Source organism: Marasmius oreades, chromosome 9 (genome assembly GCF_018924745.1).
Source record: "Marasmius oreades isolate 03SP1 chromosome 9, whole genome shotgun sequence".
Classification (NCBI taxonomy): Eukaryota; Fungi; Basidiomycota; class Agaricomycetes; order Agaricales; family Marasmiaceae; genus Marasmius; species Marasmius oreades.
The window spans coordinates 937,066-1,203,333 of NC_057331.1; the positions used below are offsets into that span (position 1 = coordinate 937,066).

Here is a 266,268-nt window from a genome sequence, read left to right on the forward strand (position 1 = left end):
GACCGGAACAATGCTAGCATCTCGGTAACCGCTGTCTGCATCAGCCGAAGGGGTTATTTTGTAGAGGCCATGAGCCATTTCAGGTCTGCGAGGGAACGTAGTAAACCATTCAACGTAAGCAAGGTGGTCTGCTACATATTCCTGCTCGTCCGCCTGGAAGAGCATGTCCTTCTGGCTCTCTGAAAGTGAAAACAGTACGCGAACGCGGCCCACCCGATACCCTGTATAATGAGTCAGTCCACGAAACTTGGATGAAGGTAGAACCAAGTGAACAAACCTTTAACTCCGAGCGCCTGCCCATCTTTGACATTAACCAAAACAGTATCGAAACGACCAGGAACGATGTGTCCACGCTTATTCTTACGGGAAGGGTTGACGTGGGCGCTGTCTACCACAACAGAACCGTGTGTCTTTGTATTGTATATGTCAGGGGTTGTCCACTTGATGCGGTGCCAAACAGGAACACGTGCAAAAGGGATGTATAGATTTTGAGACTCCCGAATGAGGACTCGTGTCGAGAGGGTGGGAGCACGAATGCTAGTAACATAACGTGCCAATGCCTCCTTGAAGTGGATGGCACCATAGGCAGTTGCAAGCACCTCGAAGCTAACAGCCTTTCTGGTAGGATGTCGCGTCATCTTCAGAGTGCGTTCGAAAGTCACTCCAGGTGTTATATCGTATAAAATAGGGGGGTTTGTGGTGCCCAACAACTTGTGTTGGATGTACTTGATATGGCGGTGCAGTTTTTCGCGTCGGTCCAACCAAAGCACCATCTGAGGGAGTTCGTCACGATGGTTAGTTGCACGGTAGGCATTTTTGGCGAGGTCGATGTGTAGTCGCTCCGTATATTCGGTGTTGTAATTGTCTGCAGTACCGAAATTCTGGATATGGACGTCATAGTGCTGGCATCCATGCAGCTTGGGGATCTTGAAGCTGGTGGATACTCCGAGCTCAACGAAGATGTCCTTATTGATGTGGAAACGGGAAAGGGCCTGTTTGAGAAGTTTGAGCGAGTCGGTAGTATGAAGAGGGTACTGGGCAAGGTAGACGAAATCTAACATGCCCCGAACAGCCCCACATAGGCGAGACGAAGAAGAGGCACCAGGAAGTCGAACATCGATAATAAGGCCTAAAAGTAGTCGGCCGATCATCTGGTGCTCTGTTCCAGTGACGCGAGAAAGACCGGAGATCCCTCGCATGAAAAGCCGTATGTTGTGATTGGGGGGAAACCGTCGACATCGAGCATCTATCTCTGCAGTGCCGACAATCTTTATCAACCAAGCGACCAGATGCTTGATGAGTCCTTGATAGAGTTGGTGGAGGATATCTGGAGTGATTGACTGGAAGATGTTGGTATAGGGTAACTCTTTCCAGAACGGTTCCGCAATAGGCTTCATGCCATGTGCTTTACATTGTTTATGGAACTCGGTCGGGCCGTCAGCAATGGTTTCGAGGACATTGAGAGCATCTTGAAGTCCTAGGAAAGGCCCATCCATGCCGTCTTCACCCAGCTGTTCGGGTTCCGTTGGGCAGAGTGCAGGACAGCGGTTGCTTTTGGCTATCGTGGCCAGAGTTTGCTCTGGATAATCGGCGACGTAGACTGCTAGAATAGGGTGACCCCGCCGACATACACCCATCCCATCCGTTACTTCTATACCGTCGAGGCCAGCATCTTTTAAAGGGGATAGGATATGACCCATACAGGTATGGAAAAGATTAGCCAGAGCGCGACGACGAGCCGACTTGTTGCTGATATGGCTGAGCTTGGAGGTAGGGAGATAGGCAAGAAGAACATATGCCCCGCGAGAAGGTTTACGTCGGATTTCCTTTGGTATGTTTCCGATGCTCATGTAAACGGGATAGGCTGTCTTATTCCCAAAGACGGTGAGTTGGGTTTTGTCGGAGGATATGATGAGGGGAATAATCGTAGCGCCTGGATGGGTTTTCTCAACCTCCTTCTACACAGAACAAATGTAAGTCTTTATACTTGAGATACAGGTAGATATATTCAAGAACTCACCTGCGTAGCCCACCACCACCGACCTGTATGCATACTATGGTATAATCTTGTCTGGCATGTACTGTCTGTATAGTGACGTTCGGGGCATACAATAAGATACTGGCTCAGATCAGGGTCCCTCCACAGTGCTTGGATGCATTCTAAGATGTCGCGGTAATAAAATTCGTACGCCTCGCCAGCAACGACAACCTCTTCGCGTTTGAAGGGAGGGCGGCCAGGTAGGTGAGAATCAATGATTTTATTCAGTTCTTGGGTTGTCTTAAACGATAGTCCAAGAGCATCTACAACCTACACAGAAGTATCAATAAAACAGCATTATTAGTAGTAGATAAATGATCGTACCCCAGGGATTTTCAATAATTCGTTGAAAGCATTGGAACTAGGCCCACGTAGCTTCGCCCACCTCCCGACCTCCCAGTCAATTTGTGAGACGAACGGTTGCCAGAATGAGGATCCTGGACCCAGTTCGCGCCTATAACGAATGTCTGCGTTCTCACTGTTTCTATCGGCCAAAGGGCGTCCAGCAGGGCCCGGAAATTGAACTACGAATGGTGGATGGCGTAGTCGATCTTCAATCTTGAATCGTTGCGTTGTTTCAGGGATCGGTGTTCCTTCAAAGTGTGTGCCAGGAAGCCGTTCCTCGACATTCACAACCTCAACCTCTTCGTCGCTCTCTCCCTCTCGGTTTGGTTCCCAATCGTGCTCATACATTGCGTTAACTTCATCCTCATCAAAGTCTTCCAGACCATCTTCTCCTTCTCCATCTTCGATGTCACTGCTATTATCGTTGTCATAATTGTGTGCATGCCAATAAGTATTGTCTTCGTCGTGAGCGTCCTCGCCGGTCAAAGGTTCAGTTACTTGTCCTAAGTCATGCATAGTGTATTCGTTTCCGAAGAAGTCGCCATCAAATGTTGCTGGGTCACTGTCGAAGTCCAAATAACGAAAGTCTTCGAAGTCGTGTATTTCTATATCTGCGGGGGGTTCGATGTCGTCGGAAAAAGGTGGGGGGGGCGGGAAATCCACTCAGAGAATTTGCATAGCGGATGCACTCGGAGTTCGTCGTTTGATTGAAGTGGTGGTGTAGCCCAGCAGAGGTGAATTCCCCTCCACAACCATCGCAAAAGTCGGGCATTTGGACAGGTCTTTATGTGAAGGCCAGTGTTTGGATATGAAGCCAGCTGACGTCTAGGCGCCTCCCTCCACAGACAGAGGAAGATACCCTAACAACCGACCTCCTAACAGCAGATGTAGGGAGGAAGGTGTTCAACATCGTGGTGGGAGTGAGTTAAGTCAAATAGTAGTAAGTCACGTTGTAACTCACTGTCACGTTGTAACTCACTGTCACTTAGTAACTCACAGTCACAATGTGTCGCAATCGTCACACCTGTTCTCCTCCCACCACCATCATCGATAACAAACCTCCAACCCTCCCTTCCTAGCTGTAGGATGGGGGGTCATGGGAGCGTTCTAACTGCATTCCTAGCTGTAGGATGGAGTTTCATGGGAGCGTTCTATCTGCATACCTAGCTGTAGGATGGAGATAGACGACGATCGCAGTTGACTCTACGCCTTGCTGTCCCTGGATGGCCAGTTTCCAATCGCTTACTCCTCTGCGATTATTATTCTCCTTACGCTACTCGACTTTCAGGTTCGGCAAATCAGTGATTGTGAAGATCTTGAGTACCCGGGACAGTACCAGCCGCTACAACTACCTTTCAGATCCCAACACACTATCCAATCACCCCAATATGCCCGTACCTGATAGTCCTCCTCTGTCCGACGAGGTCGACCAGCAGATAGCTTATTGGGATTCAAACGACGTAGTAAGTTCGATTGTGCGCAGTCCTAAGAACAAGTACTAATCATTACCATCGTGCCATAGCCCACATCGCCTGCAATCTTCATCTCCAGTGATGGGGTTCTATTCTCAGTACCTGTTCCGATCGTACACCGAGGCTTTCCACATAGCTACATGTGTAGCTCCAATCCGGAAGCAAGTCTTGTGCTCGCCGAAATGACAGCTCCGAACGATGATGAAAATCAGCGAGTAGGATACAACCTCTTTTTCTTCCGTCAAGAACCGAACAATCCCTTCCCGCCAAATCCTTACATCGAACGATTTCTGCGAGAATTTGCAGAGAGGGAAGCACCGTATCAGGTGTTAACGATACCGGCTTATGCATACGAGCGTCGTCCTTGGCGTGGACCCATTTTTGCGCGATGGGAGGATGCCAATGATGAAAATTGGGTGTGGGGGGTTAGAGTGAGTGAATTGATAAGGTGTGTCTCCTTATTGACATCGTCAATATAACGTTATATTCATGGCTACGTATTAGTGACATTCACCAACACTATGAACTGCTGATCAACGTATAATCGCTCAGGAACGGGTTAGGGGACGTATTATTTCATGAAGTTTTGTCTAGGGTATATCACAACGAGAAAGGGACTCGCCAAGTAGCTGCCTATATATGAACTGTCGAATTGATCTACGGAACATACCAGTCTGTCTACACAATACACCTCCCTCCACTAGAACATCCCACCAGTACGATACATCGACATCGGGTCGCATTCGTAATCTTGTGGGTCATTCACACCTCCAAACTGCCGAGTGTCGTATGTTTTACGTTTTGTAGGCGTCCGTGGCTGTTGAGATCCAAACGAATGTCGCTTGTTCGGAGTTGAAGGTTCTGGAAACGTGTCAGTCAGGGTTACGCCAAGTTTGCATCATTCACGTACCGTTATGTGCCCCGTGCTGGCCTGAAGGAGTGTGCAGGAAATTCCAAGGGGTTGGAAATTCGTACGACTCATCTGGGACATCGAGGGCCGCAATTTGGCTTTCCGTAACTTGGGTGAGCGGGATGCCATCCTCAAGAGGCGAACACATAGGGGTTGGGAATTCGTACGACTCGTCTGGGACATCGAGGGCCGCAATTTGGCTTTCCGTAACTTGGGTGAGCGGGATGCCATCCTCAAGAGGCGAATACATAGGGGTTTCTTCCATGACATGTTCACCGACCGCGTCCATGTGTACCATCCAGTTGCCCTCATTGTCAGAGTCAACGATGGGATCACTGTCAGGCTCGATAACGCCCTCGAAACCAATGATGGGATCACTGTCAGGCTCAGTGATGCTCTCGAAGTCGGCAGGAGTGTTCTCTGTTAGGGGTGGGGTCTGCATCGACGGTAGCAACAGTCTGACGATCTAGATAGAAAGTAGTATCATGTACATCGTACGTCGCAATCGGTTATCACTTACGAAGGGCTGGTCGAAACGGGCTGCGTCTATCCCCATCGTTATGAGTGGCTGAGGGTCTCCGTCGCGAGTGGTGCAATTAGGGGGGCAGACTTTTATGTCGATATGTGTATCCGTCGCTCTGCGGAGTACGGTATACAGAGTTCCCTGGGTTGGAGGCATACTGTATAGAAAAGTGGCGAGGCCGGCACTGCCTTATATGGGCGACGCGTCAAAGGTCACATGTCTTATCGTTGGTCTGTCCTCTACCACCACTCCGTCTCTCAAAGTTCTAGTCTGCCATCTACCACCACCACTCTACGTCTCTCAAAATTCCAATTTTTTCCATTCTTCTTTTCAACCGTATTCTTCACCTAGCTGTGGGTGTGAGGATTAGCGTTACCTGATCAACTTGCGAACATCTGTCACTGCAGGCTATCTTGCGCACTCAAGATGATGAGATATACCAACTTCGTACGTATAAAATCACGCTAGCATCGTTTTGCATCGATATTTATGAATCTGACGCGTAATTTGCTTAGAATTCTACCCAATCCAATGTTTCTCTGCATGAGCCAACAGCACGCGTCTACGGCAAGCACACACACTTTGTCGCGAATGGAAGAATGTTCACTGTCATAAGCCGCTTTGCGAAAACCAACCCTTCTCACGTACCAACGTACAACGCCCTTCATTTCTCCGATACGGCGCATCGCTCCTTGGTACACCTCAAGGAGTTCAACTGGATACATCATGCCCATCCGTTCTTACCTCTTGTACCTCAGTGGAATGTGTTCAAAGGCTCGCTTTTTAGCTGCCTTGACCACAAAAACGAATGTTTCCCTTATGTTCGTCAGGCCGCTGGCGGACGTAAGTATTTTCTAGCTAGAGATGTTACGATTGCATGGGACCAGCTGGAGAAACACCTTCGAAAACTGGTCCTCGCTATGCTGGAGGAGGGAAAGCCCGATACGTCCTTGATGGACCCGACAATCTCTCTGTGGTCATACCCAGCATCGTATGGGTACCAGCATGGTTATGAATCGATTGCTGCACTCCAGCAGGCTGCCCAGTGTTCTAGGGATGCCTTCCTACCATTGATTGCAGCAGGAACACTCAGTCTGCTGTGGTTGAGGCGTAAAGAAAGGTTGCATCTCGACTACACTTGGCGAGAACGCTTACAAACCAAAAACGGTATACATCCTGAATGGTTTGGGGCATTTGAGAGATCGTACGCCAATGACAAGGACGTTCTGCGTACAGGTGGTATAATCGATGCTACTCACCGCACCACACCATTGTTGCTGTCGTTTTACCGCCAGCTGAACGTGCCGGTGTGTGTTCACTGGGGAGAGTTGAAGGACTTAGGCACTGTTACCAAGGGGCAGTACAATGAGACTGGAACGACTATTTTGAAAGATGGTGCATGGACGGTTTACCGCCACATATTTGAGAGTTTGGCAGATGTGTTCCCTACCAATGAAGAGTTCTGGAAACTGTTCGCGCGCGTCTACGATAACCCGCATCCCAACCCTGAAGATTCCCTCTCTGTAGTGCCTGTGGCCTCCTCATCTCATCCTCGACAACAGTATGCTCCTTATCAGAGTTACTTCAATGTTCCCAATTCCGATTCGCCCATTGTTGAGAAGAACTCTGGTCAGCGTCCTGGCCAGACTTGGCAGGAATTCTTTGCTCGCCGGGACGGGAGAAATCAGGAGCGACTGGCGTTAGAAACACCTGTACAGAGGCGGTCTCGTGAGAATCGAGAACGAGAGGCTAGCAAATACCACGCACCGGGTCGGAAAGGGGCAGTGTGTTGGTATTGGGATAATCGGAGCGGTTTCCGAGTCAGGACGTGTCTCACTCGAGGGCAAGTAGAGAGTGAGTGGGAACGTCTTTCGGATGCGCAAAAGAGGTACGACGGTTTCTCCAACACCTGGGATCTCTGTAGTGAATTCGGTGAATTTGATCCCGACTCGGACGACGACTGGGAGGAAGATGCACCCCAGGATACGGACGTTGGAGTTGATCCAGAACAGGTGGAGGGAGGTAATGAGCAAGAAGAGGATGAGGATGGGGAGATCGCAGATGGCCCACCCATCATCACAGACACAGAGACCACTTCAGGGGAAGCTCTCAAAGCAATTGGGGGCTATCCAGAAGCAGAAGATGAAGTCACGGCCGACTTCGTACCCATCAGGATGGAAGAGGTCGCTTTTGAGCGTTACGGATTCAGTGACTGTGAATGGGAGAGGGAAGGCGTCGACCTCATCGACCTTGACACCACCCGAAATCTGTTGGGGAATGGGCGCTGGCGGAACAACCCTAATAATGCCATGTTCTCTGAACCTGACCCACCTTCAGAAACCATGGACAAACTGCGTCAATTCTTCCACATCCTATCGCTAACCCACACATCCCCCCCTCTCTCTTCCGAGCCACGATCTCTCCGACCCTTCATCGTACATATCAGATGCATTGAACTGGGAGATACTCGTCATCAAAGTTACTGTCGACAACGAGGTCTGGCACCTGGTCCGCAAGAAATCCGATCTTCTCGCCCCAAAAATGGTGCTACTTATAAAGTGCCCCGTATCGGTTCTGCACATTGTACGCTGTGCTTGGGGCCCTGATCTCCACATTGTTGCCTCTCAGCTAATAAGACACGGTATCCGGTTCCACATTCTCGTCCGTGGCGACCCACCCCCTCAAGCGGCGGCTCTGTGGCGAGAAGCCGCTCATGCGTCAACTCTTTGTTTCCTTGGCTTCCGGTGTGGTTACACACCGGATATTCATGACTGGAGGGCGTATGAAACAGAACGTGATCAGTTCTTACGATCAGCCAGGGGGCGCGCTGCGGTGCTAGCGGGTGGTTTGCTGTCGAGGATGGCGACGACGACAGTGTCAGAAGAGAACGTAATTTTTGGCGGTGACCCCGAACGGCTTCAAAGGCAAGGACGATGCTTCTGGGAGCATGAGGGAGCGGGATACTGGGACGATTTCCTCACGCCTGTGGAAGTAGACCTGCTCTGCGGAGTTTATATGGTGGAGAGAGGTAAGTGTGTAGCAGTTAAAAATTTACTGTTAGATTTTGACAGCCCTACTAGATCAGGTAAATACGAACGCAGCTGAGGCATCGCACATGTCTTGGTGGCCTCGCCCTGCTCCTTTCATGGCCGGCGGCCTCAACCTCGATTTTTGGTCGAAAGATTGCGAAAAGTGGTATCTGAATCGACTCCGCGAATGTTCAAGTGGCCGGGGTACCTTATGAACGCGACTAGGTGGAGAAAAGCTGTATCTTTCACTTACTCTATTCCGAAGATCCAGGAAAAGAACCGGCAGCTGGCTAGCCATTTCTTACAGACATTTGCGGGTATTTGAGAATTTTGTAGTCAACAACTCAAATGTTGTATTTCTTGTTTAGTTTCTTGTATTTTTTGGACACTATGTAGCTAGTAGGAACCCCCCCCATGTATTTTGGTAGTATCAGCTTGTTTGATATCATTTTTTAATACAACGAGTGACCCCCGCTATATGTGACGAGTGTGATAGTGTGACAATTTTTAACTCTCTTCTGTACCACGACATGTCCCACTTCCATATGCCAGCTGTCGGTGTATGGTTTGGGCAGCAACCATCTAGCGGTCATTACTTAGGAATCCTATTGTTTTTAACCCCTACTGAGACTGCCAACATTTGAAAGTGTCCTTTATTGTACCTTCATTCCTAGCTGTAGGGTGAAGTTACCTCAGAAATCGCTTACTTCCCTGCGATCTGGGTAACCGTCGACGATATCTACAGTACTTTCTGCCGATACTTGTATATCTACATTCCTAGCTGTAGGATGCAGATATATACCCGTGTATGTCCTGACCCTGGATTGCCTGTGTGCAAATCGCCTACTTCCACCGATAGTCTTTTATCCTTGCATTACTTCACACTCAGGCTCGCCAAAACGACGTTTATCGACGAGGAATCAAACAAGTCAGCAATGTGGTCCTCCGTTGTAGGTACCCCCGGACCACACATCGTTGCTTTCTCTTGCTTTTGCCCCAGCAACATGCCCAAGGGTAAGTTATGTCCTCCCTCACCGTGTCCCGCATTCTTACACCTCCTGATTTTGAAGGAAACTCCAAAAAAAGTAACAAGAAGAATGACAAGACTAAGAAAAAAAAAGCACCCGTTCCAGGTAGCTTTTTACCTCACTGATCATTTTACTGCTAACAGTTCTGGTTGCAGATGACGCCAGTCGTGAAGATATGGATGTCGACGTAGAACAAACCGAACAAAATGACGACAGCCGCGACGTAGAAGTTGCCCCCCCCCCGTGCTCGTAGAGGTCGCAAGAACATGGTTATTCCCAACACCGAAAGTGACGCTGAAACCTCTGCACCTACGCGAGCTCTGCCTGTTCGTCAGAGCAAAAGCAAGGCTCAAGAGGATGGTGGTACGTCGTTTGGTTTTCACCCATGTACTGAATGCTCATTAGTTCTACAGTGTGGATGACAGCAGTTCGTAATAAGGGTCCGGGTGCGACTGCTGCGTTTGAAAGTCGCAAACGTGAACGCGCCCTATCCAGTGCCATTCAAGAAGCGGAGGCGAAGCGACTCAAAGCAACAAAAGGTGTCGTTAACATTTTTCTTGTCTGTAAAGTAGCTCACATGTATATAGACGGCAATGTCCCACGACCGCCTGGTTTCGATGACTCAGATGAAGACATAACGATGGAGGTGTTGGAACAACTAGGCCAGACTGTTTCTGCGTAGCACCGGTGACTGTGTATCTGATGTTCTACTATTCTCCAGCTGTGAAGAATAGTAAAGCTAAACCCTCTAAGCCACCCAAGTCTGGTTCGAGTGTCACGCAGGCGAATGTTAAGACGGGCCGTCCCAACAACGCATCAAATATGGTACAGGAGAAGGTCCCCGACGCCATACGTTCCAGTGAGAAACCGTCCAACAGCAGAAAAGTGGGACGGGTAACTCAGTCGCATATACATGGTACGCATGTGGCTTATATTAGTTCAATGTACTCACCTTTGCACAGGGCGACCCCCGAAACTTGATAAAGAATCTTCATCTGAGGAGCTCGAACATGATATAGGCGTGGCAAAGGGTGACAGTTCGCTGTCGGAGGAAGAGGATGAGCTCAGCGATGATGAGGATGACACACCTCTTACAGCTAAACAGTACAGATATGAGGTGAGTCTTGTCTCGTGCATAACGTGCTGCCTGATACTCGTTTTAGCAGGCCAAGATTATCAAGCTGTCCACAACAGTTCTCCCGACCATCGATGATTTGTCTGGCAACCTTTTCGACTCGGACGTCGAACTCGGGGTCGAGCGTGCAGCTGTCGTACACTCGTCCCCTCCACCGGCATCTGACATATCTTCAGCGGACAGCGAGAGTCAACCAGCACCTGAAAAAACCCACAAGAAGGCTATTTCTACTAGAACCCTTGTTCGTAAGGTCTCGGCATCCACCCCTCCCACAACGATTGACGCCAAAGTATGTTCCTACATGATATCCAACTCTCTTATCTTACTAACGGCCCTATGTCCGTGCAGTCGAAGCGCGTTCAAGAACACGTTAAAGAGGTAAGTTAACCCAAACTCTCAATGCGTTATAGCGGTCTAACCCCTCCAAGCGCCCGGAGATCAAGGGTATATCTCGGGGCGTCACTGAAAGCAAGCCAGTAGTATGGAGCGAAGCAGCGACAGCTGTCATCTCTGCCGGTGGCGTGTGCCTTTTGAAGAATCAGCCGCAAACACTCAGAAGGATTCTAAAACTAACCATTACCACTGTAATGGAGTATGCTGCATTCACCAATATGTTTCCGAAATATGCAACTCCCACCGAGTTCATGAAGAACATGATGCTTACCAGCGCGCGCAATTTCGGACGACGAAAATCCCTTGATGCACGGACTACCGAAGAAGCCCGTGAAATATTCAAACGATTCGACACTGATCCCGTTTTCCTTCGTCTTCTTTCCAAGCTGGTGAATTTTCCCTTCTTTACGCCTGTTTCAATAGTGTTAACTGGTTGGTCACTTTCCCGCAGCCAATGACGCGATTCTTTCAGTTCCGATCCAGCAGCAAGACAGTCGCGTCCGGCATTGTCGAAACAGACTACAAACTGCGTGGTTCGAATCGCCTTGATATTGCCTACGCGGAGACCAGAAATGACCTCTACATATATCCTTCCAAGACGGAAAACGCGGGTACATCTGGGAAAAAGGTGGGTCTTTTTCTGTGGTTGCACTGGTTGGAATCTGACTATTGTATATAATGCTCAAGTCTTACAGCCGTCGCCCACTCAAGAGCAAGCCGTTCCTTCATGATGCAGTGTTGAACCATTGCCGCCTATGGCTTTCTCGTGGAGGTTCCGGTTCTATCCTCCGGTTGTTCGAGAAGCAGTTCCAGGTGCTCGGTGGCGAAGTATCTATCCCTCTTCTAGCGACTTCGGCCGCAGCGGTACGTCGGGTCGTAACTCGACATTTTCTTTTGCTGAGTTTTCGTAGATCCATTGTGCACTCAAGGATACATTAACGTCGGGCAAAGTCAAGGCACCCTTTAGCGAGGAACTCGCCAGGGAGGAATACCAGAAGAAAGTAGTCATGTTGACAGATATGAAAGATGGGAAGGATGGCGAGTTTTTCCACAAGATCATGCGGGAACTATATGGTTTTGCTTGGTGACATCTCCTGCCGTCGTTCTCTACTTGTTACTGACTATGTCTGCTCAGTGGTATTCCTGACATCGGCGTTGTCGAAAAGACATACGATTTCAACGATCGTGACTCGGATGAAGAGGCTAATGAAGACAAAGACAATGTAGTACACAGCCAATGGATGCCGAACGCTACAGGAAACACGGAGCTGGATGAGCTGGATGAGCTGGATGAGGAGCTGGATGAGGAGCTGGATGAGGACCCGGGGGCTGATCAATTGGCTGATGTTTGAAGGATGCTCTGGCCTGTAAAAAACGGGGCTATATAGATTTTTCTTTTTTGTCATTAACGTACCCGCCTGCTAATCAAGCACCATATTGCTTTACATGAATCGAAAGAAACCTAAGCCTGAGCTAATCCATAGTAATTGGTATTAATTTATCTTATATTCATACTAATTGGTATTAATTTGTATTATATTCATACTAATTTCTACTAATTATCTTGCTAATGTGTACTATTATTCGTACTAATCCCTGGTAATTACTTACTGATTACTGTTAATTACTGTTAATTACTATTAATTAAATTTATAACCTAGCGAATTAACGTTAATTACCATTAATTCGATTAATTTTCAATTAACATTAAATACCCTTAATTCATGTTAATTAACGTTAATTAACGTTAATTAACAAATCTGCATTTTCCTGATGGATGTTCACTATGGTGCATCTGAAGGTGTTACCCATGAAGGGACTCCTACCGGTACTTTCTATCGTTCTTCTTGAGCGGCGTAATGTAAAAACCCCTCTCCATCTTGAAGGAAAATGGGAAAAAATCGGAGGTATCGACTGTTATGTCGCAGTACCCGAGGACAACAAAAACCCCGACAAGGTTTTGTTGTTTTTGCCTGACGTGTTCGGCGTCCAATTTGTCAATAATCAAGTAGGCATTTCTTTCTCCCGTTCGCTCCAAGTTATGTCTAACTCAAACGGCGAAACTTTAGCTCCTCGTTTCGGACTTTGCAGCAAATGGAATCAAGGTACACTAAATAACGACAATGATTGCGGTTGATATATCTCTTCTCAGACAGTCGCAATTGACTACTTTTTCGGTGACCCAGTGCCGGCCGATATCCAAAGCCCCAATGTGCGTAGCGGAAGTGCACTTTTGACCTAATTCTGATCCTCTCAACAGTACAGTGGACCTCCTTTCAACAGAGAGGCCTGGTTTGGGGATCATATGCCGCGAACTCGACCTGCTATTGACAAAGTAATCGAAGGATTGAAAGCGGAGGGTGTAACTGTGTTTGCGGCGACTGGATATTGCTGGGGAGGTGCGTTTCTCATCATCTACTCCTCATGTGCTTCAATCCGAATTCGTCCGCACGTAAAGCTCGCTACACCTTCGACCTCGCATTCGACCATATCATCAAAGTGGCCGTCGTAGCGCACCCTTCGTTGCTCAAGATTCCTGAAGACCTCGAGGTACCAAACTTTTCACCGCTCTCCCGTTGTGAAGCGTAATCTTACATACTCGTTCGCTGCCAGAAATACCTTGAAACTTCCGAAGCACCTCTCCTCATCAACTCCTGCACTGTCGACTCACAATTTCCTCTCGAAGCTCAAGCGAAATCCGACGAAATTCTTGGTGAGGGCAAGTTCAAGCCTGGGTACAAGAGAGAATATTTCGAGGGATGTGAACACGGATTTGCAGTTCGAGGAGATATGGATGACCCCAAAGTCAAAGCGGGAAAGGAAGGATCGTTCAAGGCTACGGTGGAGTGGTTGAAGAAGTACTTGTAGTATTGTCTTCGAGGTATGGCATATACTGTATTCAAGAATGTTCGTCATGATTGTTGTACTACGAAAGAAAGGAGTCAAGGGAATGGAGGTTATCCCACCTGCTTTAAGTCAAATCGTTAAGCCACACATGGGAGGCAATTTAGATGGCCGCACTCATACACGGCGTTAATTTGATGCTGGAAATCGTAAATGCACCGCCATTTATTTCCATTTCAGATTACGTCGTCAGCGTGCCATGGTTCAGGCGGTAACCCCCGAGATGTAACCATCTAGTGATCCCTGCGCTTGCGCAAGGTGTCGACTTTTACTTTGCCAGTTTTAGAGTAATTGAGAAGAAAAGAACAGTCAAAGAGTCCGGGGAGTGCTGCGTCTTCTCCCTGATAAAGCTGGCGAAAAAGAGAGGGGTGGAAACAACGTTAACGAGGGGAGTCCGGAGTCCAATGGTCTGATTTTAAGAGAGTGCATAAGTAGTGCCGGTGAGGATGAGCGGATGGATTTCTGACTTGGTCTACATCGACATCTATTTCGCCGCCAATCATTAGCTAAAATGGTTTGGAAGAGTACCCAGATCCCATAGAGTCCGTTAACGAATCCTGGAACTTGAATCATGAATCTGCGTTCTCGTCGATCGACGAGCCAGAAAAAGGTACCGTCGCGGTTAGCTGGGAACCCTGTTGTGTTCCAAAGTAAATCTGTTATTCACAGCCCTACTAGAAGTGTTTACGACGGATATCGATGATGTGGAGAAATATAGGCGTGGCCACGGGCAGTGCGAAGAGGCATCTCGTGACGTTGAAAGCAGAACCAAGGCACGTGCTCAGCACCACTCGGAGGATCATCATGAATCCAAGTCAAAGAGCTCGTTGTATGTATAGTCTGGCGAGGTGAGACTAGACTTGGACTCACACCAGTGACACCACAAAAGTAATGTATTGCTCGTACGTTTGTCGTATGTCCACGTTCACCGACTTGAATTTTTCATTTCAGGCTATTAGGTTAAGTCAATGCAGAGGTGGAGCTCGCAAGCTTTGACAGGCGAAGTAACGATCCCTAACGCCACTGATACGCCTCATGATTTTTCAGCGCGACAGCTTTCGTGAAGACCAGTGCATTGAAGTTGATCGCTCTCAGTCGCTCGCGCTCGTCCCATGCAACTATCCGGAGTTGAATGTTGAACGCGTCGGCTGGCTTCAGTTCACCTACTGATTGTATACAACTGGCTGTTACTAGGCGAAGTCTGAATTAGAACTAGGTGAGCTGCTATTTGTCCGAATAGGTGTGTGTCTAATTCTGTTCTACGAGTTCTAATATGTGCGGCAGACTTCTTCTACCTTCAAGCGTGTACCGTAGTGTACCGCACGGCGGCGTCGACTAGAATGGATCACTTGGAGAACATCCATAAGTACTACACGTAAGTACATACTTATTTGTGAACGCCCAATGTCTCAATGCACGAGCGCATCCTTCTTCGCCGAGTAGGCGTTATGCATCAACTCAAAAGCACCGCCGTGATATCCACGAATGGACTTGAAGATTCTCGTATAGCGACATTGTTTTCACAGGAATGCTATGTTTGGCGTAATTAGGCTGCTATCCACGCTACTCTCCGACCTACTCATCGATTCAGTCGGCTGAGACATCGCAACTCATTACAATAGAGAGGTGGAGCGTCAGAGCGGTACATGTTCGCCGCAAGTAGTGGTACAATTATAGTCACCAAACCACGAAACTTTCAAGGACAGGCGCGTCTATTCTGCGTATAAAACCCCTCCCTTTTTGCCACTCTTAACCATTAACTTCTCTTCTACCTCCAAAGCACACTCTAAGAAATCATGTTCTCTACCAAAGCCATCAGCCTCTTCATCGTCTCTATGATGATGGCTAGTACCGTAGTCGTCGCTGGCCCAGCCCCGGTTGCTGAAGTCAGTACACCCACGTCCACCTTGCCCCACTCATACTAATATCCCTTGCTTCACAGAACCTCGTAACCGAAGACTCATGCAACAACCACATTGGCCGCTGCGACCAGAACGGCTGCGCAGGTGTCTTCCCCAACCCAAATGATATTCACGGGACTTGCACCCAAGGCCGATTCAACGGCTGCCCATGCAACAAGTGTGGCGACATAAACGGGTCTTGCAATGACAATGGATGCTTTGGTGCCAAGAATCATGTTTGCACTACTGGGCAGTTCCAAGGCTGCCCTTGCGACTGAACGCCATACCATTACATCGAGGACTCGGAGAACCCTGCTGGAATGATTTGAATGAGGTTGTGAGTATGAGCCTCCATTCCCTGCGACAAGTAGCCTTAAATTGATTTTTGATCACTTTCTCGGCAGCATCCTATCAAAGTAGTCACACTTCCAATAGTTCTCCCTTAACTCCTGTCACTAAATTGAGCCAAATACTAATTTATACAGTTTATTGTCTCTGCGATGATTCATTTTGTTCTCCCCCAACCAACATGATTCGCTTGTCATAAGTCTTCCGCGACCCAGTGGATCCGGCTTGTTTCATGAGACCGCACTGAATGGAATACCTTCCGTCACGACGTTCACCCTACTATGCATCTGGTCTTCCAAAAGTTTTGACACGATTCTCAAGCGGTTCGACTTTGATGATACTGGTGTTAAAGGTCTAGTATCGCGGTTGTCTCGTGTATAAATGTGTAAATCAATCAGTGTTCACTGATCTATATTATGCGAGCTGCCTGTCCTGCATCTCATCAGTTCAGCGTCTCATACTCAAGCGAAGCCAATATGAACGCTGCTGATCCCAACACGCTATTGTAGGAAATCGGTTGATTGACATAGTACTACGGAACAAGGTCAGTACGAGTAGCTGGAGGTGCTTGGGCAGCGGTCACCCTCATACTGGAGCACTGACCTCAAACGAAGCAGTCGAATTCAGGCTGCATACCGATACCGTCCCGTTGTAACCCAGCGTTCCATCCGTCTCGTTTCGTACGACGAAGGTGGCAAGGATATAGCGGTACGCCTTCTGCGCCGCTGCGATGTATACCCGCCCCTCCGGACCGTCGGAATCTGCGAGGAAGCCGAGCCTGACTCCTTTCAAAAGCGAATAAACAAACATGGCGCTTGCGCTACTCTCGATATAATTCCCTTCTCTATAAGGCTCCTCAACCACCTGAAACCAGCCGCCCGTTGTGTTGTCAGCCACAGCAAGGATGGCCGCAGATAGTGATTGGAATCTGTGGAGGAGAAATCCATGGAGTTTCTCTAGAGAGGCGGTTGGGAATTCAGGGGAGGAAAGAGACGAGTTGAACGACAACGAGGATGATATGAACTCGAGGGAATCCACAATGGTCATCATCATCCACCCGAGACTTCTTCCCCAAACATGCGGACTCGCTCCTGTCTTCTTCGGGTCGTTCTGATTGACCCAAACCGCTGTAAGCGACTCGTCATACCCATGGACAAGAAGGCCAGTCTCCTCATTGTAGCAGTGGTCCCACAACAGGCTGAATTGGTGGAGAACATCTTCCACCATGTTTTCTGCGTCACTTTCGGATTGATTGAGGGCATAGGCGAGGTGGAATGGTGCGAACGAGTACATTCCGTCAAGGTATGACCATTCCGGATAAACGTAGTAATACCACAACCCATCCTCACGGTTTCGCCTCTGTAAATCTACCGATTTGCGCAAGGCTTGTACGGCTTCCAGATAGCTGGAGTTCCCGGTTTCGTTGTAGAGAGCGATGAGGTTATTCCCATTCGACAATCTATCCAATGGGTATGTCAAGGCGTCTTCTGTAGCGTTCGATACCCTGGGCACGATGGAATCTACACTCTTCGTGATGTATTCCGCTATAAGCTGAGAACGCGAGTCGTTGATGTTACCTCCGGATTCCAGGAGACGACGGAAGGTCTTCTGAACGAACCCTGCTTGGAGAAGTTCAGATGACCCGCCTAGGCCTGTACTAGCAATACCTTGAGAACGAATGATAATGCTCGTGGTCATCCATGTCGAGAATTTGCCGCTAGTAGTGGCAGAAACGAAGGAGAAGACGGACTTTAGCAGAAGAAGGAGGATGAATCGTCGGTATTGGTGCATGGTAATATCAGGATATTTGCCCTGATGTTCAACTTGAGGAAAAGGCGTTTCCGAGTCCTCGACAACCCAACAATTGAATGACGGCTGTTAAGTATCTGATATGTTCAAGTAAAAGGTCCAACTTTCAAGATTGCTGAGTAAAAAAAAATATGGGAGCTTCAAGAAGGTGTAAGCCTCGCAAGGATGTGAGTACTTATATAGGGAGGTCAGTGCCAAAGGAGACGAGTTCAAACCAAGGCAGTGGCGTAGTATGAGTAAGTAGACGGGGATTGTAGGCCGGGTTCCCACGGTCGTCCTCTTTTGAGCTCAATCCATTTCTTCCTTTTCATACTAAGTTGCCTCGCCCGCCCAACGGCCCAAAGGATGGCGGAAGCGCTGGATCGATGTATTTTCGCCAGATCCCAACAAAAAATTCCAAACTGGAGGCGAGATTCACGCTTTTTGAACGCGCTGCGCGCACACGCATCTTGAAGATTGAAACTTATCCTTGAAATCGCCAAGAAGGAGCTGCAAATGGCAGACTCGGAGTGAGGTGTGTAAAACTTAGCACCTCGTTATAAGTTGGCTTCGGAACGGAATAGTATAAATAGGAAGGGTGAGTGTTTCGGTTCGATTTTGGGCTTCAAAACCTTCCTCAGCCGCACGCCTACTCACAGCTTGAAATTCATTCCATCTGCCGCTCTTCTCGCAATAGTTCTCTCCAGAACTGTCACCGTCGTTCCCAGCCTCAATCTCAAGGAGTTGCTATTCGTGTGACGGGCCTCAAGCACCTTCCCTGTCAGACGAAGAACTCAAGAAGTCCATAATTAGCCATATACAGGATGCCCTCCTCATTATTGAGGGACAGCAGCGATCACCTTTTCCGAAAACCTTTTTTGTGCGCTTCCAGAATACAGGAGAGAGGAAAGCAAAGAAGTTGATTTAGAGATTGTGGGATCATGAATGCAATGTGGAAGTGATCCTGGGTAAGGGAACGTAACTCTCTCTGGTTAAGGGCTTGCTCCTATAGGAAGAAGTACGTCGTAGGTGCAGTACGGTTCCATTTTTTCAACCCAACTAACTCGAACTTTCCAGTCCTGTCAGCCAGTGGAATTTTTATTTCGTTAGGAAATAACATCGTACTAAGCGTTCGATAGCACCGAAGATTCCGGCTTACCAGTTGGAATACGGTCAACGTGGTGGCGTGGATGGCTCAACGATTTTCTTCTTTACGACAAGTGCTCATCGTGACTTTCCACATTTGATTGGAAGTCTCTTGGGAATGATGCTGGGTGATCGACATTTCGATGCTGCCACTTTGGAACTGTATCATCACCTTGCAATATATTGTTCAAGACCTCGATCTACTGCTTATCGCTGATGCGTCTTCTCTCGAGGAGATGATCTGTTTTTCAGCGGCCTGGGACAGCCGTAGTGAGGACCAAATTTCCGAGTTCTCAGAGAGAGCAGCCCTGGAAGTGTTTTCCAGTTCGCCCCATTCTTGCAGAGATCACGGCGAAGGATGGTGATCCTTGTACTGTTATCGCCTATCATTATGTAGAATGTGATTGGACGGCCTTGAATTCAATAAGGTAACCACGACGGCCATCCCATGGCATGGAGAGAGTCGGCGAGACATTGCCGGTCCGGATATCGGTCATCACGGGTATAATGGGCGTCATTGTTCACTACACTCGTCACGTCTCCTCCTATAAACCAGTTATTGAAAGTTCAGATCGTACCTAGTCAACACCCCCCTTTGTGATAAATGCACTTGAAGAAATCCCTCGGACTCAAACTCAAGTCCAAAAACAACACTCCAACTCATTCCCGTCCTGGGTCTTCCTCTGGTGAACGCAAGGCGTTGGCATTGCTCAGAGTTCAAGTTATCAGCTGTAGTAATCTGCTCGCGAAGGATTCGAATGGATACAGCGATCCGTATGTGTTCCCAAGCCAGTTCTCTTATTCGAACTTTGTCTTGCTCAAACCAATCATAATCATAAATACAGCTACGTCGCCCTCATTTTCGGTCAAAGTAAACAGCAAACACCCACCATCTCCAAAACTCTGAATCCCATCTACGACACTAAAGAATCTACATTCGATTTCCCTATCGGGAGTACTGGTGTCGATGGCGCGTTGGAAATGGTCGTGTGGGATAAGGATATACTCGGGAAGGATTATTTGGGAGAGGTTGCTTTGAGTGTAGAACACTGGTTTGGTTCTCCAGACCCGCAGAAACGAAGGCCCCTCGATTGGTCTATGGCTGAAAAACTCGAGGGTTTCATCGTTCCTTTGGTGTCTACGAGGAGTGGTACGGTTTCTCAAGGAGAAATCAAGTTGAAATTGGGGTTTCTCCCCGTAGAAGATCAAGATACGGATCTTGACAAGGTTTACGAGCAGTTGATTAGGAATACGAAAAGAAAAGAGGCTGAGGATGTGACTGCTGGTGTTCCGGTAAGTGAAAGTGCTACCCTCGCTCTCATTCGTCATCCGTTCGTTGATATCGAAATCGTCAGACCCGAGGAGTGGGGACCACGACTAGCTCTAACGAAGATGCCGATCATGGTGGAATTTCGTCCGAATCTGAAACTGAAGAAGAGCTTGACGAGGAGAAGAAGCAGAGAGAATCAGCAACTTACAACGACCTTCATTCGAGTGGAGGACGTGGTCATGATGTACTCGGTATTATCAGCTTGCACGTTCAACATGCAGATGATCTGCCCAAGCTTAAGAACAGTACGCGTCTTTCTCTGAACAACTTCTACCAGTTGCCTAACGTCAATTCCCAAAACAAGTGACTCGAACTGGCTGGGACATGGACCCTTTCGTCGTCGTCTCTTTTGGTAAAAAGATCTTTCGGACCCGTGTTATCCGGCACAGCTTAAAGCCCGTATGGGACGAGCAGCTATCTTTTCACGTTAGGCGTTACGAACGTGGATTCTCAGTCAACGTTGCTGTCCTTGACTGGGACAAGGTATCTGGCAATGATCATATTGGAGATACGAGTTTTAGTGTGAAGGAGGTTATGGAAGCTGCGGTTCAAGATGACAACGAATGGAAGGAGATGACGCTTCCTTTAACTCCGCCTGATGAACCGAACGGGAAAGGCGGATGGGGAGACAAGTTTAAGCCGAGCATCACGTTCCGGTGAGTGACGGTGTTTGTTCACCAGATCTCCGTTCTTTCGTGTTTTTTTGTTCCTTGTATACTTACTTTTTCTCTTGTATAGGGCAAAATATCAGTCATATTCTGCAGTCCGCAATCAATTCTGGCGAAAATATCTCCAGCAATTCGATAGCAATGACGACCAGCGAATTTCCCGCCTCGAGTTGACATCTATGCTCGATTCTCTTGAATCTACGATCTCTGACGAAACCCTCGATTCGTTCTACACCCGATTCAACCAAGACCCAGATGCGGGTGAACTGACATTTGACCAAGTCGCGCAGTGTTTAGAGGAACTACTGGCTACCCCAGAATCTAAAAGAAAACAAGTTCGATTGGAAGAAGGAGAACCGGTTATGAAAGGTGTCGATCATCGAGGGAAGGAGGTAGATCTCTCTGGGCTCAGTTTGGAAGCCAAGTCTGGTGGTGGTGGTGCTGGTGGTGGTGCTGGTGCTGCTAATGCTGGTAGTGGCGCTCCCTCTGGAAATGACACGTACGAACGAGTGGTCACGATTCGGAAATGTCCTATTTGTCATCGAGCTCTCCAACCATCTTCTACTGTTTCTGAAGCGAGCGAGCTTCAGACCCAGACCCAGACCCACCCTGATCTGGCGAAGCGGCCGGCGAGGGTGAGGTCAGAGATGGATGTGATGAACCATATAGCTGTGTGCGCATCTCATGGAGCTTGGAAAGACGTGGATAAGATCGTGGTTGGGTTCAATAACGAGGATCTGGCGGATGACGAAGAAGCCGGGAAGTATGTTACGGCTCATCAGGCTCAGAGGAAGTGGGTTTCGAAGATGTTGGCTAAAGTTGGAGGTGGAGAGTATAAGTTGGGTGCGGTGAGTTGACTTTCTTCCTTGATCTCTTTATTACTGTGAAGCTGAATTTTTTGCTATGACAAGAATTCGGGTAATATCATCGTTCAAAATCGTATAACGGGACAATTGGAAGAGGAGAAAATGCAGGTTTATGTTAGGTTTGGGATCAGGCTGTTGTATAAAGTCAGTGTTGCCTCCCTTGGTTTCTGTGATCACCAAAGTAATCGAATTTTTCCAGGGGATGAATAGTCGGATGGAAGGCGCTCGAGGTATTGTATAGGTTTCATCGTCCTGTTGAAATCTTCTTATCTAATGGGGAAACAACCCTCCGCAGCTCGCCGGCTTCTCAAATCCTTGTCTGTCAAACAGGGAATTAAATACGATTCACCTGAATCAGCGAAGGAGATACCAGAGTTTATAGAGTTTCATCGGTTGGATAGGACAGAGATATTGGATCCTTTGGATTCCTTTAGTGAGTTTTTTTCCCCAATGCCTTCCCTCTCGAAGGCTAAATCCGACTTCTGCTACTACAGAAACATTTAACCAATTCTTTTATCGGTGAGTAATCGTCTCGTACTGAATACTTTTAACTGACAACAACAACTCTAGAAAACTCAAACCTTCCGCACGCCCCCTCGAGGACCCCACAGACCCCTACCGCCTCGTCTCAGCCGCTGACAGTCGAATGATGGCATTCGAAACGATTACAGAAGCAACAACGATATGGATCAAAGGACGAGAATTCAGCATCTCCCGTCTCCTCGGACCTTCCTTCCCACCATCCGAAACGGAGAAGTACAGTAACGGAGGGGCGTTGGCTATATTCCGATTAGCACCACAGGATTATCATCGATATCATTCTCCTGTGGATGGGAAGATTGGAAAAGTTGTTGATATTGAGGGAGAGTATTATACTGTTAACGTTGAGTTGTTTCTTTTTGTTGGGGGTTGGGAGGTACTGATGAGTTTTCTTTTTTTTCGTTTGTAGCCTCAAGCGATCCGAACGGCCTTGGACGTCTATGGCGACAATGTACGGAAAATCGTACCGATTGATTCACCACAGTTTGGTCGAGTGATAGCTGTTTGTATTGGAGCGATGATGGTTGGATCGATAAAGTTGACGGTTGAAGAAGGGCAAGATGTGAAGAGAGGAGAGGAGTTTGGGTATTTTGCGTTTGGTGAGGGTTGTCGGTATTTCGTTGTTCTATACGTACTAACCCTCTTTTTTTCACTCGCTTGGCAGGTGGATCAACGATCGTCGTTCTCTTCGAGGCTGGAACGGTCGAGTGGGATGAAGATCTGTTGTTTAATTCTAGAGATTCGTTGGAAACGCTTGTACGTGTTGGGACGGGTGTGGGCAAGGGGAAACGTAGGGCGTAGAGACTAAGAATTCGTCGGCGTCTGTTTGTGTGGACGTCTTGTATTTTTTTTGAAGAAAAGGGGATGTAATTGAGTATGAAATGTACGGTATAGGAATTATGTAACGTGAAAGGAAGTAACCTGTTTCTCTTGTACATGTACATGTACATTTCGTTGATGCATCTCCTTTCCTTCGCAGGGGAACGGTATGTAATGGTATGTAATGTAATACCAAATCCCCTATACCTTACATACAATGTCAAACGGTTACGGAGAGTCGGGGACATGTTATCGACATTCATGACAACCGCCGACACCCAAGTCAAATTTAGATCAATGCCAAAACTCTCAAGTTCAATCACTCAAATCAAATCATCAAGAACCATCCGCTATTGTCACCAGCCAACGTGAAACACAAAACACAAAAATAAGGGGGGAGCAGTATCTCACAAGGAGCGCAAACCATTCGAGGTTAAGGAGGAAGGAGGAAGAGGAAAACGTTATACATCAAATCGTAAAAATCCCAGTTTTTTGAACCATCCCAGCCGTTCCCTCCCCTCTCAAGAAAAGTGTGAATAGAAATGAAGTGCAGTACGGAAGAACCGCTACAAATCAAAGCATGGAAAGAAAAGAGTGAAAAAATCGAGGAAGATGATGGGGGTATAGGTAGGAAATAGTAAGAGGTAATATCGTCGTCAACCCGAGCACCGCTCACAAGGCCAGAGATAGGGCTTAATGATGCCTCTTTGCACGAGCCATATGCAAACTCCTAGCAACCTTGGGAACAGAGGAACGTTTGGTACGACGACGGCAGGTCTTTCCACTGCTGGGAGGGGTACTGGAAGAGTTGCCACTGTCCTGGTTCTGGCCTTGGTTAGCATTGGTAGCGTCAGTGCTGCTGTCCGAGTTGCCACCATCCTGGTTCTGTTGACCGTTGTTGGAGTCACCGGTGTTGTAACCGCCTTGGTTGGAGTTGTCGCCACCCTGGTTGGAGTTGTCGCCACCCTGGTTAGAGCTGTCGCCACCCTGGTTAGAGTTGTCGCCGCCCTGGTTGGTGTTGCCGGTGTTGGTGTTGTCACCGCTGCTCTGGCCCTGGTTACCCTGACCGTTGTTGGAATTGTCATTACCTTGGTTCTGCTGGGTATTGCCCTGGTTGCTGGTGCTAGAACCAGAGGCACCATCCCACTGGGCAGGGCCAACCTCGGGGAACGAAGCGGGGCTGTTGAAGACATTGTAGTTGGCAAGATCGCCGTTGGTTGGGTAGAGCCTGAGAAACGCGAGTTAGCGAAGCACACGGTTAAGGGAGAGGAAATGATGGGAGATAAAATGGGACGATGTAGGACAAAGTGTAGAGACTTACGATCCAGCCTTGGTACCATACGGTAACTCGACGTTTCCACCATTCTTGATTTCGATCTGAAGGCATGCGACGTAGTTCTGAGGACCAGTAGTGGGGTTGTCGTTCTTGGGGTTGTGGACGGCAGAGAGCTGGTTACAAGTCAGATAAAATGGTAACCATGGAAACGGAGGTGGTGGGGGGACGCACCTCTGAGCGCAGCATGTATTGTCCAGACTTCAGACCCTGAGGAATATGAGACTGGTACTGAGAGTTGCTCTCGACTGCACAAAAGGTAATTAGTAAAACTCGACAGGAAGACAAGGGGTGCACCATACTCAGCTCAGCCAAAGCCCAAGATCCCTGACTCTGGTAAGGTTCAGGCTTGTTCTGCATCGCATTCTTAAGCTGGTCGGTGATGCCCCCGGGTGCCAAACCCTTGAAATCAATCTTCTGCCATCCAATCTGGCTGGCATCAACCGACTTGCAGTCCCCGTTGCAGCTTCCAATATACGTCATAATGGGGCCCATAGCATGTACCCAACTATACTGGCCGTCGCCGGGGAAACCTGCGTTGGTCAATTCGGGGGTAGCCCCTTCCCAGGACCACACGACTGTATCACCAGGGTTGGCAGAAGCAACAGCAGGAGCGGCGCCTGCTTCTTGACAAGCCATTTTATTGTCGTTTGAAAAGTCTCCTGGTAGGAGGTACGACGGGGAATCGGCTTTGTAACCTTTTCGGACGGGGGTGTTCCCGTTACGAGGCGACCCATCGAAGTAGAGGTCGGGGGCATCGTAAGAGGTGCCTCCGATTGTGACCTTGCGGAGTTGACCGTGGGCCGAGACGAAAGAGGGTACGAGGGCGACGGCGACGAGGGAGAGGAGAGAGGAGACCATTGGTGAATGAAAGAGGTAGAAAGAGTGTTCCCCTATAAAGAGTGAATATAAGAGGATGAAAGAGAAGGCGAGGCGACGACGACGACGTTGAGGGAAGAAAAGGAAAAGTTGATTAACAAACAAGTCCAACCGAACTGGGTTTAAAGCATAGGTGTACAAACAGATGCAAATACCTCACCGTAAATGATGCCGGTGACCGGAAGGGTGGGTTCCTGGTTGGCACAGCGACCGCTTTAACGACTCCAAAGTTGCTTGCGGCAGTGGAAACAAAGGCTGGACCGCTCACGCCCTGTCAACAATGTACACTCTATTATATCGGTATTCGGTTAGGTAAAACAGAAAAAGGTATTTGACCACCGCAGGGGTCGAACCTGCAATCTCCTGATCTGGCGATATCATAAAGACACAATCGTAGTCAGACGCGATGCCATTTCGCCAGGCGGCCACCCTTCACTTGAGCGCTATCCAATCGACTCTCAAGAAAGATTCTCGAATAGTCCCTCGAACCCTCTGAACTTTCAAGAATTTAACCCTGCAAAACTCTGAGATAGAAGCTATGAACCTACGAGGAGACTCGGGCCTCGGTGCTCAAGTTTGAGTATCAAGTTCTCAGTACCGGCTGGCAGGAGTCGCTGGGTCTCAAAAGGGGCCCACCTCCTAACAGTACTGCGCAAGGGGTTATTAATATTTACCCATCACCATCAAATCTCCAGCTTTTAAAAAGGACACGAGAAGGCCAGACCAACAGGAGAGCCCTTGGGCCCCTGAAGATTTCGGATTTAGATATCCGGCTCTGAACACGTTTTATATGCACATTCAAAATTTCCCGAGAGTAAATACGTCCACAAAAAGATGATATACTGCACACTGTACCTAGCTGTCAGCCTTCGTTGAATGACGTGGTGACATTCAAATAAACAAGGAAAGCTGTGAAGTCAAGGCACCGAAATTTTCAGCGAACCTCGAGCGAAGCTTAACATGGACACGTGGCTTCTGTTCAGAAGACAACGGCCACGCACCGACGCAAGGACACACTCGGAGGGAGAAGCAACCAACGACGACTTCCATCGACGATTCCCTCCAAGAAGCTTAAAAAATGACTGATGGCTAGGAAGACAATGTGAACAGGGGGAAAGTGTACACGGGGCAGCCGGGACGCCCAAATAAAGCTTAGCCGCTTGATTTCTCGACTTCGTCCTCGCCCGGATGGTTTCCCGGTTTTATCCCGACTGGTAGACTGTTTGCTGGGATGTGAGTATCGGAACCCTGTCCGGATCCATACCATACCATACCATACGAATCAAGAAAATGTCCCCCCTCCCTTGAAATAAAAATTTGATGGATACGGCTGACGCGGCGACCAGTGGATGGATGATTTGCAGATCAATCAATGACGGATGGCATCGTTGGACGTTGACATTGAACGTAGACTTATACAGCTATAATTGTCACAAGTTTTGTAAGCCTGGCCATCGCCAACGATACCGGGAAGGCAGTCATTCCCTTGTATGCAGACTGTAAGCCACGCTCTAACACAGGTGGAAGATATTGCCTTTCTCCCCTACGCTTCATTATCATTGTCATTCTCGGGATGAGTGTCAAAATGCCAAAATGCAGAGCTCACCATCCGTTCGATCACAAACTGACGACGATCGAATATCTCTCTGTCGCAGGCCCGCAGTCTTGGGATGACATTCGGAACGCCCTTGTGCTAATATCCGGGATATGTCGCACTAAAATTAACTTGATCAAAAAGACCATGAGAGAACGTCGATTACAGTACCGATTATCCAGGGTACCTTGAGCGACGGTAGACAAGCGGCCAACACACTGAAAAATAAATCAATCCGTCGCTCCTTACATCGAATAAACCACTAATCTGGTGTTCCGCACAGGAAAATGAAAATTGGAGTTTGAGATTGGAATGCTCGCCACATAGGCAGCCATGGTATTGGCATTTTCCACACTATCTTGGTGGCTATAAGTGAGGTTAGTGATGGGGCACGACATGGAGATCTAAAGTACCGGCAAACAGAAGACGATACGTATGCACTCCGGACAGTCTGACCAGAGAGTGAGCGTTACAGGTGAGTTCAAAGAGCTGAAATGGTGGAATTACCGTACCCATCTATACCACGTCAACGCGTTGTCGGGAGAATGAATTAAATCGCAGCTCATTGACGGGCGTCGACGCCTTCAGCTTGGTTTCCTACCAGTGCACGTAACGTTTGTGCACGCTCCTTCTCCGACACGACCAATTTCACGAAAACTCCATCATCCGCGCCCCCTGCCCACACTCGCTGGCCATGAATCTAGATGACAGGGACTCAGGGAGATTGAACGATCGGAATGAATTTTTTTTCGCAGAAACCCCTCAGCTGTATAGAGGATTCCACGAGGAGGCTAGCTCAGAGTTGATGCTGCTAAAGCGGGCGAAAGTTTTAGGCTGGAGAGAGCCGAGATAGTTGCCCACGCGGGGCCCATGCTCAGATTGGCATCGACTAAACCACTAACCAGCCACCAGGAAAATGAAAATTTGTAGCCCGAGATTGGAATGTTCGCTGCATAGGCAGCCATGGTATTTGTCCACGCTACATTTGGTGGTGATGAGGCACGACGTGTCGGAGGTCTACTAACAGACAGGCTGAGTACCAGCAAATACATTCGCTCCGGACAGTCTGACCTGAGAGTGAGCGTTACAGGTGAATTGAAAGAGCTGAAATGATGGGATTGACGTACCCATCTATACCAAGCGAGTGCGTGTCAGAAGAGTGCAAGAGGTTGAATTAAGTCGCAGTTTCTTTGGCTCAAAGGTCCCTGACGCCTGTGAGTCGCACCTTCAGCTTAATTTCCTATCAGAATATATGGTAACGTTGCACCTCGACGGCTTGAACGAAGCATGTTGGGCTTTCTAGAATCTGTTCGCGTACAGGTAGTACATCCGCCACACAGTCGATGTCGAACCAGTTGAGTAATACTAGACTCAGGAAGATTGATCGGAATGCTGTATAGAGGGTTTTATGCGGTGGCTTCAAAACGTTGCGAGAGAACGGTTGAAAATTGGTGCCCACGCGCGCCTGCTCGGATGGCAGAGCACGTGAAATGTTACACGCCTCCCGCAGGGGCCGCGCACATGGTCATAGACTCCCACTACCGTTCTGCAGACATAGTAAACGGTATTCTATAACAACACTCCCGAATCTGAAGGACTTTTACCCGCTTCATCTGCGAGCTGACAAATAAATCAAACAAACGCGGCTCTCATTCGACAATGGGAGGATTGTGGGACACATTGGGGACACACCGCGTATGGCGGGTCGGTCTTTTTGAGAGTTGTACTAATACATTATTCTCTCCAGTGTGCGGTAAACCTAGGCCACAAGTACATGAAGAAGACAATCAGCCCCTCCGAAGTCATCACGAAGGTTGTTTAGCTTGTGAACGTCAGCTCGGCCACTGTAGCCGCTCACGTTTCCTGCAGCCAAGACTGTTGCGATAGAGAGTCATATACGCAAGATACCGCCGTCGAAAGTCTTTGGATAGGTGCCTTCAATTCAAATCTTATCGCATGGAAATGTTGAATTCCGATTCGTCGTTTTTATCGAAGTTTGAAACTGGCGGGTCCGAACTACTCGTTCGTAATGTTGATATGTAGGCGCAAATTTGGGTACGTGAGTGCGCATGGTCACTTGTGTTGTTCTTCTCACTGACTCTTGATTCTGACCTGTAGGCAAGCATCCTGGAAACATGTTTTGATATACAGCCTTCTCGTGCAGTTGCCCATTCAAAGCCGGACTTTTTCTTGTCAGAAATGGTATGTCTGTTGGTTCTTATCCTTCCTTACCTACAGTAGATTGAAGATTCGCCGTAAGTAGAATAAAACCCCCGAAGCAGGCGTGAGGCGACCCCACGGTACTGACTCGTTCATTTATTCATCGCTGTGCATCACTGTACGCCGTTCTAACAGATAAAGACGAGAAAAGATAGAATCATCCCCTTCTGTCAGGCAGGGACAATTGAATAGCGAGAAATTATTCCATTTTCAAGATTTCGGAATTGTGGGTCCCAAGAGTGAGAATGCACTCAGGGGCGTCATTCTCCACCGCGTCGTACTCAAGTGCTCGACGCAAGCCCTCCTTCATTGCTCGCCCACTAGCTGAGGCTCACTCGAATTCACGAGATCGTGACCAAAATTCGCTCAGATTCCTACTTCCTATGGTGAGCATCGTGGATGACCTTACAGTGATACTACACTTGAGTCACAGTAGTCCCATTTTCCACCATCCACCTCGGATCAATTTCCAACATGAGGATAGATTTTCCCTCCAAAAGTTCGTGGCGATAGACTCATCGACCAGAATAGGTCATTATCGCCTGTCCTGTGTAGTGGTATGAGTCGATTTTTTGATGCTACTCTCTTTGGATATCAATTACTTACGGAAAAATATACTAGACCTTCCATTTATGCTCGCCTGTGGTCTTCCAACCTCGTTCAAGAAACATATAAAGCTCTCCAACTCAGTGTGTTGCATACACGCCTCCAACTCGAGCACTCGCATCGTTCTTTTCTTTGCTATGTCATCCGACTCCAGCTCAAATCGTTCATACTACGTTTACCAGAATACTTATGGTTTCCCAGATCCTACGCACGATTCCTCGGGGTCTGACCGCCACCCTCGTGAGCTCGGTTTTCTAACTGACACTGAATCGGATGGGACTGGCGGGGGGCCATTATTCCAGCGACATCCAACGAGATCCAGCCTTGTGGACCTGGGCATCCCCAACGCACAGAGGGCCTATATTCCGTCAAGTCGTTCAGAACAACTTCGGTTGGGATTTTATGGTAACAATCACTTTGGGAGCACCGGCGCCTATCCTACATCCCAGAATGGTCCCAACCACAACTCCCCTGCGCACCGTCTTCCGTCAGGTTATTCGCAACAGTTTCAGGCAGGGTTTCAGGCTCACAATCACGCTGGGAGCACCGTTCCCTATTCGGCTGGTGGAACTCACTCTCGAACGAGCTCAGGTTCCTCTCATGGTAGTGGATATGCGTCCTCTCGTAGTAGTGGAAGTGGATACACGTCCTCCCGTAGCAGTGGTAGTGGATACATGTCCTCTCGCGGCAGTGGGTATGCGTCCTCTCACGGTAGTGGACATGCGTCCTCTCGTAGTAGTGGTAGTGGATACACGTCCTCTCGCGGTAGTGGATATACGTCTTCTCGTGGATATGAAGCGAGCGGAAGTGAATCTGATCATTCTGGCGAGGAAACCGGCACTAATCACCCTGTTACGGGTCATGTTCCTCCTGGTCATTCCGCCAACGCTAATCAACCCGCTGCAGGTCGGGCTATAGGACATCGCCGCGACCCATTGGGTTCTGTTTTTGGTGGTGGACAGTACGCCGAGCTCAATCAAGCTTCCACGACGGCCACTGTCACGACTGCTGGTGGCTCTACCTCGAACTCCATGTCGGAATTGTCGCAGACACTGTTCTGGGTCTGTGAATACTGCGGTGAACAAATACCGGGCACAGTTACGAATACGCACTATTCTCAATGCAACGGCTTCAGATAATCAAATCGGAGGCGAATGCGCTCTTATTATAACCAAGAATGAACTTTTGAACACTGAGTCGAATGATAGTTAGTTACCTTGTAATTAACTCGTGGAATAAGGTCTCCATTTCTCAGGTATCTCTTCTTTCATTCGCTGCCACTCTTCATGAACGAAATTTCCTAAACCGAAACACTTTACTTCCATGCCTTGTTTACTACTCTGTTTATGTGTGCGTACTGGTATCATGTAGTATGGTACTACCTATATATGATGTTAGAAATATTATGATGGCAATACCAAAAAGCTCCCACGGTTTGCCCTTGACTGTCATCGCCATGTCGAAATTCGTTGCAGACGTTCCTGTGTTCTATTCTAGAAAACGGCGTATGTCCGCACCACCGCTCAACTTTCATGATCTCAGAGAAATGGACGGAAAACATTTTTGGACGAGGCAAAAAGAAACCGAAAAGCTATTCCTGGATCCCAAAGACATGGCCGAATATTCATCCTTTGTTCGTCTCTGGCCCACTATTTTATTCAGCGACGATAAAGCCTTAAAAATGTACTCGTATCTGGTGGATGTGACGCAAATTGTGGCCACCATGGACCTTGCGAGGACGAAAGTCCCTGTTCCTCGCGTTTACAAGTACGGCTATTCCGGAAACTGTGGTTATATCCTGATGGAGCGAATTCGGGGATATGCACTTGACAACTTTCTTCGTCACTACAAATGCCCTATTCCTCATAAAATCACAGTCGAGATAAAAAGGATTGTCGAAGATCTGGCGAGTCTAGGTCTCTGCCATAACGACGTCAAACCACGGAACATTGTTGTCAGCTCGAGCTGGGATGTACTGACTATTGTAGATTGGGATCACTGTATGCCACTTATACATGCAGGAGAGTATACCAGAAGGGTCATGTGGGGAGAAAAGCACGATCCCTTTTGCATCACGGATACCTGGGACGCTTTTTTTCTCTCGGTGGCCGCCGACAGGGTTGGAGAGGAGTTGCTCATGGGGCAACACTATCGTTTCTACATGTTCACGGTGCCTCTCCGAACGACCGGGACGGTCTACCAACCATTTGGTCCGCAATCAGCGCTATCTTTGGAGTTCATAGAACGTCGTAGACGATCCAAGGCTTCCGAGCTCGCAGGCGAGTCGGAAACGCTAAAAAAGGCGCAATCAGTCGAAGTAGGTCTTTAGGCTTGATCGGCTTCACAGGTTTATGGATGCTCACCGGTTCATTCAACAGACTTCATCTTAGCATGTACACAGGTCTATCCATGGATAATTGTGGCGTCACCAAGTTTTTCGGAATACAACGACGCGCTTGCCGTCCATTCATCGATTCCGCGACATATTTAATAGATCTGGACAGCAAGTCCTTGTTGTCGTTTCACCACCCTTTGTTACCTCATTGAACTCTCCATGAACCATTCTTCGCATTGAATTTTTATCATTATGGCGAGGCATTGTCAGGAAAGACAGGGCGGGTTTCAGCCTCACAGGTCGCGTAGTATGGAATCTGCGCCACCCTCAACTTCCATGATCTCAGAGACCGGGAACAAGTTTCTTAACGAGACTGGGAAACCGAGGATTATCTGGAGTAATATTCATATCTTGTGGATGTGACCTTTTATTCGGTTCAGCTTCTTAGTACCTACTGTCGTTCGACTGTGTTTCTTAGTGCGTAGAATAAGATTTATCGAGAATCTCCCAGATCAGTAATTGTCGCGCTGCGATATAGATACCTAACCATAACTCGACCAACAACTGAATTCACCAGATTGTTACATGAACATTGAGGAGCCAAGAATCGAAACAGCGAGAAACAAGGAAAAGAAAAAAAAAACAGAATTGATGAATGGTCCAAGAAAGTCGATGAGATCCCCGGCGAAGTCTACGCAACGATGTGGTCAATATGAACTCAACGTCCTGGAGGTCAGAGGTCGATACTCGTCCAGCTTCAATACCATCCTTACCACGAAGCTCCTTCCGTAACCCTGGATGATCTTCCTTTGTATCAGTAATTAACGAAAAAATAGAAAAGCGACGTACGATATGACTACTCAAAACTCGAGGACCGTATCCTCCCTATACGATTCATCTCCACTTGATCTCCACGGATACACATTCCTCCCCATGGTCAAGATCCGCGTCGATTTTACATAGATGGACGGTGACGCTGTTTAGTTTGGAGCTTCAAGATTCGATAAGGGACACTCACTCCGCTCGAAGCATCGTAGGGAGGTTGTTGCCACACATGGCTGGTGGTAGTATTCCAATCGCACCCACATGACAGATCAGTTGTCGAGCGTTGAGCGTGCAGAGGAGGGAGTTGGAACTTGGTATAGACTAGGAGTTCGAGACCAGAAGTAAATAGAGTAGAGTTAGTGCGACGAGCTAATACATGAAACAAGGCCACGTACGGCGTGCTATAGCAAAGAAGGACGCGATACAAATGAGGGCATTTAAGAATCGTGTTGATTCCCCCACTGCCACCAAACCCATACAATACCGCATTGAGGAATTTAAGGTAAAATATAGTTGTAAACAGAGCCTCCAGTTCAGCGAATACAGAGTTATTAGCTCTGCGCTCCGATTTAAAGTAACTGCGTGATTCCCTGTGTAAGTGTTACAACAGAAGTGAAGCGAGTTCTTCCAGCTCACCTGCAGGCTACATTTGCTCAACGCGTCAAGACTCCAGAGAGGTGTTCACCAATGCCTTCTTATATTCCATATTGTAAATGTCCTCGTTTTTGTTGATATGAGCGTCCCGCTTGGTAGCGTATTGCGCTTCTAGCTTGTTCTGTTTTTTCATGAAGTAGATGCAACATTATGTTTGAAACCATCAACTTCGGAAGCCTTCGAGGCGCGGTCGCTAGTACTGGCGGATACTTCGAGAAGAATCAAGACCAAAAGGAGAACATTCTTCATTTGCTCTTCGTCCTTGCGCTGTGGCTTTTGAAGTGGGAATGGAGGAAAGAAAGGAGAAGGACTGGTGTTCCTCCAGGACATGGCTTCCAAGTTTTCCGGTTAAACGCTGCCTATTCTAGACTCGTGGCCCGCCGTTAGTTCAAACTCAGCTGTGGCGCGGCAGATCCTCTCCCAGCGGCCCGTTCCACACAGGCGACAAACCAAACGCATGCCTTGCGACAGTCATTGACGACGCCCGGTCGTATATTTGACATTGATATACCAAGTTCAAGAATATTGATCATGCCACTTCACCGGTCAGCCAAGCTCCCGAGCCTCGATTAAGTAGTGCTCGACCACTGATAATAATCATAAGGTCGTAGTATTTATGAAAGATTCGAGAACCTTGTCGTTCGCGTAGTACTACATAATTTAGATATCGATACTATGTGGCCTATGGGCGAGACAGAATGGGAGATGGTAAATAATTTTTGTAAACGGATAGAAACATGGTCACGACGAACTTTGTCCTGTTTCAAACATATCTTCTGTGAATACCAAAATTATATAGTCCCTTTAGTGCGGAAATAACACTTGCACGTAGAACCTCGAACGGTAGAGGTCCAACGCCAGACAACAAGGAAGGCGAGCGAGCCGATGAACACACGCTGAGTTGGGCTTTTGATCAAGTTTCGAGCGCCTGCGTATTTGTATCATCCTTCGGAAAGGCACTTCCCTCCAGGAGCTTTGACGATGTAAGGACCGGGAGCGGGAGTTCCACTTGCTGTTGAACGTGTACTGGTACGGAGCGCTGTGAGTCAGACACCGAGTTACCCAATTCCACCTCAAATCCAGCGGACGCTACGGCAAAGGCAGAGTGTAGCGCATGGGTATCGTCTCTACTGCTCCCAGGCCGAACTCTGGAAATGAGAACGGCGAGGTAGCTAATAGCCTCCACTTTTCCTATCAGAATGACGATTATATACAGATAATGGGGGGTCGGCGAAACCAGGAAAGTAACCAGAGCGGATAATGCCATGAACGCTGCAAGAAGGCCGCATTCATTATCACAGGTGAGATGGCAATTGAGAACAGGGGAGCTTACTAGTCAATGCTCCCGTCGTCACGGTCAACCACAGGATCTTGGTTATGAGCGCCCTAGTGCCCTGTTGCACCCTCGATTTCGATCGTTTAAGCTGAAAACAAAGGCTTATTTTTTCGATAAAACACGTAGAAGTATGTACTTACGATCAATCCCATGAAAATCGTGATTGTGGTGTCACAGAGAGCCGAACTTGCAGCCCATAACTGCCGCACAAAGAAAGGATAGAGATTTGGGAACTAATGGAGGATTCAAAAACGACGAACTTACAATTGTGTTAATGTCCCAGACCAGGACCGAAGTTACGAATCCACTTGATTCTATTATATGTGCGCCTCCGGTGATTGTCGCTGCCGTACTTAGCAGAGATAGCTAAAGGAGAGACAAATAAGTAACGAATGTTCCAAGAGGTGTCTTGAGAACCACCGACTATGACCACTGAAACTGTCATGACCTTTGACCTGGATAGGACCCATATTCTCCAAGCTGAAAAGCATTGACATAGTAGCCCAACTACCGAACTTTATCAACATTCAACAAGGAGATAAAATGAAAGTTTCAGCTCACCAAGTCCAGTTGTGACAACAAAAGCCTCATCCCCCCAGTCCACTTTACTACCAGTGTTGGCTTCGAGAAGTAGTAAGTTCCCAAAGCCACTTCCACAGATCAAGTACAGTTTCCTAGCCACCCAAGCTGTTTGTAAAGCTTCCATGATATAGATTAAATGGGAGATAGCTCTGATCGAGAGATTGTCTCGTGAAAACGACTTGTGATATAGGACTGCAAGGAACGTTTGGTGAGAAATGTTAAACAGTTGTTGATGAGACATGTGTCTCACAAATTTGGACGGTGAGGATGCCAAAGAGCGCCCAGTGGAAGAGCGAGGTAAAAATCTTGCAGTTATATCGAGTTGTGACTTCGTCGATAGCATTGAGAGACAGCTTACCAATGTCCCGAGACTAGGAATAATAGATATACAGAAGTGGGTCAGCCGAGTATCGTAGGCAAAGACGATTCGCGTACATCTCGAAAACTACGTCAGGAAACGTATTGGACTCCATGGCGTTTTTAGGATGCGAGTGGGAAGGGAATGATGGGTAAACGCGTCTTGCTGCGGATGTCTCGACTCCCACTTAAAGCACATCATGATCATTTTCCTATCAGTGCGGTGGTTTCATCAACCGAGAACAGAGTACATAATCCCCATCCATCTCTGATGAGATGGAGGCATGATGCATGAACGTTTGAACGTGAACTATAGCACGAGAAGCCTCTTTGATGGCATCTGAATCGAGTCTGGTGGACAACAGTAGTACAGCAATTCGCGCATATGAGAATGGACCGAGTCAGTATTTCCGATTGAACAAGATACGTAGCACGCACCATCGTACTTCAGCTTCAGTCCCGGATACTTTTCTATCTGGGTTCTGTTCGTCGCCTATTAGGACGGCCCGCGACACGTGGCGTTGACGTTGAAAGTAGCGTTCTAACCTCGTGACCAGATATCAGATATGCTCGGCCGGCTCCGTTCCGAACAGTGCTTTCTCGGACAACGGGAACCGAAACCACAGAACGCTGCCTTCGGTCTTCGATGTCATTGATTCGTTCCTTTGTTGATGGCACGCGACACCTTGAAGCTTGATATATGATACCTCGGACTACTGGTCTATTACTTGTAGGTCGACACTCCCAAATCTGAAGGACTCCGCCTCGCTCCCTCACATTACCAGTCAAGACAAATGAACAAGACGACTCTCAACCTGATGTGTCAGTATCGACAAAGGAAGATTTTGGGACACGCTGCGTATTTCCGGCCAGCTCCTTTTCCTACCGCCTTGCAAGACGGTCAGAAACCGTGATGCCTAGAGGCTAGAAAGTCGTCGATTCGCCTCATTTTACAGTGTCCGTGGCTTTCCAGATGCAAGATTCACCGTCGAAAGTCTTGGGTAGGTACCTTCAATTCAGATTTTATCGCACGGAAACGTTGATATCTGATTCATCGCTTCGAAGTTCGAAATTGGCGGGTCCGAACAAACCGCCCGTAAGGTTGATTTGTAGGTGCAAATTTGGGTACGTGAGTGCGCATGGTCACCTGTGTACTTCTCGCTGACTCTTTATTTCTATCCTATAGGTAAACATGCTGGAAACATGTGTTGATGTACAGCATTCTCATACAGTTGTACCGGACTTTCTTGTCAGAGATGGTATGTCCGTTGGCTCTTATCCTTCCTTAGCTAGATTGATTAAGGTTCTTCACATGTACCACAAGCAGAATAAAACCCCCGAAGCAAGCGTTAAGGCGACCCCACAGTACTGACTCGTTCATTTATTCATCGCTGTGCATCACTGTACGCCGTTCTAACAGATAAAGACGAGAGAAGATAGAATCATCCCCTTCTATCAGGCAGGGACAATTGAATAGCGAGAAATTATTCCATTTTCGAGATTTCGGAATTGTGGGTCCCAGAGTGAGAATACGCTCAGGGGTGGCGTCATTCTCCACCGCATCGTACTCAAGTTTTTGACGCAAGTCTTCCTCCAGTGCTCGCCCACAAGCCGAGGCTTCACTCGAATAGATCGAGACCAAAATTCGCTCAGAATCCTACTTCCTATGGTGAGCATCGTGGATGACCTTACAGTGATACCACACTTGAATCGCAGTAGTCCCATTTTTCCACATCCACCTCGGATCAATTTCCAACATGAGGATAGATCTTCCCTCCAAAAGTTCGCGGCGATAGACTCATCAACCGGAATAGGTCACTATTGCCTGTCCTGTGTAGTGGTATGAGTCTGTTTTTTGATGCTACTCTCTTTGGATATCAATTACTTACGGAAAAATATACCAGACCTTCCATTTTTACTCGCCTGTGGTCTTCCGACCTCGCTCAAGAAACATATAAAGCTCTCCCAACTCAGTGCGTTACTGCCATCACGCCCCCAGCTCGAGCACTTGTATCGTTCTTTCTCTTCGTGATGTCATCCGGTTCCAACTCTGATCGTTCGTACTATATCTACCAAAATACCTTTGGTTTTCCAGATCCTACGCAGGACTCGGGGTCTGACCGCCACCCTTCTGAACTCGGCCTTCTAACTGATCCTGAATCGGATGGGACTGGCAGGGGGCCATTATATCGCCGACATCCAACCAGACGCGGCCTTGTGGACCTGGGCTTCCCCGACGCACAGAGGGCCTACATTCCGTCAAGTCGTTCAGAACAACTTCGGTTGGGATTTTATGGTAACAATCACTTCGGGAGCACTGGTGCCTATCCTACATCCCAGAACGGACCCAACCACAACGCTGCACCGACCGGGTTCACGAATGCGCACCCGGGGTCCCATCGTCCGTCAAGTTATTCGCAACAATTTCCGCCTCACAATCACGCTGGGAACAACGTTTCCTATTCGGCTGGTGGAACTCACGCTCGAACCGGCTCAGGCTCCTCTCATGGTAGTGGATATGAAGCCGGCGGTGAATCTGATCATTCCGGCGAGGAAACCGCGAACACATCTCCTCCTGGTCGTTCCGTCAATGCTCCTAATCAACCGGCTGTGGGTCGGGCTAGAGGACACCGCCGTAACCCAATGGGTTCTGTTTTTGGTGTTGAACAGTATGACCAGATCAATCAAGCTTCCAGTAACTCTACCTTGAACCCCATGTCGGAAGTGTCGCAGGCTTCGTTCTGGATCTGTGAATACTGCCGTGAACGAATCTACGGCACGGTCACAACCTCGCACTATGATGAATGCCAGTGGTTCAACCGAGTCGAATGATAGATAACTGATTCAACTGAGCATCTCTTGCTTTATTCGCCGCTACTCTTCGTGATCGTGGACTAAATTTCCTAAATGAACCCGTTACTTCTATGCGTCGCGTATTTTACTTTTTTGATGTGTGCTTCTACCGTTTTTACTGTACTTATCTCGTATGCCAATGTACATAAACTAGGCACCTTCTGTATTGTACGTTGGCGTTGGAATCTCCATTTCCTTCCGAAGAATTTACCATATATGGCTGAACGTTGAGGCAAAAACTCCCACGATTCACCGTTGACTATCGTCACCATGTCGAATTGCGCTCCAGGCGTTCCGTGGTTCTTTCCCAGAAAACGACGCATGTCCGCACCACCGCTCAACTTTTATGATCTCAGAGACATGAACGGAAAACATTTCTGGACCAGGCAAAAAGAAACGGAAGATTTATTCCTGGATCCCAAAGATATGGCCGAATATTCATCTTTCGATCGCCTCTACCCCACCGTTTTATTCAGCGATGATAAGGCCCTGAAATTATATTCATATCTGGTGGATGTGTCGCAAATTGTGGCCACTATGGAGCTTGCTAGGACGAAAGTCCCTGTTCCTCGCGTTTACAAGCACGGCTATTCCGGAAACTGTGGTTATATTCTGATGGAGCGGATTCGGGGATATGCACTTGACAACTTTCTTCGTCACTACAAATGCCCAATACCCCATAAAGTCACATCTGCGATAAAAAAGATCGTCGAAGATCTAGCGAGTTTAGGTCTCTGCCATAACGACGTCAAACCACGGAACATTGTTATCAGCTCGACCTGGGATGTACTGACTCTTGTAGATTGGGATCACTGTATGCCACTTATACATGCAGGAGAGTATACCAGAAGAGTGAGATGGCCGGATAAACACGACCCCTTGTGCATCGCGGATATCTGGGATGCTTTCTTTCTTTCAGTGGCCGCCGACAGGGTTGGAGAGGAGTTGCTCATGGGGCAGCACTATCGTTTTTATATGTTCACGGTGCCTCTCCGAACGACCGGGACAGTCTCCCAACCATTTGGTCCGCAATCAGCGCTATCTTTGGAGTACATGGAACGTCGTAGACGATCCAAGGCTTCCGACCTCGCAGGCGAGTCGGAAACAGCAGAAAAGGCGCAATCAGTCGAAGTAGGTCTTCAGGCTTGAATAGTTGCACTGGTTTGGGAACGCTCACTGCTTTGGACCGTCATCCAACAGACTTACTCTCAGCACGTAAACACAGATTTATCCATCGGTAATTGTGGCGTCACCAAGTTTGTCGGAATATATACCCCAGAGGGTTCCTAACGATACAAATAATGACTCTCGACACGCTTGCTGTTGTTCATCGACACCTGTGATAATTCTGGGAAGCAAGCCGTTTCACGACCCTTTGCTGCCTCACCAGGGTAACTCCCCACGAACCGTTCCTCACATTGAAAGTTTATTATCATTACGAGCAGCGATAGATGCGTTGGCCAACGGCTATTTTGTAAATGTTGTTGTGAGCTAGAAATGATACACTTGAACGACTGGTGTCGACTATTAGAGGCGAATCTTAGCCAGATTCCGCCAGGATCTCAGCGGGACTATGCAGTCAGAAAATTCAACACGAAGTACTGTCTATGCTATTGCTGTACCGACGCTGAACGCATCGATAAATTTCTTTGTCGATCTAGGTTATTGCCGTCACGGAACAATCGCGTGTCTTTCCGAAATTAAGGGAAATGCAGAAAGGTGTAGCGGCTTGACTGGTACTCTAGTTGTGTTCTGTTCAGTGCAGTCTTGGAGTAGATGACAGCGGCTCTTGAGCGAGAACGGAATGTATTATTGCAAGATCACTAAACTGTGTAGGATATTATGGCTAAGGAGAAAGTACGGACTCAATCATACAGCGACAGGCTGAGTAGAGGAAGAGCCGTTGGAATTGTAACTACGATAGCTTCCCCGACTCTCCGACTCTCCGACGTAACTTGAATACATTCATTTGCAATGGCACCCTTGGAACGGCCCACGAGTGCAAATATTGTCGACACCAAAGCATCCATTGTGAGTCATTGCAGGACCCGCTGGTTTCGCCACACTTGTTGCATGGACAACCGTTGTACTCGGCGACCTTGAGTGCAAGTACCGTGGATGGCATTTGGGTCCGGGAAAACACCTGCACAGCTGTTCTGGTCGCAGCAGCCAATGTTGTTGCGGCATTGGTCTTTGGTTACGAGGTTCTGTAAGGTGAGGGGTTGTTAGTATGACTGGGACTAAGGGATAGCAGAGAGCATGGTGGGTTTACTGACTTCAGTAACCGGGGCAGGGTCAGCGACGACTGTAGTACTAGTCATCATCATTGAGACGATGAAGAGACTGGCGGCTTTGGTAGAGAACATGATGATTTCTTTGAGTCTTTGGATTTAGACAACTTGTGTTTTGATAATGATCAGGAGCGTTTTTATACGCAGAGTTTCCGCTCCTCGATCCAGTTGACTTCCGGCGAAACAGTTCCACGGGCAAACACCGTGGAACACGGCGGAGCTCCAGAGCGGGTTCCCCAGAGGTGGAGCCTCCACCTCTCTATTGACCTTGGAGATAGCCAATATGTAACGCCGAACATTTGAAGTTATTATAGCGTTAGAGTAGGGAAATGGACCAATGATTTTGAGAAGGATGCACTCGTAAACTGGACCATGGAACCTTATATAAATAAACATGTACTTACGCATAATAGTATGTATTTATGTCCTGCGTTTGTGTCTTTCGTCCAGGTGGTTCATTTATTATTCCACGGCGCCGTGTACATCATGATAATAAATTTATATGTGCTTGGAGCCCATGTAACGAGGGATAAATTAGAACGAACAAAATTAAACACACGCCCATTCAGGCAAAAAATCAACTCACCCGGCGGTTCCAATCCTAACTTCGCGAAGGAGATAACCAAGTGTATACAGTCTGCAGATGAACTGAAGCTAGTCAATGCATTTAATCCTGTATCCCTGCCACTGGATGAATGCGAGCGACTTGGAAGCAGTCAGTTCGATAAAGTTATCACAGCACTACTGACAATCGCAAAGCCATTATGGAGCGTACCGTAGGGTCCACCCGTGCTCTCAAAGTTGGTAGACATACGAGCTGTGGTGCTCCGAGTAACACAGAAGTCTTGGTCCAACTGGCCCCCTGAATACATGGCAGAGTGGATGTCGAGCCTTTCCGGTGAATCATGGGCATGTAGTTGAAAGTGACGAAAGGAAGGCATGTTAATGCGACTTAGTTGACTATGCTACACGGTTCTTTTTGCACTTTAAACAGTGCTACGGGGCGATATTTATCGTATTAAGAACTAGAGTGAGCCCGAATTGCTAGTTAAAGCTAGTGCCACTAGTAGAATGTGCCATAGGCACAGCTAGACCAGTTAGAGAGAGCCGTAGATCGTGTCAGAAAACTGTATGACTGTTCGAAACCTGAGGACTTAAGCGGTAATTCACCAAGTTCTACTCTCTACATTCTACTATGCACTGGCATATCAAGGGATTGTACTATTAGAAGACTTGTAGTCTTCACAGAACCGTTCGTAGCAGAACTTAACGGAGTCAAAAGACCTTCATACTAGGAGTACCTACTTCTACGGGGGATTTAGTTGACAAGAAATCGGACATAGGACCGTACAGACTAGGAGAAATTTGATATGACCATAGATCGAGTCCCGATCTGAGGAAAAGACAAAAAGACATGATACAGATCCCAGATCACAGATAGAGTACCTAGGAACCAGGCAGGAATGAACAACGGATCTCGGAGTCCGCGCTGTTCATGTGCTATGGCGATTCGGAACTCTGGATCCATATGCTGGAACTACTTGGACACACAAAGTCCATATGATTTGATAACATCGCAATGCAGGATAAGGTCCGTAGGCAGGAAATACCATATGGTACGCCTATGTAGGTCCATTCTACGTGCTGAAACAAGAATGAAGAACGGTCCAGATTGGTCCAAAACATGATTCGGATACGGAAAAGCTCTGTAGACAAGATTCTGCACATGTAGCGGCCCCTAGCGATAAGATTCCACATGGATTCGTAGCTACGGTGCATTATTTTTGGAGATGAAACAAGTAGAGATAGGATTACAAAGCTAGCATAGAAGTAGTATAAAAGCAGCTCATGTATCTGTAGATAAAAAAGTACTACCCGTGCGTAGGAAAGTCCTAAGTGGGTTGCCTGTGAGTAACTGCTCTTGACACCAATAGAGAGATTTGCCCTGTCTTTGTGCAGTGAAATGATAAGATTTGATTTGAACATACGAGACCGTCGAGGTCAAAACTAGAGAACTATCCGTCCGTAGGCCACCGAGGTCTTGATTACTGTTTCGTGATCCATCGAGGGTCTTAGCGTTTGTATCCACCAAGGACTTAGTTTTCGTGTCCGTCGAGGGCAATAGTCTCCAATCGTTCGAATTAGTCTTACCGTAGACGAAATTCATAGTCCTACTTAGTCCACTGGACAATAAACAGAGCCCCTACAAACCCTAGAATCCCCGTAGCTGTGGTGTTTTACACTTGCAGTTACACATTGACTTCATAAGACCTTCATACAATATTGAGACTGTGATCTTGTGCGTAACCTTTGCCAAGCAGTCCACCCTTGCAATCTTTCCTGGTGTGTGGAGTTATTGATAGACTTTACACGGAGGTTTACTAGTTTTTGGGTTGATTTGGTGTTGGTGCTACTCCCATAGCTTCTGATATTAGGTTGACTCTTGAGTGGTATTCTTCGCCCATTAATGTGCCCTGCACTGCCTGAGCTAATAAGCTTCCCTTCTGAGTTTACGCAGGAGGAACTATCTGTCTCTGATGTCGGCATTGCTTCATCTTCTCTCGCCACTCCTGTGCATGCTGCCCAAGAGCCCAAGACAATGGTGCTCTAGTGGAAGTTTGCTGAAGTGAATCCATTCATTTTCTGTTCAATAATCATCATAATTCATCACGTCTTTTTTTACCATAGCTCCCAACATGTTGTGACTTAGACATCATCGTAAAACCATACAACGCCGCGTCTGGAAACGCTACAGGCGTTCCCCTGTACATCAAGACACTGGGGACATTTTGATGTCATCAGGAACCTGTCCAGTACCTGTCAACTGGAATAGACCCTCGTCACTTTGATGTGACGGGAACAAAGGCTTCATCCTGTATTGTAAGAGTTTTTAGTGCTAAAGTATGTAAATTCTTGTAATAAAGTATTTGGCTTAATGTGGAAATGGGGAATGCTTTGAGCCACCCGACCTGAGATCTGAACGCGAGATAAACGAGGCCATTTCTTTGAACAAAGGTTGCAGCGAAGGTTGCTGCCTTGCTCCATCATGAAGCCGAGCTGCCGTATTTGAAGCGCTATCAGCGTAGATTAATTAATTACAGTATAACTCAATTACTTAGTACTGCGCGGGCGCAGTGGCGTTCTGATTGAAATTTATAACTCCGACTTCAACCCGAAGAAGCCGAGCCCGACATTTCCGTGATTCTATCTTTCATTTCCCTTGCTCTCTAATGTACACCTCTAATGCAGGTCTCTGCCTTCATTTGTTGTCTACTTGATATTAGAATCCATTATTTTGTGTGACCAGCTGGCAAACCATAACTGCAGCAGTAACAACTTCCTTCAGACCAGTACTGATTTTGTGCCTTTGCTCAGATTGAATCTTCAACTAAAAGGGCAAAACAAAAATCGAATCATAAAAAATTTGAGAGTATAGTTTAGATATATAGATTAGCCCACTCAACAAATTTTATTTCTTACAAGTGACAGCTACTCCTCCTAAGGGACATTGAGGAAGAGGGACAGTTGATGCATGATGATCACCACATATCAGCGGAGTTTCAATCTCATGAGCATGCTCCGGTGTTCACCAAATTTTGCAAAAACCCTGTAATCAAGTTAGAAATACCACTACATCCACGAAAAAGATAATCAGTACTACTCAAGAGGTGTTCACCGGCAAATTCCGAGACATAGGGTAGCGGGAGGGGGGGGGCCTCAAGGACCTTATGTTTGAAAGGTCCATGCACCCCCAAAATGACGTGATACTGCCTCAAATCAGTGTGTGTGGATCCAAATTATTGTTTTTAAAAGGAAATGCACTTTTCCCGGTTGTGGCAGTAAAAATTTCCCTATTTAGCTATCAAAATTTGCTCAAATTTCTGCATCAAGTCTTATTGATCAGACTGAAACAATCCATCTTTTTTTTTCTTCATGCATGCATATAGCAAAGGCTAAAAGAAAAGGTACTATCTCCATCATACGTGGATTATTAATACTTTTGAAGGCTATCTACCTTATCTGCTCTTTATAGTATCACCTATGCTGCTGTGGTCTAGCTGGCAAGCCCATAGAAAAGTATTTTTGTGATGATAGATGTCACAAAGAGGCAGCAAAGCAGAGGAGAAAGTGAGAATGACATGTCAAATATCGGAATATAACGTGGGAAATTGGTCTTGCCAGGCATTTGGTAATCAAAAATTTCCATATTAGGAAGGTGCAGGGGGGGAGGGGGTCCAGGGGTCCTTATGTCTATGTAGGAACCTCATATGTAAAATTTTCGGATTGAACACCTCTTGGTACTACTAGGACTACATACATCAAGAAACAACAAGAAAAAAAGACAATGGTGGACTAGGTTATGCATGGTATCATACCTAGACAAGAACTACCCAATCAGGCCACCCCAACAATGACTATAACTTGTATGGCCTTCTCCAGTCTACTCTTCGTTCTTTCCCAAACTAAAGGCAGCCTCGTAGGCGGGAGAACTTTCATCTGCATCAGTCACTCTCCAGTTCCCGAAATTTCTTTCCACCACCAACCCAGGTACCGTAGAAGATTCGAGGATCCTACCTTTTTGCAAGCTCGAGGTTTGCGTGCCTTCCTGAGAGAGTAAGAGAACAACCGTGAGATAGAAATTTCACCGGAGCAAACCAAAAGAAAAGCGAACACCCACAGCAGGAACTCTCATTAAAGCAACACATCCATCCCACTTTTGAACCCTCCCATGGAACCAACAGTGTTGCCATGCCTCACGGAGCCGGGTCTGCCAGAATGCGATAATGGGCAAAGTATACCACTCAAGAGTCAACCTAATATCAGAGCTATGGGAGTAGCACCAACACCAAATCAACCCAAAAACTAGTAAACCTCCGTGTAAAGTCTATCAATAACTCTACACACCAGGAAAGATTGCAAGGGTGGACTGCTTGGCAAAGGTTACGCACAAGATCACAGTCTCAATATCGTATGAAGGTCTTATAAAATCAATGTGTAACTGCAAGTGTAAAACACCACAGCTATGGGAATTCTAAGGTTTGTAGGGGCTCTGTTTATTGTCCAGTGGACTAAGTGGGACTGTGAATTTCGTCTACGGTAAGACTAATTCGAACGATTGGAGACTATTGCCCTCGACGGACACGAAAACTAAGTCCTTGGTGGATACAAACGCTAAGACCCTCGATGGATCACGAAACAGTAATCAAGACCTCGGTGGCCTACGGACGGATAGTTCTCTAGTTTTGACCTCGACGGTCTCGTATGTTCAAATCAAATCTTATCATTTCACTGCACAAAGACAGGGCAAATCTCTCTATTGGTGTCAAGAGCAGTTACTCACAGGCAACCCACTTAGGACTTTCCTACGCACGGGTAGTACTTTTTTATCTACAGATACATGAGCTGCTTTTATACTACTTCTATGCTAGCTTTGTAATCCTATCTCTACTTGTTTCATCTCCAAAAATAATGCACCGTAGCTATGAATCCATGTGGAATCTTATCGCTAGGGACCGCTACATGTGCAGAACCTTGTCTACGGAGCTTTTCCGTATTCAAATCATATGTTTTGGACCAATCTGGACCGTTCTTCATTCTTGTTTCAGCATGTAGAATGGACCTACATAGGCGTACCATATGGTATTTCCTGCCTATGGACCTTATCCTGCATTTCGACATTATCAAATCATATGGACTTTGTGTGTCCAAGTAGTTCCAGCATATGGATCCAGAGTTCCGAATTGCCCTAGCACATGAACAGCGCGGACTCCGAGATCCATTGTTCATTCCTGCCTGGTTCCTAGGTACTCTATCTGTGATCTGGGATCTGTATCATGTCTTTTTGTCTTTTCCTCAGATCGGGACTCGATCTATGGTCATATCAAATTTCTCCTAGTCTGTACGGTCCTATGTCCGATTTCTTGTCAACTAAATCCCCCGTAGAAGTAGGTACTCCTAGTATGAAGGTCTTTTGACTCCGTTAAGTTCTGCTACAAACGGTTCTGTGAAGACTACAAGTCTTCTAATAGTACAATCCCTTGATATGCCAGTGCATAATAGAATGTAGAGAGTAGAACTCAGTGAATTACCGCTTAAGTCCTCAGGTTTCGAACGGTCATACAGTTTTCTGACACGATCTACGGCTCTCTCTAACTGGTCTAGCTGCGCCTATGGCACATTCTACTAGCGACACTAGCTTTAACTAGCAATTCGGGCTCATTCTAGTTCTTAATACGATAAATATCGCTCCGTAGCACTGTTTAAAGCACAAAAAGAACCTTGTAGCATAGTCAACTAAGTCGCATTAGCGATGCGCCAACGTCGGCCGCTTTTGTGGGCCGTTGTGCTGGGTCCACATTCTTAGTCTCGCATTGGGATCTCGGGCTGGGCAGGTCACATCATTCTCTATTTATTTGAATGGTGGCTGGTCTTCATTATGCCACAAAAATCCGACATCCTTCAATACAAAAAACATTTTTGATACAAAATTAAACCTTTGTTTCCATCACATTAAACGTGACGAAGTCCGTGTAGGGTCCATTCCAGTTGACAGGTACTGGACATGTTCCTAATGACATCAAAATGTCCCCAGTGAGATCACACAGCAAGAAATATAATGTAATTCACACGAGTTACGCTTTACTTTACATTAACATTATGAAAAAAATTTGTTCCACAATGTTTGTGCACTACGTTGACGCGATATTCCCATTATGTTGTCAAATTTCCCAGGATCTTGCAAGAATAAAGAAAAAGGGTTATGTTAGATTTATGCTCTATTTACGGTGGGAATTATTCTTTAAGTTATACTACACTTATACACAGCTTAGCATAATGTAAGAATAATTCCCACCATAAATAAAGCATAAATCTAACATAACCCTTTTTCTTTATTCTTGCAAGATCCTGGGAAATTTGTCAACATAATGGGAATATCGCGTCAACGTAGCGCACAAACATTATGGAACAAATTTTTTTCATAATGTTAACGTAAAGTAAAGCGTAACCCATGTGAATTACGTTATGTTTCTTGCTGTGTCAACGCTGGTGGGAAACAGTTTGGACAACCTCAGGAAGTGGACGGTAGATAGATTCCTGTTGGTGCGTTAATAACTCTGTGTAACACCACTAAATATGGCTAGCAAACACACCTCAAGCACGAAGTGCGCAAACCAAAACCACACCAAGAAGAGTATACACAAGTGTAAGGGGTGGAGGTCGGTATTCTTAAGGCTTTAGTTTGCACTAAGAGGCACTAAGAAAGAGAGAATATAGGGATATTCAGTTTTTAAGATTCAATCAAGTTTCTATTCCTTCTTATCAAATGACAAGACAAAACACTAATTCAATATTTCAACAACAAGGATTCAACAAAGCTTTTCTCAAGACTTCGCAAAGTTCAAGTTCAAGTTCAAATTTCCGATCAAGTCCAAATGCAATTCCAATTCAATATAAGTCCAAATTGACTTCAAAATCCAAGTTCAATTCCAATAACAATCCAATCAAATCCAAATTGCAATAGGTCCAAATCAATCCAAACACAAAACACCAAACTTCGACGAAGTGAGGGGCAAAGGTAAAATCCTTGAGCTAGTCCTAGTAGGTGAACTGCGTCTCCACTCGTAGGCTGCTGGGGGAAAATTCCTGCTACCCTCCCTCCTTATATACACTTTTCGAAATAAAAATAATAAAAGTCCAAGATATGTAGTAAACTTGAGAATAATAATAAAATCCTTTTCAGTCGAACAGAAACTCGCCTAATCAGGCATAATACAAGAGGTTGTGCCAGAAACCATGAATAAAATAATAAGCCAAGAATCCCCTGTCTGTATCCACGTTACGATAACAGAGCCTAGACTTCCCGAGGTCTCCGAGTTGCCCACATATCCTTGGAAACATATCTCCTATATCACCCTTGTCCTGTTGTCCTCTAAATAAGGAAAAGAACCAGTCGCCGCTCATGACATATTTCCTGTGTTCCTGTCTTCGGTAACAACTGTCATGTCAACCTCGCGAGGTCTAGATGTCCTTTGTTTTCGGAACATTGTAATCCTTTCCTTTTTCCTATGACTTCATGGGAGCCGGATATTTCTATCCTAAATCCGCATGTAGGTCCTTTGTCCGATATATCCTTTGTTAATTCCTTTAAGTCCGAGTTGTCCAACAATACTTCGTGAAGTCAAAGTAAAGTGTTCAATAAATTCCCTATGTTCGCCCCAAGCATTCCGCAAGTAAGACGAGGCCTTCTATTCAAAATACGAAGGTTTTTAAGAGGCTGCTTCTTGAGGTTCCTACCGTTTTCGAAACCTCGCGAAGTCTCTCATCTTTCTAATTCCGTACTTTTCGTACTGCTAAAGTCTCACGTAGAGGCTTGTGCTTTGACTAGTAATTCGGGCTCACCCTAGTCCTACATTCCCTTAATTTATAACTCAAATGTTATTAAAATGATTAAAAATATGCATTTTAGGGTCAAATCCGATTTTCAGCGCGATAGCGTCACATTTGTTGTCTGTCAAAAAGACGGAAGTGATCGAATCAGCCATCCCTTAGGTACCAAATTAGCTCTTAGTCTCGTCGATTCCGAAGGCACTTCAGGAGGAATTCTGCCCAAGATGTACACTGTCTCCCATACGTAGCCGTCGCTCTCTTAGTCCTAGTCTAATCCAACTTCCCGCAGACTGCAGTCGGTCAGGACTCAGATGACTAACTGTGTCGTGGATGACCAAAAAGGATTTCACTGTCAAAGCGAATTGTACTATCAATATGTGCGAACCCTGGCGCCTCACCACACCGGCAGCACTAAGCTGTACTAAGCTTTACAATGTCACTTTCCTCCAACTCAATTCTCCCAACGGAGTCACAAAGGCCATCAGCAAATTTCCGGCCACGCTGCCACTCCGTTATATACGTCAGGATCCCTTGTATGAACCACGATCCGAGGTACCGGGTGGCAGTCCCTTTTAATATAACTCCAGGGTTTGTAAGACTATCGTGACAGTGTCGCCTATGGAACGATTTGTTGTCACACTCGAGGCAGTTTTCAACGAATTGTGGCCGGTTGCAGCGCATTGTAGGGCGTAATGAAGTGTGGTAGGGGTTTCAGTGGCTTGACCGAGTTGCTACCCATTCCGGGTGTTTGCGGAGGGTTGTGAGGCGTTGTGAGGCATAGTGAGCGTCGCAGCACATCCAGAGCTTCGCAGCCAATTGTGGGACTGAGTGAAGCATGCTGGGAATTACAACGAGTAGGTAACTTGACAGCGAAAGGTGAGGGTCGCAGCGAGTTCGTTGGTTTGTAGAAGAACATACGTGATTTATGGAACTGGTGGGCTGGCAATGAATTGTGAGCGTAGCAACGCGTTAAGGGAATGAGAATGAAAGGCAAGGCTTACAGCGAGTAACGTTGTATGATAGCTAGTATCGTGCAACCTGATGCATTACAGACTATGTAACGAATGTGAACCGCAATTTCTCATATTTCCTCAATCACACCACTCAAAAACCACACAAAATAAACAATAGAAACACAGGTAGTATTAGCAGCACTAGCAGCACATCCTACAGAGCAAGCAAGCAAAGCACAAGAAGAGGAAAAAAGGGGGGAGTTCTATGTGGACGTGGAAGCATCGTCGTCGTATCCGCCGTCGCTAACTCCATCGACATTGCTACTGGCACGCCAACCCGCGATCATATTCCTGATCTCGCTTTCAGGGTCGACTTCAAGACTCTCGTCCTCATCATAATTGACAGCAAAGATTTGCCTGTTTACTAGGGTGAGAAGCAGTCCAGCTTAAAGAAATGAGACTTACGAGTTCAGATACTCGAACAATGCCGCCTTCTTGCCTGGAGGCATGGCATCAAGCATGGCACATATGAGGTAGTAGAAGCGTTTGAGGTCGAAGCCAGTCACCACGGGATGCCACTCCTCACCACAAGAAAGGGCGAACCAGATCTGAAGGGTTCTCGTCAGCGAGATGGAGGAACTTGAGAGGGAGAGTACCTGGGCAACGGTGTAAGCAAGCGTACGCTCAGTGACCGAGGTTAGGTTGTGCAGCTTAGCGTTGCCAGCACGAGTGGCTTTGCCGGGACACTCAGTGGCAGCGGTTGGCGCCAACCATAGAACTCTGAAGGCCTACAATAGATTTTAGCTTATAACTAACAGTCAACCGGCCACAGCTTACCCTTACAATAAGAAACCCTCGGAAAATGGAGTCGTCTTGATTGGGGGCAACAACGACGCCATCTTCGGCGGCTGGAGAGGGTAGCCTGTACTTCGAGTAATCGAAAAGAAACGCGGGCAATTGAGTACAATGAAGTTGTATTGCCTGTCTTTGGAGCTTCGATATCAATCTGAAAGACAAACATTAAGTCAAGTGAGCACAAAACAAAGAAACACATACTGTTTACGAGTATTGTCCATCTCTGGACGGTCGATCAATTCCGCCATGTGTTGAGAGGGGCAAAGCAAGGCCGCGGTCATGGGGTGGTTGTGGCCACGGATTGATTTGAGGGCAGGTTTGAGAGCGGGTTTGACGACGCTATCGTCGATAACCGTTTTGCTGCGGGTTGTTGGCAATCAGGTGAACGATGTTCTGTTTCAGTTGATGCGTGTCGTTGCGCCTTGCAGCATAGAAAGAATTGGTGATCTAAAGAAGTATAGTTAGGACAAAGCAAAAGATGTAAAATTGCCGTACCGTTTTTGTGAGCTTCTTGAACACGTCAATGGCGCCGTACTCGAGGCAGGACTTGAGTTGGCCGTGTAGCTTGGGGTAATGTCCCTTCCATTGCTTGTAAGTTGAGGTGAGCTTCCTTTTTTTAGCCGCGGTCCTGTGGATGTATGTTAGCAATAAGTAAAAAAAGAACGCATATATATGCGCACATATTGTTTCCAACAGAGAACAAGTCGTCAACATCCTCGTCAACACCCTCAACATCCATCTCCTCCTCATCATCATCGTTATCTTCGTCTTCTCCATCGTCGTTGGGATCATCGACCGGCTCTTGACGCAGTAGGACGCCTTCGGCGACGAGCTCTTCCTTGATGCCATAGTGCAGAGTGCTGTCAATGGATTGAGTAAATACGTCGATTCCACGTGGCCACCATGTCCCGCAATCCTTGTATGGACTCAATGCGTTCGCAACACTAGGCTATGTATCAGTTCAAGCGACCATGCAAGCATTGAGACGTACCCTTTCTTAACTTTCCTCGCCCATACGTTGAACACCTTTCGTTTTTGTTTCGCCCGCCTTCTCAGAATTTCTTCTTCCATAGGTCGCCGATCACTGTGATTGAGCCGTCGATCACGTTGAGTGTTGCTGCCGTTGCCGTTGTTACTGCCATTTCCATTGTTGTTGGTACGTATTGGAGGCATCTAGAAGTGAAATAAATCAGTAGAAGACTCATAAATCAGAGGAGAACAATACGGAGACAGGGATGAGAGGATGATAGAGGTAGAAGACAAGGTAGATGTAGAAAGGGCGACGCAAATTTAAAAAGGCACCTATTTGTGTATGTTTGGTACACGCGTCCGTCAGACTCGAGCAGTCTCTGTATACAAAGCACTAGATTAACGATAAAAAATACAATAGATCTACGGCTACAAGATAAGATTGATGTGTTACATGGGCCGTCCAAGATGCGTACAATACAAGAAAATCAGGTGATAGGACGTATTTTCATTTTACGGTTGTTCTTGTGAAGGATATCGTCTCGGACAGGCTTCAACAGCTTGTTGGCCTTTGCCCTGTCTTTTTCAGACTCCTTGACCCTCACTAAATGGCATCTAGGATCCAACTCGAGCCGTTCTTCGGTTAAAACCTCATTGCCAGTGCCTATATCCTTGACGATAACCCCAGCGATGATCCAGTGTTTATCCTCGTGCTTCGCACCAAGATAGAAGTTGGAGAGGCGCCGCACGAGCTTCCCGATGTGTTCAGATGCGCTGGCAACCACCACCATCAAGCTCTTCTCGGTGCTGGGCTTGATCAAGTCTGAAGACCGCTCAATCCTGGAGAGATCCTGGAGATCTTGACTACCCGCGTTGACTTTGACACACGGTACAACTTCGCCGTTGGGGTTTCGAATAACGCTTACATAGGTGTTTGTTCCGTCTACCACCGCTTCAACGTCGAGACCGACCAACTTTGGATGGATAATCCAGTGTCAAGGAGGAGCTGCTGCTGCTGCATGGTCTGCGTCAACGGGATCTACAGCAGAGGCGGCGACAGCTGACGACACCGAGACTTCCCGATTTGGATTCCATAGTGGAAAATCTCCTACTTGATCCCTTACAGGAGAGCGCGCTTTCGGATTCCACGCATCTTCTCCTGTCTCTAGCATCTCCGTCAATTCATTGGGTGATGGAAGGGGGGTACCAGGAGGAGTACCAGGAGGAGTACCCGCCAGCAGACCTCTCCATCTCTCGTCTCCCTCCCGGTACATTCTGATCAGCTCCTCGAGTGACGGCATTTCAGGATTTGTTGGGATATCCCGGACGTCAATGGCTGCGATAGCTGCGATGGCATCAAACGGGTTTTTTAGGCCTTCGCGAGGAAGCCAGAACTGGTGGCTATGACCAAGTGGGCGCCAGACGTTGAGGTGTTTCTTTGAACTGAACTCGATGACGTGGAGGTAGTCGATGACTTCAATGGCCTGACTTCGATGCACCTGGATAAGGTCCAGTTCAACTTTCAGGTGCAGTCCAGACTTGGGATCAGGAGACCTGTCCAACAGAACCGCGCGAACTGTACCGGTCGAGCCCTTGAAGTGAGAATCTATGACCCGCACTCTCGTCCCTAACCAAGGCTCTCTCGCCACTGACATCTTGGGTCCCACACCGTAAATCCGTTCTTGAACCTCATTCAGAGGTCGCCAGTCCAACAGCTTCATTTGCGAACTCAACTCAACTACATCGTTGTGGTTGAGGAGCGCACGGCATTGCAGCTCAAGGATATGGACGCTCAGCATCAAGCGTCTTCCCTCCCTTCGCTCCTGCCGCACAACATCCTTCACGATACACCGTCTGTAGGTATGAGGGCCGCGCTGTACGCTGACAGTCACTCCTACCCAAGGTGTATCGGTGTTCGTGGAGGCAATGACCTCGGTAGAGTTGGAATGGACCTTGAACTGTGGAGATGTTAATATTCAAATTTTAGCATAGAAAACAAGAGAAAACATACCCTAGTCCGGTGAACATCTTCTTGCGCGACTTCTAAGATACCTTCCGAAGACCCAAACACAAGGCCTTCTTTCTCTGCGTGGAAACCCTTCAAGACGCGAATGAAGTCTCCGGGCTCGATAGCCTTGCGAACCTGTCGAACAGGGAGGCTGAATTCGCCATCGTCAAAGGAAACAGTACAAGTTTGGGGAAGGGTATGGTCGATTCTTGTATCCAGGCGTACGAAGGAGCCGCAAGATTTGATCAAAGACGGTTTGGAGTGGGATATCTGTTCGTCAACCGCAAAGTGCCAGTCTTCTGAATATGGCATAGTAGACTGCTTGATGAGAGGGTGGTGTGAACGGCTGAATCCAGCATCGAGACGAGGAGAGATGGTGGCAGTAGACTCGAGTTTAGTCTTTGTGACTGTGGTGGAGAGTAGTCCGTGAACGAATGTATCTCCACCGAATTCGTAATGCGAGGCTGCAATATCGACTGGTGTGGATTTCCGGAACAGGCGTGGTTGAAAAAGCGCAGGAAGGGGTCTCGTTCGACTTCTTTTGCGCTTGCGAGATTTGCAGTCTTCGTTTGGATCATCCAGGCGAGGAACGAGCAAGATAGAGTACTTGTTCCCTCGCTTTGCAGTAACTAAGGCTACGTCGCCCTTGTACTTGCCAGACCGCAAGCGTACCCATTCACCGACAACGAACTCATAGGACTCGAATCGGAGCTCCTTCATCTTCTCTTTCATCCACACTGTCCTGCTCACTCTCCCCACTTTTTGACCTTCGGGATCGTTCGGTCGCCTCTGCATTCGCGTTTCCCTAACTCCAGTCACTGATTCCGATACTGTCTTGTCGATATATTGGGCCTGAAGATACTGTATAAATGGTTGCTCTTCTTCATCATCTCTATGCGTGTTGCGAGGAGGGTCTTCGCTCCCTTCTTCCTCCGAATGATCATCGAGGAGGGCTAAGAAATCAAATGATTATCAACGAAAGTCCAAGATTGAACAGTTGTCCTTCGTACCATCAAACGGTTCGTCATCCTCAAACTCTTCAGGATCGGAATCGCTACTATCTTGCTGGGCTTCTATGTCGAGGAAACGACAAGCGTCTGAGGCCTGGAAATTTTAAGTATATTGGATATTTTTTATTTTGCTGCGAAGGAGACATACCATGGCGTTTGAACGGCTACAAGTGACTACACAGAGAAAATCGCAATGACTGAGCCTGTAAAAATGACTGTCAGCACCATTCATGAGGTTTTTTTTTTTTTTTTGACTCAAAAAAACGTTTATTACGGGGCTATTTGCTCCCGTTCTTCTCTCTCTCTCATTCAGGAGAGATAATTTAATTCATTGTACTATCTACTCTATGTACTATACGAAAATGAACGAAAACGAACGAGAACTTACCATAAATTCACCAACACGTATGTTGATGATGGAGGTTGGGGAAGAGATGTTGCATGACTTGTTTCCCACGCGAGTCATGGTAGTTATTGTGCCGTGGCAGGCAGATTTCGTCGCCCGGACTCAAACCGGTCCGGTGGATAAGATAAAAGATAAAAGATAAGAATTATCTTAATTAAAGATAAGTTGTTATCTGTTATCACCGAATATCTGTTATCACCGAATATCTACGTTCAGTGATAACGGATAACAACTTATCTTTAATTAAGATAATTCTTATCTTTTATCTTTTATCTTATCCACCGGACCGGTTTGAGTCCGGGCGACGAAATCTGCCTGCCACGGCACAATAACTACCATGACTCGCGTGGGAAACAAGTCATGCAACATCTCTTCCCCAACCTCCATCATCAACATACGTGTTGGTGAATTTATGGTAAGTTCTCGTTCGTTTTCGTTCATTTTCGTATAGTACATAGAGTAGATAGTACAATGAATTAAATTATCTCTCCTGAATGAGAGAGAGAGAAGAACGGGAGCAAATAGCCCCGTAATAAACGTTTTTTTGAGTCAAAAAAAAAGAAAAAAAAAACCTCACAAACGGTGCTGACGGTCGTTTTTACAGGGCAAACTATCGCATTTTGCAATCGTAGATTGACAGACGTCGACGGCCGCTATCCTTTGTTTGTATCACTATTGTATTGTGAGCATTCCTTCCGTGTTCTTTGATTCGAAACTAATGATTTCTAATGTAGAACTAATGCCTAATTGTGCGGATTGCGGAAAGCGCTACAATACGGATCATGCGCTGAGGATACATCAATCGCTTTGCAAAGAAAAGGATCAATTGCACTATGTACAGAAGAACAAGCGCGTCAAATTGAACCATCCAGCAGAAGAACAGCCGGAAGCGGGTCCATCTGGGGAGAATTGTATAGAAATGGGACAGTTAGAGGTGGGGAATGCGGAACAGTTGGATGGGGGATTTACTGAAGAAGAGCCGCCGAGTAGGAGGAGGAGAGAGACTAAGGTTCCGGGAAAATTTGAGGACTTCGAAATCTCCTCCATGTCTGCCGTTCTCAGGGGAAGGCGAGGGAGGTCAACTGTGGTCCTTTCAGCACTTGCTACGCCCCTCGCACCACCTACGCCTCCTGCGCTACCATCGCCTCCAGAACTTCCTACACCTCCGGTACTTCGAACACCTTCTCCTCCATCTCTGCCAGTTATCGAACGGATTTATTACAAAACTGAACCCAACGACATCGGTATATACCGAATTTACGACTCGAATGACCCTACCCGGTGTCCAGATTCCGATGGAGACATATCACGATTCATTGACGCCCCCACCCTTCAACAAGCCAAAGGACCAATGCCAGCTGAACATATATGCCGGAGCATGGGTCTCCCTAACCAAAACCCGGCCCCGCCTCTTCAGGAGGAGGATGCAACGTTCGAGGTAGACCCCAAGAAACTTGGTCCATTTGCCAATGTATCCACTTTTCGGCTCACTCATTGGGCGTCGAAGGAGACAACTATCAGCATAGCTTCCTTGAACAGGCTCTCAAGTGAAGTGATCCAGCAGCCAGACTTCAATCCCCGTCATTTTGATGACTTCGACGTGCAACGCGAGTTGAAAAGACTCGATAGGTTTCTAGGAACGCTTGGTGACGATGATCCTACCAAACTGAGGCCGAAAATTTTTCACGTACTACCTTTCGAAGCGAGTGACGTCTGGCGGCGTGGTACGATTTCTATCCCGATGCCGTGTAAAGGTCGTACATTCGAGTCTGAGGACATGGCCCCTCAACTCGTTATCACAGATGTCTGGTACCGGCGACCACTGGACATCATCAAGTCCGTGGTGAAGGATGAAGAGTTCATGAAGTTCCATGTTCGTCCCTTCAAAGAGTTTTGGGATTGGAATGGACGCGTTCAGAGACTCTACGGGGAGGCTTACACGTCAAATCGCGCAATGAAAATTGATCGCGATAAGGTGGAGAGGCTAAAGGAGAAGGGTTTGCTCGACGACAACTTGGAGGTGGTTGTTCTTTGGATGATGCTAGCTTCCGACTCTACCCACCTCACAAACTTCGGCACCGCCTCCCTCTGGCCCATCTACCTCTACTTCGGTAACCGCAGCAAGTATGAACGTGGACATCCTAAATTCCATGCAGCTCATCATGTTGCGTACATACCCCAGATCGCCGACTTGGCTCGCGATGTTTATCGTGAAGCGTACCGCCAACCTCCTTCAGATGCCGTTATGCGACAACTCAAACGAGAGGTTATGCAGGCAGTCTGGAGACTCGTCATGGACGATGATTTCGTGGATGCCTATGAAAATTCCATCATACTGGAATGCTTTGACAACATCTCTCGACGATTTCTCCCCGATTTCTTCTCTTATTCAGCCGATTACCCCGAAAAAGTCGCCGTTGTTTGCACAAAATACTTAGGTACCTGCCTTTGCGTTTGTTGCTTGATTGAAAAGCATCAGGTACGACTGCTTAGTACGAAGCTTGATATGGACCGTCGCCAAAGGTTGCGGCACATTGACAGTACAGCTCGCCAGAACTTGGTGAAAACCGCGCGTTGGCATATATTCATTGATGGTCGAGGCGTCGAGAGTACGGTAGTGAAGGATTTACTCAACGGTAAATCCCTCACACCCGTTGTTAATGCCTTTTCAGAGAAACTTTCGGAGTTCGGCTTCGATGTCTACCAACTCTTAACGGTAGACCTGCTCCACGAGTTCGAGCTTGGGGTGTGGAAAGCAGTCCTCACACATCTAATCCGCATGCTTTACACTCTCAAAGACGGTTCCATCGATGTATTGGACGAACACTATCGTCGTGTTTCAACTTTCGGGCGGTATACTATACGGAGGTTTCACAACAACGTCTCGCAAATGAAGAAGCTGGCTGCTCGTGATTACGAGGACATCCTACAATGTGCCATTCCGTGCTTCGAAGGCTTGTTCAAGTCTGAGAAGATCAGGTCAAAGAAGACAGAAAATCTCATACTGGCTCTCCTCTTCGACCTTGTCACATGGCATGCAAATGCCAAGCTCTGTCTGCACACCGATTCAACAGTAGCTTCGCTTGAGGAGGTCACCAAAGAGTTGGGCAAGACTCTGAGATCCTTCCAAACAGCTGCCAAAAAGTTCAATACGCACGAGACTCCCAAGGAGGTGGCAACGCGCCAGCGTCGTGAGGCAGCATTGCTTCAAAGGTCTGGAGCCAAGGCAGTTGATAGATCAGAGCCAGGGTCAATGAAGGGGAAGAAGAAAAAGGTCGATACAGCACAAAAAAGACAGTTCAACCTGTCAACCGCAAAAACACACTTCCTTGGAGATTATCCGCAGGCTATAAAGGAATATGGATCTACTGATTCATATACTACCCGAAACATTCGCGTTCTGCCCACCCTCTCATCCACCGTCTGCCACTGACTAATCCCCCCCTACAGAGCGAATGCCAGCACCAGCAAGTGAAGCAATTCTATCGGCGAACCAACAAGCAGAACCACACTGCGCAAGTCGTTCGCCTCGAGCAGCGGGGTCGAGCACTCGAAGTCCTCACTCACAACATCCCTACTGTACAGAAACAGAAGAAAAGGAATACAAAACCCAAGAGGGTGAGATACCTTGCTCGGGGCCGCCAACGGTTGCCCAAGACAGACCCCTCTGTGCATTACCACATCGCTAATGGGCAGGAGTTTCGAGTAGATTTGTCAGAGTTGGATTGGGTGGACGAAGACGGAGATGAAGATATCGCACTTTTGGTAAGTGTCGGCGCATTACCCTCAAGCCCAATGCCAACTGATTCGTCGTACTTAGGACTTTGTTCCCAAGCTGAAGGACCACCTCATTCATCGCCTATTAGGGCCCAATTCAAAGGTGGAATTCACAGATGAAGAGCGAATGCTTTTTTCGTTTACCAACAATTGCATCTATGCCCATCGGACTCTCCACGTCAACTATAATACCTACGACAGGCTCAGATCCCAAGATTCCATCAATATCCGTACCCATCCGGATGTCATTACTCTGAACTCCAATGCAGCCGAAAACGAAGAACTTCATCCATATGAGTACGCGCAAGTACTTGGAATCTTCCACGTGAACGTTCGCCTTTCACCATCACTGCAAACAAACAAGTTATCGATCACTAGACGCATGGAGTTCATTTGGGTTCGATGGTACGAACTCGATACGTCTCACAAGGCTGGTTTCAAAGCCAAGAGACTGTATCGTGTGTTTTTCCCTCAGCCAGATGACCACAAAGCTTTTGGGTTCTTGAATCCAGCCGACGTTATACGAGGATCCCATCTCATTCCCTCTTTTCATAACGGAGCGGCAGATGAGGCTACATCTCTCGTACCTTACTCATTGGCACGTCAACTAGAATCCTTGAATACTCGTGGATTGCGGGAACGTGAAGAGGAAGACTGGAAATTCTACTATGTCAACATGTGAGATTGTCCCTACTGTGTATTAATGGTTCAAAACTGACTCGTTTGATGGCAGGTTCATGGATAGAGACATGGTCATGCGGTATCGGGGAGGTGGCGTCGGCCATGTCCAATTTCACGAGCATCTGAGATACTTTGAGAAGGACGCTGGCCTGCCCGAACAAACATTGCCAACCTACGACTCAGACGGTGAGGAGATACCAGCGGAAACCGATCACGGCGACGAGGACGAGAGCGAACGGTCTGATCCACAAGGTTTAGCCTCTTCAGAGTCAGAATCAGATAGCGACTGGGTCTTGAGCGACCCAGAGGGTAGTGCGGGCGAGGATAGTGGAGATGATGAGGACGAGGAAGCCGACTGGGGTAACGATTACCAGCATGCCACTTTATGACGCAGAGTAGATACTACACCTGGTATTTGCGCGTTTTATAGAAATCTGAAGACCCGTTTTTGTGGGTTTTACACTCAAATCGCTATGCTACTAGTTCTGACCATCATATTTTCGACCATTCCAGACTACCTATCCAATGCGCTAATTCCTCGAGGATGCATTGTACCGAGTTATACCAATCGTAATTCTGTACTTGCTCCATCAGGAAAAACCTGATTTGCGAATTAGTATAAATCCGACTAATCCCCCCAATTTGCATGCTTAGTTATAATTTATTTAATTCTGCATGCCTTAGTCATAATTCGATTGAATTAACTTACAGTGGGAACTAAATCGCACTAATTCTCCCGAACTTCTGATACTTTTGGGGAAATTAGGTAAAATTTGGAGCTCTAACCAAAATAATTTGTGCAAATTTGTTGGCTTATGTGAAATTGTGCAAACAATAAAATGCACAAGAATATTTGAGGCAAGTTTGTTGGTATACAGCTTTATATTTAAAATATCACAAACACAATCTCAAAAATAAACCAGCAGGAGGGAGCATTCTAGCCTGACATTGTACTGATAACTCGGGTGTACTGCAGGTGATGAGGTGAACTTAAATTTTTTTTTACGAAGTTACTCCGAGATGCCCATGTATTCAGGGCGGGATCTGAACACATGGATTGTCCGAGTTGTCCGGGTAATCCGGGACCGGGGCATAAATTCGTCCACATAAAATTTCTTTCCGACTTTCGCTTTCTTCCTTCCCTCCCTCCATCCATCTTCCTTTTTTTTTACCTTCTCCCGCCCTAACACACATATTCGTTCCAAACATCAATCACTCTTTCATACCAATTGGCAGGGACTACTCGACTTTTTGACTGTGAGTGATAAATATTTTTTGTTGCCGAAATTTATTAACATTTCAGATACCTCAGACAATACGGCGTCATAGCATTGAATGAACTCGTGATGTAAGTTGATTCGTCCTCTAGTTCCCGGGGTGCAGGCTCATTTTTTTACTGGATTTTTAGAATGACATGAAATCCATACGTACAAGGACCATCCTCAATACTTTTGACTTGTCTTCAGGTGACTGTCATAAGCTTTTTTTCTGCTCTACTCTATACTCATAGGCATGTAGGTCTTTTTGCTCTCCAACTGGCATTCTTCTATATATTAAGTATATATTAATTATTACTGCATGTATTTTATTGTAACTACCATTAATATAATTGATGTGGTTTAAACTTCAACTTGTGAAATAAGTCACTATTTGTAAGAAAAATATGAAAATATGCGCCAACCAAAGGCAACGAAAGCATGCAAAATTGTGGTAATAAGGACAAATTAGTGCTAATGAAAAAAGGGGGATGTTTGATTTTCGAAATTCCGCCAAGCGAACTAACCATCTCAAATTCGGCTCCTTAGGGAGAATTGGTACGAATTATCCCTAATTCGCACCAATTCGTGTTTTGGGATTTTCCTGATGTCACAATGTCTATAATGCAACACAACGGCCACAACTTAATACAACGGCCACAACTTAATACAACGGCCACAACTCTTTGCCTCGGTATACTACGCCTTTCACTGCCTTACAACGGCTTGGGAACGTTGTATCGGCTTTCAGTGAGAGCTGATACTCTTGCCATAATATTGCGACACTCTCAAAAGTTTGTACATCCCGTGGTAGACATTGGGGAGGGTTGTCTTGAATTCCATTCTTAGTTGCAAGACTATCGCGACATGATCGCAAGACTATCACTATGTAGACTACCCGTAGTACGGCGTTGTAAGTGCCACTATCCATGATATCGGCGTCGCAGCGTGGCCAGGATTTTGCTGATGGCCAATGTTACGATGGGCGCCAGTGACGACGCGTACACCTATATATTGAGGGGTATCCCAAACCGACCCTCCGGACGATCCGGACGATACCTATTTGTATCATACGGTTTAGAAATAAGTCAAGAAGCGGTGTAGTGGCAATTTGAATAATGCAAGCACGCTGAACCGCAGACTCGAACCACTCGAGGAGTTAACGTAAAACAAGTGTTGAAGGCCAATCTAACCAGAGCCACAGGCTTTACAAGAATCAAAAGAATCAAAGAATTCAACCTTGCATTGAAGAAACAGAAACAAAAAGAATTCACCCAGTATATTATCGCTACCATTGAACCCGCCGGTATCAAAACAATTGAGATTACAACATTCAAAACACTACGACAAAGCTGGATAGTGAGATAGCACTCTACAGGAGCGATGCACGATCTATTCAAAGAGATTCTGAGATAGATCCGAGCCGCACAAAGAACCTGAAGCGGATGCTTCACGACTGTACGCGGCATCACTAATCTCGACCTGCTCGTCCCCACCCATATATGGTCCAACCAGTTGCTCAAGCTCTTGCAATCGACAAACCACCTCCTGCAGCCGCGTTCTATTCTCTGCGATTTCCGGATTTTCAGCCATCAAGATCTCTGCTTCGTCTAGCGAAATACCATCGCTAAGACGCTCAAGAAGATTCTCGTCTAACGCCTGGTTCAGTTGGTGCTCGATGAGGCGAGGAACGTCATCAATGAAGCGCTGCGTGAGATAAAAGTCCATGCTTGAACGAGAATCCTCATCATATAGAATAGAAGACATACTTTGAAAGCGACCTTCCAATATGCATGAACGCTAGCCATTAACTCCAACTCACTCTCATAATCCCGACTCTGGCCCGAGGCATGCCGGTTGCAAGCCGTAGTGAATCACTCCTTCCACAATGTTTTCTGAGAGCTGTAATAGTGGTGGTTCTGCGTGTACAGCGGATCGCACTTCTCCTCCTTCAAGGTTTGCTGAAGTGATTGCAGAGCCTTCTCGCGGCACACTTCGTACTCGCTTCGAGTCAATGTTCTAGAGAGCCGTAAGTCAGGACAATAATTACGAAACAGGAGATTTTGAAAAGAGGACACCAACCTGACGCGTCTCTGAAGCTCAACATAGTTCTGGAAACACTCTCGTACCAATGAGTCAAAGACCTTCCATGAGTTGTCAAAGATAAACGAAAAACACTTGTTCGTCGGGTCGTTCCACTCGGATGTGGACATTCGGATGAGTTTCACCGTAGCTTGAAAGGGCACGTGGCCGGGAAGCTCCCAACCTATAGACCTGTTACAGTATAGTGTGAGCATGCCAGGAAAGAAGTGTGGAGGAAGACCGGTACGTACTGATTGATAACAACTTTCACCTCTTGCAAATTCATTTTCTTATGGAATTCGGGGAACGATCCTCCCCTCTTTTCCCACTGCGGCACGGAGTTTCCATCGAAGGCCTCATCATGGGTATGTAGGGAAATCCAATCAGGCGAACCCTTCGAAGGTTCATACATGTAAGGTTTAAATCCTATTCCGGTGCTCCAGATATCTTCTTTGAACGTTGAGTATATTGCACGATTCTTTTGCGCATATTCCTGTCGGTGGCTTTCTCCCGTTATCACCGCGTGGATCGCTCGCGAGAACTGGTCGAGTAAACGCCTCATCCGAGTACCAGGATGACCTTGCGGCGGAGGCGGTAGGTTTGCAAGATCGGCTTGATATTTCCCTAGAAGCCTTTTGACTTGTTTTTGTAGTTTCGGAAGGCTGAGGACAGTCCGTCAAATGAAAAGCCTGATGCAGAAATGAGTGAGACCACGCACTTTGACTCAATAAGGTCAGCTAGTAGCTTGCTCAGGTAGGTGACGAGGTTTTGAACCCCAAACCTGTCTCGGGCAGAAACCTCGCTCCAAGGTTTCACAGAATCGAAGTAAGCTTTCACCTCGCTTTCGAAGGTGTCGATACCAAGCTCGCGTTGCCTGTCGTCCGGAAGTCGTACACAATAGTATCCATTCACAAGTCTATCTTCTTTTCCTTCAAGGATCCGTTTCCATCGATCTTGTAGTGCAGTATTACCGGGCCCGACAAGATCAGGTTTCGTCAAAACGCCTTATGAAGAGACAATCAGTATGATGTAGATTGCTCAGGACTGACTGGTCCGTACCGACAGTCCTCAAACGGTCTGGATCAGACTCTTGGGCGAGAGTGTTCACGACTTGCGTTTCCATATCGCCTGAAAGAGGTATCAGGAAACGCGTATAAGAGTGGAAAATCATACAGACCAGTCATTGCGATTACAAGGAGTATCACGGTATTGCTCGTCTTTCCTCCATCGATAGAGGACTTGACAAGGTTACGGACTAAACCAATGTTTGCGGCGTTCTTCGAGTCATGGTGTATAATACCTGCATGCTCCGTTAACACACGATGAATGATGGACAGACAGCTGCTTCACCAGGCAAATCGACGAAAGTCAAAGGAATGGCGTCTGGGCCCTTCACCTCGACTCCCACTATGTTTCTAGAGAATGATAACGTCTTCGGATCGTTGTTCAATGAAGTCCTGATTGTGTCGGTGTTCATAACATAAAAGTCTTCATGTTCTCGGTGAGGGGATAGAATGGCCGCTTGAGCGCGTCTAATCCATAACTCGAGCTCTTTCGGGTCCGTTATAGTGGTACCAAAAGCGACTTTCTCTATTCTGTTGAGGGGTAAGGGCTTTCCGTTTAAATCGTATTCCTTTCGAAGATAGAGGTCACACGACCAGGACGGTTCGGTCATCATGGTACATTCCATTGGACATCTGAAAGGTTATTTCAACCCTCCAGGACGGCGGAAAAATCACGACAGACCTTGTACAGGTACCTCCATCCCGTGGCACGGTAATCTAGCATCTATGTCAATATCGAGCGAAAGTGACTGCGACAGCGACATGCCTTTGAAATCGCTTCCACCAACGAGCTTTTACCAGCTAACTGAGGGGTAGTCAGATATCAATACAACGAGTAATCCATCGACCTTACAGGATTGATCACCGATTACTGTGATTTTAGGCAAATTGAGTTCAAAGCTAGAGTGACTGTCGACGGCGGTGTTCAAAAAAGTGAGACCAAAAGAGAGGAACGCGACGTGCCTCAAAGACTCGATCTCTTTGTTGAGAGCAATGAGGTCCTTAGCTCGTTGCGTGTATCGGCTTTCGACCAGACTTGTAGGTAGCATCTCATCACCAGCTTGTGACATTATTGAGAGAGAGGAAGTGAAAGACCGAATCGTTGGAGGGGCTCATTTATGAGGTTTCACGGCGTCTATTCGATGCAAGAACCAACACTGTTGTGAACTCGTGGTGCCTGCGCGCAAAGATGGACTGGAGGTTGTACGGACACTGCGGTCTAAGAGAGGATATGAGGTTGAAGATATGCCGGAGACTGTATTCCTACCCGGTTATAGTCCCCCCCAAAACCGCCAATGGCGAACACCTTGCGCTGCTGCGCCTAACACGAGTCCTTCTATTCCGCAGTTTCTAGAGTCTTATGAAGTCTTTCGCTGCGTAACTTTAAGACCATTCTGAAAACAATAGGGAGCTACTATCTTTTCCGCGAACAAGTGGTCTTTAACGGCGCCAAAGTGTAGCGAATCCTGGTTCTTCAGTCGAGTTTGGGGGCTGGCGCGGAGATTTTGACCCGATACAAGGGAGATAACTGTTTCGTGCATGCTGATATCAGATTGTTTTTACATCAATTGGGCGTGCCATCGAAACTCTGAAGTCTTCTAGGGGCGCCTTGCTGGGGTTCCTCAGAACGGATGCAAACCTTGAATCGTAATAGACGTACAAGTCTGATATTTTGGAGGTTGTTTATGAAGTCGATTGCATTTGAGTGAATCTGGGCTGTAGGTGCTCATGGGTGGAAGCTATAATGGCTGAAGCTTGAAGCCTGAAGCGCTGAGTCCTAGCCTGGCTAGCCGATCTGTACTGAGCAAAGAAGATAGTCGTGTTTTGCTATCAGTGTACAGCCTGGTAGTAGGGGCGGGGGGTAGCTTCGTGATCCCCCAAATTCAAACTCCGCGCACGCTTCACGAGCTTACTTGTCAAGATGTTAGCAAGACACCTTGGCCCTCGTCATTTTACCGGTCTTTTTCCCCAATGTCGTTCCCCAGCACCTCCAGCGAAAATCCAAACTCTAACACTCTAACTAACGTCGTCGTCACTGCACGAATCCTCAACGTCAACCCAATGCGTGTTTGCTGCGATATCGTCCAGACGCTCGTTACGCGCTCGTCGGACTTTGAATTTTGGAGATCACGAAGCTACCCCCCGCCCCTACTCCCAGACTAGCTGAGTCCTAGTCTGGTACCGAGGGAGGGGGGTCATAGGGGAACCCCCAAAATCAAAAAATTTCAGAGTCCGACCATTTGCCGGAGACGACTCTCACTTTCAATGTTTCCAGTGTCTACTCTAATAATATTGTTCCGCTTTTAGGAAATGACATTCAACAAGCTTGGTGTACCTGCCCTCGCAATCAACGAAGACTCGCCGAATGAATAAAGGTCAAGCAACTTATCAAGCAGCCTCACTAAAGAAAAAATTGCACCTGGCATCGAAAAGTTGGTTTATTTCACATTCCTTCCGCTGTACAGATTTCCTCTATGCTTCTCTACATACCTGCTATGCACGTATATAATATTTTATTGAAGAATTAGAAGGCAGTCCTAGGCGGTCTCTAATGTAGTTTCTACGCGCGACGTGAGGTCATATACCAGCCTGACACATATCTTCTGACACATGTGCCGCCCACGGCAACCTGTCGGACTTCGAAAATTTCTTGATTTTGGGGGTTCCCTATTGACACCCCTCCCTCGGGCCCAGGCTCTATACAGGGAAGAACGACTGTCTTCTTCCGTAACGGGCCGGGCTTGCCAGGCTAGCTGAGTCCTGACTGCATTTTATGGTCACGTGCCAAATGATGCTGAGCCGTCCACGAGTTTGCTGATTCTTAGCTTTTGGGCTTGAGCCAGTTCGAGAAAATCAGGAGGCTCAAGAAGACACGGGTAGACACGAGTATGATGTCCAAATAATGGTCCAGACTACCCTGCTGAGCATGTAGGTCGAAAGTAAAGACACAACAATTGTGATCCAATCCTGCGTAAAAACACCCTACTCGGTCTCTGTAACTTTGATAATACTCTTCCCAGTGTTCAATCCTTTCTGCTGAGCCAGAATAGTTTCTCCCACTTTCTCCAGCCCTATCGTAACATCCTCAGCATACTTGATCTCTCCTTTCGCTATCAGGTCTGGCATGACCTGATAAAACTCTTCTCGGTATTTGTGGTCGTATTCGTAGACATAGAGGCCGTATAGAGTGATGCTTTTGTATATCAATTGCACTAGATTCTAATCGAAGATCGCAAGCAAGTTATCAATCAGAATTGATTGGCTCGAGATGTAACAACTCACACGGATGGGCTGCGCATTGCCCGAGTTATATCCGGAAATCGCCCCACAGATAATGATCCTGGCCCCGTTGCTCGACGCATCAAGGGAGCTTTCGAGCATTTCACCTCCGACGTTATCCCAGTAACTGAGTATTGAGGTGTCAGGTCTGCATTGCATAAGTGAAATGGCTTAAAAGCCCGACGAACATATCAATGGGTCCTTCCTTCTGGAGTACATCACTCGTCTTTGTAGTTTTGTAGTTGAAAGCAACATCCACGCCGATATCTTTGAGAAGTTTGACTTTTTCTTCGGAGCCAGCGCTGGCAATCACTTTGAGACCGTCTCGTTTCGCAAGCTGGATGACGATACTTTTATGGCGAAAATTGGATCTCAGAAATGATATCGCTCATCAAGAGAGGAAATGTTGACTAACGACCCGACTGCTCCTAAAGTCGATAGAGAACTTTGCAGTCAGAGCGGTTCCGAGGAGACCCAAGGGTGAAACGCACCTGCTCCGGTACTCACGTAGACAACTTCCCCTGCTTTTGCATGAGAAAACTCTTTCCATCCATAATACGCAGTTTTGCCTGTATAGCATGATAGAAAAAGACTGAATTTGGTGATATTCGTTCAAAGAGCAGAACTGACCTGAAATTCCTATCGCGCCAACAAAGACCGACCATGGTAATTTGTGACGGTTTTCGACACGAGTCAGGCATTGGGCTGCTGTATCTCCTTTCATTCCGTATCTAATCGTGTATTCTTCAAAGTCTATGAAGGTGAATATGGAATTAGTCAGAGGGGGGGGGGACACCAAATCAAGTCATAAGCAAGCGTACTGAAAACTCCTTCAATTCGATCTCCGAACTTTACTTCAGGATGCTCTGAACGTAACACAACTCCAATTCCCCAGTTGAATATCCTGCACAATGTCCAGAACAATGATGCCAATCGATTTAGCGTCCGTAGAGAAACCTCACACCAAACTCACGTTTCGCCTTCCTGAAATACCTGTCCACATTCATACCACCAATTTCAGTCTCTGTGAGTTCGTGTAAGTTAGTATCAAAGCCTCACCAGGCCCAATCTGCTCCGAAGAGAGGGATCGATAGAGAAGTATAAAGATTTAATCAAGAAACCCCCCATGAGAGGGCAACTGTCGAGATCAATTGTGGGAGTGGGATCGTAGACGACATGTTTCCCTGGTTCTGGGTATTCTGCGAAATTTGAGACGAAACGAAAATATTACTTTCTGAACGTATCCTGAATAATGGGATCTCACCGTTGCTACCAGGCCTTTCCTTCATTATAATGCGAGCATTTCTGACTATTGCCATGCTACCGACTGCTGGCGGAGAAGTTGGTGAATCGTGAGTCTTTCTTCTTGGGTCTGACGATTTTTGAAGCTTGACTCATCCGAGGCACATCCTTTCCGTTGAACAGTGTCAGATGATGTATCGGCACCCTGGATGATAAAAATTGAGGGTACAGACAATTATTCCTCAGTTGATGTGACATTGACGTGACATTGACGTAGGTGCCTTGATCGGAGCCACAGGTTAAGTCAAGGATAACCCTGATCACGAGGGTAGGTAGTAGCCAATAATGGACATAGCATTGCTAAGTACTTACGAGCAAGATCACGAGGGTAATAACTAACTGTTCTGTCTCTAAAATTGAATCTGGTAAACACGCTGCATATCTGGAGAAAGGAAAGAAGATATTGAAGAAGTTTACCCTGATTTGTCGTCAATTTGTCGTACATGGTGGTTGTTCAAGTTACAATAGTGGCTGTGCGAACTGTACTGGTATAATTCATGCCGTAATACCTGCGTGGGAAAGGTTAAAAAATTGATCATAAGGCTACCATGATAAGTCTCTGTGCAGGTAGTGGTAGGGTTAGACCCAGACATATTATTGAGTAAATTCTTACATCCTAATGCCGCGTGAAGTACCCAAAACACAAGGAATAGACTTGAGAGTGGCTGTATGATTCATGCTGATTTCCACATGTGACTCGAGGGTGGCTGTGCGAACCGTACTGGTACGATTCATGCCGTAATGTATTGATTACCTGCAACTTCCCTCTTTGTGAAGCATCAATACAGTTCAATAGATGATCCAGAAAACATTGACTTGTATACAACAAGATGAGTTTCGCTGCTGCCTTTTCTCTATTAATGGTGGCAGAGAAAAACCCTTGTTGACGATTAATTATTAATTATTTAAAAGTAATTAAGCGATATTAATCATTAATGGTAAATTAAATGTGCTTCAAAAGGGTTTATCGATTTATTTTCAGCCTCTGTAAATAAATATGAAATAAATCACCACATTTGGGTCATTTTTGACTTGTTTCGAAGATGTCATACTGTCAACGTCACGTCAACTGAGGAATAATCGTCAGTGGACTCGATAAAAATTCGAATGGCTGGCCAAATGGTTGACGTAGTTCATGAATCGACTCGGAAGTACAGCTCTGACCGAGCGGAAAGACAAGTTCGTCACCCGTGACCATCAGTCACCGGTCGCCAAACAAGGGCGGCCGCTCTTCGGCTTGGCCTCGATATGTCTTCGAGACGGAAACAAATGCGATATCACGGGCACGTGTCGAGATGATGGGAAGGAGGAAGGATATTATAGCGTGTAGTGAGGCCTGGAACATGCGTAAAAATGTTCCGGGATTTGTATACGGTCAAATAACGTTGAAAGGGGCGCGTAGCGCCCCACGAAATTTAGGGAAAAACTCGAAAACAAATAAAGTGAGAGAGAGAAAAGCTCACTTTCTATCACACATGACTAGGCCGGGCCCTTGGGATACAGCGGGGGGAGTGTATGTCTCGAGAACAGGCATGAAGATGAGAGTTGAGATGGAAGTTTGGCGAGAAACCTGGGTTGACGTTCAATACAAGTTGTGTACGTACTCGCGCCCATTTCATGCACAAGCGGCTACAGCGGCATTGCTGTCTTTCGCTCACAGTATATCTGCTGGTACTTTGTCTTTTTGGCTCTTCGTGTCCCTGGATGAAGTGCTTCAGACTCGTCTGAAAGACAAATCAAGCCGTAAGAAAGACAAGGCCCGACAAGATTCCGAGCACTGGACCGCCCGCCGCCCTTCCCACTCATTCTTCTCACATGTCCGCATTTGGTAACCTGTACAAATTCACTGACGAAAAGAGTGTAGCAAAGAATTGTATTAGCCTCTTGCTATGAGACCATGTACTCTTACTGTACTGACAAGATATTACTTTTATTGTATGTAAAGGCAAGAAGACAAGAAAAAAAACGTCAACAAGGGACTGTGCTTCCTTTCCCTCTGTTGAAACTCCACTCCAATCGTTGAATCTGCTCGTTTACAGGTCCTCCGTTGCTGTTTGAGGAGAGTGAGGGCGTGTTGGGTAACGTTTGCGGAATTCCTTAGCCTGATGATAACAATGTGGTTGTTTGAGCTAAACTACATGAGTAACACGAAGTAAAAACGTACCCAGGCAACGAGTTCACCTTTGCGAATAATGCGACTCCCTGTTGAGGCACTGTGCTGCTCTGGACTATCCAGATGACCCAGCCACTCTTCGCAACGTAGCTGCACATCTTCCGGAACTAAGTTCTTCGTAGCACTAGGGATTTGTGAGGATCTGTTATTCAGTGTTGGTTACGGAACGACTCCGAAAGGTAAAAGGGAGGACAACGTACATTTGGGACCTCTTGATTGTATCCCCACCGGCTCCCGAAAACTCGCATTCCTTCCCTTGTTCTTGAGCAACGGCACCCCCAGACGATCCCGTCATTCGCGTGACCCATGCCAATAGGTGAGAGATTTTATGGTGAAATAGTAGGAATCCGGCCAAAGCGATCGCAAAACTTGCAAAAAGACAGCACCAGCTGCCATAGAGATGAGTGGTACATGGGAGAGTAGCGCTGGCAGCCACGTCGTTGTCGGTATTACTGGCGGAGGTGAATGTTTCATAATTTGAGGGTTCGGGTATTCTTGAGATATTCGGAGGTTGATTAGATGAGCGGATTGTGCAGGGCAGTAGCGACGAAATTGAAAGGAAGCATAATATAATGCCTGGTTCGTCGTCGCTGGAGGCGACGACGACGATTAACGAAAAAAACGTGTTTCCTCGGTGTTTGAGCCAAACATGGCCAAACAAGGGCAACGGCAGACAGCCAGAAAGACAGCGGCTATCACGCGTCACAATTAAGCGGGGATGCCGGTTACGGAACCGTGACATCCCTGTCTTCTCTCAGAGAGAAGTACATGTAAACCTGACCAGTTAAACTCGGTTTTCCCACCGGTAATTCGGTAAGCACATTAGCCGCACCGGCCTTTTTCTTGCGTCGCACTGAAATTGACGAAGCAAGAAATACTAAAGTTCAATCTAAGATAACGAGCACATCCCCCATCCGAACGGCTACTCCTTCCTTAATGCCCTCCCCATCGACTTCACCGAAGCCCACAACCTTCTTTCCGACGTTCCGACTTCCAGCTTTGACAGGAATCTCGGTCTTCATGGCTTCTAGGATGATCAAAACATCACCAGCAGACTTGACTTCATCCCCCAATCTTGCTTTAATTTTCCATACAGAAGCATGGACAGGTGAAGTAACCGCAGTAGTTGCCTCTACAACATACCAAAATCCGAACAGTGAGCATCCCAAGATCGTAGGGTATGACGAGAGGATGCGGACCTGTAGAAAACGCCTCCGACTTCCCGGTGTCAATTGATCTGCTTGCTTTCTCCTTCGAGAGCTCCCATTCCCGCAACAGAACCTGTTCGATCGAATTGATCTCAACCCCAGCGCGTCGTTGTCCGCTTCTGAAGACTTCGATCTCCTGCTGTAACGGATCGACAAAGTCGAGGTATTCCTGTATTGCGAAGTTCACTTGCTCTATCTGTTGCTATTTCATTCAAACTGTTATCAAAATGGATAAAATCAAATACCCTGAACTTGTATTTTCCTGCATCAAACTCTCTCTCAACCTAAGAAATCCGCGAGTGGAACATTACGAATGATAAGTGAAAAGATTTGTTTCGCCTAACCGTGAAACACTCACCGCGAGATATTCTTCCTCACTGATGGGTTCGAACCTCACTTGGTCGAATGATTCAAAAAACCACGGTTTATCCGAGTGAAAGTCTTCTCCTTGACCCCATGTACTCCAACCTGGTAATGTCCTACCATAAAGCTGATACCCGCCGGGAGATTCGATGGGGTATATTGCGGCAACGACGCCCGCGATACCGATGGCTCCCTAGGAAATAGAAGGAAATAAAACTCAGATAGGACGGAGGGAGAGAAGGGAGCGATTACTCTGGGCGTGTAAGTCCGCGAAGGGTTCATTTTTTGCCCTACGAGTCTGCACCGCGGATCGATCTAGAGGGTACGCATTAAGGGAATGATGATTGTGATATGCATAGGACCACGAACCGGAATAATGAATGGTAATCCCAGGTAAAACCCTACACCAATAACAAGCTAGGAAGGTTGTGAGTTAAGACGAAGTAGGGGGAGTGACTCCAAGCGACATACAAAGTCTGTCGAAATCAACTTTCTCAGTGCTTCCTCACCGTCCTTCAATCCGTTATTCTTCGCGAGATACTCCACACAACCGGGCAGGTAAACGGCTTTGTCCCGAATTGTTCTCATATACTTATCGACAGCTTCTTTATTCCATCTATCATCCAACACGATCGGAAGAGTTACTCGCCGGCCTGGGAATGTCATCTTTGAATAGTCGTCTGGTGTCGCCTCGTAAGCTTCTACTAGAGTACCGACGAGGGTGTGCAGCGACGATATGACCGAAGCATCGAAGTGTACCTGATGCTAGATCGGAATATTGAATAATCCAGTGTTCAACTAAACGCACCATTGTCGACCTCACGCAGGGACAGAACCTTAGAACTCCCTCAATATTCCTTCGTTTGACCTCGCGTTCGAACTCGTGGATTCGAGCACGAACCACAAAGTCCATAGCCATTTCACCGAACTCGACCAGGATGCAGGAATCTCCGGCCTGTAAAAAGCCAGACATGTTATAATCGTGAATGGGTAGTGACAAAACAACATACCATACGAAAGACCACTTGTGGTTTTGTTGCTGAGGGGGGGATGACATGTATCTTCGGGTCGTAAGGCATGTCCACAAACTCAGCATGGGATATATTCAAGGCAGCTGTTGGCAGCTTATTTGACTTGATGCTGTCCTCGATGACGCGAATGAAGGATTCATTCTTCCGCTGAAGTGAACGTGCTTGGTCCCAGGTCACTCTCGTAAATTGAACCGTGTCTCCGGGATTGAATTGGCCAGTCTTCCACCTGATTGTTACCGTCAACCTGTCTCGGCGACTTTGACAGCTCTCCGGACGTACCAATCTGCTTCACATATTGTGAAGGCACATACATACCCTCCCATATCCGGACCCTCCACGGTAAGTATAACTGGAGTGTCGCCATTGATGTTGACAGTGCCCGGCGCATAGCCAACGTCTAAAATGTTAGAAGGATGTGAGCCACCCTCACCTCCATCTTCCCTTGCCCATAAGATGGTGCTCTCCCCTTCTAAACGAATCCCCATCCTATTGCTAGATGCGTCAACTTTCCAATGCGTAGAATACAAGCGTTGTATTCCATCAGAAGTAATGAACACCTCATCTTCATGAGGTCCAGGTAGAACATGTATAACCCAATGAGAGGGATATACAGGAATTGTATGAGAGGGCAGAGCGTAGCCTGTTGAGATGTCTGACGAAGGGCAGCCGCTGTCCGGATTCAAGGCTATTTCGTCGCCGGGTAGCAGTTTTCGTCCCTTGGATGACAGGGTCAGTTCATATAACGATATCGAACGATGTAACATCACACCTGATATCCACCGAGCCCCATCGACGTCGACTTGGACTCGAGATACTTCGGTACGTCGGGGAATCCCCCCCTGAAGGCGACATAGCATCGCAGGCCCCCTCCTCGGTCAGCAGCATGTTGAAGCAGCAGATTGCTATCAGCTGGAACTACGATCTTTGCCCACATCGCTTGCTGAACACCATTTACTGACACGTCGGCCGACTTCCCTGTAACAGCTACAACTGTCTCTACATGGAAACGCAGCTCAAAGTCAACATTTGGTACGACGATGACTTCCATTCCCTCAACCGTATGCGGATTCCCAACAAGTACGTTAGCTATCCTGAAAGCCATCGAGTCGATGGCCCCACTCCGAGGTACTCCGAAGCCAACCGTACGACCCGGATAATCTTGAATAGAACAATCCAATCCGGGAGATAACACTGTGAATGAGCTACGGTAAACTTCCACGGTCAACGAATGTTCGAGGATGTGCTACAAAAATGACAACTCACCTGGGTGTAAAATCAACCGTGTTCAAGAACTGCGTAGTCCCTCGACCGCTACGAAACACTTCAGATTTCACCACATATTTGAGATATTCCAGGTTATTCGGTGGCCCATGCACTTTAACTTCATTCAAAATGTAATCGAGTCGAGAGAGTGCTTCTTCTCTCGTTGACCCATAGACAATTAACTTGCAAATCAGGGGATCAAAGAAGGGTGAGATTGAGGTTCCGGTTGATACCTACAAACGGCCCTTACGATGAGCTACCGCAACTTGGAATATGCCAGCATACGCACCCAGCTTTCGACTCGTAGCCAATCGTAGCCTGCTTGTTCTCTCAAGTCAACGAACTGTAAAAGCCCCGGGCAGGGTTTGAATTCCTCGAAAGGATTTTCCGAGTAGACACGAGCTTCAATTGCGTGCCCATTAGCGGCCGGCACAAGGTTATGCAGATTTCGAGTCCGTCCGTTTTGCCGTTCGAAGATTCCCAACTCTATCATCCATTGCACGAGGTCCAACCCTGGACGAACCACCTCCGTGGCAGGATGCTCCACCTAATTTGGAAGCGTAAGTCAGAGGGGGAGTTTATCATGACAACCGAAACCATCATACTTGAATGCGGGTGTTCATTTCGAGGAAAAAGAAGTCTCCAGTTACATCGTCAACGATGAATTCCACGGTACCTGTAAGGATGAGCTCAGACGAGTCGAGGAGAAGAGCTAATCACATACCAGCTGAACTGTAATTGATTGATTTACCGAGGCGGACCGCAGCATCACACATGGTTTCTCTGAGACCTTTAGAGGATGGAACCTTGATCAGAAGAAAAGAATGGCAATGTTGTCCGGCGGACGCTACCTTCGTGTAGGGAAAAGAATGGACTTGGTGACTCCTCGATGACTTTCTGATGTCGTCTCTGGATGCTACATTCTCGCTCTCCTAGATGCACGACTTCGCCATTCCCATATCCGAAAATCTTGCAAAAGACATTTGACCTTCGAGGCCCCGTCATAGAAAAACGCCCACACCTGTATTTCAATATGACGCGCAGCTGGGAGATATCTCTCTATGAAAACTCTTCCGTCTCCAAAGAGAGCCTGATTTCAGGTGTTAGCATAGGGTCATTCGCACGATAAACAAGGTCAATATTCGCGTACCTTGGCTCGGTCAATCGTTCCCTGAAACTTCTCTCGAAGCTCATCTTCAGATGCACAAATCACCATACCCATCCCTCCTCCTCCAGAGGTCGCTTTTAGAATCACCGGATACCCAATCTTTGTTGCCACCACCGACACGGCATCCTCTTCATTCTCCACAACTCCGTCAGATCCAGGAACAACAGGAACCCCAGCATTGATCGCAACAGCTCTCGCCTCATGCTTCACACCCATGGTCCTGATCACATCGGGTTTCGGGCCAAGCCATGTGATACCATTCTCGACGAAAAGGTTTGCAGCCTCTGGGTCTTCCGAAAGGAAGCCATAACCAGGATGGATGAGAGAGACAGCATGCGTCTCGCAGATAGAAAGAATATCTCGAGCTGAGCGATAAGCACTTCCTTCCGGCTCGTTGCCAACGGGAAGAGCGACGGATTCGTCGGCCAGAGAGACATGGGGTGAGAGGGCATCAGATGGGGTGTAAATAGAAACCGTCCTTAAGCCCAACTTCTTTGCAGTGCGGAGGATTCGTACAGCGATTTCACCTCGATTTGCAATGAGAAGGGAAAGGCGTTGAGTAGACATGATGTTGCAGAGCTTGTAGTCGGAGGTCGACAGAAGTAAAGAAACTGTGTCATCAGAAAGATATTCTTGGACGTCAGCTGGACTCGATTGGGAATCAGATGGAGTCCTAGATCATTTGAGGCTCACGCGCTCAAGAGAAATGTGGATATCGTCATTAGGGGAAATTGAAAAGAGCGGGAACAAGCATTTTTCAGAATCACGTTTTATCTGAAACCGGCTGCAAGATTATGTTCATCTACCACGATCTTCACGAGCTTCGCGACCTCTACCGCACCCTATTCGACAAAATGAGAGTTTGAGTGGTTATCATGCAATACGAAACTCACTGGGGTGTCGGAATGGCAGCAGATAGAGACCTCGTCAACATCATCGCCGAACGGAAGATGGGATCCATCGACAGTCGTGATTTTTCGATGCTTGAGAAGCGTATTGACCTGTAGGTGGGATCAGACTTGAAAAAATGACGAAATTGCGAAATAATCAACTCACACGGCTCCTTACTGTCTCATGAGTCACCTGGGTGTGCACTCTGTGACCAAAACAAATTAGTTCCAGTAGATAACAGACAAGGGATTGAATTGGTGCTGACTGTGTGATGATAAGTTTCCCCTCTTGACTATAGTCCAGATCCGCGAACCATTCTGGAAAAAGTTCCATTATTATCCACCCAGGGTTAAGAACCAAGCATAAAAACACACCAGGAATAAACTTTACCTCGAGTTCTTTGGCAGCTTCCTGGTGTGCGGTTCCGGGCAGTCCAATAAAAGCGATGTTTTCCTCTGGAGTAGAGAATATCTTGCAGACCCCCACCGCAGCTCGTGCCAGAGGGAGGGACCTTGCAGTTTGTCCATAAACCGCCCCATGTGGCTTAATCTTTCGCTAGTCGTGAGAGAATTGTTCCATGATGGTACGGATAACCCCACGTGGTTGAGCTTCACACCATGTTTCGAAAGGAACCCTCGCAACGCTCCAACTTGATACACTAGGCATGATTCAAGCTCATCCTAAAGCGGGTCGTCAAAAAATCAAGGGCAATGTGATAGGAAATAAGCTCACCGGTTTCATCACCATCTCTCTTCTCCCAAAACCTTGTCGATCGGGGAGCGACGGATGCGCACCGACGCAGACACCATTCTCTTTCGCGAGTAGCACCGTGCGATCCATGATCGAAAAATCCCTATGAATGAGTAATGTTAGTATGGAGCATGATTAAGAGAACGTAAGCCGTGTCCATACGATGCATGGAAGCCACAAGCTATGTTCGCTAGATGTATAGTTTTCATCAAAGCCGCGTCGTCAGCCTGAAAAAGCTGAGGCCTGAGTTGACTAGCGCTAATCAAAAGATTGAGTAAACCGATACCATGGAATAGAGAGAAAATCCCTTCGTGAAACGTCAGCAGTCGAGCCAGCTTTGAAACAAAAAATACGCACCTCCCCCATGTCACAATTGACGGACGCCTTCAGTGATTGAACCATTATGAGAGTAGGAGACAAGACGGATTGGGAAAAACGTAAAAGCTGCAGATGGCATGGAGAGCTTACTGAGTCTGCTGACACGGTTTAATGTAAAGATTTCATTCCAGCTTTTCTCGCTCTACAGCAGGGTAGACGAACTCAAACAGTACCGGAGGAGGTTATGATAACTGGATTTTTAGGCCTCCCGCCCGGGCTGCCTTGTTCCTCAATCGCTGCTAAAACATCCATCCCATGTACTACTTCACCGAAGACAACGTGTCGGCCGTCGAGCTGAAAATAGAAGACGTGAGTCACTCGGAAGTAGAACCTTTGTAGAATAGAACACTTGCCCATGATGTCACGACCGTGGTAATGAAGAACTGAAAAGAAAAAGAATCAGCGAGTTGAATCTGGCAAAGCTGAGATTTATGTACGTACCTGAGAACCGTTCGTATTAGGACCACCGTTTGCCATAGATAACAGACCTGGCTTCGAGTGCTTGATTTTGAAGCTTTCGTCTATCATGAAACACGCTCAGTCCACGACTATGAAAGAAAACATTCGGCGGTTGGGTACCAGCAAATTTTGGGCCATAGATCGATTTTCCACCGGTGCCATCGTTCTTGGTAAGATCTCCACCTTGCGCCATGAACTAAAAGAGTCAGCTAGAGGAATACAATAAATACGTGAAGGAAACGCACACCCGGAATTATCCTATGAAATCTACACCCTTTGTAGCCGAAGCCATGCTGTCCAGTCGCGAGTTCTCTGAAGTTTCTGCATGTTTTTGGCACAATATCATCGTACAACCTGAAGACCATACGCCCAACATAATTCGAATTGATAGTGATGTCAAACTGGCCGAATAAGTTTCAGAAGAGGAGTAAAGCTTGCAGAGAGGGAAGGAAACCAACAAAGACGTCGGTGCTATTTAAAGATGAATCAGTTACTGTAGAGCCTAACGTGTTAAATATACCGACTGTGGAATAGAATGACTAGAGTAGGAAGCGAAGGGACGATCAATTGTAAGGACCACGGTGAACATTTGAACCGTGAGAACATGATCATATTGATAAGATACGATTACGATTACTCACCTGATTAGGGACTTCAACTCCATTCGATTCATTATGATCTCAAACACAGGTCGCCTGGAGATGCAAATGATGGACTACCCTAGGTTTACCTGACCTTATATACGTCTTCCACCGGACCTTGCGTAAGGGATCAAAATTCCTCACATCCACTCAAATATTTCTTAAAGATTCCTCTCAAAAGTACCGGCGCTCTCCAAGTTTCGTTCGCCTCAATCCACGGCTCAAGTTCATGGTCTTGATGAAGAAGATTTATTCAATCCGAATCAAACGACGCTCGCAAGCACCAATACCCTATATCCTGACTGTATGGACTCCATAACTTGACCGAAAGTGATGCTAAATCATCCGTTGTAACACGGGATTCGCGCAAGAATGGGCCATGCAATCTAGCATCCAGACATCGCTACACGATTGACTGGTTGAAATCAACGCCCGATATCGCAGAATTCGGCGTATAATCTCGAAAACAGCTGTAATTCTCCGCTTTTCCCCCATATGCGTCAATCTTCTTACGCCTTGCTGAGCTATTTTGTTAAAGATCCTGTAAATTTTCTCCCTCAGATCTTTCCCAACAAGTCTTCGAATCGTCAAAAAATTGGTCCTACCTTCCGATCGCGGAAATCTGGACCACATTTCTACGATTTACCCGCCTTTGACATCAAAAGTACTCAAGGTTTTCGCATTATTTGATATGTCGAACAGAAATCCATGATATCGAGTCTTCGCTTCAAAATCCATGCCAATCCCGATATGCAAATTACTCTGTTTTTTTCAAGACAACACCGGAAATCAGATATTTGTCGTTCATGTAGAACTTCTGTATGCTTCTTACTTCTCTTTGAGAGTTCTGATCTCCACATCGAGCAACAAAGGCTTTACGGCCTTGTAGCCATGCTATCATTTCTCTCACGTCGCAGATGTAGGTGCGCAACACGACGGACTTCCTTCCCCTCTCCACGTTCTCAGGATAATTGTGTCAGGCCGGTTGGAGTCTCATGTCGAACGCAGCCACACAACGTACGTAAACGTGTGCCACCTCTGTTGTTATTCTGTTCAACTCAAGGTAATTTTCCGGGGGCCTTTCCATTCGGACTTATCCGAGACATCTTTCCAGCTGCTTACGGGTAGTATTCGGTGATGTCAGACCAGAGAAGTGCGTCAATACTTCGCAACTCGGAAACTTGCATCAATCACGGAATCTTCGACTTGTCGCACGATAATTCAGCAAGTCAAGGCACAAGTGGAACTTTAAACTAACTCCTACGTACCCCACACGGAAGATACCGCGAGAGAAGACGAACCTCTGCTGAAAATGATCCCAACCTTCAAGGTCGAACCTTTCAAGCAGAATCGAACTGTGGCCTGATGCAATCGGGAAGGTCACAATGCGTTGAACATTATTCGGTCTTCCGCGTCGTAAACGGAGGGAGGTCACTGAGGGAAGGATTTCAACAATCAAAACTCTGCAGCATGGTCCTGATAAGGACGGGTGACAAGTTTAGCTCAACTTCATCATTGCCACTTTTCATCATGAAAAGGATGCGGCGATGTCGATGATGAGCGACGGACATTCATTTACTTCCGACGGCCCTCCGAAAAACTTTACGGGACTACTAAACACACCTGTATATGACTCGGATGTCAACCAAACCCCCGGTTTACATCGAAACGGACGCCCTCGCAGCGATACTTGACGAACGTAGACCTCGAGAAACGACGTGTTTTCGCCTTCGTACGTACTTGACCGAAAGACTTCCGACAGTGGTAACTCAATCTAACACGGATGTAGTTGGGATGACAATCGTGGAAGAGACCGAGATGGCTATTTTTCGACGCCACCTATTTCCTATGAAGCACCCAATTACATCATAAGTAGGTGCTCTTCGACTTCTATCGCTCGTCTCAGGTCGCACGTAATTCTGTACCCGCGTATGGCAAAGCCAGGGAGTGAGTCAGGAAGCTCAAAGGGAGCTGGTGAATGTATGGGAGTGAGAACACAGATTCGGCAGGACTGACACCTCATTAATGAAGTGGCGTCTTCGAGAGTATCAATGGGACGGAAGGTAATATTCAGCGAAGTACAATTCCCACCAATGCACTCTGTTTGAATTCACCTTTCACCGGTACGGTCTAAAGACATGCTGTTCAGCGACCATCTGGAAAATGGAACATACTGTGCTGTCATCCAAAGCTAGGAAAACACGGGAATCAGCCTTTCATAAAGTTCAGAACCACCTCGTGGGTCCGTTTTATTATTTACCGTACGTGAATCACAATCTGCTCTGAGAAAAATATCCAGAATCCGAACAAAAACTGAATAACACGTATCGTTAGGCATCAACGGTTCCCTCCTTCCTTCTTGAGAAGGTCCGCCGCCCTCTCAGCCACGATAAACACTGGAGTGTGTGTATGGGTTCCGGGTAGGAATGGCTGATTGTAAATTGTCAAATGAGACGTGGCTTTGACTGGCAGAAAACAGAGATAAAAAAAGAAGACACATACGAATACAGAGGCATCAACTATTCTGACGCCTGCCGCACCCTTCAACCTCAAGCTCGGGTCCACCACACCCTCCTTATTCCCTTTCCTACTCATTGCAGCGGTTCCAGAGGGGTGTCTCAACGAGAATACACTTGACCTTGCCAGCTCATCGATCCCTTTGTGATCATCCCTATCAGGCAGCCTCACGTTCCCGACAGGTTCCATCAGGTAGTCTTTGAAGATGGTGGCGTTCAAAAATCTACTGGCAGCCCATATCCGGCTCTGAGCACGTACAAGTCGGATCCTTCTTCCAAAGATTTGGGGTTGATGAGTGGGGAGTCATAGGGATCTGATCTGGCCAACTGTAATCAAAGCGCGTGAGAGGGGTGTCCGTGTCGTCGAGGTACCATTTCCATATACTCACGCGACCTAGGCTCATATCAGAAATAATAATACCAAACGACGCTCTAGTTGGGTACGATATTGTGCTGCGCGGTGAGAAATCAATCGGTAAGTCATGATTGTACCCTGAAAACCACTCGGGAGAGCACAAACCAAGAAAATGGCTGGCGTTCTTCCCAGATGCTGGGTCCGATAAATTAAACATCTGCTTGAACCCCTCTAATTCCTTATCCGTCATTCTAAAATGACCCCTCATATTTGTATTCGTAATTGTCAATGGACCCGTCCGAGTCCCGACTCTCGTTCCATTGTTTCAACCATTGCAAACGATCAGAATCCGTGGGGAACAACTCATTCGTATAAAACGCGATTCGAAGGGCAGTATGATCAGCAAATCTATCCCCGACGGAAGGGTTGTCAATCAATGTTTCGAATCCAAATGCGTTTTGGGGCCAATGCCGGAAAGTATCAGAAGTTGTGGAGTACGGATCGCACCGGCAGAAATGACGATCTCCTTGTTGGCCGTGAACATGATACGAGGTCCAGGGGGGAATGTAACTATAGTTAGAATGTCATTGGAGGCGAATGAAACCCGCGAAGCGAAGCTGAATCCTGGATCTCACCAGTACTATTCGATTGCGATCCAGAAACTTCGACTGTACGAACCCTCAACCCTTGTGAACCGGGATAGGGAGCATCAGGAACAATACGAGTCGCCAATGTGGGATGATATCTATATCGTGGTCCTTCACAAATGATGGGTGGAGATACGCCGTCGCTTTCGGAATGTGTATAACTGATAGCCTGCATGGATAATGGTGCGTGAACGGGAGACTGAGTAGTTAATGTCAAAGCATGGATTACTCGGATTACTTACCGACACCAAGCTCCTGTCCATCATTCATATCTCGGATATACGTAAACTCCTCCCCAAGTTCTTTGGAAGCTGCTTTGACTTTGGAATCAAGAGGTAAGGGATAGTTGCAGACGCTATCATCGACAAGACCGGAATGGCCATGTGCAGGGCTATCGACCTGTCCTGTAGTATCGTGGCCATCTTGAAGAAACATGCTTCAGCTGGGGAAGCGAAGTTACTATCGGCGGAGTGAGACGCTCATTCTGTTGGATCGAATGGTTGTTGTTGAGGGAGTTCACTTCTAGAGAACGGAAATTTAACTGACTCGTATAAGGCATCAAACTCTTCCAAGACCATGCGTCGTCGTCCGTGACCTTTGCAATGTTGTCATGCATCTCCGAAGGTCCCCGAGTATATGCCCCGTCACCTGTGTATGGAGAGTGGTATTAGAGGAGGCACCGCAGACCGGAAACAGAAACGTACTGATGCTACTGCTTCCGCCTAGGACACATCCTGATTACACTTCGATTATTTGGATGTAATTAAGGAATAGACCTATATAATGCGCTCAGTAGGATGACGTGACAGTTGTTGGGGCGCAGAGCTCACACCTAATTCCAATCTAACTCCCTTCCCAAAGCAGTATCATAATAAGCCGGTACTTGGAGGTTGATATTGTTATTGAGGTTGAGATCTGAAATGACCAAAACCTATGGTAAGCAATACAACCACCAGATCTTGAGGCAATCAAAAACGCCTCACGTTCCACCAGCCTCGACAACCGACACCGAATTCTTTTGTCTTCTGCAAGGCGGTGAGCAACGGCAAGACCTGCTGTTCCGCCTGCATCAACAACAATCATGTCAGTGACAGTGGGAGAAACAAATTGAAACCGGTTCCTCCAACGACGATGAAATCGTAAACCTTCTTTGGAGCGGGCAGCTGGGAAAGGCTTATGTAGATTTTACCTGCTAGACAAGGAGGCTGTAGAGAGGGCTGCAAGAAACGAGGAGACTATGATGGTCATCATCGTTTGAATACAAGGAGATGCATCCACTGAATCGTATGGATACTGGTAGTTGCACAGGCCCTAAGCTAACCAAGCTCTGAGTTGAAAACCACTTACGATCCGATTATCGTGCGCAGCCCCCTGCAAGTCAATCTTCCTCTTGAGCGATCCTGAAAAGACGCGTTGCTGTGGATGGATTACATTTCATGAAAGGCGTAACGTGGAGAGGTCAGGTAAGTTTGGCCCGTGTGGCCACCGAGGCCATTCGTTGTCTATATCAAATAAACCACCCTCTCTCTTGTCAAAGTTAAGGCACTACCACTTGGACATCTTTGCCCTTGACATTTTCCTTGATCAGTTGCTGCTTCAAAGCGAGAGTCGGTTCCGACATCGTCCGGCCGAAAAAATTGTGAAGTCCAGTCCCCCTAATGAGCAATCCCTGAGGGGATGGTAGGCGGAAACAAGCACCTGCCTCTTTCGGATGACAGCTGCGTGCCTGTCTCTGCTTCCGATTATGCCGACGCTTGCACGGTGCAACGGCCGAAATACTCAACACTGTATCCTTCAGTCTGAGTGTATGTACGGTATTCTAGATATAATAAATTATTATGATTTTCTGCCTTCTCCACCTGGCCCGGCCTCGACCATGTCAAGTTTCTCATATAATGCATGCACGAAAAAAACATGGCAAAAGAAATCTTGCCCAAGTCCAACTCTGTTTCACTTATGTTGATTTTCTTTAGCTGCGCTCTTTTAAGTTTGGTATGAACTCAAACTTTCACTAATGGACAAAGAAAACGTCGGCCCACCCGCTGCAGGAGACACAATAAATCTCCTTACTACCAGACAACTTCAGTCTTCTGGGACCTACCATGTACGTGCTGAGATGGTCGGGATATTCAGATGGCATGTCACCTCTCCTACAAAAATGCTGGACAACACTCCTCCTCTTTTCACTAAAAAACATAGAGAACATATATGTACTTGGTATGTATGGTGCATTGAATAATATGTTAGTGCATACTACACTCTTGCTTGTACAGTATTGAGGGACTTAGAAATTTCGCTCGTCCCATAGTTTGGTGACGTCATTATTGAGGCACAGCTGTCAAAAAGCTGTCATCTGAAAGAGGCAGGTGCGTTTCCGCTTACCATCCTCCCTGAGGCTTCATGATATCATGGAACACCTCAGTCCAGCATCTGACAGGTAACGTAACCACCACACAGGCCCCCCAAAAAGCCGTGAGAAACCGGCCTTAGTGGCGTTCTACACCAACCACATTTCCCTGGCACTGTGTACTACGGCTCTCTACTCGCCCTCAATATCTTGTTCCCTCTGTCCCTCAAATCCTCCACTGCTGATATAGGACAGAGGACACGACATTGGTCCTTAACGTCATCTCGGTACTATGGGAACCACCCACCAATCCCGGGTTTGGATATACTGCTCTACCCTCGCTACATGTCTTCCCCGCTACCCACTCAGTTTATACTCTCTCTATCCATTACATTCACCGGCACTTTTGCGACCCATAAGGCACAAATTAAGCCTCTCGCAGCATTGTGTTACCGTGGGAACTTCCATATCCTGAATTTTGAGGTGCTACGACCTAGCAGGTGTGTAGAAATGCCTCATTCCTTTCGTCGGCCCACCGTTAATGGGCGAAGTATACCACTCAAGAGTCAACCTAATATCAGAGCTACGGGAGTAGCACCAACACCAAATCAACCCAAAAACTAGTAAACCTCCATGTAAAGTCTATCAATAACTCTACACACCAGGAAAGATTGCAAGGGTGGACTGCTTGGCAAAGGTTACGCACAAGATCACAGTCTCAATATCGTATGAAGGTTTTATGAAATCAATGTGTAACTGCAAGTGTAAAACACCACAGCTACGGTGACTCTAGGGTTGTAGGGGCTCTGTTTATTGTCCAGTGGACTAAGTGGGACTATGAATTTTGTCTACGGTAAGACTAATTCGAACGAGTGGAGACTATTGCCCTCGACGGACACGAAAACCAAGTCCTCGGCGGACACAAACGCTAAGACCCTCGACGGATCACGAAACAGTAATCAAGACCTCGGCGGCCTATGGACGGATAGTTCTCTAGTTTTGACCTCGACGGTCTCGTATAGTTCAAATCAAATCTTATCGTTTCACTGCACAAAGACAGGGCAAATCTCTCTATTGGGCGTCAAGAGCAGTTACTCACGGGCAACCCACTCAGGACTTTCCTACGCACGGGTAGTACTTTTTTATCTATGGATACATGAGCTGCTTTTATACTACTTCTACGCTAGCTTTGTAATCCTATCTCTACTTGTTCTATCTCTAAAAATAATGCATCGTAGCTACGAATCCATGCAGAGTCTTATCGCTAGGGACTGCTACATGTGCAGAATCTTGTCTACGGAGCTTTTCCGTATTCGAATCATATGTTTTGGACCAATCTGGACCGTTCTTCATTCTTGTTTCAGCATGTAGAATGGACCTACATAGGCGTACCATATGGTATTTCCTGCCTACGGACCTTATCCTGTATTTCGACGTTATCAAATCATATGGACTTTGTGTGTCCAAGTAGTTCCAGCATATGGATCCAGAGTTCCGAATCGCCGTAGCACATGAACAGCGTGGACTCCGAGATCCGTTGTTCATTCCTGCCTGGTTCCTAGGTACTCTATCTGTGATCTGGGATCTGTATCATGTCTTTTTGTCTTTTCCTTAGATCGGGACTCGATCTACGGTCATATCAAATTTCTCCTAGTCTGCGTGGTCCTATGTCCGATTTCTTGTCAACTAAATCCCCCGTAGAAGTAGGTACTCCTAGTATGAAGGTCTTTTGACTTTGTTAAGTTCTGCTACGAACGGTTCTGTGAAGACTACCAGTCTTCTAATAGTACAATCCCTTGATATGCCAGTGCATAGTAGAATGTAGAGAGTAGAACTCGGTGGATTACCACTTAAGTCCTCTGCTCATAGTGTTCTACAGGTTTCGAACGATCATACAGTTTTCTGACACGATCTACGGCTCTCTCTAACTGGTCTAGCTGCGCCTACGGCACATTCTACTAGCGGCACTAGCTTTAACTAGCAATTTGGGCTCACTCTAGTTCTTAATACGATAAATATCGCTCCGTGGCACTGTTTTAAAGTGCAAAAAGAACCGTGTAGCATAGTCAACTAAGTCGCATTATCTCCCCCAAACAAAAGAGGACTGTCCCCAGTCCATCTACGGACTGAACACAACATCATCTTCTATCGTTTGAATTGATCTACGGCTCTTTCATTTGGTAGTTCTACTAAAAGCCTTCAAAATGGCCCGTAGATCTACTTAATCCTTTCTACGGTGTACACTCTAGCGTACAACCGTCAAGTCTCTGACTTAGAGAAATTTTGAGCTCAAGCTCTACGCTGACCAGCGCTAATGTTCCCAAAAAGGAAATGTTCCGACATCAAAATGATTTTCCCACGCCAGAACTCCTACGATGCAATGTTCCGTCGTTAATTACTTCCATCATTTCTTAATTATGGCCTCATCATTCCGTAGATGATTTCAACAGCCTCGAGGCTTTAATTTCCGTAGATCTGGAATATTCTACAACATTCTGCGATGTTCTACGGTCATGTGCTGGTTCATATGTTGGATTTGGCTATAAAAACCGCAGCAGTTGGACTTAGCAGAAAATTTCTTTCCTCCCTTCTCCCACCTGCTCTACGGTCGCTCTTCGCCGCCGCTCTTCAAATCGTCTTCACCACCGCTCTCAACGTTCTCGAGGTGAGTGGGGACAATCTACGGAGGCTTCGGAGTCTGCTCCGAGGCCCGTAGATTGTTTTCGCTTTTCTTATTGTTTTTACGGTGTCGCATACTAATGCGACGCCGTAGATCATAGACAAATGCCTTCCGCACAAGAGAAGGGCAAAGGCAAAGCCGTAGAGGCTGAGCCTTATGTTCCATCACCGATTATAATTGATGTGCTGGAGTCGCAACTTCAGCGGGTACACCTCTGGTTCGGTAGCCTCAACAACAGGTTAATAGCCAAGTTTACTGAAGAACCAGACATGCTTGAGGAGTTCCGTAAGAACAGTAGTCTCCTGGTAAGTCCTGGATCTTATTTCTGCTCAATTCTCAATCTAATTTCGCTGTAGGGGGATCTACGCCGACAAACAATCCGCCTGGCACCTGCTGACTGGATATCGCCTGCCTTCTCAATGCTGGCTACGGCTTCTGAGCTGGCCGACCGATGGCAGGTTCCCTACGATGACTGGATGTTCGATGAGGAAGACCGAGCTGCCTTGATCGAGGCTTTTGGCGTAAGTCTTCCTTTTCTTCTCATTTTATATTCTCAATTCATTTTTGTTCCAGAGATTTGACTTTGACCAGGATATTCCAACCTATTATCTGCCTAATGCACCAAGGTCAGAACCTCTCCCTACGGTAAGATCGTCTCATCTTCTATTTCAGCAACTTAGGCTAAATCCTTTCGGCCGTAGCCTCTTCCTCGCCTAGTTCCTGCAGTCCCAGGGGTAGCTTCAAGCTCCCGGGCCGTTATGGGTTCATCTCTAGCGACCACTGCTCTTGGTTCATCCAGGGCAGCTGGCACTTCTTCCATTTCGGTTGCTGGACCGTCCAAACCAGCTCGTAAACGCAAGGTAATGCACTCTCTTTTCGTTTGTTATCATTCTAACTCCAATTCTAGGCTCCTGATTCGCCTACGGCGGACCCTTCTCAGTCCAAGCGGCCCAAGCCTACAAAGGCTTTTGTCAAGAGCGTTGCGTTTGTGGAATCTTCGTCCGAGGAGGGTTCTCCTCCTCCAAGGGTGAGTTTTTCTCTCCTCCATTCATATGTTATTTTACTGACTTTGTTTCTAGCCATATCACACTCGGTCTTGGACCAAGAAAGTCGCCGTAGCTTCTGATTCAGAGGCTAGGGTGGCTGATCAGTCATCCGATCCTTCTCCATCCCGAGCCAAGGGAAAACGAAAAGGTCAAGGGTCCAATTCAAATCGCCCTGGAACCTCTGTAGACGATCTCTGGACGTCTTCAGCTCCTTCTCATGTATTTCCCGAGCGTTGGATCAGAGAAGCTCGCAGTAAGTTTCTCATCCCTTTCGTACTCTATCGAATTCTTACACCGTAGCACAGATATGGACTTGCAGTTCAATTTTGAGGAAGCAAAATTGAGCTTCAAGTCGATCGTAGCTGCTGGTCGTTCCGTCTCTTTCGCGAGTACCATTCATTTCTTCATTTACTCTTTTCTCATATTCAATCTTAGTTCGATCGTCTTTCGCCGTGCAATCGATGCACATATTTTGGTTACGCAGACTGCCGACCAATCTGGGCTCCGAGTGGAAAGACCGGCCGTAGGCCCACTTGCCAACGATGCTTCTCGGGAAAGCAGAAGTGTTCATACTTCGACGCCGATGATTCTCGTACTGGGGCAAAGAAAATTGAAATCGCGTCCAGCAACAACATCTGTAAGTGCTTCTTTTGCTCCGTAGATCAGGTTTAATCTTTCTTTCAGTTCTAGCTAAGGTAGTCCATCGACTTCGACGCGAGTTCAAGGCCTTCGATCAGGCCCGAATGGCTCAGATCGCGGCGTACAACTCCGGCCGGCTTATCTGGGAGGATATCCAAACCAGCCAACAAATGCTACGGGCAGCTGGGCGTGATCCCGTTGAGGTTCTGAAGGGTCTTCAAGAAGACAAAGACTTCAAAATGTCCTCAGATCAAATCAAGGCGCTCGGCAAAGTACTTGGCTGGCCTATTGCAGGTACTCAAGCCTCTGTGGCTTCCAACGATCTACGCTCTCCGCCCGTAGAAGATGAGGCTGAGGAGTCTGCTCCTCTTCTATCTACGGTTCATAATTCTTCTTTCGTTTCTCTAATTTATGTTTCTTATCGTTTCTTCTAGGAACCCCTGCCTTCATTATCTGAAGAGGTTTCAGTTCCCGTAGTCGTTCCTGAGCCCGAGCTCGAAGTTCCTGGGGAGGCAGAGGAGGAAGAGGATCAGAGTTCTTCTTCTGAACCTCCAGTTGAACCCGTGAGTCTTTCCTTTTATTCATACTATTTCAACTTCTTATAACTGCTAGGCTGAGCCTACAGCGGCTATGCTCATCGACAAGGAAGCAGAGGAGGCAGTAAGTCTGTCTTCTATCCTCCGTAGACTGCATCTAAAACATCTCTTTTCTAGAGCACTGACCATGACTCCAGCGCCGGTGAGGAAATCGAAGTCCCCGCCCCTCTTAGCAGGCGCAAGCTGAAGAGCAAGATGTTTTGGGCTAAGTGTAGCCAACTGGCCAAGCTCAAGAAGCGGGCTACCTGGTAAGTAGTCTCTTCAACTATTGTTCTTATTACTAACCGTTCCCTAGAGTAGTGACTTCTACGGGATCGATCTTTCTTTTTGTATTCAAGGACAGACTTTTCTGCCTTATCATCTGATCTTCTTATCTTGTATTAATAGCTTACATTTACTGTAGCTTTTTCTTGGTTCATCTTGTACTGGACTATAAGTCCTCCTTTCTTGTATTTTTGGTACGCGCTACGGCGCCTAAATTCTCTATTTGTACTATTGTCATATCTTGTATTTCAAATTAAAACTTGTTTGATTTGACAACAGTGTGAGCTAAGTTCAAACTAGTTTGACTTGAAACTCTACTTGCTAAGTTAAAGTCTCATCAGCCGTAGCTCACGTATCTCTATGCTCGGAGTTAGATGAATCTATCCGTAGCACATTGTTCAATCATTCTTATCGCTATGCATCTCTCACGTAGCTTCTCGCTTATAAGTTTTTCTTAAGCGATGATTATCTTTTCAGGATCTGTAGATATACCAGTATGTTCATGTAGGTGTCCAAATCGCAAAACTTGAATCTACGGTCAAATTTTCAGGAACCTAAGGTACCTCTCCCCCAAAGAAATGTGCAGTCAACTCCTGTTGACTAGATGTTGGATCCGGGAGTCCTTTAGGACCATAAGGTAGAAAAAGTCATCTACGGCTGGATAGTAGGGCGTAAAAGGTATAAAAGGTTGACCGTAGATAGTCAATTCTTCACTACCCAGCTCTACCAGCATTCGTAGTAACCAATTCTCAACTCTTACATTCTCATCTCAATTTAAACATGTCCACTCGTAGCGAATTTGTTCCCACCAAAATTTGGGTTGAACGCGCTGCTCCGATCGTTGAACAAGTCAGCCAGTTGCGTCCCTACGCTAACAAACTGTCCGCCGAGCTGTTCACCAAACAGCTTCTCGATGTTGTGGTACGTTTAGCACCGCTCTTTCTTCTCTGTTTCATTGCAATGCTTCTGCCGTAGGTTCAGACCAAGCTCCAAAGCTACCAGTCTGCCAAAGACGATGTCGCGTTCGATCTTTATCGCAACGTCGTCGAGATGGTCACCACCGACATCGAGCAGTTCTCTCTCGATAAGAGCGTTGACTTCGCAAAGGCCAAGTCCTTCTACGTCGAGATGTGCGCTGTGCGCAACAAGGCATCTGCTATCAAGCGCAAGAATGTAAGCTCTCATTCTATTAATATTTCTAATTTTTGATATTGACTTCGCCGTAGGGAGCTAGCTCTTCTCGCAACGAAGCTACTATTGAAATCTCTGATACTGAAGAGGCAAACACTAAAGTAAGCCCTTCAGTTCGTTCTAAACCTATCTACGGCTCAATCCTTTTACCAGAATGACGACTTCAAGATGAAGGACGCCACTAAAGGGAAGGATCCTATGAAAATTCGCATTTCCAAGAAGAAAGAGGTCCGTAGATCGCATTATTCGTTTCATATAAATCATTTCTAATCTTTCCGTAGATCGAAGTAAAGCCTGCTAAGAAGGCTCGTATCGATAAGGCAGGCGTAGACCTTACGCCCGAATCCGAGGGTGAGTGTCCACCTTGGGACTGTCCTCTCTTTATTCGTGGCTGTAGCATCACTTATGACAACTTGTTGGACAGAGGAGAAGAAATGCAGAGAGTCTACGCATCTCTCTGTACTCAAGGTCATAGCCAGCATGCCGGCCCATTTTGGTATGGACTCCCTTTCTGCGTCCGACCTCGCCGCCATTCAGACCCTCCTCCGTACGGAGGTCAATGCATCGGCCTTTTCAATCCTTCACCAAGGAGCAGCGTACCGGGCAGCCTACGAAAAACTCGTCGAGGCAAATCAGCTAGTCCTTTCCCGCCTCGCCCTTTCCGTCGAACAGTCGGCTACGTCGACTTCAACACAGGAGAGGTCTACAAACCAGCCTACTGAGGCGGATGCAGGTGCTCCTATGGAGTCTATTCAGTAGTGTATCTTTCCGTAGATCACTCTATAACAATGGCTGGCTGTAGCGATAAACGGTGTCCGCTCCTTTCATATTACTGTCATTTCGTATACTTGTGCACTAGTTAGATTTTATTAAAATCTAACTGGATTTTTCGGTTTCATATGTTCAGTCAGATCTGAGAGAATCTAACTTTCTTCTTAGCAGACCTAGTAACTCTTACTGGATCGTCCATTGGATCCTCAGATTCGCTAGGTAGCTCAATTTCATTATCATTTTCTGCCGTAGCTGAGGCATTACCATTCAGCCTCAAGTTTTGAGCCCTGTCAAAGATGTAGTCCATTCCAAGTTCGTACTCAGTTGGTTCATCTTCGTTAGCCATGGCTTCTAACTCATCTTTAGATAGCTGAATTAAATCTTTTATTTCCGTAGGAAGGTCAATGTGGTATCGCGCCGTGTGAGGTAGGATGCGAAAGGCTCCATATTTTCCCCGTAGCAACGTTCCATCCATTTCCGCTAAGATATAAGAGCCACCTTTAGTACGTCGAATGACTACGCAAGGCCCAAAGTATCTAGGGAACATTTTCCTATCCAAGTTCTTTTCAATAGCGGTATTCCGTACTTGAACCAAGTCTCCGGGTTCAAAGTTTAAGGGTTTTATAGTATGTATATATTCCCGTTCGTACTTGATCAAGCGTCTACGCTTTTCTTCTGTAATTCTATCTCGCATAGCTGTTACATGTGTTCTGTGTTTAGCCAGAGCTTGCGCTCGAAAACCAATTAACTCTTCTCGTGATAGAAACCTATTGGGTAGTTTCACTAGCCACGTAGATTCCACAATATCAAGCGGTAGTATAGGTTCTGCACCGGTAACAAAGAAGTAGGGGGAGCAACCTAGGTCCTTCCTAGTTGTTACTCTATCCGCCCACAAAATATGCTTCAAAAACCAGTACCATTTCGCAAGGTCTCCAGCTACGGCTTTTGAAAGCGCGCTCCGTAGATCGAAATGCGCTCTCTCAATCTTTCCGTTTGCTTGAGAATTGTACGGTGAAATCTTAATGCTATGGACGCCGTATTTGTCCGTAAGCCACCTTGCCATAGCAATCATTTGTGGTGCATTATCCGTAACAACCTCCTCGGGACAACCCCATCTACTAATGATATCGTCAAAAAACCACTCTGCGAGTATTCTGGCTGTATCACTTTGAATAGCCCTTGCTTCGGACCATCTCGATAGTGCGCATCGTCCGTGAACAATCAGTTTACAACTGTTGCTAGCGGGAGTCATACTTAAAACATCTACATGGATCACTTGGAACAGCGATGGTGTGTGAGTAACCACTGGTGGTATTCTCAAAAGATCAAGCCTTCGATCCTGGCATTCTTGACAGCTACGGACAAACCAATCTATGTCCTTGTCCATATGCGGCCACCAAAATCGTTTCTCCATGATCGACTTAGTCGCAAACATTCCTTTATGTCCTAGATGATCATGACTTGCTACGAGCATCCACATCCTCTTATCAGGAACTACATACAACCTATGTTGTGTAGAACCATCCATAGACCGTTTGTAAAGTCTCCCATCGGGGTCTAGAAAGAATTTCGATCCCAATGTAATGAAACTGTTCATTTCGTTTTTAGATAACTCGCTTACAAAATCTGCTTCGGGATCTAGAAGCCACTCTTCAATTTGTGGAACTTTCTCATCGAACCTTTTAATCTCATTCGTATATTCATGTATAGGCTTATATGGATGAGAATCATTCCAACTGTCATCTACGGCGGGCAGAACCACTGGTACTTGCTTCAAAAATGTTGAAACATAGTCTGGAGGTTTCCGTAGCGCCCAATTTCTTATCTTATCTACAAAGTTTGCTTCGTCTACGGCAGACCGTAAGTCTTCTAAATAGCAAAAGACAGATGTAGCCAACTTTGTTTCTCTCTCAGCTAATGAAACCAAATAACCTGACCGCGGATCTATATCATCCTTGAACGTATCAATGTCAAAAGGTTCATCCTCGATTCCATGTCCCATTCGAAACTTTACTGGCTGACCATCGTCGTCGACCAGGAATTCTTCCCATCCTTCTGGTCTAGGCGTAGATATCCCACCAGGAGGAGGTCTCGAAAGTCCATCTGGACCATGTACAAGTCCTTTAATATGAACTAGTTCAAAATGATAGAGTCTGATCTCTTCAATCCACCGGTTAATGCTAGCATTCGGAGCACTGTCCGGATTGTTCAACATTCCTTTGATATAGCTGGCGTCCGTTTCTACGGTCAATGGTCTACATCCAAAAGTCTGATACTTCGACGCTCGTAGCGCCATAAGTAACCCGTAGAGCTCTCTTTTAGGTTGTGAGAAGCGAGCTTCTCTTTCATTGAACGTTATAGACCCAAAGTAATTGTAGAACTTCATTTTTGGATTTTCAGGGTCTACTTGGTACAAGTAATAGCCTACACCGTGCCAAGACGAATCTACGGCCAAAGTGATACCCATCGGATTCTTATAGTCAATGGGCCGTAGCGCGGGTGCATCACGGATTCCATCTTGAACCTCTCGGACAGCTTCACAAGCTTCCTCGTTCATTTCAAATGGTACAAAAGCTCCAGTGAGCTTATTCAATGGTCTTGTCTTCTTAGCGTAGTCCTTAATGAACATGCGCATCTGTCCTGCAATCCCCAGAAATGATCGAATATCAGTTTTGCTTCTGAAGTTTTTCGGATCCCAAGAGAGAATGATCTCTGCAAACTTCTCTACAGGTTTTTCACCGTCGTAGGACACTCTATGACCTACTACCATTCCTTCAGCGCAACAAATGAAAGCCTTCGGACCTGAAAAGGTACCTCCCACATACTTCATTCGCTGAACTATTCGATTCACGTTCTGTAAATGCTCCCAAACGAATCTACGGATGCCTGGATTCTCAGGGATCACCTCGTAGCCTCCGTCTGGTAACTCATATCTAGTACTCGGTCCTCGTATAGGTACGTCGTCAATGTATGGTCTAGTAACATGAGGAATTTCTTCCCGTAGAATGTACGTTACATCCTCATGAAACAAAGGGACTGAATTAGTCCATCCCATAGGTAGTTTCACTAATCTATAGGGGCCAAAGGGCGTTTGGAACGTAGTAAAGTCTCTCGATTCCTCGTCGATAAGCCTTTCATCGTAGCCAACCCAAATGTCTAACATTCCTATACATGCTCTTCCGGAAAAGCTACTAGCAATCTCAGCTGTTCCAGGTGGAATCCCAGAATGCTGAATCGTGACTGCATTCAATGGTTCTAATGAATGAACCAGCCGTAGACTCTTTCCATCTTTCTTTAGTACCATGAACCACTTCGATTGATACGACGACGTAGTAGGTTCGTATACTCCTGCTGCGATTTTGTCCTTCAAAATCTGGCAGACTTCTTCGTAAATCCCAGGTGGAATAGGGATATTACGCTCAACCCAGGGCTTGTGAGGCAACACTGGAAACTTAATCGGCGGGAAGAAATCTGTACGAAATGTTCCACCTTCGTCTGCACTCCAAGCGAATCCTTTCTCTTGGATTTTCATCAGATGGTGTACCAATTTCATTTCTTCGGGCCATAGAAAGCCTTCATTATGATTCTTTTCTATGATTTCCTTATGTTCTTCTGTATACCGTTCTCCTGGACTGAACTCAGGAGGGTGCGGCGATAGTACTGGCATCCCTTCAAGCGGTAATGGGCGAGGAATACCACTCAAGAGTCAACCTAATATCAGAGCTACGGGAGTAGCACCAACACCAAATCAACCCAAAAACTAGTAAACCTCCATGTAAAGTCTATCAATAACTCTACACACCAGGAAAGATTGCAAGGGTGGACTGCTTGGCAAAGGTTACGCACAAGATCACAGTCTCAGTACCGTATGAAGTTCTTATGAAATCAATGTGTAACTGCAAGTGTAAAAACACCACAGCTACGGGATTCTAAGGTTTGTAGGGGCTCTGTTTTATTGTCCAGTGGACTAAGTGGGACTATGAATTTCGTCTACGGTAAGACTAATTCGAACGATTGGAGACTATTGCCCTCGACGGACACGAAAACTAAGTCCTCGGCGGACACGAACGCTAAGACCCTCGACGGATCACGAAACAGTAATCAAGACCTCGGCGGCCTACGGACGGACAGTTCTCTAGTTTTTGACCTCGACGGTCTCGTATAGTTCAAATCAAATCTTATCGTTTCACTGCACAAAGACAGGGCAAATCTCTCTATTGGTGTCAAGAGCAGTTACTCACGGGCAACCCACTCAGGACTTTCCTATGCACGGGTAGTACTTTTTTATCTACGGATACATGAGCTGCTTTTATACTACTTCTACGCTAGCTTTGTAATCCTATCTCTACTTGTTCTATCTCTAAAAATAATGCACCGTAGCTACGAATCCATGCAGAGTCTTATCGCTAGGGACTGCTACATGTGCAGAATCTTGTCTACGGAGCTTTTCCGTATTCGAATCATATGTTTTGGACCAATCTGGACCGTTCTTCATTCTTGTTTCAGCATGTAGAATGGACCTACATAGGCGTACCATATGGTATTTCCTGCCTACGGACCTTATCCTGTATTTCGACGTTATCAAATCATATGGACTTTGTGTGTCCAAGTAGTTCCAGCATATGGATCCAGAGTTCCGAATCGCCATAGCACATGAACAGTGTGGACTCCGAGATCCGTTGTTCATTCCTGCCTGGTTCCTAGGTACTCTATCTGTGATCTGGGATCTGTATCATGTCTTTTTGTCTTTTCCTCAGATCAGGACTCGATCTACGGTCATATCAAATTTCTCCTAGTCTGTGTGGTCCTATGTCCGATTTCTTGTCAACTAAATCCCCCATAGAAGTAGGTACTCCTAGTATGAAGGTCTTTTGACTTTGTTAAGTTCTGCTACAAACGGTTCTGTGAAGACTACAAGTCTTCTAATAGTACAATCCCTTGATATGCCAGTGCATAGTAGAATGTAGAGAGTAGAACTTGGTGAATTACCGCTTAAGTCCTCTGCTCATAGTGTTCTACAGGTTTCAAACGGTCATACAGTTTTCTGACACGATCTACGGCTCTCTCTAACTGGTCTAGCTGCGCCGACGGCACATCCTACTAGCGGCACTAGCTTTAACTAGCAATTCGGGCTCACTCTAGTTCTTAATACGATAAATATCGCTCCGTAGCACTGTTTTAAAGTGCAAAAAGAACCTTGTAGCATAGTCAACTAAGTCGCATTAGCGGATCCCCAGTAATATTCCTAAGAACTCGGAATTCTTCTGGCATCTTAGCCAATTGTGGCCGGACTTTAAGTGCTACTGGCTTATATTTTCCGTAGACCGACTGAACTGTATGTTTTCCAAGTGCCGTAGCACCCTGGGAAACATAGTTCTCACGCTCCATAGACTGCGAGCTACTCAAGAATGTGCTATATGAATTCGTAGGAAGACTTTCTCTCGAAAGCTTTCCTTCTAAGTTGCGTAGAGCAAGCCCCATCTCTTGTACACACGCATCAAGTTCGATAACGTAGGCATTCAGAGAGTCCGTAGACGATAGAATCTCATCTATCGGGGTTTCGCCTGTATAAAGGTCCTTAGGAAAGTTGTCTATAGTCCCGTAGACTTGCAACCATCTTTCCCTATGAAAAGCTAGTTCATTGAACAAGGTCTTTCCACGTTTCTCAGGATCCTTAGCTAACCTATCCAAATCCAAGGCTATACATTCGTCGGTTTGGTAGTGATTTTCATACATCCTTTGATGATAGTCTACTAGCGTAGATGCTTCATTTAGCATTGTATCAAATGCATTTTCATTTTCAACTGCACCCCCTACAAAACTTTGTAGTCGGAGCAACGGGGGTATCAATCTATTTGGATTTTCTTCGATTTTCGACGCACCAGCGAGATCCTTGAAATTCGTACTAAGCGAATCAACAAGTTCACATAGACTATGGGTATCTTGAGCCTTCAAGAGTAAAGCTCTGCCATCTATGGCGACCTCACTAAGCTCATCTATCTTATCTTGTTGAGAAGAGTCTGATCGATGTGCCAATTTTTGGCTGTTGAAGCCTTCGAGGGTTGAACCTCTTCTAGTAGTACAAAGCAACCGTTCTCGTTCCGTAGATTCACCGTGTATGGAATCTAGGGAATTCGAAACTAGTGCTGATGAATATAAAGAAGGAAAACTGTCCGTAGCACAAGGAGAAATAGAAGCACTGTTTTTGTGTTTTGTATCTTCTGTGTGTTTTTGGTCTTTTTCGTTTATATCATTGTTTTTCATCACTCTCGAATCAGACTGACTAGTAGTCCTTTCACTATTTGAAGCTTCTATGAAGGCTCCAGCCAGCTCCGTAGGAGAGAATTTTGTATTTATCAAATTTTTATATTTTTCAATTCGTGGAACACCGTGAGCATCTACGGATATTTGTAGAGCCACCTCTCCTTGATCCTCTATCAATTCATCAAGGTGGACTGAAAATTTGAAGATTCAGTCCCTCGTTGTTCTCTTTCTTTCTGCGCTTCCTCTGAACTCTGCGTCCGTAGGGTTGGTTCCCGCTTAGGTTTTATCTTAATACCTTCCCCTCTCATGTATGTAGGGATGACACTTTGAATTCCTTTGTTTGGGCATGAAACCGTAACCCACTGATCTCCATCCTTGAAGTTTTGCACTTTCGATTCCGTTAGGACATCGAAAGGTCTACCCAAGAGAATCTGAAAGGGAGCTTTCTCCACCACATGAAGTTGCAAGTATACTGTTACTTCACCAAACTTGAAAGGTACATTTCTGCATACTCCCAGTGTCGGTTTCAGTTGTCCATTGGCCGACTGCATGTGAATCACTGAATTCGGATCCCATTGCAAGCCTAATCCTTGAGCAACCCATGCGTCAATCGCGATTATTTGCGATCCACCATCGATCACCGCTTCTACTCTTTCCGTAGAACCGTTAACCTCAGGAAATACACATCTGAGTCCCTCGGACAATCCAGCTACTATCACGACCTTCTGTTTTTCTTCAGAATCTAACTCGGTGCGATAAACTTCCACCACATCTCGGTGAACTACTGAACCCGCTTCCAATCCGTCTTCTTCCTCTTCTAAGGTTTCGAACGAATCTACGGTCTCAATATTATCTACTTTCACAAACTCCGCTTCTTCATCAAAAGGTCCCTCAGCCGCCGTAGAGTCTTTTATCGGATAGTCTAACGTTTGAAGGAACGCTTTATAGTTCTTCGTTTGAACGTGCTTATTCCTAACTCGCCGTAGCAATGCCTTTCGGAACTCTTCTGAAGCCGTGAGCTTGTTCAAGCAGACACTAGCCGGATTGGCCATCATTTGGTCAATTAGGTCTTGTATCACCCGTTGCTTATATCTTTTCGTTTCAACATTTTGAAGATTTTCCGTAGACGCTTTCTTCACGTTTTCAGATTGAACCTTCTTAGATTTTGAAGCACCCTTGTCTTCAGGAATTACGCTTCGGGGCAATACAGAATCCCTTGGTTGTGGGACACGTTCTACGGGCTGAATTTTATCGAATACCCTAGGTGGCGGAGTAGAAGGACGTCTATCGACCTGCGACGGAGGTTCTTCTTCATCTGATTCTGCTTCATCTTCTTCTTCAGAGACCTCTTCCTCGAAAGGCTTTCTCTGGGGTATCACATACGGTTGTTTTCTTAAGAACGACGGCGTAGATATCACTACTTGGGGTTTTGGTGGTAATTTTATTTTTTTGGGGTCCTCCGGTCTCCTCTGGGTATCTCGAGATCTATCTCTCTTATCTGAGGAGTCCATCATTGGACCTTTTAGTTTTTTGAGCTGTCGCCCGACTGGCGACGAGTCTCTACCTCCAAAGCAGCAATTCTCTGTAACAAAACTTCTATCGTAGGCACAGATTGACGGTCTGGGAGATCATCATCAAGATCCAAGTCTCCCTGTAAGAAGAAACTGGTCTTTTCAGCACCTGGCCATCCCTTCTCTCTAGCGATAGCTCTAATTCTGTCTGCTCGTGATTCTTTCTTCACTGGATCAGGCGATGGGAGGTTATTCCCATCGTACATCTCCAATCTATTCGTATGTTCATTCTTAACTATCCACTTCTTCTGGGATAGCTCTTGTGCTTGCCTGCATTCTCTCCAGAAATGCCCGGGTTCATCACAAATAATGCAATTTTTGTCCGTAGGCGCCCTATATGGCTGCCCTGCGGCCGTAGAGTTGGATGCGATCTGGTTCGAAGGCCTAGATCCACCGCTACTCTGCCCTTGGCTTCCATTATGATACGCCATAGCTTGCATGTTTTTGTAGAAGTTAGGCTGACTGAAGTCAGGCATCTTCTTCGAAAGCTCAGAAACTGCACGCGTGAAGTCGTTCATTCGAGTATTCTGTGCGTCTACGGAGGCCAAAAGTTTCATTGTCAACTCGTCAGAAGCTATTTCCTTCTTGTACGAAGACAATGGAGCTATCGTAGGCTCGATTTTTGCACGAGTGATCAAAGGGGTTCCTACGGGAGCCGCCGCTTTCACTCCTAGAGTATAGCTAACAGGATCTAAGCCCTGAGGTGCGTAGCAATCACCTACTAACTCATTACTTATGGTCAAAGCCATATTCCTAACTTGGGAGAAAGCAAAAGGGTCTAGCTGGGAAGCCACCCACCCACTATCTACTTCTACGGGCTTTTCTGCCTGCAGGTTTCGAACGTAGTGAGGGTCCCGTAGCCTCTTTCTGATTTCTCACCAGAATGTCGGGTCTAGACATTCCACAAACTTCTGTACTTTCTCTCAATTTGACAAACTTCCTGCAAGTTTGTCTGCTTCAAACTCAAACTCCATATTAAACGAAGTAAGCTTTTGTAGCTGTTCTTCTCCTATACCAGAGAACCTAGCCTTCAACAGATCTAAATTCTCCAGTGCTCCTATTTCTAAATCCCTAATCGACGGGAACGAATCAAACATCTCTTTCTCAAAGGCGGCCCAACTATAGCCTCTTGTAGATGGCAAATGATGTGCCAGGAGTCGAGAGGTCTCGAACTCCATTTGAATCATTGCTAGAATGATAAAAGATTCATCTAACTTCCAGCCCTTGACTTTCCCATATTGTAGGATAGCCGCCATCCATTCCCGTAGATTTCCAGGATCTAGACGGTTGAATGTGGAGAGCCTTTGTTTCGACGTATCCTTGTCTAATTCTTTCAAAGCACCTTTAGAGAACTCCGTCCAGGACTTCTTTATCGGTCTTTCTTCATCTGGCGCACCTGCCGCTACTGGGTCATTCGATATATGGGACATACTTGTTAACGGTCTTTCAAGAAATAAACTCGGGTTTAGTTCAAAAGAATAAAACTCTTCTTCCCATAGGTCGAAGTCTGAATTATATTCGGAGGGTAGTGACGATAACGGTGAAGAAAACAGTTCAATGTCTTCAGTTAAAATCTCTGGGGTTTCGTATGGGGTTCCTAACACTTGGTTTCTAGGACCTTGCGTAGATCTTGTATCTCGGAAAGCTTCTCTCGGACTTCTGTCAAAAGAGAAACCGGGGTTTCTTAAATCGTTTGGGATAACTTGGGTAGCTTCTCTTCCTTGCGTAGAATTGCGCGTAGATCGAGAAGACTGACCAGCTCTCGGTACTTGAGCTGGGGTACTAGATGCTAAAGCCGTAAGACTATGTGTCTGTAGGACTTGTTTGCCAGCCACTAGTGAAGTGCGAGTGTTACGTCGCTGTGAACTAATCTTTCTGAGAGAAGTTCTTTTGGTTTTTGTTGTTTTTGTAGTTCTCGCCGTAGGGCTAAAACTACCAGAATTTCACAATATTTCGTTTGATACTGAATGTAATCTTATTTCCAGCCCCTGCGGTGGTCACCAGATAATGGGCAAAGTATACCACTCAAGAGTCAACCTAATATCAGAGCTACGGGAGTAGCACCAACACCAAATCAACCCAAAAACTAGTAAACCTCCATGTAAAGTCTATCAATAACTCTACACACCAGGAAAGATTGCAAGGGTGGACTGCTTGGCAAAGGTTACGCACAAGATCACAGTCTCAATATCGTATGAAGGTTTTATGAAATCAATGTGTAACTGCAAGTGTAAAACACCACAGCTACGGTGACTCTAGGGTTGTAGGGGCTCTGTTTATTGTCCAGTGGACTAAGTGGGACTATGAATTTCGTCTACGGTAAGACTAATTCGAACGAGTGGAGACTATTGCCCTCGACGGACACGAAAACCAAGTCCTCGGCGGACACAAACGCTAAGACCCTCAATGGATCGCGAAACAGTAATCAAGACCTCGGCGGCCTACGGACGGATAGTTCTCTAGTTTTGACCTCGACGGTCTCGTATAGTTCAAATCAAATCTTATCGTTTCACTGCACAAAGACAGGGCAAATCTCTCTATTGGGCGTCAAGAGCAGTTACTCACGGGCAACCCACTCAGGACTTTCCTACGCACGGGTAGTACTTTTTTATCTACGGATACATGAGCTGCTTTTATACTACTTCTACGCTAGCTTTGTAATCCTATCTCTACTTGTTCTATCTCTAAAAATAATGCATCGTAGCTACGAATCCATGCAGAGTCTTATCGCTAGGGACTGCTACATGTGCAGAATCTTGTCTACGGAGCTTTTCCGTATTCGAATCATATGTTTTGGACCAATCTGGACCGTTCTTCATTCTTGTTTCAGCATGTAGAATGGACCTACATAGGCGTACCATATGGTATTTCCTGCCTACGGACCTTATCCTGCATTTCGACGTTATCAAATCATATGGACTTTGTGTGTCCAAGTAGTTCCAGCATATGGATCCAGAGTTCCGAATCGCCGTAGCACATGAACAGCGTGGACTCCGAGATCCGTTGTTCATTCCTGCCTGGTTCCTAGGTACTCTATCTGTGATCTGGGATCTGTATCATGTCTTTTTGTCTTTTCCTTAGATCGGGACTCGATCTACGGTCATATCAAATTTCTCCTAGTCTGTGTGGTCCTATGTCCGATTTCTTGTCAACTAAATCCCCCATAGAAGTAGGTACTCCTAGTATGAAGGTCTTTTGACTTTGTTAAGTTCTGCTACGAACGGTTCTGTGAAGACTACCAGTCTTCTAATAGTACAATCCCTTGATATGCCAGTGCATAGTAGAATGTAGAGAGTAGAACTCGGTGGATTACCGCTTAAGTCCTCTGCTCATAGTGTTCTACAGGTTTCGAACGGTCATACAGTTTTCTGACACGATCTACGGCTCTCTCTAACTGGTCTAGCTGCGCCTACGGCACATTCTACTAGCGGCACTAGCTTTAACTAGCAATTCGGGCTCACTCTAGTTCTTAATACGATAAATATCGCTCCGTGGCACTGTTTTAAAGTGCAAAAAGAACCGTGTAGCATAGTCAACTAAGTCGCATTACCGTTCTCTACATTATCCAGGAATCCCTCAATACCCTTACTTCGAGGCTAAATGGCGCTCAGGATGATGCACCATTGTGTTTTAGTTTATATCCGGGTATTCTTGGTGCACATACTGATTTTAGGCTTGCTCTACATCCGTTCCTTGCCGGTCCTCTTCATTATTCTGTTTTTTGTCCATCTCAGACCTCTTGGACTGAACACAATTACCTCTAGGGATATATCGAGCATAAGCCGCCATGTAGTCGCACAACAGCGCCTAGTAGAACCACTTCTTCCTACTTCTACTTACCATATTCATGTGAGCACCTCTCAAACTCTCTAAGAAGTTTCTTTAGGGCCTTGCAGAGATATCAACTAGCAGGATTGTACCATGATCGAAAGGACATATTCTGCACGGCACTTGAACAACCATTGGACTGACTACAGCTCTCCACCCTACTGGTATTTTCCACTGGCACCCCTTTTATTCCTCTCGCAATTCTCATCATGATAATCGGCTCATCCCACTTCTGACCTGACCTTGTTCACCTGTCATTGGCATACACTTACGCTCCTCGCATATCTTAGATCTTATTTCCAGTACTGTCGTGCAAGAATAGGAAGGGATTTTGTAGGCCAATTGTAACGTATACTACATCTAAAGAATATACACTCCCTTGATGTGTTTCAAACCAGTCTAAGGCTGGCTATTCGATTCAAACTCTGAAAACCCCAATTCTGAGTCGTCCCAAATCCGAGTCAGCATGCCGGCTATTCAGTAACCGGCGCTTCTAGGAGACTTCCCGCAACATAAAATCATTTTCCTGTACACGCAGTATTTACTCAATTAGCTATTCCTGCTGTGAAATTCATTGGCTGCATAGTATAATTGATCTGCCAAGCTTTCAAGACAAATAGACTACCAGAATACAGTAAACGAAAAAGTAAGAAACCTGGTGCACTGTTCGACCCAGATTTAAGCATTAACTATAGTGGTAAACCGTACTGAGGTTCATCACGAAAGTTGTGCTTGATCATTTTCCAATATTTTTGAAGGTGTGTTCTTATCACAAATCTGCAATTCACCTAGTTTCTTGATGTGATATGGAAGAGTGATAGAAGGAGATTAGCAGTGAAGCTTAGATGGAGAGCACAGAGATGTTGTATGAAGATAAAAGATGTTGTTAAGTCTGAGGCTCTAAGGCTCAGACTGTCTAGCTTATATACATGAATTCTATCTAGGACCCCAGATACTATACTAAGACCTCTAATACTCTATTTGAATAGTAGCACATGGTGTGCTTGGTAATTGTCTGATTGGAAGACCCCAGGTACATTCCAGAGAACAATAGTACTCTGAGTAACACTGGGTAACTATATGGTACACTGAGTAAATATATAGTACTCTGGATAGCTCAAGCATGCTTGGCAACAAGGATCAACATCTAGACATCTAGCCTGCCAAGGCTGTTGCTAGTGTGATCTAGATCTGACATAATTCCCCTAGATCTGATCTACAATCTGGAAGTGTCTAGAATGGTCTAGAACAAGTCCAATGGTCCACTCCATATTTGGGATATCTAGCAATAAGATAAGATAAACACATGGCACAGATAAGATAAATGTTAGATAGGGATAAGACAGTGAAATCTGTGACAGTTCTCAGACATTCAGTAGACCCTATTGACTGTTTTTGCGGGCCAACAGCATCTGGTGTACAGTCGCCAGATAGACGATATGTCAAGATATCAGGTACCACACATTAACTCTCGGCAAGTCTAGTGATTTTCTCCTGATGTTTGCAAAGCTTGCTACACTAATTGATACACAAGAATATATAAGAACAATTACAATTTATTCTGATAGAAAATCAATCACGTCGTTATAACAATGAGAATAAGTATTATGTTTTTCTCAAATTCGGGGTAGTATTCATTGTTTGCACACTGCGTGAGGCACTCAATAACTGAAAACATATTTGGAGAGATCTGATAACAACACATAAAACCACTTAGCAAAAGGGTTGGGTGTGAAACAGATGAATTTGGTGAGAACGTATAAATATGTCAAAGGGAGAACATTGCCACCTGTGGCTATTCCCAAACTTGGGGGGATCCTAGGAGGAAGTTGGTTCAAATTGGACCTGATGGGATGGGTAACACAAATCGAGCTGAGGCGGAGGAGGAAAGTGTTGACGATGACTCTAATTCCGAAACATCATCTCCAGTTTCATCCTTCCCCTCACCCACATCTCTAGACACAGTCATCGCCACTTCCTCTGCGTCTCATAGTCGAAATTCCTCACTTGACACACTCACCGAAGTTGGTGGTGTCAAGGGTGACAGTGACGTGGAGATGAAGAACCGTGTCCTAAAAAGCAGCTGTATCGTGCTTAAAAAGCTCTCGGAGGTCTCAGAGATCGAAGAAGTCCTAGAACGCGTGTGTGAGACAAATGCGAAGAATGAAAGAATTTTGGCGTGCGCACCCGAAATCTCAATCAAATTTAGGCTTAACATACAGTGATGCATCGTTATTCAGCCTCGACATAGAGGGATCGAGGGATCCTGAATACTGTAGAGAATGGGCAGCCAACGAAAGGATTCTACAAGGGTGGTAACGCAATGCTACGAGAGGCTTGAATTGCATTTAGGCTCAGACTAGAGAGGAGAAGGTCAGATAACGAATGGAATAAGAGATACGCGCACCTGCTGGCAGGCTCTACCAACTCAAAATTCGGGATTGGTGGTGGTTTCCACAGTACTGAGACAACGCTGAGGGCCGATGTCGTGTCTTCTGTCCTGTATCAGCTGTGGATGATGTGAGGGACAGAGGGAACAAGACATCGAGGGTACGTGAGGAGGGAGGAATAGAGACGTAGTACGTGGTGCCTGGAAAATGTGGTTGTTGTAGACGGCCGGTAAGGCCCCTTTCCCACGGCTTTTCTGGGGGCCTGTGTGGCGGTTACGTAGCTGTCAGGGCCTGGACTGAGGTGTCATGGAAGCGCTCAGAGCTTCCGACCTGGGCATGTCACACGACTCTCACGTGATCGTTGCCTCGTTTGGGAAGTCAACGAAGTCACGTTTCAATGCGCTTAAAGCTGACTTGGCGGAAGAAACAAAGTGTAGAAGACAACGTTAAGCAGTGTAGGTATTGTGAGATAGTACTGATCATGATACATTGGATTAGATGATGTAAAAATAATATAATGTAATGTCCAGTCCCGATGGTTAAAAAAGTTCAGGTTATGCGCAAGCGTCCTTCAAACTCCTCTGACCCTGTCATCAATTGCCAGCAACGCTCACAGGTGGACTAGCACCTCTGTTTGGAGCAAACAGCACCTAACATAACGCCACCAGTCATGACCGCCGTCTGACCGCCTTTGTAATTGTACCGAGTGACATCGGTCTTGGTGGGATCGATGAGGCGACGTTCACAGCGCTGGATGTCATGGAACTGACTGCGAGTGGGACGTTGAGAAATATTGGAGGCCTTCTCCTTCGTAGAAATTGTCGAGCGAGACTTGATTGCCGCACGGAGCAAATCCAAATTCAATTCAGGTAGGTCATGAGAAGTGGAGGAAGTACCACAGTCCGAGGATGCAGTAGATGTTACCGAACCAGAGGACAGTGCGGTAGAGAAAAGTGAGCTCGAAGACGAGGTTGTTGAACCAGCGTCCGAATCGGAGTCAGAGTCCGCGGCTTCATCATCGGAAACCATGATGACTTGTGAAAGTCGCGTGGGTTTAGGTTGGAAAGGAGTGCGACGCGACGCGCCTCTTCTGGTGACGACCCCACTTGCCTGTGTCTGGGGCTTACTGGGAGATTGAGTGGTGGATGTGTTTCGCAACTGGACGGATTTGAGAGCAGTTTGGAGCCGCGATAGGGACGACGACGGACTGGAAGAACCTGATTCTTGCGATGTCGGGGTGGAGGCGGTCTTGATAGATGAATCATCCTTGGACCAGACGGTTGTCAACTCCGGCGCTTTCGCTGCTTTGACTTTAATCGCACCCTCCATGACAAAGACACACATGCCGTGAGGGGCGAGGAGACGAACCCACTCTACCCATCTAACCCCAGACATGAGGCAAGCCGCATAGACGGGTGCGGGCGGGAGTAGAATTGGCGAAAAGAACAAGGTGAACGGGGCACATGTAGTTCGATTGCTGAAGAATGCAGACTGCAATTGTTTCTGAAGGACTTGTCGGTGGCACATTATGGTCAAGACGGGGTAAGCCTTCGTCAAGGGACGTGTGAGGAAGTTAACGAGCTCGAGAAGAGTTTCGGAAGTTTGGAGAGTCATTATTCGTAAACGAAAAGTGGTGGTAATTAGGTTGGCTTGGTGGTAGTGTTGTTACGATGTTCTGTGCGCCAGGCAATTAGTAGAAGGTAAACAAATTAAGTGTTGCACTTACACAAAAGTAATTGAAGCGGTCCAAAGATGAATACAGTCAGTCGTGAAGGATGAGTGAAAAGTCGTTCCAGAAACGAAGTAGTGAGAAGAGTTAACGTTGAGTTCGATAAAAGCACTAGGCTTGATGAATTAAGGTGGAATACCGAGCCATCTTATATATAGCCAAAGAAGAACAATACAGCTGTTACGGGATGCATGTATGCCGTCGAGAATAATGTTCGGGGAAGAGTAAAGACAAAGAACAATGGGAAGGCAACAATAAGGGTTGCCAAACTTAGGGTGTTTGTTACCGCTTGATGTTGGTCGTCTATGCTTGGCGCGGGCATTTGACAGAAACGGAAACAAAAAGAAAAAAACCAGCGCTTCCAGTAATTGGGGGCGGGTACAGTACACTGGACAGGTTCTGATTACAGTCATGAATGTCATAATTTCGAACATTACATGCAACTTGAATACACAAAGGTACAAGGAATGCGCCCGTTTAACAGACATAGACAGTGTTGTGCTTGATTAATGTTCAAAGCCGAGCATGCTGTCGTGCAGATCATCGTATCTATTTATCATGAAAGACCTTGGATTAACAACACCCAAGCTCGACGCGTCGTGTCTATTATGTTTTGAATGTCTCAATGACGGATGGAGGTGTCCGGTACTGTCCAACAGAGACGTAACTATCTTCCAATCTGGGTAATAATTTATGTACCTCACGAAACAATATCAACTAACGAGTGACTCACCCGAATGCAGAAGGCCCACCGGTTCTGAGGCCCTTTTCGCTCGTCCACAACGGTGAGCCAGCAAGTGCGATCACTACGCAGCAAGGACAGTCAGTAAATCAAAGAGGAACAGAGCGCATCATCCTCACCCGTAACGCGAAGCCCATATGTATCTACAAATGAAGGATGGACAACTTCCGAGAAGTAGGAGTTCATAGTCAGCACTTACACATCTGTGTACCCAAATGGGACCCGCTCTGTGAGTCCAGCACCGCAATTAGATCAGGTACAACGGCGGCCATCTTTCTTGACCCATCTGCCTTGACGAGATATGCAGCGAGATTCTCGTTCTGGAACGGTATGACTAGATGCTCATCGACATCCCCAGTAACAAAAGAATGGTTTGAAGAATCCTCTAACTCGTCGTCCTTCAAATTGGCGATTGTTACCTCGCCGAAAGTAAATCCAGCTCGGACTTCCTGTAGAGTGTAGCAAACGATGAGTACTTGAGTACCTACATGATAACAGCCCTATCAGTCGACATACCCGTGAAACATTGACAATCTTCCCAACAAACAAGCAACATCCTGTCTGAAGCTTCATGATTTCGTCGGGAATACTTTTCAGATTGCTAGTGGTAAAATTCAGCAGTTGTAACCAACAGGCGGGAGATCGAATCAACCAACTTCTTCTGCCGACAAATAGCCACTGCTCGACCTAGCCACCATGCCTGACTCTGTGTCCGAATGACCCCATAATCCCTCGCGTCTCGTAGTGCCAGAGGTGGGCAAACCAAAGCAGCGGAAGATCCCATTTCCGTCGTTATCGTTCGCATAAGTGTCTCGACCAAGAATTCATTTTTGGCTTTGGTCAGAAGCTGGTGGGATATTCAGACGGGCGGAGGTAAATGGGGGATGGACATGACGAACCACAACATTACCGTCCCCATCACATAGACCACAAGGCGCAAGCCTATACTAGCCATCAGAAGAAGTTTTGGTTAAAACAGAAAGTCAAAAGCTAACGCATTTGGCCGATCATAAACAGCTGAGAATACCAAAGGTCAGCGTGCAGGAAGTAACTGGGAGAAGAGCGAGAGGGATGCACCAGGTAGAACTTGGTTGAGGAGTGGGTAGGCTGAGGGATTCAGGAGCATGACCTGTCAGCTTGCTTCGAGAATGAAAATCATAGCCTCTACCTCTCCCCATGAGATCGCCGTCGAGCACTGGTACATTGTAATAGCTTTCGTGGTCAACATTATCAGAACACCTGGTGTTTGATGAGACCAAAACCTACAAGGACGTTATCAGGGGCATCATTCCGTTAGCACCGCCAATCTCATCACTATTGAGGGAGGGAAGGGGGAGTTTCAGAACATGCAGGTCGAGGTTGGACTTCCAACACACCAAATCGTTGCAGTATATTCCTGAACACCCAGGTACTTGGCCAACTCTTTTCCAGCTTCTACTACAGGCCTTCCACCCAGTATTCTCTCTGAACCGACCGACGGTGACCCCATACCACATCCCCGAGCAATCTTGGCATCGTCCGGAAGGGAAGTGTGATCTACAATCCGGATGCTGCCGCCTTGCCTGAGGATTTCTCGACACATGAGATAGGTTGGGTACGGTGAACCACCACCACCCTGACAAATTTAAAATAGGATGAGTTCATGAAGGTATCGTTCGATTCAGAAGCTTACGGTGCCAAGGATTCCACAGCCCTCCATGATGAAGACTGTAGTAAAACCGTTAGTCAAGTGTTGAGGCATATTGAAAAGGATAATGACATAGGTCTGTCTCGCTCAAATGCCAGACATCGCTTTCTATCCTCGGCTTGTAAGTCTCGTAGTCGATCCGCTCTTCCTCCTTTGAGGGTGTATTTGAAGGACCGGATATCTCCTCAGTATCGCTCTCAACTTGTTGTTCAGCTTCATTCGCCGAACCCTTCTCGTCCACATTCAGATCGACGTGCACTGTCTCTGGCACACCGAGTTCCCCAACAGCTCTAACAATCAGCCTTGTGGCTTGATTGGTGACGTACTGCACAGGTAACACCTGTACTTCTACCACTTGCACAGTCTCCGCTTTAGCACCTGCCTCGACACATTTCACTTTGGCCTCGGCTTTCATCCTTTCCAAAACATCGGGCAAGGATTTTCCTTGCAAAACTTCGATAGTATCGACTTCGCCCGAGACGTTCGCAATCGCAGCGCCGACGGCATTGGCCACACTATGGAAAGGTGGGGTACTGTGGTTCTACAATGAGCTGGTTTCAACACAGAGATGAACTGAGAACCGACATGATTTCGCCAACGCCCTTGATGTTTTCCGGCGCAAGAATAGAACCTCCTCCGACGAGAAGAAGAGTACAGTCATCAGGACTGGTCTTCATTCTATCGACGACATTCTGTATGATGCGTCAAACATGGCTATGCGAAAGCTTGAAGGGAAGTTTAAGTTTACTTCAAGCATCCTCTTCATCGCTGACTTTGATTTTGTGACAACGTCCATATCAATGTCCTGGACTTTCTCGGGATCTCCAAAGCCAGGTACAGTCCCTGATCGAACAATAATATCTGTTGCTGTGAGAGTTGAACCGCCGAAGGTCAGGGCCTCGCGTGTGAGCTAAGTACTCGAGTGAGTCAGGGTGAATATTCTAATCTAAAAACAACATACATGGTGACCGACAGAATCAGGTCCTACCGTGATTTTGTCAGAGAAGACACGGACCCGTGATCCACCACCGAGCCCAATCGAATTGACGTCTGGCATTGCGAAGCTGAAAGGGATGCAATGAGGACGGTTATATCCGCAAGTGAGTTATTAACTCACTTTGTTCGGACACCACCAACTAGGAATAGACCTCAGCGAGAGCATGACAAACTGACATGGACACGTACCTTCAATGAAAGCTGCAGCCTGTCTGGGGAAGCCGCTAGGTAGCAAGACACCGACATCGGTGCTTGTACCACCGACGTCTGCAACCAACATCGCTTTTCCTTTGCCCTCACCTACAGAACCCGTCAGAGCATTGAGGGTTAATGGAGACTCGGATTTTACCTAGTCCGACCCCGGCCAAAAACGAGGCGCCTCGCATGGAATTCGTTGCACCAGAAGAGAAAGTCCTTATCGGTAACCGTGCAGCGGAGGCAGCCGTCGTGAGGGTTCCGTCGTTCTGAGAGGTACGTCAGTGCGTGAACAAAAGAATGCTCATCCTGTATTTACCTGGGTGATATAGAGAGGACATGTCAGCCCTAGTCGTTGCATGGCGTCTTGAAAGCCCTTGATCGTATGTTGTGCAAAAGTTGATATAGAGGCGTTAAGGATAGATGCGTTTTCACGTTCCAAAAGACCGATTTGGGCGACTGATTCAGGTGTAGGATTTTACTTCAGCACACGGTACGAATAAAGCATGAATCAGGAAAGTGTACCATCTCGCGAGCAAACAATATTGACGTCTTCTCCGAGCTCGCGCTTCAGGATATCGCGTGCAGCGTATTCTTGACTGCCAAGAACGTCAAGCGGGGAAACTATGAATGCGATTTGACCACTTGCAGGATATTGCAGAAAAAGTTTCACTCACAGACGCCAGCCACAACCACATCTTTCAAAGACCTAGCTTTAATCTGTTTCGCTTGCTCAACGAGTTCCAACTCGACAATGGGGTTGATCGTTCGACCGTCGCTATCAAAGAATGGGATTAGTCCATGCGACGCCTTCGACAAAAGCCAAAAGTACATTTGTAAGCCGCCAGATATAATAGCAGCATATCCATTCATGATCTTCTCTAGTTGCGGCGGAAAGTCGATAAACTGAATGATTGACGATAAATCGCTGAGATTTAAGGGGAGGAATCGAGCTTGGTGCTCACCGGAGGGCATTCGTGCGTGTATGGTGCTGCAAGCCGTAAAACAGCGACCTTTGCAAGACGCGAAGTGTCTGATTGAACGACTGCATTGATAAAATGCTGCACAATTTCGCATCAAATGAGAAGAAACTTTTTTACGCGACGTACCGTAGTTCCAATCGTCAAACTCAGTATCCCTTTCTTAATCGTTTCCCGTCCAACTATCTTAGCGGCCTCCTCTAAAACTTTCTTCACCACAAGCTCGATCCCGTAGGTGACATTATTAGTCGTAGGATGCTTGTGGAATGCGATAACACCTCTTGTTTTTGTATTGCTGATATGCTCTGGTCGTACGTCGAGTAGAACCGAGTCAGTATTGGTTCCGCCTACGTCGACACCGATTCGAAACATCTTACGGAGCTTTGGTTGATATTGAGGAGTGCAGCATTCTTATCTGTCGGTCGGAATCAGCGGGGTCGTGGAAAATGTCACGGTTGCCGACCGGGAAGTTTATTCTGATAACAATTTTCTTATCTTATCTTAGTGCTCAAGCGCTCCAATAGTGCCTCGTTTGCTGGAGGGGCCCGCATATGTCTCGGGTAAGTTATCATTCGCATACTCTTTTAAATCGTCATGTATTGATTCGTTGAATCCTTCGCAACTCCTCAAGTTGGCGGCTTGCGTAAGTATGCTAAGATGGTATCAAGTTTTCGTTCAAGTGTTTTTTTTCAAGCGCGTGCTATTCTAATAACTCGTTATCCTCTTACTCCATCGCCCTGATGATGAACGAGGAATCGTCATCACCATATGATTGGTGAAGGTATATCGCTAGCTGATAGTGGCTGGAACTAGGTGAGTGAGGATTTCTACTGCCTATGAAAGACTGACGCATGTAATTCTAGTCATGAAAACATCACCGAGCTGCCACTCACCTATCGTGCAGACAGACTCAGTGGATTTGGACTCCCCACCATGACCTCGGCTCGAAGTTAATCATGACACGCTCAGGTCAGACTGGCTCCTAAGGCCTAAGGTAGTGTCGTTCGGCTCTCCATCGATCACCTCTCGCAACGCGATTTCGTGCTCTGTGGCGATATGATTACTTGTGTACGATCGCAATTCCAGCGATACCTTTAAATCAAGACTATCCTCATTGGCATCCGCTATTGTTCCTGATATGTGTCTCAGACCATCTCCTCTCATTCTGCTCCTGCTAGCCGTCTCCGTGCCTGCTTACTGCGGTGGGGCTATATACGATGCTCTTTTGGACCTTCTTCAAGTTCATGGTGGACATATGCCGGAATTCGACTATATTGTCGTTGGAGGTATGTCAGGGTCGATTTCTCGCGTTGTAACATACCAGTCACCATATATTCGCCATGCAGGAGGTACCGCTCTTGGTCGTTGAAGCTGGAGTAAAGTGAGCCCAGTAGCTCTTTGAACTTGTTCGGATACCACAAAACAGTCACACCAGACACACAAATGATATCAAGCTCCAGGTTCCTCTGTGGTACCCTCGCTCATTCAACATAGTCAAGGACTGGAATTACACGTATGCTTTGCCTCTACTTGAATATTTTCTGAAAGTCTGATCGTTACTTGGAATCTGAAGCTCCGTTCCTCAACCAGGGCTCCATAATCGAAGCGTTGGTTTCCCGAGAGGACATGTCTTGGGAGGAAGCAATTGCCTCAGTGCGTGTCGACTTCGAACACCCTCGCTTCGCTTCTATCTGACTTGCGCGTCATTTGTAGGCGGAATGGCTAGTACCCGCGGTCCAGCAGAGAACTACGATCGTATAGCGAAGGTTACAGAAGACGATAGATGGGCATGGAGAAATATGTTACCTTTCGTTTACAAAGTAAGCCAGGATCTATCATGGCTGGAAAGTCAACTTTTCATCATTCGCTTCACAGAACGAGAAGTTAGTCCCTCCCACGGCAAGTTTTGTTCCATCAATAATACCGGATCCTTGAATCCATACCCTCGCGAATCACAGGACCACCACAATACCACAAATCCGGTCATCTCGTCCGTCCACGGGCAGTCTGGCATTATGGGCTACAGTGTACCTAGCTATCCATCTCCTTTGGCTGTGCTCGTCATTCAGACCACACAAGAGCCGAAGGACGAGTTTTCGTATACCCGAGATATGAATGCAGGAGATGAGTACGAGCTGGGTTTCGGTAAGCTCAACCCCCCTCTCAGAAACGTTTCTCTATAAGTTTCTGTCATACAGGCCACCCGTTACAGTGTTGGGTGGGACCCGTGAAAACTCGGCTACTGCATATCTCCACCCTGAGTTCGTCGAGCAACACAATATTGATGTCGTGTCTAGGGCGAGAAAGCTCTTCTAAAGTTTGAGCAAGATTCATACTCGCGTACGAACCTGCCGAGTTTCAGAACTGTCGAGGTTTCTAATTCCGGTATCCAAAGTAAGGCGGTCACGATTTCTTCAAGTTGCTGAAGCTCATGGCGTGTTCCATTCAATCTGACTGCCAGAAAAGAGGACACCTTATCAGCGGGGGCAATCGGATCCTCAGCTTCTTTTTCTACCTGGTATCGGACCTGCAGAGCACCTGAAGAAGCTAGGAGTTAAGAGCATCATAGGCAAGCAGTCGGTGGGGGCCAAGCTCGCTGACCATCCAGGGGTGACGTTATCTTGGTATGAAACCATTGAAGAAGACAGTTTCCCCCGTCCGACATACAATATCATTGGATCGGCCAGTGTCGGGGAAAGCACAAGGAACCTATACAGTACCGTACTTTTCATTGTCAACGGCGAGTCACACCAGTGACCCTGCAAGTTGGGTAATGTAGACGTCAATGGACTCCAAAACGATCGAGGATCCCCTGACGTCATGGCGTCGTCACTGGAAACATAAAACCCATATAAACCTTCACCGAAGGCGTCTTCTGTTTCACTACCAACAATAAACCATTTTATCCAACATTAACCGTATCTTTCTTCGCTCAGTCATGTCTTCTACACGTCAGTATCCTCACAACCACTCAATGCCCCTAATTCTGACCTTGTTTGTACAGAACACGAAGCAAACGTCGCTCGAGGCCTTAAAGCTGCCATCAACAACCCCAGAGTTTCCGATGAGGCCAAGGAAAGCGCTCAACAGCGACTTGACAACATTGAAGGGGCTACAACGGAGCAGCCCACAACAGAGCACGAGAACCGCGTAATGGGTCAGTGTTTCTTCGCAGTTCATCCAGCAAGTGTTTCTCATCACCTTCACATTTATTGTAGGCGGATACAAAGCTACTTTGAGTAGTAAGTTGTATTGTTTCCCTAATATCGGATCGATTGCTGACTGTTGGAAATGTAGACCCAAACACGTCTGACTCCGCTAAGCAGCACGCCCGTGAAATTTTGGATGCTGCTAGCGTGGAGGATTATTCCGGTTCCAATCAAGCTGAGTTCGATGAACACCAGACTCGCGTCCTGGCTGGATACAAAGCCGCCCTCAACAGTACGTATCACTCAACGATGGTTTGAAAGGCTCAGCTCATTTTGTTGTTCTAGATCCTCGCGTTTCTGCAGAAGCTAAAAAACATGCTGAAACTTACTTGAAAGAACAAGGAGCTTTGTAATTTACGCGCAACCAATGAATGTACAATACTGTAGAATAACACAAGGGCCTTGTTCTTGCCTTGTTCTGACAGCAGGATTCGCATTTTAGTCGCGTCGTGTCGCGCTCGGTCACGTCATCGTTTCTTGTTTCCAGGTGAATCATCGTTTCGTATTCTTGGTAATACATTGTTTGTTTCTATCTAGTATCTACTAATCCTTAGTCCGCCTCGGGAACGTTGGAAATGACATTTGTGGAGGTGACGGTGCGTGAAGCGATGAGGACGATACCTTTCTCTGCGGCATTGCTAACGACTTGACTCTTGAGGCAACACACGTTAGGTTATCATATAGAGGAATAGGACAAGGAATATAACCGCTCACAATGTCTGTTGGTGACGACGAATGTCTTTGCCTCCTCTTTCAACCTCTCCTCTTACTCCCAGTGGCTTTTAGAACGTCGTGGCTCCGTCCTGATCTTTCGCTATTCACGCCCGAGTTTCCACACGCCGTCGCTTCCCAAGTCATGGTTTCGACTCAGCTGCCTAGAGTAATTGCAATCTCGAATGCCCGCTTATTCTTCTTCAGCTTCTTGCAGGTCGTGCGATCGCACCTGTTAATCCCACTTATTTAGTCAAGTAAGACCCACCGTTTCAAGTATTATCCCCTCTAGTTAGATATAACAGGAGTGTTCCCCACTGGTGGGGCTAATTTTCGTTAATAAATAAAATTTTAACGCCTCCACCCGCCTAATAATTAAGACTGGAAGTCAGCATACGTCACCCCGCCGTGGTCATTGCGGTCAACGTTCCCGACGCATCAAAAAGACGCGCCGTCGTCGCCTCCAACAGCGAGCTCGTATCTGCCCCAAATATAGTTTAAAAACCTCCATAAATTGGATAGAATATAATACATTGCTACATCTAACTGCCCAGTGCTGCCAGTCCCTCTATAAGTACAAGATCATCGTAAGTTGAGGTGACCTGTTCCTCCTCCTGAATGTCTTCTTCCACCAGTTCCTCCTCGTCTTCCTGCTCGGTTCCCTCTGCCATTTTACTGCCCTGTCTCCACAAGCTCAAAGTCCCGACTCCTGCTACAAATGTCGCTGTACAACCGTCCTGCTTCAAAAGTTTTGCGAGCTTCTTGAAGTGAATGTTGTTGAATCGAGTACGGCGGGCTCTGTAGCGCTGGATCTGGTACGAAAGTGCTGGATCTGTTACCTCCCGTTCCTTGGCTAACAGGTAAGCCTCTTCATCTTGCATCCATGTCACGAGCCGCTGTATTTCGATGTCGAGGCGTTCCTTCTCTTCTCGTGCACGTTCAATCTTGTAGTACTGGTCCATGAGATTACGCGCTGCAGGGACAGCCCATGCTTGGTCCCGAATGTCCTTCCTGCCTTCACGAAGTAGGTCAAACTCAGCAAGGAAGGTGTAGTCCACGACAGTCTGGAAGTCGAGTTCCGGTCGGCCTCTCTTGACTGCAGCTTTGTTGTAGCGGTCTACAGCATTCTGTATTGCATGGGAGCGTGATTTGAGGGCCTTGCCAACATGTTGACGAAGTTTGTAGCCTATGTGCTCGGGAATCGGTAGGTGTCTTTGGCATAAGTAAAGTTCAGACACACCTTGGCCAGCCTTGTTCATTCCCTTTAGCTCAAAGAGCCTTGACACAATAAGACCTTCCAACCGATCCAACGCCTGCTGGTACTCCATATTGTCAACCAACTTCTCGGCGTCCTTCCATTCTACTGACGAGGGTATCCAACGCTCCCGAATTTCTAGGCGTTTCTCCAGTACTTGAGTGTCTTCCAAAGCTAGCTGATGGAGCTCCCAAAGGTGTCGACGTTGAGCTTCTCTTGCATTAGTATTGGCTGTATTTGTACCATAGTTGAGAATCGTATCGGGCGTTTCATTGACGAACATATCTCTGGCGAGATTGAGGTTCTCCCTAGGTGAAGAGTGTATGAGTAAAGTCAAGGGTATAAGGTTACGGGGTTACTCACTGTGTCTTGACAAGACGCCGTAGAGTCTTTAGGTACTCCATCTGCAAGGTCTCAACTTCTGGCGTCTTCGTCAGTCCTTCGAGGTATTCCTGCTCTTCTTTTCTCCAATCTTCACACAGCTTCCTCAGCTCCTCAGCGTCGGCTTCATGTTTGCCGACGAAGCTCCTCATTGAGCTGATCCAGGCTGATTCACCATCTAGAATATCGAGCGCTTGGTAATAATTATTGCAGAGGAAGTCGGACAAGCTCTGAAGGGTGTCAAAGGCATCGAGATGTCGACAGAACTCTGAAATTGCCTGCCGTCGGTGGAATATACTGGCATGTCGAACCGCAGGCGCCAGCGCATTTGATCTGGAGAAGAAACGCTCACAACCCTCAAGGTCTTCTAAGCCAACCGACTCCACATATGTCAGAAGATTCTTGAGCTGACAGCGACGGTTATGTGCGTGGCCATGGAAAAGTCCAACGAGAGTTTTGAATCCAAGGCGACGTGCCTTCTCGCCTATAGTGCTCTTGTTGAGAGTCGACTGGAACTTGCAGCCAATATCGTAGGCACCGCCGAGATTCTTTCCGAGCACATCGAGAAGTCTGCTGACCATAGCAAGGGGATATTTTGCTCTGAAACAGAGTAAGCATCTGTTCAGCCTGAAAAGACATAGGGACTCACAGCTCGCCGCTCCTGACCATATCGCAGGCCAAGAGAACAAACCCATGCCTACACAATGAAAGAAACACCCCCGTCTCGTCGAAGATCCCCCACATTCTTGCCACCATCTCCTGCATCATATTTTTCCACCTGTCGGCGCATGGGTTTACTTCATTGCCCCCAGTACCCTCGTCACTGGCAGCCAGGATTTCTTCCAACATCCCCTTTGACCACTCATCCACCTCCTCCCTTGAGAGAAAGTAGCCGCCTCCTCCTTCTCGGCTGTCAAGTCTTTCTTTTGAAGCTCCCAACTGGCCTTGCTCACCCGCATTGCGTCGTGCTATGCGTTTGAGCGAATCGTTTCCGTCCATCGTAAAGAGCATCGAGTAGTTGAGCTCTTTCTCGCCTTCTAGTCGATACGTGCAGCACGGACATGCATTTTGTAGCCGCCATGTTTCGGAATGCCTTTCCAGCTTCTGCTCAACGAGGGCACGGACATCAGCTAGGATTGCGAAAAATAGGTCGAAGCAGATAGAGAACTGTTGAGTGAGATATGAGCGAAACGGTATGCCGTGGATATCGCACAGAGCCTTCACAAACGGCTGTATCGTAAAATGGGGGCTTCGCATGAACATGGTTCGATACGCTTCCATGGTGCGGATTGTGATGGCGACAGAGGGTTGAGACGGCGCACATGGCAGAAGACCTTGACGGATAAAGGAAGACAGTAGGTTCGTGTCTTCGGCTTCAATACAACACTCGTATGTATAGGTACCTGTGTGGATAGCATCTGTCATTGTGAAAGAGTGAGAATTCAATGTAGCAACGTACAAAACATATCAACCACTCGAACAGCTCTACGCCCAATTTGGTCTCCATCTGTAGCGTCCGAGCAGGTTTGACTAGCCTCTGCCCAATTTCCTCCATCCTTCGCAGCCCATTCCATATACGCTCGAGCAGCAGCTGGCATTTGAGCTTGAAAAAGATCGACGCGCACCTGCACTCGATCCCTTCGCATCCGGCTGTCCTTTTGTTTGCGCTGTCTCCAGCCACTAAAAAAACTCCATGAAATATATATCAGCAGCAAAGAAAGGCGTGTACCTTTGAAGTTCCTGCTCCACAGCCTGCTCCAGAGCTTCTAGCTCCCCTCCTGCATGGCTAATGTTGATGACGTCTGCCCCTCGGTATATGCGTTCCAAATCGATACTCGGTGAAGAAAAGGTATCGACGGCCGAACCCTGAGTGTCCATCCATTCATTGTCGTCGTCTTCATCCATTTTCGACGCAACCCGCTTCTTAAGCAGTCGGCGCGATTCATCAAGCTTGGCTTTTTTTTTGATGTGCTTGAGGTTGAGGGCCTTTGTTTTGGTTTTACTGAGAATATCATCTAGAGGACTTAAGGAGGTGAAACCCTTGACGCCGGAGCTATTTCCAGAGGTTGCGTTTTCACGCCGTCGATGCATTGGGTAGGATTGTGGAAGACAACGAAAACGCGACGCGTCAATCACGTGCTGGAGGCACGCCTTGTCCTCAACCACATCAACACATTCAAGAGCAAAGGTGAGCCGTGATTTCTGCTCTCCTACCCTCCTTTTCTCCCCCCCTCGCTTAGCGGTCGGCCTTTGGTTGAGGATTCAACACTTGGATCCCTCCATTGGCTTTGCTACGTTGGTTTGGCAGGATTCAACACTTGGATCCCCAAGACTAACGACGAGCTCTATCCGCCACCTCTTTTACGAAACTCTTCCACCCTTACTGACCCTACCTTCCACTCAATAGAATGTCTAGCATTCCGAGCAACGGCTGGAAACGAACGGTGAGTGCCCCGACTTGACCTGATTTCATCCACCCGCTAACCAATTCTCAGCTACGAGGTGGCAAAGAGTTCTCGCCGATAGTCATTGAAGACATCGACATAGCCCCACTATTAAATCTGGCCACTGAGAGGGAGGAGAAGTTGCGGTGGAAGTCGACTGAGAAGCAGGCTGATGTTGATAGAGACGTACATGACGCACTCGACCGAGAAGATTCTGAGGCCTTCCTGCCAGAACCCAACCCCTCGAACGTGGCCCTCAAGCGCAAGCTCCCAGAAGAGCCAAAGGGAGGACGGCAAAGCCATACGAATGCAAAACGTGCGCGCAAACGTGCAAAGCTTCGCGACCCGCTTCAACGGGCTTCAGGATATCCCCAACCCTTCGCCCATCCAATCAAGCTACCATATGAGGCAAGGAGTCTTCCTTCGAAGGGAGACGGGTTTACGGCGAAGACTGCATCGGCAGGAGAGAGGGAAGGGGCAAAGGCGTCGTACACGCTGGAGGAGTTGAAGGAAAAAGGGTTTAAACTGGTCAACTGGGACGGAAAGTACGTGCCATACTCTCACATGTATCCTGCTTTACTCAATTGTCGCCATTAAGAGCTCACATACCTATTCTCGACTGTCAAGAGCGCGTAATCGCCGCCCTCGTTGGGTCGCTGGACAATCCGACTTTCCAGCAAGATTGCCTCACTTTCCACCACCTGATACTCGCCCAGCGTAAGAAATTCACGGGCCCTGACTGCTCACAATTGCGAGGCGACTTTCCCGCTCAGGCTCGCGGAGTAGCGTACGGCATGGGCCAGCCAGCCCCGATGGAGCTGTTGAACAAAAGGTATGGGCACTTGATGGAGAAACTGATGCAAGAGAAGGTAGCAGTGCGCATTTCGGCCTACCAAAGCTGCGAGTACCCTTCGCCCTCCACCCCTGCCTGAAACGCGAGACTAATGTACCTTGGATTGCAGCTTCTTTTGCTCGCTGGTCACCCCGAAACTTTGCGCTTTATAGGGAGACGAAGAACTTCATTGAATGTCACCCATGCACCAAGGGCGTTCGCTGGAACTTTCTCAACAGCGTGTTTGCCTGTGCGACCATTAACTTTGGGCCACAGACTTGTACATACAAGCATCGCGATGTCCAAAACCTCCCGCACGGCTGGTGTGCTGTGACTGCAATGGGGCACTTCAACCCTCACAAGGGAGGCCATCTGGTCTTATGGGACTTGAAACTCGTCGTCGAGTTTCCACCCGGCTCAACGATCCTCCTCCCTTCTGCGACACTCATCCACAGCAACCTCACTGTTGGTCCGGAGGAGACTCGGACATCTTATACCCAATATAGCGCCGGCTCATTGTTTCGTTGGGCAAAGTATGGGGGACAGAGCATGGGAGATTTGAAAGTCCATGATCCTGCAGTGTACAATGAGCACAAAGCTGGGGTTAAAGCAAAGGTTGGGTTGGAGGGAATAAATCGCTTCTCTACATTAGCAGAACTTGTTGATAGAGGGTTTGTACACTAGATTTCATGAAATCTGCCTGTAGTAATCTCAAATTTATTTTATTCCGTTTCATTCTGTCTACCTGTTCATTGTGAGATGTTTTTGAACCTTAACTATAGGTGTTTGGGTGGAATACTTGACAAGAGTCTACAGTTAGGCCATGAGGTTTGATGTGCGAACTCGAAATTAGCATACCTCCAGGTCGGCAGATTATCAGTACACACCTTGACTTGACTCAAATTGTGTCAAACCGTGACCTACCCATACATTCTCACTCTCATACCTGTAACGCTTCAAAATATCTTCCCAAACATCTAAACTACCTATGCCCTGCAAGAAAACAGTCTTTACGCCATCGGAAATTGCTGAACAGAAGGACAAACTTCATATTGCGAGAAAGGTGTATTTACAACAGTAAGTCACCGCCCTAAGCCCTTCATTGTGCTTACATCGTTATTCATTTGAACCACTCACTCAAATAAACATGTACAGAAACCGAGAGATCTTAAAACATAAGGCTAGAGAAAGAATGGCAAGGTGAGATTCAGTTGGGCTAGAAAACCTGGGCTGGACTTCATTTGTCTAAATTTTTTCCTCTCAGACTTCGTGCAGCACAATCGGAGAAAGAGAAGAATAAAGCGAAAGAAAAGCAGAAAGGCTGGGCTCGACAGAACTATGTCAGGTGCGTAGTATTCTATATAATCGTCAATTCATTTGTTGAATTCCCTTCAGAAATCGTGAAAAGATATTGGTCAATGCAGAGAATGCTCGCAAGTCGTAAGTAAAGTACCTCTATCTACGAACTCTACGTTCACTCAATACTCTTCCTGTACAGTGAATACATGCTCAATCAACAGAAGAATGATCTCGAAAACTATCCCTCACGCGACGTCCAGCCGCGCAGTCTTCTGGCCATGAGAGATGACCCACAGAAACGACACCGATATGAAGGCGCTCATTATAGATGGAAACGAGGGAAGGACTTCAGACGTCGGCAGCAGGAGAATGAGAGAATTGACAGAATCGTAGAGGAGCGGTGGAAATTGGGCTCAGACAACATCTGTTAAGGGAGTCTTGCAAAGTCATGTACACTCACCTGTTGGTGAGGGAATTTATAAAACTTTCTTTCGTTGGGGTGCAGTAACAAAACGTGGCCATCTATAAGTTTACAGCCTAGGTTACACAGGTTGAGTACTACGGGTCCAACATAGCTTCCTGAGGAGGAGGTTTGCCTCCTCCTCTGTTTCTCGGACATGGATCGAGTCCTCTCTCAGCAGCGATAAGTTTCGACGTCCGATAATCTCCACAAGCTCAGATCTATTTGATACCGCTATCTTTAGCTTTGACACTTCTGCTAATAGGACGCAGAACATACCTCCTGCACTTGCTGACCATGGAGTTGATAGCGACAACAAACCAGCTCTCTTGGTAGGAGGGCTCTCGGAGAAACTGAACGAGACCGGATATGACGCACGCTGAGTAGGCGCGTTCCGCTTCATCTAATTGTCGAAATCCTTGAACAACGACCCCTGGAACAGAGTTCGAGAGGCTGAAGGCACCCAAGGAATGCTGAGAACGGTGCCTATAATACTAGGACATGATACATGTTAACCATCGAACCGTAAAGACCTGCTTACCAGCTAGTAACAATGCCGCTGTACTTCTCTCTTCCATTCAAGATCATGTAGGCAGCCGTCTTCGATCTTCCTCTTAAAGGGCTTGATGACACAGCAGGTGTCGTAGAGCGATTGAGATTCAGAAGGGTTGAGTTGGCCTGTCGACTTATTGAAGGCGAGGAGTCCAAATCCTGACTGCAATTGCTAGCCGGTGTTGCTACATTAACGCGTCGAGCCAGTGGAGGTGGAGTTTTGGGCGGTTCGGCAGAAGGGATAAATAGGGGGTGTACGAATGAAAGCTGAGGTTCTGTATTTGCCGTAGACTGACCACAAAGGTTGTCGAAATCTTCTGCGGTCATGTTTGCCACCAACTCTTCCAAGTCAGAGTCGTCATAATGGGTTGAGGGAGGACAGGAGGGCGGATGGTCGGAAGTGGCGGTGAAGAAGGTACTTGAGCGACGAGAGTTGCTGTAGTCGCTGTAGTCACCGGCTGAAGGTAGTTCTGTGGACATTGAAGACCTTGTCGAGTTAGCTGGCATAATATCGAGCCTGAGAGCTTGCAGGATGCTATCTAACCATAGGTAAGGTAAATCAGGAGCCGGCAAGAAAGAGTAACATAACACTCACTGAGAGAGCTCTCCAGATCTTGCGCTGCCCCCTCCGACCTTTCCACTTGCTCCCTTACTTCTTCTAGCATTGCCCTCGTGCGGCCATTATTCCAATGTAGAACTGTTATGGAAGATCTTGTTAGAGTTAAGTCCAACAAAGTGATTGCAGTAAGTACTCACCCGCGATAGAGTCCCGCAACCGTAAAGCTGCCTTCACCAGCTGATGTTGGTCCATAGCTACTTGGCCGTAGTGGGCTGGGCACGTTTATGTTTTTCATCTGTAGGTCCATATCACGTTTTTTTGTATGACAATTAAAACACGTCTAGTAACGTTTAGTGTACAGAAGACCGAGACCACCGACTGACCTTCGTATCCAGTTTTCTGCGATAGTTCAGCCTCCCCTATCCATGATGATCAGCAATACTCAGACTGAAATGAATGGCGCACTTAACGCGGTTCATTCCGCAGTCAATGACACGCTATTGAGTCACGGTGCTTCTCCCGCCGGCAGCAACTCAATTGGCTCTCATCGTGATGTTGACCTCTCACCATGTTCAAGTGCGTCTACCCAACCAAGCTCTCAAGATACGCCCACGAGCAAGTCATTGACAGCTGGACAAGCACCATCAAGAGGGAAAACTGGACAACTCACTGAAGCAGAAAAGGCAACTCGTGAAGCAGCAAAGGAGTTGAGAGAGAAGAGAGAGCAGAAGTTTGCGTTGGATTTGAAGGCAGCGGTTGGGAAGTTTGACGAAGAGCTACGAGAGATTGCAGAGAAGTATGGGAAGACTGAGGACAGAGTCCGTCAGCTACTAAACCTCTCCTGCCACTATGGACGACACAGATCCCCGAGGCTTGACAACGCCATTCTACACTACATGAAGAACAAGTACAACGACGGTACATTTCAATCTATCAGTAGTAAAGTGTAACTGATTATGACTACAAACAGAACGGCCAAAAGGCACAAAATACTCACTGGAAGAGCTTCGAGACATGGCAAAGACTGAGGTATACCTCGAAGACATCGAGAGCAATGAAGACAAGCAGAGAGAGCTTCTGGAGGAAATCAAAGACCAACGGCAGTCGAAGGCGACGGGTGCGCGTGTTACAGAACGATCCCAAGCAGCCCTGATTAGCGAAGCTCAGAAGCAAAGCTCTGACATTGTGAGTGTACGCTCTATTGCTTTGTTTTCAGCACCAACTTGAAACTTTGCACCTATAGATGAGACGTTTGTTTCTCAAGACTGAGGCGCCGTCCTTTGGACTCGTATCGAAGCCAAACGTTATGGAGTATAGCGTACCAGGATTTTATGCATATGGTGATGCCGCCGACTTTATTCAAGAAACATTCAGCATGGACATGTGGAAGTTCACGCGGAAGTTTGAACTCTGGGCAACAAACAACCACGGTAGGCCTTGAACTCCTCTTTTTGTGGGTACTTTTAACATGTAGAGCCCCTTTACTACAGACTCCAAGAAAGATTTTAGCATCGACAGCTTGCGAGCGAAGTGCGTCGCATTCATCACAACCGGGTTGAGTGAGTTCTTTTTTGAGTCATTTCCAGCTTTTTTTAACTGACTGTATACAGAAAATCTTCGAGGCAGTAATACGCAGATGAACTGGGCCAACTACGATGCAACAATCGTCCTGAAACTTCGCTGCCATATAGTGGGTTGGCCGAAAGGTGTGGACTTCAAGAGTCCCTCAGCGATGACCAACCGCGATCACCTCATACAACTTCTGGAGACGTTGAAGAGTGGGGCATGCTATTGGGAAAGTATGAGTACACAGCAAGTAAATGCACATAAGGACTGGCTGTCGAAGGAGCAGGATGCTGGACGAAAGGAAGCCAAACAGAGAGCCCCAAGAGCTGACAAGGGCAAAACGCGAGGCCAGTACAAGCCCCGTAAAGCCGCCAACTTGGACTCCCCCATCGACGATTCGCCAGAAACCCTTCCTTCATCAACTTCGAATGCAGCTACTGTACTTCCTACCCAAGCCAACCCTTCTGGGGACGACGCCATGCCAACACACACTCTCCACGCCCCCCATACTCCTGAAAACCCCTCTACCAAACTGACCAATCCAAACCTACCATTGCCGCATTCGTGTGTCTCTTTACTTTCCACCGACGCTGTAGTGAGGGAAAAGAAGAGAGCCGGCGCCAAACGTGACCCTGAGTCTGGCAGAAGCAAGAGGCAGAGGAGAAACAGCGAGTCTGGATCACCCCGACCCCGACGCCGTGGTCGACCTCCAAAAAACAATCGTCAAGTCGACGCCGAAGCAACCCCATCTGCTGGACAACCTCCTCCCTCTACCCCAGCTCCTATTCTGCCACATACAGCCACGGCCCTCCAACGATCTGACTATCCCCCAAATACCCCTGGCCATCTCGAAAACCCTTCTCTGTCGCTGACCAACAGCTCTGTAAAATCGATAGACTCTGCGTACCACATTCCAAACCACCCAGCCTCAGAACCAGAGGAGCTTCGCGAGCCTTTCGCCGACGTCTCGTTGACCTCTGGTGCAAACCATATTCCTGTCAACACCGCGAGTATAGATATCGCCAGCCTCGCCATGCAGACACCCATGTTTACAGAGCAGGAGCTGCAGGGCCTGATTGGATGGGGCGTGCACTCAGGGGACTTGCACCCAACCTACGACAACCACTCTGCTGGCCCTCTAACTGCCATGCTCTATGACGAGCAATAGAGCTCCATGGACTTGAGATGTATGGGAGGACACTGGGGCTACCAGTTGCTGTACAGGAAACCCAGGCTGTTGCTATCAGATATAGGTTATATACTGCTAAATCTTAGATGGTTTTATTCATAGAAGGAAGAGTGGCACTCGTTAGTGGATATAGATCTGTGTGTATTATACTATTGGATACATACAGGCTTTTTTTCGGGTTTTTTGAATTAAATCTGGGGAAGATACGAGCTCGCTGTTGGAGGCAACGACGGCGCGTCTTTTTGATGCGTCGGGAACGTTGACCGCAATGACCACGGTGGGGTGACGTATGCCGACTTCCAGTCTTAATTATTAGGCGGGTGGAGGCGTTAAAATTTTATTTATTAACGAAAATTAGCCCCACCAGTGGGGAACACTCCTGTTATATCTAACTAGAGGGGATAATACTTGAAACGGTGGGTCTTACTTGACTAAATAAGTGGGATTAACAGGTGTGCGATCGTTACTGAGGCGATATCCCGTTGCAAATCGCTTCTGGCACCGGGCACATTGATAGCCGTCACCATCCTCGTCCTGACGCTGTCTAGTATCTACTGGCAGTGCAAACTCGGGGGTGAATTACTGAGGAACGAGCCAAGTCGAATCAGAGAGAAAAAATAGGGTGAGTCTTTGAGAATAGTAGAAGGTAAATACGAAGTGACTTACCTCACGAGAGGCGGTTGCACTCGTAAAAAAAACTCCGAAGGAAAATGGACGTTGAAAAGTACCCCCTCTCGGCTGTTCACACGTTCACCTGACGTCAAATCACCTGCAGATTTTATTTCCTTTTTGGAGCGTCACCTTAAGTTGCAGATCGCTGTACTGTTTCCGGCAAAGATTTTTTGGGAGGAGCACTGGTGAGTTTTGGATCCCAAAAATGATTCCAAATCGTGACTGCAGCTTTTTTCAAGCGGTTGCCGGGTTACCACTAGCTATTTATTTGGCAACTTTACCTGTTTCTATGACTTCAGAATCTCGCCTCGAGTAAGCTTTTTCTATGCTGTGGTCCAGACTTCTAAGACGTCTCATCCCCTTCCTGTTTAGGATCATGATTAGGGTATATCAAGCTCAATGAACGCTGGGGTGCTCTCTGCTTATACAGCCTTACACCATAACCCTCAAAACCTCTCGGGCCCGCAACTCGTGCCAGCTCGGAATCTCCTTATGGCCAATATTTCAGAAAGAATAGACGATACAATTTTTTTATGTCAATCAATGCGAAGGAGACCAGGCAAGACTAGAACCGGTCTCGAACTTCACCGTTCGTCGTCAGTGTCACCACTCGACTAATACTACCTGTACGCGTTCCACCAGCTTTCAAGGGATTTTCAAGACGGAGGGATTATGATTATCCTCGTTCGGAGTGCTTCAGGCCCGTGGCTGCCAGTAGCCTGGCACGATGACGATGGTAACCACTAGCACCAGGTGGGGGGGGGGGGGGATGTTAGAGCTCCATGAAGCCGAATTTCGGCTGTAAAGCTGTTGAATTCTGCGCCTAGATTGGAGAACCTGAGCTGTCGAGAGCTGTTACCAGAGGGTACAATATCTGGGGCAGGTTTATCTTCTCTCTTCCCCTACACCCCATCAACACCATTCGAGGATAAGTGGTTGGCTACGCGTTGTCGACGAAGCTGGACTCCGTCGATTCATCCAGCTGAACCTTTCTTTTCGACCGTTCATTCATTTTTTTGATTTCCTTCAAGGTGTGTGTTGGTGTGGCCTCTTTACTGCAGCCTCAGAACTCAGTCGCGATAGTAGTGCCACCATGACTCAGTCGCTTGTCGACACATCTTCGTGCAATAGGGCCACGAGTCACACTCGGTCCATTTTGACTGGTCCTCAAGGCAAAACCTCCGCTTCGCAAACTCCGCACTTGTCTTCCTCTGACCCTCGGTTGCCAGTGGTCGACCCCTCCAAGAATGTTGTTGTTCAGTACAGCTATAGAGATGGCCAGACGGCGGTTATGACGGGAGGCGTGATGCTCGGATTGGGGACCAGTGACTCGAAAGGTGCCAGTCCATCGCCAACAAGGACTGAAGGAGGGGCAAAGGGTGCTTTGAGTCGTGGAAAGGGATCATACAATGCCAGAAGCGTTGGTCGGAAGTTTGGACCGACACATCAGCAGCGTGACGCGCGAGGCTCGGATTCCTCAAATTGGAGGAGGCCGGTCTCGGAACAGTAGAGTTTGGAGAAGGATACACCTATCGTATGCACACTTCTCCTGTCGCTATTATCAATAATTCAAGCATACTTTATCAGACATCGTGCCACCACCAATTGAGTCTCGCTCGGAATCTAGAAAACAACGTTGTGTACTATGATGAGTCCTTTATTTCGAAGAATACATAGATATTGCTAAATTGGTGACTTGGCTCGTTGCGGATGATTCTGGTCAAAGAAACTGAAATTACGCCGAGTTGAGCAGAGTGTGGGAATTTCAGTGGCAGTGCACTTCATCCACGATCTGTTTCAGCTTGTTCATCCCTGAAAGCCTGAAGTTACGGTTCACACTTTTGTCGCGCTTTAACATGGGTGAGAATTGCTTTGTGATGGTCTCAACGGCTCAGCATTCAGTTCTTCGAATAAAAATCGGTTCCATGCGAATGATACGGATCTAGGGCAACTGGACGCCATAAAAATGGCTCGCCTCCAAGTAACTGAAATACTGAAATTTCAGCTACTACACCTCCTCAGCTCTTGTAATCCCGCTTTAGCTTTCGACTTCAAACTCTCGGGCAGGGTGAACGAGGCCTAGGGCTAGTTTGTCCTACAGGTCTGGAATCTTCTTTCCATTAGGTCGCTCATATCGTTCGATTGTTTCATCTCCGTTCCAATGGAGATGCCGACTCCAAACTCTGCATTAGACACCGAGTTACATTTCGTTACAGTATAATCCGTTTGATTTTCCGTGCTCAGTCGTTAAAAGGGAAACTAGAGTTTTTTTTCCTCATTGTCACAATCGGCTTTCTTTCCCTCCCTCCGCTTGCTTTTGTCACTCCTTAGTCCCTGTCGCTCTTTTTTCTCTTTGCAATGCTCTCCTCTGTTCTCCTGCGAGCCTCTGTCCTTGTTCTCGGACTCCTTCCACAGACCGTAATCACCGCTCCCGTCACCGACAAAACCGAGATTTTGATCTCCAAAGTCAAGGCTCGTCTCGCGGAGATGGATCTTTTGAGGTATGTATACTTAGATTGTTCGCGCTCCGCGTCCAAATTCTCAATACCCAATGATTTTGATTCACAATAGCTGGGAGATCGGAACCTACACTCAAGCTCTTCTTGAACTGGATGCTCCAGAGTACTCCACCCTTACTGCAAAATCTCTTCCTCTTCCGAGGCACATTTCACCCTCCATTCAACCTGTCTTACAAATTGTCAAGAATGTTATTGCTCAGAACCGTAACACATCTATTGAAGGACCTCAGCCAATCATGCCAGATGGCTCTGCGGGCGATCCTGCTTCAATTGGACCCGCTGTTCTATTGGCCGAATGGACCAAACAGTCGGATGATAGTGTGCCGTACCTACAAGTCGCGGAAGACGAAATCAACTATCTGTTCTCGGACGCCGTTCCGAAAACCACTGACGGCGCGATTTCTCATCGGGTCGCTCAACTCCAGCTTTGGTATGTCAACCATCTTCTTCTTAACTTCAGCATCTCGAGGCTAATTCGTGGCTATGTTTCCAGGAATGACAATATGTACATGTTACCCCCCTTTTTCGCGCAATATGGTGTCCAGACGCAAAACGTAACCATGATTGAGGCTGCGTACAAGCAGATTTCGACTTACCGCAGTTATTGTCTCGATCTTCTTGATGGTGGTCTTTGGAAGCATGTTGTTCTCGGAGGCAGCGAAACACCCATTGACCTCAAGCACTGGGCCACTGGTACGTGATTCAGCTGTTCGGTGTCGTCCGCGTCCCAGCTAATGGGCGCTTAAGGTCTGGGTTGGGTGACCGCTGGATTGCTTCGCGTCTGGTCGACTGTCGCAAAATCCGAGTTCGCTGATCAATTCGCTCAGCAACAGAACGACCTTATGGAATGGGTAAAAGACATTCACGAAGCTGTCTGGCCATTTTTGGTATGTCTCGACGTATTCCACGGGCCCTTACGCTTCTACTGACGGTTTTTCGTTCTTTAAAGCCCGCTGAAACCCACGTATTTACCAACTACGTCGACATCCCCGCTGGCACCACTAATGACTCTTTCCCCGATGCCGCTTCTGGTACCCTGTTAGCTGCCACTGCCTACCGTTTGTCGGTTCTGACAGATGAGCATAAGTATGTTGCTCAAGCAGAGAAAATCCGAAAGACCCTCTTCACTCCCTTGAAAAATGGAACTTATCTTCATTTCTCGGAAGATGGCTGGTTGCAACCTGTTGTTGACCCACATTGGTATTCCAGAGCCGGAGAGAAGAGTGCCGAAGGCCAAGCATTTGTACTCATGATGCATGCTGCTCATCGGGATTGGGTAAATGCTGGTAGAAAGGGAGACTATTAGCCGGGCGTCGTAATATTGGGGGTTTTCGGTTCTCCACCTATTGTGTACCTGACTACCACTTTAGTTACTCTTCGCGTTCGTTTTCACACTTCACACTAGTACAGTTTATTACTCTCACTTGGCCACATTAACTAGTAAACGGGACCGGAAGATATTTTTCATTCAATTCGAAATCAATGTTTAAATGACGTCCTTCCATTTTGGGCGATGTGCGACGGCCGGCTCGAATCAACCTCGACACCCAACGCCCAATCTTTGACTTTGACCACCATCATCTGCCAGCCCTACATTCATCCAAGCCACATTTGATTTGCTTGCCAGCTCTGTGAGCGTTTGATCTTTATAAGCGCGAATCTACGTTACTAACAAGAAGATTTATACAAGATTTTCAGTCCTCCGCGACAAGGTAGCACGGCTTCATCTGGCTGTGGTTTTACTCGGATTAATTGCCGGTGGAAAAAACTTGGGATTTTCGAATTCAGTCTTCAGAGAAACATAATTTAGTTCATGCTCCAAGCGATGGAAAAGGAAGGACCTCAGCCCCAAGGCGCTGTCGCTCCCGACAGGAGTAATTGTAATTTCTCCCATACCCATACTCAAACACTCTATATGCCCATCGCTTCGCCTCCGACTCCAGCCCCTTCCCCAGGACCCGATTCTCTCGACATATCTCAATTCCAAGCTCTCAATATCAATGGTGAAACCTCAGTGCACGATGCCTCGGGAAGTAACCCTAGTAACCGACTTCAGGAAATTCATTCATTTTTATCCACCTGTACACCCAGCGAAATTCTCTACATCTCACAATCTATTGCTCCTCTTCTCAAACGCGATTTTCTTCGATGCCTTCCCGTAGAATTGGGACTACACATACTCAGCTTCATCGACGATCCCCAAGCGTTAACCCGTGCTGCTCTTGTCAGCCGATGGTGGAATAGTTTGATTATGGGACGGGTCAACGAAAATGGATGGAGGAGAATGTGTCTCCTCTGGGGGTTTCTGTTACCTGGAGGTGTAGGAAACGTTGTGAGTGGATATGATGGTAGCGGAGCATCGCCCTCTCAAACAGAGAGCACGAAAAGCGATGCTGACTTGGGGAGGGATAGACGCAGAAAGGGCAGATTCAAACGCGAAGAACAGGCAGAGGAACAACCTCGAGAGTGTTCTGAGAACGATTCGGACCCTCTTTCTTCCTTGGAACGATTTGCAAATCTACCTATGGATCCGGCGCTGGAATGGATTGCGTCCAAGAAGCGGAGAGAGCTCAAGGATAAGGGGAAAGGAAAAGCTTTCCCATCTCCCACATCCACGTCCACAACACGCAGATGGTCATATAAAGATCACTTCATATATTCATATAAGCTTAGTGAGTAAATTACCGATTTTCTACTTTTTCGCCATCCCATAGTGAACGTCTTCCCCCCAGTGACCAACTGGCGTACAGGTGGTCAACTTCTTCGTGCTCACCGCACACCAGCATCGTCGTCCGCCTCACCTGACAATGTCATAACCTCACTTGCCCTCAACAACGAATGGGTGATCGTCGGACTAGCAAACTCGAGGATACATGTGTTTAGTGGAAGGACAGGTGTCTTAGCAAGGACGTTAGTTGGACACGAGTCGGGAGTTTGGGCGGTTTGTTTAATTGCAGCAAACGGAAGCGAAGCCCAGAGTGAATTCATGGTACCCGATTCAGATGATCATGCACCCCCGCCTCCACCGCGAAATCATCACAGTTGGGATAATCTTTCGGGTATTGAGGGTACAAGAAACTTGGCGATGACATTGAATCCCAGAGGTCGGAGAGGCAGGAAACAACGACTGTTCATTGCGCCATTTGACGAAGAGGAGGAACAGGAACATCCACAGGAGGTGCAGTACGTTCCACCTGCCATGAGAGTGGCGCTGGGTTTGGAATTGGATGAGTTCGGGGAAGATGGGGAAGATGACGACGAGGTTAGCGATGAGGATGTTCAAACACCTGTGGAGGAGCCTTCAGGAACAACGTTTACCTCCAGAATCAATGGAGCTCATATGGATACAGGGAAACCTAGTGAACCATCCGGGTGTTCGGAAGGCTGGGGTCAGCCGAATGCCATTGTTGTGAGCGGAGGTTGCGATAAAACGTTGAGGGTATGGGATGTCTTGTCTGGGTGAGTAGACTCGATCCTTTATAGACTTTCAATACATTCTGATCGTTCTCACTCTCCGTTCTTATAGGTATTGCATTTATGTCCTTCGTGGCCACACTTCCACGATACGCTGCATCAAAGTTCTTCACAACCGGCCAATAGCCATAACTGGGTCAAGAGATACTAGTCTCAGGGTCTGGGATGTTAAGCGGGGGAAATTGCTCAGGGTTCTAAGAGGGCACTCTAACAGCGTTCGATGTCTGGACGTTTGTGGAAACAAAGTCGTCAGCGGAAGTTACGATTGTAGTTTGAAGGTGAGTTTGTTATAGTTCAACCCTCGTGAAACTCTACTGATAGCCGTAGCTCTGGAATGTTGACAACGGAGAGTGTCTCCATACCTTCACCGGTCATTTCTCCCAGGTTTATTCGGTTGCCTTCGACGGCGTAAGGATTGTCTCTGGGGGATTAGACACGACTGTTAGGGTTTGGGATCCAATTGAGGGGTGAGTATCCTCCTTTCATCTAATCCCCGACGATACTGATTACGTTTCAAGGCAATGTCTAGCTCTACTTCAGGGCCACGCAGCTCTCGTGTGTCAAGTCCAGCTTTCGCCATACTCTCATCTCACTCCTACGGCGATTCTCGTGACGGGAGGATCCGACGGGAGAGTCATCACCTACACACTCCCACATCCCAGGTCCTTTGATCACTCCTCTTCGTTCTCCTCCATCTCGACCTTCACACTCGAACACAAGCGTTTTGGGGATGATGCAAACAACTCCCATCCTTCTATATCTTCTGCAGATCCTGAGCCACAATACTGTATTCAACACAGACTCATGGCACATGATTCAAGCGTTACCGCTTTGCAGTTTGATAAGAGGTGGCTCCTCACCGGAGGAAACGACGGGAGAGTCAAGCTGTGGGATGTCAAGACTGGTTTACTTGTTCGGGAATTGGGAGGCGCCTCCAAGCCGTCTTCGAAGCGTTCGAACAGTACTGGAAGGATTAATTCGAGCTCAAGGATCGCCATATTGGAGGATGACGGTAACGCCAGTAGTGGAAGCCGATCGCCTGGCGCAGCCGAATGTGTCTGGAAAGCAGGGTTCTCAAAAGGTGGGGAGGTCTGCGTGATTATGGTTAAGCATGCAGGAAAGAGCGTGATGGAGATCTGGAGTATGAGGCCTGAAGAGGAACTATGTTCGACCGATTGATGCCTTTCTTGTTACGTTTTCCCCGCTCTGTTTCATCGCATGGGCCGAATGAATGGATGCAGTCTTACCTTGTTACTTACCTTGTTACAAACTCGTTTCTAGCTATCTTGGATTGGATACCATCGATGTTTCTATAGATTTATTAGTCGGAATGTTGTATTCAGGCAATTGGTTATCGTGTCTTCCAATCTTCCGGCCAGTTGGATTTCTTGGTTCTCTTCATCTCCCTTGAGTGTGGCCACTGGCCATCGGCACCTTTGATTGACAGTGGGCGGGCCCGCTCCTGGGGACCTCGGTCTGCGATACGGACGGGCTCCGGCTAATGGTGTCAAAGCTTCAAGACGCAAATCATCAAACGTGCTCGGGCATCTGAATGGAAAGACTGGGTAGACCCATTCCCGAAGCGCAAGGCTCATGACTGGTCCTGTCGCTGTCAATTCAGCGTGATACTGAAATGCGCTAGCGCAGTGACAGATCCAGGTTGATTCTTGACCAGGAAAGCTGCAAGTCGTCTTGCCGTCTTGTGTGTAGATTGTCGTCACTAACTGAGCTAATAAGTTCTTGCCACGTCTCCAATCGAATTCGCTCGATGTTAGAAGGCTTTAAAGGCAAGCTTGGAACTCGAGAATTACGCCAAGGTCGTGTGGCGCGCGTTTCCGCTGTAAAGTCGATAATTTGACTGTGGTATGCGTCTACGTGGCTCAAGGCACTGCATATGCTATGATATACAGGATCCACGATCAGGGCAAGCAGTGTGATTTTCCCGGTTCGAAGGGCACATTTGTTTTGCTCACTTTCCAAAAAAATTCCAAGATTGCAAATGTTCACCGGGACGTTCCGGAATAGTCTCGCCCGATGCCAGACTTAGAATGGCCAATAACAAATAGATTGGCTTGTACGGGCAGAAATGTACTAGAACGATTCAACCCGTCAAGCCCTGACTGCGCGATCACCCCATCGAGCCGAAACTCCTTGTTGAAGGGAGTTTGTTCCTCGCAGCGACAAATCATTGCTGCTTATAGCTTACGACGACGAGGCAGGGAACAAGGCACTTCGTGAAAGGATAACTGGAATCATTGATGTGTCGAATTGCCCCACAGTGACTTCGTTATTCATCATTCCGGAGTCCTTTGGAGCAATGGATCGCACTGCAAGGGCGAAGAAGATAGCTGGACCGATTGAACAATGTCAGCAATGAATGAGAATTGAATCATGAACCGTGTTCCTATGGGCACAAATGGAAGTTCGTGATTAACTCTAACTGCCACAACGCAGCTGTCCCGCCGTTTGGTTTTACTATATCTGGCCAACAGACCTGTACTGGGCGTTCTCGGGTTATTATTGACGTTAGCCCTCGCACGAAGCCATTCAAATAGTTGCATCTCCTCCGCCCTTGGAATTTCCGGAAATATTATTATTATCAAGGATCTATACATATTTCCTAGAATAGTAAGATGTGCTGTGGTAGACCGTGTAAGGATGACTCACTTCGGCGCATTTGAATGAGTTTACCAAATTCTGCAGTTCACGGAAGTCTCCTGTTTCTGGTGTGTTCCATATGCTATATAAAAGAGGATCGCCTTCGAACGTTTTTAGTGCTACAACTTTTCAATCCCCACCACTGCGTTAGCTATCCATACGAGCTAGACAAGCAGAGGAGTCTTCCCATACGCGCTGGAATCGCTTTCCACACTTTGACAACGGGCGCCAAGTCGATAGGCCGAGAGAGTCGGTTTCCTATACATTTGACATCTGTGAGCGTCGTGCGCTACCATTAAATATTGCTGACCTCGTTTCTCATGTCCATTAGGGTAATTTTGGATATGGCACGAAGGACTGTGCGCTTTTCTACCGAGTTGACAGCCATCTCACCCCCGACGGCCCCAGATCTTCCTACTAGTACGTCACTAGACTCTACAGACTCCAGGGAGTCCACACCTAGTCCACTACCGACCATTCTGACGCCCACCGTAGAAGGTGATGAGATCATACCGAAGATAGAAGACGTCCACGACATTCTCAAATTCAAGTCGCATCCCCATCTGACTTTTGACGTCTCGAAGGACCCTGCTACCGTTCGATTGTTATCCGAGGCACTAGCAGACGGCATGCGTGGGGAGGCGGCAACGACACCAGCAGTGCCTTATGTCAAGCTGGTGTCGAAATTTCTGCCTTGGGAGATTGAGATCCATTCCTCTTCCTCGCCAGACGGCCAGCATTCGTTTGTCTCCGTAGCAGACGTCCTTGGAGGACTGTACTGTGCTTTACGGATTCAAGTGACCAACGGCGAGTTCAGCGAATGCGACAAACAGGAGGACGTCACTGCGGCATTTAAAGAACGGTGTCGACTGGTAGGCGTCGAACAGGGCGACGAGGCAGCTGAGTCGCAGCGTCGTAAAGGAATCAGAAGAGTAGATTTCTTGCGGGGAAATCTCAAGTTTTGTGGCTTGACTGCCGTCGCGCAGAGTCCCAGGCAGTTAAAGTTCAGTGTTATGAAGTAAAGCTGGTCGTAGAAGAAAACTAGACTTTTGGTGAGAGAACTCATTGTAAACCTAGAACCACACTAAACATCTTACACTTGGCTAGTGGTTTTTTCCTCCATTCTACTTAATGGCTTGCACTCGAGTTGACTCGACCCTATAATAGCTTGGTGGCGATCAGGCCCAATAATCCTCCTACTGTAATGTAAAACGCTGCTGTAGTATAAATAGTCAGGGACCGGTTCCGATGTATTGCTTTGCGATGATGATTCTCATACCAAAAACAACATAGTCTAAGCCGCTCTAAGCTCCGTGGGGACCAGTAATAAGTGATCGATTTTGAAGATTATCGTCCACCATCTGTGAAATATGAGGGCATCCCGAGTCGTGACCGGTTGGGGTTCCACCCCACTGTCGACGAATAAGGACTATCGAATGATGTAAATGATCGTCAAATGCATGCCGATGTCAAGTACCCAATGGAGTAGTAGCCAGCTGTTAAATACGCATGAGTGACATTTAAATCCACACAAGAAAGAGTCCGAATGAAATACCGGGTTGTAAGGCGACTATGTCACCGAATAAGAAATATTCGCATCTACTCACATCTTCTGCATTTCACCGGTGGTTGTTCTTCGACATGAAAACAAAAGATGAAACGATCCGAGAAGTACGCCCCAGGTATGCAAGAGGAGGCGGAAGACCTTCATTTGTTCACCATGATATAGAGTATTGCAACCATTTGAAAGGTCATCCATCATCGTTTCATCGGCCGATCGAAATAGCTGTGAGTTATTTTTTGTGTCTCTCGTTACGCCAAGCTGTTATATTTCCTATTTTTGTATATTCCTGTCGTGAGATGCCGCCCCACTGCTTGCATCACTTCGGTGCCATTCAGAGGTCTTTGATACCCTCAGGTAAGCTGCTTCCAGATACCGAGCTTTGCCTGAGCGGTGATGCCTTCCAATATTCTTGATGACTATCATTGAGGTCAAAGCTCAGTTTTTTAAAAAGGACCCGTTGCTCACTGCCAACATTCGCATTTTGAGACTCACGGAGATCTGTTAGGTTTTTTGATGACGGATATAGTGCACATATTTCATGGTCGTCGAACCCAGTCCGGAGAGGTTATTTGTCCGTTGGAATTTGTGAGACGAAAGATATTTTTGTAGTCGAGCTTCTGACCGAATGGAACAGCAAAACGCTTACAAAGCAGGGGTAAAACCACTGCACCGCGTGGTCTCGTAACATCTCGTAACATCACATCTGTAATTGTGGCGGCTTTCTACCTTTATACAGTCGGTCAAGTAAATACTGTCCAGTTACACGGCATGTACTGTAAGTAGAGAAAAAAGCATGTGTGACAGAAGATAAGAAAAATAAATAAATAAAGCTGTCCATGTCACCCATCAAACCTTCTTGCCACGGCATTGAGCAGAATGCCTCTTCAAACTATCCTTCCTCGCGAGCACCTTCCCGCATTTCCCGCATTGGACTTTCGACCATCCCAGATGTTTTCGTACATGCCTATAGGTTTCCGAAGCCTGATATTCCTCTTGGCAGTTGCCCCACTTGCACTTCATTCTCTTGCTCACATCGTAGTCGCCACCATGTCGAGTCGAGATGAGATGAGTATTTAGGTGCGTTGACAGTCCCTTTTCGCTGAGGGTCTCCCCACAGGTGACCCATGTTCCCGAGGTAGAATCTGAGATCATCCAGAGACAAGTGTTATTGCCATGCGATGAAGCAGACGAAGACGGAGAGCGAGTGTAATCCGTTTCGTCGCAGGAGGATGGCGAACGCTTTCGTTTGCAACCTCTAGATGTCAGTGCTAAACGAGCTGATGTGCTGAGACCCGGAATGCTATCTGGCGGAAGGTCAATATCGGGACCTGGCCAACCAAATATCATTGGTCGGGGATGAGGGTCGACGGGTATGTGCTGTTGTTGATTTTGGGAGGTGAAATCGAAGTTATTGAAGAGCGGGAAGCTATCATCGCAAGGCGGTATCCCGCCATCGCTAACACAGTATGAGAAGGCAGCGGCATCATAGGTGTCGACTTGTTCGTGGGGGTTCTCGGTGGAAGGATTCTCGGTGGGAGGATTAGGTAGCGGATGAGGGAATGGTTGCGCGACCTCCGGATAAAAGAAATCTTGTAGGTTTTCCGAACCTTGGTCAGGCTGATATTGATACTGGAAACTACGAACACAATGAAATAAATGTTTGTCTTATATATGAAGGAGAGTGAAACGAACGAAGGGCACCCAAGACTGTTCCAGAAATTCTCGACATTGGCGTACTGATCGCTTGTTGTATTGAACCATTGCTCATCCTGAGGTGCAGAGGGCGATCCGAAATTGAGAACGTTGCCGAACCCAGGAGTCTCGAACGGCCAGGAAAAGCTTGGAGTTCTGAACAGGTTTTGAGTAGTCATCAGCTTGGGAAGCTTTGTAGTGGGTAAAGACTTACTGAAGTGTTGAGGGATTCTTCACCGCAATAGGCTGGGTGACAGCGGCAGAAACCTGAGCATTTCTAACGAGTAGAAGAGCGTTGATCAGGGAACGGTCGATAGGCAGGAAGAAAACAAGGGTGTACCTTGTAGTAGACGCCTCCACTAACCGGGCAATAGACTCGTGAGAACCGGGGTATGACGCGTTATCAGAAACGTTTAGTACTGCATTATTAACTTCAATCGGGGACGAAGCGGAGCCCGGGAGTTCCGAGGACTCGAAGAGTTCTTCAAAATCAACGGCGGAAGGTGCAGGGAGATGGGTGAGCGGTGCGACTCCAAAGAACTCAAGATGAATTTGAGCAAGTCTCTGTTCAAAATCGACCTCCGAAGGCTCTTGTTTCCATATTTGGGTGAAATTAGATATTGTATCCGTGCTGGGGACAGAGAACAACAACGTAGGGAAGAAGAAAACACAAAACAAAAAGAGACAAAAAGACAAAAAACGATGAGGTCAGCGAATGGTCGTTGTAGCCATTGGTGGACAGACTTACTGATCATCGAACTCGGGATATTGCGGCTCACTAAGGAAGGAGAGATCGGGCAAGTCGTTGAAGGCGTTCATCTTCGAGCGCACAGAATTTTGAGAATATCACGGTAGGGTTTGGTTGATTATATACTTCTCCTGCTTCGGCCAAAGCAGTCGCGTTGACATTGACATATTTCATGCATGAACAATATGGGGTGAGCAAGCGGATGACAGTGGTGTAGTCAAAGCAAAGGCCACATGAAAGGATGAGAAAAAGACATCGTGAGATAGCTGTCGCATTGGCATCTGCACTTCCGCCAGAATCTCCTGACCTGCCAGTGCATTGTGCAACGCGTGTGTCGATCCACCACTGTTGGAAAACATGGAAGGATATCCGTGCTACAAAAATGATATCAGTCCGGCTATTGAGCGCCAAGTTTAAGTTAACTGAGCGTCATCAACACACACCTGCCACATTTGTCTCCTGTCTCCTGTACATGTACAGCTTGGTCGACTGTTTATTTGTTGTATTCCTAGGCCGAGGTATTGACCAGCTAGAACCGCTTTGTCCAACTGTAGAACCATTCGGGAGCTGGCCCACCTAACCCTGACGAACCTGTCAACGCCCCGTACTTCCCGGAATCCTAATACTTGTAATGACCGTGGAAAGGTGAATTTTCGCCTGATCGGAGTTGTGCTAAAATGGATAGAACAAGAATAGATCGACAATTATGTTTGGACAATCAGAATTCTCCGTTCAACTCCTTAAGCAGAGCCCCCGTATTTTCGTGCTGTGAACATACACATGGCCGTTGGCGGTCGTAAACATCGTAGTTCAAGGAAATAACATCGGTTGCAAGATGGGTGTCTCTGTCAACATTGATTTCACTCAGAAGGATCAATTTTGGGCCACTGTAGAGTCATTAGAGTAAATTCAAAATCGAGTCGTTGTTTTGACTCGCCGAAAATTTTGCATTCGCTTCTTGTGTCCATCTATAATCTCCCCAAACGTTTTGTTGAAAATCGATTCTTTTAGACTGACAGCGACGTAACGCTCACACTTCCCTCAGATTCCCAACGAGAAGGAACCCAGGACGGCATGCAACGCGCAAAACTTCTCGCAGTCTTTCGTTGAGGCCCAATGTGGATCCCGGCCGTGTCCAATGCCCACGGTTCCTTTCCTGAGCACTATGATGGCTGCAACAAAGGGGATCAAACTTGCCTCGAAGTTGAGCAATAATCGTATAAGCATGGAAGTTCACTTCAAAGGAACCGTTGACTGGCCATGGATGAGAACGAGGACAAAGTGGGTAAAGGCGCCGCGTCGCCCCTTTCAAGCACTACATCGTGGATGGCATTACATCATCGTACCTACTTAAGTATAGACTTGTACTGTAAAATCCCAACTTCCTTCTAGGGAAGAATAAATAGCCTACTAATGATACTGGAACGGATGCTAACGATACAGTTTGAAACAAATGAGATCTCTGGCAAGCAGAAACGAAGGAAAACAGTAACAGGGACAAGTCTCACTGCGCCAGCGCACGCCTTCTCCAGCCCCACACAGGAAACATCCGGGGATCCTGGATCCAAGTTTCCAACACCGCTATCTCACTCTCGGTCTTCTCCTCCATCCTGGCATTCCTAGCTCTCTCTGTCCAGCATCTAAAGTTCTCTACGTCCTCAAGAGCACCAAAACACATCGCAATGACATCGATATGCTTCTTATACGCGAACAGCTCAAGACCTTCTTTAGCCCTCGTCTCCAAGGCCCACAAGTGAAGCTCAATCAACGCGTCATCCGGTAAATTCTTGTCCGCATACCAGGATTCGAAAGAGGGAACTCGATGGCTCGAGGTACTGAACTCTAACAGCTCCTTGCGATCCAGGTCGGATTGAACAGAGGCATTGGGTTCGCTCCAGTGAACATCGCAGTACTGGCAATAGCAATCGAAATTGTAAAGCGCCTTGAGTTGTTTGCGGCGTTCAGCGCGAGATTGGAGACAGTCAATATAAGGTATCGTGATCTCAGAACCTTCCGAGATCGGTCGTACCGCTTCGAGGGTGATAGAAAACGACGATGGGTCCCATCTCCACATGGCGTTGGGTCCGCAACTGTGAAAGAAAAGCTATCAGAATAAATCAAAGAGTTGTCCAGATGATGACAACACGTACCTGTGATTGACCCTAGACATATCAAGAAACAAAGAGATACACTTCGTTGAGCCAATTTCGATTTCGAGCCCGTTGGTCTTCATGATACCCTCCAGCGTACCTTCGGCAGACTTCGCGTGGGCATCAGTCAGGCGCAATACGGCTTCCCTGACCTTCGAGTCAAGCAGCTGATCGATGTTACAACCGGCAAGACTATTTGAAGACACCAACATGACAGGACGCTCGACCAGGACAGCGCCACCTCGGGGTATTTTTCGGGTGGCGAATACCCCATACTCAGCACTGCGCTGGTCTGTGTCACTGTGACACAGAGAAACCTGGTACGGATTCGATGATGGTTGGGGATTAGAGTAAACGCTAGGAATGGACGCCACAGCTTCACGCTCTAGAAGCGTTACGCACGAAGCGCTAGTCGTGAAAGAGATTGTCTGAATACAAACATCGTGGGAAGCTGATGAAAACCCTGTATGATTGGAGATCCGGTGGGTGTTGGATATAGGGGTTGTGAAAGAGACTCTTCGTTGACGTCTATGAGAGCCTTCGCTGCTTTCGGACTTTCGACGATTGTGACTTCTCTTGGGAGAGCGTTGTGGCGAGGTGTTAATTTGCAGTGGTTGGAGGATGGAGGCAATTGACGACGACCTGCGTCTACGAGTAGGAGAAGAGGGTAGCATGGTTGGAAGGAGGTTCGAGTGATATAGAGATGAGTTTGCGGGGGAAAAGTCGGTTCCTCAATAACCAACTGAAGTATCAACTATGAAGTGAAAGAAAAAAGAGAATGAAAGGGTATGAGAGAGCGAAGAATGTTGGTCCAGTATTGTTCAGAGCTCCCGCTTTTAAGGTATGATGCCGCCACAGCCAATGGAGTAACCACATTTTTTATGAAAGAGGCGCTGTCGAATAATAGCAATACAACGTGAATTCCGCCTTTCCATTGTTGTGGGCTGCCACATATCTAGTTTGGGTCAATATGACGAAGTTTTTCGACGTTAGGCGCTGGGAATATGCCCATATTCTGAAGTGAACTCGTTGCTTCGTGACACGATACGATCGATTGTCGTGTCTTTGAGGTGAAGAAAGGAAAGCTGAATATGAATTGGGTTAAATGGCATCTCGTGTTGGAAGTGTGGTTTGATGGAACGCGAACACGTGCAATTCACGTGCCCTATCGTCGTTTGAACAGGTTTGATTTGGTTCCGATGGATAGCTGGATGTACTGTAGAAATGGGTTTCACAGTACTCGAGTAGATAGCAAGACTCGGGAAAAACGCACCGACGGCCCCAAAGCAGCGTCACTCTCCCTGAAACATCTAGATCTCAACAGCATTCTGATTTGCAGCATTTTTTTACATAATGCCATGCGCGATGAGGTTGACGCCTGAGCCTGAGGTTTGAAAAATCCTGTGGGGTATGCGACAGCTTCACTGAGCTGTGATCAGTGAATGAGCTACGGCGAGGATGATGTCAGGAGAAAAAGGAAATCGGCGCACATCGAGCATTGCTGTTGCAGATTTCGTCACAAGAAAGTAGAGTCACGACGAGTGTTAGTCCCAGACTCTCTATAGCTCTGTACGCTACAAAACGGTAAGGTTCGCGAATAAGTGGACAGAAGGATAAGGCACCTGAGCAAAGTTAGCTTCCTGACTGATTACATTCGCGTAGGACGGCCAAGGATGGAAAACCCGTTGACCTTCTGTTCCGGACTGACTAGCAAGGCTTCCAGTTCTAGGTCCGAGTCCGTGATTTTCTGGTCTACTTTACTCTCTTTCCTTCATTCCATCAAGACTGATTTTGCTTATGGGCCATCTACGTTGGTTCCAGAACGTTCTCTACAGGTTACGAATCAATTGCTCGAAAACATAGACCAAGGGTCGGCCCCTAACGTACCCTCCTCTAGATCCTCCCGACGCCAACAGGGTTTTGAATAGATTGCCAATCCAAAAGCAGATCATTCGCGATGTCACCGACAGTGTGTGACCCTCTATGCATAATAATGTAACCGTATGCCTGGACGATCTTTTGCGGAGGGATTCATTTTCGTTTTGTTGGGTCTCATATGAGGAAGAGTGCAAGCAATCATTATCATACACAAACGCGATAGCCAAGATTTCTAACGATTGGATTAGATAAGATCACATGTCCAGATTAGTGATATGGTGGGGGGGATTAAATATGACCAAAGAACGCGCTTTTTATTTCATGCCGTCGCCTAGACTGACTCGAATCGTACCACCCACGTTCACTCTTTATTTCCATTCTCTCTCCTCTCATCCACGTAATGCCTGCTCTTATTCAACGCCCTGCTCCCGCCTTCAAGGCTGAGGCCGTCGTCGAAGATCTCTTCCAAGAGGTCTCCCTTTGTGATTATCTTGGGAGATGGCAAGTGATGTCTCTCGAACTTTAAGGATGTTCCTGACTTTTTTTTTGTCCTTGATCTCCGTTCAATTCATTAGGGTTGTCCTCTTCTTCTACCCAATGTACGCCAATATTATTTTTTTTCGACTGCGCGACTTTTGCTCACACACATTTTTTCTAAAAGGGACTTCACCTTTGTCTGCCCCACCGAGATCCTTGCTTTCAACGACGCTCTTGAACAATTCAACAAGCTCGACACTGTGGTTATTGGTGTCTCCACAGATTCCAAATATTCTCACTTCGCTTGGGCTAGCCAGCCACGGAAGGAGGGTGGACTTGGACCAAAGCTAAAGCTTCCTTTGATTGCTGACCGTAACATGTCGATCTCTCGTGCCTATGGTGTTTTGCTGGAAGACGAGGGTATCGCGCTCAGAGGGCTATTCATCATCGATCCCAAGGGTATTCTGAGGTGCGTGTGACCCCCGCGGTACTCTTATTCTGGCCTGAACGTGCTCTATATAATACAGGCAAATCACGGTTAATGACCTCCCTGTTGGGCGGTCTGTCGATGAAACCATTCGTCTCTTAAAGGCTTTCCAGTTCACCGTGCGACTCTTTTCGCGCACCCGCGTTTGATTTGATACTGACTACAATTTCTGATAGGACAAGCATGGAGAGGTTTGCCCCGCTAACTGGAGTGAAGGCGGCAAAACCATCAAGACCGACCACCCCACTGACTCGCTCGCGTACTTTAGCACTACCGGTGTCAACGGTGAAGATACTTCCGGTTCAGCTAAGAAGCGACAGCGTACTGAGTAAACCTCTTTGTTCAGGTAATGCTGTCGCTTGAGGCCAACACACCTTTCACCTTTAATAGAGTGCTAACAGTAGAAACTTGCTAGATTTAGACTTAGACAAACCGAAAAACTTCACGACACCACCCGTCACGGGTTAAAATCATACCTTCCACTTAATTCCAGTCCTCCGTCGTCTGCTATCTAGCACATATTATTGCTATTATATAATATACGGTTTCTCGATACTAGTCCCTCGGTCGGACTCGTGTCTAAAGAAATATGACAAAACTACGAAGATTGCTCAGTTGAGAACGCTCTATGACCCGCTCTGATCCTGTGCCACAGTGACAGATCCGTACGTAGTTTGTAATCACGGGAACTGATTCCAAGATCTTTTGCACTTCCAGCCCTACATAGCCAGCATATACCCGACCTGACCGAGATTCCCAGGTGACCCTTGTCCCTTTATACTTACTGTATTACTGCAGTATCAGAGAGCCAGACCTTCTGGAGTGCGCCACCGTGCAAGGCGGCAGGCCGGCATAATTTCCTTATGTAGGGAATTCAAGTATTTATCTTTTATTTGTACCCTTCTGGACACACAGCTCCTGTCTACTTAAGAGCACGCCATCTTCACCTCAAAATCACAAATCGATCTCCATACTGCAGCCGGTTCGACGATATAAAGCTGTTCAAGGAATCTTCCTCGCTATCGGACTACCAACTGCCAACTGATCATGACCGACTTTGAAAAGCACGAGTACACCCTCCGTCTCGGTAGCGTTGCACCCGATTTCGAAGCTGAAACAACCGTCGGAAAGATCAAATTTCATGAATGGCTAGGCAACTCTTGGGTTGGTCTCGAATTCGCATTTTCTGTCGGATTTCGCTCACAACATTTCTTAGGGTATCCTTTTCTCCCACCCAGGTGACTTCACCCCTGTTTGCACGACCGAACTCGGTGAGGTGGCTCGTCGAGCAGACGACTGGGATAAGCGAAACACCAAGGTCATTGGTATTTCTGCCAATGGTCTCGAGGAACACTATCAGTGGGTCAAGGACATCAACGAGTTCGGAGGAAAGGTTGCGGGACCAACCGACGTTAAGTACCCTATCGTGCGCCGATCTGCTCTTTGACGAAGCATTCGTTGTGACCTGACTTAATCCTCCAGATCTCCGATCCAGATCGCAAGATTTCCTACAGATACGATATGTTGGACTACCAGGATGCCACCAACAGAGATGGGAAAGGATTACCATTCACCGTGCGTCGAATTTCGTTCCCAAACAAAAAATCGATTTGATTGATGAAATTCATATAGATTCGAACGGTATTCATCGTTGATCCCAAGAAGATAATCCGTTTCAAGGCGGACTACCCGGCTGTCGCTGGTCGTAACTTTGACGAAATCGTCCGTGTCCTCGATGCCATTCAACTCGGAGACAAGCACCGAATTGCTACTCCCGTCAACTGGAAAAAGGGGGACGATGTCATTGTACATGCTAGTGTTACCGCCGAGGAAGCAAAGACGCTCTTCCCGGAGCATACAACTCATTTCGTACGTTATTTTCAATGTCATGTTACGAGTTACATCTAATCGGTCACTCTAGCCGTACCTCAGAACTACGCCTCTCAAGGTCTAAGATGTCGAAGTTGCCATCCATGTAATTTTCTCTCCGAAACGGTGTACAATTTTCGCTTTACCTCAAAACAAATTCAGATTGTATATTCCCTCCATATCAATAAATACACTACGTGTGAAGTCGAAGCAGTTCATAAGTGCACCCAGGAGCCTGAGATGAGTATAAGAAGACTGATCGCTGGGCAAACCTAAAATCTTAATCCTATCGTGACATTATCATAATCTTATCAAGCTCCAAACGTGTTTACGTGACACTTTGCTTCTGAATCTTCATCCAAACGGCAACCTACTGTATTCCGACGATTCATTGGACAAGCTACGTGTATTTGCTACAAGGCACTCTACTCTTTGTCACTGAGAGCGACGACCCGGGTCTAGATGATGTCAAACTGATGGATCACAATTCTACGTCGCGATCTTTACACCTCTTTGGACCCATAAGTAATGGCTCAACGAATACGAATCTCCCATGTTTGCCTTCAACTCTGGCTCTCTTTCAAATGCGAACAAAAATTCCTGGTGTTCTAGAACGTTCATGTCAAGTATCGTGAGCCGTGGAGTCTTCCTTTGGAGTTTTTCAATTCATGTTGGCGGATCTCGCCTCTCGCTAAGCTTCCCTGTCGAAGCTCCATATTCGACTGGACACATATGATGCTCAAATGATATCATCCTCGTCAGACAGACACGGTCACATCCATTCCTCAAAGTATAAAAGGACATCGCGACGCGCTCCTTCCTCAACTTGAACCATCTCATCAACAAACTTTCAAACCAAAACAACAAACTAGCACTTTATCATGTCTCCTGGTATGTGTCTGCTCTGCATCCTTGCCCTCAGGTTCCAATGCCAGTGTCCTCATTGCGAACGATCTCTTTCCTATAGCCACATCTCGCAAGCACGCTAATCACGTCGTTGCCGGTCTCAAAGCAGCCATCCACAACCCTCGTGTATCCGACAAAGCCAAGGAACGCGCCAAAGAGAGGCTAGAAAACATGGGTGTCGGCGTCGAATTCGACGAAGAACACCAGAAACGCGTTCTTGCTGGATACAAAGCGGCTCTACACAGTAGGTGTATTTTACTTCTGCCATCTCAGAGCGGGGATTCTGATAGGTATACTTAGATGAAAATGTCTCCGACGACGCGAAAGAGAACGCTAGGCAAAAGCTTCAAGCAGCTGGCGTCATTGAAGACTCCGAGGGAGATCAATTGGAGGATGACCAGCCACCCCGCGATGAGCACCGGAATCATGTTCTTGGGGGATATAAGGCTGCTTTGGCCAGTACGTATTCTACGCTTCTACTTGCGGGTTGCGAGGCATTCTTACAGTTGTTGTAGATCCAAATGTGTCCACCGAAGCGAAGCTTCACGCTGCAACCGTTCTTGACGAGCACAATGCTCTGTAGTTGATGTTGTACCGGCTTACCTAGTTAGCTGGCTCTCAATCGCTGTCGCTAATTGTATCGTATGTGCATCTAGTTGATTCATACTTGTTTTTTCTTAGTTGTCGAATTGGTTTTTTTGTTCGCGATCTTCTGGTGTGCGCAGTGCACGAAATGTAAAGCGTGGATAGGAGTGCATTGATTGCAAAATATATGTATATAAAAGTGAAGTCCTAAATGATCGTTGTGGCGGTATAACATGCGTGTGGTATGCGACTGATTAAGTGAGTTTAGATAGCTATTGAAGTTGGAAAGATAAGGACGACCCGTGTAATAACAATAGAAAAAGGGAAGTTCACAAGGAACGGGAGTGAATGACAGAAATGCTTGAGAATCATCTACACCTTCTTGTTCTTCGGATTAGCAGCACAAACGAGCAAATGATTGTGTAGTTTCCCAGTTTTATTGAACACCCCATGGCACCATTCGCACGGATAGGTGACACCCCAATGTTTCTCTCTAATATGGAGGGTCAACCGGTACAGGGTGGTGTATGAACAGTTGCATCCTTCCCAAGGGCAAGGCGCCTTGCGTTCGTTAGTGTCCCATGTGATGTTATGTGGGGGCGAACGGAGGTGGTTGAGGATATAGTCGGGACTGGATAACTGACCACACTGGCATGTGAAGTAGTTATTTTGGGAATTGGCACCATGTTTGTTCACATTCAACAGTCGTGAATAGGGATTGTAACGGTTGCCAGAAGAATCGGTTGAGCTTTCGGGGGAGCTAGGATGACTCTCTGGCGTGTTCGATTGAACTACTTTGGGAGTACCATTGACTTGGGCAATATTACGCCACATTGGCGGGAGCGGAAGACTATTTGGCGACTCACTAAAGCCGGGGTTTCGGTGAGATTTAAATGGGAACAAATAATAATATAAAAGCACGCACAGAGCAAACTGTGGCTCAAACTCGAGATAGTCATCCCATTCTTCATTGTCCCAAGGTGCAGAGCCAGGTCCATCGCTGCTCAACAGGGTGTCGATCGGACGAATAGCAGGTGCTTGAGGTGAAGCCCAGAAGCTGAGATAGAACAGAAAGTCAGCAATGACGTTGCAGAAGTATGCAAAAGTTGGACGTACTATTCGCGAAGAAGATTGACGCGATCTGCGTCGTGCAGGAAAGAGGAGAAGGAGTCTTTATCGTGTTCATTGAAATCGTCGCCTGCGACAGTGGATGCAGTAGAATCAGTTGCAGGAGAGGATGCAGCCGAATACTGGAGGTCTTGAAACACGGAAGGGGCAGTAGAGGAGTCGAACATATTGATCACCTCAATTGCAACGCGCAGCGCTCAGAAAGGACCTTGGATGAGAGGAGAAACAAAAAAAAAAGAGAAAGAAGGTTGGGGAGAGAGAGAAATACTAGGTAAGTAAGCTGCACTTCTGAGGAACCTCCTTGGTTAAATGTTATATGGTGGGCCAGCCAGGCCACATGCATCCCAAGACGGAAACAAGTCTCATTGATGGTTGGACCATCAAGCCGAACGATGGGCGAGAGGACCAATTGGGATTCAAAAGATGGTTCGCTTAGACCCGAGATTCCAGCCTCTATATCGACCGCAGGCCACATTCCAGCACGACAATGGATTTTCGATTTCGAGATAAGGATGGTTCAAACTGCTATTCTTGTGGAACAATTAGCCAATATCGGTAATCTAGAACAATGGTAAGTACGTACCCTCGTCACCTTTCTCGATGAGTGACTGAAAGATGATAAAAACATCAGTCTATTCCATCTTGAGGACGTGGCTTGATGCTTTTTTGAAAGAGTGGAGACGTAGGCCTTGAGGAGTGGGAAGCCGCCGGGGTATTAGTAGAGCCAAATACGCGTGGAAAGAGTCAGAATGGTGGCATTGGTGTTGTCGAATAGTCTGCGCGCTCATAAGTGGATTTGCTCGCGTCTTCATAGCTTCAGGCATTACACGTCAATACAACCGATGGCCAGCAGAAATCGCGTCCTGATTTTCCAGCTTTTGTTTGACTGATACGATGAAAGAATCAAGGTCCCCGTGTTGTGTCAAAGCGGTACTTAGCGGTAGGTGAGACTTGAAGCTTGAGTTCTGCGGTGCCATGAGAAAACGTCATGGCCTTTCCGATTTGGGCAAAACGGACCGTTGTCGCCCTGGACAATCGGTGATATCGGAGACATGGCAACCGAGATAAAAAGTAATCATAAACGTTACGATCCTCCAACTTCTCTTTACAGGAAGTCGAGGCTATACATATTGTGATTGTGAGCAAGAGCAATATAGTACAATGAGTGCGTTACGCTACTACTGGGTGGAATAGTATTTGGGGTATGAGGCTAGAGACGTATACATAAGGGTACATACGGGGTCCATGGATGAATATGGATGCAAGCAACGTTAGCAAGGCAAAGGCAACAAAAGACCACAGAACAAGTGCGATATTACTACAGTGCGGGAGTAGGGAGTTGTGAAACCAATCCGCCAATCCGTTGATCACGAGGGCGGGAAAGAGGAGGCGCGATCTTGATCAAGGAGATTGTCCAAGAACCTTGCATTTGCCTTTTCTGAAGTGCTTGTTCCGAGTGTCCTCACGAGTAAAAACGGCGTTACAGCGAGGGTAGTTGCGACAGAAGAATCTCGCACCGAGATGTGCGCGGTTGATGTGCCGCTTGAGAGACTTCAAGTTATCGCTGCCAGGGTTGTTACGAATATACTTTTTTTTGCATTCCTCCCACGGACAGGTATGTGGGTCAGATCGGACTCGGGGAAGTCCGTGGAACTCATGCAGGTGCTTCATCATAGCTTCTCCAGGCGAGCCACTTTCGAGGAGGTAAACTTTGACTCCGCACCAACACCGGGTGAACTTGAAGGTGACATTTCCTTCACGAAGAGAGGTTATGGAGTTGGTAGCGGCAGCTACAGGAGACGTGACGGGGGAATGGATGCTGGAACTGGAACTGTAAGAGACAGACATTAGACATAATTACCGGTAGAAGACAAAATGACGCCATACCTGGTGCTCGATGTCGAAGATGATGCTAACAAAGGAGATGGGGTTTGCGCTGCCCTCTGACTAGCATTGTTGCGAGAGGGTGAATAGGGAGCATATCGTGCCGCTCTAGCTGAACGGATCGGCGCAAGCGAATGATGCGAGATATCAGAATAGGATGTGGTTGGTTCCTGCCAACTGGGCCTGGAAATCTGTTGTCCTACGAACTCGACTGGAGTAGAAGGGGTTACTGGGGATTGGTTGACTGCGTTTTGGAACATGCTTTGTCCATTAACTGGCGACCAATCGACTTGGTAAGGATAACGAGACGGAAATTGGTCGGATGCCACCGTCGTGAACACATAGCCCGGCGTCTCAGTGGAATAGCCTGTTTGAGTGTGAGCGCCCTCCACTTGGTCAGTAAAGCCAAAGTCCGCCTCTGGCACCTGTGCTGAGTATGTCACAGCGCCTACAGCATTACTTGCGACAACCGGGGATTGAGTCGCGACAGATAAATAACCGACTGCAGGGAAATGGGGGTGGGTATAAGTCGAGGCCGAATTATCCACAAGTGTGTCATCGAACGGGGAAAATGGCAAGCCGAGATCATAATCGCTCAAAAGACTATGAACACGGAGATCAGTAAAGTGGAAGAGAGAGAGAATCGAGGGAAAATATGTACGCACCCCCAGCATGGGTATGGTTCGGAAAAAACTGAAGACAGAGAACTAGTGTCGTAGGCAACGCCAGCCCCTAGACTGGTATTGTCGAAGCTCAACCGTTGGGAAGATCTGAGGATGAGGAAAAAGGATAAAAATAAGTCAACGCTCGGAGACATGTGAAGTGAGAATAAGGTGGCAGTGGCAAAAACATAACAGTCAGCAAGAAATATGATCGAGGATCGGAAACACGAGACACATATCAAGTAAATGAAGTGCAGTAAAGTCAACTCACATATCGTGAACTGGGTTTTCCATGGGTTTGTATGCGGAAGATGTAGAATAGCAAAGATGATGCGGTAGACGAAGGTGAAAGGACGCGGACGAGCGAAAGATGAAGTCAACTCCGCTTCGAGAGTCGCGTGACCGTTTTGCCACATACAGCTCAGACCTCCGGCTCCAGAGAACGGCATTTACTCCCATCGTATTGCGCCAAACTCCGACAAAACAAGACGAAAGCTTCCAGTCTGTCTTTCCGAACGCCAGGAAACATCATTTACTTCATCCACACGATCAAGATTCGAAATAACACAGCCCATTCGGCGAAGGATGTTCCCATGGAATAGATTAATCCCTAGGTCAATAACAAGGACCAGAGCATCGAGGTTGAATTGAGGGCGACGAAGACCGCCGTGGCTCCTTTCTTTTACCCACATGCAGGAGGTGCAGAGCTGGACGCTACCTGAAGAGTGAAATAACCGTCAGGCAGGTGGTCTGTTGAGCAGGCATGATAATGAGCAACGAGCCTGTATACTTCATTTTTGTGTAACGTTCATCAGACCTACAGGTTCATGCACAGATACACGGGGTTCACGATTGATTCTCGTTAACTGCATTGTCGACATGGCGTTCCTTTAAAGCTGTGGTTAGACACAGACAAGAATGGCGAGACGGTCTACGTGAAGATGCAGAGGTCGTCAACCACACTTCCGACGCCGATATCGACATCTTCTCCTCCCACAACTTCGGCCACCTCGATACGAGAATCCCACGCGAGGGCTGGCTAACCCTCCTGAGCTTGCCTGCCGCACGACACTACAGGCAGACTTCGAGGACGATCTCCTGGATTTGGGTACCCTCGACATCCGATGTTTTTCCTTAGTCCGTCGGCCAATGACCCCGTGTCGAAGGCTGGTTGGCAATGGGTGAATGATGTTAACGCCGCCCCTTCAGCTTGTCGCTCAGGTGGGCCACGTCAGGTTCTGTCTTCTGGTGATGCGTGAGTTCCGCACCCGGTCAACAGGCCACCCTCCAGACACCCGTGCCGTCAGGATATTTCACGCGTAGCCTAAAGGTGATACGTTCTGGCTTCCGCATGCGAAGGGGGTTGGTTTTTGAGCAGGCTGCATAGTCGAAGGCCTTTCGCTCTCCTACTCGTCGTCGTCGACAATGAATGTCATGACCGATCAAGTTCGTGCTCAATATTCTTCCGAATCGTCTGTGGGGCCACTTCCGGATCTCCTCCCAAAACACAGTGATCTAGCAATGGACAGGGAATGCAGTTTCCAGGAGTCAATCGGATTTCCGTTATCTGGAGAAATATTGATATTTTTATCATTTGGGGCGCGCACTTTGATAGGGTTTATCAATCGTGGGCTCAAGAAGAAGGCCTTCACTTATATTCGGAAAACAAGTTGTTAGCCAAGGTGTAGGTCAAGATGAAACACACAACTAACCAAGTCACCCCATACCACCGACAATCCGCCAGTAATGTCATTGGACAATGGACAGACTTTCCATCTTCCCCCAATCCTCGCGTTCCCTTCGGATACTTGTTTCTCGTGATTTTCATAGTCGATTCTATCGCTGTCGATTTAGAAACACATTGTTCCCTGTCAAGAGCAAAGCTTTCACCGTCAGTGAAATTCGAACCATAATGATTCTCTACGCGCACCACTAAAGTCCTATGCCCTCTGGGCCTCCCCAAATACGGGACTGTTCCGGACCTCTATGGTTCCTGTCGGTGTTTGACATTCTGATATCCAGTGAGTCCTATGACGGGTCCAAAAGCTTGCCAATCCTCGTGTAGTGTTTGCCTTGCTTCAACCTAATCAAGTCCCGTTGTAGACATTCGCGCACTTTTGAGCTAGGGTACAACGGGGTTCGGAGGGGTTTGTAGAGAGGGAATATATATCAAATATGGAAAAATCTCACGGTGGAAGCCCATGGCCAACCCTCCACCCATCTGACAGCGCTAGATGCATCATTAGCCTGTAAATCCCCTACAGCCCAAAAGAAGACACTGCCTTGTTATTATGCATTTATGAGTCGTTCCCTGTAACGTACTCTATACTTTCCTGTCTGGTTTACTTTAGGATTTCCACCGCCCACAAAACAATCACACTCGCCGCCACCACAATAAAAAATGTCTTCTCCTAGAAACGAGCCAACAATAACAAGAAAGGACGAGTACTGGGCAAATAGCACTGTCGTAAATACCGAAGCTGCATCGATATAGGGCTATAACGAAAGCCTTGGGGGAGGAGGGAAATTCGCGACAGCCGTGTTTGTTTTTGTTCCAATCCATCTGGGTCTTATCGATACTGATTTAAACACAGCGTCACTTTCCTTGCGAATATGCGCGCGTAAATAGGACCCCAAAGAACAGGACAACAACACGAGGACTGATCCGGAAACGCGGGGTATATATACTGCATCAGCTTGATATACTTCTTCATTTCCCTCCATCTTTGAACCCAGCGAACGCAGATAAACACTACGATCATCTCCCACCTTCAAGGGGAAGCAATCCTTATCAAAATGCCTTTCGCCGAAAAACAAACTCAAGAGGTCCCCAAGTATGTTTCTTATTCTCATCCGACGCGTCATATTCAAGTCCTTGACTCTTTAGAGCACCAAAACTGGGTACTAAGCCTCTCAGCCTTGACGATGACGAGTTTCTGCCCGACATCCCTATCAAGCTCAACAACTTCGAGTTTGATCCTGATTACGACGTTGAAATGTCCTATACTTCCCAAAGTCCTACCCCAACGCAGAACAAAGATCCGAGTGCGCTTTTCACTGGTACGGATGGATTGAAGTCGGCTTTTAACTCCCCGTCAAAGAGAAGTCACAATGGTTATGAAGATGGGAATCTGGTACGCATCAATTTGAAGTTCTCGCCATTGCACTTTTTATTTCTTGATCACGCAATTTCACAGTCCCTTCGTTCACCTTCCGAACAGCATCTCAGACTCCACAAGGGGAAGGGAAACATGAAAGAATGCTCTCAAGACGGGAAAGGGAAAGGAAAGGCTGTCGAAACCGCTGAACAGTTCGATGATAATCCTGTGGTGGGACATTCATTTCATATATTGCGTTCGACTTATGAGCAATTTCCTCGTAGACGGCGGTTTCAGCAACAGCCATCGTAAACTCAGTCCAAAACGAATGGGAAGCCTATGGTGTGTATTACTCGCGTTCTCTTTCTAACTTTTCGACTCACGCGTCCTCTTCAGAGCGGTATTCTCATTCAGATCAACAAGAATACAATACAAGCTCAACTTCTCAGCACCGTTCAAACTCTACATACCCGAATTGATGAGCTCGAGAAATTGCTACAGCTTTTTTCCTCTTTTTTGGTCGTTTTGTAACCTGCCCTGGGCTTACTGTTCCGGAGTCGGGGCAATCGAGTAACGATATTTACACCCGTGCTTAGCCTTGCCTCAGTGCTGCCATATACCTTCTTGTATCCTGCTAAGTATTTAAGTAGTAATGGTCGTTTTGCGGAATGTGGACTCGAACAGGACCGAGCATTAACCCGAGGCGCACTTCCCCTCGCTTGCTACTACTCCCATAATCAAAGCACATTTCGTGCCTCACCTATTCTCATGCATCTTCCTCTCATAGCACCTCCATGGAATCATTATAGAACCAAATGAACGGAAGAACATCAGACACTGACCCGCCGCCGTCCTGGCATATATGATATGATCTCAAGTATCACCGCTCTAGTCTGCGGAGAGCCATGCTCAGATTCGAGGACCTGGGTTGTGGATATTCATATCGTGGGGTTAGCTCGAAATGGAAGCTTAGTACAATTGCCCATACGCAAAGCATCTTTCTACTTATTCTCCCTTGAGCCATCACTGAAGAGATCGAGTAGGTGGTGTATCCCTATCAACATCGTGATTCATGATATACAAAACCGACCGTGGCATGATGATTCTCTTCATCCATAGCAACTCATATCTTTCATTCGTTCGTAATACTTGCAGCAAACTTACAGACGCTCGTCACATTCTCCAGACAGTGATGTTTTCAACAATAATGGCCTTCAATGGTCCAACTTGTGACTGGTAATCAGCATTCTCGATAACCCATCTCACTCCATCCACCATTCTCCTCTAAGGATTTCTTGGACCTTGCATCCTCACCCAAGTTGAGAATCCGTGTCAGGAAGGAGTGTTCAGTAGTTCGTCACTGTAAAATGTTGTAGTACCTCACCCCAGCAGAAAAGCCTACCAGCCTGCGCAGCCCAAATCGCACTCCTGAATCCCGGTTGGTAGCGGGTGGGAAATTGCCTTAGAATAATCGGGACACTTCCCCTAATGTAACTCCAGCTTTAAACGGTATTAGCAGGCCAAAAGAAGAGTTCAACGCAGATGACAAGGGTCTTAGTCTACAGACAAACCGTGGTCGTCTCGTGGGGGTATCTACAGGGAAACAGACGGGTGTCTTCCAAAAATGTGTCTAGCCTTCGGGCGAAATGTTCGCCGAAGACTAACAGCGACGCTAATCTGGGAATGTCTTCCTGTCGACCCTACAGACTGTCCCATTCGTTGGTACTTCTCCAGCCCAAAAAGCCTTCTGGAGGTCCTTCATACATCGAGAGAGGAACGACGTTGAACAATGCTAAGGGAGCATCGAGTTCAAACCATGTCAGGTATGTATAACGAAACATACGACTTACTCCAGGTCCATCTTGAATGACAAGAGTGGAGGAATCTGCCAATAAAGAGTTGACCAAAAGGCCGCTAGACAACGGCGTTATCCTGTGGACAAGCAGGGTTAGTCAGGCATCATCGCTCAGCAATCATCAACTCACGGATCTGCAGTATTGCTGATAATCAATATCTTTCTATCTCCGTCCTCCATCTTCATCTTCTTATTTGCCTCATCTAACCTCATCTCGACCCTCTCGACCTCCGAATTCGAAGGCCAAAACTCGCATCCTCCATCAGGCTCACTTAAGCCTGTGCTTGCACCAAAATGTTTGGACGTCTCGCGCAGTGTTTTAATCGTCTGATCCGCCAGTTCCCCAGCCGATACAAAGGAGGAAACCGGAGCATCTAAGCAGGTGATGGCTTGACGTTCTAAATCTCTTGCAAAGGGTGGATGAGGCGGTTCCTGAAGCCGAGGAAATGCCATATCATAAAGAGCAGCTTGTGCGGTAGTATTGCTCGCCATCACTGACGCAAGCGTTTGCGAGAAATGAGGCCAGTTATTCGGCGAATGGAGAGCAACAAGCAGGAGGGCTGTGGACTTGCACGTAAGTGGGGAAGGAGGGGCAAATTGAGAAGACGTACCACGGGCTGTGCCTGAAGTCAAAAACCCCCTTCCTGCTCCTAGTCGACCACCCAATGATATATTGATAGGATTTTGAGCAATTGAATCGAAGAAATCTTCAATTCGAGCCTCAATATCTTGGTGTGGTTCACCTTGAAACTTCGCGAGCGGACATCGAGAAGGACCAGCCTAAGAAGTGGTTAGTGAAAGATCAAGAAAAAGCAGATACTGGGTACATTTGAACAATCCTTCAAAAATAACTCGTAGGTCTTCTCGCTGTCTGAGAGCCAATCACTTGGCCATTTGTAGGTCGGTTCCTCTGAAGTGTCAGGATCAAGAGGAGAAGATGTTCGAGTTATGTGCACGAGCGTACCGGAAAGAACGACCGGGTTAACCACACCGTCGATTACGACTTTCCCAATTCGTTCTGGAAAGAGATTGATTAGGTTTGATCCTATTACAGTGCCGTATGATTCTCCCCAATAGTTACTAAATCATCTAATGAGAAACTAGCAAGGAGAGGGGGGAAATCACGTACATTTTAGCCTCATTCCCCTCCAATACCCGCGACATAAACTCGATGTCCCTAGCGACCATGGCAGATCCCATATATCTCAACTCGTCGCCCATATTCATCCTACATATATCTCCTTGCTCCTTTTTCAATCTCACAAATTCATTGTACTGGTCCACGAGTAAACTGCGCAACGTCGGAGCCGCCAAGTTACTGACTGAGGATATAGTGACACCACGCTCAACTACAGTGTTGGCAAAAAATCGACGGAAGGCTTCTGTTGACTTAAAACAACGCGTAGCAGGTCTGATCGATGGTAGGTGATTTATTTAGAAGAGTCTGCACATTAAAGCTCACGTAGTCTGCCCACCCCCACGAGGATCGAATCCAACCAAGTCCCAATCATCCCCAATTATACTGGCCATCGCTAGACGCTTCTTCAGCGCCATAGGAGTTCCTGGATGACCTGGCCCACCTGTACCAGCAATTTCAGTTCAATAACGATGCAGAAATGGGCAAATGACCGTACCGGGGTTCATGAATACTGCCCCCTTTTTTGGAACCCTTCGAGCTTTGTATCGAGCAATATATATGGAAACTGTTCCAATTTTGTGATTCGAGTAGTCCTTTGGTGCACTATGGAACGTCCATAAAAAGCAAGTTGAGCCTACAGTGCGAAGGGCACGCACACGATAAACCCACAATCCACACCCTGTAACAACGGTTCACAGTTGACCCAAAATATCTTCCCAATATCCGCTACTCCATGAGTATCACCACTTCCAGTAACGTCAGGTCTTCTCCATATCCCGAACACAGAAAGTGCGACGAAAAAGATCAAGGCGAGTAGCACGTATCGTTGTAGTCGTGGATTTCGCAGTAGGGTATTTGAGAACCGTCTCGAGGGATGCTCCACGTTTTCGTCAATGTCCAGCGGCTCATATCGAGTAGTAGAGGCCATAGAGAGGTCGATTCTGATGGCTCATCAGGCTCGCGTCGATAGTCTAAGTCACAGTGAAGGGATTCAAAGAAAGTGAATATATCACGTGGCTTGTTCATGGCCTTTCAATTTTTCAAGTCCACTCAACTGAAGGGCGAGTGTAACATTTGTGGATCTGAGCAGTGGGTTTTTGCAGATGCAAGACAAGTACTGTATAGCGACGCCCTTCAATTCTGAGGAGATGATGAATTATCTCCATGTAACGTGACCAGCTGATCTACAAAACTCAAACTCACTTTCAGCCTTCAGGACGCCAGCCTAACAAAGTCGGTCAATAGTATGGTCTCGGCCAGATTCTCTGAACTTTTGACGACGTCGCATTCCAGCGAGACGGACCCTGTAATTGTAGAAGGAGTGAGTTAACCTAGGACCTCCTAATGTTTCTTCATTTCTGAAAGGTTTTGGCCAGACAGGTGAAGGGGACTCATCGTTATACTTTGTCGCCTTCCATCAACGTGATATCGTTAGACTGGCTATATTCATAGACCTACCCTCTGCATGGTTATTCTACGAAGCTGTTTCAAACGATTGGGCTAAGGTACTCATCGATAAGACTAAATTCCAGGTACGCGGACTCTACAAATTTCCAGCTAGTGGAAGTCCGTTCTGATCTTCATAATCAAGCCATCGACTGCGGCGGACTATGGGGCCACGAATTATATCAGACGTTGCAAGGACGATGCCAATGTCAGAGATCCAACCCCGTTGTGTGATGTGCCTTACGCCGTCGCCTTCCACGAAAACACGAACGTCAGAATGGCCGTAATGACTGATCTACCCTCTGCTCGAGCCTTTTACAACGCCATTTCAAAAAATTGGGCCAAAGTACTCATGGATAGGAGTAAATTCCGGGTATGGACATGTTATCCTTTGGACTTGTGAGGTTGATTTAGACCCGGTTGCGACAGCCGCCAGCGACAGTGGCATTTCACGGAGTTGGCAAGTTTGTTGAGCAGTGTACGACCGAGATCTTCAACGATAATGACAGGACTCCGTTGATATACGCACCTCTTGTTGTTGCATTTCATCAGGTCGATGCGGTCCATGCAGCATTCTTTCCCGCGGAACGCCAGCACTCAGCTGAGGCCTTTTACGACGCTGTCCCTCAAGATAAAGCTAAGGTATTATTAGATAGAAGTCAAATCGAGGTGCGTCTTGGGATACTTTGGTGAACATATTCTTCTAATGTTGAGTTGAATCAAGCCGCTAACTCTCGCCGTACATGGAGGCCGTAATTTCGTCAGACAATGTGAAAGCGAAGTTCATAGATCACAAAGTTTCGCGCCCTTTAACTTTACTGGGTCACCCTACTTCATCGCTTTTCATCAGAACGACGCTGTAAAAGTGGCTGCATGTGTTGATGAGGACAGTGCCTCCGCCTTTTATCATTCTATCTCCAAAGAGTGGGCCAAAGTACTTGTAAAACGAAATCGTTCTGGGGTGAGATCCAAAACTCTTGCTCACTTGTTGCCACAGCTGTCTGATGATCATGTTCGTACCCAGAATATAAGATTGCAGACTCACGGCCACGCTCGGTTTGTCAATGAATGCGAGGACGAAGCTGTTAAACTCGGGTTGAAGTAGGAGGCCACCACTTGAGGCGGGGTCTCACTCGCGTATGTCCCCAAGCTGACAAAATGAGAGTGTAAATGTAAGAGCTGGCGAGGTACGATTAGTTTTCCAATTACAGTATACAATAATGCTACCATGAAGATTTTTCAAATTCCGGGCCTCGGCGCGACGGTTGGTGCCACGTGCATGTTACTCTTTGCTTCATCCCAAACCTTTCCTACATATGGATATACCTGGAACTCTGCAAGGGCGATTGTACATATGCAGCTCTTGTCACTCGAAGGAAAAGGGATGACTTAGATCAATGATTTGTCACGGAAATCGGCCCTTAATATAACCCCTTCAGAAGTTTCCTCATTGTTGTACCCAGAACGCCACATCGAATAACAAAAGACAGCAATGATCTCATCCAAATTTCCTGGAGTTTCATCGAAGCCGCAGTTTGACCAGCGATGTGAGGTGAGTTCCAGACAACGTTAAAATAAAGGTAGACTCTGAAACCCAATCACAGGAGTGGGTTACCCATGAACTTCGTAATGTGCCATCATCTTTGCATAGCTTCGGTCGGGCAGGCGAAGGGGATCCATCGCCATACTTCGTCGCGTTCCACCAGCATGATACCGTCAGACTGGCTATATTCCTAGACCTACCCACTGCATGGTTGTTTTACGGAGCTGTTTCAAACAGTTGGGCTAAGGTACTCGTTGATAAGACTAGGTCTCAAGTATGTGGTTTTCCTTGCAGGATTCATGGCACCGGCATATATGTACTAATTTAATAATCTAGCCATCTACTCTAGCAGACCATGGGAGCGTGAATTACATCAAACTTTGCAGAGACGATGTCAATACAGTCAGAGATTCAACCCCAATGAGCAATGCACCTTACGTCGTCGCTTTTCACGAAAACACGAAAGTTAGAATGGCGACATTGACCAATCTATCCTCCGCTCGAGCCCTTTACAACGCCATTCCAACCCATTGGGCCAAGGTCTTCATGGATAGGAATAAATTTGGGGTGCGCCCATGTTGTCTTATGCCCTTTATAGGTTGTTTTAAATTGACCTATTGCAACAGCCCCCGTCGGTAGTGGCCTCCCATGGGGCTGGCAAGTTCGTCAAGCAATGCACGACCGAGATCCTCAACGACAACGACAGCACTCCGCTGAATCACGCACCCTTTGTTGTTGCGTTCAATCAGGCTGCGACCGTCAGCTCTGCTTTCTTCTCTGCTCACCGCCAACACTCAGCCGAGGCGTTCTACGACGCTGTCCCTCGGGATAGGGCTAAAGTATTCTTAGACAGAAGTAAGAATGAAGTACGTCTCGAGATCCTTGGTGAATGCCATCCACTTACCACTGGGTCTCTCTCTTTAAAGCCATCTACTCTTGCGATACATGGAGGCCGTGAATTTGTCAAGCAATGCGAAAGTGAAGTCCACAAATTACAATATTCAGCCTCCTTTGCTCGGTCGCCCTACTTTGTTGCTTTCCATCAGCGAAATGCTGTAAAAGTGGCTGCATGCGTCGACGAGGACAGTGCCTTCGCCTTTTATCTTTCTGTCTCGGAGGAATGGGCAAAAATCCTTATTAAACGAAATCGCTCTGGGGTAAAGTCATAAACTCCTACTATGAACTATTTCTGATCATCGTACCAGCATACAAGACTGCGGTTTCACGGCCATGACTGGTTTGTTGGGAAATGCGAAGGCGAAGTTATCAAGCTCACTCCGCTAGTGGAATCGTATTAAAGTAACCCATAAAGACGGTGAATATTTAGAACATTTTTCTAATTCGCGTACACGGTACAAACAATACAATAAATTTTAACGCTAGTATACTAAAAAGCATTGCAATTGGAGAAGCTGACGAAATACAGTCGAGAAAGGAATGTGTGATTAGAATACAACAATGAGAGGTGTTTTCCTATGGAGAGAGAGATGCAACCCAAAGTCCGAATGATTATTTTAAAAACGAAATGAGCGGATTTGGACGGGATAAAAATAAAAAAGGAAAGAAATAAAGAAGAAAAAAACAACAAAAAATTAAGAACGTCCCCTCACATCTTCATACGTGGGGACAACCCTTCCGTCCTCCCACTCGGCACCACTAATCAACCTCTCAATCTGCTTGTTTCTGGCCGCTAATGTATCTGCCGGGATACTAGCGGGACTGAAATTTTGCGTGGAGAAAGCTGTAGTTGATGCACCAGACGTCACAGAAAACGCGAGTGAACTCCTCCTACTGGCAGGATAACTGTTCCCTGGAACATGAGGGGACAGCGGTAGCGGTGAAGGGGGTGGTAAATGGAGGAGACCACTACCAATGCTCGCAATGGACGAGATCGAACTCCGTTTGTGGTTATACCCGCCCTTGTCACCGCCGGATCCGATGGATTCCCTCTTTTTACCTGACCATGTACTTCCTGTTCTCGAAGGAGGTCGGTCCAACTCTCGTACGGAATTTGAATATCGCTGGCATGGACACAACATACTCTGACCTGGATCAATATTCTCTCCTTCCACATCCTTTTCATAGTGCGGAAGGGAAATGTATTCGGGGCTGCAACGGCACTGGAGAAGTAAATAGGTCAGCCCCAAGTGAAGTGGAATCGAGTTTCCGAGGCAAACTTACACTCAGGATTTGTACGGGAGTTTGTATAACGATGTCGAAAAGTTTGCGTTTCTTCGCATCCTTCCGCTCTCCCAAGTCATCCTCCGAGTCGTCCCCCCTTTCAACTCTGACGACGCACTTCAAGGTGTGAGTGATATTCATATTACTTCTTCTATTCCGGTTACTGGCTCGGATAACTCCACAGCTGGCTGGCAAAGGTAAATCGGTATGGAATGACCAAGGACCATGAGGAGCTTGGAAGGACTGTAATGTTTCTTCTCTCTGGCGTAAGAGAAGAGTGGATTGTTGATGGCGAATGGCTCTGGTCTGGGGAGGTTGAGACTTGACGTCAACAGAAGGAATGACGTGCTCAGTTTTGGTCTCAACAGGAACGTCAGATTCAGCATCGCGACCTTCATTGTCATTCTCCGGGGAGGGGGTGGTGACACCACCGCGAGAAATCGAAGTAGAGGTATCGGGTTCGCCTCCTAGAACCTCTTTTAGGGGACTCTCTTCCATAGTTATCCCTTCAGGAAGCGGCAGGAGCCACTTCTGTTCTTTTGCATTGGTGTTGGGATCACGCAGGGAAAGGAGTGGGATAGTGTTCACCGGGTCGGTCCGAGCAACGCGTCGGAATTGGGTCAGATATTCGGTTTTTTCTGAATTGAATTAAGAGCCAAAAATTTGCCAAAATGTCAATATTCTACCGGAACGAAAATGAATCGTAACCCACCTTCAATCGAGACGCCAACTCTCCACACTCTAACTCCTCTACACAGGGGGACGAATGTAAAAGCGACGCCGATTGTCGATCCGGGGCCGGTGTGGAAACTTCGGCCTGGAACCCAAGTCGAGGTGTTGTCAAGGATGCGATGCCAAAATGTCGACAAGAAAGGATGGGATGCTTACCAGAGACATTGATAGAATAATGCAGTTGATCTTCCCAATGTCGTTCGACAACAATATTCTCTTCGCTGGCTCCATAAAAGGGATCCGCTTTAAACAAGGTCGGTTAGCACAAAGTTTCAATAGATCGAATGTCAAAAAAAAGCAGCTGGCTAGCGTCCCGCTAATCGAGAATTGGGACTACCAGAATCAAGGCACTGAGAGAAGGAATACTTGTAACTTACTCGGTGCCGACGGCGAATAGAGAAGAGGTGCCGGGCAGGAGATGACCAGCAGAGGCGAAACCATCGTCAAATTCGAAGAGAATGCGCCTATATCCATTTCAGTCTGTTGGCATTTCTTGGCGCGACAGGATAGAATTCCACATACCATGTCTCTTTACGACACCTTTAATCCTCCAGGTTACGCTCCCATATGTGCAATCGAGAGTCGGAGGCGCGTGTCCGGGAATGCGCAAGGTTATGGGATATGTATAGGTCCCTGTGGGTCAAAGTGGCCGAGCTGATGAACGTCTGGAGAAAAAACAGAGCCAAAGAGCATACTGACCTTTTCCAAACTCCTTCCAGCCTGGTCCTTCCGCAGGTTCCTCCGAGCTTGAGTGTCGCACTAGATCTTCCTTTACCCCGAGGTCAATTATGCTTCCTTCGCTACCGTGTTGAGATCCTCTACTTCTTCGCCGCTCCGAGCGGTGGTCTCGGTCACGAAGGATGTCGCTGATACCCATAAAAGTCATTGATCTGGCGGATGGAGAACCAGATATCGAATGCGATCCTGAGGTAACGATGGCCGAACTCGCCACCGTCGACGATGCAGGTGATGGCGTTGCGTTGGAGGTAGAATGCGGATATGCATAGGGATGTGAGGCATACGATCTTAAAGATGTGTTTGAGGATGGCGGATCGGGGCGATTTGTTGCCGATGAAAAGGATTGTCTAGGTAAGGAGGTCAATGGTAGAGGCGCGCTCCGCACAGAGGTCGCAGAGGAAGTAGGCACAGGGGGTGGGCCTGCTGGCGGAGGAGGTAAGGGTGGTAGGATGACCGAACGGGTTTTTCTCCCCCGTTTTCCTGCAAAGAAACTGGATGGACGAGTGGTGCGCTCTTTGGGCCTGATGGTGTCCTCACTACCAACAGTGGCACCACCTGAACTTTTCATACTTATCTTGCTCCGGCTGTGCGCAACCGTCGTCCCTTCTCTGTAGTTAGCAGGTCTACCATTCTCATCTAGACCTTGGATTTGAGGATCCAATTGTTTGTCCTTTCCTTTTTCTTTCCTTTTTCTTTTCCTGCTCCCAAAAAGGGACTCAAAGATGTAGAATATGCTGAACTTCCTCTTCTTAGTGCGGCCGCGAGAATCAGACTCGGGTTCAACATTTGCGTTTGGAGTAGGTTGGGTGCGCCCCGTGATAGTGGGAGAAGTGACGGAGGCTGGCCGATTAGGAAGGAGCGGGAGTGATGCTTCACGTGCTTCCAAAGGCGGCTTGGGGTTGTTAGGGAGCCCTCGTTGTGGTTCCGGGGGACGGGTAGACGGGTGCGGGAAAGGAACGCTGGGGTTCGGATTAATGGAATTAATGTCGTGAGGATTAGCATCAGTGTTGGCGTTATTGTCATAATCGTACTCGGGAACATCGTCAAATGGCGGTGGACGTGATATTGTATGCACTCCCGCTGAGTTGATACGTGTCGTCTGAGGCGTGGTTGTGGGAGGTATTAATGCATTCTGGGAAGATGATATTGCAGGATGGGTTTCTATAGTGATCACTAGTTAGTAGAAGATACGAGACTCGGTGAGATGAAATAAAGTTCGAAAAAAGATATATGGGATAATGAAAATTAGTACTTACTGGGAATGCCATCCTCAAATGGTTTGACGCTGGCCAATAAACCCGAGCCAGTACTGCTGGCACTGGTAGCCGAAGTAGAAGGTGTCATTGTGAAAGCAGAGCTGAGAGAGGTGGAAGCAGTGGAAATCGACGTCCTGACAGACGACGCTGAGGGAGTTACGGGGGGCTGAAAGGGTAGAGACGTTGGCGTTGGCGAAAGTTGGGCAGCCTGTACAACGCTGTCGCCAGTCTCGGATTGAGTATAACTGGGTGGTTGAGGTTCGTCCAAATCTAACTGGTCTTCTTCCACTGTTTCCATCTGAAAGTTCTCTGTCGTCCGCTTCCCTCTACTATTAGGTCTAGAGCCCGTATACCCTGCTGCTGCCCAAGCTACCTCCTTGACCTCGAACACCCGATGAGCCTCTGTAATATCCGTCCTGTGTGCTCCTACACCTTCAGGCCACGCAGTAACGCTCTTAGCAATCAACTCCAACTCTATAGCGCTGATCTTCATAGGTTTGACCACATCCAACACTAGCAGCCCCCTCACGATACTCGGCTGAGAGTCACCGTACCGATTTCGACCTGTCGCGTCATTCGTGCGAAGGAAGACAGCAGATTCGGCAAGGAGGATCGAGAGTGTATTTTGCTTCTTTGTGGCCCGTGATCTGGTCTGACTCGAGGCGGCAGTGGATGTTATCGAGGGGGGCATAGAATAATAATCAGAGCGAGTCGAGCAGTACCCAACAAGGGCGAGGATTGGAAACTAGCATAGTCCAGAACGGGATGATTATAAACAAACAGGCAGTCCGTACAGCCATCAGATTCTTTCCCGTGAATGGATAGATCGTGGGCTGGCTCATGCCAGGTTGCAATTCGGGATGAAAGATCTGAATTACCATCATCTTGTAATCACAAGTACAAACACACTTACCGCATCTGTGGTGACGTTGTGCGCGGCACTTCAAAACACTACTATGTCCATTATATCCATTCGTTTCTTTCTCCAGCTCTCGAAGCATCTTGAATCCGCTCGTTCAACGTTCAACGTTTGTTCAGTCTCGTTACGATGCTCTCGGCTTATGACTTAACTTCCTCTGAGGGTGATCAATGGACTTCAGTCTTTCTCTCAACTACAGTAGCTGCACCTCAGACAAGACACCTATCACTGACAACAAATTCAGGGCTCTAGCGGGAGATGGTCAGCGAACACCTTTGGGGGTAGCCATGATGAGTTTGATGGGCGGTTAGACAGAGGTACAAGGAAGGAAGTGAGCAACAAAGATCCCAACAAGACGAGGAAGACAGTCTAGGCCCCCGACCATGGCTTGACAACGGACATAACGTGAACAGTGACAAGGGCATTTCGACGAGCTTCCGATCTTTCAATAGAATCAAACTTGCAGCTGGATTGATCAATAGGAGTAGAGCCTCTTCTAAAAACAGCTAAAACATCAAACACGCCTCTGTTGACGTGACTAAGGGTCCGGTGGCGACGTCGGGAGAGATTTGTTCGAGAGAATAAACAAAAGCCGCCACAAAAAAGAAACCGCAACTGCATTAACGGGAAAATGTTCAGCTCGTGTGAGGAGGACATCCTGAAAGGAGCGAACAGTGACCAGCGTATTGACACGAGTTGGTTGGTAGATGTGGCGTGAGGACACGACAAAGAATTTTGTCCGAGGGACGAATTTCGGATGAGGATAGGAAACGTATACTTCAGACTGGACTTCACACGATAATACGGCGTGTAGTTCCCCCCACAAACTAGCTATTTGCGGGGTAAGTCGGGCTTGCCAACCTAATAAAAAATGTCTGCAAAGTGTAATCGAGGACCATCTGAAGTAAAACTTACTGCAGGCTGTCTGTGACGGTTCTTACGGGAGCCGTTCAGAATACGGATGCTTCTGGATAGGAGGAATCGTAAGCGGGTCTCAGAAACGTGAAGAAGAACGTGTCCAAGTCCGAAGAAATCTTCTTCCAAGTTCCGGTCGATACTGCTGTAATGAAACACAGCTTTCTATTATCAAATTCAAATTAATATCCTAATATTGAAATCGAGGTAAGTATTCCGTTGTTTCGATCATTCAAATTCTGCCCTGTATGTATCTTGAGTCGTCTGCAGTACATCGAACGCATGAATTGCGCAAATACTATAGTCTTTATTTCTCCTCGAGGTATTTCACCAGCCGCCAGAGGAAGAATGTTGATCACGAGTCACTCGGAAGTGCTCAGAAGTCACGTGCATAATGTGCTCCTTCCTCAGTCACTGAATCAAGAACGGGGGGGTATTGCCTCTCCAAGCCACGCACCTGGGATATCTCTCTGGAGCTATCCATGGTGCGGAATCCTGGAGAAGCTAATAATCTATTACTGACCAGGACCAGTAACCACACCCTCTTGCAGGTATTGAAGATATCAATATGTCAAGTTCTACACCAAGTTCTACAAGGAAAGCAGATACTTTGCCTTTCATACCAGAGCAACTGCTAAGGACCTGAGGTGTGTCTTTCACTCATATTGACCGCGGCCGGACAGTTCCTCATATACCATCTCACGTTCGTCTTCATCTTATCTATGGTACTAAAGCTTCTCCTTCCACTTGGAGATGAACGCGCCCGACGGTGGAGCTACCCACTTTTGTGGTTCCACGCCTGATACTGATCCGCTCGCCGTCTTCTTTGGACGTTTCTGATGAACTCGTGTGGCAACCCAGCATTCCCAATGTCTCTGGAGCACTCGCCCATTCAGCGTGTAACATTCGTACAGCTTCGACTAACTCTACCCATCACTTCGATTGAAAAACGGCACCTGGGTACGACGGAATAAGTCAAGAATACATATATATATCTGGGGTAACTGATGAAGCTTAAATTCCAAGTCCGTCAAGTCCGGCTACAATTTCAAATAACGTCGGTTCCCGTTATTCCAGATTATCCTCGGTAATTCGTCCGGGAGTTGTCGCAGACACTAGGAATCTTACGCTATATTCCGGACTTGTCGTTCCTTCTCACCTTCCGCTTCCACTCGCTTAATGGACGTTTCGTTATCCCTTCCAAATCCACGGTCAGCTTTGTCAAACCAAAAGGGTTATCCTAAACGACACCCGTTTCCGGTGGTTCTTTTGAGATTCTTCCGGGCAACAACCTAGCAAGCCTGACTTCGGACTATTGCGTTAGAGGGCAATGCATCACCACCGAAAGTGAAACAGGTTGCCACAGTTACACGACTACCAGCTTCTAAAGTTATGTTTGACCGATGTAAGTCATCCAGTTGCAATCCAGAAAGCCAAATTCAACACTTTGGTTGCAAAACAGGAAGCCTCGACTGCATGCTGAATGATGCATTATTGGCGTCAAATTTCAGAGTTCCGAGGCTTTGAGAGGGTGGGCTGCTTCCATCTTCAAATCGAATCCCGCATTTGACACACCTGGGAGTTGTACTTGGTCCACCGTGTACCCATTGCAATTAAGTATTCACTATCATTAACGAGCCACCGGGACCATCGGCCACGTGCCAACGTACAATGATTGAAAGTTCAGATCGATGATCTCTGTAAATCGCTGAGTATTCCACCACGTGAGTTGAAGTACTTGTGTGCTTTCGCCGACTGACCATGTCAAGATTCGAAGTCTGAAAAAAGGAACGTCAAAGTGTGCCAACCAAGGAGGATTTTGGAGAGCAAAACAAGTGTGGCCGGGACTGGGCGGGAGCCTGACGGGGAATTCCACACTTAGAACGCGACTCGGAAAACCGCCTACGAGTTCCCTCCCCTAATCTCATGATCTAAAGATGAGCACATCAGCTCGAGTATGACTCATTGTGACAACATCGTAAGTACGTGTAGGCACTGATGTCAAGTCCTTAGTAGGTCTTCAACTTCAATGAAATTTGATCGACGTTCAGATGCACCACCCAAAATATACATACAACCAAGATCACGATCAAAGGTGCCCTCGCACCTGCCTTGGAACATATCTAGAAACGAAATGTAAAGCTCTATTCGGAGGGGAGATCGAAATGGCTTTGTGACTCACGGCTCTTCCAAATACTTCATTTCTTGTTCCGTCAATGCAAAATCCTCATGTACAATGTTCTCGTCAAGCCTCTTGATGGAAGCTATGCCAACAATCGGACTGGTGACCTTGGAACCCACCCATGCCAGAGCAATTTGTGCCATGGGTACCCCTCGTGTTTCAGCTAGTTCCTCCACTCGATGGATAATTTCGCGATCAGCTTCAAAAGCTTTGTGTTCCCAAACCGACCCTTTGAAGCTCTCTTTCCGTACGGTTTCCACCTGCTCAGGACGGGCTAGAACACCTCCACATAGAGGACCCCATGGAATGATTCCAATACCATTGAATTTGCAGTAAGCGTGCATTTCGCGTTCCTGTGAGAGTTTACTGTGAGTAGGCCTGTCCGATGGTCGTTGGTCATCACTATGGACATACCTCTTCTCTATACAGTAGCGAATACTCATCCTGCATACTCACAAATTTCGACCATCCATTCTTACCCGCTACTTCATTCAAATATGCAAATTGCCAAGTCCTCATCGAGCTTGCTCCAAGATATCTGACTTTCCCGCTTTGCACGAGGTCATGCAGTGCCTTCATCGTCTCTTCGGCAGGGGTGTTTCCGTCATACCGATGTATTTGGAGGAGATCAATGTAAGATGTGTTGAGCCTTCGAAGGGAGCCTTCGACTTGATTGAAAATCGCGGCACGAGAGAGTCCATGTTGATTGATGTACTCCCGTTGATTTTTGAAAGCGGGAGACGCATTTGGTGTGAAAACCGAAGGATCAGAGGACACGAGTCCGAAGCATTTCGTTACTATGATGATTTGGTTCCGGGGGATATTGTGCTGGCAGCGAACAGTGAGCGTAAAAAACTATGACTTGAAACCCGTCTCGTGGCGGACATACCTGTTGGATGAATTTCCCAATGATGGTTTCAGACTTGCCGTTAGAATAATTATTTGCCGTATCGATTGTATTTATGCCAAGATCCCAAGCTGCTTTGAGGACCTTGATTGATTCTTTTTCCTCCAGGACCCAGGGCTATACAAAAACTTTGTTCGGGATCAGTCGACAAGGTTCAGGAACAAGATTCTCGAACCATCCATTCGGTAACGCCGAAACCCATCGCACCCAGCTGGAATACAACAACGCGTAGTACCCATCAGTGATACGATGCAAAAGGACTTGAAAACATAGAAGCTTACGATCGGTATGGAAACCTGAAGGCCTGAAGACCCCAACCGACGATATTGCACTTGATTGGTTGTCGACATTTACTTTGTGGCGGGGCCGAAGGCTGAGATATAAAAAAAGAAGAGAGGGATCGAGACTTATGTTCTTTCCTTTGAAGTTGTTCAAACTCCAGACTTATAGACCTCAGCCTATTCCCACGATCGTGGTCGGGTGCGTTCCGAGGATGGCTTCCGAGGGTGGCATCCGAACCTTCGAAATCCAGGTTGAGTCGTTTTAACGGGGACAGCCCGCCTTTGAACCACGCATGACCTCCGCCGTGTATTTGTTAGCGGGGAAATGGATGATATTCCAGAAGCGAGAGGGTAAATGTCCGATTTCTCGTAAGCCCCGCGCGGCCCAGTGTTGCTCAGGACACTGTCGGACACTAGCCGTCACCACGTGCCAGTGGCGGACACATTTTGTAGTTTTGACCTTCCCACGCCCACGATCATGTCACCGAGACCCAACGCCGCGCGACTGTCTTTCTACCCTTCTTCATGATGGCTACACAGGACAGCTATCACTTGTAATGTCCGGGATTTGGCAAGTACATTTGTCTCTATATGCACACTTTTCTGTCAAAGTCCCTCTGATTCAATATTCCTTTAGCTCTTTTACTTACAGGTTTAACCAAGCTGCTGTCAAGTTCAACTGATAAATTTATGATACATATGTAAAATTGAAGAAATGGTGTACCCATTCACTTCGATCTGAAGCCATGGTTATGTGAGTACAGGAAGTAGGATGAGATGAACTCATATAATAAAAGGAGAGGTGGCGGCGCGATATCGTTATTCTACTACAAACGTGTATCTATGACGCTCATCGTTATCTATGCACGACGGGGTAGGCAGACCGCAACCGGCCCACTGTTTTTCCTGTGTCCGCCACTGATTTGTCGGACACGCTGTCCACGGGACACACATTCTGTCCCTGGACAATGTGTCCGAGCAACACTGCCCGCGCCTGATAGCCTATCGCTGGGGACGACAATGACGTTCTACTCGAGCTCCTCGTTCGAAGTTGAATTGGCCGCTTCGAAGGCTATAAGAAACGGTGTGACTTTCGAAGGAAGTCAAAAAGTGTAGAGTCCGAATGTATTTGCGCAATTCCTGTCGATGCCTATCAAATTTAGCAGTGCGCTGCGTTTGGTGTTTGGTCAACGCTGTAGTCATGGTGGTTCCTAAATAAATCCCTGCAATGACGTTCTGCTTGCCAATTAGACTGCCAAATCTTCTAAGTTCCGCGACCTAACACCAGAAGTTGAACTACGCTGGATTCCGAAGAGACTGAACAGGCACGCACAATATTATTTGCCAGCCGCTTAGTATATCTACCCAAAATTAGGACATGAAGCTTGATTTCAATTGATTCCTTGATATACAAGGATTCGAAACACAAACAGAGCGTCAGCAATTCCTGCGATACAATATAGAAGTTGTCGTCGGTCGTGAATGATGAGAATAGACTGTCTTTGAAACGGTTTGAGAGACCTTGAGGCCGTTGGGAGATAAGTTTCTGAACGATAGCGTCGAGTGTTGGACCTCGTTGAAGGGAACGAAAGACCATTCCGATAATTACGATAGTGGCTGTGAAGCGTGGCAGAACTACGGCAATTGATCATGCTTTCTAAGCGCTAAATTTCCAAGGGCGATTCGTCAAACTTAATGACTCTCGCAGGCGCACGACGGTCCCCATTCTAAAAGTATCTCGAAGCATCTGAGTATCACAGTCAAATACAATCTAACTTAAATAGCAGCGTTTGATTGTGACTTTTTTGATGACGGACATGGAAATTCTGGAAGGTGAAGTGTCAAGCTTGAAGAATACTTCCTCCTTTCATCTAAATTCACTTCTTTTGTCTAGAACCTGGACTCGCTTAGTTTCGCAGATTACTGTCGGGATATACATTTTCGGGTATTTCCGTCTCCTATGCACTGTATATGTGCGTATTCCCATAGAGTCGTACAAAGGGAAAAGGTCACTAAGATAGAATACAACATACTCCTCGAATCTCAGGCTCTTCCAAAGAAGGTATTAACCAACATTCAACGTCTATCACCATCAACCAACAAGAGACGGTTCGAGGGATCTGATGTTTGCTGAACAACCAACATAGGAGGCTCTGCTCCGCAACAGCCAAAGCTATCCACCATCACACGCGAAGCGAAGAACGCGTTTCCCATAGGAAGGTATCCACCTTTCTGATGACTAAGTTCCAAGTTCCAAGCGAATCAGCTATCTTGTTGAACCTCCAATCCAGAATGAAGTGGTGCTCACCCATTCATAGACCACAACTGTTTGTTACGAAGCCGAATAATATTCATAGTTGAAATCCGTTTGGCGGTATCGAGGTCCAATCCGAGGCTTGCTGCGAATTGAGGACCGTGAATTCCATTAAGGTGGTGCTCGATGGCTTCGACAGTTTTGGGGTATACGTAGTCGAAAGGGACACCCCCTCGCAAGGCGTGAGCGTGTACGGCGTCTTCCCAGCAGAAAGCATCCTGGGATCGAAGGTCTGCGCAAGTGTCGCAGAATTTTTTGATACTGGAAAGAGAAGAAGGAAGAGTAAAAGTAAGTACGCATTAAGCCAAAGCAGGCAAGTACAAAACAGGATAATATAAACGCACAAGTCCTTTGACAATTCCATCGTTTGAGGGTTGATTGCCATCGGCCGATCACGAATTGCTGCGTTCGGGGCGTTTATACCCGAGGGTTTGGGGACGTAGCGTTTGGCCGTGTCTCCTGGAGTGCGCATCAAGCGGTGAGGTTCTATGCAACGCTGTCCGTGGCTAAATAAAGAGGTGAGTTGGAGTCGATCGCGACTTGAGAAGAGTGGAACTTACTTGGGATCCGTTGGAAGTATGTATTTCGGAACGCCGTCGACGCTGAAACAATCGACTTGAACATGGAGAGTTTTTCGTGGCAGGAGGATGAAGCGGAACTTACGCGTGACGAGCGAGTACTTTGTGAGGGGTGAAATCCCAGTTAGCGTAGGAGGAATACGAGAATGAAGAGCGCTTGCCGAATGGAGAGTCCGGAGAAGTTCTGATTTGTCGGGATTGCATTATGGCTGGGGAATTGGCTACGGGAGTGAGTGGGAGAGAAATTCAGTACTGTTGAGCAGAAGGATAGCATAGAGATTGGTAGCTTCTATAGGAATGAAGATGTGGTCGGCTCCCAGAAAGGATCGGCTCAAGCGGGGCGCGAGTGGCAGAGGCAAGTCACCACCACATGCCTGAGGACAATATAAATGGAGTGTAGCTACATTTAGTGGGGGTGGCCTTGAAACGTGGTCGAGGCCACACCACGATCCCACTGAGAGACACCCGCTTGAACGGCCACCGGGCACCCAACATTGTCTAGTTCCGTCAGAAATATAATTCCATGATAATACAACAAACAATAAGATCGTACGTTCAACTTTTTCTCCTTTATTCGATCTCCACAACCAAGTGCTTGCGTCCCAAGACCGCTTTCGCTCCTGGAACAACCACAATCGTTTGGGTATCGTCAATCACGATAGCTGGACCCCGAACTTCTTCACCCACTTCCAACTTGTCCAGAAGATAGACAGGGGTGTCGTCGAGTCTACCTAAGCCATCAAAGTAGACGCTATGCCTCGAGTCAACTTTGTCCTTCGGCGCAAGCCGAATGGAGTTGGTCGAGCGAAGCCGTGACATTTCGGCGTAGATGGATTCTCCGAGTGTATCGAAGGTCTTGCCTATTCCTCTAACCTGTTGGAAAAAAGGTAGGGGTAAGAATCACGAAGATACAGGCAGAGTATACAAACCTTGATATCATCGACCACTATAAAATTTCCTTCCAACAGGAAGCCAAACTCGTGCTTGTACTCTTTCTTGAACGCCTTGAGAAAATCCTCTTTCCCATCTACCTTCTCATCATCTCCCGGCAGCACCATGAGCGCCGTATCAGTCCCCTCGAAACGCATATTCAACATTCTGTCGACGCTAACTCTGCTACCCTCGAACCCTTGTTTTTTGAGCTCTTCTCTAACTTCTGAGTCCATTTTGTCAAGACGAGATTTAAGTTCAGGTATCGTGTTCTCGGAGTAAAACGTCGAGCTTGGGGCTTGAATCTCGTGGACACTATTTTGGGCTTGGATCAGGATGTACCAAGGAATACAGAAATAGAACTGACCGATCGGCTAAAGCCAATCCATAGGCACTAAGAACAGAGGAGTACCGGTGGATAAGTATAGTATGGATACCAAGCAGCTTCGCAATTTCACAAGCGTGTTGGCCGCCAGCACCACCAAAGGAAGCCAACCTGTCCAAATCATGAAAAGAGAGGCATGTCTGACCGATAGGGTACCTACACATGGCTCCCGGTCGCATGACCCCTTGCTTCAGTAAGAGCTCGAATGGGTCTACACATCGTTTCGTTCGCAACTTTGATAAATCTAGTGATCTGGTTTCAGCGCAAGGAAAACAACGCGAAGGGGGTAAGATGAGGATACCCGTAAACCACTTCATCAAACGACCACTCCTTCTTCGTCTCTGTGTCCTCAGTACCATACTCCTCGTTGACTTGCTTGACCACCGTTTTGAAGGCGTCCCGGGAAGCCTCAATATCCAGCGGCTCCTTTTCACTTGGACCGAAAATCTTGGGGAAGTAGTCTGGTATGAGACGTCCAAGGAGGAGATTGGCGTCTGTGACTGCGAGGGGACCCCCTTTTCTGGAGTTCAATTATAAGTATAGGTCCAAGCTAAGGAAGGTATAAGTAACACACCTGTAGCAAGTTGGTCCCGGATCGGCTCCAGCGCTTTCCGGACCTGCTAAGAATAAGCCATTTCGGAAGCTCAAGCAAGAGCCACCCCCGGCAGCGACAGTGTTGATATCCAACTGAGGCGACTGGATCGTTGTACCGGCAGTAGTCGACTCATATGTAATCTCGAATCGACCTGAGAAACGGGAAACATCTGTAGATGTACCTCCGATATCCAGCCTTGACGGAGAATCAGAGAGAGGAGGGAGAAGGAAATGAAACACGGTGATTTACCCAATAACAGGTTTCTTCTCGTTCACATCCCAACTCGTTAACGCGTAACCGACGACACCTCCAGCAGGTCCACTCAGGATACTCTTGAGCCCGGAAAATCGATTTGCATCCACTAAACCACCGTCTGAGCCCATGAACTCTACTCTTGGACTCTTTATCCTTCCGTCCCTCAGTTGGCTATCGAAACCAGAGAAGAAACCGTCGAGATATTGATATAAAATAGGTGTAAGATAAGCATCAGCAGTTGACGATACTCCTCGCGGTACGACTTTGATCATGGGCAAAAGCTGAGATGAACAAGAGACATGCGTGAAGCCCATAGAGCGCGCTAATTCACCTATAGATGTTTCGTGTGTGGGATAGGTGTAGGAATGGATAAGAACGATCGCGAGTGAACGATATCCTTCATCATACACCTTTTGCAGATCCTTCTTGACTTCCTCGAGATCGGGCACTTTCATGATCCTGACGGCCTCTCCACTCTCTCCTCTTACGATTTTTCCTGGACCTTCAGCATCCCCATGGCCATCCCAGCCTTTTCCTCGATAACCCCTTGTGACGTTCCCTTGTTCATCGAATTGAACAGCGTGCTCCTCAGCCTTTGGATCGCTGGTATAGCCAACGAGAGTGACACGCTCATCAACTTCAATTACAGTTGAATAAAGAGGTGGAGGTCGACGGATGTTGAGATCGAAGATTTTGGGACGGGATTGGTTTCCGATGAGAAGTAGATCCTTGAAGCCTTTCGTGATGAGCAATGCATGTTTTCGCCCCTTTCGTTCGAGGAGCGCATTCGTCGCGATTGTAGTGGATAGTCGGATATACTCTGGCAGCCAGTCAAAAGCGTTCAGAGTCGTTTATTAGCTGACACGCACCCATCTTGTCGGTCTCCAGCACTTGTCCTCGAGGGATGGATTCGCCTGTAATTTGCTCTAGAATACGTCGAATGCCTTCTGTCGGTGCATCCGTGTAATTCGCTGGATCCTGAGACACTGAGATACCGACGATAAGCCACCAGGTGACAAGGGATCGTCGGGATGGGAACCGTACGAAGTTTGACAATCAGTTCCTTTCTTTCCTTTGGATTTTCTGGGTCAGGATAGGATCTAGAAACAATCAGAAAAGATACAGCCAAGAACATTGAAGCCCACTCACGCGTGCAAGTCACAGAAGGTTCCTCCTCGATCTGCACTAATCTGTATGGAATGATTTGGGATCTTGTCCTTGCGAGACTGTGCCACGACATTAGATGAACATCATACTAAGAGAGGGACTTGGAGTACTTGAGAGCTGCTCGCTTCAGCCTGAGGCATATCGGAGAAATCAGTAAGAAGAGGACAGAAAGGAACGGACGGTAAATAAACGCTCGAAATATTCCACGGAAAATGGTCAGGAATTGGTCAATGACGTGAGGAAAGTTTACATAATTTTGACCTCTATCGTTCGCGTATCTCATGCCGCACTCTATTAAATTACCTCTCGCTTCCACTGTACAAGGGTTGCGTAGGTTTCTCCTTTTTGTCGGTCTATATTCCTCTCTGACTATTAGGATTTAGCTACACGACCGGTTCTTGACGGGCCTTGAATAACCCAAATCTCGACCAAATACACTCCTTTTATCTCTGAATATACCCTTTTATAGTCACGATTTTTAATGCCGTTTCTGGTTTCAAAACATTCAAATACAGTCCATGGAACACCAAGCAGAAGAGAGAATATACAATTTCCGACGACAAGCAGTAGTTCAGCGAGGTTCCCGTTGCCACCAGTACCACAATCACCCATAACTCCGACAACGTCAAATCCGAAAGATATGGACGGCAGTGTCAATGTACAGCCTGCCAATCCTGGTCTTAATGTAATGGATAATCAAGCACAGGAGGGATATGGCGGAGACAACGTCAGTTCTCATCTATCACCGTTGAATGATGCTAACAATAGCTCGTACGTCGTCTACAGGCTATGTTAACAGGACTCTCACCCAGGTCAAGGTACTCTACCTCACGGAAAAGGCTTATATCAGAAAGATCCTCCCTTGTCTCTCGTGTTTCTACCATCTTTACCCCACGGAAAAAGCTCACCAGTTTCAGTGCAGCTCCAGGAAGCAGTCTAGGCAATTTTAGCAGACCAAACGCTTCTGAAACCACTGCTTCAATAAAAGACGCAGTACAGGACGCCTCTACCTCTGCCTACCACGCTGCCGGAGGCATCACTCGAAAGGGTTTTGAACCAGTTGGTCATACCGCCAAATCGCCGCGAAAACGACGATCCATTTCGATTTTGGGCAAGTTTCCCAATAAGACCGGTGGTAGCAAGGAAGCGCAAATGACCATGACATCCATGTTTCCAGCTTCTGGCAACGTCTTCTCTTCGTCATCTGTATCCTTGGCCATGCATAATTCACCCCAATCGAAGAGTAAAAAGGAGCGGAGGGCTAGCGTAAGTGCAGGCGAGCGATGGCATGGGCTACAGCTCGTTGGCGCACATGGTTACGAGAGTGGCGACGAGATTGATGAGATCAGACGACCGAGTGATTTGGGACCAGAAGCTGAAGTGATGGGTGAAGAGTTGCATGATTGTAGTAGCCCGACGGGATTGGGTGAGAAGCCATTACCCGGCCTTCCTATGGAAGCAACACGAGAAGGGGATGCATGTCTCTCTTGTACTCGCAGCCATCCAGCATCTCCTTGTTCCTCCGCAACTTCACCTGTAGCGCAAGCGATCTCCAATCCACAAATCATAGCCCACACTCTCCATTTCCTGCCCAAGAGGTCTGAAGTTGCCCGACTCGCGACCATATCTTGCGTCTTCCTGGTCGCTGCAAGGCGAATACTGTATGGCTGTGTAGACCTGCGTCTGAACGTCGATACCAGCTCACAGGGAGACCACGCCGTCGACAATAAGCAAGCTCGGAAAATTCAACGGAAAGCCCTGGGCAAAACACTCGAGTGCCTCGTTGGCTACAGTCTTCAGGAGAGAAACGGAGAGCTGTTCCAAGACACATGGGGATTTCTCATGGATGAATGGCCGCATGGGTGGTTCGAATCCGACGAGATTGGAGATGATGATGAAACTAATTCTGTGCTCGGTGGTGATGCGGAGTCACAGTATACGGCTTATTCCGATTCGGATCTTACGTCCAATTCGCCCAGCGCATCGCAACTGTCGCTTGATGCGCCGCACCAAACCAGCTGTCGACGCAGCTCCACTTCCTTGTGTTCATCTAATCTACCTGAACGACGATATGTTCACCGTCAGGAGCGACGGGAACGCCTTCATGTCCTTCTCAAAACCCTATTGGCCTCTGTACCCTCCTTGACAACGCTTATGTTGCCAGCATTTGAACTAGGCATATTGAAGTACCACACTGCGTTTGGATTGAAGGAGGTTACGTTTTTGAACCGAAGAATGGCCGATTGGGAGAAGGAAGGGATGCTGGGATGGCTAGACGGGATTGTGGGTGTATTGGGGGTTAGGCTTCCTCGGTTGATTGAGGGAGATGGAGATGTTGAAGAAGAAACGACGGTTGATGAAGTGATCCCTAGCAAGAGTGGCGATGTAGATGACGCTAACAACCAGCAACCTGTGGTTAAAGTGAAAGTCAACCTCGAGTCCGCTGACGAAAGTCAGAGAGAGGTTGTCGACATTTCAAATGCCGACGATTCAGACTTTCCTCCTAGGAAGAAGAAACGGAAAACTCTTTTGATCATCTCCCCATCGCCCGATTCGTCTGCCCCGTCTTCACCTCCGGTCCCAAATTTCCCTGGCACATCTTTCCCTATGCCTCCAATGAGTCCAGTTTCAGCTTCGCTCTCGACACCCACTACCGCGCGTCCAATATCGATGCTCTTCCCGTATCTTACTCCTCCATCGCCGGTCACTCCATCCCCTCCATCTCCATTAACATCGACACCGCAACGACCCGGAACGTTAACACCTGAACGAACAAGCTCTCGTACTTCTAGCCCCATCACGCCACTTACCCCGATAACGCCTATGACCCCCGTAACACCTTTCACCCCTGGCTTCTACCTGCACTCCTTAGAGTCATCATCATCGTCTGCCCTCGTGGCAAGTTCTTCGCCAGACATTGAAATGAAGCTTCGTCAGTTGGGGAAGAAGGAAACTCTACTTCCCGCACTGGAAGTTTTACATGGTCCGCCAAGCTTGGTGGCGCTCTTGGTGCCTCGGAGGAGAAAGACCGTGAGGGAAGTGAGGCTGAACGTGCATGGTACTATTGTTGGCGGGCAGGTCAAAATGGCACAGGTCGTGAAAGGCCTTGTGAGGAGAAGTTCAGCGAGAGCGGATGAGATCGGGCTGGGGATCGATATGAAAGGTGAGAAGGAATCGGTTAAAGAGAAGGAGATGGATGAGGGACAGATTCAGACCCTCGCATTCCATTTCACTCGGAGTGTAGATAGAAGGACAATGGAGAAGGTTTTGGCCTCTGCTGGGTCAGCCGTATATCGAGGTGAGAGAGGGGGAAAGAGAAACGTGGATCATGGGCGAGACCAAGGTGTTGATACGCTAGAGATCATCGCGGCCTGCACAGGACATCCGAATAGCCGAAAGAGTGACGAGGTGTGTTGAATGTTATCGAGTGACATTGACATTTGAACTGAAAAACGAGTTTTGTTCAGGCGATGTACAAGACCATTCATGCTGTCTTGCCACGCTATCGATCTCTTCATAATCTCGTTATGCGTCTAGCGGACCCCGAGACAGGGGACTTGCTTCATACAGCCGCCCCTATTACGAGGCACACTACATTATCACTCACTTCGTTGATTTCGTCGCACCATGAGAGTACCATCAACATCACGAATCCGGCAAAGTCTTCCGGAATAATCGATACCCCTCAATTTATGATACCTCCCTCGTTACCGCCATCTGGAAATGGCTGTAATTATCCTCATACCCAAATCGTTCAAGATCATTGTGAATCTTCGCCATGCCATCCTCCAGCTTCGGATGGTCTAGCTTCCCCGCTTGACCAAGTGGCAGGTGTTTTTACTTTCCCTCGGATGGCTTCGCCACCTCCCCCTGACGTCGCTTCACCTGCACTCTCTGCTGGATCTATACGTTCCCTGGAAATACAAAAACTTCGGGATCGGAAAATGATGAGACGCTTTGGTAGTGTGAGTCAGAGAAGCGACTCATTAGTTTCAGCCAACTCCTCTCTCTGTCCACCTCGATCTATCCTCACTTCCATATCTTCCCGTCCCTCCTCACAAGACTTTCTGTCGATAAACGGACATCACGGACACCAGGACTATGACGACGAATCCGACCAAGGAACAATTCATTCAAGCACGATTTCTCACAAGAACAAAAGTGTGTCTAGTCTCAGTCGAAGCTTGAAGCGTGCAGGAAGTGTAAAGGAAAGTATTCGCAGTCTCAAGAAATTCCAGAGTCTTCATGGGCTGTCGATCATGACTGCCACCAAGGCGATAGCACAAGTGGTTACTACTCGGGCCACGAACAATTTTCGAACGAGAAGTACGAGCAGTACGGTGGGTAGTGATCCTGCGGACGTTGACGCGAACGCGAATACGTTCGCATTTAATCAATTTATGTCACCGACAACATGCACGGGAACGGGTACTGCGACGCGAGTGGCGGTTAAACCGTTGGAGGAGTCGTGGTCCTCGAGGGGGGAGGAGAACGGTAATGGATATCTTCCTGGTTCAGAGAATGCCATTACACCTTCACTTCCTACCACGGCATCCCCGGATGTGAAGTCAACACCGAATGACTCATCCTCGTCGGTTCTTACCTCCTCGCAGCGAAGACATATAAGTGCATGGAGGAAACAATGCTCATCGTTGAGTCGAGTACTTTTTGTGAATGGCGCTGTGTGGGAGCGGAATTTGTTTCAGTCGTGACAAGTTCTCGTCTCGCTATCTTTTTAATATTTAAAGTTTGCCCTCCTTTCTCCAACTATCCCTTCGTTCACAAACGCAAATACATACATCTAAGCTATATCGTTTATCATCCTGCTCATTAAAACAGCACGTCCATTTTCAAGTTATTGGCTCTTTTTTGTGGTGCTCCTACATTGAAACGTTTGTGTTCGAAGCTCCAAATTCACTTCGGCCTTACAAACCTGCCAAAATCTTGGTATGCGAATTAATCACGTGTGCTTCGGCGCTTCAACCGAGCCTATTTTGGAGGCAAGCTTGCCACAAGCCAACGAGATGGTCTCGACTGGTTTGTCAAAGCTGATGGCAATTCACTTTGTCTCGCCACACCGGTTCAGACAATGGAAAGCCCATATGCCACAATGATCGTCAGAGAAAGGAACCGGTGATTCCGAATCGGATTCAACTATAAAATGGGGGACGAAGCCACTTTCTGCATCTCAAGTTTAGCTGCAAGTCATACGCCATTCTTTTGAAAGCCACATAATGCCTCAGTCACCTTATCTTTCTTCGAACACCCTTCAAACCCTTCTGGCGGATCCTCGTATGTATGTGTACAGATACCTCACTTCATTGTCCGATACTGAACTGATGCAAATCTATAGACAATATGTGCGGGCACGTACTCACACTCAACCTGATATCTTCGAGCAGGTCCTCGACATGATTGTCCAAAATCATGAATCGTTCAAGACACCCCTTGTGACCGCCCCCGATCCCTCTGATATTAACGGTAAAGCCAAATTATCCGACGAATTGTTAGTTGACTCTTTACATTCCTTTCGGATAACTATCTGACTCAAAAGGTCCTGTTTCGGCAGTGTTGACTTGTTTTGCTCTGCCTGCCAACAGCTCGAGAAGATAGGGCTTTTGGCTCCCCTCCCAGTTGCCCGCACATCTAATCCTCAGCCTTCAACTGATACTAGGTTTGGCCAATCGTATGTGCTCCGTCTGGACTGCTTACTCACAACATTCTATTATCAGTCAATCAACGTTGTACCCTTTCACTACCGCGAACCCACGCGTTTCTTCCCCTCTTCGATGCAATCCATACACACCATTGATAATGGGTTCGAAGACGGCACAATCTGTACCGACGCCCACACTACCTGCATTCGTTGATACACAAACGGCTAGCTCCTCTTTGAACAATTCAGCCTTCAGGTTCGAACCGTCCCTTTATGATACCTTTTTCGCTGCAGTGGAGTGTTCCCGAACGCCCCGCTAATCTTCGATCTACAACTTTTTCCTCCTTGAACGTTTGTTCATTGTTCTAAATCACTCTATTAATTGATTTTGTGCTGAACTGTTAATTGCATGTCTTCTCCCGTGTAGATTACACACCTCGGATTTCTCTACTACCGATCTTGAAAATGCTAGCTTGTACGTCTGGGATCCTGCATGATCACACGTTCACTATACACCCATCGGAATGCCTTTTTAGGGAATACCCTAAGAGAGAGAAGACATACTTGATCGATAAGGACAATAATGGGTCGGTGTTCACTTTCCGGATGCGATCCTAATCAATCTGACCTCAACCAAACAGAATTATGATCCAGCTTTTCGACCCCGGAGAGAACTCATTCCAAGTCTTTCCGACTTCATTGCAGGCCAAACGTCTAACACATGCCTTCCCGACTCTGCCCTCTCACCTCCTCAACGGGTTATGCAAGGTTGTCCCACCGTTTACTCTCACGTGCCCAATACACGGCTGCCTCGCTAGGCTCAAGGACAGCGAGCTTTCTACCGTGTACGAGCACTTGGATTTCCATTTTGCTCTCGGGGAAGGACCAGAATGGAGGAACTCCGAGCTAACTACCCCGAAGAAGCTCTTTGGATGCTGCAACACGGAATTGAAAGGCTCTAGTTTACCGCAGCATATCATCGATATCCACTTCCAAACCAAGTTGACTTGGTGCAGGTTTTGTAGGAAGTGTTCAAGCAGACCCCAGAATCATTTTGCTCGGCATTTGTTCCAGTGTGAAGTGTTGAAACGCTTCAGGGTAATGGATGTTTCGGAGGTACAGGTACTGGAGAAGGGGCCATTGAGAAGGAAACGAGTCAATGGGTGAAGGCAATGTAATCTAGAGTTTTGAAATATGAATAACAGTTTGCAGCTAAGCAGGGAAGAGCAACGGAGCGGCGAAGAAGAAACTTTAAGGCACAAAGAGAAATTAAACCTACGCGTACGACAAAATCTCCTCATAAACTACACACGAAACGTTAACGGACGATAATCCGAACAGGAAAGCAATGCGATGAGCACGCCCGTGCGTTATAGAATATATTAATTACAGAAACCAAAAAAAAAATACAAGGGAAAAGAGGGATAAGAAGATATTGGCTTTTACTTTGGCCTTGCCGCTGACCTTGAACTGGCCCTGAAGACAACTGAGTAGTCTTGGAACATGGCAGGATTTTTTATGAATCAAACAGGTGAGCCGAACGATGGTGAATCAGTAAAAGATCCAGAAAGCAGCACGTTACTAAAAAGTACATTAAAATAAAAAAGAAATACTATCCGGTGGTGTGTTGCAAAACATTAGTTTTCTGTTCAATGCACCCTCTTTACCATGTAAGACACTCGGAATAACATAATTGCAGTTATATCTACTTGCTTGAGCAATTAGTTTGAGCAACTAGGACGGGACAGCCATTTCGGCTGGTCATGAAGCATCAAAAAAGCATAATCTATGCTGAATTAAGGTGATGGGTCAAGCATACAGTGACGGAAATGGGACAAAATGCTCTGAAAATAAATTTATAGGTCTCTCAGGCTTCCCCACTCAATTTTTGAACCTCGTTTGACAATCAGAGGTAGAGCAGACAAGGGGGTAGTCGGGCGTGACTTGTTGCCGAGCGAGTTGAGGCGGAGCTTGAAACACCCTCACAAGACCTTGCGTCATTAATTCAATAATGCACCAATAATGAGTATGCGCCACGCGACAATGGTCACGCCGGATGTCGCCGCATGACGTCTGCGTGACAAACCGTGACTGATTGTTTTGCAACACTGCCCTTTCTCGAGACCTCGCAACGGCATCCATCCCATCGAAATTGTCCCCCGAAAGGCGACTATAATACACCAGGGGTAAGGCGTATGCATATCTCGCTGCCTATATAGCGAAGCCGAAACAAAAATCACGACGGGAACAAGTTTTCCGAGACCGATTTTCCAAAATTTTGCGACTCCTACCCGAGATAAGCTAGTTCCGTTTCTTAGCATAGAATAAGGAACTGTATGTAGCATATCATATATGATATCTACGAGAGGATATATAATGCTATATCATATAATATCTACTCATGCTGTATGATAGAACATCTACTCTTGCTATATCTCAGTAGGTGGGTTTGCCAGAGGCTGGCTTGGGCTCGCGAAAAGGGGGCACGTGAAATGCCCGTGATCTTACGCGTTGCCAAAGAACGCCAAACGCGACCAAGGCCAGCCTGAGCGCTCGGGGCACCAAGTGGGCTGAGAAAAAGACGGAGCCTGTTATGCCCAAAACGAGCACTTGCTCTGACGTACAGGTGCCGGCTTTGACGAAGCCCAGACTGGACCCCCCCAAACTGAGTGAGTGCGAGAATTATAAATATAAATACGGATATAATTGAACAACTCTGTACATGCATTAATCGTCGGATAGGTCCAGGCCTTCAATGGCGAGGTTTACTACTGTACTGGATATGCTATTATTTTTTCTAAAAGTGTCGATCTGTTTATCTATGTGTTGAATGCGAGATGAAGAGTAAGCTTTGGATGTGAACTGAGGAATGATAGAGGAGATTTTACGCCAATATACTAAAAAGGCTAGAGAATTCCAGCCGCCAGTGGCAGCTACGACTTCAGGGGGAACACCAGCCAAGAGAAGTTCTACAGCTCCTCCGATGCGAAAGCTGTGTCCAAAGATGTAATACAGAGAGGCTTCTTGCCAGATAATGCGACAGAAAGTGAGGAATTCGGATTTGGTGTATATGGTGGGAGTACCGTCTTTGTCGACATACGAGAAGAGGGGGAATGAGTCAGGAGTGTTGGCATTGACACGTAAGTGATTTGCGACTGCATCGACAGGACAGATGTCTTGGAAATCCTTCGGGCGTGAGGTGAGGACGACTTGAGCACCTTCTTGCTTTGTAGTCTTGGTCCATGGAATGAGGAAGGAGCATGAGTTGTAGCCATTTGAAATGGATTTAAATGAGATTGCCGAACTGAACAAAATGAGTTGTTGTGCAGAAAAAGTCTGAGCGTTACTTACGACTCCTTGGTGACATGGTACTTGGGGTCAAACTTCTTGGCCGAGGGAACTGTTGTTTCTCCAAGACGTCTACATCCGAAAAAGGTAGCTGCCGCTATGGCCCAGGTGGCTGCGTGTTTAGGCTTGTCAAGGTTGAGCATGCGTTTGAGGACAAGCATATGCTCCATCGAAACGGGTGGCCGTTGTTTGTTCTTGCGATGTGTGCCTTGTTTCTTAGCGGAGACTCGAGCAAGCTTCACGATCGGGTCATCGCCATGCCACAGTGCTCCATGGTAAACATGCCACGCTCGTATGCCAGAGAGCCATCCTTTGACGGACGCAATTTCTCCGAGGTGCTCACCAATGAATGCTGCTAAGAGCGTCTTGTCGGCAGCTGGTACTGGATAAATATATGTAAAAGCTATGAAATGTGTAAACTTACGCATTCTATCTGATTCGGAGATCTCATATTTGTCACAGAACTGAGTGAATCGGAGTGGCCCTGCGCCGTATGATGACTTGGTACCATCACCAAATGCTCCAGACACTGCCTTCTGTGCGAGTGCCTTCACTTCAGGTGGCCATTTTGATTCTTCTTCTTGTCGCTTTCTTTGCGAGAATTCGGTTTCCCATGAAAAAATTCGGTCTTTGGCCGGGACTTTTGGTCTGAGAGGGTTTGGTGCGTAGCGGTTTTCTTTTTGTGGGGTTCTGATAGCTAAAGTACTGGGTTGACTAAAGGAACGAGGTAAAGGTGTAATATTTGGGCGGGGTAAGGATGATGTGGAATCGATATCGGAACGTGATGACAATAGCTTGGACTGAGATGAGGTCGTGTGCGGTTCGACCAATCTCTCGTTGGAGTTAACCGACGGCACTCTACGAAGATGCTTAAACATATATGAGGACTTCGGAGAGGGCCTCTGGGAGAGCGAAGGCCTGAAGGAGTTTGTCCTCTGGCTGACCTAAATCTCCGCGCGAGATGGGGTCAGCCGGATTCTGTGCAGATGCGACATAAGCGAGCTGGGGAGTAATGTTCAAGGCATATAATGTGGAGTACATGCGACGGGCTGATAGGTTAATCCAGAGGTTTGGCGAGCGAGATTTAATCACCGCGCCAATAGCTCCCTGGTTGTCTGAATTTATGATAACGTCTTGGTCTTTCACATTCTTCTCGGCTAAGTGATATACTGCCAACTCGATAGCAATTGTTTCAAGCCAACAAATGTCTCGGCCTACAGAGGTGCCTGTAAACTTCCAGTCCGGCTTCAGTCGATAAGCGGCCCATTTGCCGTCGATAATGACACCTATACCCCATGTGGTTGAGGCGTCAACGTAGATATCAAGGTCTAGTGTCGACATTTTTGGAAGGAGTTGTCTGTAACGAGTGGCGTCGGAAAGTGCCCTTGTCCACCATTGTAAATCGTCCTTTACCGATCTAGGTGTCCATCTTCGTATGAAGCGGTCTCCTTTAAAAGTGGCACCAAAGTTTGATAGTGATGCGAGGTGTGTGCGACCTTCTCGATAGATGAAGGCGCAGTGGCATAGTGTGCCGTGAATCTTGTCGATTTCTTCTAAGGGGCATTTAGATCCGTTATATCGGTCAATGAAGGTGACAACTCGGTGCAGGTATTTGAGGCGTTTTGTTTCTGGGAGGGATACTCTTCGCCTGGGAAGGTCCCATAGAAATCCGAGGAAAACTGTGATCCAAACGAAATACTTGTCACCTTTAGAAAGATGCCAAGGAGTACGGAGGCTACTAATACGTTCCATCATCTGAGGTTTGTCGTAGTCGTAAAGGAATAATGATTCGTCGGGTTTGTCGGGGTTGAATGGAAGAAGGGATTGGGAAGAATGAAGGGTCGAGGAGTGTGGAGATTGTAGCAGATCTATCTTGACATAAGATCCGTCGGTTAATTTCCGTTGCTTTGGGCAGCGGCCGACAATAATATCATCCTCATATTTCTTGATTGGCTGTACGTTTTCGGCTTGCCAGATATCCACCATGGCATTTGCGATCATCCCTGAGTTTGAGCTATCTGATGATGCGCCGAATGGGAAATTATTATCTATGTAGAATTCGCCTACTTTGCCTTGTACTACCAAGAAAGGTTTGTGATCCGGCAATACTGGGCAAGTTCAGTGAAATTTCGCGATGTCGACTGTACAAGCTTGAAAGCCCTCTGGGGCACAAGCGACCTATGTGAGGTTGAATGAGCCCTGTGCTCGAAAAAAAAAAAATTTTGAACTATTAAATGGAAGCCCTATACTCGACTACCGAGTATGGCAAACTGGACATAGGCCCTATACCCGACTGTTAGGTATAGCAAGGAACTTATGGCCCTGTACCTGACTATCAAGTACGGCAATGGCGACTTTTAGCCCACTGTGGGTCATGGCTAGGGTATCGTCGTCTTCATGACATTTGAGAGTCCCATAAGGACGGCAAGGAACGAATAAAAGTTTCAGTAAATGTACAGAAAAGAACTTACCATATCGGCAAAGCCAGTCGCCATATCGAAATGGGTAGGAAAATCGGTCTTGTTGATGAAGGAGTTGACGGCTGGGAGAAGTTTCGAATCTTTGGAAAGATGTCTACAAATCCTCTTCTTCGGCGGAAGACCTGGTCCTTCATCTTGGACCGCCACGATAAGAGGGGAGGCATAGAATGGGCCTCCCATAATTTCTTCCATCCTTCCTTTGGTGAAAGGGCCGCAGAAACGACCGTCTTTAAGTTCGTCGACAATGTATTCGTTTACCGTCGAAGCGTGTTCGATACAAGAGTTGTTATTGGGAATGATTATGGTCCTATCGAGGATGGGCATTGTGCCCAGCGGAAAGCCCTTGTTAAGGTTATTGACGAGGAGAGGATAATGTTGAGTAAGATTATGGAGCTGTAGTTTCTGCTGAAAAGCTGAGGCGTCGTATGGGGTAACAATGCGGGAAAAAATTTTGAAAGAATCTGGAGAGGAGGAGGTGGCGTGTGTGCGGCGGTGTATAGTAGAGGAAAAGTCGGTGTAGAGTAGACGCAGAGGGCGAGACATCTCAAGCCACTCAACGACGTTCATTGGGTTTCTGACGACACTTCCAGCCCAGGGCATGATGGTCTGATTTTCCGCAGAAAGAGCAGACGTGCTCTGAATTACAGTCGGTACATTTTCCGTCTCTGTCGCCCTTGCTGGTACCGAATATGTTGAATCTGCCGCAAAGGGGTTTTTGGGAGACGGGGTGGTAGAGTATCTTGTGCTTGAGGGAAGCCCAGAGTGGGGAGGGGTCCGAGGTACTGTGCGTCTTCGCCGAGTGTCCTCGTCGTGAACAAGCAATGCAATAGAGGTCCGACGATGAGTTACCTCCATTGCCCGACTGAAAGGGCCGGCAAAATCGAGAGTCCCTCGAATCGTCATCACGGTTGGGGTACGACTTGCGTTTCCGTACGTCTTCTTCACGATGCCTCGCCATTCTCAATTCCAGCTCCGCCCATTTTGACTCGGAAGCCATCTCCGCGTCCGCTTTGGCCTGCATTAAAATCCACTGGTCATCGTAAGCCGGTCTGCTGAACTTGACCATGCTTTCGAAGCGTCTTTGACGGAGTTCGAGTTCAACTGGCTTCCACCATTTGTAGTATTTTTTCGAGTCTGGTTTATTCTTGAAATAAAGGCAGTGAGCGTGCATAAATTTGTAGTGAATTCCTTTCTCTCCTTTCGAGTCCCTGATAGATTCAAATCTGCACAGTCCTTCCATGGCTTCGATACAATCGTATGCATCGGGAAGACCTTCAAAAGGATCGTCGGTTTTGACTTTGAGTTTGCCGAGGAGGTCGTCGAGATCGAGGATGGTGGTTTTTTTATCAGAGCGAAGCGAAGCGACTTTCTTTGTCTTGATACTGGCGAGTTCTCGAACAATGATTCTGAGACTTTCTGGGTGAAAAATACCGAGGTAAGGGGACTTTTTTGGATTGTGGTTTAGGGAAACTATGAGATCTGTAGGAAATTCGATGTCAGGAGAGTCCATCAAAGTGTATTCAATCTCTTCGAAATCGGGCGCATAGAGCCGGCTCTTATCGGACTCGTCAGATGAAGCCTTTGGCTCCAGTTTCTTCTGCATCTCCAACAGCTCCTTATATACCTTTCCTTCTAGGTAAGGTCTCGCTTCTTCTAGCATATCCTTCGAATCCACCAGTTCTTGGAGTTCATCGGTAGAGAGGTCCCATACCGAGGCTTGAGGGGAGGCTGGATCCGGAGAGTCTCCTTGTAAAAAGGCTATATCCTTCATCCTACGCTCCTCGTTCTTTGCCTTGATGTCGTGGATCTTCTTGATCTTCGGAATTATCGCCAGTTTACTAAAAAGGGTTATAACGAGGTCCGAGACGCGTGTTTGCGGTTGTCGTTCGTTGTTGGATAAAGAGTTCTTCTTGACTAAGAACTCTTTTTGCTGAATGGTGAGAGGTTGAGCGGGATTTTCGATTCCAGTCATAATAAACGACAAATTTGAGGAGCAGTGAGATGAGCGCAGGAAGTAAACAAACTGACGCGTCGAGATTATCTGACGCGTCAAGTGCGCTTATCTCACTGCCACTATCTTATCCTCCGATTTGAGCCTCGTGCCTCGGCCCAAATCTAGGAGATAGTAATTCTGAACCTACTCGTGGCGGGCCACACGTGATGATACGCGTTGTGGTCGTACCCCTCCATTTTTTGTGGTGCTTCGACTCGTACTCCTGGGGCCCGGGAATCCTAGTGAACAAGGTCAATCAAATAACACTATCCTAGTAAGTATCTGTTCTTGTTCAGGATAAGTACTACATGAATACTTATATCTCCGTCAACCAGAAACTCCAGGCACAAAAGCCAGAGACCGAGTACGAGCACGATTAGGATGACACGACACCGACATCAAATATCTATTAACGACCAGGAGGGGTGTACACGAAATCATCCAGTACGTAAACGAAACGAGACGACTACACTCAATATTTGGGCTGATCCCGGAAATGCCAACGGAAGAGGAGGTTGACTCATGAGGATGGAGAGAACAAGAGAGGAAACGGATGCCACCTGCCGCCGTACACCTACCTGCTAAGACCCACCAGTCGAAGCTCCAACGCCCACCAGCGTTGACTGATCCACCCCAGGTGGACACAACCTATGCGACGAAACACACCGAGAGACAGGACACATAACTGAGTTAGAATACAAAGTAAAGTACACGCTACATATGTATGTACATAGGGCGTATAAACGAGAGGGAAAAAAAAAAAAAAAAAAAAAAAAAAAGAAACTCCGGGCATCATGATCATCGCAACCCGTTGTCATTTACAGCGACATCCAAAATTGTAGCGCAATTATGATTTTGTGTAGCTCCCCGCCTTTGTTTGTTGGAACGTGAGGACAAGGGCGGGGAAGCAGAGCTCCTACGCCGATTGGCTGGATCAAACTTCGGGCGTCGGGATGGTTGCCAATTTTGGAATACTTTTTATTTAATACAAACAAGGGCGGGGAGCTACACAAAATCATAATTGCGCTACAATTTTGGATGTTGCTGTAATTTCAACTCCTTGGTTTCTCTTCAAACAGTTCCTGATTTATCCGTACACAATCCTGGACAAATCGTGCAAAGCTGCAGTTCAGTGAGCCCCGCAGATCAGAGGGTGTAAAGGTAAGCTCATTTGGATATCTGAAATTGGACTGAGATAAATAAACATATTCTGGGAAGGAATATATGCGTCACGGCCGTTCAAAAACTCATCGTCATCGCACGGCGCTGAACTTGAGGACGTTCGTCCCTGATTCCACAGTAGACAACCCAACAAACTTCAGATTTCCTCTCAGAAAATCCACGCGCATCAGCCCCTTCTCCCGCTCCGACTCTCCCGCCAACGCTCCTTCTTCTTCCGCTACTCGCCTCCACCGTGCTTCAAAAGCTGCCATGATCTCTTCCTTGTTTATTTGAATCTGGAACTCGGCATCCGTAACTCGAATCCGCAATGCGCAGTGTAAACCTCCAAGAACATCTGCTACAGAAACATACGCGTCTTCGTTTTCCGAAGAGGACTGGACGTCGATCGCCCATGGTAAATATTTAGAAACGAGAATGATGACGGGAACAGGGGGAACTGTCGCAGGTTCAGCGCGTATATCTGCTGATAGTTCTTGTGCCAGTGATAATGTCGTTGCGGGATTTCTTGAGACATCGAAATGGAATTTCGGACGAGATCGTAGTCTCAAGATACTGTGGATATCGTCGATCTTGAAACTGGCATTGTCAGTTTGCATTGGCGATCCCGCAAGCGGACTGAATGGGTTAGGGGGTGTTAAGATTCCTGGGGATGCTGATAGTGTAGAGTTGTTGCTTCCGGCTGGGGATGGGGGTAAGGGAAAAACTGTCTCCAGTTCGGTGGAGAAGCGGACGGTCTTGGGAGCCATGATATATCGAGGATTTGAGGGTGCTGGTGTAAACGTAAGTTCGTGGAAAGGTAGTCATCCGATTCAAACTCACTAAAGCTGTTTCTTTAGAGCTTGCCACCAGTCAAGGAAAAGACGATGTTCAGAGGTGTCGGGGATGGTTGTGGTACTCGCCTTTTTATCCTGCACCACGGTGTATACTCAACGGGTCGTACTTCATTGCTTGTTCTCGAAACCAGCTTGTCCAAGTGAGTCACTCCCTTATTTCAATTTTACTTGGAATTTACTCTAAAGTGTTTTGCTTACCGAGAAGGCCGGCGCACTAGCGGATAACCTAAAGAATCCTCCCGCCCACCATCAGTGCGTCATTCGAGCTCATCGAAGGCTATACAGATGCCCCCAAGATGTTCTTCGTAGCAACGTTTGTCTTTTGTTCATTTGGTATTTCTCCCCCAGAGCCGTGGCAAGTGAGGTAAAGCCTCAGAAAGGTCGCGTTGGGACATACCGCATACATAGTAGGCCGAGCTGTTTTACTGACCATGACGTTTTTTGACTCTTTCCCTGTGCGTTTTGAATGCAACCATTGTGGCAAGTCCCAGGACAGTTGGCCCGTAGTAAGCTCGTAGCGTTGAGTGTCGGCTATGTTGTCGACCTGCCGTTCTGGAGAATCTAGTGTAGATCGGACGAATTGACGGCAAACTGTCTCGTTCAGTTTCCTCCGTGATTCTGATTTTGAATGTCATATTCAATCAAATACGGCTGTGAGTGAAAGTCCAAATAGTACCTCTTTTATCTTGCATTGCTGGCACACCGCCGTCGAACGCTGAATCTCCTCCGGAGTCTCTGGGACCTTTCAAACAAGAGGACATCGGGAGTACGGTATAATGGTGTTCGTCGTCAACAAGCCCTGACTATGACACTTAGTACTTCTCAGGCTATTATTATTAACATCGGCGGTGAAAATGGGAACCTTGAAAAAGCTGTTAGAACGACGCTTGGAATCCAGTCTTTCAAGGATTCAAACGATAGAGCTACGGACGTACTAAAATTACCCGCTGGAGTCTCCTGATGACATGCTGGGAACGTACAACTTATTGCGACTATCTTCAGTCCGGTGCATGAATTCCAGTTCCAGGCGATGCCCACCACTATGGACAACTCTTCCATATTACACTTGAGGCATCTTCGCAGGTGGATTGATTCATGGTTAGACCCTGAACTCGACAAAGGATTGCTCAATTTGCTCAGTAACAATACCTACAAACCGGCATCGATCCGGAGTGCAACAAGCCGGATTGTCACAGAGCGCTGTAAACCTGTGTAAGCGACGCCCGTTAGATCGGGGCATGTATCCCCGTTTGCGCTCAGGAGCCCATTGAGTATTTATACGAAACCTGTTGGGCGGTTCGCGCTCTTCTTCTCCCCCCCGAGAAGTCCACTTCAGGTGCCTGGGGTAGCCATACGGGTTGACGGGTCCGTCACCAAGTTGGAACGGGCCTGGCCCCTCGTCCTGTATACCTTTTTGTCAAGTACTAGTGTTGAAGTGAAGAAAAATCCTACCTAGCGTTGATGTGCTTGAAGTCAATCCGGTGAATTATCCCGCCCAGGCTTTGATTATTTCATGAACTTGGAATCGGGTCTGTGTGGAGCTCAAATCCTACGATCAAATTCAAATCAGAATACTAGGTATTAGTATGGACATCGAATCAGTTCGTCAGGTTGCACCTTCGAACATTCTGATACAAATACCAGTCAGAGTGTGCAAGAAGGCGATTAAATCTATCATACCTGGGCATCTTTATTGCAAAAGCACGTTGTAGATCTCTCAAATTTGCCATGAAGCCAATCAGTGGACCACGACGAAAACAGTAGTGTTGTATGAATATCGTAATGTTAGCTGTGGCACTAACTCGTCCGGTTCGGAGTGCGGTTATGTCGTAGATTCGAAACTAGGGAAAATTTGACAGTTGATGTGGAATGCTGGGCTGCATCGCCCTGGGTGTTCAAGATGGATAGATGGATAGATAGTGAATAGTATGTTGATCCAAAAGCTTGTAACAAGCATCTGGTAGTGATTGTGACTTGCATGTTGTGCAAAAGGAAATTTTTTGACGTGGGAATCTTGCTCCATCTTGTAGAGTTCGTCACTGGTTGGACTTCGACCTCGATAACAATGGTGACCCATTCAAGCGCAAGCTAGGAGACCGGGAGTGGATAGCGCCAGCATGAATTCCGATAATTTTCCTGCTTGGTGTGTTATACCATCAACTACCCTCATATAACCCGTCCTCAAGTCTGAATGTAAAATTTCTTTGCACCAGATTGGCACGCCGAGAAAATCTGATCTGCAAACAGCAACGGGCCGTATCGTGAGGAGCAGATCTCGACTTCAAAGGCGGCTCGAAAGGCCATAAATCACTTGCACTATTCACGAACTCGACCTCAACCGCCTTTTGACAACGGGCACTAATTCCAAACGCTCCTTCGACAGACAAGGAAGAAGATTCCATCGCTTTGAACGCGCCGCTATCCGGAGGACCTCCAGAATCCTTCCTTTTGATGACTCGGACGCGCTCCCATTGTGCGAGAATCGAATCTGTATGGACTGACCACCTAGAACGACAAGGACGAGTTCAGTTGCTGGTGTGAAGCCAAGCTCCATCAAATTTGAGGGGTTCATGATCTTGAAGATAGGTCGCAGTCATGGAACGTGGATTCAAGGTTGAGGAGCGAGGAGATGTTTAAATTTTCGCTCTCTGAGTGTGGCGGGAATTGCGTCTGCAAACTCATAGACGGATTCGAACGACACGGTTGGGCTACATGCGACCTTGAATGGTAATGATTGTACGACTTCCTGGTGAGCTCATATTCTTGGAGACAAGTCAAAAATCAACTCACCAAAACTCTATTGTAGGCCTACTACATCAAACGCGAAATGCTACAGGCCGCTAGGTAACTCCAGATCCTTGACACAGGTCTGTAGGAGCGAACATATATCATGCCGACCGAAAGCACCCATCGTTAAAAGACTCCAGCTGCCTCTTCTCCACCGATAATGTACGCGTGCAACCTGCGTTTTCGTGATTTTCGTTCGCTGCTTTTTCAATGTTGACATTGTTATCAATTTGTTGGTATTTCTTCCAGGATTAGAGACGCGTCAAAATAAGGGGCATAACTCAGCGTTCGCGTTTGTCACAGAAGAGATTAAGCAAGGATAATGCACAAACATTGGAACAAGTAATCAGTCCTAATATGACCGGTGGCCCAAGCATAGAGCAATCAACATTGTCCTCAACGCGTGATTTTCCCACCTTAAATGTTCCAATTCTAAGAGTTCGTAATTCAATCTATACCCTCCACTATAAATCCTACACCCCATGTCTTCCGTTACTTTCAGAAGTGGTAGAGAGTCGGCGTCTTGGACGTGAGTAGCTTCTGCTGTCCACTACCAAATAATGACCCCTGACAGCAATAGCTCCGCGGACCTTCCTCGACACGACAATCACGACGCGTCGGTATTTTGTTCCCTTGCGTTGGTTCAAAATACTCAGGCTCTCTTTAGCCATGATAGTGACAGCAACTCGGAGGACAGTAGTGATGACGACTCTAGCGGTGACGAAGCCGAAGATACGCAGAGCAAAGACGTTGACGAAGATGAGGAGGACGACGCAGGCGACAACAGCTTTGGTTCTGATACCATTTCCGAGTTCGAAGCAGCGTTGATTGGTCAGCTTGAAGAAAACGAGAATGAACAGTGAGTCAACCGACAACACTTCGTATCATTAGGATTCTAATTTTTCGAAACAGTAACGACGAATCCATTACCCTTCCCAACACAGACATCACAGACGAGCTTATTGAATTCTCAGGGATAGGCAATGAGGAGGACAGCGATGATGAAGACATGGAGGATGTTATGGCGACCATGTCTACCCTCGATAGTGGTGCCTCTACCATAGTGGCTTCATCCCCCACTGCCTCTACCCTTGTCGCTTCTGCTCCTACATCACCATCAACAACGGAACCCAAGACCGATTTTCCGGGTGTCCAGCCAAATGTAGGCAGCAAAAGGAGGAGGGTTATAGTTGACGAAGACAACGAAGAGGAATCCGCCGCTTACAAAAAATTGCGGTTATCATCAGTCGAACAAGAGAAGCCAAACGACGCCATGTATGCTCAAAGTCCCTTATCAAGTCTTTCGAGGCCTGGAAAATCTTGTTCTAGTACGAATGCCCCTCCCGTCGGTGTTCTTACACAAGAAGACAATCCGACCACCCCGTCCCAAGCTTCCGCCACTCATGTTTCAACGTAAGTTCAGTTCAAGAATCTGAACATTCGTGGGTTTAATATTCTTTGTCAGGCTCGAGGAGGCGGTCGAAAATTCGGACCCACATTCGATCCCCGTGATAAACAGTGAGAGTAATACAGATACCAAGATGCCCGTTTCGTGGCCAGGTCTACCGTAAGCTTTACCTCCACGTCATAAAGATTTAACATTGATGATATTTCCTATATAGGCGACCAAAACACTGTGTCAAGTTAAAGAGCTATGGCGGCATGGTGTACGTTCTTGTTCCCTTCTAGTTGTTAATAAGGTGCTGATATTAGTGACTGTCCCAGACCTAGTCGGACTCGACAGACTTCACCCATTCTGGGTGTTCCGGTCCAGCAGGCTCCGCCCAGCTTCTACTACCCCCATTTTCCGATCCAGAGCGTGGCTAGTCTCCCTATACATGCACAGACGGAGGTGCCATCTGTATCAACCTCCAGCTTGACCGCTACCCACAGATCTTCCCACCCCCTTTCACCTCCTCAACCTCCAATCGGGCCATATCAGGCAGCCGCCTTTCCGAACTATTTCTTTGGGCTCAACGACCCTCCTCCAAACCAGTTCCTTACACAACCAGTCTTTCCCTATGTTGATATTCCGCAAAACATGACCGTCGATCCGTCAACCCTGTGCCTTGCGGGCTACAACATGAACCCTGAGATGACGACGCCTTTGGCAAATGAGTTCACAGTGAATAGTGGCACGCAGGGATATCACCACACACCACAAGCTATATCCGCCCCACAGATTCTACCGCAGACCTCGTATATCCAAGACTATGGAGGGATGTGCCCCATGGCCCATCCCCAGCCTCAAGAGCCGTATGGGTCCTACTCCGGCACTGCTGCTGCAACTGCAACGCCGCCAATCCTTAACTCTGTCGCGAGCTCTTCCTCCTCCAACACAGTTGTTCCAACAACAATTTCAACTTCAAACTCGGTCGTGGGCTCCTCCGGCATAGTTGCTGCAACTTCAACATCAGCCGGGAGTACAAAATCCGTCGTAAACTCCTTGTCTTCCCCGACTTTTACCCGATTACCGCAAAAGGTTCTCGTCTGTCAATGGGTCCTGGATGATGGGCACATTTGTGATCAGACAGTCGTCGGTGACGACGAGGTTGGGGGTCACATCGCGAACCATACATTGATCTACAGAGGTGATAAAGACTGGAACGAGTGGGAAAACACCCCCCTTCACTGTCAATGGCAGTATTGCGGCGCCTCTTTAAAGGCAGGATCGTTGAAGAAACACGTCATGCGGCAACATTTCTGCATGAAGGGGGAAAAATGTGATAGGTGCGGTCATGAATATGGGTGTCACGACGCATTCAAGAAGCATCTGTTGAAAGACGGCCAGTGTCGGGCGTTGAAGTCAGCAAAGACCTAAAGATGGACATATTTCTGTATATCATCATTGTATCTATCGTGTATTTACTTTCTGATTTATCAAATAAAAGTGTATCCCAGATGTGTGACCAGCCCCACTCCAATCCGATGTAACACAGAACCCGCCACTTCGGGGGGCAAGAGGGAAAGGCGTGAACCGCCCGACAGGCTACAGCAGTTTGTATAAATACTCGTCATGTTCCCAAGCGCAAACGGGGATACAAGTACTGATTATGATCTAACGAGCGTACCTATTCACTACATAGCTCTACAGCGCTTTCCGATATACATACCCTGACATCGGGGTAAGCGCATAAGATTGTGGAAATGCTCATTTTACTCAGAAATAATACCGGCATCAACCCGGATTACTTCGACCCTTTCACGGTCTATACCAGGTCCACCTGAGGAGTTGATGCTCGAGTGAAATGTAGCAGAGTTGTTCAGTGGCAGACTTCACGGTGGTACGGTGTTTTTATCCTGAATGCCTGGAAACTGATCTTTCTCATTACATGAACAGCTTTTCCGTTTTCCGACTTCTTCACGAACTATCTATCTAGATATTCATAATGATGACTAAATTGGGCCGCAGGTTGGGAGCGTACAACTTGCAGTCAGGAGACTCCAGCGGGTGATTGTAGCGAGTCAGTAGTTCTAAGTTTGGATCCCTGGGATGCCTGATACTTGCATTCCAGGAGTCGATCTTTCAACAGCTTTTCCTCGTTTGCACCCTTGATGTTGAGATTGTTCGTTCGAACCATCTGCTGATTGTCATATGGTTATTTAACTATGAATACCATTTACCGTACTTCCGATGGCTTTTCGTTTGAAGGTACCGGAGACCCCGAAGAGGATCGAGCATTCTTTACAACGTTGACGGCGGCATGCCAGCGATGCAAGATAGACGAGGTTCTGGGATTATTCACTCACAGCTGTATTGAATGTCACGTTCAAATCGGAAATCAGGGGGCTCGCCAAATTGAACGAGGCAGTGCGCCGTAAACCTCTCCGATCTTCACGAGCAATATTCTCCAGGACGACGGGTCGATGATGCGCTGAACCGATGCTACACAGCCGACACTCAACGTTCAACGCTACGAGCCAACCGTCCGAACCTGCTACAAGGGTGGCAGTTAGTAGAGTGTGCAGGGAAAGAGTCGAAAAACGTCGCGGTCGGTAAAATAGTTTACCGTCCTATGTGTGCGGTATTGCGTAGCGTAATCTTTCTGAAGTGTTATCTCGTTTGCTACGGCGGCTCTGCGGGAGAAGTACTAATGAACAGAGACAAATGTTGCTACAAAGATCACATGTTTCCTCTTGTATGAGACTATGGTACCGTCTGTGTGACCTTCGATGAGCTCGAATGACACACTGATGGCGGGCGGTAACCAAAGCGGGACCCCCAAGGGGAATTACTGGGGACCGTGCAATAGAAATCTCGACTGCGCAAACATTCCTTGAGATTGGCGCCCGCTAGTGCCTTCACAGCTCTCGGGAAGCAAATATTTAGAGTAAATCCCAAATAAATTGATGAGGCGGTGACTCACTTCGACAGGATGGTTTCGAGAAGAACCAATGAAGCATGGCCATTGGGTCTACACCATGGCGCACTATAAAAGGCGGGGCACGTTTTATGGTGAGCACCACAACCATCCCCAACACTTCTGAACACTTCTGAACATAATTCTTCCTTTGACTGGTGGGAAGCTGAAGAAACAGCTTCGGTGAGTTTGATTCAGATGATTCATGAATAGCTTTCCACGAACTTACATTTATATCAGCACCGTAAGATTCTCGATATAACCCATGGCTCCCAAGACCGTCCGCTTCTCCACCGAACTGCAGACAGTTCTTCCCTTGCCTCCATCCCCAGCCGGAAGCAACAGCTCTACACTATCAGCATCACCAGGAATCTTAACACCCCCTAACCCATTCAGTCCGCTTGCGGGATCGCCGATGCAAACTGACAATGCCAGTTTCAAGATCGACGATATCCACAGTATCTTGAGACTACGATCCCGTCCGAAATTCCACTTTGATGTCTCAAGAAATCCCGCAACGACATTATCACTGGCACAAGAACTATCAGCAGATATACGCGCTGAACCTGCGACAGTTCCCCCTGTTCCCGTCATCATTCTCGTTTCCAAATATTTGCCATGGGCAGTCGACGTCCAGTCCTCTTCGGAAGGCGAAGACGCGTATGTTTCTGTAGCGGATGTTCTTGGAGGTTTACACTGCGCATTGCGGATTCGAGTTACGGATGCCGAGTTCCAGATTCAAGTAAACAAGGAAGAGATCATGGCAGCTTTTGAAGCACGGTGGAGGCGAGTAGCGGAAGAAGAAGGAGCGTTGGCGGGAGAGTCGGAGAGGGAGAAGGGACTCATGCGCGTGGATTTTCTGAGAGGAAATCTGAAGTTTGTTGGGTTGTCCACCGAGAAACTGGGGAAGAACGTGCTGAGGTTCAGCGTGCGACCGTGACGCGTGTATTCCTTCGAAACACGCTTTATTTCAGTCTAATTTGAGATCTCCAGACGACCTTAACGACCTTACTTACTTTTATACCCTCTGCGCCACTCACTAGACCGCAGCTTTGCATACTTTGCGCTTGATATCCAGGATTTGTGTAGGAATAAGATACGGATAGATTATTCAGAGCATCATTTGAAGGAAAACATGTCGGGCGGTGAAGCTTGAAGGACTGCCAGATTGTCCCGAGGGTAGGAACCTGAGCGGTCGAGGTGAAAAAGAGTTATAGTGATGGCAAAGCGGAGGCCTCGCAGCGTCGGTATTGAAATGGCTGTGCCATTTCGGCTGTCCGTATGTCGTATATGGATCACTTGAGTCGTTAAGGAGGTGTCGCTGAGATATCCGCATCCTTGGATAATCCCTTCAATCTTCGCACATGACGAGGCGAATTTCTCCTCCACCGTATAAAGCTGATGTTCTTATCCAGAAGGTATGGCTCGAAGTCTAGAAGTAAAGGCCAAGCTAAATGAAAAACACAAACACAAAAGTCTTGATCAAATTGTGCATCCTCACCAACAAAAATACGTCCTTGTCGTCCCACCGCTTCAGCTCTCAAGTGGTCACTACCCTGAACATTATCACGGCAGTCCTTGAGAAAGAGTCAAACGTTAACGATGTTTAAAAATCCGTAGGCAGTGAATGTCGCACCAATGAAACTTGAAAGGATGAATATCTTCCAGTTATTCCAACACCTTCTGACAAGGACTGCCTGGGAACGGATAAAGTCGGACCGGGCGTCTTTTCGATCCTCCGCTAATTTTAAACTCCGTTTTACCGGTTATGTCGTCACGGAAATCGAGAATAGGTACCGGACCGGCGGCTCCGTACTCCTGCCAGCATGGTCCCAGAATTTCTCAACGCCTCTTTCCCCCAGACCTTCTTCACCTGCTATCATGGCCGAAAACACAGTCGAGTATCGTAGGCTAGGAGGAACAGGCCTCAAGGTTTCCGTACCCATTGTGAGTGACACGTTTATTGTCTCCAAGCTCAATTCCGTCTCATTTATTCATTTAAGCTCGGTGCCATGAGTTTTGGCTCACCGGATTGGGCAGTGAGTTCTTCTAACGCCATGTTGGTTGCATTGTCACTCACGATGTTTACCTCAAGCCTTGGGTTTTAGGAGAAGAACAATCCCTTGAGATCTTAAAAGCTGCTTGGGACCGCGGGATCAACACCATCGACACTGCGAATGTGTATTCCAATGGGGAATCTGAACGTATTGTAGGAGTTTTCCTGGAGAAGGTGACGAGCCAAGCTCTTGAAATTACTAGCTCAATATTGACATTGCTCACGCTAGTATAAAATTCCTCGCAATCAAGTCATCATTGCAAGCAAGTGTAATAATCTCGTCGCTGATGCACCAGGAATCAGGACTATCCTTCATCCTGAATTGCGCAAGAAACGTCAATACGTCAACCAATATGGTCTCTCCCGCGCTGCTATCTTCAACGCTGTCGAGGCCTCACTCGAACGTCTCAACACGCCTTATATCGATCTCTTACAAATTCACCGATACGATCCTGACACTCCGGCCGAGGAAACCATGAAAGCATTACACGACCTCGTGCAGAGTGGGAAGGTCCGTTATATTGGTGCGAGTTCGATGAGAACCTGGCAGTTCGCGCATCTCAACGAAGTGGCTGGGAAGAATGGGTGGACCAAGTTTGTCAGCATGCAAAACGAGTATTCACTGTTGTATCGGGAAGAGGTGAGCTCATGCTCGCCGGGTCTTGATTTCCATTACTGATAACTCACACTCACACTCCCCACGGGGTAATTAGGAACGTGACATGCTTCCATATTGTAGGTTCCATGGAATCGGTGTGATCCCGTGGGCACCTCTTGCTGGCGGTAGCCTCGCGCGTCCCTTGAGCAGTGATACCACCAAACGCATCGAATCTACCAAGGGTACTATCTTCGAACAGAATTTTACTGAGGCGGACAAGACCATCATTTCTCGTGTCGAAGAACTCGCCAAAAAACATAATGTTGCCATGTCACAAGTCGCTCTTTCTTGGAGTTCGTCCAAGATTGCGAGTCCTATCGTGGGGACTTCGAGTCTCAAGCGACTGGAAGAAAACATTTCCTTTGGGCTCAAGTTAACTGAGGATGAGGTCAAATATTTGGAGGAACCGTCAGTATTCAAACCATCTCTCGTTGTTTGGGACGCGACCTAACTTCTACGCTTTTCACTCTTGACAGATACGAGCCTAAACGTGTCCGTGGACACCTCTAGAGGCATTTGGCAGTGAAAGAATGTGTATTGATATGTATGTGTGGACTGTGTTGTTCTCCACCTGTTCGTTGTGTTCGTTGTGTTGACCGAGGAATATGAACAAGCACTCTTGTGTCATCCCAGTGCTCAATGGATGCCACCAGTGAAGTCCTCGGAACCGACTCGCGACCTCCGTCATCATTTTTGTGGGACTTGTGCCGGCGAGCCCTGGGTTCCACAGCATATATCCCTACTTCCTATACGCTATTTAGCTTCAGAGATGAGTCTATTGACATGCCAACCGCGTAGTTGGAAGATGGTGTTACAGGAAGTCCGGAAATCCGGCTGTAGTTACATAACCATCACGTGCCGCGTGTCAAATAAGGGAAGCGACGCGTCGGAAACCTACCGAACGGTACCGCAAAAACCGGTTGTCTTCCGAAGACTGAAGCTTTGAAGACTTGAAGGTTAACTTCAACTGACGACAGTATTTTACGCTCGTCATCCTGTTTTGAGGTCATGGACAGGCATCCAATTCTCCTCAAAACCACTTCAGACTTCAGCCAATGTCAACAAGCCAAATCTCCCGGCCATAATCCATCTTGACTGTCGGCTTCTTTCCGTCAATGACCTCCTATTCAAACGGCTTGGTGACAGGTGCTGTCGTTGACCAAGCCATTACTAAAGCTAGTTTCAGGATTATATACCGAGTGCGTCGGTACTTCCAGGTATTTAAGTGCCTGCAAGTGCAAGACATACTTCCATCGACCAGATTGTCCTTCTTCGACCATGTCGAACTCAATCGAAGTGAAATATCGAAGACTAGGTGCATGTAGTTTGAAAGTCTCTGTGCCAATCGTACGTGTTCAAAAATTCGTTTTTGCAGGTCACTAATTTTCGACTCCCATAGCTTGGTGCAATGAGCTTTGGTTCACCGGATTGGACTGGGGTATGGACTCATTACCGTTGGAACGTATACAAAGAACTGACATCGTTATCTTCCGTAGCCTTGGATTCTAGATGAAGAAAAGTCCTTTCCAATTCTCAAAGCTGCTTGGGACAGAGGAATCAACACCATTGATACTGCCAACGCGTACTCCAACGGCCTTTCTGAGCGCATCATTGGAAGGTTCATCAAACAAGTGCGTATTCGTTTACATCTCCGTTGTAACGAAGAGTTGCTCACCTTTTTTCTTCAACGTACAGTACAACATCCCTCGAAACCAGATCATCATTGCCACAAAATGCTACAGCGTCGTCGCCAACACGCCAGCCGGGTTTCAAGGAAAACCTACTCCCAACACCCCAGAATACATCAACCAATATGGACTATCTCGTGCTGCTATATTCAACGCCGTCGAGGCTTCTCTGGAACGCCTAGACACGCCATACATCGACCTTCTCCAAATTCATCGTTACGACCGTGATGTGCCTGCTGAAGAAACGATGAAAGCCCTACACGACCTCGTCCAAAGCGGGAAAGTCAGATACATCGGTGCAAGCTCAATGCGTTGTTGGCAATTCGCGCATTTGAATCAAGTAGCGGAGAAGAACGGGTGGACCAAGTTTGTAAGCATGCAGAGCGAGTATTCGTTATTGTATAGAGAGGAGGTTGGTGATTTTATTTTTGTTTTACTTTCTCGAGATTTTCTGACTGATAGTTTCTCTAGGAACGTGAAATGATTCCTTACTGCAAATTCAATGGAATCGGTCTCATCCCATGGGGCCCTGTCGCTGGCGGTCTACTCTGCAGACCGTCGGGCACTGAAACTACTCGAAGCGAATCATACAAAGGAAAACCATGGCAGCGTCAACTCAGCGAGGTTGACAGGGTAATCGTCGATCGTGTAGATGAAATCGCCAAGAACAGAGGAAAGACGATGACACAAGTTGCGTTAGCCTGGGTTGGTGCAAAGGTCGACAGCCCAATTGTGGGTACGACGAGTATCGAACGATTAGAAGAAAATATTCTCGTTGGGTTGGAGTTGACAGACGAGGAGATGAAATACCTGGAAGAACCGTGAGTCTTTATTCACGAATTGATTTGTTATTCGACGGCTCATGTATTTTTTAGTTATGTACCGAAGCCTGTTAGAGGTCATGCTTAAAACTTGTACTAGAACATGTTTGTATGCTATGTAATTGTAATTAGAAAACGCATCAATAATAAGAGGACGATGTATCAGACGACAGGACTCTGTGAACCCGTCTGACTTTCCTCATTAATCGGCGAATACGCGTTTTGAAAGACGATGTTAGAGATTTTATAGATATGGTTGACCGTAAACGACGGCCATCAAACCACGGTCTCAGCTGTAAGAGAGTGTGGTAGGGAGTGTGGGTTGGAAACCTACCGCCCATGCAAGGCCGCCTTAAGTGTTCACATCGACTACACATAATAAGTAGCTTTTCCGAGTCCTCGGGAACCGCTACATAAGAAGATGTGTTAGTTATGAGGAGGCGCAATGTTCGAAGGAGGCACAGAACACATACAGCAGATCAGGCAAACCGAAACGGCATCCCATTTCTCATCGGGCAGGCTGGTTCCACAACAAACACAGGATAGGGACGCGCCCGCTCCTTTTCGAGGTGCGGGAACAAACTGCGATGAGCCCGACGATGAGCGAGACCTATGAGCAAAAGCAACGTTCGGCGTGGTCGGTGTGCCAGGCTACCGTTCACCTGTTGAGTTTCTTGAAAGTAAAGACATCGCCAAGCTGGTGGTGGGTCTTCGAATGATAGGTTTGTAGCGACCCGTGACTACGGTGGAAACAGGGTGGCGGTAAAGAGCAGAGATTTGCTCACTAACCGAATCAACGAGCTGTGTTAGCTCGTACTTGTCGCGCCTATGGAGAATTTGGACAGTCTTTATACGTTCGTCCATGGCAGACAGAGGAGTACCACCTTCGTGCTGGCAAACCTCCCCTAGGGCAAGAGAGGAGAGTGAGCCCGTGAATCGTGAGACCCGGCTTCCGATGACAGGTTTTCCGCATTCACACTCTGCGTTGCTGCAAAAACAATCGATCGATAAGAAAAACGGGATGATCTTTCAGGCTTAACCACTCACAAATGTATCGTGGGCCAGATAGCGAATCGAGCGAGCCAGTGACATAGCCTCGAATCTGACGGCGCCAATCTGTTCACGATGGCCTCTGCGTCTTCGTTTACAGAAGCTTTGATTAACATCTGTTGCTTGAGAGAATACACAGATTGTCGGATTTCTTTCAGCTTCTCAACACAGAAGGCCTTATCAGGAACTCCGCGTTCGCTTCGTACTCTGTAGAGAACAGCTTGCAGGGCGAATCTCCATCTTTCATTTGCAGTTTGTCCTAGATACCGTTGTCGGAATCGATATGTCCAGGCAGGAGTCTGGAGTAGAGTTATGGAACCCCGCTCCTTCGAAGTATTCCAACCACCCGAGATCTGATATTGCTTGCCAAGATGCCCGACCTACAACGTTAAGTAAATTTGTGTCAGAAAGCTAAGCATGTAACTTACCGATATCGTATCCACCGATCCCGAGATGAAAACTTTCAAGTCTGAGCCTCCCGATTCGGATCTGTTGATATCGGCAGTCCCGACGATAGTCGCCTCCAAAACATTAGTTTTCGAGTCGTAAGACCCCTCTACACTGATCTCTCCTTCTGAATAACTTCCATCACCATCAAACTTGCTACCCTTCCAGTTCGATATCCGGAACTGAAGCAATCTGTTTGTATTCGGGCTTCTTTTATCGCTACCCGTGAGGTACCCACTCCAGTAACCATTCACATGATCTCCGATGCATGATTCGAACTGGATCGGATCTTCAGGCGAGTAAAACTGCAGGGGCGCAGTATCAGTCAACTTGGGAGCTTATGCGTAAGCCATGAGACAGGCGCAGGCGTCGTATCGCCCATTTCTTGATCTTCGTTTTCTTTCAAGGGGGGAAATAGGACCACCGTGTTTGAATACACTCCGTAGTACTTTTTTTGCAGAGAATCAGTTCCATTGGTCGTGCCTATAACATGAGATCCTCACCATTCCAAAGGCAAATGTTTGCAGGAAGGAAGAAAAGGTCGAATCATCGAGAAACATAACTGCCATTGATGGAACGATGAATGACTGTATCTTCATGAAGGAGATGGAAGGACCTACCCTTCAACGTTGACACGCGAGATTTGACAGCTTGAAAGATGGTTTTTAGGGAGCTGGTAGCGGTAGCCATCTCCCGAATGTCAAGGGTGACATCGCACGCCAGACGTATCACTGCAAGATGGCGTCTGAGAAGGAGATAAACAAGCGGAAAGAAGTTCTAATCGCGAAGTACTGAAATTAGAATTACAGGGAGAACCAAGGTAGATTTCATACCCTCTCTATCTGATAGCGGTTAGTGATAAGCTCGATGGTATCAGAACCGTCGATTTCATAATTCAGAGCCTGCAGAATGTGCACCATCCTTTCCTCCTCGTTCTGAGTGTAACGAGAGACCCTCAGAGCCAACTCTCCTTCAGGAGCTTCGTCGCATGGAAGAGTGGTTGCAAGTACCCGTTCCAGGGTTCTCATCCTGTCCAGGTAGCGATTGACTGTGTGACGATTGACAGGAAGAACTCTATGCCGGAGCAAGAGGTGCATATTATCGAGAATGTCGCCGATCTTGATGCAATATTGAGTTATCGCCGAGTGTCTTCCTAAAGGAAGTCAATGTTAGAGGAAGGAGTGCGGTACAGGGGCGTTACCAACCTGAGGCCCAGTACGCTAACCATGAAAGAAGACTGCATGATTTCATTAGTTGCGTAGGGCAAAAAGAATCGACTTCCTCACCTCCAGCCTTCTGGTCGCAAAGATAACACTTGATTAGCCTCCCATACACTGACGTACCCACTGTAGTCAGCATCAAATGCCTCAGCAACGGGTTGTAATCTCGTGTAATCCAGACCCTTCACGGCCCATTTCTTTTCCGCGTGTTGTTTGGCAGCATTCAAAGACCTTGATAATGCGGCCATTTCATTTTCCGGAGTCGAGCCCGGTTCGGGAGGACGGTTAAAATGGTCATCCAATATCTGCATATCGTGGTGTTGCGATACGTAATAGTCATGGAGTGTTCGAACGAATTCGACTGTAGGCACAACCAACTTCCATCCCTAGAATCGAAACGAGGTGAATGAGCCATGAACCGCCAAAGCGAATGGGATCAATACCATCTCTTTCCAAATACCCCGTAACTCCTGAAACATCAATAGTTCAATAGGGAGAACACGGTCAGGATTGAATAAAACTGGCCTCATCATAGATTCTGTCGTGTGGCCCGCTATGTACCTCTCGCACCACCCTATCACCTTGCTTAATCACAGTCAGTTCGATGACAAGCAGTTGCCGTCGTTGCTCTTGGAACTTGCGTATAAACACGTCTTGATTTTGGTTCACTTCCTCGTCAACGTCCTTAGCTAGTTCCTCCTTGAGCTGTTTGATCTCGGCATCAGAAGGATGTTTGTCGTCAGAGTCGTAGGCGTATGTGCCCCTGTGTTGATGGTGATAGTGGGAGTGATACCCGGGAGCAGCAGAACGGGTAGGAGTAGCGTGCGACCGTTGGTGGGAAGTCCGCGGAGGCTCGGGGGCATATCCCTCACCATATTCGTCGTGACCATAATGGGTACGTCTCGATCTGTGTCTCGAGCCGTACATCTCATGATTGTAACGTGAGGTGGGCTGCGGAGGATAAGCGGATGGCATAGGGCGTGAAAGGGGCGCTTGTGGAGGTACTCGTTGAGGAGTGATTGAAACATCATCTACATCTGGATCAGGATCCTCTTGGCTAGTGCTGTGGCTTTTCGTTAGACAGTGAGCCATCTTCACTGACTTTCGAATGGGCTTCACCTGCGTCGAATTTGGATCAACTCCGCCAGTATCTTCTCGTCTTGCATGCATTTGGATGGCCCACCCTTTGCGTTGACGATGTCCAAGAACTCTTTTTCTGCAGAAGACTGTAGCATCTGAAGTAAAAGTACCATGTTGATGTCATTGTGGGCTGAACGTAGAGTATCATTGGTAGATTGGATGCCACGCGCCGTGAAGAGAACAAGCGCAAATTCTAGTTCTCTCTGCCGCTCGTCAAGTGTCTGTGCCATATCCCCTAGCCGTATCTCGTAGATGGGCCCCTTGAGTAACTTGACTGCCAGTCTCTTTCAATTCGATAATGAGGCGATGCCAGGAATGAGCCCACGTACCCAAGAACCCTTTCTTTGAGACATGATCGCAGAGATTTCCGCACTTTTCGATATCCTTTTCAAGCTTCGCACATAACGAGGCGAGTTTCTCCTTCACCGTATAAAGCTGATCCTTTGTCTTTTGATCAGGACGTATGGCGCGAAGTCTAGATTAGTAGAAAAGGAAAAGTTAAATGAACAACACAAATAATTGGATCGACGTACTGCACCAGAGTCTCCATCAAATCTTGCAGCTTTACCATCAGAAATTTGACTTTGTCGTCGTTCTGGTGCCGCTTCAGCTCTAATTTGACTACTGCCTGGAACGCTATCACAGCAGCCCCTTGAAAAAGAGATAGACGTCATTGATGTTCAGAAAGTCGTATTCGGGAATGTCACACCAATGAAAGGATGAATATCCTTAACTTCTTCCAACACCTTGAGCAGGACTTGACTTGACTCTGAGAACCCATTTATCTTACTCCTGATTTTCGAGTACTCTTCCGTTTTATCTGAGCCTTTTTTGTCGTCCCTAGCTGCGTTCATACGAATCCCTGTGCAGGTTACTGTTAGTCCTTGAACGCCTCGTGTCTCCATGCGAAGGTCGTCTTACCTCTTGTTTCCATGTTTTGCACAGATTGCATGGTTCAACAGCAGTTCCACTCTTAAGTATTGCCACGGTGTCCACATTTCTGCTTTTTCTGGCGTATCGCATTGACGGAATTGGAGCAGATATGATATATGAATATGGGCGGCTCTGACTACGGTGGCGAGTGTGACAAAGAGATCATGGAAGTAAGTAGTGGAGCGACACAGGTACTCCACTTGTCTGAGCGCCCTCGTCATGGGATCCCGGAAATTCTCAACCGCCTCTTTCCCCTCACGCATATTTCATTTGCTATCATGACCGAAAACACAATCGTATCGTAGGCCAGGAGGAACAGGCTCAAAACAGGCCTCAAGGTTTCCGTTCTCATTGTGAATGACACGCTTAATTACATATTATCTCCAAGCTCAATTCCGGATGCAGAACGAGTATTCATTATTGTATCGGGAAGAGGTGAGCTCATGCTCATTGGGTCTTTATTTTTATTACTGATATCTCACACTCACTCCCTATGGCACGATCAGGAACGTGAAATGCTCCCATACCTTGTGGACAAGTTCAATGGAACCGGCGTGATCCCGTGGGGCACCTCTGGCTAGGTACTTAGCCTCGCGCGTCCTTTGAGCAGTGGCACTACCGATCGTGTCGAAGCTGAGAAGGGTACTGTCTTCGCACAGAATGTCACCGAAGTGGACAAGACCATCATCTCTCGTGTTGCAGCAGTCGCTAAAAAACTGTTGCCATGTCATAAGTCGCTCTTTCCTGGGTTTTGTCGAAGGTTGCGAGCCCTATCGTGAGGACTTCGCGTCTCAAACGATTAGAGGAAAACGTATCCTCTGGGCTCAAGTCAACTGAGGCGGCGCCGATGAGGTCAAATATCTGGGGGAACCGTCAGTATTCAAACCTTCTTTTGTTGTTCCGAGTGCGACCCAACCTTTTACTCTCGACAGATACGCGCCTAGACCCGTCGTTGGCACTCAAAGAATGATATGTATAGGTATCTACATGTATCTATCGTATCACTCTTTCTTATTCTATCTGTGCGTTATTCTCGACACTCGACTGAAGGACAAGGCCCATGCCAGAAGGCACCAACTACCCGCACAGGTACACATCTTTGTCAATAATGACTAGACGGCGTCAGAAGCTCTTGAGCGCGCTCAGAATAAACAAAATTTGCATCCAGGCGAGGTGAAAGAAGGGATTCTTCCTGGAGTTGGCCTTTTGATAGCGACTGAAAACGTACTCTCTCCTGGCTCAGCACTCTAACGCTCTACCTCGCAGAGCTAGACTCCAAGTAAACCGACATCCTACGGTTGAATTGACCGGACAATGAATGGTTTCAGTTAGTCTGATATTTCCTCAGATCGGTATACAACGGACAAGGGGCGGGTAGTAAGTGGAGTCATTGCGTTTGCCGGATGGGACGTAAAATGTCGCGATGCTCTTCTCTTCAGACACATCTGGGCCTCTATTCCAGGCGTCGCACAACTCTACCTGCAGCAGCAGCCGTGTAGTGTATTTTTTTGCTCTTTCAAATTTGAGCACCCGGGTCGTTACTAGCCAGATTTGCAAGGGGTACAATCTTGAGTATGACATTGGGTTAGGGAGGCTGGAGCAGCTGACGGTGAGCACAAACATCTGGAGGAACCGTTAGTCCTCTCTCGTGTCGAGCGCGACTTTAGAGGTTGTCATTTGTGGAAAAAACAACCATGTTCGTAAAAGGCGTGGGGTTTAATAGAGGCAGGACACTTACAACATGCCAGACAAACACAAACAGCACCCCCATTTCTCATCAGGTAAACTGATTCCTCAAAGTCGGTCTGCCGTGAAGTTAAAGAAACCCAATGCTATCTTGCCGGTGACTGACCGATATTGGAACTAACGTTCGGCAGTGACATCTCAGGAGAAGCAGAGTTCGCTATTTCCGAAGTATTAGCGAGAGCGAAGGCTAGTTCTCTGAAGTTCATATGCCTCTGTGAAAGTGAAATTCGACGGTTTTGATTCATGCTCCTGGGATCTGCGATGCTGTCAGAGTTCCCCAAGGCGAGCAGACTCGGGATATAGCGGTGACGACGACACACAGACTCCCCAACGGCTCTAGGCTGACAGCCGTTCACGTATCATTTGCAGGGGACTGGCGCCTACTTTATACGTGCTGTATGTTTCTGGCGCAAGTTGCCAGATCCTTCTGAAATTCCAAAACTATGGTTGCGAGACCGTAGGCTGCCGACAAATAAACCTCCACACGGCCGGAAGAAAAAACCACTATAACATGGAAAGGACGCCGATGTCGAGCTCGCTTTGACACCCGGTATGATTCTCTATCCCAACAACTAGTTGCATTTCAGACGTCTTTTCGGGCGCCCCGGCATGTGCGTTCAGTTCGACCGGAATTTCAATCAATGCGATGCGAACGTGATGCCTGGCGATGAGTCAAGTTCGACGTTGACTGCATCACTTATGAGTCTTTGGCCAACGAATGATGATAACGAGCTCGAGGGAGAAAATGATGAGATTCTGCACCCGCGTTCAGAGAATGTGTTTCTACATTGATAGGGGAGAGCACCATCGCGTCGATGTCTGGATCTGTATGACGGTGGTGTCTCGGGTGTCGGTGGGGGTCGTGAACGGTTTTTAGTAACGACTCGGGTTGCTGGAGATCAGAGGGAGAGCCCAGCAGCTGGGTGACAAGAGGGCTTGAGTACTCAGCAGTGAACTCGGTGGCAAGGGTAACTGCAAAAAAAATTTCCAGGAGACAGCATCATGAGGGCTTTTAACCGCGACAATGACTTCACGTACACGATGAACTGAAAGGTTTTCCGTTACAATGGGCCAAGTTTGCTCGAAAAGCTCAGTACAATATTCTTCTGTGTTACGTGGTGTGAGCTAAAAGAACCTAGAAAAGTCGAGGAGTGGATCACGGTGAGGGGCTTCTATGATTAAATAAATCCTGTCAGTAGGGTAAAGGCGAGTTGGCGGGGCCAGGTAAGCGTCGTCAAAACGCGATCGACAGCGAGGTTAACTCATGATCAGGATGATGGATACTAACGTTTCCATCCCCGTCCCGAAGACATCCAAAATTCGAGTTGTCATTTTGCCTTCTCACCGCCGTCAACCCACAACCTTAATAAATCGAATCTCATGGATTGGCACGCGGAATTTTTGGGCCCTCCACCCGAGAAGGCATAATAATAATAGCGGCAGTTGTAAGTAGGGCCAGCAGTAGCTCGGTTTCGCGGACGCACGAGATTCAGGAGTTCAGAGGCTTTGGAATAGATAAGTTCTGTTTGATAACCTTGTACATGTGGTATCTGCCGATCGAAGACAGGATCACTGATGTAAGAGGGGAAGAGAATAGAAATTCGAAAAAACAATGAATGGCGGCGTTATAGCATGATTCATGGTTAAAATCGGTTTGTGTGGGAATTGTGCCTGGAGGAGGACTCAAAATGAAATAATTATGTCGTATCTAGTCCGGGAAAGGAAATATTTCCCTGGCACTTTGCCTTTCCAAATCTCACACTCTTCACTTCTTCCTTTTGGTCTCAGACTCTCGCTACTCTTTTCATCTTCTTTACTTGGATCTGGGTATATCAAGTTCTCGTTCATACATCCTCTTCCTTTTTCTTCTCTTCGCTCGACTTTGAACGTGGCTTTATAGGCAAGACCATTTCACAGGTGCATCGTCATCAACCACGACCAGTCTTACACACATTCGACAGTCACGAAGAAGGTTTGAGAACCACCCTCCTCGATGCCCAGTATATTCTCTCGTTCTCGGACCACATCCACACCCTATCCTCAGCCACCCGATTCACCTCTTGATGCAGCAGACGAATTTGGTAGAGTGTCCAGTCGGCAGTCGAACCATAAAGGCTCCGGTGGGGCTGGTCTGTTCAGTGCATCCACGAAGACAACGAAGAAAGAGAAGAAGAAGGTGGCTGCGAAGGAAGCTCAGTTGACCCGTTTACGGACCATGAGCGGCGTTGCCTCACCTGTGCTAGGTATGGGTAGCCCGGTCGACACGGCGGAAATCCTCAATGGAGAGGGAGGAGTATTCGAGTACGCTGGCGTCTTTGTCCAAGACGGTTCCTTTTTTCCAACCATCTTGGAGAAGCCAATCCTTGATTCGAGCAACGGCGCAAGTCCTGCGCTAGATCGTTCTCTCAACTCTTCATATTCATCCACATTTTCGAGCTCCAGCTCATCATCTTTTTCTTCTCCATCCAACATCACAATGGACTTCCCTTACCTAACTTATCAGCGGCATGTCATCCTATCCGTCGACGCCGTTTCACGGTTAGTGGATGTGGTCTGTGAAGAACTTGGAACCCGTGGTGGTATTACAACCCCATTCATTTTCTCGACATTAGCTTTGGATATCAGCCCCACACCAATACGTAGGCTCATCGATACATTTTTGGCAACATGCGCCTCTACCCAATCAACCGGTAGAGAGAAGACAATTGCGGAGAAGGAACTCGCCTCGCACAAATGGCGAGAGGAAACTCGTTTTGCTGGAATGCATGAACTGGGCATGACGTTGAGATGGGCACTAGCACGAGTAGTGAGGGTTTCTGGAGGCCAGGAGTGTAGAGGGCTTTTTTCGTATGAATGGTATGCGCAGTGGCGGGATGAGGAAGAGGGTTCGTCAATTCTTTATTTGACTTTTCTCCCAATAACTTTTTCTCCACAGCACTCCTTTATCCGCCAACCCACTTTACAGCCCTCCTACCATCGCTCTCTACCCCGGTTCGGGAGATCCTTCTCACTGTGCTCAGCCTTCTCGCACGTTTGACCGCAAACAGTGCTACTTCAGGGCACACACCTCCGACGCTGTCTTCGTTGTTTGGTCCTTTGGTGGGTTGGCTCAAAATTTTCTATGATGTAATACTCATGCACTACCCAATCAAATCAGCTCTTTGGTCTAGGGCCGCCCTCTCTCCCCTTCCATCACACCTACATCTTCTACCTTCGTTCAGTCAGCGCACTTGAGCACATACTTCTAGCTTTCATCCGATGGCAAGATACACCTCGTACCTCTGCCAACTCCCCCAACCTCTTGGGTCAGGGTAGTCAAACCACCTTGGGTGTTCCCAAGAAGTTGAAGGAATGGATCAAAGGATACCCTGCTACCTTACATCATCTCCACCCATCCAGTCTATCCCGAAAACAACAGGAAGTGAGACCGGAGCCTCGGAAGGGCGCAAGGACGATCAGGGTTCTGAGCGTGAAGAGGAATGTAAGAAGTTACGAGAAGGATCTGGTCAAGAATAGTGCCAGCTGGTCAAAGAGAGCTGGGTTCCTCCATGGACAACCTCAAGCGAGTCAAACTAGTTTGACAGGAGGTCTGGAGGCCAGCAAAGAATGGGAAAGAGTCGCACCGTTGACTCGGAAGGGTTCAGGTGACAGGCAACCTCCTAAATACTCTGAGGCGTATAAGAAGCGGATGAATCTTCCATCTTCTATCAATCCTGATCTAGGGCTCGGCGTCAGCTCGATCTCTCGAGAAGCGGAATTCGTGTATGGGCTGAGCCCGCTGTCTCTCAACAACCCCAACGGCAATCCAGCCACCGGCACTAAGGGTTACTCGGGTGGAGGTGGTCTAGGTCTCGGAAATTCCCCTGGGGAAGACAGATTCAAGTCATTGACGGATCTCAAATGGGGTGAATTTGAGAGTCTAGGATTCGGTGGATTGGGAACAGGCGGTGCGGGAGATAAAAAACTAGAGTTTGATTTGACGGAGGGTGCGCGGAATGTACGTACTCGAGTTTCGTATTTTCTCCTTTTCTTTGTTGATAATTTCTTACAGGCGCGAACAACGAAGCGTCAAACTCTAGGTTGGGATGATTTTTCGACCGCTGGGTTCTCCCGCAACGATGAACCTCTCAGCACCACTCTGCAATTCAGTTCACCGATCAACGCCACAATCGAAAGTTGGCCGAAGGAAAGAGAGGAGATCGGGAAGAAACTGAAGAAACGTGAAAAGGTGTGAAACGTCAAAGTTTGCCGCGTTGCGTAATTTATATCATTTCATCAGGCACTTCCTCCTTTTGGGTGGGATACCTCCCCTGTGGTCGGTGGTGAAGAGGTCATTGAAGAAGCGTTTGTGGACGTTTTCTGCGACCTCATTTGGGGAAGTGGGTGGGGAGAAGGGTTGGCCGGACTGAGTGGCTTGAGAAATGAGGGAGTCCTTACCAAAGACGGTTTGAAAATACAGCTGGAAGATAGAGAGTGCAATTGGGCTCTTGTGAGTTTCTAACGCTTTCCATGAACTTGATAAACCTTGAACGATGTCCTTCAGGTTGAATTCAAATCACTTCCTACCTCTCGTTCGCTTCCAGACCGGCCATCTCATTACCCTAAACCTGTCACCGGTGACCCTCGAACCGGCGTTACTCTCGTTCTTTTCGAAGAATTCGTTCCACTCGAGTATCGTCAACAACTGGCTCTCCTCGTGACTGGCAATCGCAAGCGCCTTCCTTCGTTCTTGACGTCTCCTTCCAAGAAGAACCAATGGAAGCCAGCTGCCACTTTGAACGGCAGGCCATACGTGGTAGGACATGTCCCATCTAGTCCGAATTACTATCGAGAGATGGAATTCGAAGGTCTACTACGAGGAGAGGGGAAAGAAACGCGAGTGCTCAGTTTGAGCACAAGTGTCAAGCTACCTGCTCCCAAGGTTATACGACCACCAGAAAACCCGCCTCCACTTCCCCCTCAACAGCACCAGCAATCGCCACTACCGGCGCCTCCTCCGGAGAGGACGACAGCAGCCAGCGAAGAATTGCACTCCGATTCCACCTTACAATCTGTTTCTAACATATCTCAAAACAAGAGAAAGTTCAAGCTTCCCGTGTCACCAGCTGTTGGCGTACGAAGTAAATCGTCGGGCTTGCCTCCAGCAGAGTATTCGTCTGTGGATTTTGAGACTCGTCTGAGAGGGTACAGCGATGATAGCAACAGCGTGGACGGCTCCTCCCTCGATGAATATGGAGGCCCAGACGAAAATGAGGAGAAGAAGAAAAAACGAGAGAGGAGAACAAGTAGGCGGCCACCCGAAGAAGCCTGGGTTGACATTCTAGTTGGCACACAGGAAAGAAGGATGGCTGGTCAGGACGCGGCCATGCGTTCCAGGGACCCGGAGGCGGCAAGTTTGGAAGTGCAGCAAGCTCTGGCGGCGGTTCAAAATCATCGGAGAGAGTTCAGTCCTTCGGATGATGAAGACGATACGGCGGAGAAGGAGAAAGAGATGAAGAAAATCTTGCATGAACATCGTCCGTATGGAGACTTGGATGAAGATGAAGACTTGGATGAGATTGAGACTGTACCCAGGAGAGAGCGCACTATACGGGATAGTTATGCCTCCACAGCGGATTATACAGATGATTCTTATCTGGAGCACAACGGGGAACCCAATGATGAAGAATGCGACGAAGAAGAGCCGAAATCAACATCTCCGAAAAAGAAGTTAGGCTACTTCGATCTTCATCCCGACCGAAGACCCCCGTCGGTGGTGGACGACGATCCGAGAACCATGGCAATGCAGAAGTACGACGAGAGTGACGAGGAGGATGGGGGTGGCGGATCATCATACGCTACGCCTGTTACTGCTACGCCTGCATTGGCCACTGCAGCCACCACACCTCATGGTCATGTACGCCCATTGCCGATCGTTCCGGCACCTCAAACGACTACCTCAGACGAGGCGAAGCCTTCATCGATTTCTCAAGCCACGCTGAAACCTCTCCCAAGCAAAACTGCTGCGTTGATAGAAATGTATCGAGAGAAGGAAAAAGTTTCACCTACACCCGGAGCTGGTGGTGCACCCAACGTGCCCACACCTTCGACGTCTTCGAAGATACCTGTTAGAACAGGAGCAGGAAGGTCAGAGTTACCTATACCTCCTGCTGTTTCTCCACCCTCACCACCGCAGCAAAACAACAACCCTCAGACTCTTGTAGAACCTCCAAAGTTGACAGAGGACGCTGGACGGGCAAGTCCGGGTCGATACATCCATGGCGCGCCTTTACATAATGTCTTGGAGGAAGAAGAAGAGTAACAATTAAGTCTTTTGGTGTGATCTTTGGTTTTCCTCTGTTTCCGTCAATATATGTTATTTGGTCCCCTTCCTTATTATTCTCTATGCACGTTTCCCCCCCTTTCCACCTCTCTTCCCTTAACGTCTTTTCATACTCTTTACACAGCATTATTTTTGTTTCCACTGGTGTGGGATATGCGCGTGGTTGTTGCCCTTCCACCATCCTTACCATCTCCTCCAACTCACTCAATAGGCGACCTATAAGTATACCCTTCGCCTCTCGCCTGTCGTTTCTCGAATCCACAATCAACCTACATTAATTCCTTCATTCCTTTCGATATAAGTTTTTCTTTCCCATACGTTGCTATAGTCTTTGCTGGAAAGAGCGCTGGTGCTATTGGATAGAATACATGTTGTTTTCGGAGTTCCTCTGTAGTTATACCTCTTGAGATGGGGGGTTACATTTTGAATGCGGCAATACACTCGTACACGTTCCCTACCCGGTACAGAAACGCTGAAGCTCAGCCCGAAATTCAGCTTCATTAACTGGCAGACTTCTCCCTTGCCGCTTCACCTTCTCGATAATCTGCCGATAAAGGTCTTGCGGACAGGAATCGGGGGTCGACTCGGAATCTTCTGAAAAGAAGCCTCTGAGTCAGAACATTCGCACAAATGACTTCATTCTCCCGAACCCCAATTTCCGTGGTGATCGCTGCGTAGTACACACAAGAAGGTATATTCCAAAGAAACTAGTGGACGTAAGACATTACGCGCGATAATAGATATTTGTGGAGAGAGAGGTATGTTCTCGAAATATACGACTTGGGGTTATTCATCATCCCGCTAGAACGAGAATGTATGAGTGAGCGTTCGAAGTGGAAGATTGAAACCTCGGACTCACTTCATGACCTCCACCGAGGGTTTTGCAGCGGCCACTGGCAACGCAGCCGGTCTGCCCATGATTTCGTCAACTTTACCTTCCGTTTCAATATCAATTCCAAAGTACTCCTTTATGGCAGCCGCGCGTTCGGCCTCGTCCTTCAGCACCTTCAACACTTCCGACTTTGTTCCCGTATTCCTCGTTATCTGGTTCCCGAATAAGGCAGTCATTCCAATATGCCTATCCTTGACATCCACCATATTCTCCTCACCCTCGGTGGCGAGCCAGAAATATTTAATCAAGATGACATGGTTATAAAACGGTGTTCCGTAGGGGTAGTTGACAACGTAAAAGTTTGCAGCTTCGAAATCTTCTTGGAAGTGTTCCGTTTCGTCGAATGTGTATACCGCTTTCCATTCGCCAGTACGGCCGGGTTTCTTTCTCATAACCTCTAAGCGCCATAGAGGTGACGGTTTGTCGGCTGAAAAGAAAAGAAATCTCGATTATGGTCAGGTTGGAGAAAATCCCGACAAAAATCCACCTTGTTCCGAATCATAACATACACTCTCTCCACCTGCGAACGGGATTCTCTTCAGCCGATGCATTTCCGTAGGTGTAGCGCCCATAACAACGTTATCTTCCGCATCAGACAGGAGGATAGGTCGACTAAGTCCTGGTCCACCGAATGCCGTATCGCAAAGGTAGGTAACATTACTACCTTCGATAGGTTGAACGAGGAACATCATATGTGCCGGTGGCGTATAACTTGGTTTTTCCCGAGTAGCACCGATCCAGGCGGGAGCAAAGTCTGTGTTGTCGGTACGAGCTTGGGCCGGGAATATACTTGGATTTAATCGTGTAAGGATTTTTCTTTCGTTCGTTTCCATTTTCCATAGACGTACCGATATCCGAGACCCCGAAGCATACCAAAAAGTAAACCGCCTTTTCCGAAACAGTACGATCCTTTTCTGTCCACGACTAGACGTTGGAATATGATCTGAGCGTCGATATCAAGTGTGTGTCGCTCGGTGCTACAGATTCCGATGGACAGGTGAGTTCACTGGATTGCTTCGGAAAGGGCATATAATACGTACTAGTGCATCTGTGTATTCTCGAAAATAAAAGCAATGTAGTGTAGCCTGCTAAGCCGGTGGAGGTTCTCCAGATCGGCTGGAAACGTGTCGTCTTCGACTTGGGACTCGACTTTCGATGTGACGGGGTAACCAATGACCGACAACCATTGTAGAATTTGAGATTTGGAATAGGGTGTTGATCCCTTCTTTATCCACCGACCGTCTGAGAGGGTCCCGACTGGGCTAATAGACATATTTCGATCGGGTTGAAAGTAGTTTGTAGAGTTTGGTGAGAGGTGTTGGATGTGAGAGAGTTGGAGCAGTTTGGTTAGCCTGCTGCGCTGAGGAGGGCGAGTAACAAGTGAGTGGTATTTATACCAATGCGAATAATGACTTCTCTTACCATTCTAGTTTAAGAAGCAAGAGTATTCCTTTCGAACACATAGCCCTCCTACTTCATACCGGCCGAAGTTTTAGGGAATGCTTGAACGGTAAAAGAAAGTCACACCTTCATTGGAGATGGCGTTCGTTATTTTCTCACTTAGTGCTTAGTGATCTCCTCGGTCCGCATGTTATCTGTGGGAAATATCCTTTCGGTGACGGCGTAGTAGTGTCAGGAGACTCGGACCTGTCGCAATGACAGAGATAATCAGCAAATCGCCCTGAAAATGGAAAGCAGATCTCACCAAGACACGCTGTGCAGCCGCTTTCAGTCATTGTTGGAGCTTCCTTCAACTTCATGAAACTTGCTATTACCGCGCTGGAAGCTTGAGAATGTATGTCACATCATTGTGATGGGTAAAGATAAAGACAACTTCTGTGCGAAACTGACCTGGCCTAACTATAGCCACCCAGACCTGGTCGGTACTCGCTGTCTTTCAGCTGCAACTAAGGCTTGACAAAGTAGGTCAGAACAGAAATATCGGGCCACTGAGATGGGGGCATTCTCCCGTACTTGGCGGAGGATGGAAAGTCTCAGTGCTATCGGATCATTCTGACCCACCAACCCCCATAGTTCCACAGTAGTCTTCGTAAATGATACGATCTGCCACAAGGCCAGGTGAATGCTGACTGAGGGGCTGACTCAAGGTCCTGATGCACATGAGCCGCTACTTTGACGGTTTATTTGTGATGCAAAGCGTCGAATATATTCTTTTGCAGATTTTTGTTTCATCCCGCTGGACAGTTGAGCGAGCCAGTCCTTGGTGCTCGACGAAGATGGGGATACTCACCGTCAATTTCATAAACCCGAGTCTTGCCGTCAAGAAACCTGAGTGATTATCTATGTGAACGGTCCACAGTCCAAAGTCGCTGGATCGCCGGAAATTACTCACCGTCGGAAATATGCATTTGGGATGGGTATAGAATGGCGATACCGTTCGATACTTTCTCAATGAGGTCATGAATTTACTAAATGGGTTGCGTGAGTGGTGTCGACACCAATACGTCTCGGGAGGGCCGCTTTCAGTTCGGGGTCTCCCACTGGAAGTTGAAGTTTCTTCGAGGTGACAGTCGAGTTGCGAACATTATCCAAGTAATCAGAAGTTCAACAGGCTTGCAACAGTCCATGTGCATGAGCTCGCGAATGCTGTTACAAATGAGTACTTACTTCTGAAGGATATCAGAGACCAAAGCTGGTACATCTTATAAGTTGCGTCCATTTTGTTGAACATGTACACCTCGTGGATTGAGAGTTGAACCAAAGTGACGTAGACGGCGACGGCGATGACACGGAGGAACGGACTTTTCTCCCGCGTTCCCACGCTATCAGTATCCGATTCCACATCGTACTTACAACTCTCAGGCTATCCGGCCTCCCAATCCTGCACTTACAGTTGAAGAGCTATGAAATCTGAAAGTCGTGCATGGTGCAATAAATCATTGATAGGTACCAACGACCTCTGATTAACTGATACTGATACAACACTGCCGCGAAGCCTAGATCAGAATCGAAGTATTCGATCAATCCAAATCATCGCATCCACTTATCGTTGTCTGAATTGTTATGGATACGACAGTCCTGCGTGGAACCCGCTCCAAAGATGTACAGAGAACAGTGTCGAACAGCTTAGCTACGTGGTACTATGAACGTCACCGTAATGTGTTTGCTTACATCGTTTTTTTATGTGTAAGTGACAGGCATTTTCATTTTCTTCCAGTCGGACGCGATCTCCTAAACCTCTTTTCCGGGGAGAACCTCCTCGGACTTGAACGCGAACCTCAGTGCGTAAAAATTCGTGTCCCATATGAGACTTTCCATGAGACATCCGACTGTATTCATCTTTCGACAGGAAATCTGGATGGAACCCATGGAGGAAGCATATTTCAGCCACACCCATTCCAGATCATTCTAGACGTTCTCTATACTTATTATTGACATGGTGCAAGTCGGTCTTTGCTGTGTTTGAAGATCAATGGCCGCGAGCTCTTCAAGCGTTTTGCTACTGGGATCAGTTGAGTTAGCAGTGACGATGCTGCGAGGGTGACGGACAAACAAATGCAAAAGCCGGGAGGCGAGTGGAATTTACGCGAGGCTGTGGAATTGTAATCAGGTTCGTGTCTACGCTACGCGCGCGTCAAAGCATCGATCTGATGGCGAAGGAGTTGAACAGTGTTGTCTCCTTGATGGAATTCACAATAATGTACCATTGGAAGCGTTGAGACGTTTGTCCGGATCCATCCCCTTCCATTTTACTTTCTCGTTGTCTAATCATCTGCGTCGGACGTCTTTTATTCCCCTTGCACTAATCTGTGGTACGTTGAACTATAATAATCAAAAGGCGCACAGCCATGTTCAGAAGAGAAAGAGCGGCAATTTCAAAGAAAGCTTACCGAGGTCGTTCAATCAACTCCCGAAAGGACACAGTGGTTTGATCAACAGTTGATAGTGGACCACTGGATGTATTCGACCTTCACCGCCTTTAAAGCTGTACTACCAAGGTTACTGATTGTTTCAAGTCACAGTTGACGAACATGATGTCGAAAAGTGCCAGTCTGAACCCGCTGAACTTTTTCACGGACAAGTACTCTTCGTAAGTCTCACAATACACTTGGATTCTTAACTGTTTGAATACACCATGATTTCGAGCGTGATGTTGGTCCCGCGATCCCAAGCAGCTTCCGAAGTTGAACCTGTTTGTGCACGAAGCTGGAGACGAATGTACATAAATGAATTGTAAAAGATACGGAGTCGCTACTCACAAGAGGGATCATTTGGCCTGTCGCTCCTAGCCTGCTTGCAATATTTGACTGTATGTAGTTCTGGCCATGACGGTAAAGTTGACCGCGCAGCGGCGCTAGCGGACAGAGTGGCACTCGGATCATTTTTTATGATTTAATCTTTTTCCACTTCCCATGTAAATATCCTGTCACCAGTTTCAACTTGGCTCCCATTATTGATGATCAAACCCGCCCGATATACAGCTTCTGCTCCAATGTATAAAGGTCAACATGGTGACACCCAAGTCGAACCGTCGTCGAACGTTGCAGAACTATGGAAACAGCAAGTAAGCCTATTCTTTGCAGTATCTATTCACGAAGACAGAGACCTTGACTCGCCTAGCAGACGGACGTATAAACTCTGCTGGCAGAAACGATAGAACCGCCACGGATAAGTCGGAAAAGTACTCAAAAATCAAAAGTAAAATAGATGGGTTCGCAGAGTCCTGCCAGGTACTTCTCAAGGTGCTAGAGGAAGTTCGGGATATTCATCCTTTCCTCGGTGCGTGTTGCAGCAGTGGGGTATCTTGACTGTTACCGACGTCTATGACTTTTTTCAAGGTGCTGCGGTGGTAGCGTTCAAGGCAGTGGTCACTTTAGAGCTGAAGCGACGCGAGAACAACGACAAGGTTATACTTTTGTTGGTCAAAGTACAAGACTTGATGGAGTCTCTTGTCCAGTGCGTCGATTCTTCACTCGGCTCGTGTTTCATTGAAGTCACCTGGAATCTTCCTTAGACTTCGAGCGATACCTTCTGGTCAAAAAACGGCAGATCAGCAGCTTACAGTGGAGGATAAACTTGCGTCGTTATGTGCAAGGATTGAAAGGGACATTCAAGAATGTGGGAACCTCTGTGACACTTTCTCGAAGAAACGGTTCTTGGGTATGTGGGTTTCGTTTGTAACCTTGTTTTAACCTTCTAACTCTTAGGATACGCAGTCAAATTGCTCAAGGGGCCCATCTACGAGATACGATTAGCAGAAATGGGACAGACGCTCGAGGAACGACGGAGAGAACTAGAGCATGCACTTCTTCTCTTCACGGCGCGTGGCATCCAATCCACAAACAATACTCTCAATACAGCCCACAATGACATCAACATGCTACTTTTGCTTCAGATGCTACAGTCTTCGGCAGAGAGAGAGTTCATGGACATCGTCAACTTGAAGGGTGGGCCGTCCAAATGCATGCAGGATGAGAATATACTCGTGGAACTGATTCAAATCCGACGAGGGTAAGTCTTCGAAGTTCGCTCACCCAGCCACACACTTACTGTGTAATGGACAGTTATGACACTTTGCAAGAGCCTAGGCAAGGACTCCGCACTGAGAGTTCTGCTCGTGGACCAGGACCTATACGCACCACCCTTTCCCAGTATGAGCAATATGAGCCATCCCCCTATCATTCACACTCTACATCCAACCGTCATGGAATGTTCGGCTCTAGACACACGTCGAGGCGTAACACTCTTGAGGACGCTGCCGAGTATTTCTCCGATCCTTCGAGGTCTTTCCAGCAACCGCATACTTCCGGAGCCAAGCCTCCAGGTTCTGCAGCCTCTTGGTCTCACTCTTACTACCGGCAGAAAGCTGGATTCGCCTACAACTCCCATCGTAAAAATCCCACCCATATTGAAATCAAGCAACTCAAGGAGGAACTAGCCAAGGATGTTGACGCGGAAGTGAAACAAAACCAAGCCACATTTTTGCGGAAACTCCAAGAGCAACAACGGCAACTACTCGTGATTGAGCGGACTGTTGTCAAGCAAGGAGATAGGGTGGTGCGAGAGGTACACCGCGGCCCACACGACAGAATTCACGATGAGGTTCGTTTTCGTTGAGTGCTAACCGTGTTCTTGTAATGATGTTTTTGATGTTTTAGGAGTTACGGAGCATTTGGAAGGAGATGGTATTCCATCCCCGTTCACGTCAATATCTCGTTCATTCACCTTCGGTTTTCTAGGGATGGAAACTGGTGGTGCCCGCGGTTGAATTTGTTCGAACGCTCCATGATTATTTCATATCACAACACCAAGATATGCAGATATTGGACGACCACTTTAACCGTCCTCCCGAACCGGGCTCAACGGCTGAAATTGAGATGGCTGCATTATCAAGAGCATTGACCGCTGCCAAACAACGTTCGGAGGAGAAATGGGCTTTGAAATGTCTGCATTACACGAAATTACAACCCCTCACTGAGGCATTTGATGCAGACTCCAGTGCGTTCGTCAGCGTATGGGAGGCCAATCAAATGTTGTCTTTGCGTCCAAATGGATGGAGGTAATCAACTTGATCATGTGCCCCCCCCCGTAGCTGATCAAATTATACAGCCTTCTTCAATGGTTAGCGTATTGGGCCTCAGGTTGGAGCGCCGTATATTGATTTTCTCTCCATTATTGACACTCTCCTAGGAAGACACTTCGCGATAACTCAATATTCCAACAAGATTAACGAGATCCTGCAGAATATGCACCTGTTACTTCGACATAAAGTTCGTCCTGTAAATTATCATACAGTCAATCGCTACCTGGACGGGATGAAGATTCTGGATCGAGTGCTTGCAACCACAATTCCATGCGACGTTGCTCCTGCAGGCGAATTGGCCGACAGGGTATCTCGTTACACTCAAAACGAGGAGGAAAGGATGGAGTACATTCTACAGGCCCTCAACTATGAAATAGACGGCTCTGATACTATTGAGCTTATAACCAGTGGCTACCAGATAGAGAGGGTACGAGGTCTTCAGCTTCCTGGAAGTTCAAACTCATCCGTCATCAGAACTTTTCCCCTCTCATTTATCTCCTTCTGAGGCGCCATTTATGGGTGATACGTCTGGCATGCGATGTCACCCTTGATGTTCGAGAGATGGATACCGCTACCCAGACCCTCAAAACGATCTTCAAAGCTGTCAAGGACCGGGTGTCAACGCTAGAGGGTAAGACCATCTACTTCCTGAATTAATATACCACTCATTGTTATCCCTTGTTAGCCATGTCTCAGCTCAGTGATCAGACCTTTTCTCGCTTCCTGCAAAACTTTGCCTTCGGAATGGTGAGGTTTTCATGTCCTAGGTTCTACAAGACAACTGATGTCTTGAAAGTACTATGGGGTGCATGCAAAAATTGACATCTCATATCCCTTACTGGAGGAGGATGGAGATGAGGAGGCGGATGGTATAACACCCGTACCTGGCTCCTGGCTCACGCATAGGCTGCCCGAGACGGACGAAACCGCGCCCCACCAATTTTACTCGCCTGAAGACCCAATCCAGTTTGAATCGTGCGTTGGAGAGTATGTGAATGGGTACTGGAGCGGATATCTCACCAGTAGCTACAGCAAAATTCGGAATAGATTGATTCAATTCCGAATATCAAGCTGGAAGGGGCTCAACTTCGAGGGTGATGGGAACTATTCAGAAGGAATCATCCGTATAAAGGGTTGTTACGACTCGAACACCAACGTTTTGAAAGCGACTATTGTTGGGAGTGCCGATAGTAGATCCGACTCGGGAGATTCAGACTTGAAGGTTTTCATCTTGGGATGGGTGGATACGATATCGGTAAGTGACCATGTTTTGAAACTGAGTAAATTCAACGGGTTTTTGACGATCAGCTCTGTAGTGCGGCCATTTTGGCAAACAATATCAAATCTCCGGTGCATGGATGACATCAAAGGAGGGTTCCACCGATTCGGAGGGTTCCATAACACTGAGTCAAACGCCCGCCTGGACATATCAATTTCGACAAGGGTATTCCGCCGGACGAAAAGCAAGCGAAAGATGGAGATTCGCCTTGCAAGCCGTCCTATACAGAGTACGAAGCGAGTGTGGAGTTCTCAACAGAGCCTTTTGCGTTGAGAAGTTGAAGACAATCCGGCGATCAGTTTATTTCCTCAAGCAACGGCTATTAATCGGTGCTGTTGTAGATAGAGAAGATGAGATCACCTTGAGCAGGTTGGCGCCCTCAGACTCGAGGTTGTGTCGCTGGCTAGCTAGGTTTTCTCTCTGGCCCACCTTTCATTTGTGAGTGACTGGGATTGAAGCTCTCCCGGTACAAAGTTTCTTACCGGTCATTTATTCTCCAGCAACGCGAAGTGCGACTGCGGAAAACCTATCTTCGGTAGCCGGTTGCTACAAATGAGGGTTTATCACGGGTCTGTTGGTCTAGGGGAACTCTGCCAGCATCGCGGACTACACCCTCTTGTTACAGCCCAGGAAGCACGAATCAAAACCGTTCAATTTATCCATAAAAGAGACAAACTCGAACTCTCGGACGCAGCAGAGTCACTTACAGAACTGCTTTTTACTCTTTCGGAAAGAGCTGCTTCTCCTGAGATACCACTGCCAAATGTTTTCTCCAATGTCCGCCAGTCACCAATCTCGTCCCGCCACCGGCAAGGTAGCTTTGGTAATCCTCAAATTAACGGTAGAGCATCTGCGTCCGCTTTATCCTGTGTTTGCTGTGGAATCAGTTTGCCTGATGAGAAAAGGCGTGCTGTTTGGGTTTGTCTGGCTTGTTGTAAGTGTTATCGAAGGCCTCTAACAAACGCAAGGCCTTTCAACTGACACACATTACGATTAGCGGTGCCGGGGAATGTGGAACAACTACTCATCATGTGCGGCCGATGTGAATTTTTGAACCGGCGTTGTATGGACGTTAGGTTCCCGACACATTCTCCCTACCACTCTCTCCTTCATCTAAAACCATGGTTTTACCAACCTAGGCTTGAGCATGAAGGAGGCGGCACGATACCACACAAAATTTGATCCTCGTCCCCACAACCAACATATAGGATGAAGAGTCATACATTATCTTTTTTCGAAAATGACAACCTCTTTACATAATTATAAGTCGCACTCGGGACGAGAAAGAAGGCTGACGGTTCCTCCGGATGTTTGACCTCGTCAGCCGCTTCAGCCTCCCCAACCCAATGCCACACTCAACATTGTACCCCCACAAATTGATAGGTAAGAGTTCGTGGTGTGGTCGGGCTATCATCACTGCAAATTGAATCTCGGTATTAGCGGCTGGGGTGCAAGTTGTTCAGAAAACACTACTGACGCTTGATACGTTACTGTGCAGGTAGAGCTCTGTAGCATCTGGAACAGAGGCCCAGATGCACCTGTAGAGAAGAGGATCGCGATATTTATACCGTGTATCCGGTAAATACAGATGGTGACTTTCGCCACTTACCCGCTCCTTGTCCGTTATTTACCGAAAAACGGACCTATGAAAATATCAGACCAACTCGAATGAAAGGGCCGAAATAGTAAATTCGACAAACCAGTACACCGTCAGGCCAATTCAACGGTAGAGTTTCGGTTTGCTTCGAGTCGAGCTCTGCGAGCTCGGACCAAAACACTTGAGGGTCGTTCTCATCTCCGACAGGAACAAACGCGAACATGAACCTGACGAAATCTTGAGTGGAGTTGTTGATCATGGTTATGCGTGATATCGTCTGGGTTATAAGAAACGAGAGAGAGAGAGAGAGCTTGCATCAGCGACAACTAGTTCCAACCGGAATCCACTGCAAAATACCTACAGAATCCGGTACGGTAGACAAGCTCGAAACTGCAGGGGAGGCAGAAGTGCCCGCGAGGCAGAGTGCTAGAGTGCTGAGCCAGGAGAGAGGACGCATTTTCTAGTCGTATAGCTATCGAAAGGTCGATTCCAGGAGGCACCCTTCTTAAACCCTCGTCTGGAGGCTATTTTTGCGCGGCTTAACTTGAGCGCACTCAAGAGCTTCGCTTCTGGCGCTGTCTAGTCATTATTGACAGATATGGTACCTGTACGGGTAGTGGTGCCTTCTAACAGGAGCTGGCCAACTGGTATCGCAAAAGGCTGGGTGTGCTTCAGTCGAGTGTCGAGAATAACGAGCAGATAACAGGATGGAAGAGTAATACGATAGACAGATGTAGCTACCTATATTCTTATACAATGCCAACCGCATCTTAAGCATGCCCACGAACAGGCCTAGGCACATAGATGTCAAGCGTGAAAAGGGGAACAAGGGGAAAAGTTTGAATACTGACGGTTCCTCACTTAACTTGATCCCAAAAGCTGTTTTCCTTCGATCGCTTGAGGCGCGAAGTCCCCGGCCTTCGACAAAACTCAGGAAAGAGCGACTTGTGCATGAAAACATTGATGCTTTTTGGCGGGTTCCTCAACACGAGATGATGGTCTTGTCCGCCTCATCAAAATTCTGTTCGAAGACAGTACCTTTGTTAGCTTCGACACGATCGGTAGTGCCGCTGCTCAAAGGACGCGCGAGGCTAAGTACCACTAGCCAGAGGTGCCCCACTGGATCACTCTAGTTCGATTGAACTTGTCCACAAGGTATGGGGGCATTTCACGTTCCTAATTGTGCCATAGGGAGAGTGAGTGTGATATATCAGTAATAAGATAAAGACCCGATGAGCATGAGCTCACCTCTCGATACAATAATGAATACTCGATGTTGCATCCGGAATTGAGCTTGGAAATAAGCGTGTCACAGAACGGAAAACTTGGGGCCTGTTCCTCCTGGCCTGCGATTGTGTTTTCGGCCATGATAGCAAATGAAGTATATATATACGTGAGGGGAAAGAGGCGGTTGAGAATTTCTGGGATCCCATGACGATAGCGCTCAGACTCAGAGAGTGGAGTCCGCAGTCACCACTCGCCACCGCGTACGGCGTAGTCAGAGCCGCCCATATTCATATCTGCTCCAACCTCGTTAATCCAATACGCCGGAAATAGCAGGAATGTGGACACCGTGGCAATACTTAAGAGTGGAACTGCTGTTGAACCGTGCAATATGTGCAAGGCATGGAAACAAGAGGTAAGACGACCTTCGCATGGGTACACGAGGCGTTCAAGGACTAACAGTAACCTGCACAGGAATTCGTATGAACGAAGCTAGGGACGACAAAAATGGCTCAGATAAAACGGAAGAGTACTCGAAAATCAAGAGCAAGATAAATGGATTTTCAGAGTCAAGTCAAGTGCTTCTCAAGGTGTTGGAAGAAGTTAAGGATATCCATCCTTTCATTGGTGTGACATTCCCGACTGCTTTCTAAACATCATTGACGTCTATATCTTTTCAAGGGGTTGCTGTGATAGCTTTTAAGGCAGTGGTCACTTTAGAGCTGAAGCGACGCGAGAACGACGACAAAGTCGTATTTTTGTTGGTGAAGATGCAAGATTTGATGGAGACTCTGGTGCAGTATGTCAATCCGATGATTTTTGTTCATTTAACTTGTCCTTTTTTACTTCCAGACTTCGAGCCATACCTTCTGATCAAAAAACATCAGATCAGCTTTATACGGTGGAGGAGAAACTCGCCTCGTTATGTGCGAAGATTGAGAAGGACATCCAAGGGTGCGGAAATCTCTGCGACACCTTCTCAAAGAAACGGTTCTTAGGTATGTGGTCTCGTCTCTGGCATCGCCTTATTATCATATTAAAAGAGACTGGCAGTCAAGTTACTCAAGGGGTCCATCTACGAGATACGGCTAGAAGAAATGGCACAGACACTTGACGAGCGGCAGAGAGAATTACAGTTTGCGCTTGGTCTCTTCACGGCGCGTGGCATCCAATCTATAAATGATACTCTACGTTCAGCCCACGATGACATCAACATGCTACTTTTGCTACAAATGCTACAATCTTCTGCAGAAAAAGAGTTCTTGGACATCGTCAACGCAAAGGGCGGGCCTTCCAAATGCATGCAAGATGAGGAGATACTGTCGGAATTGATCCAAATTCGACGCGGGTGAGGCTCATTGTCAGTGAAGACGACTCACTGTCTAACGGAACGCCACAGCGCTAGCCGAGAGCTACCTACAAATCCTGACCCAGATGCAGATGATGCTTCAATCACTCCCCAACGAGTATCTACACACGCACACCATATTTCTCCCACTTACCCTCCGCAGCCCACCTCACGTTACAATCATGAGATGTACGGCTCGAGACACAGATCGAGACGTACCCATTATGGTCACGACGAATATGGTGAGGGATATGCCCCCGAGCCTCCGCGGACTTCCCACCAACGGTCGCACGCTACTCCTACCCGTTCTGCTGCTCCCGGGTATCGCTCCCACTATCACCATCAACACAGGGGCACATACGCCTACGACTCTGACGACAAACATCCTTCTGATGCCGAGATCAAACAGCTCAAGGAGGAACTAGCTAAGGACGTTGACGAGGAACTGAACCAAAATCAAGATGTGTTTCTACGCAAGTTCCAAGAGCAACAACGGCAACTACTTGTAATTGAACTGACTGTGGTTAAGCAAGGTGATAGGGTGGTGCGAGAGGTACGTAGCGGGCCACACGACAGAATCTATCATGAGGCTAGTTCTCTTCAGTCCCGACCGTGTTATTCCTATTGAGCTTTTGATGTTTCAGGAGTTGCGGAGTATTTGGAAAGAGATGGTATTAATTTCATTCGCGTCGGCGGTTCCTGGCTCATCTACCACGTTTCGATTCTAGGGGTGGAAGTTGGTTGTGCCTACAGTCGAATTCGTTCGAACACTCCATGACTATTTCGTATCGCAACACCAAGATATGCAGATATTGGATGACCATTTTAACCGTCCTCCCGAACCGGGCTCGACTCCGGAAAATGAAATGGCTGCACTATCAAGGTCTTTGAATGCTGCCAAACAACGTTCGGAAGAGAAATGGGCTTTGAAGAGTCTGCACTACACGAAATTGCAACCCGTCGCTGAAGCATTTGATGCCGACTACAGTGGGTATGTCAGTGTATGGGAGGCTAATCAAGTGTTATCTTTGCGACCAGATGGATGGAGGTGAGAAAGCCGATTCTTTTTGCCCTACGTAACTAATGAAATCATGCAGTCTTCTTTCGTGGTTAGCGTACTGGGCCTCAGGTTGGTAACGGCCCTGTACCGCACTCCTTCCTCTAACATTGACTTCCTTTAGGAAGACACTCGGCGATAACTCAATATTGCATCAAGATCGGCGACATTCTCGATAATATGCACCTCTTGCTCCGGCATAGAGTTCTTCCTGTCAATCGTCACACAGTCAATCGCTACCTGGACAGGATGAGAACCCTGGAACGGGTACTTGCAACCACTCTTCCATGCGACGAAGCTCCTGAAGGAGAGTTGGCTCTGAGGATCTCTCGTTACACTCAGAACGAGGAGGAAAGGATGGTGCACATTCTGCAGGCTCTGGACTATGAGATCGACGGTTCTGACACCATTGAGCTTATCACTAACCGCTATCAGATAGAGAGGGTATGAAATCTTCCTTGGTTCTCCCTGTGATTCTAATTTCAGTACTTTGCTATCAGAACTTCTTTCCACTCGTTTATCTCCTTCTCAGACGTCATCTCGCAGTTATACGTCTGGCGTGCGATGTCACCCTTGACATTCGAGAGATGGTTACCGCTACCAGCTCTCTCAAAACCATCTTTCAAGCTGTCAAATCTCGCGTGTCAACGTTGAAGGGTAGGTCCTTCCATCTCCTTCATGAAGATACAGTCATTCATCGTTCCATCAATGGTAGTCATGTTTCTCGATGATTCGACCTTTTCTTCCTTCCTGCAAACATTTGCCTTTGGAATGGTGAGGGTCTCATGTTATAGGCACGACCAATGGAACTGATTCCCTGCAAAAAAAAGTACTACGGAGTGTATTCAAACACGGTGGTCCTATTTCCCCCCTTGAAAGAAAATGAAGACCAAGAAACGGGTGATACGACACCTGCGCCTGTCTCATGGCTTACGCATAAGCCTCCCAAGTTGACTGATACTGCGCCCCTGCAGTTTTACTCGCCTGAAGATCCGATCCAGTTCGAATCATGCATTGGAGATCATGTGAATGGTTACTGGAGTGGGTACCTCACGGGTAGCGATAAAAGAAGCCCGAATACAAACAGATTGCTTCAGTTCCGGATATCGAACTGGAAGGGTAGCAAGTTTGAGGGTGATGGAAGTTATTCAGAAGGAGAGATCAGTGTAGAGGGGTCTTATGACTCGAAAACTAATGTTTTGGAGGCGACTATCGTCGGGACTGCCGATATCAACAGATCCGAATCGGGAGATTCAGACTTGAAAGTTTTCATCTCGGGATCGGTGGATACGATATCGGTAAGTTACATGCTTAGCTTTCTGACACAAATTTACTTAACGTTGTAGGCCGGGCATCTTGGCAAGCAATATCAGATCTCGGGTGTTTGGAATACTTCGAAGGAGGAGGGTTCCATAACTCTACGCCAGACTCCTGCCTGGACATATCAATTCCGACAACGGTATCCAGGACAAACCACAAATGAAAGATGGAAATTCGCCTTGCAAGCTGTTCTCTACAGAGTACGAAGCAAACGCGGAATCCTTCATAAGGCCTTCTGTGTTGAGAAGCTGAAAGAAATCCGACAATCTGTGTATTCTCTCAAGCAACAGATGTTAATCGAGGCTTCTGTAAGCGAAGACGCAGAGGACATCTTGAGCAGATTGGCGCCCTCAGATTCGAGGTTGTGTCACTGGCTCGCTCGATTCGCTATCTGGCCCACGGTACATTTGTGAGTGGTTAAGCCTGGAAGATCATCCCGTTTTGCTTATCGATCGATTTTTTTTGCAGCAACGCAGAGTGTGGATGCGGAAAACCTGTCATCGGAAGCCGGATCTTACGATTCATGGGCCCCGTCTCCTCTCTTGCGCTAGAGGAGGTTTGCCAGCACGAAGGTGGCATTCCTCTGTCTCGCGTGGACGAATGTATAAAAACTGTCCAAATTTTACACAGACGCGACAAGTACGAGCTAACACAGCTCGTTGAACCACTTAGCGAGCAAATCTCTGCTCTTTGCCGCCACCCGGTTTCCGTCGCGGTCATCGGTAACGACAACCCCGTTATTCGTGTCCCAGGAAGACCCACCACCAGATCGGTAATGTCTTTACTTTCACGTCGAATTTCAACAGGTAAAGGTAAACGACAGCCTGGCACACCGGCCGCGCCGAACGTTGGTTTTACTCGTAGGTTTCGTTCATCGTCAGGCTCATCGCAGTTTGTTCCCGCACCTCGAAAAGGAGCGGACGCGTCCCTATCCTGTGTTTGTTGTGAAACCAGCCTGCCTGATGGGATATGGAATGCCATTTCGGTTTGTCTGATGTGCTGTATGTGTTCTCTGCCTTCTTCGAACATTGCGCCTCCTCACAACTAACACATCTTCTGGCATATAGCGGTTCCCGAGGACTCGGAAAAGCTCCTTGTCATGTGTAGCCGATGCGAACTGTTGGGGCGGCGTTGTAAGGGCGATAGCTTTCCGACCCACACTCACTACCACACTCTCTTACAGACAAGACCGTGGTTTAATGGCCCTCTTGGACGGTCAATCATATCCCCAAAATCTCTACGATCGTCTTTCAAAACGCGTATTCGCCGATTATTGAGGAAAGTCAGGCGGGCTCACAGATTCCTGTCGTCTGATACATCGTCTTCTTATTGATGCGGTTTCCAATTACAATTACATAGCATACAAACATGTTCTTCTAGTACGAGTTTTACGCATGACCTCTAACAGGCTTCGGTACATAACTTAAAAAAAACATGAGCTGTCGGATATCAATCAATGCGTGAATAAAGGCTCACGGTTCTTCCAGGTATTTCATCTCGTCTGTCAACTTCAACCCAACGACAATACTTTCATCTAATCGTTCGATACGTCGTACTCCCAATTGGACTGTCGACATTTGCACCAACCTAGGCTAACGCAACTTGTGTCATCGTCTTTCCTCTCTTCTTCGCGATTTCATCTACACGATTAACGATTACCTTGTCAGCCTCGTTGAATTGACGCTCCATAGTTTTTTGTATGCTTCGCTTCGAGTGGTTTCAGTGCCCGACGGTCTGCAGAGAAGGCCGCCAGCAACAGGGCCCCATGGGATGAGACCGATTCCGTTGAATTTGTAGTAAGGAATCATTTCCCGCTCCTAGAAAAACGATCAGTCAGAAAATCTCGAGAAAGTAAATACCACCAACCTCCTCCTCTCTATACAATAACGAATACTCGCTCTGCATGCTTACAAACTTGGTCCACCCGTTCTTCTCTGCTACTTGATTCAAATGCGCGAATTGCCAACAGCGCATTGAGCTTGCACCGATGTATCTGACTTTCCCGCTTTGGACGAGGTCGTGTAGAGCTTTCATCGTTTCTTCAACAGGCACATCACGGTCGTAACGATGAATTTGGAGAAGGTCGATGTATGGCGTGTCTAGGCGTTCTAGAGAAGCCTCGACGGCGTTGAATATAGCAGCACGAGATAGTCCATATTGGTTGATGTATTCTGGAGTGTTGGGAGTAGGTTTTCCTTGAAACCCGGCTGGCGTGTTGGCGACGACGCTGTAGCATTTTGTGGCGATGATGATCTGGTTTCGAGGGATGTTGTACTGTACGTTGAAGAGAAAAGGTGAGCAAATCTTCGTTACAACGGAGATGTAAACGGATACGCACTTGTTTGATGAACCTTCCAATGATGCGCTCAGAAAGGCCGTTGGAGTATGCGTTGGCAGTATCAATGGTGTTGATTCCTCTGTCCCAGGCAGCTTTGAGAATTGGAAAGGACTTTTCTTCATCTAGAATCCAAGGCTACGGAAGACAACGATGTCAGTTCTTTGTACGTTCCAACGGTAATGAATCCATACCCCAGTCCAATCCGGTGAACCAAAGCTCATTGCACCAAGCTATGGGAGTCGAAAATTAGTATGACCTACAAAAACAAAAATTTGAACACGTACGATTGGCACAGAGACTTTCAAACCACATGCACCTAGTCTTCGATATTTCACTTCGATTGAGTTCGACATGGTCGAAGAAGGACAATCTGGTCTATCGAAGCATGTCTTGCACTTGCAGGCACTTAAATACCAGTAAATACCGAGTGCCTCGGTATATAATCCTGAAACTAGCTTTAGTAATTGGCTTGGTCAACGACAGCAGGTCTCACCAAATCGTTTGAATAGGCGGCTATTGACGGAAAGTTGCCGACAGTCAAGATGGATGATTATGGCCAGGAGATTTTGTTTGTTGGAATTGGCTGAAGTCTGGAGTGGTTTTGGAGGCAATGGGTGGCATACAACGACCTATCCATGGCCGCTAAAACAGGACAATGAACGAAAAAATAGTGTCGTCAGTTGAGTAAGGTATGTACGTCTTCGGAAGCGGAAGAGAACCGTTTTTGACCCGAGGGTACAGTCGATTATTCCTGAACTTGTAGTATGGAAGCATTTCACGTTCTTGATTAAGTGTGCCGCGAGGAGTGAGTGGAAAATGTCAGTACCGATAAAAACGAAGGCCAAATCAACGTGTGCTTGCCTCTTCTGAATGCTCGTGTTGCATGCTGATAAACTTGGTCCACCCATTCTTCTCAGGCACTTCGTTCAGGTGTGGAAACTGCCTGGTTCGCATCGAACTCGCACCAACTTTATAACAGACGTCATGTAATGGATACAAGGTTTCCCCAGCCGGTGTATTAGCATCATATCGGTGAATTTGTCAGAGATCGATGTACGATGTAAGTGGTATTGAGACGTTCGAGCGAGGCCTTGGCGAGGGTCGAAGATAACAAGACCATAATGATTATTACGAGGATTTTATGCTGGCGAGCGACGTTCGTGTCAATTCTGAGCCAGAACGGGATGGAGAACTCTACTCACCTTCTCTAGAAACCCTTTGCGACACGCTCAGATTCTCCATTGATACACCTATTCGCAGTGTCGCAGGTGTTAATCGATGATCCCGCAATCCTAAGCAGCTTTCAAGATCTCGAGGGATTGTTCGTCTCCCACAACCCATGGCACCGAGCTTGAAGAACAAAAATCAGACTGCCAATAGAACTTGAAGATGAAAGAGTTGACACCCACATGGACCACGAGTAATGTTACAAGCTCTCTAGCGCTGAGCAAAACCCTGTCCTTCTCCTCCTGTTCCTCTCTGCTCGAATCATAGGTGCTCTGGGCTGTGTAGCTAATGATGCAGGTAGGCTTTTGGGCCACTAGTAAATTTACCGAATATAGTAGGTTTCAAATTTTGGCTAGCGTGAGAATATACGCTTTACGCCCATTACACAGCCTCCTCCCAAGCAAGAACCTTGTACCATGCGTTTCCAGCGTGCTACCATGGCATGCTCGATGTCAAGATTCTAGCTCTTCTAGCTCTGCCTTCTCTTTTTCTTCCTCCCATATCAATGCTATCCTGGCCAGAATCTCCCAAATAACGACTCGGAAGTTACGTTGCTTTGTAGAAAACAACACCCTCAATCACCGTTCACGAAGTGGAAGAATACGGAAGTGCTTAGCGGGTATAAGCTTTGAAGTATCTGATCAGCATGCGCGATGACTCAGGTATCTAGCTGTTTCTGCTTCTACTCGCACCTCCTGCTCATTGCGTTTGTACTTATCGTTATTGCTCATAGAATGGGGTTTTTTCCCGGGAGTCGTGCCTCCGCCAAGTACTCCAGCAGGTTCAACACCCTCGAGAACGCCGGTCTTTGTTTCTCCTGTCGTACTACCCCCGTATCTGTCACCAGCCGCAATACCACCCCATTACCTTTATTCGCCGTTTGTTCCTCAGACTTCAACACCTTTGCCGCAGACCCCGGTTATAACGCCAGGCGTTGTTCCCCTTCCGCCTCCACCGCTCCTGTTTACACCTCCACCCGAAGAAACAACAACAACGTACTTTCCAAGGGCAACACCATCTCCGTCCAATCCACCTGTCATCCCACCAAACTTGTCTTCCCCTGCGTCACAGGCCTCTCCTTCTTCTGTTTCCTCTCATAGCGGGACCCCAGACTTGCACCCCCCTTCCCGCAACTCATCATCACCTGTTCGAGGCATGCCAGCATCTAACCCGGATATTTTTATACCTCCCGAAGTGCAGCCTACTCCTCCACCACAGTCAGATCAACGTCATCGTCGGAGACCAAGTGGTCCACTGGTTGGAGAGAGCCAGGGCTGGGCTTACCCTTTAGATCTCGGCGGGACCGGTTTATCTTATCCAAATCACTCGACACCCTATAATCCCTATACGCCGCTACCGGCGCTCTATCCACCCGCATATGGAGGTTATACACCCTATCCCTATCCTCCATGCTATCCTCCATTTACTCCCCGAACCAATACTGCAAATCTCTATACACCCTATCCCTATCCTCCATACTATCCTCCATTTACTCCCCGAACCAATCCTGCAAATCCCTATACACCCTATCACCCTTATTCTCAATATTATCCTCCTCAGTCCCTGCCACCGTACACTACACCAGTACCTTTTCAAGTTTCTACGATTCATAATTACAATACACCCTACCTCCCACCCACATCCCAACTTCCAAATTATGCTCTACCGGGGGACACACCTCTACCCGCTACATCCGTTCCACTTCCACCTCCCCAACCCGGATTTATATCCCTCCACCCTGACATTTTCACCTTGGGAGGGGGGATGACAGCGTTAGATTGGGATCTTCTCTATCCACCTACACCAGAATATGCAAAGCTCGTTAATCCTCCTATGCCCTATGCCCGTCCAAATTTTTCAGAACCTGCTTTTTCTTCGCCGATGGTGGCGGCTAAAGTCCATTTACGATCTTCGTCTCATCCCGTGCTTGCTTATTGGATGGATATCTGGGGGTGTCTGACGGTTAACGGCGTCCCGACTGTTCGGGGTTTGCTCGAGGGGATATACAGCTATTTACATATGCCGCTTACTCCTTCTGAACTTGAACTCTTGTTATCCACACCGGAGAATAAGGAGAATGTAGCGAGGGCGAGAACGATAAGAGCTAGGGAGGGGTGTGAGTTGGTACTAGGGGGTGGGTATAAGAGATTGGATGTGTTGGGGATGCATAGGAAGTTTGCGGGTGTGTGGGTTGGATCTGTATCTGAGTGCGTGGATGAGCAAGGAGGGGAAGGGAGTGCTGGTGGTGGTGGTGGTGGTGGGATAGAGGTGGAGTTGATGATTGGAATTAGGCCTGTGGGTGTTTGGTCCTGAGAAGATGACAGTTTTAGGGCTCAATCGGTGTTTTTATCTTTGGGAATTTCTAAGGGTTATGCTCTCAAGCCATTCAGGAGGTAAAAAAAACGATCGTTGAACAAGACATGCGAGCAGTCCATGTTTCACCGTTCGACTTTCGTGTTCCGTTTCAACGTCGCGACTGCTTGCGATGAGCAGCTAGCACCTGCCAGTGGGTTACCTAAGTAACGTAGTTACGATTATCATCCGGTTGACGATAGATTGCTTCTAAGATCTTGCACGTCAGGAAGCTTCAACGTTACTTCTCCATTTCTCCGGTGTACAGGAAACTCGCGAAAATTTAATTCTGGTGAAGACACGGAAGCTGAAGAAGCAGGATATTGGGCATTCCCAAGCAACTGCCTTCGAAGCTGTCGTATCGGCGCTCCTTCCCTTCAACCTGCCCTGTGCGGGACTTGGACGTAAACTGTGGCAGAGCTTTTGGGCAGTTTCCACTCTCCAGCATACTCATTCTGAGGTAGTTCGCTAGGTAAGTATGATGCGATTCTTCAAGTCCGTTTCCCGGCAATTTTTGGGTGACGGAGTTGTTGATTTCTTCACGGCAGCCACTGGCTGGAAATACTTTGAGGAAAAGGGAAAGCTGGGCGCCGGCCGCGGTGCGACAGCTTCGAAGAAGACCGTGACTGTTTGGAAACAGGAAGCAACGTAGTGAATATCGAATTTCCGGCGACGTCGATCTATTGACATTTTCTGTCTTCTGCCCTCACCTCTACTTGGGATTTCCATGGACCGGTCAATAGGGAGGTTGGCCTTAATCCAAACCGTAACTCAATCAGCGGCGATTTAGCTCGAAGATTTTACGCATAACTTGCTCTATGCTTCTGTCTGCTTCTGTGGCGTTCGCCGGTGTAAAGCTCATTCCTGGTCCCGATGCAGTCCTTGAATGAGTCTCCCGAGCCCAAACGGTAATTTCTGAAGTCCATTGAACGTGTATGATGTGCAAATAAGTAAAATCCATAAAACGGATATCGGGTGGTGGTTCTGGTCCGTATCGTGCTTTGGGTATGTACAAAAGGAATGAAGAGGAGGGTTGAAGCGAGACATGAACAAAAGAATGTGTGCCTAGTATCAACTCCAAAGTCCCAAGTTTTATATCTAGCGGTGAATGACTGTAACTAGTTATACAAAGGGAGCGAAAAAAGACTACTAATCGTGCTCGTAGAATAAAAAGCTGGAGGATTATTGCGTGAATGTTCGATGGTAATTATTGCAATTTTTTTTAAACTTTCGGGATTCCAGTCTCTCAACATAACTGCCACATCTTCACGTAGTCGCTGTCGCCGGTAAGATGATTAGGTTCAGGAAATTATAGTGGACACAGTCACACTCACATCACGAGCGCCCGCTTCTCAAGGTTTTCTGGCCACGACGGGTACCATTTATCTTTTGCGACAAGAAAGTCTCTCATCGCCGCTAGGGTTAATGTCAAATCAACGCGCTCCCAATCGATATATGAAATCGGAAGCTTACTAGTCGCAGCGCCATTCAACCATGGCTTTTCACCACCATCAGGGAACCATCCATTAGTACCACCGACAGCGACGTTCAGGATGAGGTAGAACCCTGTGTACACGCCCCCAAATGAGCTGGGGAAAGAGTTCCAGATGGTGTGTGAGGAGACTCACGTTGATCAAAAGGTGCAGCTTTCGTCCCGTTGCTCCAAGGATTTTGGAGGTTGATCACTTCGGATCCGTTTTGGATGACAGTAGGGAATTCACCCCGTTCCCAGAAATCTTCCTTTAACTTTGTCTCCAATAAGTAGTGGAGTCGGGTGTCAACATAGATCCGGCTAGGGAATAGAAGACCTTGTAAGTGAACCTAGGTAAGGGTCAAACGAATGTTGGGGAGACCCTACATGAATTTAGGTGTCCACTCCAGCGTGTATGTATGGAAATCGGTGTCATAGGATCCTCGTCTCAATTTCCACCACCCGTAGGTTTTGGCGACGGCGTTCAACCATGTTGTTGGACCCCAATTCAGGGAGCCACGAACGTAATTAGTTCCCCTTCAGAGCGGGTGGGTTAATGCATACCCCAAAAATGCCATGCCGATCGAAATGACTCACTGGTTAGGATAGCTTGGACCGTTTCCTCGAGCCTCCATGAGGTCTATTTCGCCTGCGAACAGAGGGTGTCGACATGAGTGCGCTCCGTGAGGGAAAGCACCGCTTCGCGAAGCGAGCACAAAAAGAAGACTTACCACTTAAAGGCCACGCACCGTAGGCGTTGTCGACAGGCAACATCCAAATGGCAGGCCACATCTAGTAATGAACAATGGGTGGGAGTGAGTTGACGTTTTCGCTGAGGATCAGACAGTCGAGCGACTAACCCAGTCACTAAGGGAAAAAAAACGGGCTAAGTACATCGGTTCCCAAATGAAAAGAAAAGGGATCGTGCTTACCCAGTTGGAATCTTTGCTCTAACCTCCACTTTTCCGAATTTGATACTAGCGCTTTTACGTGTGCTTAGTCTGGCGCTCTGAACGGGGTTGATGATTCTTCCTGCTGTCGCGTTACTGTAGGCCGAACAAGCCTTGTAGTATCCGTCAGCGTCGAATGTGTTGGGACCGATAGGTGAAGTGCCAAGGGAATGAGGAGCGTCGACGGATGATTGAGTATACGTAGCGCCTCGAGTGATATTGAAGGTGCAGTCGGTGATATTGTAAACATGCCCGTCGAGGATAGCATCCAGAGGGATACTATCAGATGTCAACGTAGGCAAGATGTACAAGTTCCCGTTTGCAACGAAAGAATTGTTCTCCGATCCTGTAGCCATCGCAAAATCTCCGTTCCTACAGTTGCGTAACATGAACGACCGAATCTCTCGCGACGGTGACCAAGGAGGCAAAAAAACTCACCCGAAACCACTCATATCCACCTCTCTAAAAAACTTTCCGTTATCTCCAAAGACACCGTCTGCACTGTCAAAATTCTCGTCTAGGACGGGGCAAAGATTCTCTGTAATGAACGAGAGACTCTGGTAGTCGAAGTAACACTTGATGGCGCTGACCACGATACCCAGGAAGGCAACGGAGTAAGTGATGGTATATGCGATTCGCGAGTACGGGTCGCGTTTTCCGATCCAAGGCTTCGAAAGAGCTGAGTTGTTACCCAGCATAGTGGACTTTGGTCGTTCCCGTCGGATTTTTGTTACGGAAGGAGCGCTGTAGATCGTCAATGGTCTTGAAGGAGGAGAAGCAAATGCCTCTCGTTTTGTTGAAGCAGTAGATGGCCGACTGCCATAGATAGAAGACATTCCGGTCAAGTCAGCGATACTTCCTGTGAGGGAAGTTATACCACTGCGAGTTCCTGGACGAGAGTCGGCGTAATAAGGGTAAGACTGGCCAGAAAAGCTGATGACACTAGCTGGTGGAGTGGTGGGATTCATGGTATTAGTTGTTTGGCTAGGAGGCGATTCGGGCGGTGATGCTGTCGGTGATGTACCGTGTCGCGGTTGGTTGACAACTGAGTATGTAAGTTCGACCTCTCCATCTGAGTCTACAGTCTCAACAACTCCCCCTTGAGGCCGAGAGAATTTACTATCTTGAACAAGGATCGGCGGTGGTCGCGATGCTGTCATGCTGAAGGAAACGCCGTCGGAAAAGAAGAGGGTTTTGAGGAGTGACGCTCCTGGACCTTATAAGAAAGCGAAGAAAATGTCAATCTTTTTCCATCCAAAAACGCAGCCGAACATATAACCGTTTGTGCTGTCAACTACTGTCTGAAACTTCGAGGTGGAAAGAAAGAAAGCCCTATCAGTTCCTGAAGTCAACCTGAGGCTCAGCGTTGTGCTCAATGCTGATGGGAATTCCGAGAAAGGCAAGTGATCTGAAGAATCATTTCGTTTGCATCTACACACGGTCCATTAATTCGGAACCAACTGCGCAATTAAGAACCTTACCGGAAATTGAAGGCGCCACTGTTTGCAGCTTGCGAATCTGGCGAATCTGCGAATCAAAGCTCAGGCTCCCGTGATTTCATGAGTCTGAAAGAGGCAACGATGGCACAAGGTGTGTTTTCGTGTCCTGCCCGTTCCGCCGAAGGCTGGTAAAAAATCAGATAATTATTGAATATCAGGGTCCGTTCCTGCGATGTGTGATGTAAAATCATATTCCATATTGTTGTCTGAAGAACCACAATTGATTTTGAACAGGTGCGGGAGCCAGACTGGCAGAATGATACGTCAGATTGGTGTCTCTGAGGTTTGTGTTGTTGGGTGTAAACAAGCCTGACTCAAAACCTTGAGCCATCATTCGTTGTGACTGATAAGACTGATAACAAAATAGGACCTGACATACATATTCCGTAGGATACTGGATAAAGCAAGCTTCTGAAGGCCGCTCGCGGTCTAGTGCATCCTAGGCACCGACGACGTTAGGCCGCTCGTGGACGAATGTTGTCGTTCCTATCACCGCGAGAACAAAACTGAACATGAGTCGGAAGATAGAACGGAAGGTCTTGGGTCGTTCGAAATTTTAATTTTACCGGGTGTCTATCTTCAAAACTTCAGCATTGCCCGTGTCATGAGAGAGTTGGCTCGGCGATGCAAGCCCATGGGGGTTGTTCGAAGTATCAAAGCAGCTGAACAGCATTCAAGCACTGGCAGTGGGAAAGAGCGTCGGCCGCAATGTAAGTGTAAGTGTGGAGAAAGGTCATACTTGGTACGAATTTCCGAAAATAGTTAGTGTTTCCAAACTCCGATATAGTGCCGAGGCCGTGGGAATAACACATTAACTCACATGTACTCCTCGACCCCGACCTTCCCATTTCCAGCAAAGCGCGAAAATGAAGGAGAACTTGAGCCGCTGTCTCCTCGTATATATCCCCTCAAATTCCGTATCGAACTCGTTTCCCTTGAGCGGATAACCCATCTCAAGGCGCAATTGCTGAGGACCTTGAGAAGGAACCTGTGGCTCGGGTCGTACGAGCTCGCTTTCCCTTCTGTTCCTCTAAACTCAATCCTCTTTCCGCGACCTGCATCCAAATCTATGCCCAGAGGGAGGAGCTGTTGACATCTATAATAGACTGGTGAGGTCCTAAGAATGGTTCATTGATGGCCCGTGCCTCCGACAGCCTCAGGACAGCCTTGGTTTTCTTTCCAGTATTAAGCGCGTGCGGGCCCCACCGCCGTCGAAGTTCTCATGGCGAAGTCCAGTCTCAACCTGGTGCTTCTTGAAGTTCCACAGCCGCCATGTTGCCCTGAACCTACCCTTCTCTCCTGCCCTGACGATTTACCAGCTACTTCCAGCATTTCTTGACGCCAAGCCGTTTCCAGAACAAGGGGTTTTGTTGTCTTAACGTCGGTATTATAGCGATGAAGATACAACTACATATCTTGTCGTCTTCACCTCGGTATCAAGCTGACTATATATATCACTACAGGATGAATGGTCCTGGCTATTTAATGTCCCCTAACGATTGTATGTCCTTAGTCCGTCATTTCGGTGAATCCCCCAGGTGCCTGTCCTGAAAACTTACGACAAGTCCATTCGTTGATTTCAAAGCCCCGAGAGGCACAAGGAACGGTGGGTTTTTCATTATTCTGTCCAGCATTCCGATGAGTCCCTCTGGAGCTAATGGTATCAATGTCATTCCGACTGTCTGCCACACGCGTCGCCGTCCTGTATATTATACATGAGCACCCACAAATTCAAAATAGTTAGAACAACGCCACTGAATTCATTGTCACGAACCCGTACATATCTGAAGAGCTATACTCTGTGCGCACTAGCGCAGGACGTAGGACGATATGTCCAGTCCGGTACAAGCTATCGTTATCGACGTTTTCGTCGGAACTTTCTTCCTATCCGAATCGCTCTTGTATTTGGTTGGTGCCCTTGTTTTCTGTCGTGAATCAATGACATGTCGATTCGCAATGCGATATCGCGACATCCCTATCATACATTCTCACACCCACCGCTGAGAATCATATCTGTGCACAAAACCTCGAAATTGTCTCCAATCACACTAGGAGGGGATATTGATCATCGAATTTGTCGGGTCACAATCCATCAGTTTCAATCGGAGATTCAAAGTTGATGTCAAGCGCTGCCTTGTTCTATATTCAATCTATAACTTTATCTAAATACTATTACTGGAAGGTATGTAGCTTTCTTTTTCTCTTCAAAGTTCAAGGTACATACCTGCAATAACCGAGCAAACCTGTCTGGATTAGATTTTATGGACCATCCAATTAGCAGTGGAAAAGAGTCTTATCATTCATGAGCGGTACAAGCAACATCCAACGTTAGACCTGACGGAAGATACCCTGTCAGGATGAATCATGTCGCCGGGAACGTTCTCGGCGGGTTTACCGTCATCGGTTCAGGGCTTAATTTCAGTCTTAATTGGACCTGAAGCATGCGGAAGCTGTACCTTCAGTTGCCGAATGTAAACCTGTCAAAAGATTATTGCTGTCCCGTGATGGAATGCTCGACAGCCTAGGCTCAGCTGATTCCGGAATTCAGTTGCCAGGAAGGGATTTTGACGCGTCCTTTAAAGCTATTCTCATGATTCTCCAATCCTTCATCTCTCTTAGTACACCTGCCGCTCCGCGCTCAGGCCTCTGAGCACTTCCTGTCTTTTACTCGTTGCATTCGGCTTTTCTAGAGGATCATCGATTATGGATTATGACAATTACGATGCTGTTCTTCATTTTCTCTGGGCCCGTGTGCGTATATCTCCCTTGTTTCCAGTGAAGCCTTTTCATAACCTCAGTTAATTGCAGACTCAACGCGGCGCTTGGTTTAAACCTAGTGCTGAAAACGTTTCCGCTGGGATATGTTTACGTCTGGAGCCTGGTCAATTCCGAGTCTTTCCATACCAGAATCGCTTCTTGATTCCCTTCGAAACGGCTGTTCGCATCCTCAATCCCTTGGTGGCAGTCAAAATACGTAGTGCATCTGTCCATGCTGCACTATCCACGGTGTATGTGTTTTCCCCGTTCTTTTGATGGTTGTCTCTGATTGAAGCCTTGACAGACATGACGACTGCGACGCTCTGTATCTGGACGCCCGTACGCGCATACAGATACTACCATCCATGAGTCAACTACCCGAGGCGGATAAGGAACAATGCGGGGCTTTCCTGGTATGCTGTTTTCGTTGTCCTGAGCAATCTCGTATATGCTAACTTTTCGTTAGCGAGACGAACGTGTTCTGATAGTTTGGTCGGATAGTTTGGATAACATCGTCGAACTTTGCACAGAGTTCGACGAAAAACTCATCAAGCTTGTTTGGCGTGCTCGTAATGTTACTCCGTCCATCAGTGGTTTGACTTCAGCTGCTGCGTCAATCGCTTTGTCATCATCCCCGTCGGATTTACATCTCACCGAGAAGCCTAAAGCCAGTTCTGAAGAAGCTGTTGCCGTTCCTCCGGTTGTAACGGCGGAGAAGTCAACGAAGAAGTCACGATGGAACTGGAATTGGAGGCTCCAGAAGAAGAAGCGAGATGTTCATACTGACGTAGAGAAGGGATCGAAGCAAGCTCGTCCCATCCGTCTTTTTGCTCCGTTTTACGATGGTTTTGGAGCAGCGTTGTCGTTGTGTAGGTTTCTCTTTGCCAGTGGAAAGGTTGGAGCGTTTTTGACCGCCTTGTATAGACTTCATCGGTTCTGGTCTTTCGACTCTTCTTCAGGAATGGCGCCTCGACCGCGGTTACGAAAGGTTCGCATTGCTCGCCGCTAGTCCTTTGCTCTGCTGTGTTTCGTTGGTGGGTCTATCTCTGCTTTCACCGGTGTCATCTGTATTTAGTGAGTTCCGTTCCCCCAGTTCTTCGCCCTCCAGATAGTGACAAATGTCTCGTTTGTGTGAGTTCACGTCTACCATTCCGAGTTATAGTTCTGTTCTGATCCGAAACATCGTTCATTAGCATTGGTCCTGTGGCTCAATATCACGAAAACTCTTTCTACTACTCCGCGATTCCGCCTGAACCCAACTCAGATGTCGACTCACATCTCCCTCATGTGACCATAGAACTTCCTGTTTACAAAGAGAGTTTGGAAGAGACTATGTTAGTGCTCACTTTCGCTTTATCTTTACACTAGACATAAACTGAGTATATTTGAACTCTTAGCACGCCTTCGGTTCTTTCGCTCAAGAAGGCTATGCAGACATACGCCCGTCAAGGAGGAACATCGGCCATCTTTGTTCACGATGATGGACTCCAGCTTATCAGTTCAGAAGAGCGAGAGAAGCGAATCCAGTTCTATTCCGACCATAACATTGGTTGGGTTGCTCGACCTCCTCATTCTAACGACCCGGACGGTTATCAACGAGCTGGCCGGTTCAAGAAAGCCTCCAACATGAATTATGGCTTGGCGCTCTCGCTCAAGATGGAACAGAAGATTTTGGACCTCGAAGCGCAAGAAAAAACGGGTCAACTGCAGCTTGGCGGACTTTCTCTGGAAAATAAGGCGCTTCAACTAGCAATTGATGAAGTTTACGAGGAAAATGGAAAGAAATGGAAACCTTGGGCCTGTAATGGGAAATCACTTCGTATGGGCGACGTTATTCTGATTGTAGATTCCGATACTATCGTTCCCGAGGTGAGTCAAAACGGTGTCAGCTTTAGATTGTTACATCAACTGTTTTGTTTTGTTCTGTGTAGGATTGTTTCAGAGACGCGGCACGAGAACTTGTAGAGTGTCCAGAAGTTGCTATCATTCAACATGAATCAGGTTGGTTTCCTTGATATCAAGAGCGTCGTAATTGGTCTGACCCTTTGGATTGTTCACAGATGTCATGCAAGTTGCCCATCACTTCTTTGAGAATGGTATTGCACACTTTACGCGCCGTATCAATAAGTGTATCTCGATGGGCTGTGCAAACGGCGAAGTCGCGCCGTTCGTCGGTCATAACGCGTTCCTTCGGTGGTCAGCTATTCAAGATGCGGCCTTCGTTGACCCTGACGACGGTGTCAAGAAGATTTGGTCTGAATCCAATGTTTCGGAGGACTTTGACATGGCGTTACGTCTCCAGGTAAGTGGCTGATCTCATTGCCCTAATCGGCTAGCTCTCTGAGACCTGTTGTAGTTGAAAGGTTACATCATTCGATGGGCAACGTATTCGGAAGGAGGTTTCAAGGAAGGTGTATCGTTAACGGTAGATGATGAATTGAACAGATGGCAAAAATACTCCTATGGTTCGTTCTACACGATGGTCAGGATCATGAAATACCGTGTCTCATGCATCAATCTTTGTAGGATGCAACGAACTGCTGTTCAACCCCCTCGTTCGGTGGTGGAAAATGGGCCCTATCACGAAACAGCTCCGAACTTTTATTTGGTCAGATGCACCTGTTCACTACAAGATTACCATGATGGCATACATGTTCTCGTACTACGGTCTCGCTGCTTCGGCCCTCCTCTCACTCCTGAATTACCTCGTCCTCGGATGGGCGCTAGAGGTGGACGGTTTTTACCTGAAAAGTTTCGAAATCTGGCTAGCTTGCACTGTCGTTTTCCCCGGTGCGGGAAATATTGGCTTTACCATTCTAGAATACCGACTTGGCCAACGGAATATCGTTTCTTCCTTTGTCGAAAACATGATGTGGATCCCGTTCTTGTACGACTATCCGGTTTTCTCACGTGCATGAATAGTTTGCTGACTGTGTTTTTGATAGCTTCTTCTTCTTTGGTGGATTGAGTATACACCTGTCTGCCGCTATCCTTGCCCATTTGTTTTCGTACAATATTAAATGGGAAGCTACGAAGAAAGTTCGTGGTTTTGACTGGCTTCTCCAATGTTTTCCGTTACTCATTTCTTCCCACAGGAAGTTGAACGATCCAATTTCTTCATTGAGGTGCCTCGTATCTGGAAGAGGTATTGGCACATCATCATTATGGGAATACTTTCCATAGCCACAATAATCGTCCTGTCTTTACCATTTGTACCCGATGGGTGGCGGATACCCTCCTCTTCTTGGGCTGTGATTGTACCCTTCGCGTGAGTGTCGATAGGTTCCTTCTCAATGACCTTACCCTCATTGCCTTTTTTTCTTTTCACCTTAGTCTCGTCACGGGCGGACATATGCTCTTCCCAGTGAGTAATTCTGAAGCTCATTGTCCGGATATCGACTGTTTTAACTAATTAACTTTACAGGTTGTCCTGAACCCTTGGTTGATGATCTTCTCGTATTGAACAAAAACGGTTCCTTTTCTCGGACTTCGATACTTCTCACTCATTTACACATGTACATTCTTTGATACAACTGGACAATGTTCTTGTTTGGACGATTGTTCTTTCCTCTGACTGGCCCCTCCCTAGTTGTAGTCCGCCTTGTTTCTATTAAATACACCTTTGATATTTTGGACTGGGCTTACCCGCTCGCGTATTAGAGTAAACTACCGTAATCATGTACCATTATTTAACAATGTAATATTCGATTCGAGCGCATACATATGGCGTCAATAGACTGACGCGCGTTTGTTTCTTGTCGACTGCACTCATATGTATCCAGCCAAACTTTCGAGCAACGAGCCGATCCTTCTATGCAGATAAAATACCTTTACGGTCTCGAGCAACGTTTCTAATGGCCTTCATCTTCCTCGGTCATTGCGATTTGACGAATGGACAGAGACAGGTTGGCGCAGAGCACAACATACTACGCCCTTTGAATCTTACTCCATAACGCAAATACTCGTTCGTTATTGCTGTCAACGATTCCACTCTTATGTACAGAACCCAGCCCGCGGAGGAGATGGGTACAGATCTGCTGAATCCACTTGAATGCGAAAAATAGAAATATCTGGTCTGCGGTTGTCGGTGCGTACTTCATCCATGGCGGCTATACCCATTGTGTACTCTACTGTCTACATGGCTAACGCTCGGGTTTTCTTTGAAAAGGAGGACCCATAACTATCTACCGTGAAAATTTTACGTGACTGCACCTAGCTTTCCATGCTCATCCGACATCGGTACGCGTCCCAGATCCACCTGCTTGCAGCACTCGCGTCAGGGATACAGAAAAACGCGATTTTGGATGGCCAACCCCAAGGAATTGATCTGTAGCCTCCCGTTTCTTCCTGAGCACGATAACTCGAGACTCCCACACGTCTTTGAAAAGGCTATCATGACATCAGCCTTGGAGTGCCGATGGGTTGCTCCCGTGATGACCGGCGATGTTCCGAATACCGCTTTCGAAACTTTAAACCACGAAGGAGGAAGGACCGCTCGTGTTACTTGAGAACCGGATTCGGCTGGCGAGTAAGTCCCAACAGCTCGTTCCAGTCTTATTTTGCTCACCGACGAACTTTAGAAATGTTCTCAATTACACGACCACGTTTTGACATCTGATCGTGTAAGATGAAGAAATATTTCCCAGCACCACATTGCCATCGTGTTGAACTCTGTTGAACTCCACTCGAGCCCAAATTCAACCGATTCTCATTGGAAAGATACCGTAACCCCCGGCTCTATACTACTCTATAAAAGAGCCAAACGGTTCGAACTATTTCTGACTATACACGCCTTGCGACTCGTTACCCTGCATTCAGGTTTCCCCTTCCCCACTTCCCTTCACTGACCATCGATAATCCTGTGCGCTATGGGACATAGTAAAGACGAGGAATGTCCGGAATTCAAGTCAGAAATCCGCTATGAGGACTCCAACTCCAAATATGCAAACTACGAAGCGGAGGCACAGCAATACCACATGACCTTGAGAGGCAAAGCGTTGTCTTTCGCGCTAGCATTTGTGAGCGGAGCCGGGTTTACACTCTTTGGGTCAGTCTTATCTACCCGCGATGATGTTTCGTCGCTGATTCTGGACCCAGATATGATCAAGGCGTTATGTCTGCTCGTACGTAAACAGCGAACTCGTGGACACATGATGGAAGCTCATTTGTGACGATGTAGTCCTGACTGCATCTCAGGTAAGCGTTCTATAGTCGATTTCTCCCTAAGAGGATCCAGGATTGTTGACCACTCTTCCATTAACAGTTTGAGAAAGTCTTTCCACAAACTATTGTTTCTTCGGAACACCCCAATAACGCAACACTCCAGAGTTTTTTGGTTGCTATATATGTAGGTCAAGGTGATCTGCAAGTGTATCCGATACATGATTCCGTTGCTTTAGGAACTAGGTTGTCTCGCTGGCGCACTTTCGTGCCTATGGGTTGGTGACAGATTAGGTCGGCGGCGGACAATGGTAGCTGGTAGGGCGCATGCAATACCCTTTGCTTTCCTTTTTCGTTCTTATCTTTACTTCAGGTGCCGTGATCATGATAATAGGAGCTATCTTGCAGACAACTTCGTTCGGATATGCTCATATGCTTGTTGGACGAGTCGTAACGGGCATAGGGAACGGGCTAAATGTTCGCTTTATTTCTTCTCTTTATTCATTCATGACTCAACGCTTCATCTCTCAGACATCAACTGTGCCTTCATACCACGCTGAATGCTCCCCCGCTGCGAAGCGCGGCAGTTTGATCATGGTAGAGGGTGCTTTGATTACCTTCGGTATTATGATATCGTGAGCATTTTTCATAACAGATGTGATTTTCTGAAATGACCCGTTTTATCTTCCAGCTATGTGCGTCGAAACCCTGCTAGGTGGCTAAACTTACAGCTGACTTCACATCCCTCCAGTGGATTGACTTTGGATGGTCTGTCGACTCCTCGAAATCAAATTTCACGCTGAAACAGTTCTCAGTTTCTGGATACAAGAATCATCTGCTCAGTGGAGAGTGCCGGTTGCACTTCAAATTGTTTTTGCAGTTATCATGATTGCCATGATTCCTATCGTAGGTGAAACTACCGCAGTACCTGGTACACAGCCTGACGATTGTTGTTTATCCACAGTTACCAGAATCTCCCAGATGGTTCGTCTCTTCATTCTACACTTTTGTTGCAGGCCCACATCCTGAAACTTGAAAGGCTTCTAAAAGCGAAACGACCTGCGGAGGCTCTTGCCGTCATCTCCGCCTTGGATGACAAACCCACCTCGGACGAAGAAGTACGGAGGACATTCCATGCTATACAGGAGGCGGTCAATGCGGAGACCGGGATCGACGAAAACCCGTCATTGAAAGAGCTTCTGTCGGGTGGAAGGTCGCAAAACTTCAGACGCGTCACCTTGGGTATCGTCGTTCAGTGTTTCCAGCAAATTACGGGAATCAACTTGATCACCTACTACGCCGTACGTCGTTTTTTGTAGTCTTTCTGATTCATCTCATCTCACGGCGGGTAACCAGACCTTGCTCTTTGAGCGACTCGGCCTCTCGGATGTCAAATCCCGCATCGTTGCAGCATGTAACGGGACCGAATATTTCCTCGCTTCACTTATTGCTATCTTCATCATTGACCGTATCGGACGTCGAAAACTCATGTTGTTCGGTGCGATTGGCCAATGTCTTACAATGGTGTTATTGGCTATACTGGGGAGTCTACCGAAGAGTAATAACGGAGCGCAGATTGTCAGTGCGGTGTTACTATTTGTATTCAATAGTTTCTTTGCGGTTGGGTGGTTGGGGATGACTTGGCTATACGTGAGTGTTCTCGCTTGTTTCCTCTGAGATTCGAGGTGAAAAAATGTCTTGTTATTGTAGCCTGCCGAGATAGTCGGCCTAAGGATGAGAGGTCCTGCGAATGCCTTGAGTACGGCGAGCAACTGGACATTCAATTTCATGGGTTCGTTCACCTCGGCTTCGTTTCTGCGGGGCGAGTACTGATATTTTTTTCTCTCCCTAGTCGTCATGATCACTGGTCCCGCATTCGAAAACATTGATTACGGAACCTATATCATCTTCGCTGCGCTCAACGCCCTCATCGTACCTGTCGTATATTTCTTCTTCCCAGAGACCGCGGGAAGGTCTCTCGAAGGTGCGATTCGGTCCGGGTCTCCTTTTAGCTTTCCTCACTTAGATGGCCTTTCAGATATGGATGTTATCTTCGCATTAGCTCACAATGAGGGAGCTTCACCCGTTAAAGTGTCGCTGAGAGACGATATTCCTGCAGCTGGGACGCCAGAGGCGGATAAGATTTTGGGAGTGCGCGATTAGAATTTCACTAGTTACCTCAGGTGAAAATATAGATATCGGATACCAAACACAGTGGACCACCTTTATTGTCCTCGAGGCAAGGCATAGACTCGGAAGCATAACGATCCGTAGATTGCGTGACGGGTATGCAAGATATGGAGGAGTTTATGCAACAAATCATCCTTTTAAAATATTGACTATATATATCAATATAAAAAAAATATATTTTTCCTGCATTTTTTTGTTTTGCCAGAGATCGACCTGAAAGGTAATTAAAACCTCCTTTTATGGAAGGAGGTTCGGTGCAATTATATTTTCCCGACAACGTCGGTAAAATATGTCAGATAACTAGACCTGGGCCATTGTCGACAGAATCGAACTTGCGAGTCGGATCGCGACATACTCAATTTGTGTTTATGGTGGTCTGACTTATCCCGATTTTCCGGAATTTCACGTACGAGTATTCAGTTCAAAACAACGCCTACGGTGTCGTGTGCATACGTAAGCTATATACAGTCAAGTCAGTTTGACTTCACACCAACATGCCACCTTCATCACTGGAAGTACCTTGCCGTCAGTCTGCTCGACTCAAAGCTCTGCCTCAGAAGACGTTCAACGATGAATCCGACGATGAGCCTCAGGAAACAAGAAGGCGGAAGAGAGGGGTGAAGCGTCTCAAGAAAGAACAGGACGATTCAGGTGTGTAGGTTCGACCCATTTATTATGCTTCTCGAAACTGAGTCCTTACAGAACCACAATTGAGGGGGAAATGCACAAAGATTGTCAAACCTAGACGCGGAAGGCTGAGTTTACTTCCAACTATGCCCCTGGATATTCTTTATATGGTCAGAGATATCTTCCGTACTGCATGAACATAACATCTTACTTGTATCACAGATATTCAGTTATCTTCCACCCAAATCTTTACTGGCGCTCACCCAAATGAACCACGTCTTTCGCAAAACATTACTCTCTCCCGGCACCACTTTCATCTGGACTGGAGTCCGTAGATCATGCAAGGCCCCCGACCCATTTCCTGGGATGCCCGAGGTCAATTGGGCACGATTATTGTTCGGGAGTACTCATTGTCAGGTTTGCAAGTCTCAGCCTTTTTTTTTGCCTTTCGGGTTTTTCTGAATCGTTAGTGCATAAAGGAATGTGGGCACAAGGGGGTACAAACCATCAGTTTTATTCTCCAGAAACGGATCTGTTGTGCATGTGTGAAGAACACGTACGCGTTTCATCTGAAGTCGTTATTCTCTTGGTTGACACGTAGATTTGCAGTGGGCTGACCAAGAATCGATTCAAGCATCGTTATCCTGGAGTAGACAAGAGCGTCCTGGATCTAATCATACCTACGGATGGTAAGTTATTATGGCTCGATGGGTGTGATAATATTGGGTTGACCATCATTGAAGGTGGTCAAAGAAATGGTCACACCAGTTACTACAGCACAAGTGAAATCGACCGTGTCTTGGCACGTATCAATACATGTCGCAACCCAGAAGAGGTCGAGCAATACAAAAAGGAGCGTAAGGACTATCTCGAGCGTCTCAAAGTGGTGAGAATTCTTTCCTGCCCGAGCTTGAACCTGTAGCGTCACTGAAGGTACTTATCTCGTCTCGTAGCATGACCGGGCTTGCAAGGATTGGGTGTACGCCGACTATGCTAGACAGGTGGAAGATGTAGTCAACGTACGCGCGGCTCGTTTTGGAGCGTAAGTCTCCTCTGCAGCATAAATCTGCGTAACCTTACATTCGTCAATCAGTGTCAAATATCGCCTTGTTGCGATGGGCTACACAGATAAGGACATTGAGGGAGTCAGAGACCATCCACATGTTTCAAAGGATAAACTCCTCACCGATCATGGCATGTCGACGAACTCGTTTTGATATCATTCTCGACTGTTAATTGCTGCCATTAGGTTGGTCCATGATCAAGAAAGAAGTTACGAAAGCGGTGATGTACTATCGAGTACTTCGCCTGTTGGAGGAAAAGACAGACGCCACTACTTCACGCTGCCGATTAATCGCCCAAGCTTACGCCGACTATAAGAAATCTCTGCAGCCAGAAGAATGGTCCCTTCTTCCGTGTATAGAGGCTGTCTGGCTTCTCCCCTCGATGGCGGCTGTACTCGCACTACCCGACAACGTCTCCGTAACAGAGAGTGACCTGGTTGGACCAGCAGGTTCGCTACCAGAGGAAACGAGAGCTGAAATCGACAAGCTAAAAAGCGTTATCATTTTCGAATATCGTTTTTGTGACGCGAGTTGGTCCTTTCAACCCTACCGTCCATACGGAGGCATAGAGTTGACCGAGTTCCACCGTGGTGTTGCCGGCGATCGTTTGTGGTCGGACCCGGCTACTGTACAAGCACGATGTGATTTTTGCAGCGCTCTTTTGACCTCTGTGCTTACCCTCCTCCGCCATCTGACTGGCCCTTGCAAGATCCTTAAGGCTCGAGCTGGGCAGTCCGTCTTTCGGTTTGGCTTTGGTATATCGTACTCTCGTGCATCAGCATGTCTAGTGTGGGCTACGGGCTTGGATCTTACCACAGCGACAGCACATGAGATGGACGACCGAGGTGCTTTTTATCATTGCTTAAAGTGTCCAACCAGTCCACAGCCGTTTGTTGGAACATGGCGAGAATGTGTAAGTGCCTTCCATCTTCCGGGTCACCGTTGCAAATGAAGGTGATATATGGTTTTTCCCCCAGGTCGTCCACGCATTTGATCGACTTCCCGATCAATGCTCCACCCACAATGACTTCAACCAAAGCATAAATGATCCAATCTTTAAAGTTGCGGACGGCCAATGGTCGGATTCAAGAAGTTGTTGGGCGTGTAATCATTGCAATGCGCATATTCAGGAGCTTGGAACGAGGCAATGCGTTGTAGCGCACCTTCGGGATCAGTAAGTTGGGGTTTTCTTTTTTCCGGTTAATGGGATGAGGGTGGTTCTCAGGTACAACTTTTCCTTCTCTAGACACGGTATAACAGATGCCCATGTTCCAGAAGACTTTTTCTACGCGGCATATTCGTAACATTCATAATAAACGGTGACACAGGCACCGGCTTGTTCGATAATCTGTTGGAAACCCATCTGAACATGTTCATACCCCAGCGGTGATAATTATTATAGCACTTCTGAGGCACGGAGGATATCCATTATAGCGTGAAAACGACCGAAACTTTGTAACAGGTACGCTGTTAACCACTCGCAATGATCAACTTGTCATGGAATCCCTCCCATTGATGATATCCAACCCGAGGATCCAGAGAAAACCCGTTTGGCTTTGATGGAACCTGTGAGCTGAATCCCACCGAACGTGTACTCTAATAAGAAGTTATTTTCGACCTCGATTTTACCGCCATAGCGGAACCCCGTCCCATTTGACCATTCGTTCAGCAATGATGACCAGATCTCTCAAAGCGTCGCGTCAACAGTCCAACGTCAACATCAACTTCAGCGTTTAAAGATTCAAGGATAGCCTTCACAAACCAGACACAGCTCCGTAGATCCGTGGCTATATGTACACTGAAATTTCGAGCGGTAAGGTAAGTACACAACGAAATGTCACTTCAGTGCTACCCAGGTATCAACTATGAGTAATAAAATGAGTCTCCATCCAATACATAAGTTACAACGGAGTTCATTTCTCCATCCAAAAAGTTTTAGGAAGACCTGAAAAATGCAATAATCGCGAAGAGACATCCGTTCACTAAAGGTCCTAGTGTGAGCGCTGATGTACCTTTTTTCCACACTAAAGTATACAACAAGCAATGAATGAAGGAAGGGATAGTTGACGATGGGCGAGAGCGAATACAATCTTTGGCTCTAGGAGTCCTGGAGGATCAAAGATGAATCATGGACGAGGGATAACATACAGTGAGGGGATGCAGCGAAGTGATGATACGGACAGCAAGGAAACAGCCCAATAAAGAAAAGAAAAACAGGAAAGGAAAGCAAGACGTGAGACTAACAACAAGAGAATATCAAGTCAAACAACGGCTCAGGTCGTGGCTTGAGCTCCATCAATTTCACTTGACAATTTTTCCGTTCCAGATCCCGAAGTTGATTGTTGGACAGGGTAACTGTACGGAGCGGTCGTCCAAGCAGAATGATACCCATATCCGTATGGATAGTAAACGGGTTGTTGTTGTTGGATGCCGCCACCGGCGGTATTAGGATCATAGGGAAAAGGTACAGCAGGAGAACTATTAGGTGGATATGTACCAGAGGCCGGTGACGTCGCACTGTTTGATGGGGGAGAGGACGGGGAAGCGGCAGAGTGTACAGAGGATGTAGTAGGCTGTGCTGGAGCGGCAGAAGCGGCAGAAGGATGGTGATATGCGTAGATAGGAGGATATGAATAACCTTGTCCTTGGGCGTAATAAGCATAATGGTAGGCGGGTGGTGTTTGTGTTCGAGGCTGAGATTCAGGATACAGGGATGTGGAGGGTTGAGGGGAGGAATGTATGTTGGGTGGTGGGGATGAGATAGTGCTTGCAGCGGTGGAGATTTCGGCTGAATCCGGCAATATTGGAGATGTGGGCGATATAGCCGCAGCTTGGGTAGATGTCGTTGTTACTGGCGATGGTGTGGTATCTTCATCAATAATCGATTTCTGTCTGCGAGGGCGCGCGCTGACATAGGGCTCGTAGCGGTGGGCAGTAGGAGTAACACTTGTACTCGCACCCCTCACTACACCCTCTGATAATAACGGGGGGCCTACCGTCAATGGGGGTGGAGGTTTAGGAGATCGGGATATTCCTAACCCAATTTCAACGTCGTCTGCCTCTCCTCGGTAGCGTGGGATGCCGTCAGGGCCAGTCTCGACTTTAGGTGGATTCCTAAAATGTGTTTTATCGAGGTATTCGGGACTGATCGAGAGTGAGGCGAGTTCGGGAAGGGACGAGGGTGACCGAAGGCGACCATTCTCGACGTCTTCCACACGGTAGTAAGAAATCAGATGTTGCGCGACCCCCCCAATCGTTAAAGAGAATGTCTTGAAGAACGCGTTAGTTGTAATGCCACGACAAACATAAAACTATACCTTTTTCATGAGACCATCCGACTTGAACTTAGGGTTGTTAGTCAGACTACCCATCAAGTTTCGTTCTCGCTGTCTCTCCAGCCCGAGTTGGGAACCATCCCTGGGTCGGCTGAGCGTATTTCCTTCGTCACCGGCATCAGAGCTATCGCCTCCGCCTCCGTTGCACCTTCCTCCACGGCCGGAGGTCTTCTTATCCGTCTCACGGTAGAGAAGGAAGTTTCCGAGGATGCGACTGGGACTCCAGAAAAAACCGTCGGTCCAACGCTTGATTCCACTTTCGTCCTCGTCAAACACAAAGACCGAACCAGAATCAATCATTTTGCGTTCTGAATCTACCAGTCGGCGAGTGACACGGGGTATGAGACCTCGACGAGCTGCTTCCAGAATGAGTAGAGCATCGCCTGTCGTTTCAATCCAACCACACCACGGTGGTTCAGTCCAAGTCGCTGGGGCTGTCTGCCCAGTGCTGCTGGAGGGCATTCCTGCTTGAAGAACCGAGTAATGAGTTGATCATTGTGGATGTAAAGTGGATACCGAATGAGGAAGGATTCAAAGAAATGTTTGGTGACAGAATGAAAGGATCAATAAAATAAAGTTTGAAAACATAAAACGGATGAACCTTACCGTTGCAGAAAATTGGGTCGGAGGAGAAAAAATTCAAGAGGAGAGTTGTACCAATTTCAACCCCCGCCAGGATTTTCCTACGCCACCCTCAGATTGCCTGAGTCACTGAGCTCTTTTGTATTGGTTTTTTGGGTATTTCTTACACCAGCATTCCTCATGTTTGCGTAACAAATCTTAGATAGACATCGGGGAGGATACTGTGCCTTGTACAAGTCGTGGAATGTCCACGTCGGTTTAGTGCTGTCTCACGCTTATCTCAGCAGTACGTAATATTGCTAGGTCGGCCGCACGCTCGGCACGATGAGCCAGCCTGGTCAATTTTTCGAAGAATGTTTCCTCTTAGGGTTCTATCATTGACAACAGACACGTCCCCAGGCAGAGTCAGTCTAGTTTAGAGTGGGCACAGACGCCTACTGAAGGATATCTTCATTTCGGCACAGCAACATAATATTGGGTTACTACGTCGTCGGCGACGGCCAATCAAAGTCTACGTCGAGGAACATCGTCAGCATTTTGTGTCGAGGAGCCATACGCATGTGGATTCCAGGGTACTGGATGAATGTCCTTTAAGTGAGCTCGAAATCTCTCGACTTCTTCGGCTGAACTTACCTGTTTACTTCAATGCACATATCTGAAATTTAATCGATACGGATGTGGGTCACCATTCCTGCTGCCTTGAGCACAGGCTCGCTTCTTTCTCATGATCTGTATGAATATCGATAACACCCACTATTCTTCTCCGGCGCTCCGCATGAACTCCCTGGTCCTTCCCGATCTCAGTCCCTCCGAACTTTGAATTCCAGTATGTTCATGTACTTCTTCGGCGTATGGGCTACGTTCGTCTCCTGCGCTAGCGCCTTCTTGTCTTCCTCAGCCTTTTGTGCTTCTCTTGGTCGCCGATTCATGAAACTTTATGCTGGACGATTCGAGGAAGGTGAAGGAATAACAGCGGTATTGGAGGATATTGGCTGCCGTGTAATGATGCGATCTGCTCCATCTTGCTCGAAGCTTCTGAGGACGTGCGTTGGACGTCTAACACCATTCTTCGCCAGATACCCGCTTTCTGCCATGCAGTCGTAGCAATGTGAGGCCGATCATCGCACATGATGCTTGGTATGTCGAGACTCCAATATACGACGAGCAGACAAGTTCAAGGGGTAATTTAGATGTCAGTGTCTTGTTATTCGGCCCGAGCTACATTTATGTTCTAATACTCGTTTCCTATTCTCTCCAGACATTGAGTTCTGCTTCCCAATTTGACGACAGCTTTGACAACTTCTGAGAACATTCTGTCCGTCCGTTGTTCGCCCAGCTTAGCTCTGTCTAAATATACCGCCGTTCCGTTTCAGTTCGACACTGAAAATCACCTGCATTGTGATATTCCAGCGCACTAGCCGCAGCCCATTCATCATTTCTCGAGTTCACAACGCCGCCGTCCGCTCTTCAACCCTCTGGAACTCAAGGCACTCCTCCCTTGGTATTCCCTTTGGCGCTGTCAGCTGCAAAGGTGTTCGGTGCCTGTTTCACGAGTGTGTTCTTTTTCAATCTGATACTTGCCGAGAATTGGTTCCTAAATTTTTGACAGGAACGACAAGAGGTCACCAGTCGGAAATGGGTGTCTTACGGAGACCCGAAGAAGGTTGCTGAGCTGACCAAAGTTAGTTCTACACCATAGTTCCTGGTCTTTCAGAAGACGTTGACTCTAAATCAGTATCCAGTTGCGTGTGAAAGCTCGGTTTGAAGTGCCAACTGATCATCACGTTTGGGCCATCGAGAAAACGACATCGGCACATAAATCATCATGACCGTCACAACTCGTTATGGGACAATTAAGTACGCTCGGTTGAAAAAGGTATAAGTAAACGTCTGCTTAATCGATGGATTACTACTCAGGGCGTAAAAAGTGTCAGATTTCCATGTTCTCGAAGGCACCCGATCAATCTGCGTCACTACGACGGTGATGCGGAACATAGGAAATGCTTGTCTCCGAAGGGGTCGCCTTCCAAGTATTTGTGTCAAAAGGTGGGCGCACGCGATGTTCTTTCTTTGTCTGTGAAAGGTAGCCTAACCAGATCCATCAGTATTCTACGTAAGAACAGATTCTGAGGCTTACCCCTGCGGAATGAATAACTTGTACCTTTCAGGTGTTTATCAAATGGTTAGAGTCGAAACAATCCAGAACGTCAAATCCTGTGCAGGGTTTGATAGTATAAAAGGGATACCTCGAATATATCATTACATCCCCATCCCTTTTCCCCTACAAGTCCCCATACCTTAGAGATGGCCATCTCTAAGGCTCTTTCCGTGGCTTTTGCCCTCTCTGTCACTCCTGTGCGTATCTTCAATCCTCTATGTCTGCTTTTTGTTCCTTGACTCACATGCCCTCTCCATCGCCCTCAGTTTACACTCGCTACAACTCACACCCACACTCGTTCTACAAACACTTTCAGACATCGTCGTCAGACAATCCCCGCGACGCTTCCTGGCAACTGGACCTCTCAGGGCTGCTACACGTGCGTAACGTCGTTCGTTCTCTCTCCATCGAAACAATCTCATTCGTTCTTAAGCGACAATGTCGGAGGCGTAGGAAAATCGTTGACCGTGGCGTCTTTCACGGATGGCACCGCGATGACCATCGAAAAATGCATATCTTTCTGCGATTCTAAAAATCTCATCTATGCTGGTGTAGAGTATTCTGCCGAATGCTGTATGTTTCGATTTCTCGTGTCTTTCTTTCTTTTTCCACGCCGGCTTCCACGTCTACGATTGTTGGCATCTTTATATCATGTCTCGAAATTCGCGCGCTGACGTTGTTCTGATTTGTCTTGTTTAAGATTGTGATAACAACATTCACTTCGGTGTCAAAGTTGCAGCAACTGACTGTAACATGGCATGTAGCGGCAATGCCAACGAAGTATGTGGAGCAGGGAACCGGCTCAATGTCTTCTGGAGCGGTAAAACCCCGCCTGCACCCCCTACTACGGTCCCTAAGGTTGGGAATTGGTCTTCTCTTGGATGCTACGGGTACTCCTACCTTACGTTCTGACACCGGGTCCATCCCTAACTCATCTTCGTCTCCGGTAGTGACAATGTGAATGGTCAAGGCCGAACACTTACCCATGGGATGGCCATGACAACTCCAACCACCATCGAAGAATGTTCATCGTCGTGTTTCAAAGCCGGTTATCGATTCGCTGGTACTGAGTTTGGTGGTGAATGCTGTAAGTCTACCCCTAGAGAAAAAAATTTCGACAACTCGCTAATCTCCCGTTGAAAAACGAAGATTGTGACACTTCCATCTCAAACGGCGGCGTTCAAACCCCCCTTACTGATTGTAACATGCCATGTGCCGGCAACACTTCGCAGTTTTGTGGCGGTCCTAACCGATTGAATTTGTACAATTATACCGGAACCGATCTTCCTCCTGTGAATGGAGGCGGTGGTGGTGGTGGTAATACCAACGTTTTCCCAGTGACAACTGGGCTTCCCACCCCTTGGAAGTACGGAGGGTGCTATGTGTAAGTCAATGTTTGATTCCTTATCTTCGCGGAATTAGCCCTCAAAAAATCTTTTCCCCTTGAACCAGTGATAATGCACACGGACGTATCTTCGAAACCGAAATTGGACCGAGTCCAACCAATACCATCCAGTCCTGTATTGCCGCTTGTAGTGCCAAGAATTTCACCGTCGCAGGAAGCGAATTCGCTGTGCGTTTACTCTTGTGATTCTCATTTGGGTGGTACTCATACATACCCTTTTCCAGGACGAGTGCTGTAAGACTCAACGTTGTTCTCTATAAAACACACCGATCATTGACACCTACCTTTTTCTTTTTCTTGCAGTCTGTGGAAACAGATTAGTGAACGGTGCTGTACTCGGTGATGCATCGACTTGTAACATGGGCTGTGCAGGCAACGCGACGTAGGTCCCTGATTTTGTTCCCAAATAAAATCGACTTTTGACGTTGTTGGCTTGTATAGACAAGCTTGTGGTGGTGCCAACCGTTTGTCTGTATATTCCACCGGAAATATCACAGCCCTTCCTATCGCAGTGGCCAAGAATTCCAGTCTTCCGGGTAACTGGACCTATGCAGGATGTCACACGTCAGTCTTAAGACTTTGACTCTTCGCTTTGAAAATATTCAATCCCTTAACAGTGACACCAATACTCGAGTTCTCCAATGGCAAAACATTTGGCCAACCAATAACACGGCCGAGAACTGCCTGAATCAATGCGCGGCATTCGGATATACCGCTGCGGGAATGGAATATGGTCAGGAGTGCTGTATGTGGTTTTAATTTCCAGAACGAAGTCACCCCATTGAATTCTTTTCTCTTCGTAAACAGATTGCGGTGATGTCGAAGATATCACGACAAATGGATCGGCGGCGTCACCAGAGACCGAATGTAACATTCAATGTCCTGGAGATCCTCTTCACTTGTGCGGTGGAGGTTTGAGATTGCAACTGTACACTTGGCAAGGTCAGTTCAATGTTTGGAATCGGCCTACCAATATTGGGCGATACGAAGTACGTTTAAATCTTTCCTGTTCTTGCGAGCCCAGAACTAATGGTGTATTTTTCCTCCAGTTCTTCGGTAAGGGTATTGATGGACTCGAACTGCCCACCCTCTCACTGTATTCCTACCAACTTCTTGTTTAGTCCCTGGGTAAGTCGTTAGGTTTCGTACTCTGTGCTATCCAGATGCTAAACCTCCATTCCTTGTAGACTCATTGCCCCCTTGATTGCCACACTCGGAATAAACGACAAAGTAACCTTCCTCGAGAAAGGCGGTACTTCGTAAGTATAACCAGAGCTGAACTTTCGCTCTGTATCTGACTTTTTTTTTTGACGACAGCGAATTCATCAACTCCACTGGTGCTTATGAACTTGACCTTACTTTGGTTCACAACTTCTCTGCAACTTGGAGGGAAATGCACGTCAAGACAGACGTTTTCTGCGCCGGAAGTATCATTCTACCTGATAAAGCTGGGCGTCAGATCAACGTCGGTGGTTGGTCGCTTGATTCAACATTCGGTGTCCGTCTCTACACCCCAGATGGAAGTGCTGGAGTTAATGGCACAAATGACTGGGAAGAGGATGGGAAGTTGCTCAAACTTCAGGTAACGTTTGTCCAGTTTATGAAATGATATCAATCTCAAGGATTTCTTATTCCAGCGTGGACGATGGTACCCTACGGCTGCTATGCTTCCGAACGGCTCGGTTCTTGTCGTTGGTGGAGAGATTGGAAGTAACGATAAACCTCAACCGAATCTTGAAGTCCTTCCAAAGCCTGTTGGAGGCGATACTGTCGTTGAGCTCGACTGGCTTGCTCGTACTGACCCATGGAATCTGTATCCTTTCATCACCGTCCTTCCCAGCGGACACATTTTCATTGGTCAGTTTCTAATCAGCCAACTTGCGACGAAATGTTCATTTTATCCCCGCAGCTTACTACAACGAAGCACGAATTCTCGACGCCAAGACCTTCCAAACTGTCAAGGAGCTCCCCAATATGCCGGCGGCTGTGAATAATTGTTCGCATTTTTCATTTAAAACAAATGTCTATCACGCCTAACTAACTCCTACACTTCTAGTCCTCGGAGGTCGTACATATCCTCTAGAGGGTGCTATGATGCTGTTCCCGCAACACGCTCCGTACACTGATCCACTACGGGTCGTCATTTGTGGTGGTTCTACGCCAGGACCCGGTATGGAAATCATTTAAGAATACTTTCACTCCATTTCTAACTTTCGGTTTATTTATAGCTTCAGTTTTGGATAACTGTGTCTCCATTGCACCTGAAGCACAAAATGCAACATGGACTGTTGAACGTATGGTACGTGTTTGAATGGACCTTTTTGCTAGCTCCACAACATTTTAACTTGACTTGTGACTAGCCTTCCCGTCGTCTTATGCCCAATATGGTCGCGCTCCCAGATGGCACGTTCATGATCGTGAATGGAGCCAAGAAAGGTGTAGCTGGTTTCGGTCTGGCCGAAGACCCCAACTTAACCGCGCTGCTCTATGACCCCGCCCTTCCCGTCGGACGAAGAATTTCCATCCTGAACGAAACCATTGTCCCGCGCATGTATCACTCTGAAGCCATTCTTCTCCCCGACGCGCGAGTTCTGATTTCAGGCTCTGATCCTCAGACGCCAGGATTTGCGGAAGAAACGCGAATTGAGGTGGGTTAAACCATTCGACTGCTGTCTTTCTAGTGTTGACCTTAACGAAACTGGATGCAGGTATATATTCCTCCCTACCTCAACCAAGGTCTGCGCCCACCCGAGTATAACCTTCCGAACCACGACTGGGCTTACGGTGGTACATACACGATCAACAACATCAAGTTGTACCAAGGAAATATCGCTAACCTACGAATCTCTTTGATTGCTGGTACGTCTCCTTATTCATCCGTCTTAACCGGAGTATAGATTCATTCTTTATATCTGTTTCAGCCATTTCAAGTACTCACGGGAACACGATGGGTAGCCGCACGATCTTCCCTGCGATCCAATGCTCGGGGACCTCATGCACAATCACCGCACCTCCGAACGCGTTCATTTCGCCTCCGGGCTGGCACCAACTGTTCATTCTCGACGGTCCGACTCCTTCGTCCTCCAAATGGGTTCGTATCGGTGGTGAC

General features: G+C 47.3%; 71 protein-coding genes and 1 non-coding gene across 77 annotated transcripts in view; 36 read left to right on the forward strand and 36 right to left on the reverse strand.

Annotated features, from left to right (window-relative positions):
- Positions 1-12,638: 12,638 nt before the first annotated feature.
- On the forward strand, positions 12,639-13,891 carry E1B28_013217 (uncharacterized protein). Of its 2 annotated transcripts, XM_043158363.1 has the most exons (7): positions 12,639-12,701; positions 12,760-12,881; positions 12,943-12,978; positions 13,026-13,085; positions 13,134-13,272; positions 13,332-13,423; positions 13,487-13,891. In XM_043158363.1, the coding sequence occupies exons 1-7, from the start codon at positions 12,647-12,649 to the stop codon at positions 13,739-13,741; spliced, it is 759 nt and encodes a 252-aa protein (XP_043003708.1). In that variant the 5' UTR covers positions 12,639-12,646; the 3' UTR covers positions 13,742-13,891. The 2 variants fall into 2 exon arrangements, with proteins under 2 accessions (XP_043003708.1, XP_043003707.1); XM_043158362.1 differs by having other exon boundaries at positions 12,639-12,881.
- A 1,846-nt stretch (positions 13,892-15,737) lies between these two features.
- Positions 15,738-15,914, reverse strand: E1B28_013218 (uncharacterized protein; the record flags this gene model as incomplete). Its single annotated transcript, XM_043158364.1, has 1 exon — positions 15,738-15,914. The coding sequence occupies one exon, from the start codon at positions 15,912-15,914 to the stop codon at positions 15,738-15,740; it is 177 nt and encodes a 58-aa protein (XP_043003709.1).
- A 452-nt stretch (positions 15,915-16,366) lies between these two features.
- E1B28_013219 (uncharacterized protein) lies at positions 16,367-17,817 on the reverse strand (the record flags this gene model as incomplete). The annotated part of the gene is made up of 2 exons (XM_043158365.1): positions 16,367-16,558; positions 16,630-17,817. The coding sequence occupies 2 exons, from the start codon at positions 17,815-17,817 to the stop codon at positions 16,469-16,471; spliced, it is 1,278 nt and encodes a 425-aa protein (XP_043003710.1). The 3' UTR covers positions 16,367-16,468.
- A 1,661-nt stretch (positions 17,818-19,478) lies between these two features.
- E1B28_013220 (uncharacterized protein) lies at positions 19,479-24,173 on the forward strand. Its single transcript, XM_043158366.1, has 12 exons — positions 19,479-19,734; positions 19,806-20,253; positions 20,316-20,535; positions 20,595-20,946; positions 21,029-21,806; positions 21,870-21,968; positions 22,024-22,054; positions 22,120-22,257; positions 22,319-22,343; positions 22,395-22,707; positions 22,774-22,963; positions 23,029-24,173. The coding sequence occupies exons 1-12, from the start codon at positions 19,565-19,567 to the stop codon at positions 23,163-23,165; spliced, it is 2,901 nt and encodes a 966-aa protein (XP_043003711.1). The 5' UTR covers positions 19,479-19,564; the 3' UTR covers positions 23,166-24,173.
- Positions 23,877-25,491, reverse strand: E1B28_013221 (uncharacterized protein; the record flags this gene model as incomplete). The annotated part of the gene is made up of 4 exons (XM_043158367.1): positions 24,819-25,491; positions 24,691-24,764; positions 24,505-24,632; positions 23,877-24,411 (listed from the first exon to the last, which is right to left on the reverse strand). Exons 1-4 carry the CDS (start codon positions 25,375-25,377, stop codon positions 23,877-23,879), a joined length of 1,296 nt encoding a protein of 431 aa, XP_043003712.1. The 5' UTR covers positions 25,378-25,491.
- A 236-nt stretch (positions 25,492-25,727) lies between these two features.
- E1B28_013222 lies at positions 25,728-25,822 on the reverse strand. The gene has a single exon. It is a non-coding gene; the product is annotated as a tRNA-Arg (tRNA).
- A 4,019-nt stretch (positions 25,823-29,841) lies between these two features.
- Positions 29,842-30,954, forward strand: E1B28_013223 (uncharacterized protein; the record flags this gene model as incomplete). The annotated part of the gene is made up of 1 exon (XM_043158368.1): positions 29,842-30,954. One exon carries the CDS (start codon positions 29,842-29,844, stop codon positions 30,952-30,954), a length of 1,113 nt encoding a protein of 370 aa, XP_043003713.1.
- Positions 30,955-31,254: 300 nt separating this feature from the next.
- Positions 31,255-32,205, forward strand: E1B28_013224 (uncharacterized protein; the record flags this gene model as incomplete). Its single annotated transcript, XM_043158369.1, has 2 exons — positions 31,255-32,132; positions 32,194-32,205. Exons 1-2 carry the CDS (start codon positions 31,272-31,274, stop codon positions 32,203-32,205), a joined length of 873 nt encoding a protein of 290 aa, XP_043003714.1. The 5' UTR covers positions 31,255-31,271.
- Positions 32,206-34,193: 1,988 nt separating this feature from the next.
- Positions 34,194-36,436, reverse strand: E1B28_013225 (uncharacterized protein). The gene is made up of 10 exons (XM_043158370.1): positions 35,983-36,436; positions 35,906-35,918; positions 35,798-35,852; positions 35,527-35,739; positions 35,390-35,472; positions 35,230-35,331; positions 35,106-35,165; positions 34,963-35,053; positions 34,382-34,901; positions 34,194-34,311 (listed from the first exon to the last, which is right to left on the reverse strand). Exons 1-9 carry the CDS (start codon positions 36,018-36,020, stop codon positions 34,543-34,545), a joined length of 1,014 nt encoding a protein of 337 aa, XP_043003715.1. The 5' UTR covers positions 36,021-36,436; the 3' UTR covers positions 34,194-34,311; positions 34,382-34,542.
- A 1,499-nt stretch (positions 36,437-37,935) lies between these two features.
- E1B28_013226 (uncharacterized protein) lies at positions 37,936-38,736 on the forward strand (the record flags this gene model as incomplete). Its single annotated transcript, XM_043158371.1, has 1 exon — positions 37,936-38,736. One exon carries the CDS (start codon positions 37,936-37,938, stop codon positions 38,734-38,736), a length of 801 nt encoding a protein of 266 aa, XP_043003716.1.
- Positions 38,737-39,009: 273 nt separating this feature from the next.
- On the forward strand, positions 39,010-40,282 carry E1B28_013227 (uncharacterized protein). The gene is made up of 2 exons (XM_043158372.1): positions 39,010-39,888; positions 39,958-40,282. Exons 1-2 carry the CDS (start codon positions 39,028-39,030, stop codon positions 40,045-40,047), a joined length of 951 nt encoding a protein of 316 aa, XP_043003717.1. The 5' UTR covers positions 39,010-39,027; the 3' UTR covers positions 40,048-40,282.
- Positions 40,283-62,743: 22,461 nt separating this feature from the next.
- E1B28_013228 (uncharacterized protein) lies at positions 62,744-63,159 on the reverse strand (the record flags this gene model as incomplete). The annotated part of the gene is made up of 2 exons (XM_043158373.1): positions 62,744-63,058; positions 63,121-63,159. The coding sequence occupies 2 exons, from the start codon at positions 63,157-63,159 to the stop codon at positions 62,744-62,746; spliced, it is 354 nt and encodes a 117-aa protein (XP_043003718.1).
- Positions 63,160-63,225: 66 nt separating this feature from the next.
- Positions 63,226-65,111, reverse strand: E1B28_013229 (uncharacterized protein; the record flags this gene model as incomplete). Its single annotated transcript, XM_043158374.1, has 7 exons — positions 63,226-63,370; positions 63,434-63,625; positions 63,685-64,095; positions 64,152-64,437; positions 64,493-64,561; positions 64,611-64,733; positions 64,784-65,111. 7 exons carry the CDS (start codon positions 65,109-65,111, stop codon positions 63,226-63,228), a joined length of 1,554 nt encoding a protein of 517 aa, XP_043003719.1.
- A 2,368-nt stretch (positions 65,112-67,479) lies between these two features.
- On the reverse strand, positions 67,480-68,904 carry E1B28_013230 (uncharacterized protein; the record flags this gene model as incomplete). Its single annotated transcript, XM_043158375.1, has 9 exons — positions 67,480-67,716; positions 67,780-67,903; positions 67,965-68,126; positions 68,192-68,204; positions 68,268-68,345; positions 68,407-68,529; positions 68,598-68,680; positions 68,750-68,769; positions 68,836-68,904. 9 exons carry the CDS (start codon positions 68,902-68,904, stop codon positions 67,480-67,482), a joined length of 909 nt encoding a protein of 302 aa, XP_043003720.1.
- A 2,118-nt stretch (positions 68,905-71,022) lies between these two features.
- Positions 71,023-71,894, reverse strand: E1B28_013231 (uncharacterized protein). Its single transcript, XM_043158376.1, has 3 exons — positions 71,452-71,894; positions 71,243-71,393; positions 71,023-71,180 (listed from the first exon to the last, which is right to left on the reverse strand). The coding sequence occupies exons 1-3, from the start codon at positions 71,544-71,546 to the stop codon at positions 71,112-71,114; spliced, it is 315 nt and encodes a 104-aa protein (XP_043003721.1). The 5' UTR covers positions 71,547-71,894; the 3' UTR covers positions 71,023-71,111.
- Positions 71,895-72,135: 241 nt separating this feature from the next.
- E1B28_013232 (uncharacterized protein) lies at positions 72,136-76,851 on the reverse strand (the record flags this gene model as incomplete). Its single annotated transcript, XM_043158377.1, has 18 exons — positions 72,136-72,383; positions 72,451-72,655; positions 72,705-72,743; positions 72,818-73,015; positions 73,075-73,137; positions 73,192-73,239; positions 73,294-73,581; positions 73,631-73,777; positions 73,833-74,079; positions 74,133-74,569; positions 74,623-75,055; positions 75,117-75,349; positions 75,406-75,663; positions 75,722-75,792; positions 75,841-75,906; positions 75,968-76,085; positions 76,138-76,206; positions 76,267-76,851. 18 exons carry the CDS (start codon positions 76,849-76,851, stop codon positions 72,136-72,138), a joined length of 3,753 nt encoding a protein of 1,250 aa, XP_043003722.1.
- A 203-nt stretch (positions 76,852-77,054) lies between these two features.
- E1B28_013233 (uncharacterized protein) lies at positions 77,055-78,327 on the reverse strand (the record flags this gene model as incomplete). The annotated part of the gene is made up of 10 exons (XM_043158378.1): positions 77,055-77,126; positions 77,178-77,285; positions 77,341-77,380; positions 77,441-77,492; positions 77,550-77,724; positions 77,775-77,855; positions 77,908-78,028; positions 78,088-78,152; positions 78,212-78,232; positions 78,283-78,327. 10 exons carry the CDS (start codon positions 78,325-78,327, stop codon positions 77,055-77,057), a joined length of 780 nt encoding a protein of 259 aa, XP_043003723.1.
- Positions 78,328-78,465: 138 nt separating this feature from the next.
- PPI1_2 (cyclophilin peptidyl-prolyl cis-trans isomerase Cyp2) lies at positions 78,466-79,351 on the reverse strand (the record flags this gene model as incomplete). The annotated part of the gene is made up of 7 exons (XM_043158379.1): positions 78,466-78,597; positions 78,657-78,686; positions 78,745-78,824; positions 78,883-78,958; positions 79,008-79,163; positions 79,221-79,233; positions 79,287-79,351. 7 exons carry the CDS (start codon positions 79,349-79,351, stop codon positions 78,466-78,468), a joined length of 552 nt encoding a protein of 183 aa, XP_043003724.1.
- Positions 79,352-81,740: 2,389 nt separating this feature from the next.
- On the reverse strand, positions 81,741-82,109 carry E1B28_013235 (uncharacterized protein; the record flags this gene model as incomplete). Its single annotated transcript, XM_043158380.1, has 2 exons — positions 81,741-81,833; positions 81,906-82,109. The coding sequence occupies 2 exons, from the start codon at positions 82,107-82,109 to the stop codon at positions 81,741-81,743; spliced, it is 297 nt and encodes a 98-aa protein (XP_043003725.1).
- A 598-nt stretch (positions 82,110-82,707) lies between these two features.
- On the reverse strand, positions 82,708-83,187 carry E1B28_013236 (uncharacterized protein; the record flags this gene model as incomplete). The annotated part of the gene is made up of 3 exons (XM_043158381.1): positions 82,708-82,844; positions 82,910-83,090; positions 83,164-83,187. The coding sequence occupies 3 exons, from the start codon at positions 83,185-83,187 to the stop codon at positions 82,708-82,710; spliced, it is 342 nt and encodes a 113-aa protein (XP_043003726.1).
- A 22,784-nt stretch (positions 83,188-105,971) lies between these two features.
- Positions 105,972-106,343, forward strand: E1B28_013237 (uncharacterized protein; the record flags this gene model as incomplete). Its single annotated transcript, XM_043158382.1, has 1 exon — positions 105,972-106,343. The coding sequence occupies one exon, from the start codon at positions 105,972-105,974 to the stop codon at positions 106,341-106,343; it is 372 nt and encodes a 123-aa protein (XP_043003727.1).
- A 564-nt stretch (positions 106,344-106,907) lies between these two features.
- E1B28_013238 (uncharacterized protein) lies at positions 106,908-108,495 on the reverse strand. Its single transcript, XM_043158383.1, has 2 exons — positions 108,235-108,495; positions 106,908-108,183 (listed from the first exon to the last, which is right to left on the reverse strand). Exon 2 carries the CDS (start codon positions 108,120-108,122, stop codon positions 107,130-107,132), a length of 993 nt encoding a protein of 330 aa, XP_043003728.1. The 5' UTR covers positions 108,123-108,183; positions 108,235-108,495; the 3' UTR covers positions 106,908-107,129.
- A 97-nt stretch (positions 108,496-108,592) lies between these two features.
- E1B28_013239 (uncharacterized protein) lies at positions 108,593-113,278 on the reverse strand. 2 transcript variants are annotated; one of them, XM_043158384.1, is made up of 26 exons: positions 112,967-113,278; positions 112,823-112,918; positions 112,690-112,763; positions 112,535-112,635; positions 112,383-112,481; positions 112,177-112,316; positions 112,012-112,126; positions 111,852-111,962; positions 111,784-111,802; positions 111,628-111,730; positions 111,415-111,576; positions 111,252-111,358; positions 110,739-111,199; positions 110,652-110,686; positions 110,356-110,594; positions 110,246-110,293; positions 110,148-110,191; positions 110,057-110,086; positions 109,975-109,996; positions 109,879-109,921; positions 109,636-109,826; positions 109,496-109,580; positions 109,179-109,428; positions 109,099-109,122; positions 108,971-109,043; positions 108,593-108,916 (listed from the first exon to the last, which is right to left on the reverse strand). In XM_043158384.1, exons 1-26 carry the CDS (start codon positions 113,207-113,209, stop codon positions 108,844-108,846), a joined length of 2,988 nt encoding a protein of 995 aa, XP_043003729.1. In that variant the 5' UTR covers positions 113,210-113,278; the 3' UTR covers positions 108,593-108,843. The 2 variants fall into 2 exon arrangements, with proteins under 2 accessions (XP_043003729.1, XP_043003730.1); XM_043158385.1 differs by having other exon boundaries at positions 109,099-109,428.
- A 776-nt stretch (positions 113,279-114,054) lies between these two features.
- On the forward strand, positions 114,055-115,160 carry E1B28_013240 (uncharacterized protein; the record flags this gene model as incomplete). Its single annotated transcript, XM_043158386.1, has 8 exons — positions 114,055-114,123; positions 114,184-114,218; positions 114,273-114,350; positions 114,411-114,490; positions 114,551-114,657; positions 114,713-114,736; positions 114,796-114,982; positions 115,036-115,160. 8 exons carry the CDS (start codon positions 114,055-114,057, stop codon positions 115,158-115,160), a joined length of 705 nt encoding a protein of 234 aa, XP_043003731.1.
- A 615-nt stretch (positions 115,161-115,775) lies between these two features.
- Positions 115,776-116,399, forward strand: E1B28_013241 (uncharacterized protein; the record flags this gene model as incomplete). The annotated part of the gene is made up of 5 exons (XM_043158387.1): positions 115,776-115,788; positions 115,842-115,994; positions 116,056-116,079; positions 116,135-116,278; positions 116,332-116,399. The coding sequence occupies 5 exons, from the start codon at positions 115,776-115,778 to the stop codon at positions 116,397-116,399; spliced, it is 402 nt and encodes a 133-aa protein (XP_043003732.1).
- An 853-nt stretch (positions 116,400-117,252) lies between these two features.
- E1B28_013242 (uncharacterized protein) lies at positions 117,253-120,049 on the reverse strand. 2 transcript variants are annotated; one of them, XM_043160827.1, is made up of 5 exons: positions 119,853-120,049; positions 119,043-119,796; positions 118,376-118,993; positions 117,998-118,320; positions 117,253-117,943 (listed from the first exon to the last, which is right to left on the reverse strand). In XM_043160827.1, the coding sequence occupies exons 1-5, from the start codon at positions 120,037-120,039 to the stop codon at positions 117,300-117,302; spliced, it is 2,526 nt and encodes an 841-aa protein (XP_043003733.1). In that variant the 5' UTR covers positions 120,040-120,049; the 3' UTR covers positions 117,253-117,299. The 2 variants fall into 2 exon arrangements, with proteins under 2 accessions (XP_043003733.1, XP_043003734.1); XM_043160828.1 differs by having other exon boundaries at positions 119,043-120,049.
- Positions 120,050-129,059: 9,010 nt separating this feature from the next.
- Positions 129,060-129,476, forward strand: E1B28_013243 (uncharacterized protein; the record flags this gene model as incomplete). The annotated part of the gene is made up of 1 exon (XM_043158388.1): positions 129,060-129,476. One exon carries the CDS (start codon positions 129,060-129,062, stop codon positions 129,474-129,476), a length of 417 nt encoding a protein of 138 aa, XP_043003735.1.
- Positions 129,477-130,324: 848 nt separating this feature from the next.
- Positions 130,325-131,791, forward strand: E1B28_013244 (uncharacterized protein; the record flags this gene model as incomplete). The annotated part of the gene is made up of 5 exons (XM_043158389.1): positions 130,325-130,467; positions 130,538-130,915; positions 130,979-131,178; positions 131,233-131,372; positions 131,435-131,791. 5 exons carry the CDS (start codon positions 130,325-130,327, stop codon positions 131,789-131,791), a joined length of 1,218 nt encoding a protein of 405 aa, XP_043003736.1.
- Positions 131,792-132,298: 507 nt separating this feature from the next.
- Positions 132,299-135,138, forward strand: E1B28_013245 (uncharacterized protein; the record flags this gene model as incomplete). Its single annotated transcript, XM_043158390.1, has 5 exons — positions 132,299-133,157; positions 133,218-133,944; positions 134,012-134,237; positions 134,287-134,426; positions 134,478-135,138. 5 exons carry the CDS (start codon positions 132,299-132,301, stop codon positions 135,136-135,138), a joined length of 2,613 nt encoding a protein of 870 aa, XP_043003737.1.
- A 1,595-nt stretch (positions 135,139-136,733) lies between these two features.
- E1B28_013246 (uncharacterized protein) lies at positions 136,734-137,907 on the forward strand. Its single transcript, XM_043158391.1, has 4 exons — positions 136,734-136,892; positions 136,949-137,037; positions 137,113-137,669; positions 137,725-137,907. The coding sequence occupies exons 2-3, from the start codon at positions 136,962-136,964 to the stop codon at positions 137,637-137,639; spliced, it is 603 nt and encodes a 200-aa protein (XP_043003738.1). The 5' UTR covers positions 136,734-136,892; positions 136,949-136,961; the 3' UTR covers positions 137,640-137,669; positions 137,725-137,907.
- A 1,120-nt stretch (positions 137,908-139,027) lies between these two features.
- Positions 139,028-140,692, reverse strand: E1B28_013247 (uncharacterized protein; the record flags this gene model as incomplete). Its single annotated transcript, XM_043158392.1, has 4 exons — positions 139,028-139,817; positions 139,874-140,029; positions 140,088-140,504; positions 140,622-140,692. 4 exons carry the CDS (start codon positions 140,690-140,692, stop codon positions 139,028-139,030), a joined length of 1,434 nt encoding a protein of 477 aa, XP_043003739.1.
- Positions 140,693-140,791: 99 nt separating this feature from the next.
- Positions 140,792-141,181, reverse strand: E1B28_013248 (uncharacterized protein; the record flags this gene model as incomplete). Its single annotated transcript, XM_043158393.1, has 2 exons — positions 140,792-140,995; positions 141,065-141,181. 2 exons carry the CDS (start codon positions 141,179-141,181, stop codon positions 140,792-140,794), a joined length of 321 nt encoding a protein of 106 aa, XP_043003740.1.
- Positions 141,182-142,125: 944 nt separating this feature from the next.
- Positions 142,126-143,445, reverse strand: E1B28_013249 (uncharacterized protein; the record flags this gene model as incomplete). The annotated part of the gene is made up of 2 exons (XM_043158394.1): positions 142,126-142,711; positions 142,772-143,445. 2 exons carry the CDS (start codon positions 143,443-143,445, stop codon positions 142,126-142,128), a joined length of 1,260 nt encoding a protein of 419 aa, XP_043003741.1.
- A 491-nt stretch (positions 143,446-143,936) lies between these two features.
- Positions 143,937-144,270, reverse strand: E1B28_013250 (uncharacterized protein; the record flags this gene model as incomplete). Its single annotated transcript, XM_043158395.1, has 3 exons — positions 143,937-143,987; positions 144,045-144,200; positions 144,262-144,270. The coding sequence occupies 3 exons, from the start codon at positions 144,268-144,270 to the stop codon at positions 143,937-143,939; spliced, it is 216 nt and encodes a 71-aa protein (XP_043003742.1).
- A 728-nt stretch (positions 144,271-144,998) lies between these two features.
- Positions 144,999-146,238, forward strand: E1B28_013251 (uncharacterized protein). Of its 2 annotated transcripts, XM_043158396.1 has the most exons (6): positions 144,999-145,150; positions 145,225-145,248; positions 145,311-145,595; positions 145,654-145,732; positions 145,790-145,898; positions 145,960-146,238. In XM_043158396.1, exons 1-6 carry the CDS (start codon positions 145,050-145,052, stop codon positions 145,974-145,976), a joined length of 615 nt encoding a protein of 204 aa, XP_043003743.1. In that variant the 5' UTR covers positions 144,999-145,049; the 3' UTR covers positions 145,977-146,238. The 2 variants fall into 2 exon arrangements, with proteins under 2 accessions (XP_043003743.1, XP_043003744.1); XM_043158397.1 differs by having other exon boundaries at positions 145,790-146,238.
- Positions 146,239-146,526: 288 nt separating this feature from the next.
- E1B28_013252 (uncharacterized protein) lies at positions 146,527-147,694 on the forward strand. The gene is made up of 5 exons (XM_043158398.1): positions 146,527-146,777; positions 146,830-147,039; positions 147,096-147,188; positions 147,246-147,482; positions 147,535-147,694. Exons 1-5 carry the CDS (start codon positions 146,661-146,663, stop codon positions 147,565-147,567), a joined length of 690 nt encoding a protein of 229 aa, XP_043003745.1. The 5' UTR covers positions 146,527-146,660; the 3' UTR covers positions 147,568-147,694.
- Positions 147,695-147,782: 88 nt separating this feature from the next.
- E1B28_013253 (uncharacterized protein) lies at positions 147,783-148,985 on the forward strand. The gene is made up of 4 exons (XM_043158399.1): positions 147,783-148,373; positions 148,450-148,632; positions 148,689-148,847; positions 148,904-148,985. Exons 1-4 carry the CDS (start codon positions 148,364-148,366, stop codon positions 148,969-148,971), a joined length of 420 nt encoding a protein of 139 aa, XP_043003746.1. The 5' UTR covers positions 147,783-148,363; the 3' UTR covers positions 148,972-148,985.
- A 360-nt stretch (positions 148,986-149,345) lies between these two features.
- Positions 149,346-150,268, reverse strand: E1B28_013254 (uncharacterized protein; the record flags this gene model as incomplete). Its single annotated transcript, XM_043158400.1, has 3 exons — positions 149,346-149,838; positions 149,899-150,030; positions 150,090-150,268. 3 exons carry the CDS (start codon positions 150,266-150,268, stop codon positions 149,346-149,348), a joined length of 804 nt encoding a protein of 267 aa, XP_043003747.1.
- Positions 150,269-150,273: 5 nt separating this feature from the next.
- E1B28_013255 (uncharacterized protein) lies at positions 150,274-150,576 on the reverse strand (the record flags this gene model as incomplete). The annotated part of the gene is made up of 1 exon (XM_043158401.1): positions 150,274-150,576. The coding sequence occupies one exon, from the start codon at positions 150,574-150,576 to the stop codon at positions 150,274-150,276; it is 303 nt and encodes a 100-aa protein (XP_043003748.1).
- Positions 150,577-151,216: 640 nt separating this feature from the next.
- On the reverse strand, positions 151,217-154,802 carry E1B28_013256 (uncharacterized protein). The gene is made up of 6 exons (XM_043158402.1): positions 154,578-154,802; positions 154,360-154,515; positions 152,919-154,298; positions 152,651-152,755; positions 151,989-152,588; positions 151,217-151,932 (listed from the first exon to the last, which is right to left on the reverse strand). The coding sequence occupies exons 3-6, from the start codon at positions 153,104-153,106 to the stop codon at positions 151,503-151,505; spliced, it is 1,323 nt and encodes a 440-aa protein (XP_043003749.1). The 5' UTR covers positions 153,107-154,298; positions 154,360-154,515; positions 154,578-154,802; the 3' UTR covers positions 151,217-151,502.
- A 42-nt stretch (positions 154,803-154,844) lies between these two features.
- On the forward strand, positions 154,845-156,224 carry E1B28_013257 (uncharacterized protein; the record flags this gene model as incomplete). The annotated part of the gene is made up of 5 exons (XM_043158403.1): positions 154,845-155,188; positions 155,242-155,481; positions 155,535-155,976; positions 156,030-156,087; positions 156,142-156,224. The coding sequence occupies exons 2-5, from the start codon at positions 155,444-155,446 to the stop codon at positions 156,222-156,224; spliced, it is 621 nt and encodes a 206-aa protein (XP_043003750.1). The 5' UTR covers positions 154,845-155,188; positions 155,242-155,443.
- A 1,017-nt stretch (positions 156,225-157,241) lies between these two features.
- On the reverse strand, positions 157,242-159,725 carry E1B28_013258 (uncharacterized protein). Its single transcript, XM_043158404.1, has 10 exons — positions 159,395-159,725; positions 159,235-159,341; positions 159,063-159,180; positions 158,730-159,011; positions 158,565-158,680; positions 158,428-158,510; positions 158,212-158,380; positions 157,731-158,160; positions 157,596-157,677; positions 157,242-157,537 (listed from the first exon to the last, which is right to left on the reverse strand). Exons 1-10 carry the CDS (start codon positions 159,664-159,666, stop codon positions 157,418-157,420), a joined length of 1,779 nt encoding a protein of 592 aa, XP_043003751.1. The 5' UTR covers positions 159,667-159,725; the 3' UTR covers positions 157,242-157,417.
- A 161-nt stretch (positions 159,726-159,886) lies between these two features.
- On the forward strand, positions 159,887-161,289 carry E1B28_013259 (uncharacterized protein; the record flags this gene model as incomplete). The annotated part of the gene is made up of 7 exons (XM_043158405.1): positions 159,887-159,904; positions 159,955-160,059; positions 160,115-160,270; positions 160,330-160,557; positions 160,614-160,853; positions 160,909-161,145; positions 161,209-161,289. The coding sequence occupies 7 exons, from the start codon at positions 159,887-159,889 to the stop codon at positions 161,287-161,289; spliced, it is 1,065 nt and encodes a 354-aa protein (XP_043003752.1).
- Positions 161,290-161,676: 387 nt separating this feature from the next.
- On the forward strand, positions 161,677-163,025 carry E1B28_013260 (uncharacterized protein; the record flags this gene model as incomplete). The annotated part of the gene is made up of 6 exons (XM_043158406.1): positions 161,677-161,736; positions 161,789-162,001; positions 162,064-162,294; positions 162,354-162,593; positions 162,654-162,884; positions 162,933-163,025. 6 exons carry the CDS (start codon positions 161,677-161,679, stop codon positions 163,023-163,025), a joined length of 1,068 nt encoding a protein of 355 aa, XP_043003753.1.
- Positions 163,026-163,114: 89 nt separating this feature from the next.
- E1B28_013261 (uncharacterized protein) lies at positions 163,115-167,513 on the reverse strand. Its single transcript, XM_043158407.1, has 8 exons — positions 166,635-167,513; positions 165,340-166,539; positions 165,163-165,273; positions 165,018-165,104; positions 164,797-164,883; positions 164,621-164,725; positions 163,909-164,546; positions 163,115-163,847 (listed from the first exon to the last, which is right to left on the reverse strand). The coding sequence occupies exons 1-8, from the start codon at positions 167,323-167,325 to the stop codon at positions 163,320-163,322; spliced, it is 3,447 nt and encodes a 1,148-aa protein (XP_043003754.1). The 5' UTR covers positions 167,326-167,513; the 3' UTR covers positions 163,115-163,319.
- A 2,970-nt stretch (positions 167,514-170,483) lies between these two features.
- E1B28_013262 (uncharacterized protein) lies at positions 170,484-171,967 on the reverse strand. Its single transcript, XM_043158408.1, has 6 exons — positions 171,839-171,967; positions 171,733-171,768; positions 171,540-171,674; positions 171,065-171,478; positions 170,651-171,003; positions 170,484-170,591 (listed from the first exon to the last, which is right to left on the reverse strand). Exons 1-6 carry the CDS (start codon positions 171,905-171,907, stop codon positions 170,558-170,560), a joined length of 1,041 nt encoding a protein of 346 aa, XP_043003755.1. The 5' UTR covers positions 171,908-171,967; the 3' UTR covers positions 170,484-170,557.
- Positions 171,968-173,914: 1,947 nt separating this feature from the next.
- On the reverse strand, positions 173,915-174,934 carry E1B28_013263 (uncharacterized protein; the record flags this gene model as incomplete). Its single annotated transcript, XM_043158409.1, has 6 exons — positions 173,915-174,077; positions 174,147-174,413; positions 174,497-174,658; positions 174,713-174,754; positions 174,816-174,831; positions 174,892-174,934. 6 exons carry the CDS (start codon positions 174,932-174,934, stop codon positions 173,915-173,917), a joined length of 693 nt encoding a protein of 230 aa, XP_043003756.1.
- Positions 174,935-175,300: 366 nt separating this feature from the next.
- Positions 175,301-178,202, reverse strand: E1B28_013264 (uncharacterized protein; the record flags this gene model as incomplete). The annotated part of the gene is made up of 11 exons (XM_043158410.1): positions 175,301-175,603; positions 175,660-175,975; positions 176,028-176,156; positions 176,206-176,289; positions 176,347-176,565; positions 176,620-176,835; positions 176,890-177,715; positions 177,765-177,881; positions 177,940-177,995; positions 178,045-178,121; positions 178,173-178,202. The coding sequence occupies 11 exons, from the start codon at positions 178,200-178,202 to the stop codon at positions 175,301-175,303; spliced, it is 2,373 nt and encodes a 790-aa protein (XP_043003757.1).
- A 500-nt stretch (positions 178,203-178,702) lies between these two features.
- Positions 178,703-182,774, forward strand: E1B28_013265 (uncharacterized protein; the record flags this gene model as incomplete). Its single annotated transcript, XM_043158411.1, has 3 exons — positions 178,703-178,789; positions 178,849-181,470; positions 181,530-182,774. 3 exons carry the CDS (start codon positions 178,703-178,705, stop codon positions 182,772-182,774), a joined length of 3,954 nt encoding a protein of 1,317 aa, XP_043003758.1.
- A 522-nt stretch (positions 182,775-183,296) lies between these two features.
- E1B28_013266 (uncharacterized protein) lies at positions 183,297-184,885 on the forward strand (the record flags this gene model as incomplete). Its single annotated transcript, XM_043158412.1, has 7 exons — positions 183,297-183,358; positions 183,416-183,568; positions 183,632-183,736; positions 183,795-183,974; positions 184,146-184,193; positions 184,255-184,305; positions 184,360-184,885. The coding sequence occupies 7 exons, from the start codon at positions 183,297-183,299 to the stop codon at positions 184,883-184,885; spliced, it is 1,125 nt and encodes a 374-aa protein (XP_043003759.1).
- A 7,907-nt stretch (positions 184,886-192,792) lies between these two features.
- E1B28_013267 (uncharacterized protein) lies at positions 192,793-194,158 on the reverse strand (the record flags this gene model as incomplete). The annotated part of the gene is made up of 3 exons (XM_043158413.1): positions 193,753-194,158; positions 193,541-193,702; positions 192,793-193,490 (listed from the first exon to the last, which is right to left on the reverse strand). The coding sequence occupies exon 3, from the start codon at positions 193,465-193,467 to the stop codon at positions 192,793-192,795; it is 675 nt and encodes a 224-aa protein (XP_043003760.1). The 5' UTR covers positions 193,468-193,490; positions 193,541-193,702; positions 193,753-194,158.
- A 1,419-nt stretch (positions 194,159-195,577) lies between these two features.
- E1B28_013268 (uncharacterized protein) lies at positions 195,578-199,242 on the forward strand. The gene is made up of 9 exons (XM_043158414.1): positions 195,578-195,697; positions 195,768-196,303; positions 196,361-196,870; positions 196,916-196,957; positions 197,009-197,200; positions 197,254-197,754; positions 197,807-197,908; positions 197,964-198,008; positions 198,067-199,242. The coding sequence occupies exons 3-9, from the start codon at positions 196,824-196,826 to the stop codon at positions 199,160-199,162; spliced, it is 2,025 nt and encodes a 674-aa protein (XP_043003761.1). The 5' UTR covers positions 195,578-195,697; positions 195,768-196,303; positions 196,361-196,823; the 3' UTR covers positions 199,163-199,242.
- Positions 199,243-200,967: 1,725 nt separating this feature from the next.
- Positions 200,968-201,642, forward strand: E1B28_013269 (uncharacterized protein; the record flags this gene model as incomplete). Its single annotated transcript, XM_043158415.1, has 1 exon — positions 200,968-201,642. The coding sequence occupies one exon, from the start codon at positions 200,968-200,970 to the stop codon at positions 201,640-201,642; it is 675 nt and encodes a 224-aa protein (XP_043003762.1).
- Positions 201,643-202,512: 870 nt separating this feature from the next.
- On the forward strand, positions 202,513-204,199 carry E1B28_013270 (uncharacterized protein). Its single transcript, XM_043158416.1, has 6 exons — positions 202,513-202,649; positions 202,706-202,741; positions 202,798-202,932; positions 202,988-203,398; positions 203,472-203,824; positions 203,893-204,199. The coding sequence occupies exons 1-6, from the start codon at positions 202,584-202,586 to the stop codon at positions 203,924-203,926; spliced, it is 1,035 nt and encodes a 344-aa protein (XP_043003763.1). The 5' UTR covers positions 202,513-202,583; the 3' UTR covers positions 203,927-204,199.
- Positions 204,200-204,333: 134 nt separating this feature from the next.
- E1B28_013271 (uncharacterized protein) lies at positions 204,334-206,076 on the forward strand. The gene is made up of 6 exons (XM_043158417.1): positions 204,334-204,763; positions 204,816-204,854; positions 204,913-205,047; positions 205,112-205,516; positions 205,576-205,925; positions 205,980-206,076. The coding sequence occupies exons 1-6, from the start codon at positions 204,695-204,697 to the stop codon at positions 206,011-206,013; spliced, it is 1,032 nt and encodes a 343-aa protein (XP_043003764.1). The 5' UTR covers positions 204,334-204,694; the 3' UTR covers positions 206,014-206,076.
- A 500-nt stretch (positions 206,077-206,576) lies between these two features.
- Positions 206,577-210,734, reverse strand: E1B28_013272 (uncharacterized protein; the record flags this gene model as incomplete). Its single annotated transcript, XM_043158418.1, has 16 exons — positions 206,577-206,913; positions 206,973-207,355; positions 207,404-207,727; positions 207,781-207,870; positions 207,926-207,984; positions 208,043-208,199; positions 208,256-208,575; positions 208,628-208,659; positions 208,709-209,028; positions 209,086-209,112; positions 209,168-209,711; positions 209,762-210,056; positions 210,112-210,257; positions 210,316-210,433; positions 210,492-210,644; positions 210,704-210,734. The coding sequence occupies 16 exons, from the start codon at positions 210,732-210,734 to the stop codon at positions 206,577-206,579; spliced, it is 3,336 nt and encodes a 1,111-aa protein (XP_043003765.1).
- Positions 210,735-214,130: 3,396 nt separating this feature from the next.
- On the forward strand, positions 214,131-219,245 carry E1B28_013273 (uncharacterized protein). Its single transcript, XM_043158419.1, has 6 exons — positions 214,131-215,346; positions 215,397-215,560; positions 215,619-216,458; positions 216,513-216,689; positions 216,741-216,950; positions 217,005-219,245. The coding sequence occupies exons 1-6, from the start codon at positions 214,455-214,457 to the stop codon at positions 218,760-218,762; spliced, it is 4,041 nt and encodes a 1,346-aa protein (XP_043003766.1). The 5' UTR covers positions 214,131-214,454; the 3' UTR covers positions 218,763-219,245.
- A 3,221-nt stretch (positions 219,246-222,466) lies between these two features.
- Positions 222,467-223,435, forward strand: E1B28_013274 (uncharacterized protein). Its single transcript, XM_043158420.1, has 4 exons — positions 222,467-222,582; positions 222,637-222,917; positions 222,986-223,246; positions 223,307-223,435. The coding sequence occupies exons 2-3, from the start codon at positions 222,700-222,702 to the stop codon at positions 223,155-223,157; spliced, it is 390 nt and encodes a 129-aa protein (XP_043003767.1). The 5' UTR covers positions 222,467-222,582; positions 222,637-222,699; the 3' UTR covers positions 223,158-223,246; positions 223,307-223,435.
- Positions 223,436-224,064: 629 nt separating this feature from the next.
- On the forward strand, positions 224,065-229,002 carry E1B28_013275 (uncharacterized protein). The gene is made up of 16 exons (XM_043158421.1): positions 224,065-224,200; positions 224,257-224,415; positions 224,475-224,592; positions 224,651-224,796; positions 224,853-225,147; positions 225,201-225,738; positions 225,795-225,821; positions 225,876-226,195; positions 226,246-226,277; positions 226,327-226,646; positions 226,694-226,850; positions 226,905-226,966; positions 227,016-227,474; positions 227,536-227,936; positions 227,999-228,432; positions 228,496-229,002. The coding sequence occupies exons 1-16, from the start codon at positions 224,188-224,190 to the stop codon at positions 228,678-228,680; spliced, it is 3,666 nt and encodes a 1,221-aa protein (XP_043003768.1). The 5' UTR covers positions 224,065-224,187; the 3' UTR covers positions 228,681-229,002.
- Positions 228,912-229,552, reverse strand: E1B28_013276 (uncharacterized protein; the record flags this gene model as incomplete). Its single annotated transcript, XM_043158422.1, has 4 exons — positions 228,912-229,036; positions 229,108-229,141; positions 229,199-229,372; positions 229,457-229,552. 4 exons carry the CDS (start codon positions 229,550-229,552, stop codon positions 228,912-228,914), a joined length of 429 nt encoding a protein of 142 aa, XP_043003769.1.
- Positions 229,553-230,196: 644 nt separating this feature from the next.
- Positions 230,197-230,463, reverse strand: E1B28_013277 (uncharacterized protein; the record flags this gene model as incomplete). The annotated part of the gene is made up of 2 exons (XM_043158423.1): positions 230,197-230,271; positions 230,344-230,463. The coding sequence occupies 2 exons, from the start codon at positions 230,461-230,463 to the stop codon at positions 230,197-230,199; spliced, it is 195 nt and encodes a 64-aa protein (XP_043003770.1).
- A 105-nt stretch (positions 230,464-230,568) lies between these two features.
- On the forward strand, positions 230,569-235,314 carry E1B28_013278 (uncharacterized protein). Its single transcript, XM_043158424.1, has 17 exons — positions 230,569-230,734; positions 230,794-230,946; positions 231,001-231,118; positions 231,172-231,317; positions 231,373-231,667; positions 231,719-232,256; positions 232,312-232,338; positions 232,396-232,715; positions 232,765-232,796; positions 232,849-233,168; positions 233,225-233,381; positions 233,440-233,498; positions 233,555-234,022; positions 234,071-234,453; positions 234,513-235,045; positions 235,112-235,177; positions 235,228-235,314. The coding sequence occupies exons 1-17, from the start codon at positions 230,722-230,724 to the stop codon at positions 235,242-235,244; spliced, it is 3,645 nt and encodes a 1,214-aa protein (XP_043003771.1). The 5' UTR covers positions 230,569-230,721; the 3' UTR covers positions 235,245-235,314.
- A 385-nt stretch (positions 235,315-235,699) lies between these two features.
- E1B28_013279 (uncharacterized protein) lies at positions 235,700-236,735 on the reverse strand (the record flags this gene model as incomplete). Its single annotated transcript, XM_043158425.1, has 5 exons — positions 235,700-235,861; positions 235,911-236,318; positions 236,383-236,517; positions 236,574-236,612; positions 236,667-236,735. The coding sequence occupies 5 exons, from the start codon at positions 236,733-236,735 to the stop codon at positions 235,700-235,702; spliced, it is 813 nt and encodes a 270-aa protein (XP_043003772.1).
- A 1,520-nt stretch (positions 236,736-238,255) lies between these two features.
- On the forward strand, positions 238,256-240,006 carry E1B28_013280 (uncharacterized protein; the record flags this gene model as incomplete). The annotated part of the gene is made up of 3 exons (XM_043158426.1): positions 238,256-238,271; positions 238,343-239,904; positions 239,977-240,006. 3 exons carry the CDS (start codon positions 238,256-238,258, stop codon positions 240,004-240,006), a joined length of 1,608 nt encoding a protein of 535 aa, XP_043003773.1.
- Positions 240,007-240,042: 36 nt separating this feature from the next.
- On the forward strand, positions 240,043-240,433 carry E1B28_013281 (uncharacterized protein; the record flags this gene model as incomplete). Its single annotated transcript, XM_043158427.1, has 2 exons — positions 240,043-240,115; positions 240,177-240,433. The coding sequence occupies 2 exons, from the start codon at positions 240,043-240,045 to the stop codon at positions 240,431-240,433; spliced, it is 330 nt and encodes a 109-aa protein (XP_043003774.1).
- Positions 240,434-241,291: 858 nt separating this feature from the next.
- On the reverse strand, positions 241,292-243,542 carry E1B28_013282 (uncharacterized protein; the record flags this gene model as incomplete). The annotated part of the gene is made up of 8 exons (XM_043158428.1): positions 241,292-241,527; positions 241,590-241,753; positions 241,820-241,969; positions 242,030-242,081; positions 242,164-242,224; positions 242,293-242,299; positions 242,365-242,754; positions 242,821-243,542. 8 exons carry the CDS (start codon positions 243,540-243,542, stop codon positions 241,292-241,294), a joined length of 1,782 nt encoding a protein of 593 aa, XP_043003775.1.
- Positions 243,543-246,584: 3,042 nt separating this feature from the next.
- Positions 246,585-250,101, forward strand: E1B28_013283 (uncharacterized protein; the record flags this gene model as incomplete). Its single annotated transcript, XM_043158429.1, has 16 exons — positions 246,585-246,632; positions 246,690-246,889; positions 246,943-247,051; positions 247,105-247,507; positions 247,563-247,672; positions 247,732-247,769; positions 247,832-247,972; positions 248,036-248,507; positions 248,570-248,639; positions 248,699-248,940; positions 248,995-249,103; positions 249,165-249,525; positions 249,584-249,677; positions 249,734-249,906; positions 249,972-250,002; positions 250,063-250,101. 16 exons carry the CDS (start codon positions 246,585-246,587, stop codon positions 250,099-250,101), a joined length of 2,640 nt encoding a protein of 879 aa, XP_043003776.1.
- A 1,405-nt stretch (positions 250,102-251,506) lies between these two features.
- Positions 251,507-253,961, forward strand: E1B28_013284 (uncharacterized protein; the record flags this gene model as incomplete). The annotated part of the gene is made up of 16 exons (XM_043158430.1): positions 251,507-251,685; positions 251,736-251,761; positions 251,818-251,834; positions 251,902-251,985; positions 252,038-252,116; positions 252,172-252,275; positions 252,330-252,433; positions 252,490-252,493; positions 252,550-252,566; positions 252,614-252,704; positions 252,763-252,782; positions 252,838-253,099; positions 253,155-253,448; positions 253,509-253,590; positions 253,651-253,782; positions 253,837-253,961. 16 exons carry the CDS (start codon positions 251,507-251,509, stop codon positions 253,959-253,961), a joined length of 1,620 nt encoding a protein of 539 aa, XP_043003777.1.
- A 464-nt stretch (positions 253,962-254,425) lies between these two features.
- Positions 254,426-257,190, forward strand: E1B28_013285 (uncharacterized protein). 2 transcript variants are annotated; one of them, XM_043158431.1, is made up of 11 exons: positions 254,426-254,639; positions 254,691-254,785; positions 254,838-255,032; positions 255,095-255,171; positions 255,225-255,304; positions 255,359-255,501; positions 255,569-255,657; positions 255,709-255,809; positions 255,865-256,592; positions 256,657-256,853; positions 256,926-257,190. In XM_043158431.1, the coding sequence occupies exons 1-11, from the start codon at positions 254,483-254,485 to the stop codon at positions 256,981-256,983; spliced, it is 1,920 nt and encodes a 639-aa protein (XP_043003778.1). In that variant the 5' UTR covers positions 254,426-254,482; the 3' UTR covers positions 256,984-257,190. The 2 variants fall into 2 exon arrangements, with proteins under 2 accessions (XP_043003778.1, XP_043003779.1); XM_043158432.1 differs by having other exon boundaries at positions 256,657-257,190.
- Positions 257,191-257,460: 270 nt separating this feature from the next.
- On the reverse strand, positions 257,461-259,626 carry E1B28_013286 (uncharacterized protein). The gene is made up of 2 exons (XM_043158433.1): positions 258,997-259,626; positions 257,461-258,948 (listed from the first exon to the last, which is right to left on the reverse strand). Exons 1-2 carry the CDS (start codon positions 259,474-259,476, stop codon positions 257,953-257,955), a joined length of 1,476 nt encoding a protein of 491 aa, XP_043003780.1. The 5' UTR covers positions 259,477-259,626; the 3' UTR covers positions 257,461-257,952.
- A 917-nt stretch (positions 259,627-260,543) lies between these two features.
- Positions 260,544-264,280, forward strand: E1B28_013287 (uncharacterized protein; the record flags this gene model as incomplete). Its single annotated transcript, XM_043158434.1, has 18 exons — positions 260,544-260,788; positions 260,855-260,911; positions 260,970-261,149; positions 261,206-261,277; positions 261,332-261,472; positions 261,525-261,951; positions 262,021-262,133; positions 262,188-262,327; positions 262,455-262,644; positions 262,705-262,841; positions 262,904-263,138; positions 263,207-263,327; positions 263,384-263,393; positions 263,463-263,541; positions 263,601-263,723; positions 263,777-263,904; positions 263,967-264,148; positions 264,209-264,280. Exons 6-18 carry the CDS (start codon positions 261,901-261,903, stop codon positions 264,278-264,280), a joined length of 1,581 nt encoding a protein of 526 aa, XP_043003781.1. The 5' UTR covers positions 260,544-260,788; positions 260,855-260,911; positions 260,970-261,149; positions 261,206-261,277; positions 261,332-261,472; positions 261,525-261,900.
- A 272-nt stretch (positions 264,281-264,552) lies between these two features.
- Positions 264,553-266,268, forward strand: part of E1B28_013288 (uncharacterized protein) — a gene marked incomplete at both ends in the record, with an annotated part of 1,773 nt that continues 57 nt past the window's right edge. Inside the window, 8 exons of the mRNA XM_043158435.1 lie at positions 264,553-264,741; positions 264,797-265,016; positions 265,069-265,155; positions 265,216-265,329; positions 265,388-265,458; positions 265,520-265,807; positions 265,868-266,018; positions 266,081-266,268. The exon at positions 266,081-266,268 is cut by the window's right edge and continues 57 nt beyond it. Coding sequence (XP_043003782.1) covers positions 264,553-264,741; positions 264,797-265,016; positions 265,069-265,155; positions 265,216-265,329; positions 265,388-265,458; positions 265,520-265,807; positions 265,868-266,018; positions 266,081-266,268 — 1,308 coding nt within the window. The remainder of the gene's footprint in view (positions 264,742-264,796; positions 265,017-265,068; positions 265,156-265,215; positions 265,330-265,387; positions 265,459-265,519; positions 265,808-265,867; positions 266,019-266,080) is intronic.

Coding starts and splice junctions, on each gene's coding strand:
- E1B28_013217 (XM_043158362.1), top strand. CDS start 12,651: ATGTTCACTATGGTGCATCTGAAGGTGTTACCCATGAAGGGACTCCTA. Junction 12,979..13,025: donor TTGCAGCAAATGGAATCAAG/GTACACTAAATA, acceptor ATCTCTTCTCAG/ACAGTCGCAATTGACTACTT. Junction 13,086..13,133: donor CCGATATCCAAAGCCCCAAT/GTGCGTAGCGGA, acceptor TCCTCTCAACAG/TACAGTGGACCTCCTTTCAA.
- E1B28_013220 (XM_043158366.1), top strand. CDS start 19,565: ATGCACTTGAAGAAATCCCTCGGACTCAAACTCAAGTCCAAAAACAAC. Junction 21,969..22,023: donor GGATCAGGCTGTTGTATAAA/GTCAGTGTTGCC, acceptor GAATTTTTCCAG/GGGATGAATAGTCGGATGGA. Junction 22,258..22,318: donor GGATCCTTTGGATTCCTTTA/GTGAGTTTTTTT, acceptor CTGCTACTACAG/AAACATTTAACCAATTCTTT.
- E1B28_013225 (XM_043158370.1), bottom strand. CDS start 36,020: ATGGAGTCCAATACGTTTCCTGACGTAGTTTTCGAGAT. Junction 35,473..35,526: donor TGTTGTCACAACTGGACTTG/GTGAGCTGAAAC, acceptor AAAGTTCGGTAG/TTGGGCTACTATGTCAATGC. Junction 34,902..34,962: donor GACGACGGGAGCATTGACTA/GTAAGCTCCCCT, acceptor GCCTTCTTGCAG/CGTTCATGGCATTATCCGCT.
- E1B28_013227 (XM_043158372.1), top strand. CDS start 39,028: ATGTCGAATTGCGCTCCAGGCGTTCCGTGGTTCTTTCCCAGAAAACGA. Junction 39,889..39,957: donor AAAAGGCGCAATCAGTCGAA/GTAGGTCTTCAG, acceptor GTCATCCAACAG/ACTTACTCTCAGCACGTAAA.
- E1B28_013231 (XM_043158376.1), bottom strand. CDS start 71,546: ATGACGGGATCGTCTGGGGGTGCCGTTGCTCAAGAACAAGGGAAGGAA. Junction 71,394..71,451: donor ACAATCAAGAGGTCCCAAAT/GTACGTTGTCCT, acceptor ACTGAATAACAG/ATCCTCACAAATCCCTAGTG. Junction 71,181..71,242: donor AAGGTGAACTCGTTGCCTGG/GTACGTTTTTAC, acceptor TGTTATCATCAG/GCTAAGGAATTCCGCAAACG.
- E1B28_013238 (XM_043158383.1), bottom strand. CDS start 108,122: ATGACTCTCCAAACTTCCGAAACTCTTCTCGAGCTCGTTAACTTCCTC.
- E1B28_013239 (XM_043158384.1), bottom strand. CDS start 113,209: ATGTTTCGAATCGGTGTCGACGTAGGCGGAACCAATACTGACTCGGTT. Junction 110,687..110,738: donor TTTGAGCGAGACAGACCTAT/GTCATTATCCTT, acceptor GTTTTACTACAG/TCTTCATCATGGAGGGCTGT. Junction 109,827..109,878: donor ATGGGGACGGTAATGTTGTG/GTTCGTCATGTC, acceptor ATATCCCACCAG/CTTCTGACCAAAGCCAAAAA.
- E1B28_013242 (XM_043160827.1), bottom strand. CDS start 120,039: ATGCGAAGGGATCGAGTGCAGGTGCGCGTCGATCTTTTTCAAGCTCAA. Junction 118,321..118,375: donor CGGCGTCTTGTCAAGACACA/GTGAGTAACCCC, acceptor CTCTTCACCTAG/GGAGAACCTCAATCTCGCCA. Junction 117,944..117,997: donor AATGAACAAGGCTGGCCAAG/GTGTGTCTGAAC, acceptor CCGAGCACATAG/GCTACAAACTTCGTCAACAT.
- E1B28_013246 (XM_043158391.1), top strand. CDS start 136,962: ATGGCACGAAGGACTGTGCGCTTTTCTACCGAGTTGACAGCCATCTCA. Junction 137,038..137,112: donor GGCCCCAGATCTTCCTACTA/GTACGTCACTAG, acceptor CGCCCACCGTAG/AAGGTGATGAGATCATACCG.
- E1B28_013251 (XM_043158397.1), top strand. CDS start 145,050: ATGCCTGCTCTTATTCAACGCCCTGCTCCCGCCTTCAAGGCTGAGGCC. Junction 145,151..145,224: donor TGTGATTATCTTGGGAGATG/GCAAGTGATGTC, acceptor TCAATTCATTAG/GGTTGTCCTCTTCTTCTACC. Junction 145,596..145,653: donor GATCCCAAGGGTATTCTGAG/GTGCGTGTGACC, acceptor TATATAATACAG/GCAAATCACGGTTAATGACC.
- E1B28_013252 (XM_043158398.1), top strand. CDS start 146,661: ATGACCGACTTTGAAAAGCACGAGTACACCCTCCGTCTCGGTAGCGTT. Junction 147,189..147,245: donor GGAAAGGATTACCATTCACC/GTGCGTCGAATT, acceptor AAATTCATATAG/ATTCGAACGGTATTCATCGT. Junction 147,483..147,534: donor CGGAGCATACAACTCATTTC/GTACGTTATTTT, acceptor CGGTCACTCTAG/CCGTACCTCAGAACTACGCC.
- E1B28_013253 (XM_043158399.1), top strand. Junction 148,633..148,688: donor ATACAAAGCGGCTCTACACA/GTAGGTGTATTT, acceptor AGGTATACTTAG/ATGAAAATGTCTCCGACGAC. Junction 148,848..148,903: donor ATATAAGGCTGCTTTGGCCA/GTACGTATTCTA, acceptor CAGTTGTTGTAG/ATCCAAATGTGTCCACCGAA.
- E1B28_013256 (XM_043158402.1), bottom strand. CDS start 153,106: ATGGGAGTAAATGCCGTTCTCTGGAGCCGGAGGTCTGAGCTGTATGTG. Junction 152,756..152,918: donor GAAAACCCAGTTCACGATAT/GTGAGTTGACTT, acceptor CCTCATCCTCAG/ATCTTCCCAACGGTTGAGCT. Junction 152,589..152,650: donor GAACCATACCCATGCTGGGG/GTGCGTACATAT, acceptor CCGTGTTCATAG/TCTTTTGAGCGATTATGATC.
- E1B28_013258 (XM_043158404.1), bottom strand. CDS start 159,666: ATGGCCTCTACTACTCGATATGAGCCGCTGGACATTGACGAAAACGTG. Junction 159,181..159,234: donor GGCAGTATTCATGAACCCCG/GTACGGTCATTT, acceptor TTGCTGGTACAG/GTGGGCCAGGTCATCCAGGA. Junction 157,678..157,730: donor ATCAGCAATACTGCAGATCC/GTGAGTTGATGA, acceptor GCTTGTCCACAG/GATAACGCCGTTGTCTAGCG.
- E1B28_013261 (XM_043158407.1), bottom strand. CDS start 167,325: ATGCCCCCCTCGATAACATCCACTGCCGCCTCGAGTCAGACCAGATCA. Junction 165,274..165,339: donor CTGGAAGGAGTTTGGAAAAG/GTCAGTATGCTC, acceptor TTTGACCCACAG/GGACCTATACATATCCCATA. Junction 164,884..165,017: donor CTATTCGCCGTCGGCACCGA/GTAAGTTACAAG, acceptor CCTTGTTTAAAG/CGGATCCCTTTTATGGAGCC.
- E1B28_013262 (XM_043158408.1), bottom strand. CDS start 171,907: ATGTCGACAACCAATCAAGTGCAATATCGTCGGTTGGGGTCTTCAGGC. Junction 171,675..171,732: donor TCGGCGTTACCGAATGGATG/GTTCGAGAATCT, acceptor GTTTTTGTATAG/CCCTGGGTCCTGGAGGAAAA. Junction 171,004..171,064: donor CGCTACTGTATAGAGAAGAG/GTATGTCCATAG, acceptor AAACTCTCACAG/GAACGCGAAATGCACGCTTA.
- E1B28_013268 (XM_043158414.1), top strand. CDS start 196,824: ATGTCTTCCGTTACTTTCAGAAGTGGTAGAGAGTCGGCGTCTTGGAC. Junction 197,201..197,253: donor GAAGAAAACGAGAATGAACA/GTGAGTCAACCG, acceptor TTTTCGAAACAG/TAACGACGAATCCATTACCC. Junction 197,755..197,806: donor TCCGCCACTCATGTTTCAAC/GTAAGTTCAGTT, acceptor ATTCTTTGTCAG/GCTCGAGGAGGCGGTCGAAA.
- E1B28_013270 (XM_043158416.1), top strand. CDS start 202,584: ATGGCCGAAAACACAGTCGAGTATCGTAGGCTAGGAGGAACAGGCCTC. Junction 202,650..202,705: donor TCAAGGTTTCCGTACCCATT/GTGAGTGACACG, acceptor TATTCATTTAAG/CTCGGTGCCATGAGTTTTGG. Junction 203,825..203,892: donor GTCAAATATTTGGAGGAACC/GTCAGTATTCAA, acceptor CACTCTTGACAG/ATACGAGCCTAAACGTGTCC.
- E1B28_013271 (XM_043158417.1), top strand. CDS start 204,695: ATGTCGAACTCAATCGAAGTGAAATATCGAAGACTAGGTGCATGTAGT. Junction 204,764..204,815: donor TGAAAGTCTCTGTGCCAATC/GTACGTGTTCAA, acceptor CGACTCCCATAG/CTTGGTGCAATGAGCTTTGG. Junction 204,855..204,912: donor GTTCACCGGATTGGACTGGG/GTATGGACTCAT, acceptor TATCTTCCGTAG/CCTTGGATTCTAGATGAAGA.
- E1B28_013273 (XM_043158419.1), top strand. CDS start 214,455: ATGCCCAGTATATTCTCTCGTTCTCGGACCACATCCACACCCTATCCT. Junction 215,561..215,618: donor CTTCGTTGTTTGGTCCTTTG/GTGGGTTGGCTC, acceptor CAATCAAATCAG/CTCTTTGGTCTAGGGCCGCC. Junction 216,951..217,004: donor GAGAGTGCAATTGGGCTCTT/GTGAGTTTCTAA, acceptor GATGTCCTTCAG/GTTGAATTCAAATCACTTCC.
- E1B28_013274 (XM_043158420.1), top strand. CDS start 222,700: ATGGATACGACAGTCCTGCGTGGAACCCGCTCCAAAGATGTACAGAGA. Junction 222,918..222,985: donor GGACTTGAACGCGAACCTCA/GTGCGTAAAAAT, acceptor ATCTTTCGACAG/GAAATCTGGATGGAACCCAT.
- E1B28_013275 (XM_043158421.1), top strand. Junction 224,593..224,650: donor TTGATGGAGTCTCTTGTCCA/GTGCGTCGATTC, acceptor AATCTTCCTTAG/ACTTCGAGCGATACCTTCTG. Junction 225,739..225,794: donor ACGACAGAATTCACGATGAG/GTTCGTTTTCGT, acceptor TTGATGTTTTAG/GAGTTACGGAGCATTTGGAA.
- E1B28_013278 (XM_043158424.1), top strand. Junction 231,119..231,171: donor TTGATGGAGACTCTGGTGCA/GTATGTCAATCC, acceptor TTTTACTTCCAG/ACTTCGAGCCATACCTTCTG. Junction 232,797..232,848: donor GTTAGCGTACTGGGCCTCAG/GTTGGTAACGGC, acceptor GACTTCCTTTAG/GAAGACACTCGGCGATAACT.
- E1B28_013285 (XM_043158431.1), top strand. CDS start 254,483: ATGCCACCTTCATCACTGGAAGTACCTTGCCGTCAGTCTGCTCGACTC. Junction 255,172..255,224: donor TGTGCATGTGTGAAGAACAC/GTACGCGTTTCA, acceptor GTAGATTTGCAG/TGGGCTGACCAAGAATCGAT. Junction 256,593..256,656: donor TTGGAACATGGCGAGAATGT/GTAAGTGCCTTC, acceptor TTTTTCCCCCAG/GTCGTCCACGCATTTGATCG.
- E1B28_013286 (XM_043158433.1), bottom strand. CDS start 259,476: ATGCCCTCCAGCAGCACTGGGCAGACAGCCCCAGCGACTTGGACTGAA. Junction 258,949..258,996: donor CGGATGGTCTCATGAAAAAG/GTATAGTTTTAT, acceptor GCGTTCTTCAAG/ACATTCTCTTTAACGATTGG.